This window comes from Mastacembelus armatus, chromosome 22, assembly GCF_900324485.2.
Source record: "Mastacembelus armatus chromosome 22, fMasArm1.2, whole genome shotgun sequence".
NCBI classification, from domain to species: Eukaryota; Metazoa; Chordata; class Actinopteri; order Synbranchiformes; family Mastacembelidae; genus Mastacembelus; species Mastacembelus armatus.
The window spans coordinates 12,650,329-12,930,287 of record NC_046654.1 but is presented as its reverse complement, the minus strand read 5'-3'; the positions used below and the strand labels follow the sequence as shown (position 1 = coordinate 12,930,287).

Sequence of the window (279,959 nt, the reverse complement as noted above, 5' to 3'; positions counted from 1 at the left end):
TCCCTTCACCTCCTTTCTCGCTGTCGTAGTGTGATGCATCAAACTGGGCATCATCATTTGGGAGTTGAACACTAGCAATCACAAGGTGATTCTGCTCATCAGAAGTGTGAGTCCCCAAAACCAGCCTGTGCACACTGTAGTCTTTTCCCTCCGGCCTGAGGAGGAGAACATAATTGTTTCAATCATCCCAATTTCTCTGGCATGTTTTCATGACTGCAGAGCAGCAGCACATCCCCTCTCACCTGGTCACATCTGGCAGCCACTGGGCAGTGAGGCTGGGCCACTCCAGAGCATGAGTCATGACCAGATCATAGAGAAAAGGGGTGTTCTTCTTCCAGATCTTGTACTCCTCGTTGATGACCCTTTCCTCCACAGCATCATCAAACGCAGCTGCAAAATAACACACAGATCGTGAACATGTTAATTTTGCCAGTTTATTTTGTAATCTGCCCTGCAATTAAAAGAAATGTAGAAGAAGAAGAAGGTAGCATGGTGGAGATTAAATCTATAATTTAGTTGAAAAGCAAAGCCAGTTGCTGCCTGCTCTGACTGTAAACACTGGGTTGTTATTACTGGGACTTATTAGTGTGTGTTACAGCTCCATGGTGTGAATACTGTCAAACAACATTAGCCGACTTAGCTGCACATATGCACTTAATTGTTTTAGTGTAAGTGCAATGAATGTAAACAGTAAAGTGCAGTATTATAAAGCACTGCAATTATTCTACATTAAATGAAAAAAAGTTGTATGTTTACAGTAGATATAAAGGTAACTGTGGCCACATGGTACGTTAACAAACCCCTGCTAAGCTGCATGTAGTTTTTATGATGTTAAATTTACAGCACAGAGAAGGAGACAGGAGGACAGTGATGGAGACAAGGGGAGAGAGCAGGGGTTAGTCCCCAGGTAGACCCCTGGGAGACAGCATGGGGCTCCTGTATAAATGACACATTGTGCCGACTTAAAAGTCTGTTCCTGGTTCGCCCCTGGTTAAAATGATGTCAAATTAACCAAACCGTGAACCACCTAATTTGGCTGTACTTAACAGAGGATACTGAGGTCAAGTCAAGTTATCCCTTGCCAATACATTGAGGCTCTTCCTTGTCAAACTAACATTAGCTAGCAACAAAGTTTATTCTGCTGATAAGCTAACGTTAGCACGCGTTGCTAGAATTAGCCACATATTAACAAACAAGCTAACCGCCCGTGATAAAGACCTTAATCAACACATCAGTCCGTGTATATTCGATAAGCAGCGCTCCTGCACACCAAGTTAAACCCCTGTATGACCAGCCTGCTAGCCGCTGACGTTAGCTCGCCGCTAGCAGGCTGGTTTATAACAATGAAAGGCGACGCTAACTGGCGCGCCAACAACCACCGGCCCATCCTGACTCGTATTCTCTAACATTCTGGACTTTGTGGACACATTTAATCTTCTACCTCAGACAAGCAGTTGCCCTTACCGTCTTTGTCAGCCATTGTGTCGCAAACAATCCGCTAATACTAACAAAAAGGAGGATTTTTAGGGGCAGAGCGCACAGAAAACAGCACGAAGGCTTGCAATGGCGCCAACTCCATAGAACGCGACCGGCCAATCAGCAGTCACCAAGACAGACAGGAAGTAGTCATCGCCACACATTACTACTTCCGGGGCCTTCCACTCGTTTCCATGTTGCAACATTTACATGCAGAAGTTCAGATCTGCCGATCCTTTAAAACACTGAACAGTCTCACAGCTACAATGGACGACCGGGAGCTGGACCTGACTGAGGCGCAGAAAGCTATCAAGGCAAAATACCCACCAATCAACAAGAAATATGAATGTGAGTGTGAAGCTGTGATAGTCAATGTAGCTAGCCTGGGTCGTTTACTGTTTAGATTCTCTGAAAACAACAGGAGAAACTCAATACACCTATCTTTAAAAAAGTGTCATCATATCTGCCCAGTGTATTTCATCTGGCTCCTCATGTCCTCTTGTGTTTTACTGTTGCAGACCTGGATCACACTGCAGATGTACAGTGAGTGTGTTTTCTTATTTTGGCAACAGAATTGATGGATCTGAAGTTTCTCTCTTCCTCAGTGGTCATCATTACCATCTGTTTTCTCTTCCAAGAATCCACTCCTGGGGGGCCTCTCTGGAGGAAGCCTTTGAGCAGTGTGCCATGGGCATGTTCGGCTACATGACGGACACAGAGACAGTGGAACCGATCGATACTATCGAAGTGGAATCAGAGGGTGAGAACTGATCTCTGTTCAACAAAAGCCTCAACAATATCTCTTCTACTAGTCATGCTGAAGGTAAACTGTGTACCATTTTTCCTTCACTGTGGCTTCTCATAAGGTGAAGACATGGAGTCTCTTCTCTTTCACTTCCTCGATGACTGGTTATACAAGTTCAGCGCAGATATCTTCTTTATTCCCAGGGTGAGTTTGGTTGTCAGGTTGGTTATGGAGTGGCCGACGTGTGGATTTAGTTTAGTTTAAAAAGATAAGGCAGAAAAGACTGGTCCTTTCTTGTGTTTGGCTTTTCCCCCACATTCACATTGTTTTCCCATAGGTTTAGCTAATTTGTCAGTTAATGAACACAAAATTATTTATGTTTTTCCCACCACAAAAAATTAAGTTTTGACATTGCAAACTTGTGCAATAAAACATCCCCCATTAAATTCTTCTGTCCAAATTCCAATATCCATGTTTTTATTATTTATTTGGTAATTTATTATTTTGTATTCACAAATATATGTTCTTTCTCTTTGTTAGGAGGTCAAAGTTGTGCAATTAGACAGAATGCGCTTTCGGATTCGTTCCATTGGGTAAGTTTCGGTATCTCTTTGCATTAACATGAAGGTTATGACTTAATTTTTTTATGTTGAAAACCACTTTTCTTAAAATTACAGATTTGAGTGCAGTCAGAGGCCCTCAGAGAGCCTTATCTGCTTATCTCTAATGTTGCCTTCAGTTCCATAATTTCTGGATTTTCACTGAAAGTTAAACCCAACCTTATATCTGTATTCTATGTCTGTATGTGTGACCTGTGGATGTTGTTATTGTGAGTACATAAAGTAAATACTGTCCATCTAACTGTGTTCATTTGTTAAGCTGCACTCACACCGTAATGTTTCTTTGGTTTAATAAAGGTGGGGTGAAGAGTTCTCTGTGCTGAAGCATCCACAGGTAAGCCAGTGAAGGAAGCTTGATGCACTATGCACTATTGAATTTATCACTGGAAGATTATTTAATACATTTCTGTATAGGCTTTTTTTTTTTTTCTTTGACACTATATGAGAAAACTTGTGTAAAATGAATGTAGTGTAAAGTGTTTTGTCTTTTTGTTTTCATTGAAGGGAACGGAAGTGAAAGCCATCACGTACTCTGCAATGCAGATCCACGATAAAGAAAAACCAGAGATATTTGCCATTATTGATATCTGACAGTACCTCCGGGTACAGATGACACTCTTGGTTCGATAGAACTGAAATATCTGCACCGCCACTTTAAGTGGCTTTTTCCTCCAAGACACTTATTATTGACTTGTACAATCTGAGTTTGTACTTATATAGTGAAATGTTTACTGTCAGGAGCATTTCTCAGCATTACTTTTGATTATGGATACACACAATACAATAGAAGAGCTCTCTGACAGATTTCAGACTAGTTAGATGACATTGATCTCACATAAGAGACATCATTTCAAAAGTCAAGAAACCTGAAATATGAATGAGACTTTAAGAATGGGATTATATTCAGGGAAATGCAATGTATGAGAATAATTTAAAACTGCTTTATTACAGTGTATTGAATTTTAACACATTTGTCAATACAGTTTTACTTGAAATGCTTTTGCAAATTCTTATTCTTATTTATCACACTTTTGAAAGTGCATTGATGCCTTAATAATCATTGTAAATCAACAAATCTTTATTTTTCTTTTGAGATTGATTAAATGGTCACTGATCTTTTAAATTAAAATCTCACTGTAATATTTGGTGGTGTGCAATTGCACTTGAGTAAAGAATCAAACACTATAAAAGACAAATATGCATAACTTTCTAATTGAATTTTACCCAGCAACACATTAGGAACTGTTGTCTACTGTGGACTTTATGGTGTGTGTGAATATAAATGCTTGGGAATAGCAGAGGAGATTTTCTTCTGTAGGACAATGGCTGAATGCCTACATGCAACAAACTGATTTCAACAGTAAATCACAGGTTTTCCCTCTGGGAAACATGTCATTATGCACCATGGGTGAACTTGGAACATGTCAGGTCAAGCTTCCCCCTCAAACCACATCCACAGTTTTTACCTCAGGAGCATTGACAAGAGAACAATGGGACCTGACCAGCATGATCACAGCTAATCCTGTGCAGTGAGACAGCAAATGTTAGATGAGAATATTTTACAAAAGACTGCCATGTTCATGTTTGGGCTTGTCACTTTTAATACAGACTGAACAACCCCAGGATGTTTCTCGCTGCTGTTGTGGAAAAAAATACCTCAGCTAAACAGTGATCTCAGAGGTGTGTGCGTGTGATTAGAAAAAAAGTTCTGATTACAACATTGTACTTTGTTCTAGATAGTTCAACTGATAGTCATTGCTCTGCACAAGAGTTCAGGCCGAGCAAGGGGTGTAATCTGCTGGGACCTTAGTTCTTTAGATTAGACGGCAAAAGAAGGCGCACATATCCACTGGGATTCAATATGGATTATAGCTTCTTCTGCTGTCCTCCTGCAAGGATGGATCTGTATTGTCACACTGATGTTTAAAGTTTCATTTGTAATGGGTTTTAGAAAACCTGGTGCTTGCTGATGAAAATAAAAATGCATGTAGGCACTCTATAAAACTGACTGGCCAGGCAAACAGCAACAAGCTGTCATAGAGAGTTTGACTTAGCTATTAAATATTTATTGTTTGACATAAAAAATTAACAAATGATCAGCTAGTTCAAAATAAAAAACACTGAGAAAATAAATGTTAATAGAAATAACTCTTGCATCCATCCATCCATCCATTTTCTATACCTGCTTATTCCTAACCAGGGTCACAGGGATCTGCTGGAGCCTATCCCAGCTCTCTTTGGGTGAAAGGCAGGGGTCCACCCTGGACAGGTCACCAGTCCATCACAGGGCCACATAGAGACAAACAACCTCACACACTCACACTCACTCCTATGGGCAATTTAGAGTCACCAATCAACCTGACATACATGTTTTTGGACTGTGGCAGAAAACCTTTATGAAGATGGTCATTCTGTAAATTACAAATTGCAGACCATTTAAACTGAATCCACTCTAAGTAAATGGTGGAGAGCAATGTTATCAGTTGGAGCAGGTTATATATTGACTCCATCATGAAGGCCCAGCAGAGGTTGTACTTCCTGCGTCAGCTGAAGAAGTTCAACCTTCCACACATGCTGCTGACCCAGTTCTACTCAGCGGTCATCGAGTCTGTCCTGTGCTCCTCCATCACTGTCTGGTTTAGCTCCACCTCTAAATCAGACATCCAAGACCCAAGACTTCAGAGGACAGTTCGGACTGCTGAGAAGATCATCGGTGTTCCCCTACCCACCCTCCAAGATGTGTTCATCTCCAGAGTGAGAAAAAGAGCTCAGAAAATCACTCTGGATGCCACCCATCCGAGCCACCACCTGTTCCAGCTCTTACCCTCTGGCCGGTGCTTCAGAGCTCCAAACATCAAGACAGCCCAGCACAAAGGAATCTTCTTCCCTCAGGCCATCCAACTCTTAAACTCATAGCTCTCCACCATTCCCTCCTACCACCTGCACTATGTCACTGGCACCATTTTTTGCTCTTTGCACACCAATTAGTTCCCCTTACATTCTGCCTTCAGGTTATCTGTGCATTTTTCTTTAGTTTTTTGTAGCATTTGTTTCTGTAGCATTTATGTTTACTGTTTGATCCTTTGTAGCATTTGTATTTATGTCTGTTTGCACTGGAGTACCCCCCCCCCCGTACCTAAACAAATTCCTTTTGTGTGTGTGTGTGTGTGCACACACACCTGGCAATAAAGCTCATTCTGATTCTGATTCTGATAAAGCCACTGCCCACAGACAAATAACCAGTGTAGTCATAACAATGAAGTATTATTATTGGGGCTGAGATCCATGATCAGCTATGATGCCCTATGTGGGGAAGGCATTGCATCCATTATTATGGCACGGCACTGGTTCAATAATAAGATCCCATCCCCTGCTGCCTTTCTCTGCGAACACACCTGAGCCCACAAACCGTGGTTTCATTTAAGGCAGATGCTTAAGACAAAGACCTGTTAAATACTGAAAGAAGAGCATAACCGGAATAGTCCAAGTGCCTTGGTTGGAGCTGGATTAATACCTGGGTGAATTCACACAACCTGGTTGAACGTTTGTCGCTTGGTACTAACACAGTAATTGAATAAAAGTGCCGATGTGACCCAATTAAGACCCAACTGGGTCCTCGGGCTTTTGTCTGCCCCTGGGCTCTGGTGGTGACGTCACTGTCTCCTCCTTCAGTGAAATGCTGCTGCGCCATCTCCCCATTGTCCGCCGAGCAGAGCGAGACGAGCCGCAGCGGGCACAGACCGGGGCCGTGGGCTTTCTCTGTTTGTTGCATCGCATTTGGGGACTGTCGTTATCGGTTTAGGCGCAGTTTCGTCTGAAGGCGAAGCTAACGAAGCCAATCTGGACCGGGCTTCTGCATTATGAGCCTAGTGAGTGCTAATAAAAGCAAATCTGAGTCCGCAGTAGAGTCGAGCCCAGCACAGAAGAAAATCAAAATGGAAGACACCAAATACCTCCCGGAGCTCCTGGCTGAAAAGGACAGCTTGGACTCGTCGTTCACACACGCCATGAAGCTGATTTCTGCAGGTAACGTTGGTGACTGATGCTAGCTTACTAAGGCTAGCACGCAGGCTAGCTAACGACCAGGGGCCTAGTTCTCTTTTCCCAGCCGGAGGCCCGGACAATGGTGCAGTATACACGTGGTGGCTACAGATGTGGGACAGGGCTTTCTGGGAGAAAATGAATCGGGGTTTCTTCATTTAGGCTGCGTGTAAACATTGCTCGAGTCATTCGTGCGTAGACCTGGCTAAGGTCAATACTTAGAGTCGGTCTGTCTCATCTAGTCAGACCCGTTTCTACAGCGTCATTTGTTCTTTTATAATGTTACACCCAAACAAAAGCTACTTTTAGTGATATGTGTTGGCTGGCATGACAGATGTATGTGTATAATTAGTTAGTGTTTGTATATGCGAATACCACTATAATAAAACGGGTTCCTGCCTGCAGAGATTGAGAGGATCCAGAAGGGTGAAGTTAAGAAAGAGCCAGAGAAAGAAACATATTTGGATCTGTTTGCTACCAAGAACCTCAAACTCAAAGAGCGAGTACTGATTCCCACCAAGCAGTATCCCAGGGTAAGTGTTTACCTTCTTTGTTGTGCAGAGGTTGACCGCTGTCCCTTTGAGGTGGTCACTCTGGCACCTTCGCTTTACTCAAGGTGGTTTGATTAGGTTACACTTAATCACTCTAAGGAGATCCACATGTAAATGTAATGTACTTATAAATGTCAAATTGAGACAAGGACATTGTAAACAGAAGTTTCACAAGCTTGTAGTAGATGTCCAGCTGATCTTGTGTATTGGACCTAAGCAATTTTGATTATAATTTTCTTTAGGTCAACTTTGTTGGTAAGCTTTTGGGACCTCAGGGCAGCACAATCAAGAGACTCCAGGAGGACACTGGTGCAAAGATCTCGGTTCTGGGTAAAGGTTCCATGAGGGACAAGAACAAGGTGAGGTTCCTGACAGCATTGTTCAAAGGCTGTTGCTCGGTAGTATTGCTGTGACTGATGTTCTGTGTGGGAATTGATGTTCTGTAGGAGGAAGAGCTAAGGAAGGGTGGTGAGGCTAAATATGCTCACCTGGCCATGGAGCTACATGTGTTCATTGAGGTGACAGCACCAATCCCAGAGGCCTATCTGCGCATGGCTCATGCCATGGAGGAGGTCAAGAAGTTCCTTATCCCGGTATGTCCAGGAGAACAGGCCCTGTTGTCCAAACGTAACATTTGCTTTCCAGATGTGCAAGACATTTCTCCTTTGGTTACCCCAGGTGGCCGCCATGCATAACTTTTGTGTCTTGTGTGTAGGAACCTGGTGAGCATGACCCATACATGGATCCTCACTTCTTGAATGGATCTCAGGACGCCTCAGGCAGGGGGCGAGGTGGTCCCCTAGGAAGGGGCAGAGGTGGACCACCTGGTGCAGGAGGACCAAGGTAGGAGCCTGACTAATAATGCGAATGACTTGATTTCTGCCACAACTTGCTATAGTGTCAACTGGAGACATGTTGTACTGTTATATACCTGTTGGAAATACAACTACACACAGACCATCTGCTGGAACATCATGTAGCTAAATGCTCACACAAGACAGGCATCTGTTTTTGACGCAGTTGTAGGGTACTCTGTTTTGCTATTCAGTTTTCTTTCTCGGGTCACACTTTACAACTTGGCTGACTTTCCACAGGGGGCGAGGAATGCCACGTGGGGCCCCTCGTGGAGCCATGCGTGGTGGAGCTCCACGGGGGGGACTAGGACGGGGTAGCACTCCTAGAGGTGCACCATCTGGTAGGGGTGGACCACCTTCTGCTCCTGCTAGAGGAGGCTCAGCTACCCGCTCTAGACCCCCTGCAGCAGGGGCTCCAAGGATGCTTCCCTCTGCAGCCTTATCTCACCAGCAACACCAGGTTCCTCCGTCAGCATCACAGCCCAAAGCTGATGCCTATGAGGATTATGTATGTTTCTTTTTTTAATTTCATATAAATTCTCTTTATATATTGTAGTTATCTCCAGCTGAGTGCAATGTGGGTTCCTTATGTCGCAACAATTGTGACTCTTTGCATAACTATACTATTAATTTACTTCTAGCCTCCATATGAAGAATCTTATGCAGAGCCTGCCTATGAGGGATATGATACTTATTATAGTCAACAGGCTGCACCTGCGTAAGTCAATTAATTCTGCCCATGTAAAACAGACTCTATTTAATTTGAGAATGTGTTGCATTAACACTTAAAATATCTTCTCAGGGATACTGAATATTATGATTATGGACATGGGGAGGCCCAAGAATCATCTTATGAGCCTTATGGTAAGATTTTTTTTTTTTTTTTTTTTTTTTTTTAATTTGAGATGCATTTTTTCTCACTCACTGAGAACCATTGTGAAACACTGGTTGGACCTCTTGCCTTACCTGATGTTTTGTACCTGTGTTTGCTCTCTCTTGTCCTTGCAGCTCAAGAGGACTGGGACAACTCCTGGTCCAGCTCTGGAGGTGGAGGCAAAGCCCCTCAGTCCAGGCAGTTGAAGGGATCCTACAGAGACCATCCTTACGGGAGATACTGAACGGCTACTGGTAGAGAGTTGCTATGACAACTGTCTCCGACTGTAACACACTTAACTTTTCAAAAGTAATTTCCTCTCGTTTTGTTCCATTTTTTTATGCTTTATTTTATTTACTTGTTTTTTTAAACTCAGTATAGACATTATGTTGGATGTACCATAATGCAGAGGAGAAACGTGAATGAAAGGTTTTTTTCATTGTTTATCTGTTTCCATTTAATGTTTAAGTTGCATAGATTACAGTTAAGGTCGTAGTGACATAACCCTAACAAAGCAACAAGAGTGACTTTTAGTGATATTTGATGGTTATTATTTCCATTAGTTGTTCCTGAACAAAATGTGATTGTGGCGTTAAACTATTCTCACATAGGCTGCATTTTAAAAGTCCTTTCTGACTGGACTAAAATTACACGCAATTCAACGATGTAACTTCAAACTAAAACGGATTTAACCTCAAACTCAAATACAGCCCTGAGCTGGTTGACTAAAAACAAAAGTCTTATTTGTTTATACTACAATACAAATCTTGTGACATTACAGAATCTCCTAAAACTATTATACTACTGAAATCAATTTGACAAAAAAAATGCCTCTATTTTCTGCCATTCTACAATTGGCATATTATAATCTGACGTACTGTTACTTGTAAAATCATCAGATATTAGAATACTTCTTGTGAAAGTTGAAGGATTAACAATCCTTACTGTATGTAAGGATGGCTGCAGCCAACTCAATATTTTGTACATAACCTTAGAACAGCTGTGTATGCTTCAAGCCGAGCCGTCTCCAAAATGCATAATGCCTGTGTACCTTTGGCTAAATAGGATACTAAATATATCCCAAAATGTTTTTCTGCAGTGCGTGTTTCAATAAAGTTTCTAGTTTCTTTTTAATCAATCTAAATATGGTATTTTGCCTTTGTTGTACAAAAGTAATGCCTTCAGTTTGTGAAAGTGGTCCTCAGTGGTTTCATAGCGCTGAATAAGTTGTATGTATATCCATCAGCCTCATTAAAAAAAAAAAAAAAAAAACACCCACCAGAAATCAGTGTTTTGACAATGAGCTTATCCTCTTTGTCTGTTTTTTAAAACGTATCTATAGGACCCTTGTAATGTCACTTTCCAAAAATTTAAAAAAAATAAAGATCACTCTGAGATAATGTGCTGAAAATACATGTTTGATTTCAGAATGATATAGTGCTTGAACATGTATTTGTCATTAACCTTTAGTTAGTGTATCTCTTCAAGCTCTCAAGAGAGCAGCATCTTCAGCCGCTTGAAATAACTGAATTTCAACAGTATTTCAAATCAAGCTTACAGGGATCTTACTTGACTTTGATGCAAAGTCATGCTGGCTGGTTTTTATAAAAGAAAAATATCGCAGAGGAGAGGATTCTAAAAGCCTAAAGATCGCCACAAGAAGGTAAAACTAACCCCAACACTCATTTGTTAGATTTTTGTTTTGTTTTTTGTGCAAAACATCAAGTTAATGCAAGTCATCCAAAACATATCAAAAATATTGAATTACAAAATCATGCTATCAGTAGTTATTCCGAGCAAAATAAGTCGTACAAAACAATCAGAAATGGTTGTGATGCAACTCTTGCTCAAATAAAAAAAAAAAAAACGATAATGGTCCATTAATTTCACTCGATACTTCTCAGTTTTCCATCTTGATTATTTCTGTAGACTGTAGATTAATGAAAATTAGAAGTTGCACTCAAAGCGTAAAACATCCCATTGGTGGCCAAAAACCCTTCAGCTTGAGTTGCATGATACTTCTGTATTATAACGTTAGTCTTGCATGTGTATTGTCCACAGTGTGCATGCAGGCATTGGTTTGTCCAAGATCTCATTTGTGTTTCTCCTTCTAGGTGGTCAGAGAACTGTGTACGTGCAATTGACACATTAAACTCCAGCTTAGCAGGACTTTCAGGTAGGTTGAAAAGGCACCTCAGAGAAGAGTAACTATTTAATGTTTGCTCTTGAATATTAAAACGGTTGTCTTTCTCTTTAACAGGTCCATTGAAAATCCTCGGAAAGAGCAGAGGCCCTGCAGTGTCTCTGAGACCGAGTGCTTCCTTGTCAGTACTAATCCTCAAGGGATTTGTCTGGTTTAAAAAAAAAAAAATGTGGAGGGAGCTTTCTTCATGTTCAGAAAACGCTCCGCTGAAAATTTGTGACTTGCGATATATATATATATTTTTTTACTCTTAAGATATTTTATATGATAGTCATAGATGCTTTTTTGTTGAATGTGTCACATTTAAGATGTTTTTACACTACACATTTTAACAGACTTAATAAACTTTTTATGTATATTGTGTGGTTTTGTTTTTAATATATAAGGCTGTGTTTACATGTGATTGGAGCACCAAAAGTTGATTGTCAGTATCTACAGGATGATGTGCTAAAGTTTCAATGATAAAGGATAAATTAAAATATGATCTTAATGCAGTCTTTCCTGACATATCGGCAATATGCGTAGATCCTGTTTTGATCTATTTACAGGAGGAGCAGATTTACAGTCTGGTATCTGGCTAATGTACAGTTATATAGTTGGAATTTTTGCTCAGATTTGGTGCTATTGAGTGGTGGGCGGTGGTGTTTTGTTTTTTTTTGGAGTGTGTATCAGGTGGTCAGTGAAAGGTTTGGAGCCTTTGGTGGGGCATGCCCAAAATGAATCTGAAATTACTAGATTCCTGGTAATTTTCCTCACGTTGTAAATGTCACTGATTAGACTGATTGTTCTTTCAAAATGCAAAGACCATGCAGACAAGATGGTTATTGTGATCACCTACTTCAAGCTTCAAAAGCAGTATATTTCATAAAGTGTGGACCGTTTAAGGTAGAAAAACAATACAAAATCATCCTTTTGTTAATAGTAGGCAGTAAAGTATACAACTGGAGTTAATGTGATAAAACCTTCAGTGTAAATACTCATAATGCATGTCTAAACAGTTGAAATTTTAAAAAAGGGCGAAAGGTATTACCACAGTTTTAAAATGGTATTTGCCATTAAGCACCCTCCAGTCCTTGTTGCAGCTATCTGAATTTGTGCGGAATGTCCCTTTAAATGACTCTCCTCCCACAGGTCGCTAACATATCCGCGCCCCCGTCTATCAGCGCCTACTCTCACATCAACAATGAGTGTTTTCGCTGATTTCAATGAAAAACTCGTCAGTATTTCAGTAAATACCCTGAGGATTTATTGCGTCTGAGGTGCTGTGTGTGCAGCAGAGCAGGCTCTCGCTCAGACACCAGGCTCTGGCCCCGGTAAGCCGCTTTATTCTCGTCTAGCCTGTTCAGTAGGTCTGGTGGGAGCTAGCTGGCTAGTCAGAAACAGTGCTAGACTAGGCCTCAATCTTTGTATACATCGAAGCGTGGTCCGTCAGTCTTTGTAGGGGTCCACGCTGCCTTCATGTGCTGCCTCATGGCGCAGATATTAGCGGCACATGGAGGTATTCGAGCTGAGAAGGGCGCAAAAGAGAAAGCACCAAAAAGCTAGCTTGTAATGTCAGCTTCCGCAAAACTTGCACCATATTAAGGGATGCTATGCCGCTAATGCAAACTTGCTAATGCGCATTCATGAGGGTTAATTCGTGCAGGTTACTGCAGGTGTTTTCACTGTTATCAACCCTTAAGATTTGAGTGATGTGTGCATGTTTGTTTTGACACTGCGCACCACTGCTTCCATGATCAGCCATGTGTCTGACTAACCCAGTCACATTTAACAACATTTCATTTGACTCCTGACCGGGCCAGTAAGTTGTGTGGAGCTTGATACATACCATAAGCTTGATTGAAATCATTTACACCCATTTGTCAATGATGGGTGTCACATATTTGTTGAATATTTCAGACCAGCCCTCCCAGTCTGACCTGCCCCCTTGTTGTGATCAGGTTCAAAGAAGGAAGTCCCAACACCAGGCACAAAGCTGAGAGAAGTGAGCCGTGGGTGTGTCTGCGATGGCTGGTGGAAGGAGAGGGGCAAACCGTACTACATACTGCAGACCTCCACTAAGCAGTGAACCGGGCTCCGTCAGCAATGGCAATCATTCGACCAGCTCCCCTGTCACAGGGGTGCGATCCCGTACAAGGTGAGTCAGGTTCTGATACAGGGCTCTTAATGTAAAGTGGATCCAGAGAGGTAGGGATGGTTCTTTATCACCTGGGCTGCAGCAGAGTCAAATATTTTATATCAACCTCTTCAGGATTTTCTCTGGCCTCTGTTCCATCTGCAGGAACGGTTCAGGAGCGTGCATGTCCAGCCCTCCGCTGGCTGCTCAGACTGTGGTTCCTCTGAAGCACTGTAAGATCCCGGAGTTGTCCGTAGATCGTAACGTGCTGTTCGAGCTCCATCTTTTCTTCTGCCACCTCATCGCTCTCTTTGTCCACTATGTCAACATTTACAAGACCGTGTGGTGGTACCCACCGTCACACCCTCCCTCCCACACGTCTCTGGTGAGTACTCAGTGGTCAGCTACTGACTGATGATGTTTGTTATGGTTGTAGAGTATTACTTTCAGCACTTTAAAGTGTGGGGTTCACTTTAGTTATGGTGTTTTGAAATGTGCTATTTTTCATTTGTGCTTATTTATGCTAAAATATTGAGTGTTTGTGGGAGGATCCGTAATCCTGAATCAGTGTTGTCATTTGCAGAACTTTCACCTCATTGATTATAACATGCTGGTGTTCACAATCATCATACTAGCAAGAAGGTTAATTGCAGCAATTGTTAAAGAGGTAAGACTCCAACATCTTTCTGTGTTTCTAAGCATTTTCAAAAATTAAAAAATTAAACATGTTTTAAACAACTACAGAAACTGGATTTCATAACATAGGTTTTGCACTGGTATTACAAACCTCCCATACATCCCCGCTTTAAACAAACGTTCAACTCTCACACTGAACTCTCTGCTTTTGGACATGTGCACTAATGATTTTTTTCCTTTGTTTTACTGCATCTTGATTATTATATATTTGATTGTGTTTCTGTTTTGAATAAATCTGCTGTCTCTTCCTTTTCTCCTCTCCTCCAGGCATCACAGAGTGGGAAACTCTCCTTCCCTCATTCGATCTTTTTAGTAATGGCTCGCTTTGTTGTGCTGACGCTGACAGGCTGGAGCCTGTGCCGCTCCCTCATTTATCTCTTCAGAACCTATTCTGTCCTCAGCCTGCTCTTCCTCTGCTACCCGTAAGTGAGGAAAAAAACAAAGCAGTTCATATTCAGGTCCAGTAGGTTTTGACAAGCAGTGGTTGTTGTCTCCTGAGCACTGTACTGTACTGCACTGCATCACTTAAAATACTGCTTGACTTATTGATTTATTAAATATTAATAACTTACCACAGGTCTGTTGTCCAAAGTGCCTGTGTTTGCAAACATTTTCAGGATGGGTAGCATCAGAATATTTTGTGCACAGTGTGTCCAAGTTTCATGTTAATCCAAAAGGTAACATCACAATGTTTATTTATCACAGTTTTTGAGACTATTCTGAATTGATACTTCAAACATACCTCGCAAGTTGGAGCTAAACATATTTATATGGGCTTTTTTTTTTTTTTTTTTTTTAGGACACAGTTGATGCAAATCTATGTCCACATATAAAGCATAGGATCTTTATTGCATGTCATCCCTTTCTGTTCTTCAGTATTTCCTGTTTGCACCATTATCTGTTAATTAATAGCAGCAGTTTAATTGTGAGCATTGTTTCCCACAGTTTTGGAATGTATATTCCATTCTTCCGGCTGAGCTGTGACTTCAAGCGTGTAAGTCCGCTCTCCCCCATCACCAGCATCGGCTCCAAGGAGGTGGGCAGCGTGGGCCGGGGCAGGGACTATCTAACTGTGCTGAAGGAGACTTGGAAGCAGCACACCAGCCAGCTGTACGGCGTTCAGGCCATGCCGACTCATGCCTGCTGCCTCTCACCGGACCTCATCCGCAAGGAAGTGGAGTACCTGAAGATGGACTTCAACTGGAGGATGAAGGAGGTGCTGGTCAGCTCGATGCTCAGTGCTTACTATGTGGCCTTTGTACCTGTCTGGTTTGTCAAGGTGAGAAACTGTAGGACTACTTTTACGTCTTCATCTTTTCAAATGGTAAATTAACCATGTGAGTACTCATCAGTCTCATATTTACCTTCAGAGCACACAATACGTGGACAAACGCTGGTCTTGTGAGCTGTTTATCCTGGTGTCAGTCAGTACATCAGTCATCCTCATGAGGCACCTGTTGCCACCGCGATACTGTGACCTGCTGCACAAAGCTGCAGCTCACCTGGGCTGCTGGCAGAAAGTAGACCCCTCACTCTGTTCTAATGTTCTTCAGCACATGTACGTATCGCTCATAGTTTAGTATTGGCCTCTAGATCCGCATGGAGTCAAATCCTGATCTCTCTCTGCTCCTTTTATTTTTGCACAGATGGACAGAAGAGTGTATGTGGCCACAGGGAGTCTTGGTTAAACATAATAAGAATGTCTACAAGGCGATGGGTCACTACAACGTTGCAGTCCCATCTGATGTGTCCCATTATCGCTTCTATGTGAGTATTCCTGAATTAACAGGTCCTGTAGAACCACAGCAGACCTCGAGATGAAGCTTTTTCCACAGACTTTGTCCGATTACTGACATCATCCTGTTTTCTCCCCCAGTTTTTCTTCAACAAACCCTTACGAATATTGAACATACTCATCATCCTGGAAGGTGCCATGATATTCTATCAGCTCTACTCGTTGATATGCTCAGAAAAGTGGCATCAGACAATATCACTGGCTTTGATTCTCTTCAGCAACTACTATGCGTTCTTCAAGCTCCTCAGAGACAGAATAGTCCTAGGAAAGGCATATTCATACTCAAACAGCTCATCAGACCAGAAAGTCAGTTAGACTTAAGTTATTATTGGTCGCATTCACTTTGGAACAAGACAAACATGCCTAAGAGCTCTGTATTTTTTCTACAAACTGCATTTTGTGTCATGTTTTTGTTCTGCTCGGCCATAATAAAAAGAAATATTTTTGTATTACTTTAAAGGTTGGTCTTTCATTTTCTTTTAAAATGTGTTCAAACTCACCACAAGGGGCCTCTGTCTTTCTAAACCTAGAATTTCCCCGTGAGTGGCTTTACTGTCGATTGACAGGTAATGCACATACAATGTTTTTAACATCTGGAGTGCTTTACCTGGTGGGTGTTTAGTTATTAGGAAAAGCAGAGGATTTCCATGTAGCGATGATCATATTTCAAGACATCGGTCCAAGGCTTGTGGGATGGTACTAAGACAAAAGGAGGATATTGGCGTCACCATGCGGCCTGTTTGATGTATCTTCAAGTTATTTCATTCTGACTGGCAAAACATCTTGGCTTTAATATTTGCCAAGAGCCTTCATCAGCTGGTCAGTGTCGAGCGGTGCACAGCATCCTGCTGTGCGACAGGCTGCAGACGCAGCGGGGAGACTGCGCCGCTCCTGGCACGCAGCGCTGCGCACTGGCCCTTTAAGAGGGATACACGACGACGGCTCCATACGAGTCGAGCGCATCGATGCCGCGCTTTACATTTCCATCAGTCATTTATACGACTGGTGCACGCATAATTTACCATTATAGTGGTTTATAGAGGCTAATTCATACTGAAGTGCACTTAAAGGTTTTAAATGGCAGGAGGAGCGTGACGCGGTGCTCAGCCGGTTTGCTCTCTGGTGCGTAATTGATTCGGTAAGTCTTATTTGTGTCATTCGTTGACGAGAAATGTGTTTGGACGTCTTCTCTCACACGCATTTATCCACATTATGTAACAAACAGTTCGGTGCACATTGTTTGTAATTCAGATTAACCTGGTGCAATTAAAGCAGAAACGGCTTTTAGCGTGTAAAGTTGGCATTGTGTGCGACTATAGTGGCCATCTTTGGAGCCTACTTTGAACCGAGGCTGGCGCAGTGTTCAGGAGATAACAACAGATAACAGCGCACTCTACTGCTGTAATAATCATAATAATAATGTCACACCACGAAAATCGCTGCTAAGATCTATAGGAATAAGGTCTTTAAATGCAGCGCAGTCCAACACAAGCCCCTGTGCGGGACCTAAGGTTGTGTCTAATTTGTGCAAATAGCCTATATGTTGTATTTGTATTGGGTTGCACTGCACTGACTAGGCTCTTAGTATCAAACCTTTATTAAGCTTATATTGATTGCTCGGCGCAGCCACCCAGTCATCTGTCAAAACAAAGCAGAGTGAAGGTGGAGCTTTGATTTGCATAGACATGGTTTGTTCTGTTCTGTTAGAAAAGTCATGCACACACATTTACTTTTGAGGTTACTCTAAAAATATCTTTCTAGGCTTCTGCTTCACTCCCACTTTTACACCAGGGACTCTTACACCAACTGCTTCCATTAAAAACTTTCATCTAAATGCGGTCTCATTGGTTACTGGGCTACTATTCCTCATTTGTCACGTTTTATTTAGATGTAGTAACTGGCACTGTTGGTTTTTATAGTCTGCTGTGATTACTGCTTTTTTATTTATTTGCAGAGTGGAGAATCCAGAGCTGCAGCACTAATTTTGGCACAGCCGGTATCCTCCACAGAGCTCTACTCCAAGGGAGGGGAAGGCTGCTGGTGTTCAGCTACCTAAGCTGTGTTGTTCCAGGACATCCTAGTACACAAGACAGGCAGTGCCCCCCTCGTCTTGCCCCAGAGGGCCTCCCCTAAAAAAAAAAACAACACTAATGGAAGACAAACGGAAGAAGCGCAGCCCAAAGGTGTCACTCCCGCAGCCCCCTCCTCCCCCCATCAACCCCCGCAAACTCTCTGTCCTGCCTGCCAGCAAAAGTGCCACCTTCTCTCTGGGCCTGCCGCAGCCTCCCTCCCCCAAGAACAGAGGGAAGTTTAAGAGGTCCATAGGAGCACCAGGACAGCCCAAAGAGGTGTTCACACCCGTTGTAGCTCCACCAAAGACCACCAGGTTTGTATTGAAGTACCTGGGAAATCCTGCAGAAATCACCAGAAGTTAGAAACAGCCATAAAGACAGAAAGGTCACAAATGGACTCATTGATGTCAGTTTTCTAACATTAGCTGCCACACACCAAGTAAATCTGTGGTTGTTGTTTTTCAGTGGTTTAATTTCTTTGAAAGTCACAGTGCTATTGTTTTAAAGGGTGTCAAAAGCCATTTGGTAAATTTAACAGTAGCAGAAATGGATGAGGAATGCTGCCTTTGCCTTATAATGAAGACAAAAAGGAGACAAAGTTATTTACAGTGGATAGCTACTTTGTATGCTTGTAATTCATAATTAATTATTGTGATGTTTTTTATTTCTTCCTCAGGCCCCACAAAGAGAAGCCCCGGGCCCCCCAGCCAGCCGGGCCCAGTAAAGTAGTCCAGTCTTCCCCTCTGCAGCACTCCTTTCTCACAGATGTCTCAGATGTGAGAGAGATGGAGGGAGGATTACTTAACCTCCTCAATGACTTCCACTCAGGCAAACTGCAGGCTTTTGGTAAGATAACCTTGATTAGACAGGCCACCAGGGGAGTATTCTGTTACTGGCTGAAAATAAAGCCAGTCGAAAAGTGTCTTTGACACATGAATCAGACTGAAATGAAATAGCTGTGGTGCTATTTTTACACATCTGCTGCCATGGCAATACTTTCAACTTCTGCAGCCACAAGACACTCCACTGTTTCCTATAGCAAAGTAACAGCTGTATGCTTGAACCACTTGATTTGCAGGTAAAGTGTGTTCCTTTGAGCAGCTGGAGCATGTGCGCGAGATGCAGGAGAAGCTGGCTCGCCTGCACTTTAGCCTCGACAGCCATGTTGAGGAGCTTTCAGAGGACCAGAGGAAGTGTGCCTCCGATCACAACCTGGAGCACCTGCTCTGTAACGTAAGCATGGCCCATGTCAGCATCTGTGTTTTTTCATTTAAGGATGAGATAATCACAAATTTCACTAGGCCTTAAATCAGCATGAAGTCCTGAACATTTTTACCTTTGAGTAAACTGTGTGTTTCATTATGGTCTGAGCTGTGGTGGACAAACAATTGGAACGGCACCATGTGACCCTTCAAGCCTGCTCTAGTTTGGTTTAGCAGTTCCTAAAAGTGGCCTGAGGCAGGTTCCTCAGACTGTCAGTTTTGAAACTGTAATGTAAAATACCTCACTGTGAAATAATGTACTGCACATTTAGACAGTCACATGTAATACTACATGGCCTGGATGAGCTTTTAGTCCTCAATTAGGCACAAATATACAGGTTTTGAATATATATAATAATCATATGTTTACTGTATAGGAGTGCCCCAGTTTAGTTACAAACTGTCACTCAATAATTGAAAAGGCGCAATATGTATTATTTTTGTTACGTGCTTTAAGGTTTAGGAAAATAAAGCAGTGTTTTATATGTCAGGAGTGTCAGTGGAGTAAATGCACCAAATCTCAATAAAGCAAACGTCTGATAAAATTAGCACATACTGATTAATGAAGACTCTCCGAGATTATTGTAGTTATCTACAGGTGTTAAACTTGCCACAGGCTTTGTTGAGCTGCTGTCTAAATGTTAAATATTATCCAGCACAATGAGCAGTCCAAGAATGCCTTGAAAGCACTTCTATTGTTAGTATGTTGTGCGGCTCCTGGTTACCCACGCCTGGGGCTGCTATGCTCGCTGTGAGGACGTTACAGTGCTGTGTCTGAAGGAGGTGAGAAAAAGCCTTCACCTCATTTTAGACACTAGTGCCAGGAAGACTTGCTAGCTGCAGCAACAGTGGGTGTTTGTGCCTCAGCACAGATGGGCTGTGAAAGGACTTTCTTTTGCTTGGATAAGGAGGGAAGCTTAGCGTTTGCTTTTGTGAACATTATAGTTGGATGATAAAAGAGTTTTATTGGAATATTAACCTGACATGCAGGCTGTGAAGTTAACGTGAGCACATTTAATGATCAGCTGCTTGTGCTACTACTTCAATTTCTATTTATTACATCTGTCATTCATTTATTTCCACAGCTGGAGGAGCTCAGCACCTCAATGTATCCTTTTTTTTTTTTTTTTTTTTAAATTAAATGCCTGGTTATTTATGTGAATAACCCAGTACTCCAGGAGCGGTCACTAGCTTTAAATCATTTTATCCCTTCTTTGTGAGTCCTTAATGTGACCACACACAGACAAAAGCTCCACTTGGCTGAGAACCAGGACCTGCCCAAGACATCTGGTCCCTGACAAAGTGAGGTGTGGAGGATGGCGACCACACTCTCATCTTCTCCCAACATCTAACCAGTCCAGGTTGCCATGGCATTGATCCAGCTGCCTTAGTAACACAATGGAAAACTCCACAGGAGGAGGGGCTATTTTTCCATTTGGTCAATGAACCCGAGGGAGCCACACAGCGACTCAGAACAGAGCGTTAAATCAACACCCAACCGAATCCACAATCCGCTCATTCATAGCACAAGGGATGATCAGAAGCGTGAACGGAATACATTTTGTGTTAAGGTTTTGGAAAGGTTTCTTGGCATAAACATAACTTTTTTTTGTTAGCACTGTAGTTACACCCTTTTTGGAACAAAAACTGAATCCAGAAGAACGTAATTTTTGGTTCTGCTTTTCATTACAAAAAGCACATTCCATGAGGTTTTAAGAAATTATCTGGGGTTTCTTTTTGATAATATTCCAGGTCTTTTACATAACTGTTGTTTTATTCATCTGTTCAGCAAAGATAAGAAATTTGAGCCATACTTACTGTAAGTAGCAAATATATGTGGCCCTTGTCATCAACAACACTGTGGTTAGCTCAGAACTCCTAAGGGAGTTTTATTCTCAATCATTTTTATACCTTTGCTAAAAGTTTAATACTGGAAAACAGACTGGATATAATAATATCTGGGTGACCTATTGTCATAACTGTGCATTGAAGGGACCTAATGTACAAAATGTGTTTGATCAACTTCTATCTAAAATAATTGATTGAAGTTCTGTCAGTATGCAGTTAAGCTAACATAGTCAGGCTTGCATTCATATAACCTGGAAGATTTTATAGTTGCGTCTTCTAAATAGCTTTTTTATGTTTTTTGTGGATGAAGGCCCAGTAGGAGCATCCCTATATAAGCACAAGCTACTAAACCCTGCTACAAAAATGCTGTAAATGCACCTACTTTAAAGATGTGTTACACAGGAAAGTGCCCAGTCTGATACAAAAATACATTCACTTGTATCTGATGACACTGTGTTGGTTAGCACTTTCACAATGTATTGCAGCTGGCATAGATCCCTGTACAGCACTATTTCCAAATGGCAGCTACCTTCATAGTTAGAAAAGTTTTGGGGCATGAAATTAGGATTCCTGTTTTATTTAAGTCCAATGTTAGCAGTACAATGATATTTTATCCCTGACAAGCTGATCAGAGTGATATTAGTGTTTAAACTCAAACATTAAATCATCTGTGTGTTCAGTTATTAAAAATACAAGTTTTTTGTAATGCTTGCTAAGCCTACCTCTTCTCCAAGGCCTGGGAGTATGTCAGGCCATCAAAGATCCTTTCACAGTCAGCTATTTTACTTATTAAGAAGGGTATGAAGACTGGCTACATGTGAATTAGGCATGGTCAAAACAACAACAAAAAAGGATTCAGTGACTGTACCCATTAATAAACATTCATTTGCTAAAAGGCATGTAACATGTGTTTCTTGGACATAATTAAATTCACATTTCATGTTGAAAAACACTCAACACACAGACACAAGATGAGACATTCTCTACTCGCTTTAAAACTGGAATGAGGCACATGGAAGTTAGTTTTACAGAAATAAAACACTTTATTTATATATCAATCTGTCTTTGCTCTTGTTCACAGACAAGTTCAATATAACTTAACAACAGATGTGTTAAAAGGCTACTTGAAGACTGGCACTATACTGAGACACAATCAGACCTGGTCCATCACTGTTTCTCAGGCAATCGCTGGAGTAAACTGAAACTTTTTTTTTGCCTTTCCCTTCCCAAGTCACAAGACTTGATTTGAACCCAATCTTGATCTAGGCATCAGTGTACATACATATCTCCTTAACAAAAATACAAACAACTTTGATTCTGTCAGTAAATTTTGGTCATGCATAACAGAAAAAGGAGAGAAAGACAGAACCAACTCAGCACATCATCACCAGGACTTTGAAATCATTACACAATATATAAATTATAAACTGTACCATCATACAGCATACAATTACAGATTAAGCTAATACTGTGCAAATACACATTTAAATTGTACAAAATTATTTTGTACTATTCTTGTTAATATTAATTCACAAATATTCAAAACGACTACATTAGACATTTAAAAAATATTACATCACATGGGATGAAACAGCAATAATATACACCTGTTAGGTCCCTGTCTTGTTCCTCTTCTTTTTGTGCATTTCAATTTTACATTCTGCAATAGTGTCTCTGATTTGTCTACAGTACATGTTCAGATTATGAAAGAAAAAAAAAAAAACGTGGTGACAATCATAGGATGGTAAAATGTAAAACTCATTTTTATCGTGATAATGAGCTATGATTTCAAAGTGCAAAGAGAGCAGGTTGAGTATGTACAAGACCTGATGTCAGTATGTTACAATTGTCCGTGCTTCTGTACCAGAGGAAATCTCACTGAGATAAAAAATAAGAGCTCCTAATTTGTAAGGACTTTCTCTTTATTGGTATAAAAGTGCAGGCACTATAAGAAATGTAGAACATCTCTGTCTTCAAGTACGGTCAGTGTTCATGTTCTTCTTTTCCAATGTTTGGTAGTTTGGACTCTGATTTACCTTTAGGACAAGTTCCTCAGGACCTCATTTAAGCCTTTGTGGACATTGGCGGGCTGGGAGGCAGCACACTCGCTCAGACTGGGCCCCATCTGGGCGTAAAGGGCTTGGCACAGGTTGGCGGTAGCACCCCTCACGCTGCCGACCCGGCCATGAATGGTGCCGCTATGAGTGGATGTGCCCAGGAGGTGCCACAGCAAGGGGAGCACTTTTTGCTCCACCATCTGGGGTTTACGTGGGTAGAGTTCTGTCACAAGATCTGGAAATAGAAAATCAGAAGAGGTGGTCAAACAGACTAACACAGAAGATGAAGCCTTAATTAACTAATTATACTGTTCAGGATTAGGACACCAGATATACCTGCAACCTTTTCGATAAGATCCACCTTTGCTTTGCCACTTAAAAACTGAGCCTTGGTGCAGAAAGGCTGAAGAAGAAGTATGTTATCTGTAGTGGAAAGAAAAAAGGTCAAATAAACACTATTCTCCAAATTAGACTAAACATCAAGTGTCACCTCTGCCAGAAATAGCCGAATGCTTGAAGTGAGTACCAAGGTTTGAGACAAGTGTATTAATAGCTCCAATAGCAGCAGAGTAGATGGCATTGTTCTTGGAATTGAGGTGATTGTCTACAATCGCTGGGACGAGGATGTTGACCACTTGGGACAGGTTGTCCTTCAACAGGGGGATGATTTTCTGTAGAGACTCGAGAGCATACAAGTTGACCTTACTGTTGGACTCCTGCAGTCTAGCCTTGAAGGCATCAAACACCTGAAAGAAAGGGAACCAGAAGGAGAACAAATGGTGAAAGAGGTGTTTTGGTGACAGTTTCATAACAAAACACAAATGTATGATGGTATGGAGAATCATGACAGTACATAAGTACACAAAATTGACAGATTGATTTCAACAAATTCAAGTACTAACCGGGAATATGCTATTAATGACCATGTTGGGGTTGTGCTGGCAATCAGCCACTAGCTGATCGATTCCTTTGATCCTCTCTCTGAAGTCCTTTGAACCCAGCAGACCTGAGATCTGCTTGATGTATTCGGTCTTGTCTGCAATACTCTGTGTTTGAGATCTACAGTAATGGCTACTGGACTCCCTGTAAATGATGTAAAACACATGAATATGTACTCAAATAGTTTGAATTTAGTGTTCACGTGCATCTCTGCTGTTGTGCTTGATATTCACACCCACCTGTTGGTGTGGCTGAGAGGCTCCCTGGTGAGAGATGACGCCCTGACTGTGCCACTGCCTGGGAGGGAGCGTCTGCCTCTGGCTGACTGGGTGTCCTGTGGTATCTCACCTAGACCCTAAAATAACCCACAACTTCTGGGTAAGATGAAAGTGTTTGACTTCCACCAAAAACACTAGTCTAACACTTCAAGAAACAAAGCACACTACCTTTGTCTTGAGAATGACGACAGTGTCTTTGACGGTCGGCAGGTCTTTGGTCGGAACATATTTCTCCAGGATCTTGTCAAAGTCAGGGTGGGACGACAGTGACAGCAGCATTCGACGCCCAAAGTACCTGTGAATAAAACCAATATAATAATGAGTACTCAGATGATAAGTGAGATGTGCAGTCTTCTTTTCTACATTGCTATGCCTATTTTCATCCATCAATAAATTGTTACAAACACTTTAGGCCCGTAGACGACCACAGAAAACTGATCCATGTCAATAGTGTAACAGTTTGAATTGCATAACACTGTAGTCTAGATTTCTAAACACCCAGTGGATTGTATGACATGTGCCAACCAATAGCAAACACCATTCATCTAATGCTCCATTATAGTTGACCAAATTTTCAGAATGTTTAAAGCACCAAACCTTTTGGAAAATTGTAGTGAACTTTTCCAATATGAGTTGTTTTATATACTTTGTAATGGCTCAGAATTTTTCCACAAACCATGATAAGGATTATCAGTGAATCAGCTAGTACACCCAAATACTTGTCCCTATAAATGTTTTGTAAATCAGAAAATATGAATGGATCTCACATTAGTTAAAATTAAATATGTGTGTACACAAGGGGCCAAAACAAAAAAAATTCTCTTCATACCTGGCTTCTTGCGAGGAGTCCTGAGCGAGTTTGGTGACTGCAGGCAAGATTCTGTCAGTGAGATCTTTACTTCCAGACAGAAGACGGGCAGCACCGACCTTCTCTACCAGATTGGACAGATGCTGGGCAGTGCATTTTCTAACCACTGCGTTCAGGTGACTATCAGCAGCAAGGAAACCAGCACCCAAGTCAGCAATCAAAGCTTTACCATTACTACTGTAAATATTTTACATTTAATTGGTGTCAGGAACTGTGCAAAAGTAGCTGCAACAATTCAATATTATAGGTTTGACAAAGCAACAATTTACTGTGTATATAGGCACACATACTGACCCGAGTCCTCCAGTGAGTAAAGCGTTGATGCTACGAGTGGGGGTGCAGTGCTGCACCATGCAATCCAATGCCGCATCCACATCCTGCCTAATGAAGGCGTTACTCTCCCCAGCCTTGTGCAGTAAAGCTTTAACCGTCCCCTCCAGCTCCTGGTCCATTGCCTTCTGCATGTGGGTGTACAGGTCACCCAGTGTGCACACGGCAACTCTGGACACACCCGATCGCAGATTCCTCACCTGAAGAAGAAAGACATTATTAAATACTGAAGGAAAAACAAAATCAAGTGGTGGCCAAGGTTGAGAGTATGCATAATTAATGAGACTGACAAATGAAATTTTTCTGCAAAATGAGATATTAATATTAAATAAGGATAGATGGAGTTCTAGCTCTGATGCAGTAAATTGGCACAATGTAACATAACAAAATGATGTGGGAGTGTTATTCAGTGATTACATTACCTCTTGAATAAGACACAGGCAGACATCATGAAGTTTGCCCTGGAGTATATCGGAATGGTAGTGGGCCAGACTTCGCAGGAACGTCAGACCCTCGATCTTCTTCTCCCTAGATTGAAAAGGAAAAAAAATTGACAGCCATTTTTGGCGTAAACTTACTTTTTGGACTTTTTGGACTACAATGTACATAAGAGCACAAAGCTTGACTGTTTCTCACCAGTCCTCTGAGCTCAGCAGGTTAAAGCTCTGCGTCAGTGCCAGGTCAGGCTTGGAAAACGGACACAATTCCAGAGGGTCTGAGATGTTTTTCTTGTGGCCCACGGTACCAGAGGACATCTCATCTAAATGGCCCGTCAAACACCACACAACACACAGATTCCCTCTCATGTTACATCTCTATTTGCCTGAAAACATGCAGTGGGCGTGGGTGGCAGTGCATTAACGGTAGATTGTCAAAACAAAGCATTGTGGCACATTACCAAAAGCAAACATCTTCACCCGTGCCCTGATGGCTCTGACAGTCTAATTACTGTTCTGCATTTTCCATAAACAATGGCCTGATAAAGCACTGGCTCGTCTCTTTATAATGTGGTTGAATACTGCAAAATTGCAAAAGTCCAACTGTGAAATTATACAGAGCAACTTAATAAAGATACATCCTTACATTTGCTTGGTTTAAAATACATGGTAAAAGTTGACATTTGGTGCAGCATGTAGCTGGGTTTTTAGATCCACCTACCTGAGCTATGGGACAGCGAGGGGCGGGTTCTGTTGAGGCTAGGAGCCCTCCTAAGTCGGGACAGGTTTTTGGGGTTGGGGGGCACCGTGGGGGGGCTTGGCTGGTGGGGTGGAGTGAAGCATTTGATGGGGCTTTGGGGGCTGGTGGCACTGATAGTGGACTCATCAGAGGGAAGGTCTGCTTTAGTAGAAGTCAGTGTGCTACCGTTGAGATGCAGATCTACATCACAGAAGACCAAGATTTCAGCAACTAAAACCATATTCTGTGTTGTGTTACCAACTGAAGGCATTTCTCTCTAAACTAATCTGAACAGCCACAGCATGTTATAATTAAAAACAGTTAAAAGAAATTTAATGTGCATTTTTATGCAGCCAAAGTGGTCATTTATATAAAGACAGATCTTTGAAAAAAGTAAATAACTAATAGTAAAAAACAGAAAATAGCTATTTAATCTCAGAAATGCACATTTCAGCCACTTAGAAACAGGTGGTTAAGATTTCCAAAACATTCCCTTGCCGTTAACAATTATTCCCCTATTCTTCCCTGTGGATGAGAATCAGACATTGCTTATTTAACATGATGCTGAATCTTGCCTTGTGCGTTGTCCCTGTAACTTGACTGCCCCTCTTGCTGATCCAGTTGCTGTCTTGTCTTATCCTGGCCAAACCTTGCATTCTTCACCTTCTCCTGTATGTGCATTGGTAAAGAACAGACCAGATGGGTGTTGGGAACTGCAAACTTTCTAAGATGCACTAGAATTTACCAACAGACAAAGTGTGACTAACCTTGCGCTCATGTAAACGTGGGCTGTCATCAAAGTCTAGGTGACTGCCAGGCAGAGCATGGCTGTAGATCCCTGCTGAGGAATCAGTGGGGGGGTTGGCCACTGAATCACCCTGCCTAAGTGACAAAGTGTCTCCTGGATGGCTGGGGGACACTGCAGTGCTCAACATACCTAAGATGCATGAGGGTATTTTCAGCTAACTTACAATATCACTCATGAGATCCACATCATTTTTTAATCATTTATCTGTAACTCACAGTATGAAAAATGTGTATTTGTATTAAAGTGAGGCAGTACTGTACTTCACAGATATGGGTTGACTGACCTCTTCCAAAGACCCCGTCAGGCATATCTGTGCCTGGTGAGTTCCTGCTGCTATGGCTCTGTGATCCTAAAGATTAAAGAGTCAATTTACTGATTTGTTCATGTAAACACGAAGAATAATATCACCAGCTTAATCCACTGTCCCTGCTGGCTGACCTTTGGCAGGCTTCAGGGCTCTGACTAATGGTTTGGCCAAGGGAGGTGACGGTCCTGTCATCTCTTCCTCAGATTTGATTGTTCCGTTGGAGTAAGTAACTCTCTGCCCAACAACACCCACTTCAGACAGCAGCTCATTTCGATGAGATGATCCTTGACAAAGCAAATACAAAAATATAAATAACATGCAAAAATATCACAGCACAGTGGCACAAATCATTTCATTAATTTTATACCTTGAAGGCTGCTGAAGTCCATGGATACAGAAGATCTCAGTTTTGCAGAAGGCACTCTTGCAATGCGAGGTTTCACTCCTGAAGACGCAGAGCTTCCAGGACACATGTGACAAGTGTGAAAATCTGCAAATCTGCTCAGTGTTGCTCAAAACATTCTCTTACAAAACCAGATGGGTACCAAATTACATTCACTACAAATGAAACACATTGTAACCTTGAATAAGACATTATTATCAATGTGCTCTTCTTTTCTCTCCACAAGTCAGCTAGTGTGTTGGATATAACATAATCATTGTCTTTAAAACCCTTAGATGCTCCTTCAAATAAGTTACATTAATACGCCTTCGACACAAAAAGGTGTGCGGAAAAAATCAAACTATAAAACTTAAAATGAAAAATGAAAAAAAAAAAAAAAAAAAGTGCTAGAAATTAAAATCAAAATACACAAAAATGTGCAAAGGTGCATCAAAGGGTTTTAACCAGTTGTGTCTCTAACTGGTTGTCGTATATTTCTGCAAAAAACAATTATTTCTACTATGTGATGAGGTGGAGAGACATCAACAGCAATATATACCTTGTTTTGATGCCATTGAAGCTGGAGTTGGCAACTGAGCTCAGACTGGACAAACCACTCTCACTGGCTGAGCTGGTAAACATTGGAGACGTGTGCGATGGTGAGTCCAGACCCAGGTCTAACCTCACAGCTGAGTCTGGGCTGTCAGGGTCTGGACTGCTAAGGCTCACCTTAGCCCTCTTCTTGGCAGCACTGTTCCGCAGTGAGCGCAAAGAGTTCAGCATCTGTGAGCATGGAAAGGAACATTATTAATCCAGCCAACCTGACAACTATAATCCTAAACAAGCAGAGACTGTGTCCTCATGTGTTTGGTCATACAGTAGTGGGTCAAAAATACTGGGGTGCTTCTTTGAGGAATCTGACATGCCGAGGATGCAAGTTGGAAAAGGTCTTTCTAAAAAAAAAGAAAAAAAAAAAAGTTTTCTGACCTCCTGCATGTCCAAAGAATCATCCTCCTCAGGATCTCGAACTGCACTGAAGCCGTCAGGTTCTAGCTGCTGGTTCTGAGGGCTGCCTGGAGCATTGGACCTCTGGACATTTTGAGACTGCGCATGCTCTGCTGGAGGGATGACTGGTGAGACAGAGAGGGTTGCCCTGGAGCTGCTCAGAGCCCGTCGAAATGACGAAGTGGAAGATGAACTCACAAGGGAGGCGCGAAGAGGCCTGGGAGAGCATGTGCTAGATAGAATGTCCCCTGGAGGACACAGGGAGGAGAAGACAAACTGATGAAATAAAACAGAAGCCACACCATGTTTCTTTTTTCATCAGATAAAACAACTACATATGCAATAATATCTTTTTAATAGATTACCCTTTGTTGTTGTGTTTCGCTGATGAGGGGTGTTCTCTCTTTTGTTGGGCCAGGTATTAGACATAGAGAGGGAGGTCTCTGCATGGCGGCGGGATACTGTTGGAGTAAGCATGCCTCCTGGGAGTGCAGCCAGTGGGTAGGAGGGCAGAAGGAAGGAGCCACATGTGTTGGGGTTGGAGGGGAGGGAAAACGTGCGCTCAACGCTGGGATTCCTTGGTGGCATGTGTCCCCTGTGTGTCACTGTGAGACAAAGTGTTCATGCACAAGGATACAGGAAAAACTAGGTAATAAACAGCAAGGTGGGGATGGCATTTGTGAAGAGCTGAACATTCAAAACTGTTCATTCTTTTTTCCTGATTTTTTTTCTTACTTGTCAATATGTAAAAACAAATGACTTCTTACCACCATCTTGGTCAGTTTTAAAGATATCTTGGTCTAGGTTGAGACTTCCGCTTCTCCTCAGACGTGCAGGAGACTCCTTCCTCCTAGAGGACTGCGGCTTCTGCGGCTCTGCAGAACCTAGACGGAAAAGTATGCTTTAGTATTTATACTATAAACCTAATAGGGTTGCATATTACTCAGATAAAAGTTAACATGACAGCAACACTCCCTCTGTAAACTGATGACCACAAAAAAAAAAACAAAAAAAAAAACAGATCTTGACTGCAGGTGAAGGTGTTGGAGTGGTTGAACTGTTAATTAGGATTTGTTTAAGTGGGATGGCATATATTGTTGGCAAACGATGCAGCGTGAAAATTAAAGGAGTTTTAATTCTTGGCTGTGTAGACGCACAGAGGTTATGCAGGTGGGGAGGGTTCACACACAGCTGTAGCCATAAAAACTTACATCGACATAGTAATGTCACACCAAAGTGGAACTACTTTGCAAAGCACACAACTGACTTTTGCAGGGCATTGAAAAAGATACTACCTCCAAGTAGAACGATACACTAGACCTGTAATCTTCATTTGCGGATTACTACTATCATGTGTTCAGATTACGTAAGAAATAGTAGCGGCACTAAAAGTGAATCTAATCCCTCGTGTATTCAAGTGGGGTAAATGGCTATTTTGTCAAGGAGTGCAATAAAAAAAAACTCATACAGAGAAACTGTAGAACATTTGCAAAACAAATTCTGGTAAGAATATATCAGATTGGAAACCATGTTTTTCCTCTTACAGAAATGAGTGTACAAATTTTGTTCAATGATCAATGGGCTTCTTCTTTTTTATGCTTGTGTCCAAACTGAGTGGTTGTCTGTTTGGGACAGCTACTGGGAGGTCACTCTTATCCTGCCCTGCACCAACAGGTTGGAATAAACTAGGGACAGGAGCATTAGTAACACTGTATTTTTCTCTATTGAAGCTGGCATACTTAAAGAGCTTCTGGCACTAAGATATTCACCTACTATTGGTTACACTTTTTTTTTTTTCAGGGTTAAAAATCATCTCAAAATTAGCCTCCAAGAGGGGCCGCTAGTAGTGTAGCGATAGTACATCCGTCCATATACGCAGGGGACGCCAGCTCGACTCCTGAGCCGGCCGTCATATAACCTACATGTCTTCCCTTGCTCTCTCCCCTAATTTCCTGTCTCTCTCCACTGTCCTATTAGATAAAGGCAAAAACTGCCCAAAAAATAATAATTAAAAACAAAAAACAAAAATTAGCCTCCAAATTGTTTCACGGTCTGAATCTGGTATTAGGGGAATCTTGACTTGAAAAGAAAAGGGAAACCATTAAGCCATGTTCTCAAGCTACTTATTTTGACTTAGCATATGCGGGAACAACAATGCAATGCAATAAATTTCTGCGAGCATTCATTGTGTCACAATAAAATGCTAGTGTTTAAACTAACTGGTGAATGGGATGGAGCAACGGTCTCTTCTGGCATGCTGGAGACTGGTATGCCCACGTTGCACCTGCAAATCTCAGGGCTTTTGGTGACGTGGCATGGTGACGCCTCTGCCTCATGCTAATTCAATTACAGCAAATCTAATTTAAGGTAAACTACCGTGACAGCCAGTCAGCTGTACTTGTCCTTGCAAATGGAAATAATGTGGGTATAACAGAGTGACAGAAGAAAATATTGGCACTTACTAAAACTGGGTATGTAGGTGTCTGGACTCCTGGACAGTGGAGGGAAATCCTCATTGGCCACCTATGAGTAGGCAGAAAATGATTTCTTTTAACAGCAACAATAAAGGATGACATTCAAATAACTAGCGTAAAACAATCCATAAACATAACAAGGGCCTCAGTGTAATTCCATCCATTGGCCTGAACAAAGGGAGGTAGCAAATAATTAGCGAGCTCAAACAAGAGACACTGGCCTTTGGATGGGCCTTCTGCTTCTGTAAACAGACCTAACCTAATGTACTTGAAATCTAATGTTTTCATAAAGCAATAATATTTGAAGTAGACAGAAAATAACTCTCCAAAAGAGTGTGGCTGAGGTGAGCTCCACTACACACAATCTGATCAACAGTGCAGAGCACTTCCCATGATTGCAATCACCACTACATCAGTAAATAAGTCATGTTTTAAAAGCATAACCCAGCGATATTGGCAATTATGTTTCACGCCCCGTGCAGTGAGTGTGACATGTGGTAATGGGTTTGCTGGGAAACAGACACTGCTATAAACAGAAGGTTTCTCAAATGGAGGCACTAAGCTGGATAATAGTTTCCACAACAAATATGGTCAATTAATACCACATAAAACAAAGCCACTCATCACAACCAATAGATATTATTCGAATGAAGCTGATATTAAGTTATGCTTAAAACTTTATTCTAGTTCATTAGCAGTTAAAATATGATATGTATTCCACAATAACTCATTTAACACAAAAAGCAGTATGCAAGTCCTGATTGCAACAAGGCTGGTCATCTTCGCAGCATCAGTGACACTATGCTGGGAAATGGGTCACCTGCTGTATTTCTTCCTGGAATACTGTCAGTGATCCTTGCGTGCTCTAATAGTTTACCTATCTGTTCCTCACAGTGTTTATAAAAAATTGAGAGCCACATATTCAGTGATCGAATTCAGCTGATTGTTACCGTGCCAACAAACACTGATATATTTCTAAAAAAAGACACTATTTTCTATCAATATGTTCCCAAGGATGCACTGAGAATCACACACACAGGGAGAGGTTGACAGAAGAGGCCATAGCTGAACTCCAGATAATAAATATAAGAATAACTGCCCCTCCCTGCTGTGCTCCATCCATCCTGCATCACGAGAGATATAATCATGAGAGATATACCTATGTTTATTTTTCTTTTTACAGCTGTCCCTGGGGAAAGTGCCATTTCTAAGTTTTCTTTTGTCTCATTGGACTGGAGCCTTTGGGCCTTGGTGTGTCCAGAAAAAAAAAAAATTGACAACTGAAGCCTCAGCTTTTTTAAAAGATTAATATTTCTCTTATCTAATGTCCGCACTTTCTGAAAGATTGGCGGAAAAAATAAATAAATCAAGATAATTGCCTGGCTATTGAGATACTGAAAAACACTCCGGAAATCTCTGTGCAGGCATTTCAGAAATGAATGGTCAGGCTCTAATTGGCTTGGATTTCAAAGAGTATTTTTAGAAGTTGTTTTAAACAAAGACGTGAACACTGTTTGTTGAATCAATAACTGATTTATTAACTAAGAGGATAATATTTCTATCTGTGATCTGGGGAAACTAACATGCAATATACCAGAATAACCAAGGCTCAACACCTGGCTGCCTGCCAGATATTGAGTAATGCCTAAACAAAGCACAGTAAGACTCATATAGCTATTAAAAAGCATATGCTAAATCAGGAAAACGTTCCCAAATGGCTAAATTATCACAAGAGATACTGTAAGTAACATCAAAGACAAGCTGACAGGGATGATGGACCCCACCTGTTTGGAGCACTTTCCATTGGGTGTACTGCATTGCTGTTCATTCTCAGTGGATGAGAAGCTCGAAACCTCCCATGGTAATTTGTTCTTCCCTTTACCCGCACTGACAATCCTCCTTTGAAGTGGAAGGTCCTCCGTGAGGGAGCCTAAGCTGCCATAGCCATATAATCGGTCACAGTCCAGTTCAGTTCTGTGGCTCCTGGCACTGCTTATCCGCCCCCCGTTCATCACCCAGTCCAGATCAGCTCCAGAACCATACTGCAGTGAGCACCGCTGGCCTTGTTTGGGCACCACTAATCCATACTCCACAGTCCCGTCTGAGGAGAGTTTTGGAAGGACGTGTCTTGCTCTTCTTGCCTGTACAGCTGCCATAAGACCCTCTGCATCTTCATTGAGCTCAACCATGTCCACAGCTTTCATCAGAGGTTGTTTTTTCCCTGTTTCAAGGCAATAGTCAAAAACAGCAAACAATTCGAGGGCTGCATGCCGCACCTTCCTTTTGCTGTCTGCCAGATATGGAGCAACCTCTAAACAAAGCTTGGGGATATTGAAATCTTTCCTAGGATGAGTTAGCATAGCTGCCATAACAATGTTAAGCACATCTTCACGAACCCTTGAATTTTTGTGTTTCAAGTTGCCAATTACAAGATCCAATACTTGCTGTGGTGCAACAGTTTTCATAAGCTGTCGAAAGACATTCATGTATTCATTCTTTGTGATGGTCCGAGTGTCCCCCAGGGCTTTGAGAGCCACTGAAACTAACTGTTTGAAATATTTGTCTACACTTGTATCTAGCTTCTGGATGAGTAAGTTTAAAATTTGTAAGGTGCTGTACAAGACTTTAAAATTACTGTCATCCAGAAGTCGAGGAAGAAAATTGATAAAATCCTCAATACTACGAGATGGGACTGATTTAATGTCCACTTCTAAGAGGATGTGTCTGAGCTCTTCAACCCCATTTGTGCGATTTTGGTAATTCTTCGGGTCCAGAAGCTGCTCATGTAACTCCCGGGAAATCAGTCCAGGTATCATTATTGATGATCTTTTGGATGTGGTCACATTTGAGAATCCAAGGAAGCAAACCCAGCCCTGTGAGGACAATAACATTCCTCCTCTTTGCTTCGTGCCTTCATCCTGAGTGGCTGGCGATGGACAACCACTCTGCTGTGTTCAGAGCTGAGAATACAAAGAAGAAAATTACCAGGAGTGAAATTAACACATTGAGGAGCAAGAGACTGCAAGCCTCGGGAATGATTGATATATATATATATATATATATATATATATATATATACACACATATACATGCATATATACACATATATATATATATATATATATATATATATATACCTGAACATGCTACAGCAGTGAACACATATTTCAGCTGCGGGAGTGTGTTGATGCGATCGATCATTATGAAATGCATTAATCAGGGAATGGTCACAACCACTTGTGGCTGCCAGGTATCAACTGACTGGCAGATCATCTTTAACAATGTAGCGTTAACGTTACGTCGCTGATGTTTAGTTACTGACGGTGTTTCGGTCAGAGCCTCAAAAGACAAGTAACGCCTCGTATCTACCGCCTTTTCACGGACTAATCGACCCATGTATACACGTTACCGTTAAGCAGCATTAGTCAACGGTGGGTAACTTAGCTCCATAGAGCCTGGGTTAACGGTAGACCACTCAAACGATGCTAAGCTAACTCGCTACTCCCTCAGTGGTATTAGTGGGAATGCTGGCTGACTGGGCTAGCAAAGTTAGAAAAACAGCCAGAAAACAGACCTTGCTTTTCTCCTGGTCCTCTTCGGTGACGGCGGGAGACTATTTAACGTTACTTCGTCCAAATGTCCGTGTCATGCTGCGGTCGCCACGGTTTTCATGGTGCAGACATTTTCGTTGGTTGTTTTAGCTGCTGTCTAGAGTGTTGGGTGTTTGGAAACTACAGAGGTGTTCAGATCGAGAACAGCTCACACATACACATACACACACACACACACACCGAGGCAGCAAAATGGCGAATACATGTCGCAAACTGAGCGCTTCCATGGTGACGCGAGTTCCAGGCTCCGTCGTCCCCGCAGAGCCGCAGCGCGTGCTGTGATGGACTGTCACTGAACCACGTCCAGGGATTAAAAATAACAGGTTTGGACTGGGCTGTAGATAAAATAATTATTTACACAATGCCACCTAGTGATACACAGATTACATTTACTAAGAGCTTTTAACTTTTTGGGCTGATATGATTTAAATGTAACTTTTCAAATAAGTTTTTAAAACCCAAATTCACATACGTTTATTAAATATTATCTGTGGACCTTTTTTAACACCTAGAGAAATAAGGGGTAATATCCCATTACCACGCTTTATTATTGGATGGCTTCGACATAGTAAATCCCTCATTAACTTTCTCCTTACCTCTAGTTATGTGTGCATGGCCTCCTTCCCACGCAATATTATTTCATTCCCACGCCTTAGTTGAGTATACATATAAGATTAGATTTTTGCCAATATTTGTTAGTAGTGCAGACACACTGATACACACATACCAATATTGTGTGTGTTTTGTTATTCTTAAAATGTCTGTAGAATATGATTTTGTACATTTACTATAAGAAAACTGGTGAAGTTTATCACTGACATGATAGAATTTTATATTATTAGACGGACAGACGGACAGATAAATAGATAGATAGATAGATAGATAGATAGATAGATAGATAGATAGATAGATAGATAGATAGATAGATACTTCATTGCATTGTCATTTACACTACAAAATGAGTGCAATCTTTTCATTTTTACAGTGCACAAAAATTATTTTAAAAATATATAGACGCTATAAAATGACTATTTAATTAGTTAAAAAGAAGCAAACACATTCTTAACAAAAACATCCAAATATATTTGGCTCTTCCTTACAAATAGCTGTAACCGGCCTTTTATTTTGAAAGCAGCGGAAGTGGGAGTGCTTTGTGCCGTCGCTGCTATAAGGGCTCATCTGTGCAGCTTTGGGACGAGCTTGGCATAAGGTTGTTTTCCTGATAGCCGCCCGGGGTTCTCAGTCGTCGCCGCCGTCGCTGAACTCCGCCACTGCAAAATCATCCATTACAGCGGCACAGCAGACGGAGTATAGGTTTGTTTTACTTGGTTTGCCGATGTAAAAAGTTATCTGACAGCCCGCTATAAACGTCACGTTTTTATGTGTCAGCCATGTTCCTGTGTATCAATCAATGATGCAGCTAGCCACAGTAACCGTGTTTATTTTTAGCAGCTAACCTGCGCTGACTGCAATGCCATAAAAGACCGTGGGGCACTGTGTGTTTGTTGGAGTCGAACAATACGACCGAGGCATGAATACTGTTGTTAATGTAAACACGATGATACTGAAAAACTGTGAACTGCCAAGCGGTCGGTGGGTTTTACAGTGTGTTAGCTAGCGCATTAGCAGTCTGCTGATTGCAAAGCTAAGAGCAGCTAGCGAGTTTTGATCTGGCCATGTCCTCCGTTCAGAAAGCAAGCCCAGGCCCCAATCAATAAACTAACACTTAACGTTAATGAGACGGAAAGTCATAACGTATAAATGCAGGACAGCTTTGGGGGAGATGGGTTGAGCTTAACCTGAAATGTGCATGGTTCAGATCAGTACTATTGGTTACCTTTAAGCATTCGGATCATCCTTATTTAGCTGCCTGGCAGTAGACTGCTAACAGAATGGGTCGGAAAAATTACTATAACTTCCAAAGATCCCTGAATGCATCATACCGTCCAGTCATGTTTCTGAAGTGTGCTGTAATTACGTCATTAGTTACAGGCCTGTTGGTACTTTTCAGGCTTGTAGCATCATAGATGAGATAAAAATGGTTTGATATCTAGGATTTACAGTGGTTCCTGATAATTATTAGTTAGATGCCAGTTAATTTACTGAGTCAGTAGCCTTTACAAAGTGTCAGGACTGCACTGATCTGTCTTTTCCTACTCTCAGATGGACCAGCAGGACCAGTCCTATATGTTTGCCAGTCTGACACGGCCTCACTCAGAGCAGCTGCTGCAAGGCCTCCAGCTCTTGCGGCAGGATCATGAACTATGTGACATTGTTCTGCGTGTGGGGGATGCTAAGATCCATGCTCACAAAGTAGTGCTGGCCAGCATCAGCCCTTACTTCAAGGCCATGTTCACGGGTAACCTGTCAGAAAAGGAGACTTCTGAGGTGGAATTCCAGTGCATTGATGAGGCTGCCTTGCAGGTATGTTTGGAGCCAGCAGACATTAACCACAGTGATTAAAAGCTGTAACATGGCTTTTGTTTGTGACACTTTCACTTTGTCTTCCAGGCCATTGTTGAATATGCCTACACTGGCACAGTGTTTATCTCCCAGGAAACAGTGGAATCTCTGCTACCGGCTGCCAACTTACTTCAGGTTAAGTTAGTACTTAAGGAGTGCTGCTCCTTTTTAGAGAGCCAGCTGGATGCTGGGAACTGTATAGGCATTTCCCGCTTTGCAGAGACATACGGCTGTCATGACCTGTGCTTGGCTGCGACTAAGTTCATCTGTGAGAACTTTGAAGAAGTTTGTCAGACAGAAGAGTTTTTCGAACTGACACGGGCCGAGTTGGATGAAATTGTGTCCAATGATTGCCTTAAGGTGGTCACAGAGGAGACTGTATTTTATGCCCTGGAATCTTGGATCAAATATGATGTAACTGAGAGACAGCAACATCTGGCTCAGCTGCTGCACTGTGTTCGCCTTCCACTCCTTAGCGTCAAATTCCTTACTCGTTTATATGAAGCCAACCACCTTATACGAGATGACCATGCATGCAAGCATCTCCTCAATGAGGCCCTCAAATATCATTTTATGCCTGAGCATCGGCTTTCCTATCAGACTGTACTGTCCGCACGGCCCAGGTGTGCACCAAAGGTGCTTCTTGCAGTAGGAGGCAAGGCTGGACTGTTTGCCACATTGGAAAGGTAATGTTAATGTCTTGGTAATACTTGTATGCACTATTAAAACTGCTATATTATCTATCCCCTATATTAAAAATAATTTATTGAATGATGTCTGTCTTTCTCCTGCAGCATGGAAATGTATTTCCCTCAGACAGATTCATGGATAGGACTGGCCCCTCTCAGTGTGCCCCGATATGAGTTTGGAGTGGCTGTGCTGGACCACAAGGTGTATGTGGTGGGAGGCATCGCCACGCACATGAGACAAGGCATTAGCTACCGGAGACACGAGAGCACAGTGGAGAGCTGGGATCCTGAAAGCAACACCTGGTCCTCAGTGGAGCGTATGGCTGAGTGCCGCAGCACTCTCGGAGTGGTGGTCCTAGCTGGAGAGCTGTATGCTCTTGGGGGCTATGATGGCCAATACTACCTCCAGTCGGTGGAGAAATACGTCCCCAAGTTGAAGGAATGGCAGCCTGTGGCACCCATGACAAAATCCCGTAGCTGCTTTGCCACAGCTGTGCTGGATGGCATGGTGTATGCTATTGGAGGCTATGGCCCGGCCCATATGAACAGGTAATGAGAAAGAAAATAGCTATACTTTACCTGTTAAAATGCATGTAACTTGCAAGTATGTTTTTATACACACATGCTCACACATGCACTGTTAAACAGTAAGAATAAATAATATGGAGTAACATGTCTTACATTCTAATGAACTGTATGAAAGCAAGAATCTGATCAAACCTTCTGCATGTGTGAGCCAGTTTTAAATCAAATTATTGATAAAGCACATTTAAACACAACCAAAGATTTGTGTTTTATACAATGAGTGAGGACGTTTTGGCCTGTTTTCCCTTTGACATGGGTTCTAAGAGCTATTTGAGGGCTTTAATATTGCATTTAGATTGGGGTTAGGCAATTCGTTGTGATGGTTGAAGGGCTAGATAATGCATTACCTTAATCAATGTCCTCAAAGGCAGCTGTTCGTTTGTGTAATGTGAATAGGACCATCGTGCATACCTTGTACATTTGCAGCATGTTTAATGGATAAAGGTTAATCACTTTGTTGTTCAGGATCAAAATGTTCAATGTTCTTTGTTCCTACGTTTGACATTGGTAACATAAGGTCGAGCTGCAGTCTTTCCTGTGAGAACCCTGTCCTGCTTGCAGACCTCCAAACCTGGCTGTCTCAAGGTCTTGTTAGTTTTTTTTTTTTTTTTTTTAATAGAACTGGCAATCAAGTGAAGGATGTCAAGTGTTGCTGAGAAAATGGCCATGGGGGCAATTAATGTGTGAAGAGGAATCAGGACGAGTGGTTGCTGAAGTTTTATTGAGAGAGTGCCTGATTGTGTGCTGCTGGTTAGACCTCAGTTGTTGCTGTCAGATCTCTAGAGAGCACCGTCTATTGCTTGTTTCCTTGACTCTCAAAATCCCTTAGGAAAATGTGTTTGGACAAAGTATCTTTGGGGACTTTTTTTTGTTGTTTTAAACTTTCCCCAGTGGCTTATGTCCTTGCATACAGCAAAACAATCCCCGATTGCCCCTGCTGACTGTCAGGAGGTTCATTTGACTCTGGTCAAATGCTGTAATTCACCAGTGTGTTTGGCCTTATTACAAGTTGTATTGTAATGTCACTGAATGTATGTGTCCTTTTATGGTATGGTTTGTTTGTTTTTTTTGGCATGTGGTAAAGCAGTAAGCAGGATTGTCTGAAAACCCTTTATTGGTGTGTTTTGAAATTAAAGATAAAATGCATTCAGACCCCCTTCGCTTTTGAAGGCGCCTGAGCTAATTTTCAGGTTATTGCAAGGGGTCTGAATATTTATGTAAATGTGATATTTCAGTTTTTCCTTTTTTTTTTTTTTTTTTTTCTTTTTTTTTTAATAAACTTACAAACATTCCTAAAATTCTCTTTTCACCTTGTCATTGTGTGGCACTGGGTGTAGATTGAGAGGAAAAAAATGAAGCAATGTAGTATCAGACTGCAACATAACATTGAAAAAAGTGAAGGGGATCTGAATACTTTCTGAATATGCTGTAGGTGCTAGATAGGCAGGAAACTTGGCAATTATTCAGAGTGCTTCTAGAAAGGTTTCACCAATAGATGCTTCCAAATCGAGGCACAAAACTAGCTGCATAGCCAGCTACCACTTCTGCTTAATGTTCTTAAGACCCCTTTTGTTAACACAGCTATTTCTGCTCTGCAGTGTGGAGCGTTATGACCCCAGCAAGGATGCCTGGGAAATGGTAGCCCCCATGGCAGATAAGAGGATCAACTTCGGAGTAGGCGTCATGCTCGGTTTCATATTTGTGGTGGGCGGACACAACGGTGTGTCACATCTGTCTAGCATTGAAAGGTATGACCCCCACCAGAACCAATGGACAGCCTGTCGGCCCATGAACGAACCACGCACTGGTGAGTTTCTTTTATCCTTGTTAAATGTGTGATTTTGATGAAACCCTGTGTTTGTACGTTGCTTGGTAGGATCAATGTGAAGATACTGTGATGATTGCATCCAGATAATGGACATCAAAGCCTCTGATTGACCACATGTGACTGTTGTCTTTGCCTCACAGGTGTGGGCTCTGCTATTGTGGACAACTACCTCTATGTGGTGGGAGGTCACTCTGGGTCATCCTACCTGAACACTGTCCAGCGCTACGACCCTATCTCAGACAGCTGGTTGGACTCAAGTGGCATGATGTATTGCCGTTGTAACTTTGGTCTGACTGCCCTTTGACCCATGGCCCAGCCAGCTAGGACTCATTAAGAGAATTTAGACACAAAGACTTTTCTTTTTTGTTGTCTCCTTCTCCTTCCCCACATTCATCCTCAAGGTGCAGAGGAGCGCTGTACATGACATGAACACCGGAGGAAATAAACGTGCTCGATGGATGTGCTGGGCTAGCTGGCTGGCTTAGAGCGGGTCGGCAAGCGTGGCTTACAGAGCTGAAGAAGAGGTACGAATTTGTTCAGATAAGAAAGGAAAAATTATTGGACAGCTTTTGTCATGGGCCTGAGAAGGTGACCGCTCTACTGCTGCTGGACCACAGTGAAGACTCAGCCATTTTCCAGAGGACTGTGGGAGAAAGCTTGTTATGTTAGAGGACTTTGTTTCCTTCATGCCATTCATCGTTTAACACTTTTCCCTCATTTTCCTGCTGCAACCAGAACCACATGTTCAAATTTTGTAGAAACTGCAGTTTGCTTGTGTATTTGTGTGAATATGTGGTTGTTGGCCATGTAGTGTGTCTGTGTGTATGCTCGAGGGGTATGTGCATGTCAGATAAAGAGTTTTGTTTTGTTACGTGTTTGTGTGCAGAACTGATGCTCAGGCTCAGCAACAGAGGAGTTCTGCTTCAAAATCAGTGCTTCACAAAGAAGAGAAAAGTTGGAATCTTTATACTTTCTCAGAAAGGGCTGCCTTTTTCTCTCCTGTAAATAGTCTTAGTGAAATATATAGATATGAATATATCCTCTAGTGCATTGCCTGTAAATGTTTTTCTGCACTGGGTCACTAGTGTGTGCGAGGATGTGTGTGTTGTTCAGTTCCAAGGGTCAACGTAGTGGTGAACGGAGAATTCTCCTGAGAGTGTTGGCCGCTAGTCTCTGCTTCATCCTGGGAGCCATTTAAAAAAAATCCCCATGTTCTGGCTTCCGTCACATCTTCCTAAGGTCGGGTCATGCGCTCACTGCTCTTCAAACCATTTGAAATGAACCTTGGCCCTCTTCTCACCCTTTGGTCTGTATACAATACCAACTGGTGCTATATTTAGGATTCAGGATTCAGCAGTTTGTCTGTGTTGCCTCACACAGTTATATCACTTTTTGTTCAGCCTGCTAAATTACAGTGTAAGATGTTAATTTTGATTTCTGTGTGTTAAAATCCATGAACTAAAAATGGTCCCTAAGCATGCAATAAAAAAAAAAGTCCTTCTCAAAAGGAACAACCACGAACATCTGTCCTCCCTAATTTAATTTCCTAAAAGTAAACAAAAAATAATAATAAATTGGCACTTTGGTTCAACTTTCCCTTTACTATAATTATTTAAAATATTTTGTCAACATACTTGTTCCCTAACATTGGCCACAGGGTCTAATGTCATTCTTAGCTATGAACAAGACTTTATGCCTATCATTGGGACTGACACCTGCTCTTGCTTGCAAGTTCAGATTTGAGGTAATCTGTTCACGGGTTTCATGGGAAGTGCCAAAACATGGCCCATTTATTTGGGACAGGCATCTGTGCAAACCCTTGTGCTAGAAACAGCTTCCCTTCTGTGCCAGAATCAAAACATGGCGTCATTATTGCTGAAGCATTACATTCATGTTACATGGGGATAGATGATGAAGAACCAAGGGCTGTGCTAGCCAACTCAGGCCAAATTGCCACTGTCAGCGAGACTTGCAGACATAGAGTGCTCCCCCCTGGGTGTGTTTGGCTCCAGGCTGACACTCTTTGCTACCTTGGGCTCAACTGAGTCAAGCAATGCACAGCAATAGAGGGGGCACTAGACTAGGGAAGGCTGCTGTGGAGTCACTGTTCATGTTCAAGTCTAGTTTGAGTTGCTTTGTGCACTGATGTTTACACATTTTAACCAAGCTCTGCATTGCACTTACCAAACAATTTAATACATATGTAATTTGTACATTTTTTAATTTAGGCTAATGGCATTTAGATAATGCAATAAGACTGCTGTTCTGTCTGTTGATTGAATACATTTTGTGTTTGTCTCATTAAAAAGCCAAGGCATCTCATATTGCTGTAACAAAACCCCACATGGCATGTTTGTTGATCCACACTGTTGGCTGTTAATGTGGATGTCTAATGAAACATCCAATGGTACCCCTGAATTTGTCTCATCCAACCAGACGTATTGTGTGTCGTCGTTTTGTTGTGCATCCTGGTTCATTTGTACAAGGCATGTGTTTATTTAGGCTGGTTCAAATGGATTGCTCATAGATAGATTCACCTTGAAACAATTGTCATTTTTCACCACTTACAAATATTGTAAACACTAAACAAAATGAGCTATTCTACTTTGCCCTTGTACACTAAACTTGATGTGTTAGAGGAAAACATTAATGCATTACATTAAAACATTTTTTTTTTTTTTTTGGTTGGTTTATTTAGAAGGTGAAATTAATAAGCAGCCCATTTTTCAAATTCTGCAAATATGTATATTAATTTAGAAAGATGTGAATGAGTTTTTTGTATTTATAATTTGTATTGTTTCTTTGGTAACCTGATTTGTTTGATCTTTTGTAATAGATTTTGTTAGTCACTTTACAGCCATAGCACAAATCACGCAGGCGTAATTATGTGCTGCTGCCATGATTCTTCTAGCATCCATGTTATGTACGCTGTCATGATTACTGAGGTGTATACTTACTACTAGTGTAGTGGATTTCAGAGAGAGGCTGATGAAATCTGCAAACGTGAATCTGCAAAAAGAAGGGATGTTGAAATAGTCTAGACACATTTTATTATGGCCTAACCAATGTCATGTCTTTGCCACCACTCACCAAAGTGCTTGTTCAAGGAAAGCAGAAGGATGACTGATGCCTGGTCTGCCACTCTGTTTGTGTATGAAAGTAAAATCCTTTGAAACTGATGTCAATGTTAGCCAAATGACCACTCTGCTTCTTTTACATTTCCCATTGTGTGTCTGGAGTAAGGTGATGATCTTGAATTTTTATATCCTGTGGATTAATACTGGAAGTACAAGATAACCCTAGGTGTAGAAACCGTAGCTTTTCACATTTCATCATGTTTTTGATTGAACACATTTTACATACATTTTAGTCAGTTTGTGTGATGCAGTTGTACCCAGTTTAAAATAAATGCCTGCCTTAAAAGGTACTGTCTGCTCTGATGTGGTTTCTTGTTATACCTACATGCTGTGCGTACAAGCAACAAAACGAGTCAATACACATGTACTTCAAAATGATTATATTTTCATCTTAGAGACAATATCAGCATAGAAAAACTGCCACTGAAACCTAATCTTAAGGATTTCAGCTCAACACAATTCACTTTCACAAATGGGTTGAGGCACTGTATGATACCAGTAATTCATTTAGGTTATAAAAGATTATGATTGTGTAAATTGACATATGTGTTAGCAGGGCTGCAGCATGTGCTGAGCTTGTGTGTTAAAATGCTTGAACAGCTTATTTAAGCTTGTAGTGTCAGAAAAGACATGTCAGACTACCTCAACATTTATAAAACATAAGAACTTTGTACTTCAACATGCGCTCCCGCTATTAAACGTTTGCCTTCACCTTAAACGCCTCTTAAAATCAAGACGTTAACCTTGAATGACATGAAACTTGGCCTTTTTTTAAAGTTGATTCTTATCCTTAGAACACAGTGTAAATATAAAAAGCACCAGATTAATTTCAGGAGAGGGTGAGAGGGCGAAACACACACTAGTAAAACTGTAAACCTGAAAATACAGTGGAAATGGTATATACTCAATGACATCTCCTGAACTAGGGTCCTCAATAGAAAACACACCCTCACATTGTAATCTATTTAAAAAACATTTTTTCCAACCAGTTCTAGCATCACATCACTTTCTGCTGTGTGGCAGGTAATGCACACTATATGCATATTGCACTGTTAATTGTATGCATATCAACTGAGAACTATTATAGTCCATCATATTCTTGGATTCCAAGCATGCCCAAACAAGAAGTCATTTTCCTTTTGCACAGTAAGCTTTCTGCAAGCAATCAGGAGAATTGAAGCATATGTCATACAGAACTCTCACAGGGAGCACATGATAGGAATTAATTAAAACTCTTAATGATGTGATAAGCTGAAAAACATGATTACACTGTATGTGATGCAGTCCATGGTGTCATGCCAAAAATAATAAAAGGAGAGGTGGAGTAATGCTTTTGTGCTTGGTGTGACCCCTGCTCATCATCTGTATGTCCACTTGAGATAATATGGCTTCACTTATCAGAGGCACGGATGTAGACCAGAGAGGACAGCAGCAGGAGCTCTGGGGGCTTGTTTAACAGGATCAGATTATCATTCCTCAGACCATCATAGTGCATCCAGCACCCATCTATATGGAAGGCTGCAGAGTAGTGATGCTCCTCTTTGTTGAAGAGTGTGGCGCCCTCTAGCAAGTACCTGTGCACAAACGAATTTTAGCATTTGTTCATATTGTCAATGTACAAGCAACACACATTTTCCTTCGGGCATGTGGCATGAATAGCATAGTGGGTGCTTGATTTTAAACAGAATAAAAAAAATCTTCATTCTGATGAAAAATAATCTTTTTCATTCTAGTGCAAAACCTGCAGCAATGGACCTGAACATAGCATGTTTATAGTGACTTGAGCTTTAATTAGCTATCTCTCCAACCTTGAGTAATATCTTCATTCTCCGGTGTGAAGAAACATGCTGCTTTTATATTGTATTGCATAGATGTGTTTTTCTAATTTAAGTAGCTCAAACTTCTTTTGAACGTTTCCTATTGATTATGCTGGTGACTGTGACAATGTGTTTACTTTGAACTCAGAAGAACCCCACCATACCTGTACCATGATGTATATTAAAATCAATCACATGCTAGTTCTTGGTTATTTGGTCTAAAAAAACACTAAAACATTTTCCAAAAATAAGTAATGACATTTTTTAATTAGATGGCTAGTTCCTGTTGTTGGACCTCCCTTTTATTTGTCTCTTATCTTTACATCTCTCCTTAATTGCTTGAAATCTGGTCCTGTGCCTAAGCTATAATACTGTGGGTCAGTGCAGCGGAAATTTTTGTGATTGTACCTTCAGCCTGCAAAGATTCATACCTGTGCTGGCAGAGAGCCAGGTGGTAAGGAACATAGGACAGCTCTTCTGACTTCCACTGCTGCATGTTGAGAATGACAAAGGGTGGCGGTCCGTGGCAGAAAACCCTCTGAGAGAATTCCCTTAATCCATCGCATCTGTAACAAAAGATGATGATGTAGTTAAAGATGTTTGAAAAAAAAAACAAACAAAAAAAAAAAACTGAGCTGAATTAGAAGATGACGAACATCCTCACTGTGTCTCACCCAAGCTCTGAGCAGAGCAGCAACTTAGGGCAGAAAAACCCATCCACCGCTGACTGAATGGGGTCTCTGTGAGGCAGCTTGTGAGGAGGGCTGGAGTGAAATCAGAAGTAGAAACTTGTGTTAACCATCCAACAAAGCTCCACTCATTAGGGTTTGACCTATCTTGTGATAGGAAAACATGATGCCTTCACAGACACAGGTGAACACAGTGATGCATGTACCTTAGGTTACCCTTTTTGAGACGGCCTGAACAATCTGTACTATTTACACTAGGTGCATTGATTTATTTAGGATTTATAGCAGCAAATGCAGCATTTGGTGCAACCCTGCCCCAGGACCTGACAGACAGCACACCTGATGTTGATAGTAGTCTTGGTGAACTCCTGGAAGCGGGCTGGACAGCTCCAGTTGGTGCACAGGCTCTCCTGCATGGTAGACATGAGGTTCTCCAGGTTTTCTGTGAAGTTCTCATGTTCATTACCGAACAGGTCGATCTCCAGTGCTGCTTGGTGGATCTGTGAGCGGTACTGTCTTTTAGACATCCTGTCCCAGATCCACAGCATCTTCACTGTGGTGTAGTCACAAGAATCCATCAGGTAGAGGAAATACTCCACAAACTCCTTGCCGAGGAAGAGGGCCAGCTCCCTGGGAAAGCCCTGGTTGTCCCGCAGAATCACATAGAGGATCATGAGGAAGCCATCAATGGTACATGTGTTTTTTAGGTTGATTTTGACGTACAGAGGGGTGCACGACAGGGCTTTCCTCCCTGCTTTGATGGTAAACACGCCGCCCCAAGGGAGCACAGGCCTCCAGAAGGAGCGGTCCTCGTCATCACTGTTGCTAATAGACGCACGTATTTCCTCAAACAGTGTCTTCGACCTGAGGAGATACACCAACATGCAGTGACTTTTCAATGTAGGCGAACTTTGGCTGGTTTACGTTTGTAGCGCCGAGGTATGTGAAGTGGAAACTTTCAGACTGTGGCAGCTGCACGCACGTAAACAGACTACGCAACCAACCCCACGTAGCGTTAACGTTAAGTCAGCCAACAATAACACAACAACCCACGTAACGCACAATTATCCCACAGGGAACAGACAAGTAAAAACATCATAAATTAACAGCAGCTGCTGCTGTCAATTTACCTTTCGCAGTGGAGATAATCTGTGTTTGAAATTTGCGTTTGGAGGTCCTCAGTGTCGTTCAAAACACAGAACCTACTCTCCATAGCGCTCCGGGGTTCATCAGGTCCTACATTGGACTAAAGGCAGATAACAATATTTTCTAGAGCTTTCTGTTGAATATCCCGCTGAAGCGATCAGAAACGACGTCGACTAAACGTTAAATTTGGACCAGTAAGGTGACTACAAACACTGCTATAGGCTTTTTTTTTGACAGATAATCTGATGATGCGTTCAAACATATCGGATATGTCGAAGTTGCAGTTAAAAAAAAGCAAAGGGATTGTTGTCACAACCTTTTACTTTACTTGAGTCAAATATTGTAAATAGTATTGTCATTTATTAACATCCAGAGTAGATAATGTGCATTTTGACTTTTATTCATTCAAAACGTTTCTAAACCTGGGGACACAGCTTTATGAAGGGATAATTGCATTTACGAGTTAAATGCAACGCACCATTTTTCTTCTTCTAATATTTAATGCAAGCTGGCAGCGGCTTAAAAACGTCATATCATTTGCATATTTGGCCCAAACTAAAACAACATGTTCATTAACCTCTAAATACAGGCACCACATTTATTAAAGATAACATTAATTTAGTGGGACTCAGATGAATCCTACTAATCCGAGTGCTGCCCTCTGCTGATTCTCGTCCTCTGTCCCGCCAGTGTTGCCGCCCCTTCTGTGGGTGGCAGAGCAGAGATGTGAATATGATTGGTCAATACGGTCTCCTCGCGTGTCGTACCGTTGTGTATGATTGGCTGTCAGAGCTGACAGTTTGGCAGTAGCCCCGCCCTACTTTGCGGTCACGCACTCCGGCGACCAGACGTTATATGTTAGAGGGTATTCCTGAAAGTTATTACGCGGATTTCTAGCGTTGTTACTGGATTTGTGGATGGAGCCTAAGCGCCGTCTACTCTGGACACTTTTTGAATAAACTTGTATTTTTGGAAGAAACCACAGTGCTCCTCAGGACCACGAGATGTCAGCTCAAATCATAAGCGGGAAAGAGGTTTCAGCGTAAGTATTACCCACTTTTTATGCATCACTTGGGTGCAGCAGCCTGAACATGTGTCTGTGTAACTTGCTAGCTCGGCAGGTAACTAACACTTAACGTTAGCCATTTAAGTTACATTAATAAAATCTAAAGTTAACGTTACTGGTGTCACAGTTGACATTTTTATTTATTTAAACAAACTGGTCTTTCCCGCGCTGAAATCAGGAAATGTTTTCTTATATTAGTTTGGTGAGGGCCACGTGAGTCTAATGTGCAGCCAACGTCTAACCACTGTTAAAGATAACCCGCTGAAAAATCACAACAAACTGTCACAGTTTTCATGGGGCGTTGATTCCTGACAGTGCTGTCTAAATGTTGCACTTATAAATTCATTTGGCTGGTAATGTTTAAGGTTAGGTCACTGAACTCTAGTTGAAAATGAAGTAGCGTTACTACAAGTCCTGCAGTAACGTTATTATGTAAGAACCAGAGGGGGGTGTGTTGTGATCTTTGTCCTATTTAGTGGTCAGACGGGTCAACACCTCTTACTAAGCCCAATATTACTTTTCACAATCATGTAACTGTCTCCCAAAATGGGTTCCTCGTGTCTTTTGTGTAGTTGGAGTTTTGAATGGATCCAGATACTAATGCTCACTGTACCAAAACGCACAAATATTTTGGGTAAAGAGACACAGCTGTCCCTTCACTACAAACTGCAGGATTTTCTGTTGCATGTGGTTGTCACAAGACACACCAACCTGCAGCCTGATCACTGCCCTCACTGAACTTATTAAATAGTGTCATTCATCACTAATGAGATGCACAGCTTCTGTACAGACATGCTGTCCCTTCAGTAGCAGCGTTTACTTTTATTATCTCTGATACTACAACTGACCGTTGGTTTGTGCACAAGTGAGATTTATGGATTGAGATCGACTCTTTCTTTCAGGAAATGTTTTTTTCTATGGTCAGCTATCCACAAGTGTGTTCTTCAAAGAAGCAATAGGTTCATCTACTGTATGCTGTGTATTGTATTAAACCTGTTTGTTTATTGCAATTTCTCTTAAATTGACAAATGATCCATTATGTTATAATGACTGATTTTTACTGAGTTTGAGAATGATACATATTTTTAGTGATAGTCTTTAGTTTCTTTTGTCCTGGGTGTCATGCTATCATAATCAATAATAATCACAGGGTGAAGAGTACTCAAATCTTATTCCAGTCTCATCTACAGAGATAAATAAAGCAGGGTTGTGCAAGTGATCATGTTAAAATAGATGTAATTAGGGTTGAGCTTGGGTGTAGATAAACATTATGGATTTTAGATTTTAAATTCTCTGAGCTGAAATCCAGTAGCTAGGTGTCTGTAGTTGTTCTCCAGCTGGTATGTGTTTGTATCAGTTTACTAATCTCTGTCTTGTTTAGGCTCAGATGTGTCTTATCCATTCACTCAAGGCAAAGAATGGGGATGTTTCCCAATCTCCAGACCTTTTAAATGATTCAATATAATGTGAAGGCAACAACTAAAGATAAGACAAGTCTCTTGAATTCTCTGATTGATGGCTGAGGACTGAAAATGATTATGGTAGCTGTTTCACAATGAAATAGCCAAAATCTGCTCAAAATCTGTAACCTGAGTTGGGCCTGTAGCTTTAGTACCATAAGGTCCTAATGTGGTTTGTCAAAATGCTGCATGAATTCTATACCTGTCATGAGATGAAATAAGATCAACTTTATTAATCCCCAAAGGAAAATATAGGTTATATTGTAGTGAAAATATTGAGTACCCAGTAACAGTCCAGTTGTCATCTGCCATTGGTTAAAGTGTTGTATAGCCTGATGGCAGTAGGGATGAATGATCTCCTGTGACGTGAGTTGTCAGTGCATTCCAGGGTGGCCTTTACCTTTTACTGTGTGCATTTCTCCACCACAGCCTCCAGTGAGTCCAGCCTCATTCCAGTCACCGATCCAGTTTTTTGCACCAGTTTTTTCAACCTTGCATCCTTGTGCTTTATGCTGCCTACCCAGCAGAGGGGAGGCTGCATAAAGTATAAAACAGCACACTTCTTGTTGGATGAAACGTGTGCTGCCTTTTCCTGCAGTTGTCTAAGGACCTAAGCTGCTTTAGGAGGAAAAGTTGTCCTTTTTATGTAGTCACAGAGGTTAACAGTTCTGTTGTTGTGTTTTCTCAGGCAGGTGAGGGAGCGTCTGAAGAAAGATGTGGAGCAAATGAAGCTTCAGGACCCCAACTTCAGACCTGGCCTAGTGGTTTTACAGGTAAGAGGAAGGTGGGCTTCCTTACGGCTCAGTGTCAGAACATGTTTTTGGATGGGGCCTAATTTTGCCATTTGCTTTCCCATGGCCTTCCCCTGGAGATGGTTGGCAGGTAAAGATTTGGGTCAGTTGTATGCGCTTCAATTGTTTGTCCAACTGCATGGATACAGAGTGTATGAATGTGCAGTAAAAAGCTTTTCATCTTGTTGGTGGACATATTATTGTAAGTGCGTCTGTCTGGGTGACATGGCCAGTCCTTTGATACAGGCAGGTTAAGTAAAACTATACATCTTTGCAGGTTGGAGACCGTGATGATTCAAATCTGTATATCAGCATGAAGATGAAGGCAGCGGCAGAGGTTACATAACCTTCTTATATTTAAGGGATTTACATGCAGTTAAGCATATACTGTGAGTTGTTGCAACTTTAACTCAATTATTTTTATGCAGATTGGAATAAATGCCACACATCTGAGACTTCCTAAGACGGCAACAGAGGATGAGGTGAGGACAGACCTGAAAGACTTAGTGTATCCCAGCCTTTGAATTATCTCTATGCACACACATATGGGTAAACACACTGTAGCGACTAAGCCAGAACTTAAAGCCATTGAGGTGTTGCTAGAATGGCAAGTAATTGACACACTCAACATTACCTAACCTATCTAAGAAATGACAGCCCAAAACGTCATGTGTCTGCTGCACAATTAATGTATTTATTTCTCCATCTCACAGTCTTCACTGTTTCTGTGCGAGCATTCTTACCATAGGTCCAAGGAATCCATAACATCCATGTACAGCTTCTCCCTGAGTTCCAGTAGTTTATCATATATACACAGCCCGGAGCAGAGCATGACCAAGTGGGGAAAACTGTTTATTGCTTATTGCTTCTAGCAACACCTGACCCCTGTCAAAGTTTCTACCTACATGGTGACTGCACGCAAATACAAAGACTGACACCTAGTGAACCCCACAGAGAATAACACAAAATATATATATAACCAAATGACTCCTACACACACACTCCCTGATTTTACAGTAGTGGTTTATAATGCTCCCTAAAACATGTCACACATAAAGCTGTCACCCTCTCTGTAGGTTCTTCACAGCATCAGGGAGGTGAACGAGAACTCGTCTGTTCACGGACTCATCGTGCAGCTTCCCCTAGACTCAATCCACAAGATTGACACAGAGAAAGTTACCAATGCTGTTGCCCCAGAGAAGGATGTAGACGGGTAAGTGCACACACATTTTTACACATCTTCAGGATCCGGTTGGTGTATTTCTTTTGAGTCTGCTTAAAAGGATAATCTCAATTGGTACTTCTAGATTTTTAAACGTTGATTTGTAGTATATTACGTACTTTTTTTCTGTTCTGGTCCATTTCTAGACTAACAAGCATAAATGCAGGGAAGCTGTCTCGTGGAGACCTGGGTGACTGCTTTATCCCATGCACACCAAATGGCTGCATGGAGTTGATCAGACAGACTGGTAAATACAACAAATACCACCACTGTCTGTGATATGAAAACACTACACATACTACAGTAATGGACTAGAATTGGTGTAAATGAATCGATGGTTCGCTTCTCCGCAGGTGTGTCCGTGGCAGGGAAAAGAGCGGTAGTGATTGGTCGCAGCAAGATTGTGGGCGCACCCATGCATGACCTGCTGCTGTGGAGCCATGCCACCGTTACCACCTGCCACTCCAAAACTGTTGATCTTGCTGGAGAGGTAACATGATCACACGATCTAGGAAAACAGCTATAGACATAATGTGTCTCACAAAAGTGTAACCAGTGTCAGTAAGGATTTTGCAAAAAAAAAAAAAAAAAAGAGTTTATTGTAATCATCAGTCTGGTATGCTCTTTGTGTTTCTGCCTGATTTAATTAACTATGAAATTTATTTAAAAAACTCCATAAACAGCTGATAACAGTTCTTTGCTGCCACCATGTGTCCAAACTGTAACATTGTCTGTTACCAGGTTTAGAAAATTGCAGTGTCTTAATTTAAACCTAGAATCAGCATTAGATATGTTATTCTTTTATTGATTCTTAATTGATTCCTGACTCTTTATGTTTAGGTGGGAAAGGCGGACATCCTGGTTGTTGGCATCGGGAAAGCAGAGATGGTGAAAGGAGACTGGATCAAGAAGGGCGCGGTGGTTATCGACTGTGGCATTAACCACATCCCAGGTCTGACTATTTTTTGAGGCTTTTCTGTCTACTACATTGTCATGTTACTCTGTAGTTCTTTCTGGTAATTCTCAATTTACTTCAAAGTTTCTCTCTGTGTCTTTCAGATGAGAGTAAACCTAGTGGAAAAAGGGTAGTGGGTGATGTCCACTTTGCCTCTGCAAAGGAGCAGGCTGGTTTCATCACCCCTGTGCCTGGTGGTGTGGGACCAATGACTGTGGCTATGCTGATGGCGGTAAGGTCCACCTGTAGATTCAATCCTGGACTAAACTCTTTGGATCAGTATTTATCTCACCAGCCTCAATGTTACATCCACAGATGTTCAGTTGAAACTGCTCTTTCTGCTCTTTCAGATATTTATTTTGTCATGATTTTCCACAATAATTGCAATTTGTATTGCAATATGATTTTAGGCAGTGAAAGTGATGAATTATGTCATAAATGCTTTTTATTAACTAGATGTTGAAAGACTGACAGTGAGTGTGTTTCTGTGTGTGTAGAACACTGTACTGAGTGCAAAGCGTTTCCTGGAGGGACATCAGCCAGGGAGGTGGAACATTTCTTACACCACACTTAATCTCCAGAAGCCTGTGCCAAGGTTGGTCTCTTTATCTTTAGTACTCCACCTGCAAGAGGAAACTAAAAATCTCTGAATGTGATCCTTGTCCTCTTTTAGTTTCTTCCTTTCCAGATATGACATAAGTGACTGTGCATTTTCTTTTTAACTCCAACAGTGACATTGTGATTTCTCGCTCCTGTGTGCCTAAGCCCATCGACCGCCTTGCCAGAGAGGTGGGCCTCCTCTCTGATGAGGTGGAGCTCTATGGCAAGACTAAGGCCAAGGTCCAGCTGCATATCATCAAGCGCCTGCAGAAGCAGCCAGATGGCAAATATGTGGTGGTCACTGGGTAGGCTAACACTTTTACCTACTGAATTGTAATTTTTGGTTCTTGACCCCTTGCTGCCAAATATGTGCAGTACTGACAGTATTTTTTGTCCACAGCATTACACCCACCCCTCTGGGTGAAGGAAAGAGCACCACCACCATTGGCCTGGTCCAGGCCCTGGGAGCCCACATGAAGCTCAATGTGTTCGCTTGTGTTCGACAGCCTTCTCAAGGACCCACGTTCGGCATCAAAGGTGAGCGTTGGAATAACACATACTCAGATGACTTTCAGGTTACAAGATATTATATTATTATATAATTTTGCCTTCTGCCTGCAGGTGGTGCTGCAGGAGGTGGATATTCTCAAGTCATTCCAATGGAAGAGGTAAATTAGAAACTGTGCTGCTCACATAATACAAAATAACATTTCATTAATGCGGCTCCATCTGTTTAGTTCAACCTTCATCTCACTGGAGACATTCACGCCATCACGGCTGCAAACAACTTGGTGGCTGCTGCCATCGATGCCCGCATTTTTCATGAATCCACGCAATCTGACAAGGTGGGTTCTCACTTTCTTTCCCCTTGATGTAGGTGATGAAAATGGACAGACTACACATTACAGAGCAAATCACTGGAGTGAGTATTATCTTTCCCTTTGTATGCATTCTTAGGCTCTCTACAATCGCTTGGTGCCGCTCAGTGGAGAACAGAGGAAGTTCTCCCCCATTCAGATTAACAGACTAAAAGTACGTAATTGAATCACACACTCACAAGTTTTGCCTTAACCTCACAGTGCAGAGTAGGGGGCACCTTTTAACATTAAGGTTTTCTCTGTTTGTGTAGAAACTGGGCATAGAGAAGACTGATCCCTCCGCTCTGACTGATGAAGAGATCACTCGCTTTGCCCGCTTGGACATTGACCCAAGCTCCATCACCTGGCAGAGAGGTATGGACATCTGAGGAGTGTTTTAGTCCTCATAAAGCTAATATTTTGTGTCTCAATAGGTCTGCTGTGTTTCAGATGTGCATTTTATAAAATGCCTGGTCTTTTTGTGTAATTTCAGTGTTGGATACCAATGATCGATTTCTAAGAAAGATTACTATCGGTCAGTCTCCAACTGAAAAGGGATACACAAGAGAGGTATAATCAAATTATTTATTACTCAGTAAAGGCCGTTCGCTTTGTGTGCCCAGGCAGCAGTATCGAAAAAGAGCAGTAGCAGATTGCAGTGCAACAGTTGAAGGATGTTGTACACACATGGAAAACTGACACGCAGTGATTAAAATGTTTGAAAGTGTTTTAGGTTTATATTTGCTTCGTGTGAATGCACCACTGTTGATCTCTCCAGGCCCAGTTTGACATCACAGTGGCCAGTGAAATTATGGCGGTGCTCGCGCTCACCAGCAGCCTGGAGGACATGCGACAGCGTCTGGCTAAAATGGTCGTCGCCACCAGCTGTAGTGGAGAGCCCATCACCACAGAGGACCTGGTCAGTGCTCCCGAGTCTCCTTCATGATCCGATCTTGTGCATTAGTATTGTAAATACAAGCTTCCTATAATGTAATATGTTTTGCTTTACAGGGCGTGAGTGGTGCTCTAACTGTGCTAATGAAGGATGCAATAAAGCCAAACCTGATGCAGACTTTGGAGGTGGGTGAAACAGCACATGTTAACCTCTACAGAGCTTTACACACCAACAAATAAGGACCGTATACAGTTTTAGATTCAAACTCCCACAAACTTCACAAGTTCATTCCTTTAACGCATATTGGTCTGGTGGTTTGTTGGTGTTTAAATGGCTCACTGACATATGTGCCAGACAAATGACATTGCCTTGAGTCATGAGTTTTTTTTATTGCACACATCCCCAGGGAACCCCTGTGTTTGTGCATGCTGGCCCCTTTGCCAACATCGCCCATGGCAACTCCTCCATCCTTGCTGATAAAATAGCTTTGAGGCTGGTGGGACCTGAGGGATTTGTAGGTAAGTGCTGCTGAGAACGTGATTCCATCCTAACATTAATGTGGATATTTTCATACTTAAATGCTGTAGTTCTCCATTACTGTATTAGATGTTTTGTGTATACACTACATGTTCATTTTTTTAATTGATGGAGTAGCAGATATTACATTGTAAGACATTAGTCTGTATTTCTTTCAGCTGTGTTTGTGTTACTGTTCCTTGTGTCCCAACCTCTCTTGATTGTGCCTGGCAGTGACTGAGGCTGGGTTTGGTGCTGACATTGGCATGGAGAAATTCTTCAACATCAAGTGCCGCTACTCAGGCCTGAGGCCCCATGTGGTGGTGCTGGTGGCCACTGTCCGAGCCCTGAAGATGCACGGAGGAGGACCAACAGTGAGTTTTCCTTTACTTCTTAAATAATTACTTAGTGCCTTTATTTTGAAAAACCAGCTGAGCTTCTACATCTATCTATAATTTGATTGTCACATTGTGAATTCTTAATGCAAATTGTTCAAATTTTTAAATTCTCTAGAATATTTAACTTTTTTTTTTTTTTGTTCCTCTAGGTCACTGCTGGGATGCCACTGCCTAAGGAATATGTTGAGGAGGTAACGTATAAGCAGCTTAACAAAATGTCAATACTTTGATTGATAATTGTCTGTTGATCAGCTGTAAATAAATGTCAACATTGAGAAATGTCTGCTAACTTGATCAGTCACATGCAAAGTATGCATTAAGGTGTAAACATACCATAAACACAGTAAAAGCATTTACATTATTTATTCTTGTGGAGTGAGAACTGTTGCTATCTCCAACTTTCTCATGAGCTGATTTAGGAACACGTTTATATGTCCCTGCATGTAGAACCTCGAGCTGTTGGAGAAGGGCTGCAGCAACATGAGGAAGCAGATAGAGAACGCACAGCATTTTGGCGTGCCTGTGGTGGTGGCGGTCAATGCTTTCAAGTAAGTGTTGGATCATTGCACAGAAGGACTAAAAAAGTCTACAGCTGCATACACAATACAACACCCGTTTTTAACTCATTTAAACTGCTCTAACTGTTTATATGAATGTATCAAATGTTACATGTGGCAGAGGTGTCTTACAGTGAAGAATCAACAGAATTGTCAAACACCTTTGCAGCTTTTTTGTGTGTGTCCTTACATTTTTAAAAGCCCGTTTATTTCCCTTAGTTCTTGTTTGGATGGAGGCTTCTTTATGTTTATGTTTAATACCTTTGTTGTGCTCAATCATCCTGCAGAACAGACACTGAGGCTGAGCTGGACTTGATCTGCGACATGGCTAAAGCAGCCGGAGCTTTCGATGCAGTGCGATGCTTCCACTGGGCAGAGGGTGGAGCCGGTGCAGTGGCCTTGGGTCAGGCCGTTCAGAGGGCATGTGAGGCCCCCAGCAACTTCAAGTTCCTCTATGATTTGGATGTATGGGATCTACCTTTGATTACTGTAGTCCACTGTTTCTGTGTTTTTCCTTGTTATGTCATTTCTAAGATGACTAAAAACACAGCACTTGAATTAATATGAATTTAAGGGTGATATTTTAGCCTTATGTTTAGGCCCCAAACCTACATGTAGTGTTGAAAATCTGCACATATTGTCTAGTTGGAATTTGCCTTTTCACGTCAGCTAAAGAAATTCACTGATGGACATGTGTGTATTCTGCTTCAGCTCCCTATTGCTGATAAGATTAGAATAATTGCTCAGAAAATCTACGGAGCGGATGATATCCAGCTTCTCCCAGACGCCCAACACAAAGTGGAGCTCTACACCAAGCAGGTCAGCAGTCCTTCAAGTCCCTTTGTTTTGTCTAGTCGGGTGTGTTTTGTTTTTCATCAGTGGAGATTATCATAATTGCTGAATACTTGAACGGTTCTTTGTAAAAGATGCAGTACATTGGTTTTTTTTTTGTTTTTTTTTTGTCTTTGCATCCTCCTCTCCCCTCAGGGTTTTGGCAGTCTGCCAATCTGCATGGCCAAGACTCACCTGTCACTCTCTCACGAGGCAGACAAGAAGGGTGTGCCCAGAGGATTCATCCTGCCAATCAGAGACATCAGAGCCAGTGTGGGTGCCGGTTTTCTGTACCCACTCGTTGGCACGGTAAGGTCTAACGTACACTTAATAAAGGGTGCCCTTCCTTTCTACACTTTTAACCCAGAGTCATGTTAGAGAGACATAAGGGTGTAACTCTTCACCTGCGTAACAAACCTGTCACAGTGCACACAACTTGATTTTCTACATTGCATCTTTGAAGTAATAGCCTATTCATAATAACAAAGTATGACTGGTAGTACTGTCTTAGTCTTTTCATTTAGATGATGAACACAATGTCGCACCGTGTCTGCTTTATTACAAACATATGTCGCTGTGATTGTTCTTTGCATAGTGTGAATATAGTGATCTACAAATGAAAGTAAAAATGGTTAGATCTGTACACTATTAAATGACAGCTTAAATGTGCAATGTCCAAAACATTTTTTGTGTTTATGTGCAACTGCAGAATTTGCCCGCAGCTGTTTTTGCTGAAGGCTCACCCTCTACTGTGCAAACTAGCAAACCAACATTACTGTAGAAGCTTAACAGCAGTGAAAGTCCTGCCATCATTTGACAATCGTTATGCGTTTGCCTAAAAGTTGATTGATGGTTTTTCTGCTTGACACTTGAAACTGTATGTGATATATGAGTGCAATAACTGGCGAGCATACCTTGCATAATGTTTCTATTGACGGTGTTAACTCCTTTCTCACCATGTCTTAATCCTAGATGCCCACGATCCCTGGTCTGCCCACCAGGCCTTGTTTCTATGATATTGACCTGGACCCTGAGACTGATCAGGTCAATGGGCTCTTCTAAAAGAGACTTCTTCACTTTACAGTGGTAGGGATTGTGGTTAAAACATCACAGATATCAGTCTCTGTGCTGGAGTTGGATGAAATGATCATAAATATTACCCTTTCTGTTCCCTGTGTTTCTCATTTTATAGATGTAGACCAGTGCCACCACTGAGCCTTAATGATACATAATGGACTAAAAACTGGAAGCGCCTTAAGCTTGTCTGTTAGTGTTGTTTTTATTTGTTGTTTTTCACTCACACATGAACATCTATAAATAATTGATTCACTTTAAGTAGATGGCTGCTGATGGGTACCTTTAGGAGCCTAATTAAAGAACATTTTATCCCCTTAAGACTGTCGATCTGCGGTAGACGTTTTGTAAGAGGGAAGTGCCCTGCTGACATTTCTTTCAGCTACATTGACCATAATGAGCTTAGAGTGTGTAGTTCACCCTCTTTAATAAGTGTAAACCTTCACTATTTTTATTTCTGAGTAATTTAGAGACTGATGGCCTGTCAAATGTCCCCATCCTATATTCTGACTGGATATTTCTAAGCCTTTAACATCACTGGAACAATCAGCACTGCTGTGAAAATGAATGTTGTAGTTCTTTCCCCTTTTTTGTCAGAAAACATCAAATAAAGTCTTGATGGAAAGCCAAATGTTAAATGTTTTTTCTAATATTAGAATGAGAGTGGATGTCAATCTCTTGCACATATAGTATCACTATGGAGCCCAGTATGTTGCTTTTAATGCTCTGTTCATTTGAGGCTGAGAAGCGTGGCTAAATATGAGCCAAGTACAGCGTTACAGTTCAGCTGAGGACTCAGTGAAAATAAATCATCGACAGGTAGGGAGCAATTTTAGATGCATAGAATTTTAATCTGAAATATGTGTACCCACAGGCCACACTGCAGAGTAACTTTTTATAAGAAATATTACACTGAATAGTAACCTACTGTTTGTACTAGCATAAATATTTACAAGTAGACAAATCATTTTGATGAAGAGTGCTGTTTAGAAACCACAGGAAAATTGCTTGTTTGAGATATTGAAAGCACAGCTATGCTTTAATTTACAAGTTAGTCATATTGTTGCCTGTTCTAGCACTGGAGATGGCAATAAACACTAACTGCAAATTCCTTCAATGTGAATGTAATTTTTGAGAGAAAGGGTTTGTCCTACAAGTCATTGCCTGTTTTATTGTTGCAATGTTGTGTTGAAATGTTGCTCTGGTTTAATGGAATTTTTTTTTTTTTTTTTATTTTTTTATTTTGGATTAAAAAAATTCTTGCCAGGTTGCAGCGATGAGTCCTAGCAGGAAAATAAACTTTCATAATTTCTAACAGATATCAGAGACAAACTGTGACGTGGATAAGAATTATTTTATACATTATTATACAAATAATAATGTCCCTGTCAGCAGGGAAACATTTAAACACCTTAAACTTAAACTATCAAACCTAAATCGTCTCAGCTAAGACAATGCTCAGGAGACTGACTTCTGAATCTCTTAATGTCTTATATGAATCTCAAAAAGCAAAAGTGGAAGCATGAGCTTTGAGATGTGCAGTGGCTCAAAGTGATGCAGTTGTTTTTTTTTGTTTATTTCCCTAATTCTGTCTGCATCCTGTGCACAGACTGAGGTGGTGACTCAATTATTTTATATTTAAGTGAATAAACAAAAAACTACCCATGCCTTTTTCTGGATTAGTTTATTAGGTGATTTTAATTGTTTCCAATCAGTATCACAGAATAGTGATTATTTTTTGCCACGAGTACCAGCACCGCTACTTTTGTCTTTTGTTTCTGGTGCTCGTCCATGTTCTCCACAACTTGCTGGTTTGTCTGGTCCTTTCCCATGTTGACCCTGTGAACATCCATAAGAACAGTGACTCACGCTGTTAGCTGTATGGATGGTTGAAATGGCTAAGTGAAAGCAAAATCTATACTCAGACCTTGGGGGCACCCAATCGGGGGCTGCCGGAACCCTAAAAAAAAAAGAAGATACATACACACAATTATGTAAGGTTTGTTAAGGTTGAGGGATTGAACAGCACAGTCAAAACCAATGACAGTACTTCTCTGCATTTTCATAATTATTCAGTAAACAGCAGTTCCAGGTTGTTGATGTTCAGTAAACCAGAGAGTGTGCACCACAGACAATGCATGCTCATGTGCATGGAATTGCCACCCCCAAGCATGACAGTAAAGACAACATAGTGATAACCTGGATGGTTCACAGCACATGTGGCTGGTCTGCATGACCCCTCACCCTCATAGCTATTACTTCTAATTCAATTGTACAATTTTTCTCTTTCCATGCTTTCCACCTACCTATAAAATAATGTGAAATATATACAAGGGCTGCTAAGGAGTGACTGACATGCCATGTAGGAAAAACAGCATGAAGCACATATTAAGGAGCTAGAAGATGGCTTACTGGTCCTGCACCTCCCGCCTGCTCTGGCTTCTTTCCCTTTGCATCCTAAAACAGGGGATCAGCATGGTAAGTACATGTTTTCATGCTGTCAGTCACAGATCTGAAGTAGTGTAAGGAATGAAAAAGACTCACCGGTTTGCCCTCTGTGATGGGAGAGATTGTTTTTAAAAAGAAGTTAAAAATGTAAAAGAACAGACAAAATGCATGTTAAAAAACTAACAATTATAAATGAAGCCAGTGCAAAATGCAATGATAACTGCAGCAATTGCATTAATGTACTGAGACATAGGAAATTATCCCAAAGCATTCTTTACAAATATCAGAACTAATCAAACAGACTTACGATCACTCATTTTGTCTGGTTGACAAGTGCAGTAGAAAGTCTCACTGGAGAAAAAATGAAACAAGGATCTTCATTTGAATCAATACCACTGAGCAGTCTTTACAAATGATAAGAATACCCACAACATACCTGGTGCAGAAATTAAAATGCTTCCTGTCTAATGTGTGTGTTCACTCTGTATTTATAAGGGGAGATGAAGGGGGATGAAGAATGTGGGTGTTGGAGCTTCAGGCAGCCCTCATGTTACGAACTGTTTGCTGGACAGCTGAGATGTGTGTGTAGCCAGAGAAACAACACACAATGTTTCTCTGTCTCAGAGCGACTCTTCTCTTGCAAAACGATAAATCAAACACTCACAGACAGAGGCGAGACCAGAGTGGTGTTAAGGACAATGCCTGCTCAGCCTTATCATTACACACCAGCTTTTGTTTTGTTCTGCAACACCAAATATTTTCTCAATAACATAATCTTTATGTACAACTAGGTATATGTTCTGTTTGCTAAATAGTGACTGTTGCACTGGACACATGCAGTAACATGCTGCCTGGATTGCATTTCATATTAGAAAAATTTAATTTTGAATATTTGGAAAACACTCACAGTCAGTGTTGCAGGATTACTTGTACTGACAATTGTTCTACAAATTGTGTAAGTGGTGCATATTTTTTTTAAAAACTGGGTAAGATTACTTTTTGTTTTCGTTAGTTACTAAAATAACTTTGCGGAAGATAATAAAAAAATTACAGATATGCTTTAATTCTGTACATGTCCTGTACTGGGACAACCTGGATCTTCAGCACTTAAGTACTTATGTACTGCACCTTATTAGAGTCATCTGTGCACAACTGCATCTGTGAATTCCTTGCATGTGAGTGTATTTTATGAGAGGGAGGATTACAGCTCCCAACAAGCCGTCGCCTGTTACACATTGTTGCGATATTGTTTGTGTTGAAATGTCGCTCTGCTTAAGGGATTCCTTTTAAAATTGAAAGTGCCAAGTTACAGTGAAGAGTCCCAGCAGTAAGACAAACATTAAGCTACATTGCATTTGATCTTCTACACATATGCTATTTACTGTTTATTGCAAACCCCTGTATTTAACCATGTATTTACCAAAAGCTACTAACTCTGGAGATTAATCTCACATGCTATGAGGTTTAATGAGCGAGGACAGTGACTCGGTGATGCTTGGACTGTCTGCTATGAAGCAATAGCAGATGGCAAATCAGATAGATGATGTTGATATTATAGAGAATTTACACTTGGATGCGCCTGAAGTTAATTATCGTGTACACCCTGAGAAACAACGCGAGGAAAGAAAGCCTGTATTGATAGGGACTGCGTGCATAATGGTTCAGGTTCCAAAGCGAAATGCGCTGAAATTGATTAAAGATAAACTGCACACTGAGCACTGTAAAAAGTCTGTCTACCAGCTACAGTTAACTAACTACAACTTCTTTAATCCATAAAAAACAAAAGTGTTTTACATATGGTGTGTGCTGGAATGTATTTTTGTAAAAAGAATTTGTTTTATACCTTTGTTGTACACATAAGGTGATCATGATACAGCATGTTCATTATTGAGCTTTAGAAATTCTGGTAGGTGCATTGAGTTATGTTTGGACAGCCTCAAGTTTGATGTTCCTCTGTTTGTTTTCTTAAACTAAGCTAACTGGCTGCAGGCTGTCTGGCATATAGACACGAGAGTGGTATCAGTCTTCTCATCTAACTCAACCTTTACTCTAGTGAGAAAACAAGGAGGTTTATTGCTCAAAATACAGAAAAGCTACTTTACTACACATTCACATGGGGACCAGCTTCACAAAGGGCTTCAAAGTGTGAAAATAAATTGGAAAACACCTTAAGGCTCTTTTATTAGTCAATATTGTGCTTTGTGTATATTCCCAAACAAACAAACTTTTCTCTTGGACACCTCAAAATATTTGCACACAGATGGCAAGTTTAAGCACGTTCAAGCAGCCAACAGTCAAACCCTTTGAATTTGAATGAACACATGGCCTTTATTACAGCACCACCCTCAGGACAGTAATGCAGGCTGTAGTATCGCAGGTATCTTGTTCTTACCAACACTTATGTATTTTAACTTTTTGGATTTTCACTGTGCATTTCAGCTTGTACTACCTGCCTTTATGAATAACATACATGCTTCTAAATAAGCAAAAGAAAGCTACACTTTATAAAGTACATATAAAGTATAAATAAATTACATTTTATTCTGGTACGATGAAAATGAATGAAGAAATGGTTATCAACAAAACCTTTTATCAAGGCACCAAACAGTCAGCATGTTATTCTTATAACTCCCAATAGGAATATGTAGAAAGTGTGTGTCAAATTAAAATGTCCCTTTAGCTATTCGTGTCTTTATCAGCATAACTGAATCCTATTTATTGAATATTATATCTACCAAACTTTTGTTGTGGCCTTGAAGAGGTAATTTATGTGTTTTTCATCATACAGTTTCTGTCTATTAGGATTTATTCAGATTCTGCAGAAATCTGTCTCATTTGATGTTTCTGTTATGCCTAAATATTCATAATAAACCCACATCATCATGTTCGTGAGTGAAACACTGTCCTTCATAAGATTAAATGACTGCAGTAGAAGATTTCTTCTTTGTTGAAACTGTTTTTTTTTTTTTTTTTTGCATTTTTGTCTAGAACACCTGAACACCTGAACACCTGGACTCAGACTGTACAGGTAACTTACTTAACACTCTGTTCTCACAGCTACAGGTGTGCTCCCGGAGACAAAGACTGGTTTCAGCTAGTTCTGGTAGCATCTGTGTCCTCCCTAGTAATACAATGTAAAATTCACCATCCCCTTTGTTTGCTGCTTTCACTCCTGCAGACTGCTTTGAGCTGTGGTAACAGCAACCTCTTTGCAAAGATAATAAAATACATAGCAGGCAGTAAAGTCTTCACTGTTTTATTTCAGATTCTCCACAGAACACTGGCTATACTTCAAATGTTCCATAACAAGATTGACCTAAGACACCAAATTACAAAAGGTTACATTGTCTTGATTAGATGATTATAGGTGTATTTAATTCTTTCCGATCATTACAGAATGCTGATTCAAGGATTTCTTCATTCTTTGTGTGAACCATTATTAGTTTTCCCTTTCTTGTCTTTTCCATGTCCCTGTCCATGTCCCTGTCCGTGTCCGTGTCCATGTCCATGTCCATGTCCATGTCCATGTTCACCCTGTCCTTTGTCCTGTAAACAATGGTAAGAAAAATGACTCACTCCTTTTCTGAAAACAGACACTGCACTGGCTGCATAGTTTAGGTTCAGAAAGAGCGTAGACATTCTACCTTTCCACAACTTCCTCCCTCCTGTAAAAAAAAAAAAAAAAGTGAAATTTACCTGAGTCTGGTAAGAAATGACTGAATCAGCCACTGAGGCATAAAAATATGAAGCACACATTATGAAGCTAGAGGTAAGATGCTTACTTTTTCTGGGCATTTTGCCTGGTCTGGCTTCTTTCCCCCTGCACACTGTAACAGGGAAACAGTATGATAAGTACATGTTTTCATGCTGTCAGGCACAGATCTAAAGCATGGCATGTAAACAAACTGACTCACCGATGATTTGTCTTCTGTGATGGAGAGATAGATTAAAAAACAAGTTAAAAACATGCAAGTATATATCGACCAAGTAAACATGAACTAAAATCAAATGTGTCAAATGCAGGAAAAATGATCAACAGTCTTTGTTAAGTTGAATTACACCAAAGCACAAGTGCAGAAATCTTAGTCTACAGTGAAAATAGTTTTTTTCAGCATTCTGCAGAGAAAACTATCCCAAAGCATTCTTTACAAATATCAGAAATAATCAAACAGACTTACGATCACACATTTTGTCTGGTTGACAAGTGTAGTAGAAAGTCTCACTGGAGAAAGAACGAAACAAGAATTTTAATTTGAATCAATACCACTGAGCAGTCTTTAGAAATGATAAGAATACCCACAACATACCTGGTGCAGAAATTCAAATGATTCCTGTCTAATGTGTGTGTTCACTCTGTATTTATAAGGCACCGTGGCGGAAAAATGTGGGTGTGTTTGTGCTGTAGGCTCCGTCTTACAAAAAGCGGACAGCATGATAGTTGCAGGACAGGTAATATTTGGGTGTGGCCAGGTAAACACCTGACAGTGTTTTTCTGCCTTAGAGTGACTGACAGTTCCTTAGATTCCAGTACAATGAATTAAAGACTCACACACAGTTAACCCCAGTAATAAGGTGGGTTTTCAGGATGACACCTGCTCAGATTTATCATTACACACCAGCTTTTGTTCTGTTCTGAAATATTAAAACATTTTCTCAGTAACATCGCCTTCATGCACAGTTAGGTCTGCACAATTTTTTGTTTGCTAAATAGTGACTGTTGCTCTGGAAACATGCACTAAAATGCTGCCTGGATTGCATTTCATATGAAAAATTATATTGAAGTGCTACTTGCTGCCTATTCATGGTTATTATTCATATTCAAAATAGGTGAGATGAAGAATGGTTTAGGTTAGATAACTAAAATCACTTGTTTAAGATTTAAAAAGTCACAGATATGCTTTGAGTTCAGCTACGCTTGAGTATTGCAAGCCCACTGTTAGACGTTTTACACAAAAACAAATTTTAAGACCCAGATCCAGTTATGCAGGACAGGCTTGTCTTTCAACCTCTACCATAGAAGTAATTGCAAACAAACAAATGTTGGATCTTAACTTCACACTTCACGCAGTAGGTGTGGTGTTTTATTTCCGCACAAAAGAGTCATACTGCACTGTAAAAAAAAATTACTTACAATACGAGATTTCAGTACCAGCAGGAGGTTTTCAGTATTTTAATGATACCTGATTCAGGTACTATAAGTGTCACCAGCAGAATATATGTTTTGCATGTAAAATCTTAATATCTACGAGAACAGTAATAAGCAACTGAAGTAATACAAAATGAAAACACTAGCAAATTAAAATACGCAAAAATGTGCACTCAAAGTACTTCGATAAATGTAAGTTAAGTACTTTCCACCTAGGAAAGGCTAGGAACCTGTTCTGCAAACTATCTGCCAAAACAATATTTTAATTAATAGTGCTTCCTGTTCATTATTGTGCTGTGTATAATGTAGAAAAGGTTCATCCCTGCACAAATCTCGTCCTGTGAGTCACTTATTAAGAGACAAAAAAACTTGAAATACACAGCAGTACTCCCTATCATTGAAATAATCCTGACACTGGTAAACATGCTTTTGTTTATTAGGACAACTAATTCAAACAACAATAATAGTAACGACACTTCACTGTCAGGGTACAACCCTAACACACACCTTCACTGTGTTAAGGTATTCACTGGCTGATCTAAAATGTCACATCAGGTGATCCAGGTGGGGCATTAGGAGACAGACACACAGGACATGTGACTGAAGATATGTTTTGCTGTACACACCTAGTTTTGTGAGACCTGAAATGTCCTGTGCTTTGTTTTCTGAACTACACAAAGTCTAAAGGTCAATTATCATAGAACTCTCATATTCTGGTCTACCTTCTTTTATATCAAAGACCCCTCTAGTCTTTGCTCTCATATAATAAATCTGTGTATACAACTTTAATTACTAGTTACTTTTTATATAATACAATATAATTATACACTTTATTAATAATCTGTTATCTAGCTGTATATATAGTAGCTGTATATGTAACTCAAATTAGAGCTGAGTAGGTTTTAAGTCCTTTCAGGAACCACAGTGTTTCAGTGGGGGAGAGTCCCTCATGCAGAAAACAGGAAAGCTAAAGTTAGTCTCCCTGAGTGTGTCCATGACAATATGTGTTGTTCCTGCAGGAAACCAGCACCCATCTTAAGCAACCAGCATTTGAGGTGCCAAAGAGCCAGAACGGCCGCAGCCGCCCAGAGGAGCCAGGAATCCAGGCCAAGCTCGAGGGGGAAACCAGGGAAACGCCCCGATGGAGATCACCAAAGGAGGTGCCCAAGAAGCAGGGACACGGCCCCAGGAAGAGAGCATGCAGAAGACTCCAAGACCTACCTTGAGGCTGCCCAACAGCCCAAGCTGTGACCAGATGCACAATGTGAGCAAAGGCCATAATAGAACCACAACCATCCCCTCAGATTCAAGTGTGTACATATGAAAATATGTGCTGAGTCAAAGGTGGAACCAGGGCACAACAAAGGGGGGACCCACCATTGGTGCCAGCTTCCTGACCAGCACCAGCGTTTGACACCAACGACCACAAACACCACTTGGGATGCCACCAGCCCAAAGGCATGAATTCATTCCTCACTGGGATTTTGCATCAGATTAAATTAATTTCCTTGAGGCTACTGCTTATCTAACCCTAACCGTTAAACTAACCTTAACCTGACCCTAATCTTAAAACACACTGGCTCCTTAAGGCTCAATGATTTTCATGGTTGGAAGCAATAGGAAAAGGCCTCACAAGATGTGTGTGTAAACAGATTTTTATCCTTCCCATGTGAGCCACATGCTCATACACACACACAGTGCTCTAAACAGATGTGAAGAGGAGCTGGCTGGTCTCAGTCTCGCAAATATTAAACAAACGCTCACGTACATGGTCAGACTTAACTTGTTCACAACATATTGTCTAAATTTAGCACAAAGAGCACTATAAGTGTAAACACACACTTACACTGTTTGAAGTCAGTCACTTGACCAATGGAAAGCAGTAAAGACGTCACATTTAAACTTTGTGTTTTGCATAAGCTGCTCATACTGCCTCCATTACTGCCAGATTTTGTTGCATGCACGGTTAAGTAGCATTGCAATCCACTCAAATTGGATATAATTATAACTCTGCTCTGTGCGTCTGTGAGCTTCTCACAGACGCACCCATCCCAGCTATCTGGGAGCAGCCTCCTGGTTAGAAAGTAAGAAAGTAAGAACAATAAAGATACAGGCTTTATTTCAGCTAATGCTAAGCTTTTACATCCTCAGATCAGAGCCAATACTCAGGATATCTCTAATATGCACATGCTGTGTATGTAACTAGTGCAAAGTAATGTAATGTGAGTAATGTAATGTAACCTCAGTTTAATCTAAACATGCACCAACATGATTTTCTGTGGCACCCAAATGTACTTCTGTGCAAAATGTAAGGTTCCTCCCTCAGCTATAAACTCACTGTCAAATCATATTATGTGGGTGAGGTACCCTGAGCTGTTTTCCATCTCTATCAACCACTGGACAAAAACCTGAAAACCCTGTCTTCAAATGTGAAGGCTTTCTCATAAAGTAGGGCCTAGATGAATGACTGGGTCTGACAGTTGTTAATCATTGCTAATCACAATGAGCTCCTCATACGATCAGTCCTTATTAGTTAGTTCCAGTAAGCTTTTGTGTTTTATCAGTTTTTCAATTTAAAACTCTGGTTATTTTTTTAAACGTTGTTTACAGTTGATCTTCAGATTCAGATTTTATTTTCCCATCACAAATTGCAGCTGCACAGGCCTCATGTTGGAAATGCAGCGATTGTACAGTATGTTCGCAATACACACAGTGTTTAGTTATATTACTTTTTGTGGATCATTGTTCATTTGCATATTAACCCTCTGCTGCACAGCACTGCCCTGGGGCAACAGAAAACATTCCAGTGTCCCTCGCCCCCAAATTTTAAAATGTATTTATTTATTTATTTTTAATTTTTGCAAATGCATCATGACATGGTCTATAGCCAATCCAATCAGATTCAAAGCGGATGTGATGGCCAGGAGGGAGATGGGATATCCATTTAAGAAGCCAGGTTATCTGGCTGCATGGCCTGTGCAGAAGGGACTGATCTCTTTTTTGTCTCTATAATCACTGATGACTTAGAAATAAAAAATACAGACATGTACATGAATATGTCAAGAATAATAATTTATTAATTGCAAAAATATTTTCTTTTAAATGCAAGAAAAATGCAGTTTTTTCACCCTGTGACAGTGAGAACAGTGAACTTGATGTAACAGTGAGTAAGGGAAAATGGCATCCTGTTACAGGTTTGGCAGTGAAACTACAGACATAAGAAGAAAAATAAGAAAGAAAGAAAAGAAAGAAAGAAAATAGATATTATTAGTAATGTGAAGAATTAATCTTGATGAGAGATCAGCAGTGGTTCTCAACCCTGGTCCTCAAAAAACGCAGCCTTGTTTGTTTTCCAACTATTTCTTACATCTTATTCCCTATTACTTCTAATTGGCTGAACAAACTTGATCCATGTAATTAGCAGTAGGTAGGACAGGGATGGTTGAAAAACAAGCGGGGCTTGTTCTCAGGGGTGCAAACCCCTGACTTACAGGGATCTGTAGAGAACCACAAGCATATCCAATATAATCACCCAAGAAAATCAATTTATTACAATTAGAATATTAAAAGTTAGTTAGATTAGTTGATTGAAAATGAATTTTTCTTTACTGTTTTAACATCATTTTCAAACAAAGGTCTTGTAGTTTTTCTGTTTTCTGAGTTTTCTGTCATTCTAAACTGAACTTATTGGTCTTTGGTACATTGGCCCTGACACTGGAACATAGGGAACCATGTGCAAAACACAAAAAATAAGAAAAAAACCGCACCAATTTGACAACACGGACACTACAGTTACTAAAAAATGCTGCAAAAAGAGAAAACACAACCACATTGCCCATGAATATAAATATTGAGGTTCACTAATTCATGTCAGTTAACAATGAACTAATTATAACTAATAATCGATGAATTAGTTGGGTGTGAGAAACATGATGTTGTCTTTAATTTATTCTCACCAACACTGTCTCTGTCTTTACTTGCAAAGCTGGAGCATTTGTTCGAGCACTCACTCTGGCTCTGTAAAACAGGGAAAGGTCACACCCAGGACTCAGAGCTTCGCTTTGTGTTGGACACTCCTGTTGACAAAGGATTTGGCTCCACCCAGTGAACAAAATGTGAAGTTGCACAATATTCCAGCTATGGTGGAGCTGAGGACAGTTTAACTTCATAGTGGTGACATTTGGAGAACAGATAAGTTAGCTTTGCACAGGGTCTTTTTTTGCTTTCAAGAGGAGTAGACTGGTCTCGAGACTGGTCTCTTTACTATATGTCAGTGTATGTGCATCTGTCTGCATGTGTGTGTCTGCACTGGCAGCACAATTCATGCTGGGTTAGATGATTTTAAGTGAAATGACTAAAGCTTTGTACGTATTTTCATTAAAGACACATTCATTTTGCTTGCAGAGTAAATGGCCATAACTTTGGTGATTCTTTAACATTTCATCAAGCACCCCCCCCCATCTGAACATAGATGCAAACATTACACCTAAATATCCACATGTTAGCACTGCTTAGTTTTACATATTTGGGCATACCCAACATTTTTTCAAGACGTTTCTTACATTAATCCTAAAATAAGTGCAATACTTGTAGACTAAAATATTTTGTAAGGAGCTTTTTCTCATTAGCAGGATTGTTCCATGTAGAATATACGCTGTGTGGACTCAAATATGCTAAAAATGTTGTTGTTCATGCTGGTAAATTTAAAAGATGCGTTTGTTTCCATATTCTGCTGGAAATTGCAGAGCGCTGACTGGAGTCTCAAATGAATGACTTCACTCCTGCCTGTGGCATTTGTCTGCCTGTTTAGACTCTGTTTGGACTCTTAGACTTGGCTTTGGCAGATGCTGCATGCCGTGCATAAAGAATTGTGGGAAATTCAGAACAACCCCCGCCCCTCCTCCAGACTGTAGGAAGCTTCTTTAGCACTCAAAACATGTAGTCTGGCCCTTGTAGGAGACGCAGCCTTTGTCTCATCTGTGATGTCTGGATTTATTTAGTGCTGTGTTTAGATGGAAATGAAGTCCTGTTACAACAGAAGTGGCTCAGGAAGCTTTCAGAAATTACTTATTGTATGTTTTCTTTTTTTTTAACGAAATTCCTGTCTTACCCCATTAAAACCAAGGGCATGATGTAAAATCATCACTCATGTCCCTGTGGAAAACCTTCATAAACCTCCAACTACAGCAAATTATTAGCCTAAACCAAATACCCACTAATGCATAGCACCTGTAAACCCATGGACTTTCTTTCTTTGGAGAAGAAAGATTAAACCAAGAAGCAGATGTTGGCTTTGATAAGATTCTCATATTGCTGCTGCAGCTTTTTAAACATGAAAAAGAAAACAATACATAAGCAATCACATATATTTTCAGCAAAGCAAATATTCAGATAGAAACCAGCATTATTCTTTTATTACATAGTCAGTTGAGCAGTGTGTGTGTGCGTGTGTGCGGAGAGCCTGTTTGAGCAGATGATAAGTGAGGAGGGGAAAGAACAAGTGCTGAGAGAGAGACAGAGAGAGAGAGCATATGTGCAGGAGGGTGGGAGGGTTGGAGTGAGAGAGAGAGAGAGAGAGAGGGAGAGGGAGAGAGGGAGAGGACAAGCGGGTGGGTGCTGTGAAATCCGTGAACAGGGGAGCTCTGTGCATTTGTTAGACGCCTTGGCTGCTTGCCCAACTTGGCTCATTGTAATCGAGGCATGGTCGTCGACTCCAGGCAGCCCTCTCTGCCGCCTCGGCTGCCTCACGCCTGGACCCAGCCCAGCTCTCACCGCTGACATGGAAAGACCTGTGAGTCCCGTCTCTCTCCTTCCCCTTCTCTCCTCTCATCCTCTCTCTGGTATTAGGTTCCCCCTCTTCCTCTTCTGCTGTGTCGCAGATTTAGCTGTGGCTACATGCGGCGTTTCAGCTGTGTCTCTGGCTCTTTCTCTCCCCTGCTGTAGCTCCTGTAGGTGGCAGGGAGGAAGCTTTGGCAGCTTTCTCTCTGCAGCCCCCACCTCCCACCCCCCACCTCTCTCTTTTGCCTGCCTGTGGGTGCATGGGTGCTCTGTGTTGGCAGACCCACAACCTCTGTGTGTGTGTGTGTGTGTGTGTGTGTGTGTGAGAGAGAGAGTGTGTGTGTGTTGTTTTGTTATTGTGTGTGTGTGTGTGAGTCTGTAGGGTTAGCCTTGCTTCTGCACAATCACAGAGCTGGCCAGAAGGGTCCGTGCACAGAGTCTCACCAGTTTGGTCTATGTAGGCCAGTGTTCACTTCAGTCTTCGCCATTGGCCTCGCTGAGATTGGGCCTCTCAGTTGCGCCTATTCTTGGTGGTATGTCCTCATGGTCTGTTGTGTTTGGATACCCTGACAACTAGGAGCTGTGAGGTAACCACTTTCCAGCCTGCTGCCTCTCTGAGTGAGTCCCAACTTTTCTCATGCTCTCTGTCTGGCTTTCTAGGTTTGAAACAGGTTTGAGACACATCTGGATCGAGGATGTGCTGTGCATGTTATTTTACTGAAAGTAAAATAAAAAAATAAAAAAAAGACTGATCTGTCTGATGGTAAGATTTGCCTGTTATAGTTGAATATGTCAGTAACAGTCATTCTTTGCAGATGTAACATCACAGGCGAGGATGGAAACAATTTCAAAGAATTTCTTGCAGTCCCAGTTTGTTGGTCTTTGTGCGATTGCTAGCTGTGAGTCATCATTCTCAACTAGTAATATCACACAGAAGCAGCCACGAGCTTTTTGTCGTCACCGGTGCAACAGTGAGAGGTGACCGACTCAGTTTGGCACATCTACTTCCAGTCTCTGTCAAGAAGGTCTAACCCCTCCGAATAATTTCCGAATAATTTATAGAGAGTGTGGAGAAGGGGATACTTCAAACTGAGTTATGTTGTTTCACAGTTTTGACAAGCAAACACTGCCAACTTTTCATTTTGGTGGCATTACTGCCACTATCTCCTTAGCTGTGAATAACAACAAATGATGCCGGCAGCGATTCAAAACGAGAAACACTTGTTTGAAATGTTTGAGTTGAGAGCTTCTTCTTCTTCTTCTTCTTCTTCTTTTTTTTTTACAATGTTTGTCTTTCATTGAGTTTTACCTGAACAGTCCTCAGTTGTTTGTATGACAAATTAAATCTTTCTCAGCATGCAAAGAAAGAAAAGCATATCCACCAAACCAGGTACCACTGAGCAGTTTGTCTGAGAGCAGAAATGGCTTTTTGCTTGGAGCATGCGTCTTTGAAACAATATGCTGTGAGGTAGGAGTTGACTTGTTACCAGTCCTCATGTTTGCATATTCTAAAAAACCCTGTGGGATAAATTTATAGGAATTTTTCAGAGGTAACAAAATACTTTCATTAGCACTATTTTATTTATTACATGCAAAGAAGTATTTGTAAAGATGACAAGAAGTATGTCTTGATGCTAAGATGCTGGCTGTAGCTTTATATTTTCCTTAGAAAATGAATGAGCATACTTCCTTAGATGTGGAGCTCGTCCTTTATAAATGGCTATGCAGTACATTGGTTGTATTACAGCACATTCTTTTAGAGTATTTTTGACATTTCATGCACCTGATCTGAACCCCCAGTGTTTATGTGCTTTAAAAGGGCACACAACCCTCCTGCTGCACAGACGAGTTCCACACTCACTGCTCTACTGAAGCACACGTCCTTTAGTTTGCTCATCAGCAAGTTAAGGAACCATCACTCACAAGTCTCATCCCTTAAAGAAAGACTACACAGACCTAATTGAAGAGGGAACATCCCTTTACTGTACAGTATGTAGGCTGTTTTGGAGATGGCTGCTGCTCCCCCATTATCATTCTGTAATAGTATCCTACTTTTGCCTGCTTTTGAATATTTGTGCATATTTAAAACCTCAACCCAAGAACATGAAGATTTTCTGTATGAGGTCAAGTGAGCAGGCATGCCTGCTGACTGCAGTGCAATGTTTAGGGTGATCTACATATGCATTCAGCCTGTGTAACTGAGCTTTGTAATGAATGCTCCATCTGTGGTAGGTGTGAGAGCTTGTTAGTGCTGTGTATTAACGCAGTACACGCAGCTGTGTGGAAAAAGAAACATTTTATTCAACTATCCATAATTAGTAGTTGATCTCTTTTGTCTTTCTACTCTGTATATAAACAGACTGCATTATTTTGCATTATCTGCATGAATATTTTTTTATCACTTGTTTAATGGAGCCCTTTTATCTACTCTACTGGTTTGAAACTCAAAATGCATATGCAGATAGTAAGCCAAATAGAGCCGGGCATTGAACTTGAATGTTTTTGGATAGTCTCATATGTGTCCACAATAACAAATATTGAAATCTTTCCAGTACTGACAGCTGGCATAAAATATTTGGTTGGAGTTAGAGTTAGGTTGGAGTTTGTTTATTGTAGCTTTTAGCTCACAGTCCAGTTTTACACTATTTTATGTATAGGGAAATGGTACTGAAATGATCATTGTTCTGCTGTATCTTATCACAGACCCCCAGTGACACGATGCCCAGGAGGGATCATGAGAGGGACTTGGAGCTGGACAAGAAGATCGAGGCTCTCCGCAGGAAGAATGAAGCGCTCATGAAGAGGTACAAGGTAAGGACAAGTGCTCTCAGGCACAGAGGTTTGTGTAAAGTTCAGAATCTCACTTGCTATCATTAGTAGAAATGCGCATTTTGCAGTAAAAGGCCTGGAGCACTTACAGGCTTCCTGATTGGTTGGTCATTTTCTTTGAGTTGCATTTAGGAGGTGGAGGAGGACAAGAAAAGGGCAGAGGAGGAAGGAATGGCGCTGCAGAGCCGCAAGGGCAAAGCTGATGATCTTACCATCACAATAAGCAAGTCCACCAGTGTGAGTGTGCAATATGAGGTGATATATATATATATAGCTTTGTGAGTAATGCTGTACAGATTTTCTGTAGAAGACATTGCTATGGGCTACATACATATTTTTATAACATGTCTCTCTTTGTTTGGAGCAGGATAGTCGTGTGGTGGTGACGAAGCCATTCAGCGGCGCCCCACCAGCTGGGAAAGGACAGCAGGTGGCTGGACCTGACAGGGGGGGGGGAAGGTCCACCACAGGCTGGTGGCAGAGGCCACAGGAAGCAGCTTATGGTCACTATGGCTGGCAAAAAGGTAAAGGCATAGAAGTACCAATTTCTATATAAAATGGAAAAATAAGAGAACACAAACCACTGTCATTTTTATTGAAAGAAGTGAAAGAATAACATAACAAATTCCTCATTCAAATCAATAAGTAGATCTAGCTGAAAGCAGTGTAACAAGCAGCCTGTCACTAGGCTTTAGGTAGAAAACAAGCGTAAACTGCAAAGTAGGCAGGAGGTTGTTTGTCTCTGTGTGGCCCTGTGATGGACTAGTGACCTGTCCAGGGTGTACCCCTGCCTTTACCCAAAGAGAGCTGGGATAGGCTCCAGCAGATCCCTGTGACCCTAAAGAGGAATAAGTGGGTATAGATGATGGATGGATGGATGGAGCACAGATTTTTAAATCATTATTTGACTAGTTAAATTCCAATGAGTGCAGCAGCTTTCCTTTAAAACAAGGCTGCTGCACTCATTGGAATTTAACTAGTTTATAGTTTTTAGTTAATTTAACTAGCAGCATTACAAGCTTGACACAGGACAAATCAATATTAGGTAAACAAACAGCAATATTAAAAACCAGGTGATAATGTATGATGGCACAAACAAAGTAAGGACAATTTTCAATATTTAATAAATAAATGTGCTAAAAACAGAGCCAACTGGATAAGAAATCTTTTAAAATTTCTTTGAAATTAAGTTTGGGACACTGAGTTTAATTTAATATCCTTCTGCAAATTATTCCAAGTGGTTGGGGCAGAAAAAAATAAACATTTCTCCTATCTTTGGGTGCTAGGGATAAATGGCAGATATGTGTTTGATGTGGATTTATGACTGGAAGATGAACTCAGATCTATATATAGGTTTGCAACTCAGTATATAGGTTGCAACATAAAGTCTGGGGATCACCACAGTATTCAAGCAACATTCTCATCAAAAGTCTGTGTATAGATACATTTTTAATTTATAAAGATTAATTGATTGAGCATTTGTATTTTACCCACTACGTAATGATTACTGGTCAACATTCTGACACTTTAAGCCCTGCAGTGCGTCCTTCTGGAGTTATGACAGTCTAATAAGAGTAGCTATCTATCCAGGGCAAGAGGGTGGTGAGTGAGAGGCCAGAGAAGAGGCCAGGGCCTACGGATGTAAAGAGCCCCACAGATGACGGACAGGCCAAGCGTGTGGAGTCAGCGGGGAGGGGGAAGCAGCAACCTCACATGGCCAAGAAAGACGTAACACTACAGGTCTGATCAAACACACTCCTGTGAACATACACTCAAGCATTTAAAAGCCGACATACGCTGCTGTCTCACTTATCCACCCGCCCTTTATTCTCGTCATGCTGGATGAAGATGCTTTACATAGATGTCAGACATGTCAGCTGGCCACACCCCTCCAGTGAAGGAAGACAATTATTTGCAGACAGGAGGTGAAATGTGGTTGAAACCACTTGGTGCTGGATTAGAAACTGGAGGCTGTTAAATAGAGTTGTTGGCTGAGTAGATGCTCTGCAGAACCAATACTTGATTTAAAAATTAGGCGATACTTAATATATAATTTAAAATTGACAATCTTCTTAAGTCTCGGATTAGATTTTCTTTATTTTTAACTTTTAGCTCTGACAGTTAACATCTGGGAGTAGATGCCACTGGTTGTGTGGAAGAGGCTGTAAAGTTAACAGAAGCCCTCCAGGGCTGAAAAAGATAGATAGATGCTGCAAGAGTGCAACAGAAGGCCTTCTTATGAAGACTGAAGCTTTTCTGTTTAACATCAATAGTTTTAGTATATACTGTATGATTGAGAAACAGTGTTAACACAGACAGACAGAAAGACATGTACATGCAGTACCCCTGGCTGTACTGTGAAATGCCACACTGTCACTGACCTTAGCCCCCCCGGGTATGCAGAAAGTCTGGAACAGCTGCTCTGCCTTAGTCTGAAGCCTGACACACACAGTCACACACACACTGTCACACACACTCACACACACATACACACACATACACTTTTACACAGTCACACAGAAGCTGCTCCATCTATTAGCTGATGCACAGCACAGACAGTTGATCCTCAGCACTATAAACACAGACACAGCCCAGTCACAGGAGGGGTTTTCAGACACACGACCAGTAGATGTTTTGCGTCGTATTGGCTGATAAACCGAGTGCTGCTAACTGCCCTGTCTGAGTTACTAAATCTATGGGGCCGAACATGCTGTTCTCTTGCTTTTATTTCTGGTCTGCTTGGTCTGTCCCCCCTTTTATTTGTCACGTGGACTGAATCAGCACTTGAACTGTAGCCAGTGCTCCAGTGCATCAGTCATGTGTGAATCCCACAGACCTGATTTCCATGCGGTCGCTGTTTACATAACTAGTATCATTTAACGCGGTTCATAAGATTAGCAGGGAGCACAATGCACAAGGTTAGTATGGGAGAAGATCATTTCATGTATCTATCTGGAAAATGTTAAAAAATCCATGATGAGCTGACAATGGCTTTGCCCAAACACTGATATATTTTTTCAGTGAGGGTGTGTGCATGTTGGACACCTTGGAAATAAATCTTGACTTTTTGTGATGGGGGTGTGGTTATCTGGCACCGTTCCAGTCAGATTGTGATGCCTGGAAGTGCCCCATGACTAGACTGTGACACTGTTCACACTCATGAGGGAGAGAGACACAAGAGAGAGGAAATGGAGGAAGAGGGAGACTCCTGGCTGCCCATTGTCTGTTCCCAGACTCCACATCTCTCTGCAACCTTAAGTGGTCTGCCCTCCTCTGGCATGATTGTTTCTCCATTCCCACCATCCTGAAAGGGCTGATTTGATCTAATTAACATTCGACTGCCTTCTCACGCTTAAAAGGCTCATTATGCTGCAAAAGAGATGGGTCTGGAAAAGGGCCAGGACATGGTCAGAGAGGGAGAGGAAGTGTGAGGAGACAGAAGAAAAGAAAAAAGGTAGTCAGGGTTCCTTTTGTCTTTGTGTATGTGTTAGACTGCTGTTGTTTGTGGGTAGGAGAGTGTATCTGGGATTCATTGTCTCTAGGTGCACAATAGACCACTGGGTCCAGCGTTTATTGTCATTTCCCATTGAGTGATCATGCAAGTGTTGCTGTTAATGATAACATGAATCACCCGCTGTGTTTACCAGAGCACATCCTGCTGTCAGAAATACACAGAACTGAAATTCACACTATTCTCTACCTGCTATAAGATAACTTTCACTTTTCAAGCCTCTGAAGTTCAGCCACAGCTTACACTCTGAACCTAAATTAAAACCAAACAAGTGTCACACTATGCTGCAGCATCAATATTCCACTTGGGGGCAGCATAAGCCTCTTAATCTTTCCCAGTGTGTGAGTCTGTGCCCTCGCCTGATTTGTTTTTACTGTTTATGGCAGCAGTAATGCGACTCTCTACAACCATGATTAATTGGCTGGTAGCAAGTTGCTGTGTCACCCTTATTGTTGTTATGTTCCTCTTCCTTTTCATTGTCTCCCCTCTCTGACAGGATGAGGTTAAACAAGGGCAGAAGCACAGTGAGGATCATCACAGGCTTTCAGAGCAATGCCAGGTACCACAGTGCCCTGCTTCCTAAGACAGGCATAAATCAACATAAACATTACATAAACAACTACACTCATGTTATATAAGCATGCACACTATCACAGAAAGACCAGTAAGCCAAATGACTGTAGGTCCACCGCACAGTGACCACATGCTCCACAGAAATAAAAACAAATGTTAAATACAAGGTTTCCTTATGTGAGCACACAAAAACAAAGAGCAATAGAAATGCACAGTTTACCCACATCACAAGCACTAACACACAAATAGGCACAACACGTTGCCATGCACAACCCCCTTTTCCAGTGCTCGTCCCCATCTGCCTCCCACTGGCTCACGTGTTAATGTTGCTGGAGTAGCTCAGAGATGTCTCACAGATCAGACGTGCGATATATAGGGCAGGCAGTGAGAATGGGCTTCAAAGGATCAAGAATATACCACATGACAAATGATGCTATTCATGCCTCTCTGGATCTCTGCACCATGTCTGCTCTGTAGTCCAAGCTAAGTGCTCAAGGAAATGCCATACAGAGTTGGCTTTTCTGTCAGACTGCCCTCAGCTTGGTCAGCTGTTTTGTTTAACAAATATGAGCGTATTAAGACCTAAACCAGTGCAGCTGCTGGAGGCTCACTAGTTTACAATTAGAACATTATCTTTTTTACACCTTCTACTAATCTTCTATCACCTTTTCTAAATTTGACACTTTGACACTAAGTCCTCCTCTCACTGTGCAACCCAGACTCTCTATGTAAAGTCCACCCTACCTGCTTTGGTCCCTGACAACCCCACACAGGGTAGAAAATGAAAAGTGCTAATTAGTCTGGTGGCTGGGGTGGCAGCAGGAGATGGCCTGTTAGAACATGTGAGAAGCGCCTTCCCCTGTGGCCCCCTGTGTCCTCCAGGGGTCACAGGAGAGGAGGGGGGAGGAGATGGAAAACAGTGATGAGCACAGATGCCAGGACCTCCTGTAACTGCACACAGGAAGGCAACATGTTTACTTGGCTCTGATTGGCAAACACCTGATGGGAAAAACATTATTTTAGTGTCTTACGGGCACAGTGTTCTGTCTCTTTCTGAATATTTTTACTGTTTCTGTGAGACATAATGTGCAGAGCAGTATTTAGATTGCTGCCCTTTTTAAAACAGAAATCACAGTTTTGTTTTTTTTCTAGATACCAATATCATCTCCCTCCTGCTGTATAAACACCAAGCACTCACAGGCACGTTTTCTCAGAGATTGCTGGGCTTTTACGTGATTTCCCTCAGGGCTGTATGCAGTCCTGGTCTGCTCCAGCTTTGTAGCAAGAGCACACAGGCTGCGTCCCCTTTGATGTATGAAAGAGCCTCCATCAGATCTCCCTTTATTATTAACAGGCAATCCTTTCTGCTCTCATCACAGTAATCAATAAACAGGTTAAGAGGAGAATGTAGGAGGGCGACCTAATTGCATTTACTGTGCGCTAGACTTTTCCTGGAATATTGCCTCAAAGAGTTTGATTGTGTCATCACTATAGACAAACAAGAAGCTTTTCATGATCAAATAGGAGCTGATTGGTCCCAGAGGCAATAAATAGTATTTTTTATGCTGAGGCAGTGATTGGTGTTTACAGTAAAGCAGGAAAATACCAGAAATACCCTCTGTTTGTTTATCTTTTGTGTATTTTGTGTCATTACTGTTTAATTATTAAAAAAAAAAACAAGAGAAACTATTTCTGTTTATCAACACAAATGCTTCATTTAAGGATGTTATTGAGCTTGTTCTCTCCACTGGTCTGATTAGTGCGTGAGTGATGTTTGATATGTATATATTTAGTCATGTGAGCTCTTTGCAATATTAAAGAAGCTACTTGTTTTTATTCATTAACATAGACTGAAATGCTTTGTGTCCACATAGGAGGCTGAGAACCTGCAGGCCAGCACAGACCTCAACGTCCCCACATCAAAGGAGGAGCAGGAGGAGTATGTGAGGTGGAAGAAAGAGCGCGAGCAGATTGACAGGGAGAGAGTGGCACGCCATAAAAACGCTAAGGGCCAGTGGAGACGGGCGTGGGACATGGACAAAACTGAGAACATGTAAGAATCTTAGCACTCAGCTTTCCCAAGGCACTTTATATGCTTCTTTTCTTTTTTTCACTATCTACTCTATGTACTGAATCAGTCCTACCTACCAACACATCCAGAACTCACTTATTAACACATCGTATCTTGTTTGTTCATATAATCTATGTGATAAAAGTAAAGACAAAATCTAAAAATGACCATTTTAGAGTTACCTACTGTGCTGAAGCCAACAGTCTTTATTGGCAGTAAATTTTAGTTTATTATACATTGTTCTTTTTATCTGTTTTTTTTAAACATTAAATAACTTTTAAGAGGCATGTTAACTAGTGATTTTTAGATGTGCTGGTAGGCAGTATATGGAACGATAACAATGTTGTCATAATATGCCTGTTTATTTAATGCTGTCTGTTATGTTAGCACCTTAATTAGCTAATCCACTGCCTAGTCAGCAGTTACTGAAATAAACAAAATGATGCTTCTTTTTTCTTCCTTTGCCCCTTTAAGTCATTGTAAAGCTCCATTGACATTTATGTAGATTCATACAAGAACAACCTGTTTTCTTTAGATGAGCTGTCAAGACTAAATCAAGCCACAGATGATGCAAACTGATTATATGATCATATTAATACTTTTTATGTGAATTGTGCACATTATCTAATGGTATGTTACTATAGCATGTTGTGTGATTTCGCATTGTGAAGTTTCAGTTTTATCACAGGATCTTCTGAATTTAAAATGAGCCCATAAGCAACGTTTCAAACACCCAGTAGCACCCCAAACTGACGGCGGAAAAAATACACCCCATTAATTTTAGTGTTTGCTAAATTTCAAATAAATTCAGCTGTAGCAGAGTGACCAGGCTGCAATGAATTTGCTGTTTAAAAAAGCATCAAAATGTAAAGAGACGAGGGAGGAGCTGCTATTTTTAGCTAGGGATAAGGGATGGAATGCCTTCCCTTATTTGGCAAGGCTTAAACAAGGCCCTCGAGTAAGAATAGAAGGGCAAATGTGCTTTTGATTCAACAATTTAGATAGTTTCAGTGAATCCTGTATAAAGTTATACATTTTAGGCCCATGATAGTGTATAATGATGATACTTGAATGTCGGAAGAGCCCATCCATGGGTTATTATATCACCTGAACAAAAAGTGATAAATTATTTTGAGACATGACCAAGACACTGCTTACACTGGCTTGTGTTCCTGTCTAAACTGAGCCTCCATGTTTAGGTTTTCTGACAAATCCCTGCCTGACAGAGACTGGGGGCCTTCCAGCAGAGGTGAGACATAGGTCACACATACTCCAACCCATAAACATGAGAATAAAGTCGTTCACATCTCAATGAAATTCAAACATGCGGTTTATTGTTATTCTGGTCTTTATTGTTGATCCCTTTGTCAATTCTAGGTGGACGAAATACTAGAAGAGGACAACCCAGGCCAGGTGCTGACTCAAGAGGTATTTCTTAAGTTCACTAATGAGGATGTGATTAAAAATACACTGTTATCTTGGCAGGAACACTGTTAGCTTTTGCTGGAAAATGTCATTTTATTGTGACTTAAAATTAATGTATTCTTCCACCTTAGGTCATGAGAAACGAGGCAAAGACAAGGGAGTTAAAAATGTGCTAGTGATGAGCAGTAAAGCAAAAGGCAAAGATCGTCTGACTGGGAGGGCCAGGAGGTCAGTAACTACGAACCATTATTTTGTTTGGTAGCATACACACCACAGCCTAATATTAACTTGATTCAACCAATGGGATGTCTCTTACTCAATTAACTCTAACATCCTCTAACTAATAAAATACATAAAACAGATGTGGGAAGCCACATTGTTTTCCCGCACTGTGCCCTAATGTTCAAATTCCCCTGGATGTCATGAGACTAGATTTAGAAGTTGTGACAGCTGACTACATAACCCAGAAAGCCTCATTGATGTCTCACTGCATTTTTTTTTTTTTTTGGTCCTCCAGCTTTTCCTCTGTTGTGAAATGAGCTCCTGTGCTGGGAAGTGAGGAGGGTTTCAGGGAGTGTTGTTACACAATAATCGCTGACAGTCTCCAGACATGGAAGTGAGGCATTATAACCTTTCAGTGTGTAATGTGACAGATGAGTTTGTGTGTCTGTGTCTCAGTGATGGCAGAAGGTAAAGGGTCAGGGGACAGTGTAAAACAACACTCAGGTGTGTCTTTTCAGGTTCTTGTTATCAGGCTGTGCTTTTGTCACAGCTGGCAGCAGATCCTAGTGTGGTGAGAGGCAGCCCTCAGGCCACTAAAACTATAACAGCTGAGTCCTAAGACTCTGCTTGCTAGAGCTAAGCAACCTACAGCTTTGCAATGCAAGTGCTATGAAATATTAAAGGAATATATATAAACTACATATATTTTAGGAAAAACACTTTAGTTGCTGAGCGTTAGGTGAGGGGTGTCATGGTGTTGCAGTGGTTAGCATTAGATTGACTGACAGGGTCTTTCTGTGTGGTGTGTGCATATTCTCCGATGTATGAGCGGGTTTTCTCAGGTCTTCATCCAGTTTAGATTAATTGATGACTTTAAATTGCCTGTATACGTGGATGTGAGTCTGAGGGATAGACTGGTGAGTGGTAAGCTCTTTCTGATTTTTTCACAGCAAAGCAAATTACTGAAGGTTTTTTTTTACTGGAGAGTGCAGCTGACATAATCCTACACTGCACTTCAATCCTCTAACGCAGCCTACAGGACTTATTTCCATAATATCAACACGGATCCCAGTGTCAGCTGGGATCCGCTCCAGCCCTCCGTCTATCCTCTTGGAATAAGCGGTATAGATAATGGAGTTAGATGGGAACATCAATACCACATGTTTGTGTGGTCAATATGAAGTCACAGCCAGGAGGTGGTTAGACATTGATGGCTTCACGCTGTAACAGGGGAAAAACACATCTACTCCTTAACTATTACTATTTCCTGCTTTGTTACTCAGGCAGTCCTGACAAAAGTTATTTTAATTTTCAGATGGCAAGCAAATGAAGAAGGAGAGAACTTACAGGTGAGAGGTGAAACCTGTGTAAGTGAAAACTGTGCTGTGCTGTAAATGGTTAAAAACACAAAAAATACAAACCCCTGATTTGTTGTTCTAATCTCTTAGATATCTGATACAACACTGGAAGAATTTTTGGAAGAACTTGATGCTCTCACAGATACTGAAGGAGAAGATCAGAAAGAGCAGGACTCAAAAACAAAGCTGTCACCCAGCCCTGATTCTTCAAGAATATTTGTGGAAGGCAGTGGATGCACAGCTCCTGTGTCAGCTACTACCTTGAAAGAGGACCCCCCCACTCAGGGGAAGTCCTCATCCCCTCGGGGTTCAGAGAAGAAAGTACGCTTCTCAGAGGAACTCATCCAGGGGACTAATTCGAGACAAACCACAGGCTCTCAGGACTCTGTCAGCTTGGAATCCAGAAGTCCGAGCTCCTTAAAAGTGTCCTCACCTAAAAAGAACAAACACGAACTGCAAGGATCACAGCAGCATCTTGAAAGTGCCAAGCAGGATGATGGCAGTCCTCAGGATCAGGGAGGTGGTCCGTCTGTTCCTCCTGTTGCCCAGGAGAAGGCCACTGAAATTGAATGTACTAAAAATGACAGCCACCCCCTCCGAGCTCCCATCTTCTCGCCTGCTGAAATAGCCTGTGCTTCTTTACAGGTGAACTCAGTCCAGCCTGCAGAGCTTGCCAAGTGCAACATTAGCAACACAAACTCAGGTATGTAATAGTTTCACTGCTGCCTGACATTTGGAAAAGTACATCTGGATGATTTATAGTTATGCTGATGTTGGCTTTCTCTCATAGATGAACTCATAGACTCTGGTCTGTCTGTCCTGAGCCTGGAGTCAGGAGAAACCCACCCAACACACTCCACCAGCAGTGACAAGGTCAGTGTGCGAGACAGGAAGAGAGATGGGAGAATCGATAGATGTGTAAATGGACTGATGGAGGAAAGTGCAAATGGAGGCAGAGTTAAATGGATGAAGAGAGGCAGAAAGGCAGTATATCTGCACTGCAGCTAATATCAAATTTCAGTTTAAGTGTTTTCACCACCACTGAGGCCTCTTTGCAGTGCAGAGGAAATAGTCTCATGAGAGAATGCCCTTCATCTCATCCCCAATAATATATAGCTGTCTGTCATCATGCATATAGGGAAGAGAAGTGCTGGGCTGGAGATAAATAAGCAGGCTATGTGAACTATGGAAATCAGATTTAATTAACACTTATATGTGTACATTTGTTCTCTTTTTGTTACAGGCACGAGAGCACGGGAAGATTGTTTGATTGACATTTTGGGATGTAAATAGCGAAACCAAAACACAGCGACACAGAGCCTTCCCTCCTCTCTGTATTTGGGTGTATCATTGTGCTTCAGGTAGCTCATTTGAGATACCCTGTTTATGGCTTACACTCAAAATCATGGTGTAATTTCGCTGTGGCATGTCCCACCCATTGACGTTTCTAAAATCAGATGTAGGAACGATCACCATTTTCCCTGCTCGAATATTTTTACATCCAAGCACTTTATGAGTCAAAAAAAAAAAAAGTGTAGTGACACATTACACGATATGTTTGTATGCTGCTTGAGTGCAATATCATTGAATGTTTACATTTGTATGAGAACTTCAAGTACATATCCGGAGGCTAGCTAATTGGTTTAACTTAGGTAGCCCTTGACAATAAACTTCAGCCACAGTTAAATTATCTAGTGCCTGATTCTGCCTTACAGGTGTTTCCAAGTGACAGACCTACAGTAGAGTCTGTACTTCTACACTCAAATCTGTGTGAGTCGATATTATTTATTAACTTATTCCAGCATCAGTTAATGGCCTTTCATGAATCAGAACTCAGCAGATTATTGAAGGGCCTATTTGAGACTTAATATCTTATTGGCCACCTACCAAGACACTGCTCAGTTTCTAAAACATTTCTACTGTACTGACATAAATGGCTTTGTTATGGAGAACATTTAGAGGGGCACTCCACAGATTATTTTCACAACAAGCTCAGTTTACTTATTATGGTCAGTGCTATGTCTGTTTCTCCAGAAGAGCTTAGTCAAGTCTGACAAATAACCCCGACGACGGTGTAGTGATAACATCAAGGTCCTGATTTGGAAATTATTTGTTTATTTAAAAAAACAGTAAATGTGTTACAAACTGGGGATGTGATGTTTGCCAAGCAGAGAGGAATTCACTTGAGTCACCCAACTTTATGAAAGCACAGGTTTAAGTCTCTGGAGTGCCCCTCTAATGTTAAGCTAAAAGCCCACTAATAGCAAAATCAATATTGCTTGCATAAAAGCATTTGGCTGTTCTAAACGCCATCTTGACAAGTGATCAATAACACTGTACAAATAAAATCTCAAACATGCCCTTTAACACACTGATACTGTGCTCCTTAAAGTGGCCACAGCTTTACAGTTGAATCACAGTTACCTGGTCTTCCACCGACTCCTACTATATGTTGTTAGGCTTTTAGTTAGTATGGGATTGTAATGTATCTCTAAACAATGGGCATGTCAGAGGTGAGAATCAAAACTAATTTGGGAGCTCAAATGTCTTTTGCTAATAATTAGTGTATGCTGTTCTTAAACAGCTGGTGTTAAGGGTCACAGAGCAGCAGGGCCTCCAACCTGTTTCTCTATTGAGGCTTTTGGCCCCTGTGGCACCAGATGACTTCAGGCGCAAAATAAATCATCCAGGTCTGTGAGGGTGTAGCCATTAGTCCACAGTCACCACTGGGATCCAGCTGTAATTCTCTGTGGGCCTTTTTTGTAATGTATTCTGTTTTATAATCGTGAAAGACAGCTAATATTTTTTAAAAGCTTCCAGTTTAGCCAGTTCTTGTGCTTTGTATATTGGCTTCTTCAAATACTGAAGGCTTACCTTTTTTCCTGGTTTGTACCATAACACACTGAAGTGTTCTATGTACTGTACTAACAGTGCGGAGTCAGTATTGCTTTTTATTTATTTGTCTCTCCAAGTTGGACAGAAGAATGTCGCCTAGAATGGTTTTGCAAATCCAAAACTGTTTTAAAACAACGTCTATGTGCATTATAGTAGCTGTTATTTTCTCTGTAACATGTGTGGATCTCTTCTTATTTATTGCCATTTTATTTTTGGTATCAGTAGCAACTACAAGAAGAAGCCTTACAAGAAGTCTGTCAAAGAAGTGTTTGGCTTTTGACAATGCTATAGTAAACAGTTACGTAACCGTAAGTAGAGAGCTTAGTAGACATGCTCTTAGCTGCAGGACCCTGTCAGCCTCATCTGTTACATATAATATAAACAACCACTGAAGTAGAAGAACATAGGGAAAACAAGTAAGAAAGTGGTAGTGTTTGAATCCAGTCTAGCCATCAAGAAAGAAAATCTGCTGTTTCTGAGTAGGAGCCTTATATATAGGGCTATGAATAGAATGTGAATGGATGTCTAAAGAAACATGTTTGAACACGGTCATACAGAAGATGATACAGATTCAAATTCCCTGTAGGATTCATTTTGGTCAAATTAAATTTCCAACCTACATGCACAGTCCTTGTTTGTCACTTGTTGATTTAGTTACTAGACATTGGCATTATCGTCTATTGTAATTGTCTTTGACCTCAGTCAACCTGTGTCTCCACTGCCTTCATGTGTTCTCCTGTGCATTCATAAGTAAGGAGTGAATGTATGTATGTATGTGTGTGTGAGGGTGTGTGTGTGTGTGTGCGTGTGTGTGTGTGTCTGTGTTGAGGTGTGATCCTAGCCTTTCACAGTTCAGAGACCTCATGCTCATTTAAATGTATGTGCAACATAGCTTAATTTACTGTAGACCGGTTTGGAAAGAAAGGCGACATACATCAATAAAGTTTTTCTGTATTTCAGACTCCCTAATTATGATTATTCTAATTATATTTCCTTTATCACTCTCTCTTACTCTATCCCCTGTTTTTTTCTGCGATGCATCTGTGATAAAGCCATAGATGTGTGTGAATCCTTCTCTGGAGTTTTTACATCCTAAGAAAACAAAAAACAGCCTTTGTTGTGTGATTCAGAGAGAAAAGGCAGAAACGGTGAGCAGTACCAGTGTATAAAGGTTGACCTCGGTCTACTGAGCCTGCCTACACGTTGGATTTGATTAATTTCATATGAGCTCTCGGCAGAGCTGTTATACTGGAAACAGCTCCCTCTCATCCCTACAGGTGGGATTTCCCATAGGTGTTACTGTTTTAATTATCCCCTCCCAAGGCTATCACCATAGCATCCTTCTGCCACTGAGGCTTTTGGGCCCGTGACCTGGTGTACAACATGTATAACAGCGTCTTTCATACTAAAACAAAATGTTTTGCTTTACCACAACCCTAAACGTTTTTATCACTGCAAATGTGATTATAAAACAGTTTCTGTCGAGAAACACACTTCTAGTTCATTTTGGTGCTAGGCTAGGAAATAGTTTGAAGGGCCTGATGCAACAGTGGAGGTGTTGATATTATGGAAATAAGTCCTGTAGGCTGCGTTAGAGGATTGAAGTGCAGTGTAGGATTATGTCAGCTGCACTCTCCAGTAAAAAAAAACCTTCAGTAATTTGCTTTGCTGTGAAAAAATCAGAAAGAGCTTAACTTTTGGTCAAAGCAGCTTTTAAACACTGTGAGATCCTGTTACTTTGTGCAACAATAGGCTTTTGTTTTGTTGCTGGGTTTGACATTTGTGGGTTATAAAAAAAATATCACTGACAGATGGCTCCGTCCAAAGATAACGAAATTTCCCTACCAGCACTTCTGAAACTAATCTATTGTTATATTTACATAACATTTATTTGACAACACATAAATACAAAATGACTTGCAATAAGTGTCTTTAAACTGTGTACAGTGGGTGAAGGAGCAAAATCTAATCCAAAAATCTTTTAAAACATATAACTAAAAGCATTTTTAAATAAGGAAGACAAGTGCTAACCACACTTATCTTGTCAACCTCCAGGAAGTAAGTGGGTCTGGCCAAGAAATAGTCTGGCACATAAGCCTATGTGAAAACAAAATCTTTTTTACACTTCAATTTTTGTACATATTAGACACAGCAGATACACTGGGTTCATTGGTGAGCTTTACAGATGCTGGCAGGCTGATTTTGTTACCTTCAGACAGCCTGTCTAGATGTTTCCCTATTTCCAGTCTTTGAGACAAGCTAAGTTAACCAGCTGAAGAAGCATATTTCCGTAAAAAGTTAAAATCTGCCGTCTACTATCAGTCGTGCTGTAAACACAGTGAGGTGACTGTTGGAGGCTCTTGAGGTGTTTCATTATCGTTGACGGACAGAGGTTAAGTGGAAGCGAGGTCTGTCCCAATCTCACCCAGACAGGTTGGCAGACCCCACAGAGTCTGTGCGTCATCTCCCTGGCTCTGTCATCGCTCGGGAAGTAACAACCACACCTCAGCAGCTAAGAGTGTGCCCCTCCCTAACAGCCTGGAGACAGGAGGCTGGGATGACAAGGTGTTTGTGTGATGTCTGCCATATTGATCAGTGGTGGATCTTTTTCTTTCTTAGCATCATAAATTAAGATTATGATGCATGAAAATGATCAAGTCAAATACATGTCAGTATAAAAAAATAACTATTGTTTGTGCTACTATATAAAAATATCTTATGTGTGCACTTGGATTATTAGTTTGACATTATTAAGTTTAACTTGGATTCACAACCCAGCCTTTCTGTGTGGAGTTTGCATGTTCTCCCTGAGCTTGTGTGGGTTTTCTCCAGGTACTCTGGTTTCCTCCCACAGTCCAAAAACATGTATGTCAGGTTGATTGGTGACTCTAAATTGCCCATAGGAGTGAGTGTGAGTGTGTGAGGTTGTTTGTCTCTATGTGGCCCTGTGATGGACTGGTGACCTGTCCAGGGTGTACCCCTGCCTTTCACCCAAAGAGAGCTGGGATAGGCTCCAGCAGATCCCTGTGACCCTAAAGAGGAATAAGTGGGTATGGATGGTGGATGGATGGATTATTACATTAATATATTATTACTGGGTACTAATGTAAATGCAGCTTGATATTGACCTGATTTTATTCCATACAGCTCATTTTAATCAGCTGATGCTTCCTAATAGACCTTAAGTAATGTCTTACTGCCCAGACATATAGTAAAGCTTTAAAATCAAGTTAAAGTTCATTCCTTTGACAAACCTTGACACAACTGCTTTCTCTGCTGTTTTCATTTGCAACCTAAGGTATAAGCCATTTTTCTTCGTTATTTGAAATCTCCATATATACACATTGTGATCATCTATATAATAGAAACACATTTGTCAACCTGTCACCTGAATTTATGTCACAGCATTTTTTTCCCTTCAAGCCTTTAGAAGACATTATTATCATCCCTGAAAGATAACAACACAGAGCCGTCATATACACACAGCTTCACTTTTGATTTATGAAGCATAACACTACATTTGCCCTTTAATTAATTGAAAAAAAAACTGTGTTCTGAACCTTCATATTGTCCCCCAGTACTGCAAGACATCATGTTTAATATTTCATAACTTTTGTCTTGGTGTATAGCTCAAACAGTGTTATACTGAAAGACCTTTAATTTCTCCAGCTTTGTTAGAAAGTTCTTGCCAGTGGCATGCTGATTCTAAACAAGTCCAATCTGATAAGGAAAATAGTTTCAGTCTAGTGAAACTTTAAAGGCCTCCTCCACTCAAAAAAATGTTTATTGCTACTTCATTTGGATGCTTGCACTTTGCTGTGCAAAATGTTGTACATGCAGAGTCTGACACCAAAAGGCTGTTTTCACATTAATCTATCGGAGGGAGAAATTTCTCTGTACTGAATATCAGAGTTCTGGATGAGCACGATTTTTCAGGTCACGACTAGTGGGGGAAGCCAAAAATGGGTCAATTGTGATTGAGCTGGCACATGAGAGGGGACATGTTTCTTGAGTGTCACGCCCAATAGTTAAACTTTTAAAGCCAAAAACATGGATCTCCATGGATCTTCAAATGATGGAGAATGCATAAATCTAGTTTTAAAAATTTTTAGGATGGTAACTTTTTAGCAGAAAAAACATTAATTACAATTTTTACATGTCTTAAAATGTTTCTAAAGAGGCTTTATATATGCTCCTCTCTATTGCATTTGATATTAAAAACCATTTGTTGTAAGAATGGCCAGCATAAGCAGCTGTGTACAAATGGCTTTTATATTTTTTATGGTTTGGGGATTTCACATCAGAAAATGAAATCAAATGCACGGAGGGAGTTTAAGAGTTGTAAGGTCAGATGTGATAACAATAACTGTCAGCACAGATCTCCTTCATCAATAAGTTACAACCATCGGCATTGGAAGACAGTGTCATGTACTACATAGAGAAACCACAGGTCTGTCACTGTGTTATGTGCTTTATATTCTTCCAGTATGCATGGTTTGTGTTGTGATGATGGGGGATGTTTGTGACTTATCCTGTCTTCCCTGATGAATGGACTTCCTGTTTAGTTCACATACCTTGGCTTTAAGTCTGAAAATCTGTCATATTAATACGGCAGTGTATATCATCATCGTTTACATCACAGTGCAGTGTGACTGAAGCACTGGCTGCTCAGCAGCAAGTCATTTTATTTTCAGTGTGATGGTGAGTGATGCTTGTCACCGCCAGCACAGAAACCAAACCTTTCAGCCAAACAGTCCTTTCAGGGAGATCTGGATCAAAATAGCACCAGGCGGCATTGTGTAATGTGTTCTCTGTTTTGTACAGTGCAACAACAGAGCTCTCAAATCAATACACCTCCCTCACATGCTGCTGAGAGAGCGCACAGGGTGCTCGGTCTTATTTCCACTTCGTAGCTCACCACATGTGACTGTGTGAAGTGGTTTGGATGAGAGCTGCAGCGAGCGAACTGTGGCAGACTCAAAGATGAATGCTTTTCTTTTCATGAGGAGCAGACATTCCCTCTGATCGCACACTGGACAGTTCACACAAGTCATTAAAGGGCCCACACTAAAATTTGTGTCCACATCACAAGACTGAGCATAAACTATGTTGTTTGTACTTTGCACAGTCACTGTTATTTCTGCTGAGCCTGCCTCGTCATGTCAGTCAATAAATATGGGGTTTGCACGTTATTGTTACACACTTAAATGAACCACAGGTCATTTTTGCAACAAAATACGAGCTGTTAGGAAAAAAACCCTAACATTTATTTGAATATATATTATCCATTCTGGCTCTGAATAAATAAAATATCATCAACACATAGTCAGTGATTAATTTATGATTTACATAGATCTAATATAAAACCATAGATATGAATCTTCAGTTTCTAAGGATATTTATTTGTACCTTGTGATATAGTTATACCTATTATACATACTGTACCTTTAATAAAAATCATCTAATTACACTAAAAGTTCATCAAGGCCAAAAAAGATGTATGCCTGCTCTATATGTACATTACCAAATACACAATACATTTACATGGTTATATGCACATACCTGAGCATAACTCAATAATGCAGGTTCTTCTACTCGAAATCCAGGTTTGATCCATGAAAAGAAAAGTACAGCCTAAGTTAAAATGCAGTAATGCAGTGTTGCTTTAGACCAGTCGACGAATGGCAGTGATGTTAAGCACTGTATGCCTGTGAGACCTGTTTATGTCCTGCAAAACCAAAAGCGTCTCTGGACCCTGTGTCCTAACATTTGAACCAAATATCTTACACCGGCCTTGTCCACACGTACAAGCAGGTCAGTGGCCTCGGCAGTAGACACACACTGATTTAAGGCATACAGATGGCCTAAAAAAAACGCATAGTAAGTGTTGAAGGGTAAACAGTGAAAAAGCGAGGTCTCTTCTTTTGACAGTCATAAGAGCAGGGCGTCAGTTAATACGTGCAGTTCATCCATATGGGGCTCTGCAACATGAGTTAAAAGAAGAAAACTTGTGTAGTATCCGACCTGCGGCTCTGACTCAGTAAAACACTCCTTGTTGGGTCAGTTTGTGTGTGTGTGTGTGTGTGTGTGTGTGTAAGTGAAGGGGATGTGGCGGTGGAAATGGGGCCCGGTCACTCTCCTCTCGGGCCAGCTCGGCTCGTCGCGGGGGTCGGGGGAACAGGAGCGGCGTCTGCAGCCTGATCGGAGTCGCGTCTGTGCGTCTCCTCGTCGTCAGTGCGCGCAGCGCCAGGTTCGCCGCTGCCTGACGGGATGTAGCGGTTCACTCGCGGCTGAGACTCGTGAGTCTCGCCGACCAAAGTGCTCGAACTCTCCGCGCTTGTGTGACCGTGGGAAGACGCGTACAGTCCTTCCTCCTGCTGCGAGTGCGCAATTTCGGCTCGAGGACTGCGCGGGGACACCGCCGCACTGCCGACTCTGGCGTCCCACCGAAACGTCAGATTGTGCGGGGATGTACCCGGTTGGGTCTGATTGAGATATAGCAGCCCTGTTTGTGTAGAGTTCCAGTCTGTGATGTTGTTGCCTGTGGAAATATTAGTTGAGATGTTTGCGGTGGGGGTGACCTCAGGAACCTCCGGCTTCCCCCCAGAAGAGGATGCACTGGTTGGTTTCCAGATCAGGCTGTAATAAATTGCCAGGATAATGGCTGCTAAGGACACGGACAATACATAGGCAAAAACAGTGGCTAATCTCACCCACTTCTTGTTCGTCTTAGCAGCCATCTTAGCCTTTTTGTCCCCCGTGTAAGTAGCAGGTTTGCCCCTCTCCATATTGGGCATGAAGTCCCGCTCTCTCATATTGCCCCTGTTTTTTCCTCGATGCTCCACCACCCCCTCCGTCTTGAAGGCTGCTTGTTATCCACAATCCAAGAGAAGAGAGGAAGCGGAGGGCTGAGGAGAAGGATGCTGGACCACCTTGAACCGTCCGCACAGCAGGAGGAGGTTGCAGCTAAATTGATTTCTTGTAATTCACTGGGTCTCAAAAGCGCAGAGCGTAACACTCGGTGCCCAGTGCAGCATTGCGTTTCATAATGGACATCAAGCATCCACAGGCTGACTGCGCGTTTCAGCATCCGAAAGCTGCGGGACCGATGTGTACCCTGTGCGATGTTTCCAGGGAGCAGCAGCTGGCTGTAGGCCCACGGCGAAACTGCAATATAAGATTTGATGTCATTTATGAAAACGGTTATGTGAGATCATACGGTACACAACTGTCTGTCTTATCCAGCAAATGAAGTGGCTGGCTCAGCTAAAAATACAGGAGAGGGGGCGGGCGGTGTCTCTTAAAGAAGCAGCAGCTGTGCAGCAGCCCGACAAGAAAGCGCACGCACGCGCACACGCACACAAACAAACTCATATTTCTATCTTTATTAGGACCCTCGTGGCCATAAAGCATTTCCTAGACCCTTACCTTAACCATCACAACTAAATGCATAACCCTCACCATAAAACCAAGCCCCTCAAACAGGAGTCTGAAAAAGGTGAGGACCAGCTAAATGTCCTAACTTTGCCAAAGGTCCTCATTCAGATGCAATCATGCTCAACATGGTCCTAACACACACACACACACACACACACACACACACACACACACACACACACACACACACACACACACACATATCTCACTGTTCACCCCAGTGGACAGAATGTATGTCAGATCTATGCAATGAGCCACTAAATAAGTGATGAATACATTTTTAAAGTCATTTATGAATGATGTAATCCTTATCCAATCCAGTGTTAAACTAGTAACCACAGCCAACAGCCCAGACATTTGTTTCTACTTTTTTTATTTGTTTTGATCCCATCCTACCTGCTGGCTGCGTCATGTGCACACCGTCATTTCAGCACTGTGGACAGCGGCGGATGTGCCACTGCGCATGTCATCTGGGATACTAAAGGTGAAACAGGTGCAGGAAAAGGGCAGTAACATTTGAACAGAGCTGTGCCAACATAAGAATGACGTCCAGTTAGTACATGTAATAAAAAACACATTTTCAGAAAAGCATAAATTCTGATGACTCACCTAGTCATTTATGGGCAATAAATGATCTCTTCTCACATGGACAGAGTTCCCTGTATCTATCACAATACACAGCAGTGTGTCAGAACTTCTCCAGAAACAGGATGGTTGAAAGTAAAGCACATGGTGATTGTCACAGAACCAACTTTTTAAATTTATAACTAAATGTGCTGCTGCAGATAGGACTGCCTGTGGAGACTGGAGGAAGGAGGAGCCTTTTTGGACTGTGAGGTCGTCATCGGGTCTGATGGTAACCGAGAAATACCAGTCTATAGGAAACCCACACACACAGACCAATACCTGCTTTTTGACTCCCATCACCCACTGCAACACAAACTAGGAGTCATCAGGACTTTACGCCATAGAGCAAACAACATCCCTACCTCAATGGAGGCCAAGAGAAAGGAGGACACACACTTGAAGACAGCCCTGAAAACTTGTGGGCTTTCAACAAGGCAACATCCACATCAGGCAGAAAAACAAGAGACATGGCTGAACCTCATGATCCACAAAGGAAAAACCTGGTCCTTCCCTGTGTAGCAGGTGTTTCAAAGAGGCTTAAATGAAAACATCAGATATCAGTCCACTTCAAACCCACCAACACACTCAGGCAGAGACTGGTTCACCCTAAAGACCAGACACCAAAACAAAAAAGGAGCAGTGTAGTATGTGCTGTCCAGTGTAAGGAAGAATGCTCGGAAATTTACATCAGACAAACCAAACACTCAACAGGAAGACGGTCCAGCACAGGAGGAGCAGCTCCTCAGGACCACAGTCAGCTGTGCATCTCCATTTAAAAAAGACAGGACACTCATTTGAAGACAGTGATATACACATTTTGGACAGAGAAGATAGGTGGTTTGCGAAAGGGGTCAGAGAAACTATCTATGTTCAAGTGGAAAAACCCTCCCTTAACAGGGGTGGAGGGCTCAGACATAACTTATCTTCAATCTACCAGGCTGCCTTTTCATCTGTTTCCAGGAAATGAAGGAACAATTCAAATGTCTGCCGGGGAGGACACACTCTTGGTGAATCAGAGGGGTCACATGAGCCCACCATTAGATCCTAATGACCCTCACCTGACCTCACTTCCTTTGTTCACCTAATGAGCCTATTCAGGCCAGGTGTGAAGTGAAACCAACTCAGGAGTGTGGGTCTAATGACTCTCCCCCATTTACACAGCTCACCTAATGAGCCTATGGGACTAGAGGGGGATGAGTAGTGAAACATTTCGACCTAAATACTAGAAGTCCAGTTGTCTGACAACCTTCACAGACAGACATGAGGAAGATGATGAGCAGCCATAATGTAGGTCTCCTGTAATTTCTATATGACTGTAATATTAGTGGTCATTTTCATAAAATGTTGTAATTAAAACATCAGCCTTTTAAATAAACCGATCTTGTGGTGGTTTATCAGATGTCACTCCTCTGGATTGACTCCTGGCTGGCCGAATGTTTGCATTAGGAGTTTCGCTGCGGTCTGAAGGTTTATTTGAATGATATCCAAATCACTGAGAACCTTTTGTTGAAACAGCAGCCAGTGCCCCGCCTTTGGTAATAAATTGCACTTCATTATGACCCTGAACTGGTAATGACATCTTCGGATAGAGCCGATCAGTAAATCACATTCAAACAATGTGCAGTTAATGCAGGCTAAATGAAACCATATGTGAAGCAGCATGCCGCCATTTGTTTGGCCTGAACAACTCAAAAAGGGTGAATGAGCACTGAGACAAAATAATCTAACGCAGAGTTTGAGTCAGAAGAACATCCTGCTCTTGGACTGTATCACAACTAGTTTCTTCTGCTGATTAATTGTAATTTTGCAGCCACAGACCTACAACTGCTGAATGAAAACTCAAAATAAATGAGAAGAACAGCAGTGAAGAGGCATTTATTAAAGGGTCACTTCACCCAAACTACAAGAACAATAATTTCTTGTGTACGTTTAGTGGTGAACAGATATTTGGTTTTATTTACCCACAATTTGAGATTTCCATGTCTGAGATTTCTGTGTGCGCCACAAACAAATTTTTTTTACACCTCAGCTTTGTTGTTGTGGCATCAGAAATATCATTAAATCAAAGGTGCTATTTGTCTTGGTATTGATTGACAGCAAAAACATGTTTTCTTGAATTTAATGTATGAAACCAGTATTTTTCTGTCTAGATCTCTAAATCTAAAACCACTTGGACAACAGCATGTTTATCACCATGCCATGTTGCATGTTTTTTTTTTCCAACTTAATTTGCAATGCATATTTCTTGGGGTGCGCCCTGACTACAGTTGGAGTCTATGCACTTAACTTAGTGCATTAGTACATCTTTTAGATGCAAGTGGAGGGATAAGCTGGTCAGTTGTTATGACCATGGTGGACATCCACATAGTGGACATATTTCAATAGCAGCAATAAACTGGAATATTAAAAATGGATAATATGAATAAGAAAAGATTCTTTCTGGATCCTCCAGAGGTCAAAGACTACCTGGTCAAAGGGGAAAGGTTTACCAAGTGGTCAGAGGTGAGTATAAATTTCTGAAATATCAGAACGGAATTATTTAATCACATCTAAAAGTTAATGTTGATATATATGCAGATATATATGCATATCTGTTCATCTGTGCAACTCTGTAAGTATCTTATGTTTTGTTGCCCATTAAATAATACAGATTAGAGAAATCTCAAATGCCGTAAGAGTCATAGAGTTGTATTTGATCATTGATGTTAGTTATCTCTTCCTGAAAATACAGGTAGACCTCTACTTTAATAATCACATTTACCATCAGCACATCACACAGTTTCTTGTCAGAGGTTTAGACTCAGTAAAGGTCCAAAAATGTGTGAAATCTGATTCCCTTGTCTCCATTAAGGACTCCACAAAAACTGCTCCTGTCACCATGAAGATGGATGCGAAAGGTTTTTACGTCTACTGGATCAACCAAAGCAAGGTAATCAGTAGCCTGTCTGTAAAACATCAAACACCCTTACACAATGCTATAATAATAACCCTGACAGATTAAAACATACGAAATATGAAAGGACATGTTTGATTCAGCACATCTAATGCCCATCTGATTATGATCTGCCAAAGCTTTGAGACAATTAAGAGCGGCATTGCATTTCCGGTCCCAGCAGCTTGTAGCTGATACTCACTGATGCTGATATAGGCTCAACATCCTGCTGGGCTCTCCCTCTCTCTCTCTCCCTTTTTTCTCTCTATCCGAGGCACCTGCTGGTTTTCACCACGTCACAAAAACCCATGAAGCCTACATTAACGTGTGCCTCAAGTGTCTTGGCTCAGTCACTGCTGGCTCGCTGTTTTGGATTGTAAAGTGTTTTTGTGCATTTTAAGAGAAGTAGTGTCTCACCTGATGTTTCGAGACAATACATTTAAATAATCTCCACACAAAGAAAGTAAACCTCATACTTTTGCACTTTGATGACTTGTATTTTGATCCATATTTGGACTGATGCCAACATGTTGAATTCACTACTGGAGATGATTCTGTTTCTTGTTTCTAGGAGACAACATTTCTAGATGTTGCTACCATCAGAGACACCAGAACAGGAAAATATGCTAAACTTCCCAAAGTGAGTACATTTTTATTATTAAATGTAGTAACCTTCACTTTGATTTGACATTTAAGTCAAACTTGAGTGTTTATTGTATAAGAATCTCTGCAGGGATGCAAATAGGGTGTCAAGCCCTTAATTTGCCCATTATTATAAAAGGCATTTTTGCATTGCAAAATGTGGCAATGGACACGTGCACCAACGTGACTCCCCCAACTAAAGATAAACACAGATGTACACATACAAAAACAAACATCAACACACACTGAGTCATGACCTGAGATTCCTCTGAGTAAGCCCGTGTGTGTTTTGATTTTTTTTTTTTTTTGAGCTGAAAGGTGACTGTTGTAGTTTCAGTTCTTTTCCACTCCACTCTGGCTTCCACAGAGTACGCAGTACGCAATCGTTGTCATCCCTTACAGAGTGGAAATCTGAACTCTATTTCCCTTAGGGAGCACACGAAGCAGTGCACCATCCCAGATGGGATGCTGTTGGAAGTGCATCTTCCCCTCAGGCCTGAGAAGTTTGGGGAAAGCGGCCACAGTGCTGATATCAACTCTGCACTTCTGAAAGTAGCATAGATGTGTAGGAATAGCATATACAGCATCTGTGTGTGTGTGAGAGAGAGAGTCTCAGTGTGCATATGTTTGCATGTTCTTGTCTGCATATTTGCCTGCAATCTCCAAGACATCCATTCAGTTTCAATGTGATTTTATGCAGAGGATGAAAAACTTTGTAAAAAAATAAAATGGTTCCTTGACAGAAAATAGAATTTCAAACTTCTTCTTTTCTTTCTTTTAACAGCACCCCAAGGTCCGCAATGTGTTCAACATGGATTTCCCAGACAGCAACCATCTCGCCAAAACTCTGACCATCGTGTCGGGTCTAGACACGGTGAATCTCACCTATCATAACTTCTTTGCCGCCAAAGAGAAAGTAACACAGGTAATAAACCAGTGTATACACTGGCTCTCCGTGTTATTGACATTATGTCCTTCCTCTAGTTGTTTACAATCGTCCTTTCCTCACTGATCCCCTCTGATTGTTCAAACACAGTCACAGGTCATTATCCATCAAACAATGAGTCTTTGCCTCGCCCCCAATAAGGCTGCTTCTCTCTCCCTTTTAGTCTTTATTAGATTTTATGACTTCAGTATCTGAATTTAATTAACTGTAATGAAATCAAAATTGTGCTTTGGTCAAACGCATCATGCACTACTCTCATTTCCTGAGGTACTATTATGGTAATGCCCTCTAGTGGTGAGTTTGCATGGATTTAAAGGCCTATATAATGATGTTAGGGTTAATGACATATCAAGCACATTTCCCGTCGACACTGTGTGTAATATTGTTTGTTTTTGGAATTAAATGTACATCAGAACTGGGCAAATGACATCCTTGCAATTGCCTACAATGCTGCCAGAAACAATGCGTGCAGGCAAGTCTTCCTGGAGAAAATGTGAGTGAACATTTTGCCATCTGACACTTTAGCTTGTAGATGCTGAGTGAACACAATACCATTTGACTATATTGTGTATAAAACAGTGTTGTTATTGCAACATAACTACTGGAACATTAACTCTTTGTTTTTTAACCTTAGATACATTCGTATTTCTCTTCAGACCAACAAGGACGGCAAGATCCCAGTGAAAAAGTAGGTTACAGTAAAACCTTCTGAAGGTGTGGGATGGTACACAGTAGTTTGTACAGTACATTTCCATATTTCCTACTCAGTGTTTTGCTGTGTGTTTCTCAGTATTTACAAGATGTTCCCTGCGGACAAGAAGAGGGTGGAAGGTGCCTTAGCTTCAGCACACCTCCCTAAAGGAAAGGTTAGAAATGAAACCTTTTGCTTACTGGAAATGTATTTTAATTTTTTTTTTTTTGCACTGTTTTGGTCACTTATTGTTTACTTGCCCGTGGGTTTGTTTTGATTATTGACTGGTATCTCAGTGAGTAAATATGGTCTTCAGATGTCCTCCTTACTCTAAATGTATAAGGGCAAATGAAATATTTTTGGAAAAGGAAGTGGATTTCCAGCATTTTTGTAATAGTCATCTGATGCTGATATCACGTGTTTACATTTCAGTATGACACCATGAAGCCTGATGTGTTCACTGAGACGGCATTCAGGACTTTTTTGACACATCTCTGTCCTCGGCCTGAGATCTATGAGATCTTCACTTCATAGTGAGTCAACTCTTGTGGGCTTACCCTCCTAATGTCACTGATCTGACTGACCAATCTTTGATTTATCATTGGATTTCCCAAGGTAGACATATTCTCAAATATTCAGGAGACAAGATTCTTCACATATTCTAATTTATCCCAGCCCCATGCATGACTAGTCAGAGCTATCTGGTATGGTTATGTGCAATGCTGTTTTGACTCACTGTGCCTTCCAGCTCCACCAAACCCACCATGACAAAGGAGAATTTCACCAAGTTTCTCAATGAGAAACAAAGGGATTCTCGGCTCAATGAGGAGCTGTTTCCACGTCTGCGACAGGATCAGATCAAGGCCCTGATTGACAAATATGAACCCTGTTCTACTAATTCCAACAGAGGTGAGAATCGGTGATGAAAAGTCATGTCATGCAGTCTATACTTTGTTTTTTTTTTTAAATGCTTCAATATATCCCTTTTGTTCATCTCCAGGTCTGATTTCTCCAGAAGGTCTTATATTTTTCTTGATGGGGCCCGAGACATCTGTTGTCATGCAGGACAGACTAGCTAAGTGCCAGGACATGACCCAACCCATACCCCACTACTTCATCAAGTCCTCTCACAACACATACCTGACAGGTCACATTCACTAGTTTGATTTTAGCATAGATATTCTCTTGTCTACTCACCATTATTCCAAATACTCACATAAACACTGCATTTGCTTGCAGCATTGAGCCTCACTAGGTATATTTGGAGATTTTTCTGAGACTTAGTGCTTTGTCTCCCTGCAGCTGGTCAGTTCTCTGGCGTGTCCTCTCCGGAGATGTACCGCCAGTGTCTGCTGTCTGGATGCCGATGTCTGGAGCTGGACTGCTGGAAGGGAAAACCTCCAGATGAAGAGCCCATCATTACTCACGGCTTCACTATGACAACTGAGATCCTCTTCAAGGTGGTTATGGCATCTCCGTCACTAAGGAGACATACACTAACAGTCAAAAGTTTGGACACATTTTACGATTGAATTGAATGAGAAAGTGTGTCCAAACTTTTGACTGGTACTCACTGGTACTGAGTTTCACATTTTTGCTTCACTGCCTAATATTTTCTCAACCCTTCTTGATTTTGTACACTGTAAAGAACGGGGATGGAAACACTGTTTTTTTTTTTGTTTGTTTGTTTTGTTTTTTAACTTCATGATCAACCCCCACAAGCTCAGTCTGTGTTTGTTTCATTAAAACATTTACATTCACGTGAAATGTCACAATGTATCATGGGTACCATGATAAACCTATAAATTCTCTGATTGCCTTTTATTCAGGTCTGTGTGCACATTAAGAAGCAAAAGAGTGTGAGGTCTTAAAAGTGTACAGTAACACACAAACACACACAAGCAGACAAGTACCCACATCATCCTCTCACACTTCCATTTAAGGGCAGCCAGAGTGCCACAGTCCCGGGGGCCTTTCCACAACACCTCACATCAGTTTACTGTCAGCTGCTAGATGTGACAGGCTTGGAGCCGACTTCAGGGCCTCTGCACAGAGGCAGTCGTTCTGCAGTTTGTCAGGAGGTTTCACATGAAGCCTTGGTCTGTTGGTTTCACATCCGTCTGGGATTTACATGACTTTATTTGTACAAATGTTGTTTGCTGCTTTGTCATCAGCTTGCCAATTGAAACTATTTAATCTTAATGTAATTTAAATAAAATTAGAGTTAAATGAAGAAAAAATACCCATCATTTTGTGATGCTTGACAGGATGTAATTGAGGCCATTGCTGAGAGTGCCTTCAAGACCTCGCAGTACCCTGTTATCCTCTCATTCGAGAACCACGTTGACTCGTAAGAGCTTTCCCATAATGCCATGTAATGCAGTTAACACAATGTAATAATATTCTGATGTTATTATCCCGAATGGGATACTGATGGAACACATTGAGGATGTAATTAAACCCTTCATCCTGGCAGCAATATCATATAGTAACAGGTGTTGCTCTGCTTTGTTACAGTGTCAAACAGCAAGAGAAAATGGCCAACTATTGCAAAACCATATTTGGTGATGCCCTGCTGACAGAACCACTGGAAAAATACCCTGTGAGTACACTGCTGCATCACAGTTCGCTTTCAGAATAACAGACTTCAAGATCAAGTTTATATATGGAGCATTTGTTAAAGTTTCGCTTTGCCTGAGAAATCAGATAAAGGATTATCATGTTATACTGTGTGACTCAGCTGAGTTCTGCCGGTTAATATGAAGGTAATAAATGGCAAAGTTCAAGTTTTATGTTTGTACTGTTTATCTCTGCTAGACATAACCCTGATTGGCTCCTACACCCACCCAAGCAGTATAGATTTATATTAACAGCTGACATTTGTTCCCCTCCTCTCAGCTGGCAGAGAGTTGTGTTTGTTGTGTGGGGGGAGAGACAGCACATGTTTAACTGTGTCCTGGCCATAATGACCATAACAAGGATTTACAAAATGCTAGACTTGAAATGTCCCTGATTCCAGCCTCCAAAGAAGGTTTTGCTCAACCACCAGCCAATAAAGTCAGTAAAACATCTTCACATTGTATTTACCCTGAGACAGGCCATCTCCGTGTCACATGAACTACCTTGAAATTTAGTTCAGACATAGATTCATGGTTCCTGGAGGATGAAACATCTATGAGGTTGTTTTTTGAGTGAAATGTCTCAAAAACTATTGAATGGCTTGTCATTAAAATTTGCACCTGATATTTGGGGCCCTCAGGTGATACAATCTAATGACTTTAGTGAAATGTTAATTTTATTCTAGCACTATCATCAGGTAAAATATCAGTTACCTTGAGTTTATGACCAAACCAACTCTTTCCCATCAGCTTGTATTTAGTGCTAATTAGCAAATGTTAGCATGCTGGTAGCTACATCCCTGAACATGTTCTGTTTTGTCTGTGTTCAAGTTAGCATCAGGCTTCATCTTGTATTTATCTGTAACATCCAGCTGAAGCCAGGTCACCAGATCCCCAGCCCATCTGAGCTCTTGGGCAAGGTCCTCATCAAGAACAAGAAGGGCAGCCATGAAAAGCCGACTCAGGCCAAGAAACCCACAGCAGCCACTGACCATGCCACAACCACAGCCGCACCAACCAGCGATGCAGATGGCACATCCCATGATCCTGCAAACCCAGCACCCAGCACCCACGAGAACCACGGTGGACAAATTAGAAATCAAGCTGAATCAGATTAAAATCCTACTGTAGGCCTGCTTGGTTATTTTTTTTCTTTGCTGACTTTACATTTATATGTTTAAGCTGAGGGGGATGCAGCTGTGGAGGACAATGAGGAGCAAGAGGACACAGAGGAACACGATGAGGAGAAAATGAAGACATCCGATGAGGTAGAGGATGATGATTTTGATGACGTTTTAATTGCTCTACACCACCCAAACAGTTCAAACATCAGTTTATTTCCCCACCAGGGCACAGCTGGACAAGAAGTAACAGCGTATGAGGCAATGTCATCCTTGGTCAACTATATCCAGCCCAACAAATTCATCTCTTTTGACAATGCCAGAAGTATTCAATCATAACCACACAGAACTGACTTAAATACACATACCTTAAAAAAAAATTGCAGGTAAACAAATCAGAACCAGTGTTACGCAATTCTTCCTCACTTTCCTTTCTCCCCTAGAGAAAAACAAGAGTTACGTAATCTCTTCTTTTGTGGAGACCAAAGGGGAGGCAATGATTGCTAAGACTGCTGTTGAATTTGTCGAGTATCCTTTAAGAGTGCTGCAGATGTTTCATTCTCCAAAAAATAGAAACATATGTTCAAGTGGGACCAATATGTTTTAAAATGACACAAAATTAGACCATAATATGCTGCTGTATGTTGACTATGTGTAAGAGTATCCTAGCAGACAGTACAATGTACAATGCATAAAACTTTGCTTCCTAAACTAACCTCCTCAGATACAATAAGAGGCAGATGAGCAGGATTTACCCCAAAGGAACAAGAATGGACTCATCCAATTACAGTCCTCAGCCTTTTTGGAACGTAGGCTGCCAGATGGTGGCGCTCAACTACCAGACAATGGGTAGATGTGAACACCCAATACACTGAGAACCACTTAAAATGCCATAAATCTGTTTAACCACATGAAAGGATGTAACCATCTTCTTCTTTAATCATCATTTCAGTCTGACATGTTTAAACTATTTAGTTTTAAAATCTCATTGCTCTTGCATTTCACCACAGTGGGTCAGTGTTGCACTTCTTTGCAGTTCACAAGTATTCACAGCACCTTGGCATCCCAAATCCTCGCTGCTCGTCCTCACGCTGAAGAGAGGGGGCATGAATGGGCTGTGTGTGTGTCTCTTTTCAGATTTCCCCATGCAGCTGAACATGGCTCTGTTTGAATTCAACGGCAGAACGGGCTACCTACTCAAGCATGATATTATGCGTCGCAGTGACAAGAAGTTTGATCCTTTCTGTGACAGGATTGACACTGTTGTGGCAAGCACACTGACCATAAAGGCAGGTTCACAGAGATTCACAGCCTAGACATTATTGAGCTTCTCTCACTCTTATATCAATCTTATGCAAATTGCTTCATTTATGACATTGTACTGTAAGAAAACTGATGAACAGACAAAAAATGAGAAATTATTACCCTCAGTAGCCTTGTGATGTCTTTGTTTGTTTTTTGTGCAGCCGTGTTTGTAATAACACAAGCTTCCTGTGACCGTCTTGCTATCGGGCAAACTGCATGAGTGAAAACCTGAGCTCTGTTTATATTCACTGTGTTCTGAACGTGAATCCACGAAAAAACATGTGTATCCTTTGTATGTCATCCACTCTTGTCTCGTTAGATCTACTCAGGCCAGTTCCTGTCTGACAAGAATGTGAAAACCGGGGTTGAGGTGGAGGTGATCGGGCTCCCGGGAGACCCCAAGAAGAAATATCGCACCAAGTGGTCGACCACACCTAATGCCATCAACCCAGTGTGGAATGAGGAGCCTTTTGTTTTTGAGAAGGTATACATCAATACACTAAACATGGTCAACATGTTTGCACAGACATGTTTGCAGCAGCCATTATTTTTGCTGCTGTTTATCTTAATATAACTGTTGTTATCATGAATAGATCCTTCTCCCAGAAATGGCTTCTCTAAGACTTGTAGTCCATGAGGAGAATGGTAAATTCCTGGGGCACAGGATCATCCCTCTTGATGCTATCCAATCAGGTCAGTGGAAGAAATACTTCATGCTTCATCTAATCTACATAATTTAAAACATCACTGAGTCATCCAAGGCCTCAGATGCCTTGTTTTTAATTCACAGAGGTTTGTCTTCTACCCTACAGGCTTCCATCACATCTGCCTGCGCAGTGAGAGCAACATGCCGCTCACTCTCCCTGCCCTCTTTGTGTACATCGAGGTCAAGGACTACATCCCTGCTGCCTTCGCAGGTGCTTGGCCTTTCAGTTTGTGTTTTTGGCAAAAGAAAAAAAAAATCTCTGCTGCAACTGAATCCATGTTGCCAGAGTGACAGTCAGGAACAAGGCTCAGTAGATTCAGTGAGGATATGTGAGACTCAGTAACATTTAATTTTTTTTTTATTAAAGATTGTAGCAGATATTAAATAACAAATGACTGTTCTTCTGTACACTGACATATTTGATTCTACCTCAGATTTCACAGATGCCCTATTTAATCCAACAAAGGGCACAGAGAAGACCACAAAGACCCCCAAGGAGGTAACAAACTGACTCAGCCAGGGATGACCTGTCAAAGGATCTTAGTTTATCTTCAAACTGTTAGGGGGTCAGGAGATCAGCTATATATTCAAGATCCAACCCCTTTGGAGCCTCAAAGTGATCATTAAATTTTTAAAATCCACTTTAAAATGTCCTGGGAGCCAATAAAGTGATTTTAAAATTGGAGTAATGTATTCTAGGCTGTTGGACCTAGTTATAAGTGTAGCTGAGGCATCACTTGAAGTTTATCGAGGTTTTGTTGTCCCCAGTTCAGTTATTAAACTGTAACTGCACTAATTAACTTCTTGGAAGACGACCAGGCCTCCTAAATTGTGATGTTCCTTTTCTTTCTGCAGTCATCCTCCGACTATATTTCTCCCTATGAGTTGCCTCTTGCAGCCCCCACCCCCGCAGCCAAAGATAAGGAGAGTGAAGCCACTGTTGCAGGTAATGAAGCGTGTGAAGGGCACACTGTGTTGAGAATGTATTTTTTAAAGGTACTGACACTTTTAGTAGGGCCGAATTGAGAAGCTATAGTTGATCAGTGAACTTTCCACCTTTAGAAACGACCCCACCTGAACCCACTCCGCCTGTCGAGGTCAATGAACAGCCTCTAGCAGAAACTACTGCAGTAGAAGCTAAAGAAGAGGCAGAGAAAACAACAGATACCCCAGAGCCTACAGCAGAGCCATCTGAAACACCTGATACTGCTGTTGCTGAAGATCCAGCACCAGATGCAGGAACGTCTGAAACCGTCCCTGAGGCCACTCCCTCCCCTGAGGAGGCTGCCCCTGAGAAAGAAGAGTCCCCAGAGGCAGAGGCAGCTCCTGAAACCAAAGAGGAACCAGTGAATGACACTAGCACAGACGATAAAGCAGGCACAGAGGAGGCTCCTGAAACCAAAGAGGAACCAGTGAATGACACTAGCACAGATGATAAAGCAGGCACAGAGGAGGCTCCAGCACAGCCTGATGCCGTGGCCGTGCCCTGTCCAGCCCCAACCGAGACTCCAGGATCAGATAACTGCTCTCAGCCGCCAACGTGCAGCGAAGGTAATACTGAAATGCTTCACATACCTGCACTCATCACACTTTCCCTTCAGCCCATACACTGTAGGTAAACATCCCTGAGAAGGAAAACACAGACCAGTTTAGAGGTATTTTCTGCTGCATAGATTTATTATGAATGAACATCCATTGCCGACACAACAAAACCCTGAGTGTTTATGCTGCAGAGCCTTCAACTGTGACTACTGAGGAATTGACACAGCACAAGAGCTATCTGAAGGTCACCAAGCGTCAGGAGAAAGAGATGAAAGAAACAGAGAAGAAGTATCAGAAAAAAGGAGAGGATCTGATTCAGAAATACTCTGACACCTTCAAAGGCATTAAGAAGAAGGTCTCGGTGAAGAAAAAAGAGTAAGATGATTTTTTTTTTCTCTATTTGTTGTCATCCTGTGTTTCAGTCATTTTCAAGCTGAAATATGGATGGAGAAAAAAACTGTTTGACAAAAGAGGGTTGGATAGTGTTGATGGAGGAGGGGTGTGATGTATTCACTGCAGAGTAACAGGACCCATCTGCCCAATTGTTTATGTTTAGTCATTCACCAAACACTATTTTGTAGCAGTGGATTCTGTGGTTTATTAATATTGCCCCACTAATCAAGTTGCTGTTGTTTTGGTCAGAGGTTTTATTTAGAAGCACAGCATTTTTTTTTGTTGTTTTTTTTTTGTTTAGCTGAATCAGAATATTAGAAGATGAAGAGAAAACAAAATGAATATGGGCTGCAGTGCTTTTTGTGCACAGCCTTCCACATTATGCTTTCAGGGTAACACATTTTATTCAAGGTCTAATGAGCATTGCTATATAGGATTTTCTCTTTCAGATGAAATGTACTCTTATTTCTGCACTTGGAGGGCGAGTGGCTGTTAAGCTCAATTCTCTTCTCTGCTCATGTGTCTGGTTGTGTTGTATCTTCTTATGGGTCCTCCAGCGGAGCGGGAAGCACCTCTGACTCCAGTGTGACTACGGAGCGGGTGAAGGAGCAGAAGGAAAAAATGCAGGTCGACCTCCAAGCTCTGTGGACGGATCAGAATGACCAGCAGAAGAAGAAAAAAGAGCAGTTTGCTACAGAGGCTAGTAGTAAAAGCCTTTAAAACCTCACACCAAGATTAACAGCTCATTTTATTTAGAATTAGAAACATGGCTAATCAATATGAATGAATCACATATCTTAATCTAATAATAATGTAACTGTCTTATATAGGCTATTATAAATTGTAAGTAGTTTTTCCAAGTACATTTAGTTTTTTTAGAGTTGTCACTTGGTATTTGGTATTGGGTGGTAAATGATAGAAGAACTAAATTCTCATCTCACTTCTGAAATAAGAACTGAGTGGTAATTTTGCAGAGAGCCTGTACGTCTGATTTAAACAGCAGGAAACAATTGCTGTCTTTTGTTTTTCATTCCATCCAGACGTGAATATTTTTTAAATAGGTAGAAACTCAAGATATGCTCCATGTCCTTGCCCCCAGCTGTCTGTAATACATTATGTATTCACCCCAAAAATAGGATTCATTTCCATGGTTCAGGATGCATTCATGTCTCTCATGAAGCTCCTAATTTTACCGCCTCGCGCTGCGTCGCAGATCACGGGCAAACATCCAGCGCTTTAGACACTCTGTATTGATTATACATCAGACCTAGGTTGCTCAGGCTGCTCTGAATCTGCATAAGACCGTGGGGTCAATCAGGTAATTCTTCACAGGTTTCCACCTCAGAGACAGAGTACTGTAGAAGTCAGCTGATAATTAGCATCTCACATGCAGATCATGGGCCAATTGTACTGGTCAAACCTAAAGGCAGAAGGCTGGACTTCTGTTTGGGTTAAAGAAGAAAGACTTTGATCACAACACATGGACGTTGCTATTTAAAACTCCTCAAGTCTCATTTTCAAGCATCATATCAGCTGTGATTGTGCAATTGCCTTCTTCTTCTATTGTGACAGAGACTGGCCAAACTGTTGGAGCTGGCCACGGAGAGACACAGCAGCGAACTGAAGACCCTGGAGAGGTGTGAGCACACATACATCATGTTTGGAACATGCTGAGTTTATCCAGTCTGTGCCTTGAGATACTGGTGTGTGTGATCTGAGGTGAAACATTTGACATTTTACAAAGATAATACCTTAAATAATGAATGAATCACCTCGATGCAGGGGGTCGTCTAATGTCCTTGGCTGGCCTATGGTGTTCTCTGTGTGTGTGTGTGTGTGTGTGTGTGTGTGTGTGTTATCCCCAGTCCCCAGCTGGCAGATGGTTAGCTCAGGACAACCATTATCCAGCAGGTGTTTAAACAGCAGTAGGGAAATGAAGGCGGCCCTGTCCATCTACCTGTCCAGAGAGACACTATAAGCTAACATTAAGCCTTTCTTTCACTCTAAAGAAAAGGTCACATCAAATACACACAGCCCTGAAATTTGTGCTTCAGGGAGAAAGGTTGTTTATGAGGCCACATTTCATTTCAAGATTTGAAATCAAGCTTACTTTCCATCTTTGTCTTGTTTTGCAGCCAAGCCAAAGAAAATAAGAAGAAAAGCCTCTCAAAATGTCCATCCTCAGATAAAGCAAAGTGAGTTCACAGCGTGACCTCGCCTTCATGTACTTGATGTGTTCCCATTCAGTGCTATTCCTCTCACAGGGTTGACGCTTCTTGTTGAAATATAAAAACACAAATGAGGACACACTTCTCTGCCACATGGCATTGTGCATTTCTATCTTGAGTTGTTGGATTTTTAATATTGAGTATATGAGTGCTAATTACAAATTCTAATTATCTTTCCTTAGGATGAAAAAGGCAATGAGCACAGAACAGCTGGATGAGGCCAGTCAGTCTGATAATGCAGTAAGTATAGAAACTATGAGAAATTATGAGATTTTAAAGGAATAGTTCAACAGTCTGCGGATTACTCACTCACTCGCTTTCTTGTTGATGGTTAGATTGATGAAGAAGATTGATGCTGAGTGAATGTGGTGTCTATATTTGCATCTTCTGACAAGAAAGCAGAATGTCTTTATGTTAAGCTGGCACATATTTAGTGTGCAACTCTATATGTGATTTCAATTTTCTGATTTGACCCTCATTAAGAGAGCAAATAAATGTTATTCCTAACTATTCCTTTAAATAGCAAGTGTCTAAAAATCTGAATAAAACCTGGAAGAAAATCACTTTAAGCATGTAGAAGTGATTTTTACACACATGCACGCACACACACGCGCACACACACACACACACACACACACACACACACACACACACACACACACAGACACACACACGTGAGCATGCACATTCATTCAGCTGCAGACCACCCACATAGACAAACACACACACCCTGTTGTCCAGTGCAGTGAGCCCTGACCATAGGCCAGGCTTGTCCATTACTCAGAAGCTGTTTACAGGGAGCGGGCCGACCCATGTGTGGTCGATGAGTCACTGAGCTCTGTTGCCTCATCAAGATTCAGACCTGTTGTATTTGGACTCTGACTCATTTCGCTCCTTTCTTATCGACTCTGTATGGATGGCTGCAAACCCCTCAGCATCCCTGCACACGTTAGGCTCACACAGCAGCTCAGTTTGATCTACTTAATCAGCATTTGCCCATTAATTACTGCAAACTTGTATAACCCAATTGCTTTTTTAATCAGTGCAGTCTTAGTATTGAACACGATAATGCTGTGTAATGAGGGCTGTGTAACCAAACTGGACAAGTCCAACCTGTTGTGACTTAACCGTATTGATCCTCTCGCTCAGGTTGCCTCCCATGGGTGCATTCCTTCTCACATGTACACACACATACACTCAGAGAGAGAAACATGAGCAGGAGAAGTGCAAACAGTCTTTATCACGGACTTGATACCAAATGCACACACATGTGCGCACAGTCTAACCACAGATCAATAGTGTTTTTCAGTGGTGACATGTTCTGTTGTAACTTTATTGTATTGTTACAGTCTGCAGATTACAGCCCACAGCAAGCGGCTCTCATGAAGAAACAGGCTGCTACACTGGAAGAAATCAAGAACCTGACCAATCAGGTACACACACTGACCACACTGACTCCAGTTGTTTTTGTCACATTAGACTTGGATTCACTGTTTTACAGCTGTTTTCTCATATAAGCTAAAAGTCACTTTTGCACATTATTGCTCGGGTTTCCATTGATCAACACTGCAAACTCTTTTGGTTTCTTAACCATCAGAAGGTACTACATGAGCAGGGATGTTTCAAACCATAGCATCCATTCACTGTCTGATTTTTTTTTTAAAAAAGAGCTGTGTCTGTGAATGATGGGACATTGCTGTGTTTTTACACACAGAGTGAAAATCTGTCTGAATGCAGTCTTATACTCTTTTGTCAAAGAACAGCCTTAATTGAAACCCAGGTCTTAACACTCATATGTAAAGGCCTTTCTCGTGGTGTCTCTTTTTATCCCCCCTATAGAAACTCTCATATGGCAGGTGTTTCATCATAATCCCCCAAGTGACTAAAATGTAAATGTATATATGCACATATCTGCAATTCAAACTATGCCACAAGCAAAACCCAGTTTTGCAAATACATTGGTAATCCTAGCCATCTGTCCATCTGTCCATTCAGTGTTTATACGTAATGCTGCGGTGTGACACATCCAGTTTAGGCGACTGAGAAAGTACAGAGCAAGCTCCCACCGCTGTAAGTGATGTCAGAGCACTTTTATGACAATGCTTTGCTTTGAATCGGTGAAATCTTGGTGGTTGGTGTTGAGAAAAGAGGTGTTAGATAGTTTAGACATTGACGTGTGAATGCCAGATGGATAGTGTGTTTTTATGTTTCACCAGTAGTATTAGATTACGAATACAGTTTTTGATATTGTGAGAAGTGGGAGAAATTTAAGCGAGGCTGAAATAAACAAAGGGACAATTGAGGACATGTACGTATGTGCTGGATCCTACCTGACTCTTTTCACTAAAACAGGCACACTGCCAATTAAATATCCTGCAGTTTAAAATCAACCCTTGGTTTTTGCATACGCCAGTACAGAACTCAATTCTTTAAAGATTATGATGAGTGCCTGGTGGAGAAAAGAAGAAACTATAAAAATGTTAATGTGTCATTTCAGAAAGTCTGTAACCTCTGACTAACCTTTAGCCCCTGTGTCTGCAGCTCAATCAGGAGGCTCTGAAGGAGCATGAGCAGAAACTGAGGACTCTGCCAGCGGAGGTGAAGGAGGCTGTTAATGTCTGTGTGGGGGCTCACTTCCCCGAGCTGGTCGATCAGGCTGGAGACAATAAGGTGGAGGGAGTGGGCATGTACGGTGATGTCTTTTTAGGTTAAACCAAAACCTCATCCTAACTTATTAAAAAAATGTTTTCGCAATCTTCTATCTTCTTTCAGTTTTTAAATAACCTACAGTCTGAGCAGGCCAACAACAATGAAATAATAGATTATTCAATTAGGAATTTAAATTTAGAAGTGCTATTTATAGAGAGAGTATTCTTTAGGGACTTTTACTGCATAATGAATGTGCTGTAGACCAAACATTAGATGATTTGTGAATGATGTCTCTTTATTCCAGGAGCTTTTCACAAGTAGAACGCACCCTCAGTGGGGTTATGCACCAACAAATATCTTCCAGATGAATCTTTTGTTTGCTACTCATAAGCTCCTTTCTGTTAATGAGCTCAAGATTAGGAATAAATGTAGCAGCAACAGACTGAAATCCACACGAATCCATCTGTCACACTTCAATACTGCTTGATTTTCCTTGTGTGGTGCAAGTCACAGTAAAACTCAGTAATAGGTGTGTTGTTATCACAAAGAAACAGTGTTCCTATGAAGCCATTACACACAGACACTCAAAACACACAGCGTCAATCAGTAAATGCTCCCTGTGCAGAAAGAATATCTGTTAATTTTACTTGTGATCAGCTCTTAATAAACTTTAAATTACACTGTACATGGATGTGTGTTTGTGTTTACCTTTCAAATGTATTTTCTCTAAGTACCTTCAGTTGCATGTTAGTTTTTGTAGCCCATGATCTGATTTTTAGCATATTTTTCATATAAGATTTACATGGAATAAATAGAGAGCGCAGCATACATGCTTATTTAAAAAGATATTATTTACATTAATAATAAAAACGGAAGGCAGGAGTAGCACAGTCCATTTTATCCATCCTTTTATGGTGTATTAAATGACAGGCACCAGAACAATCTGTCATATCAATGAGAGGCACTTAATTCCTTCATGCTTTCACACCCATGCATGCATTTATTAATGAACACAGCTTTTCTCTGTCTGACTCACCATGCAAAGCAATCTGTCCGTTTCTCCTCTTTCCTTTTCGGTGTGACACCCTTCTTCTCAATCAAATGACACAAGTGACATTTAAAAGTGGTGGATCTGGACAAACCACGTCTGGGAGACACAGCTTGTGCCTGAGAGTCCCGCCACCTCATGCACAACACAGATGAACTGCGAGCTTTACAGTGTGAAACCAGTCAGCCCTGAATCACTGGCCGGATAATCTTGCATAAGATGAAACCAGCTCTGCCTTAGACCAGCTGGAGAGGGATGGCCTGACCAAGATCTATAACCACAAGGCAAAACTTGGCTGCTCACTAACACTAAACAGAAAGCTGGAGGAAGAAAGGAAGGAAGTGTTTCCAATCCCTCACACTCACACACAATTACAGACTAGGCACTGAGGCAGATGTTCAGATGGAAAGGGTAAAAGGTTGGCTAAAGTGAAAGTTGCTTTTAAAGAGAAAACCAAAGCAAAAATCTTATTTTACATGTACATATTATTTTCATTGTAGTTATAATGCTTTTCATCTTAAATATAAAATTACATATTTTAGCTGGTATTACATAAATTTCATCTCACCATGGAAACATTTATTTTGAGAATTTTTAACAATTGAAAAGGAGGCAAACAGTTAACACTAGCCATTAGTCCAATCTTACCAAATCTTGGCAGTGACAGAGAAGACAGCAGCTTTTCTCTTTTGCAGTCTGTGCTCAGTCAATCTATTTTAATCCAACAAAACCAACTGAGGAACAAACCCTGCAAATCTAAGACTCAATTCAACACAATGTTCGAGTATAATCTGCAAAGTGCAATGTTAAAATAATGTAGAACAAAAATACTATATTATTGGCCAGATGCGCACAACAAAAATATCTTTTGAATTCTTCTTGTTTCTACCTGTAAGAGGAAACGGACATGACCCACAGAAGGTGGGAGTCATGCTCTGTAGTCTATCTTGGCTTGAAATGGATGCCATCCTGGATGAATATGAAGCACCCACACCACCTACATACACACCACCTGCTGAGGCTGCACTGTCACAGCCTGCGTGCATGCTTGTGTGTGTGTGTGTGTGTGTGTGTGTGTGTGTGTGTGTGTGTGTGTGTGTGTGCGTGCGTGCATGTGTGTGTGTGTGTTGGATCTTTCTGTGGGCTGCATACTGTATTTGTACTGCCTTTAAAATGGTAAAAGCCAAGGCCAAGACGAGAAATTAAAGCACTGGTTCCTTTGCATGATTTATTGCAATCACCATGTTGCAAGAAGTTTTTTTATTGGAACACCTTACAAAATTCAATTAAATTCGGGCTTATGGCACAGGATTAGCAGCCTAATGTATATTCAAGGAGACTCATCTCCCTGCACTCAGTCACCCTCTCCTCCTACATTTCATGTAAGTGCTAAGGGCCTGTGAGAGGCACCTCCACCTTCTCAGTGATGCAAATGTGAACTTCCTACGTGTGTTGAGGATACGGTGCTCACATTACACACACACACACACAGACACACACACAGACACACACATAGACACACACATAGACACCCACACAGACACCCACACAGACACCCACATTCTGTGAGCCAGCACCAGACAGCACTCTTATGGCTACTTGAATTCTGATTTTCTCATGTTCCTCAGGCAGTTTAGAGCTAAAGTCCATGTCATCATGCCCTGGTCGGGTGATTTATTCTGCTCTTGCTCTGTACCATTTGCCTGGTATATCTCCATTACAAGCCCAACCTCTCTGGGGTAAGAGCATCTGACATGAGCTGCAAATGACTGTGCATAATGACCTACACGAGCTACTTGTTTCTGCAGTGGTAATAAGTTCACAATATCATTAAATTTTCCTAAATGACGTCAATGGAGTCAAACAAGTTCAGTGATTGAAATTTAGGACAAAAAAAAAAAAACTGATTTAAGAGTTTGAATTAAAATCATCATCATTTGCACATATGTTTTGAATGTATTTGTGTTTGTTGTGGTCCTTTCATGAAAGAAGGTTTCAAGTAACAAAATCATGTCAGTACATACAAGCTTTGAACTGAATTTTAAAGATGCAATATGTAAAATGTAAAAGATTTAGCATAATCTAGTGGCAAGATTGCAGAAGAATGAGGGATGAATCTTTAAAACAAAACGTGATTCCCTGTCTAGAGCCAGTGTTTGCTTTGTTTGTTCTGGGCTACTGTAGAAACATGGCAGTGCATCATGGCTGCCTCTTTGACAGGAGACCCACTCCCTTTTTAGATTTAAAAGGCTCATCCTGAGAAAATACAGCAGTTGCTAATAAATTGCTCTACAAATGACATATTGAATGTTTAGCTTTAAAAGTTAATATGTCCCTGTTCATAAGAAAACAGCTATCTGGCACCAGGCTGCATGTACATCATTCTGCAGAGTGGTAAAGAAGCAAGAAACACAGATTTACAGAGTGTTATTTTAAATGAAAAGCTTCAAAACCCTTTATGCTGTTGCCCAAACAACCTTTCTATTCTTGAGACCATGCACCCAGTGGCTTTTTCAATGGGGCAGCAGGTGACAGATGCACGGCGGGTGTGAAAAAGGTCATGCACTTAAGCTAGGTGAGTTACCATGTGGCTCCTTTCAAACAGTCATAGCACGAATCCTGCCCCAGTCCTATTCATATTGCCTCAGGTTCCTGGATTCTTTAGGAACTTTCCTGGACTGCCATTCCTGATCCAGCCACAACCCAGCAGTTTCACTTACTCCCACCTCCCACCCCAGTTACATACATCTTCCCACATTCAGTCCAATCAGTATTTATGCTTAATGCTGTTCTTATGCATACTTACTCAGAGGTAACTTTAGTGTATACTGTGTGTCTCTATCAAAAGAGTCACAGAAACCAGTATTAGCAGTTAGAAGGTGAATGCTGAACAATGTGAGTGGCAGCGCATGTGTGGCAACAAATGGGCAGCCAAGGGCCTCAGGTCCATTAGTTTGTTTATGAACTAAGACTGCAGAGTGTTGCTATTTACAGGGCTTTTGTGTCTTTGGGTGAGGTTTGACTGATATAGTTTTCCTCTGGTGCTGCCATCTGTCACATTTAAATTCACTATATTAAAAGACAGAGTTGTTCAGAATGAAATATCAATAAAATCATGATCACAAAACAAAAAAAGTTTTTCTTTTTAACCCAACGTCCATGAAGTGATGGACTGAGGACATGCGATGGAGTCAAGCTATCATGTGGAATGAAACCTGGCGTCTGATATTGTCTGAAAGCCTCCAGGTGCTCTTTTCCCATTTCCTCTTCCGATCTGGCCAAACCTGCCGTTTGATGCTGCATCTCTTGTGGATGTGACTGTGTGGCAGACCTTTACTCCAGGTGCAGCTGAGTGTTACCCATCTCCGCACAATGTGGCCATCAAACAAATACATGTGTTATCCATCTGTACAATTTATTGAGCTGTCAGTGGGGAGTGGGTCTGCAAGGCCACAAATGGGGTCTGTCAGTTGGGAGATGGAGAGGGAGCTCTCTGGCTCTCCTCATTGCAGGGAAAGAATCTCCATCAGACCTGATAGATTAGGGTGGGGGTACAGGTGGCTCATAGGAAACAGCACCCAGGATCAGCGTGGCAAAAGGTGTTGGTGACACAGACTCAAGCACTCTTGTTCAACAGAACAGAATGCTATATTTTGTGTTTTCAGATGTCAAGAAACTTAGTGTTGCAAGCCTGCTTGCAGGAAAACAACGAGGATCTAAACCAGTTTTGTAATTAAACCAGACAGATTTTTAACCCAGCAGGGTCTACTGCAGTCAGAGAAGGTCATATTTTGCCTGATGAAGAGCTTCTTGACAAGAAAACTAAAAGTCTCCAGCCACACTGATGACTCTGATGGTGTACTAAATGATAAATGCTCTTGTCAGCGTGCTAACAGGTTTCCAGTGACTAGTGATAGCATATAGACTGCAACCAATAACAAAACTTAAAAGTCATCCTCTCAGCATTTAAAGAGAAATTCCTCCAGTGTGTAACTCCCCATAAAACCATCATTTGAACATAGTTTCATCATTATTCGTTCTGCAAATATTTTATCATAAACTAAATGACCAAACTGAAAATGTAGCCAGATGAAAACTTTGGGGATCATTAAATTTGCTGCTGTGTCAATCATCTCTAACATCAGTTAAGGCTTTTTGCTGAAGCCAAACTTTGAGACATCATAGATTTCTGCAGTGCGGCTTTTCCTCTTCAACTGTTGCCATCCTGCCATGGTCGTGGCAATAGAACACAGACCGGTCGCCCCGCAGGTGCTAATTCTCTGTTGTCCAAAATGTCTAAAACTGAGAACTGATATTATAGCCCTTAATCCCACGGCTGAAGGAACAGCCTACTGTTTACCATCTGGCTGTGGCAGCCTGGCAGGCCTGAGTCAGGGGGATAATTGAGGAGAGCGGAGGGAGCAGAGGCGCTGAGGGGGCTGCCTCATGGTCAATAACATATCAGTGGCCTTTGTGATTGACAGCTCCTGGTGTGCTGTCAGGGGCTTCAGATTCAACCCTTTAACTCCATATACATTAATTGTCTATTCAGTCAGCGCTGCCTCGCTATGCTCAGTTTATTTTGCTGTTTGTCTTCAGTCTCATCACAGAAATACAAAAATATAATAAACTTTAACCCAGTTATCAACTGAAAACAAGAGCAAAGTGACTTTCGTTGAGGACAGAAGTTCATGTATAGATTCTGCTCTTTAACATGCTGTTTGTTTTCTGCTATAGGACAAGCACAGTGACCTCGCCTCAACCTTACTGATGACACAGACACACCATGGATACACAGTGACAGCAGACCAGCTGCTGCCTCTTTCCTGGAAAGGACGGCTTGTGAAATCTCCATTCTATGACTGCTGTGTCCTTGTATCAAATCAAAAAAGCATTAGAGGAACAGACCAGACACACAGCCACAAGATTGTTCTTGCCAAATAAGAATTCAGCAATTTAGTGGTTTTGTCCCTGCAGGAGTTGTTATCCCCCACTGCTCAAATGACAGATCTACCTGTGCTAGGATGTTACATAACTGTGAGAGAACAGAAGTTTTTGATATTTGAACACAAGGCAGGAAGAAGACATCTTAAAATAGGTCTGTAATAACAAAGACATATTCTAGGAAGGTGACATCTTCCCAGGTTAGACATTATAACTTGATTAAGTTAATTGTCCCTTAGCTGACAATTTTTATCTCATATCAAATTTGTGCAAGGAATGGAAAACAAAGGTCATGACAAGACGCATCCTGTTTTTCACAGTGAAAGGCAGGTGATAGACAAAACCCTGTCAGTCTCAGGTGTGCTCAATTAACAGGGAGGCCATGAAGAAGTCCATGGAGGCTGAGGGCATGTTGAGTCACGGGTAAGACAGCATTTTTAGTTACAATGAAAAGGCCTTGTTGAAGACGGACCTGAATCAAGTCGCGTGCTAATTGCTCACAGGCTAATTTAGTCCCAGGTGTTACTGGCCAAGAGGAGTTACCAGGGGAGTTTAGCACTGGTGTTTTGTTTCCATTTACAAGTTTTGTTCAAAGAACCTTGAGAGATGTGTTGATTTTGTGACCCTGAAAGTACATTCTCCCCCATGACTAATTAAGACATTTAGGTCTGGGGATAACACCTCAACTTGACACGAGCTTTAATTCCTAATCAGGCATTCAAAGTGGCTGCTGCCTGGGTCAGGCATGCAATGAATGGGAGATCAGGTATTTATCATGACATCTCTGCTTTATTGCATATATCTGTCCAATTAGCATGTCTCATGATACCAACTCATTCACATTCTGAATTTTTCATCCACATTTCATTCATTTCTGCTCAGTCCATTTTTTTTTTTTTACTGGAAAGTAGAGTGGTTTTCTGTCATGCATAGAGGTGCACTGATAATGACAATACAATAGACTGCCATTACTGTAAGAATTAACTGATCACTGATCTATTTAAATATCCAGTCCTGGGTGTGAAAATATCATTCACAGAGTTAGAAAGAAAATCACCCTAATTGTGCTGTGCACTGAATGCTCTGCGGTGTTTGTTTGTATGCTACCAGCAGTTATAGGAAGTTATTCAGACATGGAGTCATTCTGTATGTCATGAGCTAAAAAAAAGAGGATTAAATAAGAAGTACATTAACAGCCATCACACTGAGAACCATGGAACTAGATAGTCTATTAATCCTGGATTCTGCAGTCCCTAGCAGAAAACGCCACCCCATATACGAGCAGTGGCCAAAAGTCTTGGGGCCAACACAATAACTCAAGCACAGCTCACTGCTTGCCTGGGAGGATCTGGCAGTTCAGGCAGCTGAGATCTATTTCTGGATGAACTGTCCTCTGACAAAACTGCCAAAGTCTTAAAGTGGAATACCTGATAAGAAGCTGTATGGGGAGTTATCAAACTCAACATTAATTATCTGTTTCATCAGTTTTATCCTGGAGGTGGCCTCCTCCTTGTTAAATATTTACCCTCCAATTAATACTACAACACTAAGCTCATGCTGGAGTTATTTCTAAGTATTTTTCTGCATGGATTTACTCAAATCTGTGTATGATACTGGAGTCTAGTTGCATCGATTCAAGGGCATCTTTTTTTTTTTAATTGAATCTCCAGCCGTATAATGACAGTGAGCTCAGTTTACTCTTGTCTGGATGTCAAGACTGGTCCAAAAGCTGATGAATTGCCATTACATTTTGCAGGCATTCATAGTACCAAGTTCCAGTGACCCATGTTGATTGTAGACATGTGGCACTGTTTATCATGCAACAGTTTAAGGTAAGAGATCGTAATGTTTAACTTCACAAATTTCTCCAACATGCATGGAGCACAATATAAGTACAACCTCGCAGACCAGCAGCATGGCTTTTAACTCATTTTGGTTTAACCACATGTAGAGCTCATTGTTCTCACAAACCTGCTTCTATTAGTAATTCAGTTTTATAATTTGGATTGACTTTTCAATTTTATAATATATAGTCTATATATTACATTGCACGGTGTATGCGTGGTTAGCACTGTTGCCTCACAGCAAGAAGGTCGTGGGTTTGCAACCAGGCCTTTCTGTGTGGAGTTTGCATGTTCTCCCTGAGCTTGTGTGGGTTTTCTCCAGGTACTCTGGTTTTCTCCCACAGTCCAAAAACATGTATGTCAGGTTGATTGGTGACTCTAAATTGCCCATAGGAGTGAGTGTGAGTGTGTGAGGTTGTTTGTCTTTGTGTGTCTCTATGTGGCCCTGTGATGGACTGGTGACCCCAAAGAGAGCTGGGATAGGGTCCAGCAGATCCTTGTGACTCTGGTTAAAGGAATAAGCAGGTATAGATAATGGATGGATGGATCGTCTATATGCGTTATATATGCTTAAATCCTGAGGCCACAACACACCTAAATCCAGGCATTGTGAAATTAAATCTAGGCATCTATATGCATCTATATGCATCCTATTTAAACTTATTGGGATGCTGCCATGATATGACCTTGCTGTAAAAAGATATGGCAAAGATATGACTTTATGATGAAAAAATATGTGTGTATAAAAACAGAATAGAAAAACACCAAGAGTGAAGTGTCAGTGATGAGTTTCCTCCATGGTGCTGTATAAATGATCCACTGAGGGTTTGATAAAGCCGAGTAGTAAACAGTGAGCAGGGCAAAACCCCAGCAATGTTTTTCTCACCTCCACCATTTGGCACAGTTTTAGTCCTGCTGAGATTTATATTAAGCAATTAAAATTAAATTCTGGACTTGTGGAGGAGGTGCACCTGCATAAAAGGGCCCTTGCAACTTTTTATACAGAAGTCGGTAATAGTGATATGTGTAGCAAACTCAAAGAATTATCTTTGAAAACCTGTAAGAAAAATGGAGAAATAAAAAAATGAATGAGTCATTTAATTTATGCAGAAAATACAAAACCTGTTCACTTATCAAGGCTGAATAATAGATTTACACTGTAAGCAGTTATAGTTAGAGGCGCAGTTCACAAACACACAGCTATTTGACATTTATTTTCAGTGTTACTTCAGAAAGCAACCAGTAGTCAAGGTTATATCCCCATACAAGCTGCAAACATGATTAAAGGGATCCAAGTCAGTGAGAGGACTGGTTTGTTTGACAATGAGCAGTCTCATCATATCAGCTGGCCACTGTCTTTACTTTTATCTTTAATTTAAAAGGCTTAAACAAACAAGATTTTTATTTTTTAAGTCGGTTTTCTTGAGTTCTTTGGATGCGAGATGCAAACAAAACCTCCAGTTAAAGCACAATAGAGTATTATAATTTCAATTTTCTGTACTGTATTATGTTTTCTGGATGAAACCAACAGAAACACAGGGTGGATGGTAAATATTTGTTTTCCTCCTTCCATTTGAAGTTAGCTCTCCAAACCTGACTTCAGTCCTCTCTCCGATTTGTGGTTAAAGTCCTGATAACAATATGTGAATGTGGATGTGAAGATAATACAATATTCACAGATTTTTGCAAAATGCTGAATTATCTTTTTCTAATTTTGACTTATTTATCAGCAGCAGAAATGTTATTTTGCATCAAAGAAAAATAAAAACTGGTGCATTTAAGTTAACCTCACAGACCTTACATGAAAAACACTGGCCATGTTTTTCTCCTTGAGTAATTATTCTGTTCAAATAGCATATATTTCTCTCCAGGCAGAGTGCTTGGGCTGAATGGATGCTGCCACTGAATAATGGTCCTTAGACGTTTGTTTCCTAGGCAACGTGGGGAGGGCATGTAGAGAGAGGGGTATAAAAACACTGGCAGCTCCTCTCTGAGTCTTACTCTGAGGTAAATGCACTCCACTGTCAACACAGACAGTCTCTGAGAACTTGCCACATACTGTCTCTCTGTTTCTCCTCCTCTTTTCACGGCTCACTCCAAGGCTCGGCTCCACAGGTAGCCGTTCAAGAATGATGCGACCTAAAGATTTACGCCAGGGATCTGGCACCAAGACCTTCCTTGAGGCTATGCATGGTGGTAAAGTTCACCTTGCGCGCTTCATCCTGGACGCCTTGGATGGACGCATTATCAACTCAAAGACAGAAAACAGCCGCACCCCGCTCATGTACGCTGTCTGCCTGCAAGACCACGGGACCAGGGCCAAGTTCACCCGGCTGTTGCTGGAGAAAGGGGCAGATGTCAACTGCCAGGATGAGGATGGCCGCACGGCTCTGAGCCATGCCTGTGAGATGGGCAACCTGGATGTTGTCAAGCTTCTGGTGAAGTTCAATGCAGACCCGGACATCTCTGACGCCTGGGGGAACAGCTCTCTCATGTATGCTGCCTTTTCTGGGCACAGCCAGGTTCTTGAGTTCCTGGTCCGGGCTTTCAAGCGACTGGGACTGAGGCTGGACAGAACTAATAATGCCGGGCACTCAGCCATCGAGGTCGCCAACTTCTTCGGACACAGTCAGTGTGTCCAGATTCTGAACTTTCCTTGCCGGAAGACTGTTGGCAAAGATGAGCCACTTGCTGATGCAGGTACTATTGGTGATGTAGATTGCCGGCTCCCCAACAGACTCCCCAGACAGGTCCTGGAGAAGTTCTCCAAGCAGTTAAATAATGAAGACCAGCTACCCACAGTATTTCAGAGACAGCTAAGAATTGGAGAAAACAGCGGGCTGTGGAACCGCTTCAGATATCCCAGAAGAGAGTCTCAGGAGGACAACCACTGCCACAGCTGGGCTCTTCCTCCTCAGCTAGAAAAAAGCCAGACAGAGGGAGATCACAGCGCTCCCTTCACTTCCAAACAGCTCCAAAACTGCCAGCTTAGAGAACTAAGAGGGACTAAAACAGTGAACTCTCTGCCTGAGCCAAGACAGAAAGATGTCAACCGAGACACTGGACTCCCAGAGCAGACACCAGAGAGTTTTCCTCGGTGGGGAAAAGCAAAGTCATTTAACCTGGATCTTCTGGGCAGCAGAAAGCAGTCCTATCAGGGTGATGTGCATGACACAAGCCTGTCAGCCAGCAAATTAAAGAGAGCCTCGCTACAGGATGAGAGATGCCTGATAGACAAGATGGAATGTCAAGGAAATGCCCGGGCCCTGAAAAATGAGGCTGACAAGACTGTCTCAGTGCCAAAACCTCTTTTAACCAGCAAGAGTCAGTCCGTGAGAGCACATGAGGAGAATGCCAAGTTGCAGAAGGAAGAGGCTAATGACACAGCTCCATCCAGTAGTAGAGAGCAGCAGAAGAGGGGGAGCTTTGGCCCGGCCAGCAGACACAACAAACTGTTGTTTGCCAGAGGGGACGTGGAGTCAGGGAAAATCCCCGGCCGTGCACCAGGATTCATGGGCCTAGGGAGCAGACTGCTGCGTCGATTCACCGCACCAGAGTTCATGAGGATGGTGATAGACTGTTCATCAGGCTCATCAAATGGCAGAGGGCGGATTTCCCGCTCAGAAACCTTCCCACTCTCTCACACACATCAGCAGGTCAACAGCCAGCCGAGCGTTGACAGCATCAGTGGAGTGAAGTGTGAGTTTGAAAGCTGCTCGTCTCAGTCCACGCTCAAATAGATGAAGAGCAGTGTCAAACAACAGAAATGGCTGGTAGTGAAAATTTTACAGTCCTCACAGTTTCATTGCTTGGTGATACTGTTTATTCTATTACTGAGGATATATTAATCCTTTGCATATGTTGCAGTTTGTTTGTTTTTTTTCAATGTTTATTAATATAAAAGAAATTTAAAGCTAATTGTTCAATTGCGTTTAGCTGCACACAATTTTGCAATTTTAATAATTTTTAAATAAACATCATTCTGTGAGGTACTGAAAGTAATTATTTTTGTGTCACATAAACAGGATTGATATTATATGATATTAAATGTATTTGATATTGCTTCTGTGTCTAAAGGGAATATTGTATTTTGCTTAAAGATACTCAGTGTGTATTGTATGATTCATGCCAAATGCCTAATAAATTCTTTAAACACCAGCATATCCAAGCTGTATTTACGTATGCGTGAGAGTGAGGAAAATGCAGGATTAAATGAATTCCGATTCAATACGCATCATTTATTGATTTATACAAAATTAAAATGTGTTATTCTCTTTTTCTTGAATGATCCCCACAGAGATAGAAATACATGAAACATGTCAACATGTATTCGTGTCAGAATACAAAGACTATGTGCAAAGTGTTTCTCAGCAGGCGGACGTCCTGCAGCATCACATGCCAGGCCTGTGTGCTTTATCTAGGCAAACAAATGCAAATACAGTCATACACAGCCTTTTCAGGAGCGACACACACATCATGTGGTTTTTAAAAAGTCGGTCACAATATAAAGAGGGTCGTATCAGAAGCAAACACTGAAGTCACCTCACACACACCCATGTGCTCACACACACACACACGCACACACACACACACACACAGTTATACATACAGCTATACACTCACATTTCAAGAAAGTATCATTTTCAGTTCACTTCCTGTAGTCAATCAGCAGGTATAAGAACCTAATGTTCAGCATTTTTATTTACATTATTCATTTATCTGCTTATGTTTCAAGTCCATAGTCAATAATAAAACCTTATTTGCAACTTTACATCATAAAACAACCCACAACACCTTTTGGAAATAAAGAATAAATATGAAAAAGAGAAACATGGTACTGGTGATTTTCCAATAGCCCAATAGTAGCAGCTGGGCTTTCATCTTACCCATTTATTATGCTAAGGAGAATTGTCTTTCACATCCCAGTTTGGTACATATTCAAGCATTCACATTAGGCCAGGTGTGCCTCCAGTTGGCCATGCAAAGAGTCTGTCAGTGTGTGTGGAGTGTACTGACGGGTTGCTGTCCAGTTTCCACAGCAGAGCGCGTGAGTGTGCAGAGGTAACTGTATCCGTCTTTAATAATGTCACAATGAGCTACTGTGGTTTAAGACCTAACACCAGCTTTATATGTTTTACAAGGCTAGCAATAATGCCCACTATGAACACTATAAAGGATCTTTAAAGTAGCATGTGTATACATATGAGTATACAGAATATTCATTTTTGCTATCAGTTTAATATGCACCATGTCGTGTCATGTGGAATCTCGCTGACTGCAGCAGGAAGCCAATCGATTTCCAGATCAAACCGAGTTGAGAGATGAGGATTTGCATGCTGCCTTTAACTCACTCCTAAAGTGCTTCTCTCATGCCCAGGACCATGCAGTATCTGTCAGCCCAACTTGCCATCATGCCACCATCACGCTGGCAGCAACATGCTGTCTAGGTCTGCCTCTCTGGAGCTGATTGCCCGTTTGGGTTCGGTGCTAGAGGAATTGGACCTTAGTGCTGGCCCCCGTCCAAGGCCTGGAGAGGTCTAACTGAAGGTGGATGTTGGGGACCGGGAGCCCCATAGGTGTCAGCAGCGGGACATGCGCTTGCGGTACTGCTCCACCAGTGGCACCAGGCACTGAGGTGAGCCGCTCTGCAGCAGGAAGGGGTGTTCCAGCAGGTCGGTGGCGCTGGCCCGTTCTAGGGGATCCCGAGTCAGCATGCGGTCCAGGAAGTCTTTTAGAACTGGGGAGATCTGGACCAGAAAGCAAGGGACACATATAATTAATTTAAAATCTTCATAGTAGCCTAGTTTTTTTCAACACATCTGTATTATTATTGTAAATAGCCTACCACAAACAACATAGCTCGAAGCTTTTATTGATAAATAATGTTACACCTGCCAAGATGTAGGTATTTGGTCTTAAACAGCTGCAAACAGCCAGTCTGGAGGAGGAGCCTAGCTTGATGAGACGTTCCACTGGATTAATTTCAGGTGTGACCCTGTTTTCCACTTCTACCTGCAGCAGAACTTTGGGCTCCTTCTTAGCTGACAATTGTTTGGCTGTGAGCATATGTAAGTTTTTTTTTCTTTACTTATATGTAAGTTCAGTTTACCTAACTGTGAGCAACATTTACTTTTTGTATATTGTGCTGCTTAGTTTAGTGGTAACACTCATGGCAAGTATTTTCTATCTATATTTAATTTAAAAAAAGAAAAAGCATAGCTCCAATTAACACCTTACATTTTACAGTAACATACAAAATAACAATTATAAGTTTGACCTGATGCGTGTATGAGAGAAATGCTCAAAGAAATTCCAGTTCATCCAAATAATATTCCTCAAATCTCACAGTTGAGATATTTTAGTCTGGACTGAAGTGGAGGATGAACTGATGGATAGACCGGAGGTGGAGCATGGCTAAGAACGGGTCCCACATTGTTTTTAAAAGACAGAAAACGTTGTGTGTAGGTGTGAGTGTCTGTTCTCATACCTGGCTGACGTTTCGTACAGTAGGTGCTGGCTCATCCCTCAGCCTCTTCATAGCTGCTACGGGGGTTTCACTGAAGTATGGGGGCTCTCCATCCACCATCTCCACCACCATGATACCCATTGACCACACATCCACCTAGTGCACCATCACACAGTTAAATTGTTTAATAAATCTTATACTTTTATAATTAGATATTATTGCCACTGTTGGCATTTACACTGAGGTCACCATTGCTGAAGTGAATCTGAACGTGTGCCGCCTCACCTCAGTGCCATATGGTGATTTGGAGATGACCTCAGGAGCCATCCAATATGGTGTCCCCACTAGTGACTTCCTCTTAGGGATGTCCTTACTGATCTGAGCACAGAAGCCAAAGTCTGATAGCTTGACCTGTGGAAAACAGCAGAAACGAGTTAGTATTAAAATAGCAGTTGCAAAGAGAAACAAATGAAGAAGAAGCAACATGGCATACTCTTCCATCTAATGTGAGTAGTATAGAGTCACTCTTGATGTCTCTGTGGATGACTCCTTGTGAATGGAGATAGGCCAGTGCCTGCAGAACAGCTTCACACACTGTGGCAATCTGTTCCTCACTCAGTCTGCAGGACAACACACACACACACATAAACAACTTTACACTAATATTTAATATTTCACACTTTTCCATTACGAGTTGCAACGAGAAAGGTGAAATTCATGAATTACTACATATTAAGGCATGATAAAGAGTACTGGTTCAAAACAAGTCCCACATAGCACAATGACTAAGTTACCATGCTAATTATTCTACAGTGTGCAATGCAAACATATAAAAGAGTCATTTTCAGTTGGTGAGCAAGGTCAGATGACCACTGAGAAGAAAACCATGGCAAGGTAGAACTTAACCCAATATATGTATATGTATATATATATATATATATATATATACTTCCTGCATTCATATACTGAGTTACTATTTCATAATTTAAGAATATAAGAAGCTTAAATAATATTGTAGTAAGGAAAAGCATTGTTGTGTAAATATACTGATTATCTTATTCCTTGACATGCAGTGACTGGGGCAGCTGGCTCACTTTATGTCATCTCGCTTGAGAGACAGTTTTTTCATCTCTTTGAGTCATGTGATTTAACCCTGGGGTCATAGTATGGCGATTGAGCCAACCATCTGTTAAAAATATAAAATACACTGGCAGGTCAAGACAAATTCACCTCAATAAAATTCTGCTGCCTGCTACTGGTCGATATGTTTTCTTTATTTGTGATGTGTGCACTTCTGAAAAAATTGACAACATAAAAAATCAAATTGTAATCCAAACATTGCACAAATTGAGTTACATTATTAAATTATTTTCCTCTTAAAAAAAAAAAAAAGCTGCAGGCTGAGTGCAGGAGAAGGCTGAATGACTGGTGGGATCAGTGCAGATCACTCACCAGTCGATACCACACTACCCCCTGGTGGTTGATTTCATTATTAAAGATGATATCATAACCACACAGAATGCACCAAATGCAGGGACTAGAAACATTTTCTCTTGGTGTTATGCATACCTGGTTTCAGACACAATGTTGGTTAGTGCTCCACCCTGCAGATACTCCATGATTACCCACAGCTCTTCCTCCACCAAGGCGGACTTGAACATCTCCACCACGTTCCTGTGCTGGTAGTCCCTCATGATTACCACCTGCAGCACAAAACCTTCACATTAGAACCAAACAATGTGGCCAGATTTGGGTTCTCTGACATAAAAGGGGGATTCTGGCACTTTAATTTAGGACTTTCATGAATGTTTTCTCTCTCATGTGAGAGACATTCAAAATACTAAAATGTCAGTGATCTGAGTTTTAGCCATACTTGTGAGTCAGCCTCTGAAAACCTTGGACTGCAATTTTTAGTAGAAGACATCGCTTCCTAGTAAACTCCTAAACTCCTCAAATTCCATGTCGTCAGCAAGTAAAGCACAGTTTATACTAAGAAAACCCACTCTGAGGTCACCCATATGACATCGTTTTCTCAGTCTTTACAACACTTTCTCCTTCACAGACTATTATTCTAAATTATTTTATATATAAAACTAAGTATTAAATGCTTGATTCAAAGAACAGAAACAATGAATCCAAGTTGCTGTAATCTTGCATAGATTATTTGGTGATTTGTGTAGTTTGTTTGTGAGAATCACTTTATATCTTGTTTCATACTATACCTCATTAAAGAGCAACTCTCTCCTCTGCTGACGCCGCAGGTCCATCATCTTTACTGCTACCTGCCTGCCACTGTGCTTCTCTGTGGCGATACACACCACCCCTGTTGAGCCCTCTCCAATCTTCACAAAGTTTTCCAGGTAAGACCGTGGATCACCCTTGTCTACCACCATTTGCAGGGCGGCCTTGAACTGTTCATGGGTTACCTTAGGTGGGTCTGGGGGCGGCCTGGGTGAAGGGTGCTGAGGTGGTCTAAAGGCAGGGGAGCAGGTGCCGGGGGGACTGGTAGCAAGAGAGCCTGTAGGTGATGGTCGAGGTTGAGAAGGGCTGTCTTGCCGGGGATAAGGAGGGTTTGGGCATCCAGAGTGTCTAAGAAAGGGATCTGGACCACTGGGCCTCAGTCCCATGTTAGGAGACAGGCCCAGGGTGTAGCTAGCTGAGGAGCGCACTGTTCGCTGGAGTCTGATTCCACCCACAAGAGGGCTGCTGGTGCCAGTGGGCAGGAAGCTGGAGTGGTACCTCACTGTCGACTCTGCCTGCACAATAAGAGAAAAAGATCAGGAGCAATTTCTGTGGGGGGGGTGAATTCATGACAAATTTTGCAAATTACAAATATTATAATCTATACACTATTAGAAGGAATATGTATATATAGTGTCATTTATTGATCATATATTATGAGGGCACTTAATAGCTGCAAAGATGGTAAAAACTACAGGTGTGTCAGGCTTACTTTCAGGTCATAGGAGGAGAAGGGCCTCCCTGGACTGTTCTGTGGGTGCATGTACACTGGTACGTTGGGCCGGAGTTCTGCGGTGACTGTCCCTTGATCTCCTTGGGGTTGCTGTATAGTCATAGCTGGGCTGTAGAAACAAGCTATAGGTCTCTGATTTGGTGGCATTCCCCTGGGTAGCTGAAAATCTCTTGCCCATATCACTCTCTCCTGAGGGCTGCCCACCTCTCCGCTCATATAAGCCCCGTGACTTGGCATTGGAATGTTCTGGGCCTGAGCAGGATGTGGAGGTCCCTCCAGGGAGCTGACACTGACTTCATAGGTGGACTTGGCCTTTGGCAAGATCCCATTGGGTTGTAGAGTGATGCTCTTCTTCATGCCCAAGTAAGGGGTGTTAGTCTCACTATGTATGTTCCTGGCCTTGTCCCTCCAATGCTCCTGACCCGCATCCTCATCATCTTCATCATCCTGGGTCAGGCCCTCATACTGATAAGTTTCTCCCTCATTCACCTCCCCCAGTCTTCCCAGAGACTGGGCCCTCTTCCTGGCTGAGGGGCTGCTCTTCCTCAAAGAGTTGGAACTGGTCACAGACAGGCGGCTCATGTCATTGATCATGGCTGAGATGTACTCCCCATGACCAATCATGCTCCCACGCACAATAGTCTGAAAGAGGAGAGGCCTTTATCTTTATCACATTGTGCATGCCATAATCACATTATAGAAAGATTTTGGACTGAAGGGATTAATGAGGGTGACATAATCACTGCTCAAAGGAGAACTAAATTTAGACTTGAATCTGTAAAGGACATCTTTGTCCTTCTTCAAAGACAGCAACTTAAAATCTTTTCCCCTGTGGCTTCTATTCTGACAATACGCTGGCTATTACACCAAGCAAATGTTTCAAGAGATACACTACAAAGACAGAGCTTCTACAAATACTCCCATATTGTAAACTTCAGATAACACAGAGCTGCATCTATTGGCTTTCAGATGGTATGTATGGTAGTTACCTGGAGAGCAAAGGCCTTAACTTAACATGAAACATAAAATGATCAGGCAAAGTTGTTTTGCAGAAAAAGTGTGGCAGCTGTAAGAGAGAGTGTAGAGTGGCTTATTAGTAAGTCTGAAGGTAGAGTCGTGTTCTTTTCACAGCCAGTCAACAGCCTCTACTGTTTCTCTGGTTCAGCGCTATTACATCTGCACAGGGGGGAGAGGTCATATGACATCTCCTCCACAATAGTGCCTCTCTGAGAGAAGTGAGTGCAGGTGATAATAGCCTTGGTGAGCTTTTCTATTTTTGAAAATGTTTTAACATAAATCAATAACACATAAGTTTCATCTTTTTCCTGTTAAGCAGTGATCCGAAATGTTCTGTATTTTCATCCACAAATTTTATTTTCGCGTAGGGTCTTGCAGTCCACACCAAAACCCTATCTTGACGACACTATTAAAACCATAGATCTGATCACGGTCTGTATATTGCACAGCACTAATCACATCGTGATGTTAAGGAAGTGTTTGTGTTGTCTCTCTTTTTTCTGGAGGCTCATTTATACAGCACGGTCCATGAAGTGTAAAAAATCCTGAGATTTGCAGGCTTTATCACTCACTGGCATTTCCTTTGCTGTACCTACACTTTTTATCCATCCTGCTTGACATCTGTGGGAAGGCACCATGGACTGTTATTAATTGCCCGCACGGAGTAATAAATCTTGTGGCCCCTCTGAGTATTCAATATTGTACAGTCGGTGTACACAGCAGGGTCATTAGCCCAGTCCCATGATAAATAGGAAAGCAAAAATATGGGGAGGGGAGCAGGGGTTCTTTCCATGTTGTCATCAGAGGATTATAGCATTTTCTGAGACAGCAGGATCCCTCTGCAGCACTGAGCGATATGTCTGCATTGATATAACCAGCAGTGTGTCTCTGTGCATCAGTCTCACTGACATGAAAGCTACATTTGAATGACAACTCATTGTGCTTACTGAGGCCCTGGTTGAATGGTGTGCTAGACATTAGAGATGAGTTCTAGATAAGGTTACAGGATCCATAAAGAATTGAACGGAAGGTGTGGTGTACCTTCTTTGGCCGCAGCTCCACTTCTGTGATCCTGGATGGGTCCACCATAGGTTTGGGCCTCCGCAGGTTCTCTATCAGGCTTTGCCATTGGGTCGGCAAGCCCACAAAGCAGCCACGCTTTGCATCAAAAGAGGTGTGAACTCGGTGCTCAAAGTTCTTGGGCGCTGATATCTCAGGCCTCTTCTTTTTCTTCTTGCGGAACATCCTCACGTCTACGAGGACGGCAGCTTCCCCGCTTCAAGATGTCTCTGTAGACAAACATAATCAGGTTTTAGTCTACTGCACCCAACATCACTTCCAATCTGTTTACATAAATTTAAACTTGACATTTGTATATAAGCAAATTCATTCAAAATGTAATTCAGTTTGATAAAGAAAATGACCACTAGTTTTTACTCTACCCTGAGCCTGTGTAATTAAATCAAATCTCAGAACAGACAATATTTCCGGGCAAATGTTGCAAGAGACAAACTACAAAGAGAAAACACTGAAATGGCTAATTTAAGAGCTGGTTCATGTCTGGGATGTGTATGTCCCATGCTGCCTTGCTGGCTGTCACGAGCTTGTGCCTCTGAGAATCACTCCAAGGAGGGCGGATGGATGCGTAAGCATGTGTGTAATGAAGGATATCTGGTCAATTAAGGCTTATTCATTCTCTGTGCCCTTTTATAGATGAGCAGCAGCAGCAGGCCCACAGGCATTTAGTGCATTAGGACGACATGTGCAACGCACATACACAAATACTCATCCATGCACACAAATCACATTTATTTGTATATATGTGCAGGTTTGTGTATGTAAACACACACAAATTTACGATGGCAGGCTATCCTTTAAAACTCTTTCATATCCCATCATAATTAGTAACTTGTGTGCCCTTGATTGCAGAGAGGGCAACCACTTAATCCTTGGATGGATGGTCCTGCGTACTAGTTTACTGGATGTTCAGCTTTAGTTTCCATTCAAGTGTAGGGAGATAATTAAATGCATTACATCTCATTTCCTCGGCTGCACAGCTCTACTGAGAGATAATCACTCACATTTAAGTCTAAGGATTAGTATTAATGCTGTTTCCTGTAGCTCACAGTTTGGAGGATGTCCTAGCTAGTCATGCTTATGGTGTGACTGTACCAGTGTAGCAGTATTGGTCAGTGGGTCTGCCACTGTTGGTCGAAATTGAAACGGCTACCTACTAACTTTGGCTTTTCCTGTTGTTTCACCGTGAGATCAACATTTGTGGTTCACATAGAAATATCTTGACAACTATTGGATGAAATTTGAACTCTGATGATGTGGTTTACCCTTTTCGTTATTCTCTGTCAGCAGAGAGTTGAAGTTTTTACATTGTCAGTTGAGTGAACTTCTGGTTTATGGGTTGGCAAAAAAATTGACCCACTGACATTTGCCTCTGGCACTATTATGAGGTTTTAGAAACTGAAATATCTCAATGATTAATGCTAAATTCCAATGAAATTTGTTACAGACATTCATGATAACTACAAAATGAATGACACTGCCATCAGCCCGTCTACTTTACTGGCTTTAATTACTAAAATATAAGGAAAAAACAACACATTCGGCTAAGATTTGAAAAGGGAGCTAAAGGGTGTGTAACCAAAATCAGAATACAAAAATACATAAAAAGAACAAAACTTTCTTTTATTTAGCTTTCTATGCTGAAAATTAACACAATTTACTAATTTGCAAATGCTTGTGAACTAAGTTGATGAAAATGGTAAACATTATATCTGCTAAGTAGATATGTTAGCATCCCCAATATGAATGTGCTGATGAGCCACTAGCATAGCTGGACCTGAAAGGCCAACACAGTAGCTCACAAGGTGCCCTGAGATTATCAAATACAATCTCCCATCATGCACTGTGAAATGGTAGGAGATGAGGAAATGATTTTTACAACCATCCGCAGCTCAGCAGGTGATCCCGCTGATAGTCTCTTCTCTTAAACCTCCATTCTCACACCCCACTTGCCCTGCTACATCACCGGAGGGTAAAAGGAGGTCAGGCCCATCAGCTGAACCTGGCTCAGATGAGAGCGAGGGGGGGATAGATACTGCTCAGAGAGGCACATTACCATCCAAGGATAATTCAATCACAAGACTAATATGCTAAGTGTTGTGTAAGAGTATCACTCTGTGCTCTCCCTATGTACATAATGTCATCCTGGGAAGGACTTTAATTCTATCTGACAGGGACATTATGGTGTGAGGGCTCTAAGGAGGTTTGGGAGAGAGGAGCTGGGCCCAAGATTAGTCTGTGAACTGTTTGTGAATTTCCCTGTTGTGGGACCTATAAAGGTTCACCATAACTTCTTACAGATACAGAGACCCACTCGAGAAAACCTTAAAACACACAGAAGAACTTGATCTGTGCTTTCTTTGTGTGTGTGTCTTTTTCCGCTGCACAAGAGACTGTTTGCTTAGACATGTTCAACGTGCAGATGTTGGCATTGCCTGAACAAATATTTACCCATAGCGCTGATGTATCCTTTTACAAGAGATCAATCAATATTTGCTCATGCAAACTGCTACGGTCCTTCACTGCAAGCAGTAATGGGGTGAAAGCAGCAAAAACAGGACGGCTGCTTTGTATGGTACTTTGTGAAGTTTCATCATTTCAAAGCAGCAGCACACAGAACTTATCACAGGATTCATTATTCATTCTTGACCACTGTTCCACTCTGTGGAAACACAAGCTAACCACTGTGATATTAGAAACGAGTACAAAAACACACTCAAACACTTTGCGGATGGAATTGAAAAGTTGATGCAGTTATTGATTCGCAGGCTTTAATCACATGCAGCCGGCCCTAACAGACCTTTCTGACTCCACCAAGCTTATGACTGTCTTACACAGACAGATCACAATATGCTATTGATTTCTCAGCCTGTCGTATAATATTCCATACGCATAGAGATGAACTTGCACAGAACACAGTCGCACATTCTGGTCACGTCCCTCAAAACTGCAGGAACTTGACCCTGTGCAGTACAGACTGGTCTCGAATCTATCAGTCAGCCAGCTACTGTCAGAATATGAAGAGCCAAAGAGGATGAGGTCACTCCATAAATTTGTGCTACATTAGGTATTTCTGTCTCTACAACATGACCTGAAAGCACACAAATACAAAAACAACAAACATCACACAGAATAAAATAACACAAACAAAAAGCTGTTTGTAGTAAATCTGACTAAACACAGATCTTAAAAAAATGATGATGCATGCAAATCATAAAAACATGCAGAGAAATTCCATTTCTCTGCAGAAAGTCCCCATTTAATCACATCCCTACTCCAGGCTCAAATGAAAATCCAATCACAGCCTTACCCCTCAACTGGAGCTACTTCGCCTGGCAGAGTGACCAGGCCTTTCCTGTCATACAAAAATGCAACCAGGCAATCCATATGTTTCCCCACAGACTATATAACAGCAGAGGAGAGGGCATGTTTGCTTTCCTCTCATGCTGAAATCACCCAGAGCAGGAGTTGTGGATGAGTGGGAGGGGATCGAGAGATAAAAGAGACATTGGATTTGCTCAGTGTGCTCTGAGCTCAGTTGAATGACTTTTTTTTTTTCTATTTGCCCTGCTTTCTGCTTCTGTCGTTTTTGTTGGCGTGCATGCAGAAATGTAGTGAGTGTGCAGGTGACTGTGCTTGCAGGATTAGCATGGTGTTCAGTCTTTCACTGATCTAATTTTAGGACACATCATTTCCCCCCTCCCCTGCTGCACCAGACTCGGGTTTATTTTGTACAGAATTCATGTCAATTTGTGGGGTGGGGGGTGGAGATGAGGTAATCCTTTTTTTGTGTTTGTCAGTGCATGTATAAGCATAATCCAGCAATACCGAATTACAGGGGGGCTACGTCTATTTCATAGTAGCATACGTAGCATCAAGGTCTTAACTGCTGTTTTTTGGACTCTGCAGTGCAGTGTAGAAGGCTTAGAGATTGGTCTTCTATCAGCTTCATTATGATGACCGTTTTGCCCTTTGACTGTAATGAGACTGCCTCTCAAGGGGAGGGGGAGTCTTGGTTGGTCATCTCTTCTTTATGCTTTGTAAAACACACACATGCACACAGACACTGAGGATTGTAAAAAAAAAAAAAAAAGCACTGTACGTGAGTGGGCAGTACAATAGCCGTGTTTATGATTTAAGTTGATGTCTGTTCTCTCTTTGAAGTCACCTCTGCACGCATACGATTGTCAGTAGAAGACAACAAGTGATGTAACAAGCTGCATTCAGTGACACGCAATAACACGGTGTTGCCATGCATATTTCATGCCAGTGGTCTGGTGCACATCATGCACGCACAAAGCACTGGGAATGTAAGGAAAGTTGGAGAATGTCACGTATCTGCAACCACTGTGAAGTCGCCCACTGTACAAAGGTGACTGTGGTTAGCAGCAGAGCCTTGTTTTTTTTAGCCCCATTTCTGATGCTCCACCACTTTAAGTCAGATAATGTAGAACTCAGCAACTGTTGTATAGATTGCCATGAAATTTTGTACAGATATTCATGACCTCCAGAGAGTGAATCCTAATAACTTTGGTCCCTTGAATTTTTCTCTAGCACCACCATGAGGTTGATATTTGTTTTTTTAAGCACAACATGGGTGGATTATCTAGAAATGTGACACATAGCCCCCCCCCCCCCCCCCCCCCCGTAAGTTCTATCTACTATCTAGTTATATCTACTGCCATCAACAAATCAAAATATTTAATTTGCCTTAACCTTTGGTTTATGATTAAATACATTAAGTAAGGACTGTCTCAAGTTCTGCCAATTAGCAATTGTTAAAATAGTGTTCATATTAAACATAATATCTCCATTAGTACACCAACATTATCATACATCTCAACCTCCATTTCTAAATACAGCCTAACTGATCCACTATCATGCTATAGACTCTTCATCTTGTTTGGAAAGTTACTCACTGAAAACATGGGATACACAGGAACCTGAACGAGCTGAGAGAAAAGTACAGGCAAAGTTGTGCTGTGCCAGTTTTTCCTAAAGTGGTATAACAGCAACTTTCTCAGTCCACTGTGTATGTGTGTCTTTGATGAAAGCTCCACTCAGGGGTGATAATACAATGTGGAGTGTACCCCAGGGCATGTGAAGTGACTAGTTTCACTGTACGGCTTTATAAAAAGTAAAGTACCCAAGAAAGTCAGAGTTCAGAGAGTGTGCCCATGATAAAAAAAAATGTCAAAGGAAAATAATTCTGTGGAACAGGCAATTAGAGCCATATACATTTACGTTTTTAAAAGTGGACATTAAGCAGAGATTACTCATATTCACACGCTGAGGTCCACTGATGGTGACACATCTTTGGGTATTTCAAATGTCACCTAACTCGCACCGAGCCATCATGTGTAGTGAAACGTCTGTTAGAAGCGGCACAAGTCAGACAGGGTTCAAAGTCACAAAGCAGTGCGATTCTGAGGAAGTAAACAACCAGAGAACCTGCCTGTCATTTTCCCCTGCACTGAATGAGTAAGGAAAGGCCTGAGGAATGAAAAGTGTATAGTAAAATTTGATGTCTGTGTCCAATGTGGGCTGTCAGTTCTTCAAGGGCAGACATCTGCGCAGGAGTGCACATCAATCATGTGCTAATATTAACCGGAGGAAACAAGGAATGAAAGGTCAGGTCAGGAGGAGGAAGAGCGAGGGAGGAAAAGAAAGTCTGGACACTCAAAAAAGGGAAGATGAAAGGGAAGGGAGAGAACATAGAGGAAAAGAATGAAGTTGCTGAATAGATGGACAGATTCAAACTTGCCAGTGCCCTTAAAATGAATATTCTCGTATTTTGTTTTGATTGAACATTTAACTTCTTTTCTGCATCCTCTTATCTGCAGTAAACAAGACAGAGTAAAGGGGATTTGAGGACAAGACAGCAGCATCAATAGAGCCCTTACATCATTCTGTCACCTGACATACTAGCACTGACTCTCCGGGATGAGAAAACGGACAGGAAAACTAGTTTGTTTGGCCCCTGCAGCGAGGAGCATGGACATTAATGTGCAGTAAAAGCTATAGTCTCTATCTACTTCAAACACCTTAACATAATGACATTGTAAAAACAGCACTTTAGTGTCCTTAGGCTTTCGGGGATGTTCTACTGATGCTGACGCATCACTCACTCCTAACTCAGGACGTATGTTCCCCTATGCAGTGTAACAATATGTATTCTAATGGCTAGAGTCAGGAGAGTAAGGAAACACAGCACTGACCCACACTCTGTTTAATTAAAGCTCCTCTTGGCTCTCACAAATGCTTTGAACAATTTGACGCTCTGCTGATAAAAACGTTTGATCATCCCGGACCAATGGTACGAGCCCAGTTCTTCTCTCTCGGGTCTAATTTATTGACGTGATGGTGCCTTGGTGCAAGCCTTCCTGTAACGTGCATGTGCTTATGAAAGCTTTGATTTATATTTTTTGTAGCCCAGACCTCAGCGGGTCTCTGCCAGGGACAAAGCACTGACCATTTTTAACCTCTGATTCCTTTATGGTATCAATCTGCACAGACTCTGCAGCCCTCTTCTGTCACCCAGCATGGGTGCTGTTTCAGCCCAGAGAAGGGACTCATGCCACGCTGTCCCAATTTAGACTCAGAGCCTGTTTTAATCTTTAGTGCTTGACGTCTCATGGCCCGGTGGCTAAGCTGGTAATGCACGCTGTCATGTCCTCTGGCTGACATGAGCGTGGCAGGAGCATTCTTGAAAACATTCATGCACACAGCAGATCATGAGACAGTGAGTTACCACCTATACACCTGCATGCATGCTCATACTTGTGTGAGAGGTTTCTATCACTTCTTGTCCTGTCAGTATCCCGCTACACATGCCTGGGAGCCTGTGGGAGCATAAAAGCAAGCAGGGCCACATGAGACGCCCTGCAAGAAAACAAAAAACTAACGATTTCAGAAGACGCCGGAGTGCGCACACCACCCTTAGTGAAGCAGATGTCCAGCTGTGTGTGTGTGTGTGTGTGTGTGTGTGTGTGTGTGTGTGTGTGTGTGTGTGTGTGTGTGTGTGTGTGTGTGTGTGTGTGTGTGTGTGCATGCATCAAAGAGACCTTCTCTGTCACCTCCTCTACCCCATCCCTCCTCCTTTTCCTCCTTGAATATCAATGAGTAACCTGAGACACAAACACAGGGTAGTTTCAGACTAGCACAGTCTCAGTTACATCATTGTCACTAATTCAGAGAAGGCAGTTTACGTTGATCGCTGCTGGATCTATAAACATTTGACATCCATACATGTCAGTATGCTACACACAAACACAGCACACAGCACCGGGTGCAATCACAGCTCTTAGTTTGAGTGAGGGTAGCACATGCCTGAATGTTGTGATGCTGTCGATGACAATGAGTGCAATTGGACTAAAACTAAAATCTATAGGCTTCTTTAAAACACCTTAGCCCCGCATTGATTTTCACTGGAGATTTTGCATCTAAATGAGAGACTAATAGAGAGACTTCATGAATTTGTTTTCTACAATACGGAGCAGACTGCATGGTTCAAACATTGCCTCCCATGTTGATGCACGCTGTGGTACAACTGGCTTGAAAATAATTGTATTGACCAATAGAAGTAAATGTTGATAAGAGGAGCTTTGTCCCATGTCGGCCTCCTCTCACGTGCCACAGCATCCATCTGCTGGAGTGTGCATATACAGCAGCAGCTTGAATCCTCAGGCGCTGGTAGGACCTGACAGATCACCTGGGTACTACACACTCTCTAGAACATACAACTGTAAAAACCAAGAAGCTCCACTCTGTATTTGTCATGGATGACCCGTCTAAAGAAAGATAACATCTTAGGGCTTACTGAGTCCTTTTCTGTGCAAATGAGGATGAGGAGAAAAAGCAACAGAGAGTGGGAGAAAGAGGATGTTGGGGATTTTGAGGAGGAGGGGTGAACAGAAGGTGAAGGCTCTTGTTTTGAGGCGCAGTCCTTCAGTATATCCAGCAAGACTCTCACAGTCTTCCCCTTTTCCCTTCTTTCAGCCCCACATCAGCACCTGCATTCTACTCACATTCTGCTCCATCTCCTCCTTCACTTCCTCCACCTCCACCACGGCCGATGCCTGCAGATGCACACACTAGCCTGCTCTTTATCAATGACGTTAAGCCTCTTTTCCTCCTCCTCTGCCCCACTACCCTTCTTTTACCCCACGCTCCTTGCCGTGGAGAGAAGGAACGGAGCTCTGGAGTGATAAATTATTAGAAGATCAGTCTTCCTCCTTACCTTGCCGTCCAGTGAAGAGGAGAGCCTCGCTCCTCCAGGAAGGATCGGAACGGAGAGTGCGCACATACACACTCACATACACTATTATACACTGCTCACTGACATCCACGCACACACGCACACTCGCATAACGCGCTCTCTCTTTCATACACGCAAAGACGAGGAGGGCTGGCTCTCAAACAAGCGCGCACTGCAGGCTGCCGCTTGCCTGGGAAAGCCTGACGCGTTCCTCCCTCCAGGCAGACGCACACGCTGCCATCTCAAAGGCTCTTTGTTGGGGCTGATTCATCCTCAGCTCCGCGGCTGAGTGCTGGTCCCTGCTCCCGGGGACACAGGGTGACGGTACAAAAGAGGGACAAAGCCATGAAGAGGAAAGGCAGCATCCAGGAGGAGAGACTATCGCGGCACCGCTCTCCTTCCATCGCTTCCCCCACCACCACCACCCTTCTCTCCTCCTTCTCTAGCTCTCTCTCTTTCTCTCTCTCATACACACACATACATTTCCTCCTCCCTCTCCCTCTCTCTCTTTTCCTCCTCCTCCTTTCTCTCCCTCCCTCTTTATTACTCCCCCCCTCTGCCTCCTCCCACTCCCTCATCAGGCTGTAAAAGAACTGATAGCAGGGTGTGCATGTGTCTGTGCGCGCTTTCCAGCTGGTTTCCAGTGTCTGTAAGGAAAGGAGAGCTCCTGTACACCTCATCACCTGGAATACCTTTCATCCACTCTCCCCTCCCCCTCCCTCTCCCTCCCTCTCCCTCCCTCTCTCTCCCTGTCTCCTCTAGACGTAACGTGAGTGACGTGAGAACATGAGGGTGCTGCTGTTCAGTCAAATGTATTATCCATGCAATGACAGGGTCAGGGATGGCAGATGGCGGGAGGGGTTGTTGTTGGAGTGTGTGTGTGTGTGTGTGTGTGTGTGTGTGTGTGTGCGTGCGCGTGTGTGCGCGCGCGTGTGCGTGTGTGAGGCTATTTCTGTAGAGGGTGCAATCTTCGTCCTTACAGTCTCTTTAGAGACCACTGTGACCCAAAAATCTTTGGGGATGAAGGCACAAGATAGTGAAGTTCCAACGCTGCTCCAGTCCAGCATCATCATTATTTGACTAAAACATTCCCTTCTGTTTCCCCCACAATCATTTCCTGAATAATTTATACAGCAGCTAAGACCAGACACAAAGCAGGAAAATGTATTAAGGTCAAGTCGTGCAGAAACTGCTTGCAGACTGAGCCCGATTTGGGGCATGCATGCAATGCACCGCGTCCTTGCAATGGCACTATAATGGATGTAAATAATGATCTACGTCTTTGCACATAAAATAAACTCAAGTGGGGAAAAAAAAAATCCACTGAACTCGATCTGCATAATAATGACAGATTTGCCTGCTGGGGGTATGGCAGGCATCACCCCTCCCTCTCTCTCACTCCTTCCTTACTTGTCAGCATTACTGTCACACATATTTCTTGGCGTTGCTATATTTTACTGTCTCATAAAACTTCCATTTTCCTGATTTCTCTAGAGTTCAGAGCCGAGACCAGCAATCAGTTGTGTAACGTGTTTCTTCATGTGCACAAACGTGAAGGTTATCACAAAAACAGTCCTGTTTGTTCAGCCTATCTGAGCTGACCTGTTTATGTACTCGCACCTATCTCTGCTTGGACAGATACAAAGGAGCACTGCATGGGTCAAAAGGTCAATTAATGAAACACTTCTGGCTGCTCTTATGATGACTTCACTGGCTCACATCAGTTTTGTTTCAGCAAATACAGATTATTCTATTCGCTTTACCAAAGAGAAGCGTTATTTAAATGTATATATCAGCTTTGCTTAGGCATCCCCAGGAAACAATGGCCACCCATTTGGATTAAGAGTAAAATAGCTTGTAATGTTAAAAGGGGCTTACAATGACAATGGGATTTAAACCATGGCCTCATTAAAATGAAAAGCCCAGGGGCCACATAAATGGTGTTACCTTAACTGTTTGCATTTCAATTCGGTCTATTGTGTAGGATGACTGTGAGGATTACACCACATGTTACAAGCCCTTAGCCTACACAGCTAAAGGAAGTATAAGTTCATTGGCAATATTTGACCTATTAAAATAATTTCAGGCCATTTTACCAAAATTATTCTATTATTATGTTATTACTAATTTAAAAAGTCAAAATTGTACAAATAATTAAGATAGTGGGTCAAAGTAGCAAGAAAGTTATAATTGAGATTTTAAGGATGTCAAGTTTATAAAATACCAACTCTAAAATAATGAAAGAATAAGTCTGAATTTCAAGCTCCTTTTAGTATCATGATTTATTTTCTTGTTTGGTTAGCACAGTGCAGCTCACCTCAGTGCTTGAACATGTCTTATCAGTGTTTTCTTGGGCCGAGCACCTTCTGTTAACTGGAGCATGTAAATGCCGACCACACAAATAGGTTAAGAGCACTGACTGTAAAATGTGGCCTGCAGAGCCCGAGTGTTCTCGTCTGTCAAAGTGGCAGCGCTGGACAAAAGTTCTTCTCTCAGGATCTGTCTGAAGCACATTAAGAAAAGGTAGCTGGCTTGTACCATCTCTCTCCGTTGCAATAAAAGAAAGCTATGGATTTTCTGTCTGAAGCGTAATCAGAGTCACTGGCTGCTTGCTTTCATAGGATGAGCTATTAATAAGTCCTGCCAAACAGCAAACCAAAGAGGATGCATTATGATGTGGTTATGCTATGTTATTATGATGGGAGCGCATCATGCTGCTGCATCATTTATCACTGAATTTCAGCTGCTGTTGGTGCTAAGCCAAAATTTAAAGTAGACAGTTTAACTCACCAACTGAGAGGCTCTTGGCTGGCAATGTCATATTTCCAGTATGAGATTAAAGTTTGCTCATCCATTCCTCCATGTGCATGTTAAACCGGGAACACTCTCTGCAGTGGAAAATCAGGGTACTAGGCTCTTGGAGAAAATACTGTAGAGGCCTACTCTGCCTACCACTGCAAAGGGTGGATTTCCCTTGCTAATGAGCCATCTACCTGTCTTGCAGCCATTCATCAAAGTCTGTCCTGCCAGTGTGTGAAGTGGATCCCATCATCACAGTAAATTAGGTTTTCTCCCCTACTTTAGTCAGCTGGCTTCTGGGTAACCTCTTGGACAATGATTAACATTTGGCCAGCTGAAAGCAAGATATGCTCATTTCTGTTTAAGTGCTGGGATACCCCAATAAGTGCAAATAGTAGTGAGACAGTGCAATGAATTCACCTCATTAGAACACACAGCAATAACAATAGCATTTAAATGTAGACCATTTCTGTGGTTTTTACTATTACTAAACCAGTGTTCACTCTTCAAAACATTACAGTCAGCACCAAACTGTTTGTGGCCTATTGGTAATCCAAACACCATTACCAGGACTACAGTCCATGCTTTCCCTTACATGCCCTCTGCTGACAGTGCCTTAGTGTCTACTACTACAGCCCCCCCCTTAAAAAAAAGTCACAATCCCACAACTCATCAGCCAGACACTTGAAAAAGTTTACTGAGTTACTGATACATGGCCTAAAATGGACATATTACTCAGTCCAGTTGAGTCACCTCACTGAAGGCCTCTTTCTGCCGTGTTGGAACTGTACAGAAAAATCTGCTCAAGACAAAGCAGCTTAAAAAAAAAAAAAAAAAAAAATCAACATGCATTAAAAAAAAGTAGGAAGAACACATGGATAAAGGGTAAAATTTAGAATAACTGAGTAGTATTTCTGCATTAACTTTGTTTCTCAAACTGCTAAAACACTGCTAAAATGCTGTGTTCAGATCAAAAGGGTTCTTTTTTTTTACCTGACTAAATGGATCTCTAATAAAAATATTTACAGTAGGACAACACACACACACAAAAAAAATCATGACAGAATTTACATGATATTTGCAAAACCATCAAATTGTGAGTCTTTTTAGATGTATCAGGTTGAAGCACCGGCACTAGCTTGATCCTTTTGGCATGTGACTCCCCGTGACTCCTGCACCATCTTTTTAAAGTAGCGTTCAGCACGCAGTTCTTCAAAGCAGAATTCAGCTGCGCCGTTGAGCAGCGTCTCTTTACAGTACATGCTCTGCTCTGGTGGTTTCCCTGATTCTGCCTCCTTCTGCTGCTGTTGGTGCTCCTGTAGTCTCTTCAGAGGGGTTTCTTCTCTGCAGGGTTTGCGTGTTGATAAAACTGTGTTCACTGCTGGGTTGATCTTACATGGTGTCCTAATGAAGGGAAAGAGTGATTTACATATATCACAGGCAGGCCTTGTTAATAATAAAAAAAAACCCCCAAGAATAGGGCTTCACCTTACACGTTTTTATTATGGAGTGATCTATTTATTATTCCCTAATATCCACTGTCTATAAAAGAAAAAAGCCTAATTATAAGTATCACAATACCACAATTAATTAAATGTTCAAGTAGAAGAAATGAATCAAAACTAGGACTACACCAAATACTCAACTAAATTGATTAATTTGATTACAAAAAATCGTTGAGGCAATTTTTTTGCCTTGAGTATTCATTTAATTACTATCACTTGCGTTACCGGACCTGCTACGCATAGGGATCATTGTTCCACATGGACTGTAATCACTGTCGCACAATGCATTTCGGTATCAGAAGTTGGCGCTATGGCAGAGAGCGAAGCCATCCGTAAAAGGCAGAAAATGTCCAAAGTTTGGGATCGTTTCAAACTTTAAAAAGATGACAACACGGTGGATTGTGTGTATTGTAAAGTAGAAGTGGCGAAACACAACAGCACTTCGTCAATACTTCAACATCTGAACAGAAAGCATCCCGTTGTGAACCAATTCTTGTAGATGCTTACATTGTTGGAGGCTGGTCTGACTCTTCAACAAATGGCTGAAAGGTGGGTTTGGGTGGTGGTGGAGCCATAACTGTATGTCCAAATTTAGTCTTCTGTGGCATCTGTGGTGCTCAAAAACATAAAACATTAAGCTGAGCACTGGGCTACATTACACACATTTTAATTAACTAATGCTCCTCTTATTACCTTCACATCACACCATCTCTCAGACCTCTGCTCGTTCTCCTTTGCTCTGGAAGTAGGAGGAGCCATCCAAGGGTCCTGTTTAGGCTCTGAGGGACCAGCACTTTGAGCACTGTTCTCATCAAAGATGACCAACCGAGTGTTTGAAGCATTGCCTAGGACAGGGGCACCGCGCGACTGTAGGCCTCCAGAAACACCTTTCCACAAACCCAGCAAACATTAAAATTAGACATTTCCTTCCAATAAGAATGCTGATATTAAATATGCAAAGGTACTGAAGCATTTTGAGCTCAATACTTCACAACAGATTTCATTATTAGGACAAAAGACTTACTTTTGATTGCAGGCCCAGTTCTGTTGACAGGGGCAATGGCCTTTTTCTTCCCTCTATGTTTGAGGTCAGCCAGAGAAACTCTCTCTGGTTGTTTGGGCTCATCATCACTATCATCCTCCTCCATATTCATCATCACCTGCCGGGACACTCTGGCCTGGAGAGCCCTGCAGGTAACAATACAGACAATTGTGGTTATGATATAGTTAAAGCAGTGAAATGTATTGCTCTACAAACTGAGATCTTTTCCTCAAACTACACTGCACCAATCCTTACTTGTGAAACTGCAGGAGCTTATCGTGAGGCTCAGCAGACCTCCTGAATCCTTCCTGGTAGACCAGATCTGCTTTGAGGCAGCTGCCTTGATTCTCATGCTCTTCAGCCCAAGCGATGTAGAAAGATGCCTGTGTCACTCCTATTCCCTGTGTCTGCATGTACCTGTAAATGTCCAAGGGCTCCAGGCTGCTCTCTGCCTAATGGGATGAAATACACATGCATCGCAAACACTATTACTGTTGCATTATCTTATCAAAGCAGCAAAAGTAGCCAGAAATGAAAATATTACACATACAAATTTGATCCAGAGGTCTACATAGCGAGGGTCGTTGTGATATTTCTTTTCCTCTGTGAATCTGGTTACAACCCGTTCCAACAGCGTGGTGAGGTTGCTCTCCTTTCCTCCCTGAGGGAAGGTTTGCTCTGTCCACTTTATGTACCTAAAAAATACAGACCCATGTGCAGATTAAATATAAAGCCTCTCAGATATAAGAACAGCACATACCAATACACTTCATTGTTTACATATTTTACCTACCGATCCCAAACATCAAGTGGATCATCTCCATCATACATTCGCAGTTCAGATTCAAAGGACCTGGAGAAACAAAAACACAAAAAAAACCATTATTATATAACATACAGACAATGATAAATTGTGTTCATCACAATTGCCAGTACCCAAACTGAATGCAAATTTCAAAAGCTTGTTCATACTGTCTTTGTTGGTTGATGGCAGAACAGAGTCCATCCTGTCGTTGACTGAGTGCTTGGTGTAAGGCTGATATGGCTCTTCCCCGTCGCAGTGGCTGGATGTTTTCTTTGCTCAGCTCCCATTCCACCTCTCCTCCTTCGGCCATTGTGGAGTTTGACACAACCAGATGCCTGCAGAGAGACACAAGCACATCTGAAATGCCAGTCGTCTGCAGTGGAACAACGATTTAAAGTCAGAGTTTCTGGGCTAAGATAAAGAGCTATAACAATGTCTTATAAAATAATATTTTATAGTATTATATAGTTATATATATATATAACGTTATTTATTGTGTGTTGTAAACCGGTTCTTTCACCTTTGATCCCTTACGTTACAGCATTGCAACGACTGATGTAAACCACCAATGAATGTACATTAATGTGAGAAATGTCGCATATAAAACGAGTTTATTTGTTGCTAATTGTATTTTAAGATAATACTGAAACTATTTTTATTAAACCTTCATCCTGTCTCTTTGACGGAAGGACACATTGAGCTGACTGACTAACGTTAGTGACGCCATGACCTGGGACGTTAGTAGCTAGTTAGCTAACAATGGCTTTAGCTCGACTGTTTTCGTCATCCTCGCAATATTAGCTTACTTTGCCAGTCGAATATAAAAATAAAACCGAGTAACTATAAAAGCATTATTTTATAAATCGCTTACAAGCCTCTTTTGACGCGTTTCCAGGTGGTTTCGGGAGTTACGATGCTGCTTTAGGATCTCCGTTGAATGGACGGTTTTATGTTTTGAACGAGGACCGCGAGACAATTTTGAGAGACGTGATTGGATGAATCGAAAACCGGAAAACGTAATCGGACGTAAGACAGTAACTTCCGGAAAGCTTCCTGTTTTGGTTATTTCAAGGCTAAAAGGTTGAAAATAGGGAGCTAGCTGATGAGTTATTGTTCACAAATTGGTTTTGCTTTACATATTTACCCGCAATAGCAACAACGGCCAAATTCCGATAGCCTGCTCATGACTGTCTACACATGCCGGCATGGACAGTCGTTGTTTTTGTTGTGCGTCAAAGTTCAGCCTCTTCAAGAAGGAGGTAATGTGTTGCTGGTTAATATTAATAAAATTAAAATATTACACACATTAAGACGTTATTTTTTGGAGAGGGTGGGAGTAAACTGTGTCATTTACGTCGCTCTGTCTCCACAGCTGGGCTGTAAGAGCTGTGGCCGCTCCTTTTGCTCCAGCTGTTTGACTCTCAGTGCTGTGGTGCCTCGCTGTGGCAACACCCAGCAGAAGGTCTGCAAGCAATGCCACGGAAATCTGACAAGGTAAAGGCCAAGGCTTGTAAGAGAAGATCAAATTAAATCACAAAGCTTCTTGCTTACCTTTGTTTTGTTTGTTTTTTTAATGAATTTTAGCGGGGGATCTCAAAACGGTGCTGGAAGATGGTCTCCTCCAGAAAACTACAAAAAGTTAGTGCTTTATGATCACATTTGGAAAGTGATGCACTTTACACAGAAGATTCATGATATCTGTTTTTCTTGAATAGACGTGTAGCTGCACTTGAGGCCAAACAGCAGGGACAGTCAACGCAGCCTCTTGTATATGGAGGCAATAGAAATGACAAAGCAGACTGTTTATCAACCAAAGGCCTGAGTAAGGAAGATCAGGCTATTGCTGAAAGACTTCAAAAGCTGAAGGACGACACTACACCCAGTGAGGAAATCAGATTTTTAGCGTTTTGATTTAGTCTGACAGTCTGGCCTTTGGCAAAATTTGTTATAATATTTTACCTCTTCTTCAGAGTCTATCCCCTCTGAGAAAGAGCTCGAGTCTCGCCTTGCTGCTCTGAAAACTCCCAGCAAGCCCGTGCCTTCTGCTCAGGAGATGGAAGACCGCCTGGCAGCTCTACGGGGTCACCCCCCGCCATCTCGAGCTCCTCCACCTGTGAGACAAACTCCTGACTACTTGTTTGTAATGTTTTTGACTTTGCAGTACAGCCCAGTGACAGGTTAATGGGTTTGAGGCAATTTACAAATACCTTCACACTTAATTGTTTTATTTAACATGAATTGCTTACCAGTATATGTGCCTATCTGTACAGGGGTACCAGCCTTCAGATAACAGGACCCAGACTGAACAAGCCAATAATCTAATTACTCAGATGGTAGAGGAAGTTGCCATTGATGATCAGCAATCAAACTCTGAATGCAGTAAGACGTTACTCCTCTCTGTGTTTTCACTAACATTCAATTACAAATCAGTAATCCATCATACACAGTAATATCAGCAGCATCTTCAACATATACTTAAACCCTGCAGGTGTAGATGGCCGTATGAACGATCTCAACAAGGGGGAGGGTGGAACATTGGATGAGAATTTGGAGGAGAACCAGGATGCAGTCAAGCAGCTGGAGGCTGAGAAATCCCGTGTGCTGGAAGAGGCCATGGAGGAACTGAGGAAGGAGCACCATTCCCACGATCAGATCCTTCACATGACCAAGAGACTAGCAGAGTTAAAAGGACAGGACCCAGACAAAGGTACCTCACACATAAGGTTCTTGGTATTTTTATCCTTTTGTTATCTCAAGTTTTATACATGAATGTCAGAAAATAGGACAAGGACTCTCACTGTAAACACTGTGGCCATAAAAATATGAAGGTGCAAGTATGTCCAAAACCTGTCAATATTGTATTTGTTGTGTCACTTCTAGTTACTATGGAGGATTTCCAGCACCCGGACAGTGAGGAGGAGACTGAGGAAGAAGCTGTGAGAAGAGTGTTAAAACAGGTGTGGCCCTTAAAGCAAAAATAGACTTCATGTTGTAACATAGATCAAAATGAGTCTTGCACAATACATTTCTTACTAAAAACATGTGAGCGCATTAAAGATCATGATGAGCTAACTCAGACCAGTGAGGGCAGCCACAAGGGGCTGCTATTTTGCCATTTTAATCATTTGTATTGTGAATAACAAACTTGTTCTGAAATTGTATTATTGTCTATTGTATTTGTCTAAGCTTTCAGAAGAAGCAGCATTAGACGAGGCTAGTGGCTACAACATACCTTTAGAACCGAGTGGACCGAGGAACACAGAAAAGAAAAAAACACCTAAGAAACTGGTACTAAGAACAACTAGCGTACACATTCGTAAACTGCTCAAGCTATAAAAAAAAAATTTTAATCACTGATTTGATTTTTTTTAAACGGCCCAGGTTTCAAAAGCCCAGAGCAGAGTTACACCAGCTGCTGTTGCACATCAGCCTTCAGACAGTGATGAGGACGAGCTGCCATGGTGCTGCATCTGTAACCAAGATGCAACGCTTCGCTGTCACACCTGTGATGGAGATCTTTACTGCAACCGCTGCTTCAGGTAACACATTTATTCATCAAAATAAACACTATAGTTGTTTGTTTTCACTCAAACTAGAGCTTTGAGTGGAAATCCTGACTCTCATGGCCAAGAACGATGCCTGTGATTTGAAATTCATACCATGACCCAGATAAATTGTAGGCAGGCTGCTGCCATACTGTTAAGCAGCATGAACATAAACTATTTAGTGTGATGAATTATCAATTCACGCTCCATTATCTCCCTAGGGAAGGCCATGATAAATATGACAGGAAGGAGCATCATACCACTAACTACACTGCACCAAAGAAGAAGAGGAAGACATGATAGTGAGACTGTGAAAGGTGTTTGCCTTATCAGGCTCGGGTCAGCCATCACTGTTAGACTTGTGCTTTAGCCTAAGTGACCTGTGATTGTTAGTTTCACATGTTAATTATGACCTGTTATCCAAATTATGCCAGAACCTTGTCCAAAGTCAGCAGTGTAGACCACAGGAGTAACTGCATCTGCTTTCTGTGTTAGCAAAATGCTGATCTAGGTAAACAGAATAAACAAATAATCAATGGGTAACATTTATGGCACGCAAAGACTAGACATAAACATAATGTAAATTCAATGCAAATATCTATGTAAAACATAGCTCCTATTTTTCTTGTTATGTATAAAAATAGCAGAACATAAATCTTGCAGCGATTGTGAGACAGTTTTAGCAAAGCTGTAGGTACTGTGCACAGAAGTTTTAAATGCTCCATCTCAATAATAAGCTTGAACTTTTTTTTAAAATTTGACTTGTCCTGCTTCTTCAAGGCAACAAAAGCTTATCTTAGGCACGGTTTGCACTTGTCATCCATCTGATTATTTTTAAAAGTTGACAACATGTGCAGAAGGCAGACATATCTGGGGCGATGTACCATCCAAGAGTACTGACAGCACAGACTGAGGAAGCGCAGAGAAGTCAGTATAAAGGGATTACTGAGGGCTTTGTTTTCTTTTGGCAGACACTTTTGCAGTCTATGTTTGGCTGCAAGTGTGACATGAGTTATGCCTTTCTGTCCTTGTGTGTAGTTTCATTATAAAGGAAGTAAAATTGTCAGGCATTATGTCACATCTTTGCGAGAACACAGCATGTATTTGGATTTTATTTTTAACTCTGAACCTTTTTTGTTATCAAAGATATTACGTGACAAAAATGTCTCAGTATTATGGGCTTTATCAAAGGGTAGCACCACAGTATGGATGGACGTTGGGGGGGGCAAACTAAACAAATTACTATAATGGAGCCCTCAGCCAAAAGACCCTCTGTGTATGACAGAGAAAGGGCCAGAGTGCAGTTTCATAAGTGTGCATTACTCTCACTAACTGAAGAGAAACCATAATTACTCTCTTCTCCGGGGGTTTTCTCCATTAAGGTTTGTATGGAGGCCTTTACTCTGTTTACCTTTTCTGCCCATGTCTTACAAGCACCACAGACAGGAAATGGATGAGGATAATGGATGCATACTTAATGGACCTTCTTGCTGCTGATTTCACTGTGTTTACTCCTAGACAACATGTCAACATCTCCTTTGTTTCAGCAACTCTTTTGAAACATTAACGGAAACACTAGAAAACAGAAACATGTATAAACCACCAAGTAAAGTATTGTCTCTGGACCATAGGACATTCTTTAAAGACAGACAAGTAAATTAGAGTAGTAATAAAGAACAGTTGCATTAACAGGATATTTTAATTGGTGCTGTTAATGGATGGGTGTCATGAACATGTCAATATTTATTTGTATGTGTAGAATGAATAATGCCTGGTGATTACGTAATGGAACGTCACCTTGTTAAAAATCACAGGTAACTATTGATAATTCAGCAACAGCCTTGTCTTGAAAATGATTGGTTTTATTTTGACATACAACACTGTTATCAGAACAAAAATATTTCTGTACATAAATAGGCAACCAAAAATGTACATGTCTTAGACAAAAAAAAACTGTCCATCGAGTATTTTAATCTCACGTTCATTATTGGTATGGGAGACAACTGTTATAGCAGTCCAGAAATGAAAGTGAAATTTAAAAAAAAAAAATTCCATTCAAAACCCAACTGCTGCTAGACTGATACTGACCCAAGGAGAGGGCAGACAGCAGGAAGAGTCCCGCTGACATCCAAACAGTAACGTGTGAGAGATGGGAAGATAAGAGGCTCCACATTGTCTCAATTCTTTGACCTATGGTTTATTTCTTCAAGGGGCCTGACATCTTACGTAGACCCTTTATCCTGTAGAGCAGCCCGTTGATAAAATCCTACAGGGGACATGAAGAAAAGATTTTCTTTTTTCTTTCTGCATTTGATTTTTATAGACTAGACAAGACAGTAGTAACAGTTAACTAGCAATATACATGTCTTTGTTAATAGATAGAATATTTTATATACTAGTCTGTAGTTTCATAAGAGTAATGATTTTTTTTTTTTTTTTTTAATCTCACCTCTTTTGGCTTTCCACATTCGTGCAACAACTCCTAACAAAAAAAAACAAATAGGTTCACAACTTAGGCTTAACATTGAAAAGTTGGATACTGGCAAGGGTTATTAAGCTATTATATCATATGTACCAAATACTAGTATGTAACAAATTGCCAATTGAAAACAAGGTGTCAAAATGTTTATATTCTATTTGAATGTTTGTCTTGTTTGCAGCATAGCGGTTTTGAGTATCACTTCCTTTAAGATATGTGGTTAGATAAGTAAATAAATGTCTGCTGTGATCTGCATCTTACCAGCAGCCGGGTTCTTTGTCCTTCATCTGACAACTCCAGGAGCTCATCTATATCAATCTCTAACTCTGGGATCTCTTCTTCCTATAAATGCAGAGAGAAATAAAAGTTAGAGACCTCTACTACTATGTTGACCACACATTTAATTTTTATGCTACAAAAGCTCTTGCAAACGTTGTGCAGTGTGGGATTCTTGCCATCCTTCCACTCACACACTAAGTCTGCCCAAACCACAGAGCAGAGTCATTCAGAAGGAAAACAGAGAGTGTGATTTAGGATGTGATGCAGCATGGCACAGATTTCACTGATGAACAGTGTACTGTATAAGCTATTTAATAGGTTTTATGAACATTTTCTCCATTTAAAATTAAATCTGCAACACAAAGTGTGCAAAAAGTAAAGAGGTCTGACTACTTTATTTTAGCTGTCAGTCTTCTGAGTTAATAGTGTTGGTAGTTTTGTAGAAATAAAAGTAAATGCTGTTTTTCTTCCCAAATAATTGCTCAGAACAATGATGTGATTGATGTCCAGTGTACGTGAGCATAGCTGGAGAGCACTGAGGCAGGAAAGCAAAAGGGCTCTAGGAGGCCATATTTGCTACATGTCACCATCAGATTTCATGGATGGTTTACCCTGTTGGCATTTAGCTCAGCCATTACTGAGAGTGCATTTCCAGTTTAAATGATTTATAAAGAATATATTCATCTTAGATGGGTTCTCCCATATTGTGTTTATACCTGAAATAAGATACAAACCCAAGGGCAGCATTAACTTTAATAATAAGCTGTATTTTTTTCTAAAATGTAAGCATTAACTACACAATGGCTGGTAGAACATTATACTCTCCTGTAGAGATTGTCCACTGTCCAGTTATAAAGAACTAATATAGCAAAATAATCCATTTATATAACAAGGTCTTATTCACACATTTCAAGTACATTTTCAGAGGGGATGAGAAGTGCTGCTCACTGGAGGAGTCCTGAACACTAAGATATCCAGAGTCAGCAGGTGAACACTCCTATTTGACAAGTGGGGCCTTTCTTTAAGAGGAATATTTTCCAGTTGGGGAGTTTTCATGGCCGATGCGGATGGTGCTTTCACATCTTTCTGGGTGAAGAGAGCTAATCAACCTAGAAGTGCTGAGTGGCAGAATAGATGGGCCCACCTTCAGCGTCCCTTGTGCCCACTCTAATTCATACATGCTGCCACTTTGGGCCCCATGTCATTCTGCTGATGTCTGCAGGACACATGCAGGACTGAACTCGTGGTTTTTTCCTTTGGACCAGGCTGTAAATTCCTGGAGTTTGGGAGCTGTTTGTGCTTAATGTAGTTAGTCCCTGTATTTTTGGGTGTTTCATTTTCATGATATAGTGCAGCATATTTTTAATGTACCCTTCTTCCATACTTGCATACTTACTTATGTATTGCATGTGTAAGTTTCATCTTAGTAAAGCATTGTTCACTTAATTATGAACTGTAGTTATAGCTGCCATTTATAGCTCACTGCAAAAAGCTTAATGATGCGGACAGGAGGGACAGCGGTCTATTCTGGCGAATTTAAATGGTTGTTTAAAAAAAAAAGACTGTTGGTTTTGTTGCTGAATCACATGTACATATATTCTCTTTACTGTCTTGGCATCCCCACTGTAAATGTTAATAATGCTCTAATAACTGCTCTAATTTGCTATAACATGATTGCTGTGGCGTTCACAATTTAGAGGTCTTAATTTGCAGGATAGATAATTGGTACCAGAATAATTATGTTAACACTGCATGTCCAGCAAGTAAGAAATAAATGTGAAAATGAAACCTATTACTGGATAGACTTTTTTCTTTTTTAAGCTATGCCTTTATTCATACTGCTCTCCAGCCTCTTCTGTTTGCCCTGTGACTGCAGAAACATGAAGAGCACCATTGAATATCAATGAGAGACACTGAGCTGAACAGAACATGTGCATTTATCACTAAGAAGAAATGCAGTATGACCCTTCTAGTAACTGTTCGGTATTTCATATCATACACAGTCGCAAATTTTCAGCTTGTTCAAAGTTATCTTCCTTGTCAGAGGAAAATGGCATTTTAATGAGGCCTCTGGGCAACTGTCTCAGCAGCACTTTTGGAAGTTAAAAGCAATATACCGAAGCTAAAATGAATGTTGGCACTAATATTGGAATTCATGAATATGTAAGTGGTTCTCTCAAACAGCAGTAGATGCAGTCTAAATAAGCCATGGGATTTTGCCAAGTTACAATGACCTCGACTAGATATATAATTCACAATCAGGAAAGTTACATCATTATCATGTGTTCACCTGGTTTTCCTGCCAGGACTCCATAGGTTTGTAACTGGGATTTCAGAATGGTAATGTGATCATTTAAATATTGCTATGCATTTTATTCCAGCAGATAATTTGATCTGTTTCCCAGATTCAGTCGTAAGGCTTAATTTTGTTTGTTAAATCTGAGATTTGGTAGCCTGTTTTCCTGAATTATATCCTTTTTATTTAGTTTATTGTGTTGTTGAACTCCTTTTCAATCATGTGACTATAATTAGGCAGCTACCTGCATGTCTGGCTCATAGACTGTTACACAATAGTTTGACATCTTGGGAAATTGAACACACTTATTCATGGTTTTGAAGAGAGTTACTGTAGATGTAGTTATAATATCAAACACTGTGGCTGTATTGTCCACACAATGTGTTTGCTATTATAATGTAAAGGAAACCATGCCCAGGAAGCGCAGCTGTTTTGAGAAGATGCCAGTGGTGTGTTTCACTTATCAGAACCTTTCCTTTTCCTGTCGGAGGCACAAGTTTCCCCCAGATCAAAATATTCACTTTAAAGCAAATCACCAAACAGCTGAACAAGGGTAAACAATGATATCTATTTCTCCATTGCATGCAGAAAAAGTGGGACAAAATATAAACAATCATTCAAGTTAACAAATTTAGCAGTGATCATTGTTCTGACTTATTTCACACATACATGTTTATTTTCAATTATACCAAGAACTTTTTTTCTCAGCTTTTTTTTTTTTTTTTTTTTTTTATATTGGCCATTTCTGAAAAGGTGTGAAGTTTGCTAAGAAGGTGCCCGTTCCAGACCGAGGCAGCACTTGTATGAATTAGAGATGCGGCTAAATAATTCAGATGGTGACACAGGGGACTGACGGTAAATGCTTCCACGCGGAAGACTCTGAGAACCTACTGAGTAACCTTCCCCTGAGCCCATGCAAAATTCATTACATTCGGCAGTGCACGTGGACAAGCCACAACTAATTCCACACAAGTGGCTAATGCAAACTATAAAGCTTTGATTTCCATATGACAAAGACGTAGATTATTGTATTTATGAGAAATGTACAGACAAAGAACATCAGTTCAGTGCGTGATGACAGATATTATCATAATTGAATTAAAGACATTTCAGGCAGGAGCCCATCTTTCAGCTCGCTACAAGAATATCCACAAGCTGTACATGTGCAACACATTAATACTAGCTTCTGTTTGAATCAGGACATGAAAGGCATGATAATTTTATGTTTCTGGGACAAGATCAAAAGAGAAGAAAGAAATAGACTTTAGATCTGTTTTTGTTATCCTCATGTCCTGGTTTCCTCTAATGTGATTTATTCTAGCCTCTGCTTCACAAGCATATTACTGTATATCACCATGGGGAGGAAGTCTTAGGATGCAAATAGAATTAAGCTCATAAGCTCATAAAATAAGTATTGTGATATAAAAACATTGCAGCACAATATTAGAAATCCCCAGCCCTCAGCTTTGATTAAAGATTTCTAAATGAAATCGGCCACTGGTGTAGATGGAGATGAGCAGAGATAACCGGGGGTGGCAGTTGCTGTATATATCACTAGTTTTGCTGTAAAAACCTTCCATTTTACTCAGCTAGTCAGATGGATGTGGATGCACGCTCTTGCTCTGCAGCATCAATATATACCATTATGCAATGGGCTTCTTGGCTGTGTAAAGATGCCAGACAGGCAGGTAGCTACAGGTCATCTTTAGCCAAAGGTCTGTGTGCGATTTGAGAATTAAAAGAGAAACACTGTCTGTGCTTTCTCCGACATCAAACCAGGGCGGTGTTGTCATCTGAGCTACATCAACATTAGGATGCTCCTTAACAGACACCTCTAATTCCACTGGGCCATACTGTCTCATGTGGGGGATGAGACATCTGTTACCATGGTTTCCCCTCAGAGAATGTCAAACAGATCAATATGCAGCCTCTAACATAATTGGATTGTATCCCACATTACAGGAGTGGAGTTATGAAGGTTGTGATGCTGTGTGTGTGTGAGAGAGAGAGTGTGAGCTTGTTGATCCTCTGTACATATCAAACATAACCATCTTTGGAGTGAGGCCATAGGCACTCTGTAGAATTAATGAGCACATATTCCCATGCCATAACTTTTGTTTTTACACACGCACTGTGTTAATAAAAACATCCTATCCTTAAGCATAGATGTTTTTGAAACAGGTTTGTTTATTGTTCACATTTCTCTATTGTCTAATCACATCAACACTTATCCTCTCCTCCATGTGTTGGAGGACAGTTCACTATCTAGTTCATTCATAGTAAGTGAGTGACTCTGTTCACTAAGATCATAAGATAATGTCCTGGATGCCACCATAGTATTTCTAGACTCCTTGTTATTACTTCTTTATCACATAGTCACAAAAAAAATGTTCTTGTGTTCTGACTCTGTTCTTCCTTAATGTTGTTTCTCCTAGAATCACAGATATTCTGCTTCACACTGTGTGGAACCATCTTGACCATGCCCATATTTAGAGCCATGTGGCAGCCATATGTTTTAAAGTGATGTAAGTCTTGTGTTATCGAGGTTGCAACATGCTCCTAAAAGCTTCCTAATGACTTTAATTATGCCCCATATCTTGGCAAAATAATCTTATCACTATGCTAGAACACCAGGCTGCACACCACACAGCTGATACTGCAGTAGGGCTCATGACACATGAGAGGGTCTGTGCCAGAAATTGCAGCCATGAAGCAAAGCTACTTTCCTCACACCCACTCCACTTTTAGGTCGCTGTAATTCCTCATACATGTCAGATCGCTCACCACAAGCGCCTGTGAGCAGTTCAGTGTCTCCCTTACTAACTTCCCTCAACCTCCTCCTCAGGCACCCAACACTGTGCATCTGAATGTGTGTGTGCGAGCCAGCCCTACCCTACCTCACAGTCAAACAGCAGGTGCAGCTGCCCGTCGATCCACTCCTCAATATCCAGCCTCTTCTGTAGGTCCTTGCGGTTGTATTTGACTGTCAGTTTGCCCAGCTTGCGATGTGCAGGCTCTTCTGTTTTGTCCCCTGCCTGGAACATCACCCTGGTCTGGGTGCTTGGCTCTGACGCCATGGCTGCCACGGCCTTAGGAGAACCGTGGAAACACAGTGAGATATATCACACACACACAGAACCACAGGCTTTGAAACGTTTGTCTTGTACGCTGGCTCCCCTAAAATGTGTCAATGTCTCTGCGTCTGCCTTTCCCGTGGGCTGCTGTTCCCACTCGTATCTCCTGTTATCTTGTTAAGTGTTTCTGCTCTGCCTCTCTGTAATGCTGGCTGTGGTTCTCTGCCTGTCCTCGTCCTCTCTCTCTCTCTCTCTCTCTCTCTCTCTCTCTCTCTCTCTCTCTCTCTCTCTCTCTCTCTCTCTCTCTCTCTCTCTCTCTTTCGCTCTCTAGAGCTCACTGTCTTTGCTCTCCATCCCTCCTCCTCTTGCAACACCCACCAGCTGTACTATCAGGAGGATGGTAATGAGATATGCCTCTGTGTGTGAGCACAATTTTGTGCATGCATTTGTTTGTGTGCACACGGACCTTGTAGGGTGTGTGTTTGCTTTTTGCTCTCTGCCTCTGTGTTATAGCAGGTGGGAGCTCATAGGTCAATTATAGCAATAAAAAGTGGTAAGAGGGTAAGAGGGCAACTACAGCAATCAAGCATTGCTCTGGCTTTAAATAGGCCAGCATATACCCAACTTTCCCTTCAGGGAATAATAAAGCTGTCTTATCTTATCATATATCCTAGTGACATCACAAAATGCTCTAAGCTTAACATTTGTAGACATATTTATTACCAGAGTCATCTACATACCAGCACACCAGGCTAATTCACTCAGTAAGAGTCTTTAAAGTATTCATCTACTCACAAAGTCAACAATGTTTAACATGCTAAGGGATCCTGTGTTCACAAACACTTCCAACAATGGCTGGATCCCCCTAACAGGTGAGCCAGGGTTCCTCTAGTGTGATAGCTGCCTGGTCCTTTATAACAGGCATTATCAGGTGTACGTTTAATAAGCCTTGAAGTCCAATTGGCATCCTCAGTTACACACCTTATAAATAATGGATGTATAGAGGAGCATTGTTTATGGCTGTTAGTCAAATGTCAAATAAAAGTCGTGAAACTATCAGTGTAATATATCAACAGCAGCACATAACCTAAGGTCAAAGATTCATAGTACCTCTCTCAAATTATTTCAGGTGAGACAACAGAAACGACAGGCTGCAGAGTTTCCACAGGTCCAATTACAATATGAATAATGGGGTTCAGTTTTTTGTTTTGGCAGGGACTATCATTCAGCCAAAGCCGTGCATGTTCACCCACTGATGCACCGTCTGTTACAAACACTGAATTATTGAGTGGCTCTAGCAGCTCACCTTTCCAGGCAAACAAATTCATTCATATTGCCTCTGATGCTGTTTGGCACTACACCGCCGGCTTGTCTATAAAAGTGACGTGGACTGGAGAACTACATCAGGCCTTCTCACCTTGGACCCGGCCAGGTGACTCTTTCAAAGTCGGGGGAAAGGGAAAGCAAAGGCACTAAATGAGCTTGACCTCACAGTTAAATGAAGCTCAGGAAGCTGTGGACTGTGTGCATGCTGCCTGAGCTGTTTCCAACAATTCCAATGATCCTCTAGCTAATTCTACCTTATGATTCAGTGTAAAGTCATTTACATTTCAAAACTTGTGCAACCACTTCCTGCGTCGCCTCGGTTGCTGACAGATTCACGTGTAGCCTCATGACTCATCGTGCTGCAATTTGATGACTCAACAGATGTCATCTCAGTATCATTACAACTACAGAGAGGAAGAGCTGGAAATTTACATGACAACTCATGCTAATAATTGTACTGTGTGTGAAAAGTATGAGCAAAAAAAAAAAAAAAAAAAAGCATGCTTTATAGTTCATTCAGCTGCTGGTGGGAGGATACTGCCCCCTTCTGGATTAGATCCTTGTAACAAAATGGGTATGAATAAAATAAAGATAACTTTGTTAGTATTTGTGTCTTAGCTTTCAAATCTGACATAAAACAGGTTTTATAGACTAAACAATGTGTCTGAGAACTTGATTTATACAGCTCTATGTTATTACCAGATATGTGTAACAATTTGATTCATTTTATTTATAGAAAACCTGCTCTTTACTTGAAAAGTGCCCTTTAAATAAAACAATTATTTTAAGCACCTTTAAAAGGAATAATCATAGAGAGATGTATTACATTATATCTTCTGATCTTTTTGCACATTATTTTTCATATACACATTTTTCTTTTCCTACTGAGTAAACACGTCGGTGGCATATTTGTACAATTTGCTCAGAAGTGTTTCTCAAGGTAAACAATCATTAATAAAGTAGAATAAATAGGAATTCTTGTAATAAACCTCACAGCCTTTTTTTTAATTTTATTTTTTGAATGAATAAATAAGACAAACTTTCTTCTGTAAGTTAGTAAAAACAGAGAATGAAGTGGAAGAATAAAGGATTGTGCTGGTTTTGGCCTAAATTCTCTGAGTTCTTGTTGATATGAGAGTATTTTCTGCAGGTGTCCACAGTGATGCCTCTTACACTCACGGACAAAGCTCTGGCTTGGTTTTTATTTGCAGCCCTGGTGGTATCAGGGTGTGGCCTTTAAGGAGTGCGATTTCACTTCCTGAATTTCTCAGGTGAGTCACCTGGGTAATGTCGTCGTCGGCTTAGGTTTTTATCGACACCAAACAGGTAGTTCTTCTCCGGGAGTTTCACGGTTGCAAAGGGCCGAATCGTTTAGGAGAGACCTTGTGGAGGGTTAGGGTGACCTGTGGGTGAATACCAGGAAGTCAGGACGAGTCAATTCTCTGTGGGGTGACTGCTGAGAGGACCTGCTGGGCCATTTTGCGGCCCAGACACCCAGGAACAAACTCGTTATTGTTATTATTTTAAAATAATAAGGATATTTTTTGTTTGTTTGTTTTTTTATTCTACTGATTTCATTGTCCTTCCAAGTGGTCTCTGGATATTAACTGTGTTAAAATGAATTCACTCCTCAAAGGACAACTGGGTGCGCTGGTGCTCCCGGCTCTGTTGTTGTTTCTCGGCTGTGCCGCGGCCCAGGACTCTCAGGATGAATGTTCAACCAAATTTGAAAGCGGGCGAGAGGATTTTGTTCTCGATGCCGATGATTCGGTGAAACACGGAGCGACGTTTCTGTCGTCTCCGCAATTGGCTCGAAACGAGGACTGTGTGGACACTTGCTGTAAAACCCCGAGGTGCAACGTCGCCTTCCTGGAGAAAGAAGAGAAACAAGGATCCACCAACTCCTGTTTTCTCTTTGATTGTCTGTACAAAAAGAAATTCGTCTGCCGCTTTGTTAGGAAAGCAGGTTACACCAATTATATCCTGGACTCCGTGTATGAGAGTTATCTTGAAGAGGATAAAGTGCCAAGTAAGATCAAACCTCCTACTAGTGTCATGAATTCTTATAATATTCTTATAATATTCCCATGCGGGAGGGTGATAGCAACTGTTTTCATTTTTTAAAAAAAGCTTTACAAATCTAAATCAATGTTTATTTATTTGTTTGTTTGTTTATGTAGTTTATTCATTAATAGACCCACTTTGAAAGCCAAAGGAGTCAGTAAGCATAAGTAAGACACATCATCATAGTCAGGGAGCTCATAATTTGTTACCAACCCAGCAATCTGAGGATGCAGCCTTTACTCTAGCGTGTTCACACACGTCAGGTCTGTCACAGGTTCATGTTATCTTAAGGTGTTGCAACTGTGAATCAGGAATTTTATCCTATCTGTGCTCAGATTACTTGCAGTGCATGTTTGTGATGGACATTAATCCTGCTCCGTCTCTGCAGGTGTAGCTGACCGTCCGCCTGTGGCCAACGGAGGCCCAGACCGGGTGGTCCAACCTCATGAAAGCTTCCCGCTGAATGGCATAGAGAGCATCGATGACATTGAGATCGTGTCCTACGACTGGAAATTACTCACGAATTATCCTTATGCTATCATTGAGGTGAGTGTGTAGACTGCAACTGCTGAACTAATCTTGACAAAGTTTCCACTTTGGGGAAATTAAATTATAAATACTCCTTATCCACTAGTGTAGCTATAAATGTTCATCTGCTTCTCCTTTGAAATGTTGACTATGCTGTTTGTGCTTGGCAATTAAAAATCTAGTGGCACTGATAAATACACACACAGCAACATCTTTTCATGCCTTGTAGAAAACCAGCTTCAATGACCAGATTATCGTGTCCAATCTGACATCGGGAGTGTACAAGTTCCAGCTGACTGTCACTGACAACATCGGCCAGTCGGACTCAACCAAGATCACCATCCTGGTCCTTACTCCTGAACAGTCAGACCGTGAGTATCGAGACTGAGTTGAGTTGACTGAAACGTCAGCACCTGTAAATTAAATCTTCAGAGTTGGTTGTTGTAGTTTCACAAGTTTTTTTTTTTTTTTAATGCAGCTTCAGATTTTTGGTCTTTTCACTGTTACCTGCTCTGTGTTTAATGCTGGGACACTGGTAAGACAGACTCATGCTCTGTGGTCCATAAACGTCTTTTTAAACTTTCTAAATACCTTAACCAGAATATCAATTATGACCAGATTTGTTTCAGAGGAACTCAAGTCATCCGTTGCTCCAGCATTGTTTTGCGTTTACCACAACCATGGACTGTTCCATGTTAGTTGTGATAAAACCTGTTGAGGCTTGCTCGCCTGATCCATGCGGTCTGAATGGCGAAACACTGTGACGGTACAGAGATGAAAGCTCAGGTTTTAAGAAGATTAGGTCAGTTTCAGCTGTTGTTGGTAGTTACGATCTGAAATAGGGAACTGCAGGTTTGTGTGACATAGAAGAAAAGTTTGGTAAAAGTTCATGTGATCTCATGTCAGGTGTCCAAGTCACTCTCTGTAAAGTGCAATACAGTAAACCACTGTGAAACTGTCTTTTCACTGCACATTTATGTTTGGGCTTTCCTGAGAAAACAGAAATGAGCATTGATGTTCTTGTGGTTTTTACCGTTTCCTTGCTGTCATCCCACGCTCTCCGCCCCAGACTCAAGGAAACCTGTCAGTCTGGTTTCAGCTTGGGTTACACAAACATGAACACCATTGTGGTCCTTTTCAGCATTGATTAAAAGTCTTAAAATTTCATCCTTTTTAAAAAAAAAATATATATATTTTTTTTTTCACTCCAGTCTGTTTTTTGCCACTGGTTGGTTTATTGCAGACTGAAGGACAGGGGAAGGCCTTTAAGCATTCGCTAGTTCGGTTAGCCATTAACTGCCTGTATCCTGAATGGTGTTAGGAATGTGCTTCAGAGGAGTCGGCTTGGGCATGGCAGCACATATTACTGCTCGACTACACCACAATAACAACAGCTCCATTCTCTAATGCCACTCAGAGACAATACACAAGAACCTGGTAATAAAAGCGTAGCTTACAGTTCTTTGTTTGATTTTGCAGTTTGGGTGACTTTTGTGTAATGTCTCAAAAAAGAAACGTGTGAAACATGAATGCAGAATGTATCATCAACCACATACAGACGAGCTTCACCGCCTTGACTAACCACACTGTCTGTGCAAACGCACCGCTTCTTTTTTTTTTTCTCAGTTGCATTTCTCTTTGCAGAACATCTTGTTGTGTAATTTATGTGTCTGTCCACTCATGAAACAGACACATAAAGAAGAACTACAAAAAGATAATCCTGCCAAGGTTGTTATCACACGAGACAAGAAATGTTTCATTGTTAAGCATCCAGTGAGGTCATCAGATGTACGTTATGTTAGTATTTCAGAGCCCTTGGGATAAATGTGTGTATGTTGTGTATATTTTACTCATACTTGGCAAGAGTGTTGGTTCCACTTCTCACATTATTGAACTATATTTGTTGCACCATTAATGTACATGACATCACTTTAGGGGGACACTTACTTCAAATTTAGGCTGAATTTCCTGTTTATACTCACAAATAAATATCATTATGTTTTGGGATTAAAAAACAGACAGGAATTGTTTTTTTTTTTTCGTTTGTTTGTTTGTTTGTTTTTTAATCCAACAAATTTACAATTAAAAGAATGTTTCCAGCAAGACAAAGTATTTTGTCCAGGAAGTATAAGTAATTAATTGGAAATCAAGCCCTAAAGCTTTATTTTGTGTCCCACCAGACCATTGTATGGCTCCGAAGAAGGTAGGGCCTTGTCGCGGTTCTTTCCCTCGATGGCATTACAACGCAGCCTCAGAGCAGTGTGAGCAGTTCATATTTGGGGGCTGCAGGGAGAATCTCAACAACTACCTCTCCAAGGCTGAGTGCACCAATGCCTGCTATGGCTCAGGTATCTGCTCTGCTCGTAGTAATGTAAAAAGTACATGTATGTCTTTCTAGCTGTTGTTTATTGCAAAGGGATACACTCATTACACACGTGCAGGCTACGTGTTGGATTCGGGCCCTTTAGCCTCAGTAAGGTAGCAGCATGTATTACTTTCTTCTACAGTTTGTTTTTAATGCTTTTACTGGAGGGGTGTCATAGTCTGAAATATTCAAATGCTACTCATCGTAGCTTTAGTGTCATCTGCAGTTATCTCACGCTTTTTAACAGTTTAACACTTTTCAGAGAAATCCTGAAGAGGCCAGTGCCTCATTAGGTGGAATCTCTGAGGCTGGCCACATCAGAAACTACCATTACTTAAAAGAATAGTTTGATTTTTAATATTATCAGGGAGAGTTAAATAAAAAGATTGGTGCTATCTTAGATTGTGATTGTGCTAGCTTAGGTTTTTATTGTGGGCTATGTGCTGTACTACTTCAGCACACAACGGTTACTCGCTGGAATTTCAACTTTTGCTTGCTAACTGTTTTATTTATTTATTTATTTGCAAACGACTGATTTTAACCTGATTTTGTTGCTTTTCCTTCAGAGAAAAGTGGTAAATCTGGTAGAGCGTTGCCAGTTCCTGAGCTTCAAGGTAGGGGAATTCTCTTATTTGTTTCAATTAAAATACCTTCATCAAATAAACAGAAAGTGAATGATGGAAAAACTGTTGTCTGTGAGAGATACTTCGTGAAAGTAATGTTCCTGCCCTTCCTGCAGTTTGTATTCAGTATCAATTCTTCTTTCTGTAATTTTGTTGGCCACAGCAGTTTTGTTGTCCTTTACTTGGGAACCAGATTTTGCCGTGACTAGTTGAACCTGCAGTTACTGATGTTTTGACCAAATACACACTTTTAGCCAAGAAGGTCTGAACACAACACTGACATGTCATCACCTTTTAAATTGTGGGGGAGTTAGTGTTAGCAAACGGTTGCTTATTTAAAAATCCAGCAGTTTTGAAGTAATATTACATTAGCCTTAATTTGTTTTTGGTTGTTTTTGTCTCTTAAATGAGCATAAACTGAGAAGTTGCAGACCGGACAGGAAAAAAAATGAGCTGAAACTCCCCACAAATTTGGGTCATAGAATTGTCTCTGTGGGTTCATCAGCGAGTGAGTGAGTATACCCCATTTAAAAAATGTTGTGGTCCAGTGTGAGTGACAATTTCCTGTTTGTTTACCACAGGAGAAAAATGTGGCACTACATGTACCTCACAGCAGTTCACTTGTGCAAACGGTTGCTGTTTGGATCCAGGCCTGGAGTGTGACTCAACACCACAATGTAGCGACGGCTCAGACGAGCAGAAATGCGAGGACTGTGAGCACCGACGATGCAAACTAGACATCATTTTAGATTCATGGAATTCTAAATGCAAAAATCATTTTCTTGAAAGACCTGCTGACTTTATTTGTGTCCTATTATGTGCCTTCTTAGTGAACAACAAGTTTCAGATTCTGCGACAGATTCCAGTGGATGAACAAAAAGGTGATTTACACTTTTAGTCTTTGGTCATTTAATAATAAACAAACGTGTTTGCAGTGCCTAACATCTTACTCCTTTTGTTTATTGTCATTCAAAGCACGCTGCACAGAGCATCCAGACACAGGGAACTGCAGGGAGAGTTTCACTAAGTGGTACTACAACCCCGTCAAACGGGAGTGCTTCCGCTTCAACTACGGTGGCTGCGAGGGAAATGAGAACAGATTTGACACTGAGGAGTCCTGTAAGAGAGTTTGCCATGGGGTAACAGGTGGGTTGCTATTAACATTACGCAGCCATTTTGCAGAGATTTGTGTCATCCTGTTTTTTTACCGCTGAGATAGACTTTCACACAGACACACTGGTGAGGGCCTTCATGTTACAATACATTTTTCAGAATTTGCAACAAACACCAAATACATGGGACCATTAACATAAATAAAGTCGGCAGGTATTTCCATTAACATATTTATTTTTATTATTAGTTTTATTTCATATCACTTATTACACAGATCGAACCCTTCATCTACCTATAAGACAAAGTTAAAAATTAGACCCCCCCCCCTTGCCAGCTGGAGAAAATCAATGAAGTCAATAATCCATTCATAAAAGCATTGCTGGTTGGTTCCTGTTGAGCCTACATGAAAACAGTTTTTGTCCTGTATATTTCTGCTGTCGGTCACACTGGTTGTCTTTTAAGGTCATGTGGAAATGCTGACAGACAGAAGCTGTTTTGGCCACAGAGATAATCGCGTCTAAAATGTTTTCAGTGTGAATTCCCAGTTTGATCATGGAGAGCATTGTTCTGAGTAATTTTGATTTACTGTTAGTCTCAGTCTTGTAATAAAGATGCATATAAGTTTTAATTAAAGTTCAGTCATTTGATTTTAGTTAGTTTTAGTTCAAAACATGAAGAAATTTCAGTCTAGTTTTTTTTTGTTTTTTTTAAAGTCACTAATCTCGACCTTTGTTGTGTACAGTTTCTGGTCTTGGGAAACACTGTCACTCTGCTCTGCAAAGCAGCGACTGATACTGATACTTTATATTTTGAGTTATAAATCCTGTTCATGGTATTTAGTGAGTCTTGGGGAATCCTTGTCCTCAAAGGCCACTGACATACTTTATTTCAAACTATCCCTGCCCTGCCCTCAGTTGATTACCCGGATCAGGTGAGTTCAGCCAATCAAAGACTGGAAGATACCAATTCACTTTATCTTCCCTCACTCCTCTTATCTGAGATGGTATCTTCCAGCTTCTGATTGACTGAACTCAACCCTGATCAAGAGGAAGACTATGATTGTTTTGTGCCAACAGATATCACAATGCTTGGCTACTAAATACCATGTTGTGGCCACAACCTAAAAGCATACGAACGAGGTTATCAAGAAAGTATCATGTTCCCATGTTATTAAGGTAGCGAGTAATGGCAAGTAATGCTTGGCTAAAGTGTTCATTTAGGAACCTGTTTTGGTTTAGTCTTTATCTTTTAATAATTCACTGAAATTTGAATGTTCCTTTATTATAAAGTGCAAATGTTTAATGAATTCCTCTGTGGAGCAACATTTTAAAATATCATGTCATTTTCTTCTTTTCAGAAACAGATGTATTTGCAAGAAAAGAGCAATTTGAACGCAGTGTGTCTGAAAGCCATACAGGTATATTACCTTTCATTTTCTTTAACACTCTTAAAAGAAAACTCTCTGCACCATCAGCTTTAACTTCCAGTGGGTTCCTACTAAAGTTGTTCTCCACCAAAATGTTTCTAGTTGACTCAGTATTTAATTTTAGTGGTCTGTTTTTGTTTTGTTATTTTTCAGTATTGCAGCCTGTCATGTACTGCCTTAATGTTTCAAAGTGTGTATGTCACTTATTTCCCAGGTGTTATAGTGATAGCTGTCCTCCTGGGTCTAGCTATCGTCATCCTTCTGGGGATCCTGCTCTACTGCCTCATGAAGGGAAAGAAGAAATCCTCCCAGCACCATCGTGTGCCAGTCAACACCGTTCCAGTTACGTCAACGGAGGACAGAGAGCGTCTAGTGTACAACAGCACCACCAAACCCATCTGACCTCTCGGTCTTCACCTTTGACCTCTGACCTGGTGGTGATTGACGCTGATTGCTGAAGCTGTGGCAAATACTGAACAATCTGAGATTGATGAGAGGAAACAATGTCCGTTGATAAGTTTAAATGATCACAGAGATTTTTTTTTTAAAGGGAGTTGTGCACAGAAAGTGAAACATCTTTAATGATTAAATGTGATGTTTGATAATAATTTGAATTTTAACTTGTTTTTAATGCAGTGACCTGTTAAAAGGAGTTGTTCGATAACCGTACTTTCATTAATGTAGAGATTACAACTGGATATAACACATGTTCATGTTAGATTAGGTTCAGTTTAAACTTGCTTCAATTACAGGACACTTGTCAGTCTAAATTGTCATTAGCTCTGTGCTGGTATGTTACTTCAAAGTAAGAGCCTCATATGATCTCCTTTGTGGTTATGTAATGTTATCTGGTGAGTCCTTCAACTTCCTGAAGTCCTGCAACTTTATTTTCATCCTGTTTTGTAAACTCTTGTTACTTATTCCTTTTGATCACAAAGATGTGCTGTTGTATATAAGCTCAGAATTTTGAGTGTTGTATTTTATTTGAAGGTTATTTTGTCAATAAATATTGAGATTTTTTTTTTTTTTTTTAGAACAAGCAAAATGGATGCATTAAGTTTAATATAAAAAATGATATTCAACATTTTAAACAAATACTTGTACATATGACCTGATGCAGGTTTCTGTAGCAGTATCATGTTTATATTAAATAAAAATATCTGAGTCTTAACTCGTTTTGGCATGTGTGAAAGTTTCTATTTTCAAAGCTTTTGACTTTGCTGTGGTTTATGGGTTGGCTGACTGAGACAAGTGCAACAACAGGGTTTCATGCAGCTAACAAAGCTGTTTTCATTTTATGTTTTTTTTATTTTTTTGGTGCCTTTCTCACACATTCAGAATGTTTTTAGTCAATCTATTTTTTTTACTTATGTGTGTGTATATATATATATATACCTATATATATATTTTAGGTATATATATATATATATATATATACCTAAAATGGCTGTCCACCAACGTTCACCATCCACCCTGACAGAACAGGAGAGGATCTGCAAGGAAGAATGGCAGAGGATCCCCAAATCCAGGTGTGAAAAACTTGTTGCATCATTCCCAAGAAGACTCATGGCTGTACTAGCTCAAAAGGGTGCTTCTACTCAATACTGAGCACAGGGTCTGAATACTTATGACCATGTGATATTTCAGTTTTTCTTTTTTAATAAATTTGCAAAAATTTCAACATTTCTGTTTTTTTCTGTCAAGATGGGGTGCTGAGTGTACATTAATGAGAAATAAAATGAACTTTTTTGATTTTGGCAAATGGCTGCAATGACACAAAGAGTGAAAAATTTAAAGGGGTCTGAATACTTTCCGTACCCACTGTATACATATATATATATATATATATATATATATATATATATATATATATATATATATATTTACACAAGTAAAAAAATAGATTGACTAAAAAAACATTCTGAATATGTGAGAAAGGCACCAAAAAAATAAATAGTATATATATACTATTTAAGGATTTATTTTTCTAGTTTCATTCCTCACAGCAGATGCCCAAGATTACTTATTTGCCTTCTATGCATGTTCTTTTATACCCTGTTACTGTTTTGGGACTGCTGTTGTGTGTGGGGTGTCAGTTAAGTTTACAGTATCTTTAAATTGTGTTCAGTTTAGATAGTACTTCAGAAAGTACTAAAACTATTATTCATTATGTTTGCATTATTTGATTCAAATAAATATACTTTAAATAGGCTTTTGACTTCTAGAAATCAATAAAATGGGTTGAGTTGAAGAAACATCATGATGTAATGAACAATATGATTTTTAAAAAGATGTGCAGCAGCTTTAACCTTAGGTATGATGACATCTGGTGGCATATGGGTGAAATCTAAAGGACGCAGCAGTGGGTTCAGATAAAACCACAGGTGTAATTTATACTGTAGCCTCCCAGGACACAGTAATATGTACCCATCTTTAACCTTACACATTTCAACAATACAGCATATCTACACTTTGGCTTTCTGTAGCTCATTACAAATTAATACTATCATGTTACAGCTGGCATTTTTCTTAACGCTGAGCATGTAAATGAAACTACATGCCACATAATATTCAAGCTTCTGATCCACGCAGTGTTAGGTGCACATTGAGTAGAGGCACTGTGTCTTTATTACCAGCAGGTGGCGACGTTAGTTTGGTACGTGTTCATAAGGTAAGAAAACCTTTCTATGTCCCGCAATGGGGAAATTGCGTTGTAAGTACAGTACACAGGGGAGTGCCAGAAGTAGCAAGATGTGAGATAAATAAGAAATTAAAAATATTTTAAAATACTAAGTGGAATAAAACTATGAAGCTACAAAAACTATGAGTGTGTAATTAATCTCTGCAGGCTTTGCAACCACCTCTGATTAGGAAAGGCTCCAGAAATCCGACCCGTTATTTATTTATTTTTCATTATTATTGAAATAACATGAACCCAATATAATTTCACATTATAGCGCTGCAAGTTCATTATACCGTTACACATATGTATGACCATTAAAAATGGATTTTGACATGGTTTAACCGTATTAAAAATAATACGCCCTGCATGTTTCTTTCACTCTTCTCTTGTGATTAAGGACAGAGAGGGAGATGGCAAAGCAAAGGCACCCCCTCTATTTCATCAGCAACACATAAATTAGCATCCACCCAACTAATGCAGTGAAGCCATCCTTTGTGAGCCCCCCTTTCTACTGACCTGACCCTCATAAACGTAATCGCCAGGGTTACAATTTGTGTCCTTCCAAGTTCACAATGAGTTTGTACAGATATTCCTTGAGCAGAAGTGATGTTTTCATCGAAAATTAGTTTGGATAGTTATTCCATGAATAGAAATCATGTTTTTTATATAGAAAATGAGTTTGTATAGATACTCTGTTAGTAGGAGTGATGTTTAGGGGAAAAAAACAACAATCTGTATATTTCAAGCCTATGAAAACTTTCTCATGCTAAAATAAATGAGCAAACTCTGCAAACCAGATGTGAGATGTGGGAACACCTCTGACACCAAACAGACTCTAGTCTGTCAAAAACAGTCGATCCTCTGGTGCATTCAATTGATACTCGAAAAGTAGGAACTCTTATAATGGACAACCTTTCATAGATATTATTATTTATCTCAGAAAACAAGCTTTTCAGAACTTCAATAGACGACCTTAACATCAACGTCTTTACTTTGAGATCCAAGATTTTGTTTGGGAAATGACACCTGCGAACGAAAGAAAAAAAAAAGTTATTTGACAAGATGTAATTTTGTAAACGATATTATAAATTCATTCAGAAGACAAAGTAATAACACGAGGTAATAAACTAGATGTTTTCTATCTCCAGTAAAGATGAGCTAAGACCAGAAGAACAATGTTATTGCTGAGGTCACGTTTTCTCAGCACACATTCGTAGTGGGTATATTCTCCGACAGGCCTTGAACGCAGCGTTGACTCTTCAGAGATGCGGCAGTGTTTTTTGGCTGTCGGGCGCAGTCCGGACTCATGACCTGCTGCAATGTGTGTTTGTGTTTGTGTGTGTGAGAGAGTGTGTGTGTGTGTGTGTGTCTGAGCGGCGTTTACCATGTGAAGAGTACTAACTAACGGAGTAACCACGACCTTTTCCATAGGACAAGAAACAAGAAACACGTTTCACTGAGGACTGGAGACCCTGGAAGGGAAGAATACGGTAGGTGGGCTGGTTTGGACAACTTGGCCAAATCTTAGCTTTAGGGTTAGCTAACTTAACCCAGCGATAACATTAGCCGTGATAACAGCCAAGCTACACCTCAGACGGATTTCTTCATCCTGTCGGTATTTGGACGTGTCGAGGCTCTGAAGAATTATTAGTCATTTTCTTCAGTCGCGTCTTCAAATGTCTAAAAAACAAATGAGGGATAAATGTGCTTGTCTAGAATTACTTCATTTGAGTAGTACCAACTAATTAAAACCCCTCAGAGTATCAAAGTTACATCTAAAGGTGAATGCATTTGGCCAGTAATGTGTTTTGGACTTATGTAGTCCTGTTGAAACAGCTCCACCTTAAAGACTGTAGATGCACTTTTCAAATAACTGAACACAGTCCAGGCTGTGAGCCCTGGTGGGGTTTCAGTCAGATAAGTTCTGTTTGTCTTTGCAGCAGAAAACTCTCAGTAAGTGAACTTTAATCAGCTGCTGTCTGTATTTTTCTTTTTTTTTTTTAGGGAGTGAGATTTTTCCACTTTAGCACTGATGTCAGACCTGTGAGAAAAACCTCGAGGATGCAGTTGAATCATTTGCCATTTCCTCTTTCGCTGCACCCCATTCCCCCCCTATGGTGCTCATGCTTGGCCCCAGCAAAAGCTAATTGTTTTTTCTAATGAGCACCCCAGTGAGACACAGTAAGGTTTTAAAGCAGGCTGTTCATAGGTCAGTGACTTTCAACACCAGCTGTTGAAGAAGAATGGGACAAAATCAATCAGTTACCAGTGAAACGTTGCATATTCTTCTCCCTTGACCTCACTTGACCTGTCGGACAATAACGTCTCAACTTCATTTCAGATAAATGTTGCCTCAGTGCCGTGAACGGTGTTTTCTTCCAGGTGGTCCAGACAGGAAACTGCTCAAGTGTGTCTTGGATCTCAGCGCTGGCCACTGATTCCATCTTCCCCAGTCTTGGTATGCTGCAGCTGTAATAAAGTTAACCAGAGCTGCTGAATCCAAGGCTGGTTTCAGCTATGGACACCTTTTTTTTAACGTTCATAAACTGCATCTTAGCTGTGCATAAGTCAACTTTGTTATTTAGTGGCTCAGTTCTTACTCAGTGCAGCTTGATGCATACCTGGATCTAATGAGACTATAAAGTTGCAGCATTGCAAGTCACAGCTAGGATTACATTGAGAGATTTTAAAGGCTGACTTTAAAAAAACCTTCTTTGGTTGACAGTGAGATTTAGTGATTTAGTATTCTGCGTCGTGTTATGAAGTTGACAAGCTCCCATGAAGGTCTGTGGAAACTGTTTGCCTGCCGTTGCGGTGTAATGCACCTTTAAATAGGCACATTGCAATTCTATTTCAAGACTTGTAGCCGGATTTTACTCTGCAACCCTCCTCTCTCCCCTCCAAATACTGTGGGACGTTATGGAGGACGGTCGTTTGCTGTCTATCATTTTAAAGAACTGGAAGTCGTCATCGTTTGTCTTTTCCCAATTAAAATGGTACTTGCCAACTTCACTTGCCAGGTATGCATTGTGTGCTTATAGGTCATTGGTGGGGAGTTGAAAATTGCTATTTCTCCTTTTTCAGCACACCGGGGAACGATTATTCTCCCATTAAGGACTATTTTGGCTGCGGTGTACGTGCACCATATGGGCAAAACTCCTCTCTGTGCCCTGTGGGTGTTCATTGAGATGGATCACTTTATCTTCACATCTAAACGGCATGCTCAAAAATGGAGTGGACTAAAATATGTTGTGTGTCTGTGGGAAGTCATGTGTTAGGGCACCATCTTTGTAGAAGCTGTGGATTTGATGGAGGTGAAGAGAGACTGTCAGGATTTATTGTTTTCCCCAGTGAATGAAAAGCTGTTAGTCTGTTAAGGCCTCTGTGTTAGGGGACAAGCTTCAGGAGTAATGTGGGAAAGAGGGCACTGACAGAAAGGCCGTTTGTCAGGGGGTGTTTTCTGTCCGAGTACACTGAGTTAGAGGGTAAGCGAGAGGTCATGCAATATAAACATGGTACCAGTGCTGAAATAATAATGACTTTCTCTCCGTTAGCTTGTAGGACCCTGGACCACTGCCTTTCAATGAAGGTTGAAGTTTTATTTCTAACATAAAAGTCTATCCCAAGTGACGGTGTCTTAAAGAAACCCACAAAACTCGGTCTGTTTACAGACATCCCAGGAGGCTTATGTCATACTTTCAGACTCCTGTCGCCCTTGTTGGGACGTTTGATGAACACAACTTGATGCATGCGCTTCAAACTATGAGCGAGACATGCAGCAAGAATTTCATGGATTATTTTTAGCTTCTCCTCCCATTAACTTGTTCCACATGAGGAAACATAATTTTCTGTTGTTAGCTGATGCACAAAAGGCTGATTAAGTTTCTTTTTTCATTCAGATCCTGGGGCCAACCTTCACGTCATCAGTTGTATGTATAGCAGCTTGTGAGTGGGGGTTGGCACCTACATACCACTTAAGGATTTTAATGCAAACACAGTCCATTAATTGGCATCAGTCCTGGCATCCAATGAAGCTTTTTTGGCTTAATATGAAGTCAAATCCAATGATTCGTCTTTGACCCTGTAGTCCTTCCTGTAGAGACAGAGAAAGTGGCATGTCTACTTGATAGCAGAAGTACTGCTTCTTTGCTTCCTCTGTAAACATGTTGGTTTCAGTGATTTCACTTCTGCCATAACCTTGATGGACTGGTGGTGAAAAATTCTCCAGATAATCATCACCCCCTGAGGACTGTTTTGCCTTTGAATTGTCAGGGCTGGGGTCATGGTTCAAGGTTTAGGTTTTTGCATGTTTTCTTAGAGTTGCTCTTTTAACACATTTTTGCTGATGACTCCAGTATAAATTTACTCCTTCATTTGGATGCGTGCTGTATCTTGGCCAGTATCTGACCCCATTAATCATGTTTGTTGTGAAAGGAATTCTAGCTTTGACTACTTATCTGTATAAAGCCTGGTAATTAGAGAAACAAGGAAGTTTATCAGCCCATCTGAAGAAGTGATCCATTGCTGGTCTTTTTTTCTAATAACCATCAGATTGGCTCTTGTAGCATATGTCTTCAATTAAGGGCCAAGTTACCAGATTTCCATGTGGTAGGTTCATGCTGCGGGTAATGCAGTCATCAACTGTGGGAACCAAATGCTCTCCATTTGTGTGAAATGACAAGTCGTGCGAGCACAGGTGGCCAGCTTGGCATGGATGTTTGCCTGCATGTAGTGTTTTCTTTAGCATCTGATATTTGGCTGTGTCCCCTCCCTAGGAAAACAAGGATTTGAAATTGCCATATGCCAGCAAACAGGAAGTGTAAGAAAATGTTGGGATCTGTCCAGGAGTCCAGACTCTTGGTTACACTTCTTGTCCTATTGGACATTACATTTTCTCCACCCAAATAATCTTTTTACACCTCACAGAGATCCTTTAAAAGGACACGGGAACAACATTTTTAATACCCTGACAGATACAGTATGTCTAGGTTTGAGGTTATTATTCACAGTCTAGCCTCTCATTGACCAAAGACAGATTAACATAGTTTTGGTCTGGTCCTTAAGTGGGGTTAGCTCAGAGGTCATTGTAAGTGGGATTATCCAAGGATTTTATTAGTTTGCTGTTCACTGAGATAAATTCAAACCCAGTCCCTCAACATGAATACTGCTACTGCAGGTTACGCAAACTAACCCACAACTTGAAAATGTGAAAATGTACAGAAGCTGTTAGAGGAGGCTGCATTGACTGAGAATAAATCAGCATATCGTACAGCATCTGCTATTCTTTTTCCTCTCAAAGACCCAGTTAGTTTTTTGCCATTTTCTTGTTGTGCTTTACTTGAGCCCAGGCTAAAGCTGCAAGGACTCTGCAGTGAAGTGGTGATCTTAATGCATGGATCCAGCTCTGTGACTTTTTTGCTTGCATTCTTGCACAGTGTAATTGGTGAGCCTCCTGGCACTGGGTTCGGTTTGGCCTTGGCTTGCTTGGCTGTCAGATCCACACAGTGGCCGGCAAATGCACTAGGAACAATGCCCATCCTAATCCCTGAAGAATTCCTGCTTTTCTGAACTAGCTGTCCCAAGAATGTGATCATTAAAAGGCCTGAGACTCACCAGGAATCGCAGTCTTCCATGTTAATTTGCTGTAAGGAGCCAGGGAAGCAGTAATATAAGAGACCGGCAGCACAGTGGCTCAGAGGGGACACACCTCATCATTAACAGCACCACAACCTGGCATGAGGGATCAGAGAAATACATGTCACCAGGGGTGAACATATAATCTCACTGGACAGTTACACCAATAATGAGAGACTTGTTTTGATGTGGCATCGAATTATTAACACTTAACACATTTATATAACAAGGCAGGTTTATAAAAAATGTATTTTTTGTGGTCAGCTAGCCTGTTTTATTTTGTATTAATTTGATGTAACGCGCATTCTTGTTTGTGTTTGTGACCCTTCTTTTTATAAAGCGAGTTGCTGTTTGAAGTACTTTTCAATTAGAGATGCTTGAGCAATATTTATACAGTTCCAGTGAGAGTCATAGAGGTTCTCAAATCCTAAAGTATTTATTGCTACATCTCTTCAGTGTGCACTTTTTGTTATGTTAGACCGTTGTTATTCTAACCCCCTCCTTTCCTTTCTCTACTGTTTAGTATGAGCTCATATCACCATGTCACCATTACATCAACCAGAGCTCCACTATACATTACCAAGTGGGTGGCATGAGCCAACACAGAACAGCAGAATGGGAATGGGAATTTCTCTTTTATGCGAGACCTGATTAGCTTGTTTCACTTCACTGAGTCAGGCCAGCAAAGAAAAGAGCAGACGCGTATGTCAAAAAGAGCCAAATGTGTTTTTAAAATAAAAACCCATCAAGAACGACAAAACCATGCCATGCTGTATTCGGACCTGACATAAAGTGTCTCGGTTCTGTTTGACTCTTTATGTTTTTCTTTCCCAGATCCAGAGGCCTGAGTGCCATGCCAGAGGGGTCCCATTCTGCTCTCTACCAGGGCCCAATGGGGGAAGGTAAGACCAGTGCCATTACATTACCCATTTTCTGGTATTTTCTGCCTATGAATTGACAAGTCTTAAAATATGTGGAGTCAGTTTATTCCTACTGGTATATCTGGTTACCCAGGATGGTGTATTAATGTAACACTGAAGTACCGCAGAGGTGAATGGAAAAATGCTGGGAATGGAAGAATAGAGGAAATATGGAGGCTTTGAGAGGCAGAGCCTGGAGAGCAATGAACTTCCCTCCTACAGTCCCGACTGGCAGAGAGACTCTTTTGTGGCTGTGGAGCCAGCCCCCTTCATACAGCTGAAACCTTTGAACACTTGCACATCCAACTCGAATGTGTCAGAATCACTGACAGCCAAAATGGTTAGTCTAGCCAGTGGTGCTGACCGTGTATACTGAGGGGCCACTCGAATTACATATTATTTTAGTGTTCATTATCTTCAGTTGCAGAGCCACAGCACTGACACAGGGCCTCTTTGTATCTGTTTGCCTGCTCTGTCCCTCAACCCCCCAACCGCCCCCGCACCTCCTATCCTCTCTACTGAACACATTTGGCGCTGGCCTTCCACTTTGGCTGAACAATACTGATGTGTCAATGGTTCCCTTTTTCCTCTACGCCTGTCCTTTTAGTTCAATGCTGGCCAGAAGAGGCTTTTGGCTCAGAGAGACGTGTGCCGCCCTCATGAAAATTTGTCTGTTTCCTCAAAAGGCCACTCTGCAATGGCTACATGTTCTCACAGCTGGTTTTGGAGCTCATCGGTCTCGTATGAAATCACCTCAGTGTGATAGAACACCCACTTGCAGCTGAAACATTTCAGACTCATTTATTTGTTAGACCAGTTAGCGTTAGTGTGACTGACCTGGCTTTCCTGCTGTGGATGGATGGATGGTAATTAAGGGGCAGGGCAGCTGGTAATGTACTGTCTGTGTGAGGTGATGATTGCATGTGGTTAACAGGCAAGAGGAATGTTCGTGGTGAAAAGAAGCCCCCTGTCTGGTCAAGGTAAACAATAAAAAGGTTGTGGTTACCATCCATTTCAAATTCCTCTGAAGGGTCAAAGGACTTTGAAATGAAAAGGAGCTTGGTAGACTTTGGATGGCACCAGGCACTATTAGAGAAAACCAATATGAAGTAAAATCTCTGCTTCAGTCTCCCCAGATGGTTTTGTTCACTTGTTGAAGGAACTCAAAGTCATTGTTCTGCACTTTCAATTATTTTTCCAGACAAGCTTGGTGAGGAGGTGGTATATAAGACCCCCCTCACAATTTCCACAAAAGTTAAGCGTTCATCACTGCGTTGGAATGTGAACAAGCATGATTGCAATCCTTGTGTCCCACTTAGAAAATATATCCCAACTTGTTAAAAAAAACAAAAAACAGGCAAACATGCTGGACTGCTTTGCTTAACTTGCTGCACCCAGTGACACTATTCTTGGAAAACTTAGAAAATAAAATCAATGTCTAGGCTGTCAATCCAATGACCACGCATCAACAGACCCCAGGCAGCATAAAGCAGCTCTGTCAAAGATAAGGGTTCCCTCTGACCTACTTTGTCCCGGGCAGGAATGTGGCTGTGTGTGCAGAATATACAGCTTTAAAGGAGTTCTGGGGGGACAGATGGATCAGCACCATTCACTGCAGTTCTTCCAGACCAGTGGGCATAGGGTTGTGCACATAGTAGGGGTGGTTGCATCTCTGATTTTGCTTGTTACTGAAGCTTCTGGACTGTACCCCTGTCTATGCTTAATTGCCTATAGCATTAATCTCAGACAGCCTCAGGTGAGCCTGCAGCAACTCTGGAAACAACAATTGAAGTCAGGCACTGACACTCACTGAGACTGCCCCTTTTCCTGTACAATTGTAACACCTTCCTATTGTTGCCACTATGCCATTGCTGTATTTAATTCCATTGTTTGGCCCAAGCTCTTGAACTCTTCACAAAAGAATTCATTTCAATGTGAATGATTTTACAGCATTGTGCAACAGCATTCCTCCTATGGAGCCCTTCTACTAGTTTACCCACGTTAGTTACAGGCTCTCTGCTTCAGGTGTTCCTGTTCCCTGGCCTCTCTGAAACTCATTTGAATCCATAAAACTCTTTATCACTCTGCTTCTCATCTCTTCCTCTGTAGCATTCAATTGACGTTGTCAGGGACACATTAAGATGTTTTAGTGTCACTGCAGCTGTGATGTTGAAGGCACAATAATGTGTTTATAAATGATAGTTCCTGTAATTACTGACTGAGTTTATTTGTTATGAAATGACAGAAACATTTATTCTGCGTTTAGCAAAATGCAGAAGTGTCAAAATGAGCAAACCGGCCAATTCCTCATTTGACTTTTGTGTACAATAACTGTTAATACCCATGGTACAGAGAAAGCAACACCACACCTTTTATAATGCAGCATGTGGTAAACAGCTTGATGTGAAGTAGAAGAAGTTTTCCTCCGCTGACCTTCTCCCTGACACACTTCACACAGCTGTCCTGTCACCAGCCCATGTGGATGCTGCAGAGAGGTGCTAACAGGACGACAGTTTGGTTGTAGACTGTTAAACTGGTGGTGACGTTTACAGTGGACATATGCCTCTGGGCCCAGATGGGGTGTGTTGTCCAGAGGAAATGGGAGGTTTGAATAGATCCAGGACTTGCTTTGTTGCTTTTGCCTGAAGAGCACTTGGGGTAGGGGGGTGAAGGGGCTTGTTGATGGAGGAATTTCCTAAGTGGATCATCACATGCTTACATACTGAGGTCAGCTGGCACAGCTGGATCCTTTGAGAGCCTGGGCCAAGCACAGGGGGAGGTTTATAGGATTAAATCTGAGCTTTTTGAGGTGTTTTGTCCTTTTGGTACTTTGAGCAACTTGCTTCTCTGAAACATGTCATGTCCTCACATCACATTTTTTATTGATGTATATTATAAGGTAAATAATGCCATATTAGCTTTTCTGGGAAATTGAAATAACATTTCATAATAGTCCTGCATACAGGTACATTGTTTTACACAATCCTTTCATGAATCTAAAAACTGAAAAATATCTTGATGTTTAATCACACTCTGTAAATGATTGACATTTTTCAAGTACATATCAATGTGTTAGTTTCAGTTTAGACACCAGAATTCCCCTAGAACTTAGTAGCACACCATTTTGGCCTTGACTGTCAGTGTGGCATGCAGGTTTCATTTTGCATGTGTGTCTGCCCACTATGGTTTATTTACTGACCTTCAAGTTAATAATTAATACAGCATTAAAAATCCTTGTGTGTTCAGACACAGGTATAAATCAAGCAATGTTGTACATGTAAAGGAGAAACAGAAAACCAGTAAAGTGACCTAAATTCTTCCCTTCATTAGGCAAAAAGAAATCAATCCTGGCCCTCAGTCTAATCACCAGTGTCCTGGTTCATGCTGTTTGATAATGGTCTGTGAGGTCTCGAGGCCTAATCCTTGGAGGCACCTTTTATGCTTGTGTCTTCTGCCCTCCTGAGGTGCAGCCATTCACCGTTGCCAGGTGGGGAGGGGTTTTTCCCAAGGGGATCAACACAAGGCTACTTCCCTGTCTCCCAAGAACCACAGGGGGTGGGGTTGAATGGTGGAAGGGTGTCGAAGAAGGAAGTCGAGAATGGATCTTGAGGGGTGAAACAGGTTTATTAAGATGTGCAAAACACAGTTCCCTCTTCCCTCTGTAAGAGTAAACACACTAATCAGCCAGTTAGGACCTAGGATTTTCCCCTTTGCAACATGCCTTAATATGGGAGAAAGTTGCTAACTCTTTTTAACATAAACTAGGTAAGGATTATTTGAATATATCCAAAAATGGAGCTTTACTAAGTCAAACTCTAACATGCTTTATAATTAGCTGCTGTCATGACATCAATGTGCTTCTACATCTATCTATAATTTTAAAAGCTCTCTTGTACAATTAAACGAATTGGAACTTCTGCTAGTGAACTTTATTTTGAGAAACCTAGAACCTAAATAGGCAAGTTAACTTTAATTTAACTTCAGCCAAGACAAAAAGAAATGATCAGAAGTGATTGGTTGGTTAGGAAAATCTACAGAATGCTACATGCTTCTTTCTAGTGAAACTAGGCATTCACAGATTTATCATTACTGATCATGCAGTTGCGAGTATGATCAAGCTCATGTCTGGAGGAATATCACAAGGTGACTTGAGGTGTGATTCATTGTCCGCTGAGATTCAGCACCATTTGATTCATGAGTCATTATGAATCAGGCAGGAGCGGCTGTGTGAAGGTTCCTGACAGGCAGGGACTTGTTTCTTTCCTGTAGGATGTTCTGTCCACACTGCTGTCACTCATACTATTACTGTTTGTTTTCTTTGCTCAGAAAAATGCTGATGCAAATGACAGTTTTGCCTCAGGCAGCAAATAGTTAGAGGAGCCAAGGTGCTTTAGAGTAGCTTCTGTTGTCTGGTATCATTTTTGCAGGTTTAAAGTAAAGAAAAGTCATTCTCTGATTTTAAGTATTCCTGCAGCCTTAGGATAAGTATTTGCATGCTCATCGCACAGGCTAGTTCATTGGCTCTGATTTGCTTAGAAAACAATAGGCGCAAACCAGACAAAGTAGCAGAGGGGAGCATTAACACGAACACTTGGTTCTTTTTAAAATCTTTCAGGCAAATTTAAAATGAAGATTGAGTTGGGGCTTCTAGTAAATTCAACAGAAATAGTCATGTCAGAGGTGTGTCTCTTTGGGGAAACAGCTCTTCTTGTGTAGAGCAGACTCATCATTCATCATATCAACAGTCAGCAGGAGGGAATAGAGAGTATCTAGGAAAAAAGTGATTTGGAAATCACCCTGGACTTTGACACCTTAGTCTTTCACACATCTTCCTCTGGTGGATGAACGTCATCGCTATTTAAGGTACGAGAGGACTGACAAATTTGAACATTAAAGAATTACAATAAATACTACTTTTTTTTTAATAACTTTGAGCTCTAGAAATTTTATTAATACAACATTACAGGCATTATTATGTGTAGTTGATGCTTGTAACATTTTCCATTGTGTTGTTTGGAACCTGCACTATAATTTTTGATTAATGTTATTACCCTTGTTTGTTTCCTAACACCAGGACAAATAGACATTGTGTTATGCAACAGCCTGTATCCAAAGAACTTTATTTTTCCATCCTGTCGATTGTGCAAAAAGGAATTTTGATAAGTCAAGGTACGGAGACAGGGCGGTTTCAGTCATTAGAAAACTCCTGTCCTGGGGAGAATTTGCATGGTTATCTGCATTGAGGTTGGTTTGCATGATCTGATGTTAAAATGCTGAAGTCCTGTCATCACAGGATTTTGCAACCAACAAGTAATATCATAGCTGCATGCCGTGGCTTATCTTGTTTTTAGGGAATGTGGTAATATTGAGCTGAAAAAACAAATGATTTATTGATATGTGCCAGATCATGCCTGGTGACTGTTTCTTAGATGTTGACCAAGCATGAAAAAATGTTTTTACACAAGCCAGAAAATTTTTTGTGCAGAGGAATGCTTCATGTCCCATCTATCATCAACTTCAGACAGATAGATATGGTCTCTGTTGTACATGTGGCTGTATTCTTTTAGAAAAATTAATAACCAGGTGCTGTGGTACTTACTTGCACCACCTTATTAGGAACTGCCTGTCATTTATATAACCATGATGTCAGAGGTGGAAGAGTTTATGAACTGTCTGCATTGTTAACTATCTGATGTGCTCAGACTGGAATGAAAACAGGTGTAAATGTTACATTATTAGTTCTAGACTGATGAGTCAATGAGCCCCTCGGTGAGTGAGTGTCCTGTCTGCTTTCAGAGATGAAGCAGACTGAAGTGTCTTACCTGTCATACCTCTCACACACACTGTTTTTATCACAGAGTAAAGGCACTGAGACAGGGAACTCACTGTTTGCTGTTTTATTTAGCTTTTAGCTTTTTTTGTAGCATTCACAATGACTGCATTTAGTCTAATTTTACATGGCTACTTGATTTCAGGTGCACTGTGTTAATGCGAGCCACTGTCCAGGGGATTTGAAGTCAGGGAAGCAACAAAAAAAAAAGGGGAAGGTCAGGCTTGTTGCCCCATTGTCTGTCAGTGTTAACCTCGGCTTAAAATCCTGGAATTCAGAGAATTACACTGAGCAGTTTGGCGATAATGTCTTTCAGCAGCAACATCACTAATTTGGTCAGATGCATACGAGCAGTGGTTTAATGTACAGTAATCCATTATGGATCATAGTTTCTGTGACTTTAAAAAACTGCTATTATTGAGATGAAGGGGTTTTCTGAAATGTAGTCCAAATACTTTACTGTCTCTCCAGCCTTGACTTAGTTAATGGTTAGATTTGGGAGGTAACAACTATATTGACTTAGTCCTGAAACAAAGGAGACTGTTGTATTTTGTTTTACTAGTATACTTTGTGAAAATGTGGTGTGAATATAAAAGTCCATGACTGGGCTTGAATGGAAGTTTAGTTCTAGACTCTATACTTAACTGTACAAAACCATCTCCACAACTATTCTGTGTAAGGTGTGATTTAACAGCTCGGTCGACAGAGCTGTTTAGATGAATGGAAGTAGCTTGTGAATAAATAGAAATTCTTACAAAATACAGGCCAGCAGGATTCTGCTAAGTTAAAAACATAATATGAAGACATTATTTCCCCAGACAGCACGGTGGATGAGTGGTTAGCACTGCTGCATGACATGTATGTCAGGTTGATTGGTGACTCTAAATTGCCCATAGGAGTGAGTGTGAGTGTGTGAGGTTGTTTGTCTCTATGTGGCCCTGTGATGGACTGGTGACCCTAAAGAGGAATATGTGAGTATAGATAATGGATGGATGGATTATTTCCCTATATGACCTTCATGCTGTACATTATTTAGCTGCTGTCACAGCTTGTGATCTGTGTATTGTTCTGTGCATTTTCCTGATATTTCTTCCCTCACATGTTGAAAGAAGTTATCAGTTATAAGAACAGTTTTAACAGACAATTTAAGAATTTCAGAAATGTATGTGCTTTATGTTTTTTTTAATAGTCCTTTTTCTCCTGTTGTCGCAAAAATCACAGACATTTGGCCTTTAAGGATTGGGTTAATGGTAACAAATTGTTCTCAAGGAGCTGTGCTTATCTTTAATCTATTGCTGAAATTAAAACTGCTTGACTATGACAAGATATTTAGGTTTTTTTTTTTTTTTAATGTATGGTCATTTTCATATCAGCAGCCATCAATGCAATGCCCGTTAACACTGTGAGCTTTGAAAAGACTATATTTGACACCAGATGCTGTACACTCTTCCAGATCCACAATAATGGGCAAGGTCTTGCCACTGTGCTGAGAAATCCCTCAGACTTTGGTGATAAATGTTTGCAGTGGCTGAAGCGATTCTGTGGCACTGAGCAAGACCATATGATGTATGATGGTTGCTCATTACGTATATTGAGAAGAAGACTGCTTCTACAGTGGCAAAGATGCAAATAGTGCTTTGTAAATGTTTGACGAAGATCAGGGGGACTACTCTGCAGATCACAGTTCATCTTTGTCCAAAGCAACAGTCAGAATGGAAACACTTTGCACTGCATCATCACATAGGACCAGGCGCATGGCTTATCACATAGCTGCCTGTTGGTCATTTGCATTCCTCTGCATGGCCTATTTCAACAAAGCTAGTGAGTGGTCCACAGGCACTGTTTTCCTCCCTAACATGTGGTGTGTGGTATCAACCACAGATAAAGCGTGCCAGTGGAACTGTTTCTGAAGTGGTCAAAGTCAAAGCTATAGTGGGAGCAAAGCTGGAATCAAGTGTGCACTCAAGTTTAAGATGTTCACTGAAGTAGAGGTCAGTCATGTTTGTCTTGTTTTTGCATTTTCGATGTGCATACAGAGATAGCAGTAATGGTTCAAAGCAATTTTATACACCCACAGAGCGAGAACTGTTAACTGTGCAAGCATGGTGTTGATTTTGGGCTGTCCTTACATTGTGCTGTTCCTTCTTTTCCACTTTAACTTGGCATTGACTGCAGCTTGCAGCACAGCAGCTTTATTATACTGTTATATTGGGTGGGAGGACAAGAAGGAAGAAGGAAGGGAGTTTCACATGTCAGAGACGGCAAAGCTCAAAACCAAAAGTAATGGCATACACAGCAAAGGAAGCGGATGCCTCGTTCTAATTCGTAGTGAGTGTAATAGCTTCCCACTACACTCCCCTTACACCACCCAACCCTGTGATTTGTCACGGAGCGTAAACAGAGTTTTCTCTAGTGGTCAGCATCTGCTTCTAGCTCGTGTTCCTTCCAGTGAGGATTTGCATGGGAACTGTGTTGTTTGGAAAGCTCGGTGTGGACGGTGGAGCAAGTCGTGCAATGTGAACAAAACCTGGTCGAGCCCAGTACTGACTCATGGAAAGTTTGTGAATGCCAGGAGGTGTGTGTCTGTGCCTGGTATTACTCAGGCTGTGGGGACCGACACCTGTTTACACTAGACATTGTGGGGGACTCGGCCTTCCTTGTGGTCCCAACCATGTAAATCACTAAATTTTAGGGTGACAACTTGGTTTACGGTTAGGGTGGGGTTAGGGTTAGGCAAGTATTGGCTGCGGTTAAAATTAGGGTAAGTCTGGTGGAAATGAATGCAAACCAATATAAAATGCCCACAAAAAATGAAAACGTGTGTGTGTGTGCGTGTGTGTGAGTGAGTGAGTGAATAGGTTGAAAGGCAGTTTGGTTCTCTCTGTGAAGCCCATCATACAGCTGTCTGTCACACTTAGGATTTCACTACTAATTACTAACAATCACTAATTGAGGGCACCTCCTTTGCTCATGTGAAATATTTGTGCTCTTGAAACTGATTTATTCCAATAAATGTTCTATGATCCACCTGTCAATATTCAATCAATTCAGTGGTAGCTGTGTTAGGAGCTGTAGGCTGATTACCAGGTATACACATCTACACATCTTTAAGCTTGTCAGGACTGGTGTAAGAGTGTGCATTTCAGGCTAATGGCATAAGCTACATAGGTAGGCTATCAACACCAAATTCTGCTCTCTTATCACCACTCCAAAGTCACTTCCTTGAGTCATTTCATTTAATGTTTTGCTTAATAATAGTTTGTGCCTTGTAGGTTTAAAATTTATTAGTCTGAAGTCAAATTACTCAATTTCTTCAGCTTGACAAAATGAGTTTGACCCCTTAGCCCTCTAAATATTTAAGGCAATGGTGCTCTCTGCACATTGGTCACTCAGTGCCCCATTCTCACACTGCCATGACTTCAGATATGTATTTAGGAAACATTTGTGAGGAAAATTCCCCATCTGGCCAGGAAGGATGTGAAACTGAATATGGATTCCATTTCTGTTAAATTAAGACCTAGCTCAATGTAGATATATAAACAAAGCTCCCCCTCCCCTTTCCCATTTTTTTTTCTTCTCATTAATTTTCCCCTTCTCTGTTTTTCTAATGGTCAGCCTTCAGCAGTCAGGAGAACAAGAGGAAATAGTTTTGTTTTCTGTAGAATATGGAGTGTTGCTATGTCAGTAATGATTTGACAGAGACTTTTTATTGTAAACCATTGCACGGCGTCTCAGCCTGGAGGAAGAAACACGGATCTCTGAGCTGAGCAATGTAGCTACAAAAATATTTATTTGAAGCTGTCTCTAGGCATTGTCCCAATGCATTCATAATCTTGATATTATTTACTCACCTGTGAGAGTGAACATCACTTTTAAAACAATTCAAAAGAAAACTTGGGTAAGTACCATCGAAAGTAGCACCAGTTAACATTGGATTTAAATTGTAAAGAAAAAAGCTCCTTGATGACTAGGATAAAATATAATTGGCATTTTTATTCACTAGGTAAATATCACAGATGTGTAGTGCTGCTGTTTACTATTGGGGCTTTTAACTTTGTTACTCAGGTTAATAACTTAATTGTGTAGTGCAGCTGCACAGCAGGCAACAGTTAAAGCTGGTAGCTATGCAGTTATATAAATATGATGATGACATTGCCTGGAAAGATTTAGGCAAGATTAACTTTTCTCTAATAAATAAAGTAAAGAAATGACACAAAAAAGGTTTATTTTGAAGTGATGCTCAACCCAAAATGTATTCTATGCATAATAAAACACTCACCCTATCAAGCCGTGAACGGTGGCCATGCTGAGTTTGTAGTTCCTCTGGATGTCAAAGCCAGCTGGATGTCCAAATTGACCTTAATCTCCACTACACTGTTTCACTTTCTGTCTCTGTGTTGTTTTTGTCTGTCCCAGAATCTCCTCAGTTGTCCTCGCCCCTCTCCACTAGAGAACATGACCAGGCAAACATTGACCTGGGCCCACACTGTTACAGCCAACTATGTGTGGAGCCACTGGATGGAGAGCGTGAGCGTCCAGTGAGCCTGGTGTCCACCCTGTCCTCTGGCTCATCCCGTGATAGTCACAGTCTTTTTGGGAGCACCATTGCCCTTCCTTCCTCCACCACCCCACCCATACCAAGTGAGGAGGACATAGATCTGGAGCTGAGCCCAGCTGAAGGCAGCGGTGAGCAGGCTGGACACCAGAGTCCGATCCTCAGAGGGTCCAGTGGCTGCTGGCAGGAACGGCTGGAGCCCAGAATCTGCAACCAATGGAACAGCAACAACTCCAGCTCCACCAGGAAGGTCAGCTGTGAATTACCTCACAACACCACATCACCTGTCGTCACGGACACCATGGCGCCCAACCCAAAGCTGACATATGTGGACCGTGTTGTCATGGAGATCATTGAGACAGAGCGCATGTATGTGAAGGACCTGCGCAGCATCGTTGAGGTAAGTATATGCTGTGAGCTAACTGTTGATATTATAGACAGTAAATCAGTTTTCTGTGTATTTGGAGGACGTGTTTGACTTGGATTAATATTCAGCTGACATCATGTCTGCAGCGCTATTTAGAGGTGATTTAGTCAATTTTGTCCAGCCAGGAACTGAAAATGAGGAACTGGGCTCAACGGCATTAGAAAGCAAATAATGTCTGCTATGTTCCACAGAGCTGCATGTGGCCACACATTACTCTGGGGCTTGTCAAACAGCCACTGGATTTTTCTTTTTCTTTTCATTACCAGGATCCATTCTGATTTCCTGCTGTCTAAACAAATCAGTGTGTTGACAAAAGTGCCTGTCTTACATCTGGCAATTGTGTGCTTTGTTTATAAATTTCTAGTTCATAGAGCTGGCTTTGCAGTGGTAGATCTGGTCATAGAGTTTTGTATAAACTATTGTGTATTTGCATGGAAGCAAAGGTTTCTAGAAGGTAGCCCTGGATTATCAACTCTTCCCATATCTGGAGTTCAAACGGTGCGGCGCAGGTCTTTCATGCAGGAGTTTTGAGTTCTATGATATAAGTCAAGGACAGTGGGAACCTCTGAGATGTGAAGAATGGAATGAGCACTCCTATCTGATTTTACCACTCAATACACCACTTACTTCTCAACACTTTTTCTACCTTTGTAGTCTGAGAACAACTTCCAGGCAGAGAAACCTCCCTGGACATCAGTCTTGCATGACCTTGCATAGAAACAAGAGCGTTCTGCTGTCAAACAGTGTGTACTGCGCTAATGGTAATGTCTTCAACACATGAGGCTGGATGGAGGGACTGACTGGAAGTAAACCAGCTAGCGCATTTCCTCAACTTACGTCTAACTGTGCTGGCATCTCATAGAGCTGCCGTTGCCACAGCTTGAATAACTAATACTTGGTCCTGACAAACACTTACAGGACTTAGAACTATCTGAATTGACAGGCTCAGTGACCCTGCATGGTCTGTTCTCAGTCGTACAGGCCCTGCGGCAAGATCCAGCCTGAGCTCCCAGTCTGTCCAGGCCAACACAAACACCTCCATCTTTGCACCAACTGGAGAAAAAAACACAGATGAAAGGGCAGCAATTGGTTTTTCCATAGGCTACAGTGTGGGAACACAGTCCTGTGCAGATGTATCCTCTATCCTCTCATGATTACTTACCGTATGGCTTCGTTCACTGTGATTCCATGCAGCTCATTTTAATTTCACACCGAGCCTTGAATCTGACAGAGATGTGTAAAACTATTCCTTCATTTTGGCATTGTTTCCCCAGTAAACTTAATTCAAAGCTTCCACTTGATTGACACTGAACTCACAAGCAGCTGTTGTCCACTCTGCCTTTATCCACTCACTCTCAAATCTCTCTTAACTGCATATCCTTGAAAAACAGTTTGGACAGCAGCTGGTTTTGCATGTCTGAATACTTCCCCAACACCTGGCACAAACACACCCAGAAGAACTGTTTAAACAAGAATGTGTACAGTGTTTATTGCATGTAGAAAAAAAACTTTCCCAGTTGGTCCATTTAAACATGCGTGTTTATTCTTTAGTAAAGAAAAGTTTATAGCATCGTAGAGAGAGTGATCCATACATATACGATAAAGGTCACATGTATATGGTGTAAAACTAATGGTGTATTTTTCTATAGGAGACTATGAGGCGCCCTGCTGACAGAGACTGTATTGCTCTGACTGCACAGGCTGTAGTTGTAGTTGTAGTGATGACTGTACTTTCGTGCTGGGCTGCCTAACAGGCCTGCCAAGTGTGTTTGCACCACATGGCCTGGGAGCTGGCTATGTGTACAAGCTGTTTACTGGTGCTCTTTATATAGCGGCTACATGTGTGCGTGTTTGTCTGTCGTCAACTTTCTGCTCTTCTTGTTTGGAGTAGTTTGTGTGTGACATGAGTGTAATTGACTGAGAGAGGGTAATCACCCAGGTGTTGGCACATCTGGCTGTTGTGTTTTTAGATATTTATATCTGTTACAGAATACTCCTGAGGTCCAGGGGGAGTTGAGTCCTGGGAGGGAACACTGTGTTGCTGTTTCTAGTCTGGGCACAAGAGATTCCCTTCTAGTCCCTTCTAGACTAGTCCTACTGGCCTTTAGTCAATGGAACAAATCCTTAAAAGGATCCTTAAATCATCACATCCCAAATATGTTGATTTATTATTAAACACATAAAGGCTTGAAAGATATATAGATGTAATGACATAACTAAAAACTACAAACAAATCTAATGTCCTGTGAAAACAGATCACTCGTCACAGGTTATGAGGAGGACACAAGCAGAAAAATGATTGCATGCTCCCTCTACTGTCAGGAATCTGCCCGTAAGACACAACTGACTTACTATGTCACCAATGACATATCAATGTAATTTCATCTCTCTACTGTCTTTCCAGGACTATTTGGCTCACATCATTGATATGAGAAACCTTCCCATACGGCCAGAACAAGTGTGTGCCCTGTTTGGAAATATAGAAGACATCTATGAGTTCAACAGGTAAGGTGTGGAATCAACTGATGAGCATAGTAAATCCTTTAATCTAGGAGTTTAGCTTTTAACGGGTGTAATTACTTCCAGCTATAATTTCTTTGGCAAGAAATCTTTTCATACAGTATGTTATTCTAATAAATATAATGGAGAATATGATATTCATTATATTCATTTAGTCACTCAAAGCGGATGCATGAAACTACAGGTCAGCACTCTCTAGAGCAAATAGACTTTTCCTGGGGAAAATGGTGGTGCAGCTAGCTTTACGTTGAATCATCTTATGTCAGCCGCTGCTCACTGCAGACCATGCTGCTTGCCAGAACACACATTAACATTCCTCTTTCCTCTCACAGTGAGGAGCCTCCCTGGTAATGCCAAGGCTGCCGTACAGCTCTGAACCACAAATTGGGATGATTTAAATTCTTGTTACTTCTTAATGAGATTCTAAACAACTGTGCAAGAGAGTTTGACAGATTTCACAGAGGGGCTTATTTTCTTTATGTTTGCAGTGAAGATGATAATACTGTGTTTTATTCCAGTATTGTTTCAGTGGAGAAATGCTTGTGACAGCCTGTGAACAGGTGGCACATGTTTACTTAATATTTCAGCAGAGTTGTGCCAATTTGCAGGAGGCCACCCAGTGGGAAAGCAGACTTTTGTTGCAAAGAGCTTAGTGTTTCTATAGTGTTTCTGGGGACATTGAGATAAATAACAAACCCAGCTTCCTCATTTACTTAACATTTGACAAACCATGTAAACCATCTTCTGAACATACCGTAGAGTAACTCCATAATGGCCACATTCATTGGGAAAAAAAAATAAACGTTTCTAACCTTAAATACTGCTGACAGAACAATTCATGCGGGATAAAATGTGACACCAGTACTTTTCTCACTGTGCCATGAACATGTTGACACTGCTTAGAGTCAGTTTCTACTCTTTGACCTGAGTTATGGAATGCAGGGTTCATGAACTATTTGATTCTCAAATGTTTTATCTGCAATGTCAACTGAACAGCTGTCTTGAATCATACTTGCAATGTTTAGTTTTTTTTGTACTGTTGTATTTTTAAGTAATAAACCTTTATATATCTTCCTTTTAGTAAACTCTCACATTCTGATTTCCTAAGCCCTGAAAAAGCTTATTTTTTGTGGGACTGAATTCCACGTCAAATATAGGTTGTTTTACAGTGTATGCTGCCCTCTAGTGGAGTTATGTTTCAACAAAGGCCAAATCTCACTCGGCAAAAATAGAAGTCAGAGCCATTTAAATAAAATGTATTAACATTTGATGGCAGCCACTAATTGTTATTCCATCCCTTCTGGTTTACTTCAGTTTTTGTATTCCTTTCTAGACGTAGATCTTTGGTGATTAATTCCATTACAATCAGCTTTTCTATTGTTGTGTTCTTCACTTCAGTGAGCTCCTGCAGTCTCTGGACATGTGTGAAAATGACCCTGTGGCCATTGCTCGATGCTTTGTAGACAAGGTGAATGACAGCATCTGCCTCATACTCATTTACAGTGATCTCAAGAAATGAAACACTATTAACATTTTTGTCTGCCTTGTGTTTCCCTAGAGCGAATACTTTGAAATCTACACCCAGTATTGCACCAATTACCCTAAGTGAGTACCTGGAAAATATTAAGTAATTCTTTGTTGACTATATGAGATCCAACATGCCTGACTGAGCTGATAAGCATCATTGTCTGCTGCCCTCCAGCTCAGTGGCAGCACTGACTGACTGCATGACGAGTAAAACTTTAGCCAAGTTCTTCAGGGATCGTCAAGCCACTCTTAAGCGCTCCCTACCGCTGGGCTCCTATCTGCTCAAGCCAGTTCAGAGGATCCTGAAATATCACCTGCTGCTTCAGGTATAGAATGTCCTCAGTGCTCTTATTGCTCCAAAACAACTTTTCTTCAAAATCTACAGGCCTTAGATTTAAGGTTTTGTTATTTAGAAACTATTACTTAGTTCTCACCCAGTCTGAATTCTGATGAAGCAAACTCATTTTGTAACTGCTTGTTACCACCTCCCCCCTTTCTGGGCCTTTGATTTTAATGAATTATTAAATCAGGCCAAGAGGTATTTAATATTTTACAAGGTTATTTAAACAACAGAAAATTCACCAAAAGATTTGGTTTGGACACACATTTCTCTTCATTTGAGGAAGGAGTTAACTAGTTCCCTGTAAGGAAAATACTGTCAGAAGTTGTAACTCTCCCTGGTCTCTCTTAAAGGAAATTGCAAAGCACTTTGACCCAGATGAGGACGGCTATGAGGTGATTCAGGAAGCCATAGACACCATGACAGGAGTGGCCTGGTACATCAACGATATGAAGAGGAAACATGAACATGCTGTCAGAGTGCAGGTCAGGTAGATTTTTTTAATTGCACGCATGACAGTATCTTTGTGTTATTCCAATGTGATGAGCCAAAACATTTGGACAGCTCATTACTCAAACATTATGATCAAGGTGCATGTCAAGATCTATAATATTAAATAAGTGAAAAGTCAGGCCCCAGCGTGTTAGCATAAAAAAAGGACAAGTATGAAAACCTGAGTAACTTCAACATGATCCGAGTCATTGCTCAAATTACAAAACTTCTTTGAAACAGCAAGTCTTGCAGTGTTTAAATCGGCCTCGGGCTCATAATTACAGTTAATGTGTTGGGCCGGGCTCGGACACAAGGTGCACGGGCTCGGGTAGGCTCGGGTTTCATTTTTCGGGACCGATCTAAGCTCTAGCAGACCTGCAGGCTGATGCCTGTGTTGGTCATAATGTTTTGGCTCATCAGTGTAGTACGTACAAACAGTACAGTACCCTGTGCATTATACTAAAGTTAAAGTGAATTCGTGAGATGGGAGATTTTTTTTTTTTTTTTGTACCTCTGTTGTTCAGCACCACTACATTGCTTTCTGGTTGTTGGAGGACCCAAAATGAATTCCTTCATTAGTTTATTCCACATATTTGCTATAGTACTCACTTTTTGTATAAATATGTTTTTTAGTGTCTATGAACAGATATTTTCCAAAGCCAATCAATGAACCTTCAAAATTTGGTGTTTATGCCTTTTCTGAAGTCTAGTGTTTAAGTGAGGGTCATAGTTTTTTAATAATTTCCTTAGTTTTAGTCATCACCTGTTTGCCTTCATGGTGGTGGAGCATAGCTGAGTGTGGGGGTATGTGTTTTCATGTGAATCTGCAGGAGATACAGTCTCTTCTGATCAACTGGAAGGGTGCTGACCTGACTACCTATGGAGAGCTGGTACTGGAGGGCACCTTTCATGTACTGAGGGCAAAGAACACCCGTACACTCTTTCTCTTTGAAAAGATGCTCCTCATTACCAAGAAAAGAGGGGAACACTATGTCTACAAGATCCACATTTCAGTATGGTTTTTGACCTTTTTTTAATCAGTATTTTCATAGTTACAAACAAATTACACAGAATTTAGACATATCAGTTAATTAAGTTCTGTCAGACCTCAGGTAAATGTGTGCATTCATTGTGTTTGCAGTGCTCCACCCTAATGCTACTTGACAGTGCCAAGGATCCCCTGCTCTTCAGTGTCATCCATTTCAAGCATCCCAAGCAACCCCAGACAGTGCGGGTAAAAGTGGACACCATTAACAGTTAACCTTTTTCCTTCTGCAGCACAGTCACACAGCACACACTCTTCAATCAGTTGTAATGGGAATGACTTCATGACTGACAGGTGTTGTTGTTCCAGGCCAAGTCAGTAGAAGAGAAACGTCTCTGGGCGCAACACATTAAAAGACTTATTCTTGAGAACCACAACACCATCATCCCAGAGAAGGTAAACAAAGTTGTCCCCGAACTCCTAAATAACTACTAAACACAGGTATTTTATTAAAACACATTGTGTCTTTCTTTAAAGGCAAAAGAAGCCATCCTGGACAATTCAAACTGTAAGTGTTATGAATAATTTTTGTTATGCTAGTGCCAGTTGTACTGATGCTGCTTACGTCAGAGAAGGGCAGTTAGTGGAAAATATGGAAAGATGTTTTAATTTACCAGGAAAACAAAGCCCATAACCTGTCCATTTATGTGGAACAAATGGTTTCTGTAACTGTGGCTGTAAATATGACGACTTATCCTTCCGCTGCACAGATCCTGGGAAGTACAACTATAGTCTTGAGCGGCTGAAGAAGGCAGAGTTCTACCAGGCTGACAATGTCCATCTTGGGGGCCGAAATAGGAGAAGACAATCAGGTAAAAGAGCGTCCATCTCCACACCACTATGTATCCATAAACTCACACGCAACATTGCTCCCTTTTATTGGTTTTTAGTTATAAGCTATAACATCGTTGTCATTTACACCTCTAATGAGTTATCCCATTTTCATTTTTTCCCTTTTTAGAGCCTGCAAAACAAATCATACGGAGCACAAAAGGTTCGTGCTTTAGGGGTTCACCTCTGGATGTTCAGTAGGATTTTGGCAGATTCATTAGTAGTGGTTTAGTTTCTGGATGGATGGTAACACCACAGCCCTCTACCCAAGGTTATTTTGTGACTCCAATGCACTGCTGCTTTGTTCTCCCACAGGGACACCTGGAAAAGAGATCAAAAGACACACACACTCCCTCACTCCTACTCCACTGGCCTTACACATAAAGAAGTTAATTATATGCCACATCGGTCAAAGGCTTTGTCATTTTTGTCATAGACAGGCTCTTTTCAACAGTCAAATTCAGCCTTGCCCTTAGATCTGTGCATCTTGCTGCTCTCATCTATTCTAATTGGCCACTATGAGAGAGAAAACCTCTGTATTCTTGTCCCCAGTTCTCCTTTGCTCCCAGTCCAGATCAATTTTTCAAACCCATGTAATGAAGAAACCATTTTCATGTCAACTTCCCCATCTCAGTGAGGGAGTAGGTCATCACATCCTTTGTTAATTGCATCATGTCCAGTTTGAGCCTCTGAGAGGAAGATGTTTCTAATTGGTATATATTTAATCACAAGGCCTCCCAGAGTAACTCCTGCCTCACTCAAACCCTGCCTGTGGAGGCAGAGATTGTGTTCTCACCAATAATTGTACAAAATGCATGTGGTATTATTATATAATAATTTATGTGGGAAATGCTTTTATTTCCAGTGTTATTGACATAATTTCTTTTTCTTTCCTTTTTATCTTTGTTCTTCATGCAGCTGTTTTGAAGGTGAGTGTCCAAATGTAGTCTTTGATTAAACCCTGACAAGCTTTTTCATTTCATTTTCTTCTAGCAAATCAGTTTATTTAAGTCAGCATGCTCTATTGAGATATGGTTTACCCAGTTTCAACACAACAGGTGACACTTCCTGTTGATATTGTAAAAGACATCTAACCAAAAATGAGAAAGTGCCAACCTAATCTTCACAGTTCAAACTTTGCCCTGGCTAAAGCAGCTTTGTGATGATTCTATCCCATTTCCAGTCTTGCAGTCACAAACATGGCTCTAGCACTGACCTTGTTGTAACAAACCACATGTCTATGACTTTACGCTACAGCATGCAGAGAGTGAGGGTGCACTGCTGGGAGACAGGTACTCCCTTCAGCCAGCCACCAGTGTCACCAGTGTCACCAGTACATTGGCCTCCACTCTAGGCGAGCCCCAGGCTGAGAGGCAATGTGTGGAGGATCAAATTCCCAGAAGGGAACCTCTGGAGCACATAAGCCCTACTGACAGTAACCCAAAACTGGGGCTGGAGCTGGAGAAGGAAGAGGGGGAGAGTTACAATGAAGATATACTGATGGGAGACGACCAGGTAGCCGACTTTGCCAGCTCAGTGCTGGCAGCCATCTCCTGCTGGCACTATAGAGCCAGGGCTTTGCTTTCTACTCACTTCACAACGGTGAGGGTTTCTGCCACCCACAGCTTTCCCATTTCCTGTTCCATCCCATCAGCTTGCCAATTCTCTCTGCCTTTCTCTCACGCTTGCTCTCCTCCTGTTTTTTTTTCCTCTTTATAAACAATACCAACTAACACCTGCTACCATTTGCACTGTGCATGTCTCAGGTCGAATTCCTACAACTGAAGTGCATGGACTGAAGTCCTAACTGAACTCTAAAACACATGGGTGATAACTTCCATCAAATATGATGCATGTCTTGGCTTCTACTATTTTGCTTAGGAATTAAATGTCATCTCCCTATACATGTGCTGTTCTGTTATCCTTAAATGTGTAGTTCCACTTATTGTTGTGTGTTTTGAGGCATGATTGAAGCTTATGTTGTTGAAACCATCCCAGCATTTGCATTAAAAACAGTGGCTTAATGCGCCCTGTTAAATGATACGTGACTTCAAAGGTTAATGTAACAATCTAATTAAATGATCATTAAAATAGAAGGGCTTAGCTCTTTGATAATCATATTTCCCTTCTGCATTTTAATAATTAGGTTAATTGTTTCTGAATATGAATGAATACATGTAATTTCAAATGGAAGACTTTCATTGTAACTGTGGTAGTGGGTGCTTCAAAGGTGACCTGAATACACATTAAGTGCCTAGCAAATGTCTATTATTTTTGTGTATCACGGTGCCTCAGTTTGATCTCTCCAGGAGGATTTACAATTACAAATGCTGTGCTTTGCTCTTTCAGGATGATCAGGACACACACACAGATGAACTGAAAACTACACTGAAAGAGGAGGCAGAAACTCAGAGACTAGAGGAAAACGATGTCGCTGTGAAAGAAAATCCCACTACACAGGTATTTAATTTAATGTTTGTGCACACATCAATTTAGCCTCTTTCCACGTGTGTTTCTTAGGGCACATGTGACATCTATTCACCGTCAAAAGAATAGGGCTGGGTATTGCTACCAATTTCATAAATCCATTGGGTTCCAATTCACAAGGTGTTGATTCAATTTGATTCAATATTGACTTCTTTAATGATATTTTCATTTCAAAACCAATTCTGCCTGGTTATGAAGGAGACTGATGTTGAGTGATGTCTGTTTTGGAGGTTTATGGCATTTTCACAATATTTTATTTCGAATTGGCAGTTCGCTTATGGCTTTGCTTTTGTCCAGCTCTTCTTTGTCATCATACTTTTCAATTCCAAAGTGCTGCCACACATCTGAAGTGACACTGTTCTCACTGTTGTGACTTCTGTCATGTTTTAGTTCTCCCTCGAAGGCAGACTAAACCTATTGTGTGGATGTGCAAGCATTCCTCATTCCCTTAGTATCAATTAGTTTGTTGCTAAGCCTATTATTTAACTATTGAATATTTTAAATCAACCTTTTTCTGTGTATTTGCTGTTGTTTTTCTCTCTCTGAGTGAGAGAATGCTGATATACCAGTACATTTAAACAGGATTTGACCTATTATGTGTCCTCTGCAACAAACATGCCAGGTCTGGAGCTTTATTAGTGCCAGGCAGTCTACTGCACCAGAGCAGGCAACACCTGGAAACAGATGTAGATTAATGGAGAACTAGGGTAACATCAGCACTATAAACACTGTTAAGAGCTACAGATGTGTGAGAGACATTAGCAACCTGCCTGCAAATATGATCACAATGTTGCCGTTATTTTCAACCACAATGGAAACAGGTCACCCGTAATAAGGCTCAAATAGGCCCCGTATGGTAAAATGTGTGCATCATAAATTTGGATGCTTGAGGTTAAACTGCCTAGTTGACTTTGAAAAGGTTTATTAAGATACTGGGGAACTGAGAGTGCTTGCCATTATGTCTCTTTTATTCATTATGTCCCACTTTACAAACATGTATATGTTTCAGGTAAATATGGAGGAGCTGTGCCCTCCAGATTGTGTCCTTCAAGGAAAGGAGAGCAATCAACTCGAGGTGCATTACTCTCTGAGTCTCCCTGAGTCTCCTGTCTCCCCTGCCCAACAAGAAGCTGAGTCCCCAGAAGTTCAGGATACATCTAAAGAAACTGGAGAGGAAGGAGGAGGAGACAGTGACTCCTCTGGTCTACAAGTGGAGGAGACAAGTGTACTGACGAATGGGGAGTTCTCAGAGGAGGAAGAGGATGTGTTGGACAACAAAAGCATCCTACCATCCTCTGTGTTGGACCAGGCGAGTGTGATAGCTGAGCGCTTCATCGGCAGCCTGTCCAGACAGAGCAGTCTAGTTTCAGAGGACCTGGGTTCCCTCACCTGTCCTTCACCTACGATAGAGAAGGATGTCTTCAAAAGCTCGTCAGCCTGCATGGACCTGGAGAAACAGACACAAATGTTAGCCAGCTCCTTCCTAGAGCCACAAACAAACTCTGAGTCTAACAGTTCAACACCTGCCTATGAGCCCACAGTGGACACCCTCATCGAAGGGGAACGCAGGTCCACTCTTTCTAAACAAGATCGCCTCCTAATCCACAAGATCAGAAGATACTACGAGCACGCTGAGCACCAAGATGCTAACTTCAGCATCAAGCGCAGGGAAAGTCTCTCTTATATTCCACCAGGCCTAGTCAGGAATCTGAGTCAACAGCTAAACAGTATTCCTCAGGAGCAGGACGTCCCAGTCCACAGGAAAGGCCTCTCCCGAAACCGGCCCACTTCATGGTCAGTGTTTGACCTTCCTGGTTTAGAAAAGAGTCGAAACACTGAAACTCACCAGAAAACTGAGCCACAAAAACCAATGGAAGTCGAGGCTAGATCTCAGAGCATCACGGATGGATCATCCACAGAAGAGGAGTTCAGACCCTCATCAGACATGATCAAGGTTTGGAAAGACATGGAAGTGGAGGAGGAGAGCCAAGAAGTCCACAAGACTGAGGAGGAGAAAGTTAATGAGTCGAGATTAGATGTGTCACAAGATAGCAGCTTAGACATTTCTGATGTTGAAGCAGCTGAACGACCATCTCAGATTTTAGAAGAGTCTGAAATAAGCACTGCCTCAGAGAGCTGCTCCATCTCATCACCCACCACAACCTCGCCAGCAGGGGAGGAGAAATCTGTCCAGGACTCGAATCCAAGTAACACTCCTTTGCCACAAGAGAAGTGCCACGTCAACCCCGGCCAGCCACCTAAGATCATTAGCTTCCGAACAGGCATGGCTGAGGACCAGATCCTACAAGACATGGGAAAGATGAAAAGCAAAGTGTTCCAGCTGGCCCGACAGTACAGCCAACGCATCAAAAACAACAGACCTATAGTCTGGCAGAGGAACCGAGAGACAGCAAATCAGCAGGGCTTCAAAAACATGCCTGAGATAACACTGAGGAAAAAAGGTAAATAGAACAAATAGTTATGTTGCTTTTCTTTTGCAGTAATCTGCAGTTGGACATGTATAAACATAACTGAAAAGCATTCTCCATATGTCTGCTTTTTGTCTGTATGCAGGTAAACCCAACCTGAGATTACCCTTCAACACTTGCAATCAGGTGGTCATCCAAGAAGTGTGCTCTCCAAGCCCAGTTGAGACCCCCAGCTCTACAGCAAGCTCCCAGAGCACAGTCACCTGCCCACAAAGCCCCCAGTCAGAGACTTTCCACTGGCCAGATGTGCAGGAGTTGCGGTCAAAGTACACAGAGACCTCCTACGCCTCAAAAGTAACCCACAGCTGCACATCTCCCAGTGGGATGTTACAGTACTCTATGGGCATGTGTAATGGCTGCTCATACAAACACAACAGCTTCTCTGATCTTCACAGTGCTCCATCAGACTGTTCTACAACACAGTCTAACACAGTATACAAGGAAATGTGTCCAACAGGAGAGGACTGGCCCCAACCCCAATCTCGGTTTCAGCCCCTGCTGTGCAGGTGGCGCTCCCTGGACCACATGCTGGGGTCTTTTCCCCTCCATGAAGTACAGAACCTTGAGCAACCGGTGAGGACCTGCTGCACAGATGGCAAACCTCAAGATGGGGGCAACCTCTTCCAGGATGGCCAAGACTGTGAAGCCAAGAGTCCTCTCCCAAGTTCAGGGAAGATCTCAGAAAGTAATCTAGTGAAAAACTTACGGGAGAAGTTTCAGAGTTTAGGCACAAGCTCATGAGCATGTGAAATGTGTACATTTTTATTATCAGGAAATATTACTTTTATCTTTCTGTCTGATCTTTCTCAACATCTCTTTTTATGGTTTTCTCTCCCTGAAGAATGACGGTTATTGTCTGTACAATGTTTTCAGTATAAGGTACACTGGGTGATGATGTTGGCACCAGTGAAACATAAAAGGGATATTAGTGGTCACTGGTTAAGTAAATGAGGGAAGGGAGGAGCATTTTGTATTTAACAGCATGTATTGCAATATTTGTACAGGGGTATTTGTCTACACTGTACAATGCAAAGTTTATGTAAAAACTTTACACCGGCATAAACTGAAGGTGAGATTCACTTTATCACATGCATCTATTGAAATCCCACCTAACTGTGGTGATTCCTGCAGTAATTACTACAGCAACATTAACATTTAACCATGTAAACGGTCAGCAGGGGTTTCAGATGAAAGCAAGATAAACTACATGAAAGCTGCAGACTCACTGACAAGTGAGCTCTGCTGTTCCACTGTACACCAAAGAGTTTCCTCGTAACATTTGTTGACTTTTACATGTATGTGGTCACAGCACTACAGGATCTGCCGTAGCTGCTTCACCCATCACTGGAGCTTTAATTTTCTCAACATGTTGTATATTTTCTTGATAATTATTTATGGAACTGTATATTTGGGAGAGACTGACCTCATGTAAATACTGACTGGGAGCAATCAATTTTTACATTTTAGTCCCATAAAATATATTGTTTCATACCTCACATTTGCCATATTTTCAATAAAAGCAGAAATGGTTCCCAGTCCAGAGGATATAACTTTACTTTGTCATGTTATATATCAATTCGTACTGTGGCTGAAGTGGGTAGACTTAACTAGATATACTTCATACTATCTATATACATCTGAAAGTTTACTGAGACTGTTTGCTTTTTCTAAAAACACATCTTTTTTTCACAAATTGTTTTTCAAACAAGTAAAACAAGATTAATGGAGATTTAACTGATTGGTTGATCGATTATACACTGATCTAAATGGGATTCTAAACTGAGGAAGTAGTCAGTGTCAACAAAACACAAGCGTTAAAACATCTAAATAATTTTAAAATAGAGGGGTGTGAGCGACTGGGCGCAGTATACTTTAATTTAGATTTGCTAACAGTGTTAACAACTAGTGGCAGTACTATGAAGTGGGCGCATGTGTGTGTCATTAATTTGTTATAGCTAGATTTTATCTGAAATGACAGCACAGGCCAGCCTTAGTGCCTCAGGTTATCATGAGCCCTTATGGAGCTAGCACGCAGTATTATAATGATCCTGTAACCAGAATCATCTTTTGCCTTCATTGGCTGCGTCAAATTCGCCATAAAAAGACATACACCGGAAGTCACTTTGACCGCCCTTCAACATAAAAGCTTAATAAAACGAAGGGCTTGTTACGAATTGTGCTGGTTTTATTTTGAACCAATTCCCAGTAGAAACACCCTGTGTCTGTTTACTGTTTACTCGACACTAATCCGCAACAACCACTAGATGCGTTCAAGACACGGATGGAGTTGCGCACTTTAACTCAGATGCCAGCAACATCATATTTAATCTGACATAAAAGCAATTAATACTACCCCCCACACACAGATTAGCGCAAAAGTATCATCGTCTATTTTTATTTTTTAATGAAGAATGGGCTGCGCAATATCAAGTCTAGCAGCAAAAGCGGAGTTTGGAGAGAGAAATACGGAGGATTCCGCTACTACGCGCCTCAGCGACGATCAGATTCAGATGATTAAGGAGTCCTGGAAAGTTATTCGGGAGGATATAGCCAAAGTAGGGATTATTATATTCATTGGGTAAGATGCTTGATTCCTTTCTATATTTTTTTACTGTTGATTACATGTTAAATAACGCAAAAGTGAAGAAAATATATATATTGGGTTTAAATTATAAGATTGGAAATCAATTGAAACTAAGCATAATTGGGGGGCATACAGGGGCACTTTTATTAACTCTTACTTCCTGGATTGTTATGAGGTTTAAGACAAGACTCTGGCTGTAAAACGAATTATGTGTAATTTAATAAACATAACCTGGATATTGTGGATTTTGCCTCCAAAATAAACATAAAAAGACTTCTTTTCATTGATGTACAGATCTCCTGTGTCCTTTGGCAAGCAGATAACAAAGCAAAGATGGTTATTAAAATGCAACCTATAATAAGAAATTGATCACAACACATAGCTGAGGGAGACCAATGATGACTTTTTAGCCTAACCTTATCAGACAGCTGTAATGAAAACTCTGCACTGTATTCTGACCTGCTGAACAAAAAAAAAAACAAGCTTCACAAATCCACTTTGATTGTTTGCTTTGCCTGAAAATGAACCACCAGTATCCCTCCGCCTCCACCATGTTCCTCTAATCTGCCTTCTGACCCTCAGCTTTTCACTGAAAGCTTGGAGCACAATACCATTCTTCTCCTCTTATCACATCTTAACAAAATTACATCATAATACACAGCTCCAGGCCTGCCATAGTACTACACAATTAAAGACATTAGCCGTCAGGCAAATGCATTTAGTCAATTATGATAATGACCAGCATCCTGGAAACATCTTCATCTCTTTGGCAGGGAACTCAAACAAATGACAGAACACTGCGATAAAGACGATAAAGACTGGGGGACATTCATACTGCTGCTGCTGCTGCTGCAGCATCTAGAGCAACAAGACTACCAGGCACATGGCTAAAAGGCCAGTTAATGGTGTTTGACCCCCAGCAGTTGAAGGGAATAACCTTAGCATCTAATCCTGGAAATACACTGGACTCTTGTGGTTCATGGCCACCCAAGGGCCCCACAGTTGTCAGGGCTTGTACCCCATGACTGAACAGTAAGCAAAAACCCTTGGCAAGGGAATAATGTTTGGTCACATTTATACAAAATATGATACTCCAAAGACTCGTCAGTACTAATTCAAAGTCTCTTTGAGCTATAAGAGTGCTACATTGCCTGCGTACATACAAGAGGTACTCACAATGCAACAACAAAACAAGATCTTCATGTAGCTGTTGTGTTGACAGTGGCAGAGATGTGGACAAGAAGAGAAGAGAGAAGCAAATTTCCCAATCTCTCTCACAAAGAAAGCAGAGTACACACCAGAATGCAAACACTGTTGCATTATACATTACTTTGTCATTCAATCAGGCATAATTGTGAATCCTGTGAAATACATAATAGTAATAAATAGTAATAGTTCCAATCTGTGGGGCTGTAGTTAATGAAGAGATCCCATGGCTTGATTAAAAAGCAAGTACTATCAATTAAAACAGTACAATTATAATTTAAAAGCACCAAACTGCAGAGTTACACAAACAAATAACACAGGCAGACATTAGAGTAAAATACTGTATTACAGACATCTGACAACATGTCTTTGTCAGTGCAGCCAATAATGGATTGAGTCCCGGATAGTGTGAATACATTGCATTTCAGTATAGGCCACTATGCATTGCCATCTGCTTGTTAAAGGGCACAGAGACCCATTGATCTTAAAGACATCTAATGCATTTATTCATGAAGTCTCTGCTCTGTATTTCAGACTTAAAAACGCGGAGAAAAACAAGTCTTCTGCAACTAACGATTAAAAAAAAAAAAAAAAATCAAATCTATAGAATATTTCCTGCTTTCTTCATTAACCACTCAGAAAGGCTAGTGCATTTATCACATACTTTAACGCGAAAGTTGGGAATAAAGGAGCTAATTCAAGTCTTTTTTCAAGTTTTAATTCAATGTCTTTTACCTAAAGACAGTAACAGTGTTGCCATGCTAGCTAGCCGTTAGCAACCGCTGTACAGAGTATTCCCGTGGGTCAACAAACAAAAACATTCACTGTGAAAACAATAAATACTTACCCTGAAGTGTCGTCATTTGTAGGACTAGCCCACTGTAATAACGTGGGGCCATTTCAGTTCTCAAAGCGCGCAGTTTCTTTTTATCGGACTATGTTTAAATATTTCCCGCCCAGATCGAACCAGTTCACCCCGGAGCATAAGCAGGTGTTTCCGCCATAACTGGAAATGAACGTAAACGTCGCGACGCATGGACGTATTCCACGCAAATCGACGTCGTTTCGCAATAGATGGCGTAGACGCCACGTTCCAGCCCCTGAAAACCTTTGAACATAGACATATAAAATACATAAATATGGATGATGTGGTAAATATGAGCAGCCTTTATCTTTAATGGATTTTCTGTATTTTATCTATCTATGTTGAAAACAATAGCAGAAAACAGAATAGGCCTGTTTGAACTGCCACGCCCACATGTATTTTAAATTCTAATTTACATTTAATTCCATGTTATAGCTCTGCACCACATATAATCACGTTGTCAACTTTAAAATAGTTTAAATTGTGATGCTACGTATCATCAGCCTTTTATTCTAATTATTAGCTTTTTTTGTCTTCCAATACAGACATCATACTGAAAAAAACATAATTAGCATAAACCTTGCATCTGTGAGCACAATGCAACTCACATGCAGAGGACATTATGTGTTCTGGTGGCATGTCTAATCACAGGTAGCTCAGCTGGACACTGGAAGGTTCTCTGATTGGATGGCAGTAGGATAAAGAAATGACTGAAAGCATCAAAATTGACAGTTCTCTAGTGTTATGTCAGTTTAGTTGGGAAGCTGAGGGAGGTTTGTTTTGGTGAGGGAATGAACATGACAGGCTTGTCTTCATGAGTGGCTCTCAGAGGCTCACGGATGGCGGGTTGTGCTGTTGTTGTCTTGGTAACAGATTATTTCAGACGCACCCTGAATGCAAGGATGTTTTCTTCCTGTTCCGAGATGTGGAGGACCTGGAGAGGTTGCGGACTAGCCGGGAACTCAGAGCACACGGTCTAAGGTCTGTCACGACACAGCATCACCACAAATCAGCCAATGAAAGCATAACACAGTCATTCATTGTCTTCTGTCACAATAATTTCCATTCATATTGTCTTGCCAAACATTATTCAAAGGAGAAGGCATTTTATTAACAAATCACATGAGAATACATAAAACAACAAAGAGTTTTATTGCTACATAGGCGACAATGACTGGCTAAAACTGGGCACGTTAACTTATTAAAGCAGAAGTAGAGTGCATTCGCTGGGGACTATTTTCAGCTGTGGATTTATACACATTTTCTGCTCTTAAGATTGGGGATTGAGAAACTATTTAGTTCTTATTATTAATTATATAATGTGGATACTGTTATAATAGAAGATGCAGCTGTAGATTTAGCTCAACTTTTTTAACAAAGCAGTCCAGTTACCTTTTTTTTTCTAAATATAAACTTATGGATTTTTTTTTTAAAACCAAGGAGAAGTGCCCCTAGTTGGGAATCACTGCTCTAGTGAGAATTGGTGGTTGCAGAAAAATGTATTGCAGAATTCACTCAAAATAAACTACAACCATGTCCATGTCTATTGAGAAAAGTGCCAATGTGCAACTCACTAGCAGGCTCTGTCTACATGCAGTGCTTGCTATTAGGATGAATTTATTGTTAGTTTTGGTTTTATTAGAATATAATGAAAGAAAAAAAAAACCGGCCTTATCCTTTATACCTACCCTGGACCCACCTGTGGGCCCGAAACTGTATTTCCACATGTATTACCAAAAATCGTTGGCCAAATTTGAATAGTCAAAATACACTAGAAAGTGTTTCCTTTTCAATGATACCAAACTCATCAATGTAACCCTCAAAATGTAAGTACAACAGCTAGTTTAATTTGGGTATGCAAAAGGAAGGTAAGGTAATGTGTTTTCTTTAAACAACCCCTTTCATTTACATTGGACAGCATCATATAATAAAACCATGCTGTTATCGGAAACAAATCAAGTGGAAGAGCAAAACACCTCAGGCAGCTAAATAATTACAGCATTGCTTACCACTCTGCTGTGGACCAAGCCTGTAGCATACATCACAGGCACTTGTCTGCCATTTCCCAGGATGAACCGAGCCTCTCTGTGTTGCTCTATACGCAAGGCCAAAACTGAATTAATGCCTGAGGACCTGAAGGTACAGAGGTTAGTGTATGGCATTGAAGCATCCACACACAGAAAAAAAATTTATTACCTATCCCAGCATTACCTGAATGCTCTCAAATTCAATGATAAGGCCAAATGGTCCTTCAACTGCACTTAATACAAATGTCCATGGTGACAGCAAAAGAGAGAGCTGGACCAACTCTGAGCCTTTGTTCCATATTCATCTTCACAACTGTCACACACACACGCTGCAGTGATGGCCAAAACACCTGCACAGTAACAAAGGAGACTGAGAGAATGAATGCTTTAAAGGGGGATAGAGTATTGTGCAGTCACTTGGTCTTGTATCAGGTGTGAGCTAGATTGATAGATGTGGAATAAATTGTATTTATCTTTCTTGGCATTTGGGTTTATAAAACTGTAAATGACATCCTGCAGCCTTTCACCTGAGAAGTGTCACGCGTATCTACAGTAGAGGTGAATCAGTTTATTGTCACCCATTGTTAATTCACAATTCAGTCTAGGTAGCTCATCCAGCACCTATCTTCCCCCCCTCCCCATCTCTTTCAGGGTAATGTCTTTCATTGAGAAAAGTGTGGCTAGACTGGACCAGCTGGAGAGACTGGAGACTCTGGCTGTGGAGCTGGGAAAAAGCCATTATCATTACAACGCACCACCTAAGTACTACAGCGTAAGACCCGATGATCCCAACAGCGCTGCAGTTTCCTCTTTTGTGATGGCGCTTTGTTTATAGAGAAATACACATTATTTGAACTGATACTGTAGCTCTTTATCAGTCTCACCATTATATCGAGACCCCTAAAATTACAGCAGCTCAATGAAACCAATGCACTCCCAGAACTTTAAAATGGAATCACGCCTACTCCTGCAAATAACCAAAGCAGCAATGGAGTGACACACCAACTGGTTAGTAGCCTATTCATCGAGGCATAATCACCTAAGTGTCTTTCATAATTATTTTCCAGTATGTTGGAGCAGAATTTATCTGTGCCGTGCAGCCCATCCTGAAGGAGAAGTGGACAGCAGAGCTGGAGGAGGCATGGAAGGTAAGGAGTTTCACTGTGTGACCTGCGTCTCCTCATGTGGGTGCTAATCTGAGACCTCTGCAGCAACCAATTCTGGGTAAATGCCTTGTGAAATAGGTATGATGTGTATGACCAGCATGTCAGCAGGGGTAGTTTGAATCTAGTTTGCAGCTGGTAAGCAGTGCAACACATGCTTGACTGATATAAAATTTTACATCTCACTGAACCATACAAAGCATATTGGGAAAATGGAACTTGTCTCTGTCAAATCATGTCACTCCAAGATCCCTTGAGTTATTAATACAGACACAAATTACGTTGTTGCTATTCAGTATTTCTACATTTCATTTTAATTAATTCAGAGCTTTCTGATAATACATAACAGCCAACACAAAATTTGAGGTGCTCGGGACATTATTTAGAGCAGCCAATGGTAAAACATATGCAAGAAATTATAGTCATGCAATTATGTTCACAATTTAAAGAAAGCATGTTTTATTTAACTTAAATATCCTAAGAAAAACTAACATTTAAGATTATGGTTCTGAATTTTTGTTCATCTGCTTCAATTATTGACAACTGCTGCTCTCTAGTGGTTGAAATTAGTTGTTTTATTTAACTTTTGCCATCCCAAACATTCAGCCTGTCCAAAAATCAGACCTCAAATTGTACATAAAGATTGTCTTCTTCGGCTAGAAGAATTCCTAAAATGCAAGTCTTTTTTTTTTTTTTTTTTTACACTGCTCAGTATTAAGATATTTAATTCATCACTTCCTCATTAATTTGTCTGCTTACAAAAGAATACTTATCAAAGCTTGGTTGAATGAATGCCCTTTACCTATTAAAGCTCGGATTCCAGTTCAGTGTCTACTGCGTGTGATCTAGGCCATGTTCCAGTATGTGGCCGGCCTAATGATGCAGGGATACCAGGAGGAGAGCACCCGACAGCGCCACCTAGCACTCTCTCCAAAGGACAGGCCAGAGAAGAGGAACACAGCTCTCTGAGGTGGTTCTCTTGACCACAACCCAGACTGTTTTTAGCACTACAGCACAGAAATTTGTTTATGTATATAGTGTACTTACAGTCATACTTCCAACATTGTGCTTACCAGAGTCTACAGATACACTATTTGATATTTTATCTTATAACAATGCACTACTGATCATAAATTCTACCAGTGCTCTTCCACAAGAACAGGACTTATTAGAAGTTATTAAAATTAAGAACTGCAGCCACTACTTTGTATATATTACATTACTGCTAATGTTTAGTTATTCAGCTCATTTAAAACATAAAAGCATCTTTGTCTTACCACATTAACAGAAACTATCCATACATTTTATTGGTGTTTAACAGTTTCAGACATCCACTTTGAAAGCTTGGCATGGATGTGGTTCAAGGGGGCAGAAAAACACACACTGTACTTCAAAATGTAAAACAACATAGAATAAAAATCTATCCCCAATAGCAAGGCAAGTAGTTAAATTTGACAAAAACAAAACAGACCTGGCCACATTCAGTTCTGTATTTTTAAACACCCATGGCAAAATCCTATTTAAGAAAAAGAAAAAAAAATCCGACCAGTCGAGGTTACCAGGTTAGCCATTGACATAAGATAAATAGGGACGAATTAAATAGTATGGAAGTTAGTCAATTACTGGGCTCCATGGGTTTGACTCCAGAGGTAACACAGGTGTTTATGATCTGGCCGTGGTTGACCTGGCTTCTGAAGCAGAAATGGTGGAAGTTCAAAAAATGTGACATGCTTCGACCTGTATGAGTTACAAGAAACCATCAGGTTTTCTGTTCCAGATCACAAGACATCACCATGCAAACAATGGCAAAATATCAAAGCAGTCACTGAGTGGACAAACAATGATTCTGCGGCCTTGGGGGAATGGGTAGAAAGCCGGATTGGGGCAAGAGACCATGTGGAGGCTATTCCCATTCCTCTAGCAATCATACAGGCTAGTTTAGCCACCCAAGGTTATGTTAAAGAGTCTGCTGCTCATTGGGTGGCTTTGGTTTTCTTGCTTTTGGTTTTCTTATCTTTCTTCTTAAGTCCATCAATGTGAGCTCGAAGGAGATTGGAGTATGCCTGTAAAAAGGAGTTTAAGCTTTTGATTAATTCATTTATCAAAGACAGACTAGGTGTTTTGATAACATCAAGTAAACAGTCTACATGTAGTCACCCAATAACAATAAATGAAACTAACTCAACCTACCATTTGAAACTTAATTACTTCTTTGGTGGTGACCTGAAATTGTAAGAAAAGAAAAATCAACATTAGTAGCTTGTGAAGAAAAAAAAGATCAGAAGATGAAAAAAAAAACAAAAAACCATGAGCTCACCACTGTGCTAATTTTCTTTTTGCCATCACTTGCTCTGAGGAGACATTTGTTATCTGCTGGTTCAAATGACTCTGCGTGGCCCTTTCTGGGCACTGGCTTGGTCCTTCCGTCATCTGGAAAGAAGAAACCAAACAGATTCTAGCAGCTTAAAAGTATAAAGGGGAAACTCAACTTTACTTCCTGATTGAAACAATCACAATTACTTGTTTAAGTAATTGTGATTGTGAATTGTGTGAGGGCTCTACTTACATTTCTTTAGTGTGATGACAACACTTCCAGATGTTCTGCACTTCTGGAAAAGCCGTGTGAGCTCTGTGAGGAACTGGAGAACAGAGAGGACATGTTGAACTTAATGATTTTATGATCACAGACTTATCCTGAATAAACTGATCTCGGCACAACCTACACTGTGGAAAAACGACAAAGTGCAATATATTGTAAACATTTTAGGCCAACTCACTGTACGAGACAACATTAGCTACAGTATTGTTTGGACTTTAAGTCGCTTTTAGCAAAAACAACCGTGTTGAACTGAATAAATCATACATAAGTCGCTTCGGTCTATGATTCGCATTTCTAATTATACTAATTATAGTCTACTTCAGCTTGTGAAGAACGCACTAGCCTGCGTGTGCAAACAGAAGTGCATTATGAAATTCATTCATTCAGAACATGAGTGTTTCTCCTTTTTACGGCGGTACAGTATAATATTTAATGCTAGTTGTGCCAAGAGTGCCATCTAACGCTAATGACAGTAAATGAACACACGACTTACACAATAAGTCACAGGATAAGACAAAACTAAAAAAAGCGCGACTAAAATAGTCCTGAAAATACGGTAGTTTTCGCTAACTTTAAGCACAACTAACGATACCAAAATAAACTTGCAAATGAGATCAGATTGTTAAAGTGGGTTGGTTAATTAGTATTTTAAAAAAATACATAAATATCAGAGCCTCAATGAGATGTTTAGTTTAAGCAGACTCAGGTCTGTCTGTGCTGTTTTAACATACCAGCTAAAGCTAAGTGCTAACGAAACATTACAAAGTTTGAGCAGTTAGCTTTATCTGTGCCCACTTACGAACTGGTGGATTTAGCATTTAGCAAGACACCCAACTAATCCTACAATACTTTACATTACAACAACGGCACAGGGCTTTGAGTACGTTAGACTACCCACGGTCATATTATATTTGCCAGCTCCAAACCTGTTAGCTCCAACTAGCGTTAGCAGGCTGGCTAATGAATCAGCTGGAAGACTAGCTTGTTTAACGCTGAGCACATTAACTAGCTGTCCGACAGGTGAGGCGTCCGTTTTAAGTTTTCTATTATCAGTAGCGACAAAACACCCGTTTACTCACAATGTACGATTTGTTCTTACCGAATCGTTTTCAAGCAGCACCATGTTTCAGGCTCCAACACAGCTGTTGTGTAAGCTAACTGCGCTGAAGCACACGTACCACACAAGCGGCGGCCCCGCCCAGCGCCCTCACTCTGCGGGCAGGACCTCAGTCACAGCGCCGCCTGCCGTCAGGGAGGGAGTCACACAGCCACATGTATGTATCAGCACATGGCAGTCGTTTTCACAACTTTAATTAGGTTTTGCATTTTTGACTAAAGCCAGAGACTCTGTTATTCATTATTAGTCATGTGTTTTTTTTCCCAAACAATTTGGCATAAGGACTCAAATTCCCCAACCCCCCCAAAACTGCAACCTACACAGATGTCATTCTTTAACTTGTGATTTTGTTTTTCTTATGATTACCAAGACCGTGACAGTGGTTGTCCAGATGCAGTGAGCTGCCATGCCTAATTGGCTTATGGTTGTGATGTACTATTGACACTTTCATCTGGAAGCACCAGGTTCAAATCCTGGCATTGGTGCTTAGTCTAGACAATGTCAGAACCACAGTCACCAATGCAGCTATTGCAGCAGCCCCAGTCCAATACACAGCCAGACACAGAAAAGCCTAACCACAGTCATGCTTTGGTCACAAAAAGTGATTGCCCCTGGATTCTGAAATGTTAAGGATGTTGACATTTTTGGAATTAAAAAGCTTAGCACTACACACTATATAGTGTCTCATGGCCAATAAAACGTATATACATTTTTATTACAAGACTAAGAATAAAACTAAATCACAATCAATGCCCTTTAAACAGCCAATGTTTTTGTAGGTACAGGTGTGTCAAGATGAGGATGATACAACTTGTATTATCAGACTTCTATTTACTAAATGTGTCCTCATTTTTAGCACAACAAAAGTGATTTTTCAAGGATAACATAAAAACAGTAACATAAATCACGACAATGGTTTGAATAATACTTTCACAAAGGAATTCCTGTCATCTTGACAGTGCACAGTCCGGATTGTGTCCCAGATCAGAGAGGTTCACAGCAAACTCAGAGTACCAGTCCCGGTCAAAGACTTCCCTGAGCTGGCTCTGCAGGGCCTTTGTTTTCCATACAGGATGAGGAGCATGTTGGGAAATCACCAGGCCCACTCCAGCTGTTGTCATAAAGTAGTCCCCTGACCAATTGGAAGTACCTGAGCAACAACATGATATTATCTGGTCAATTATTAATTGATTCTTCTCAGATAACAACTCTGAAAGTGATCTGATACTCACCGATGTAGGCTACTTTATCAGTCACCATGTATTTATTATGGTTGACTCTGGAATAAGGAATATCAGACTGGTTTCCCACAGGCACAATGTACAATTTCTGAAAAAAAAAAAAGAAAAAAGAATGAGGTAAAAACAAACAAAAAATACAAATTTTCTTTCTTCCTTTTGTCTTACTATTTGAATGTTGATGTGCTGGTGAGGGCTGTCTATTGAGGCTAGAGACTGAAGAAACGCCAACATGGCTGGATCAGAGTCCCGCCCGCAACTGATCAGCATCCGGATCTTAACCTTCCTGTCAAATGCAGCTGCCCTGATGGCATCATCAATGAATGGCCAGTATCTGTTCAATTACATTACTCTAATTAAATTAGAGTTAAATGTGAAGAAATAAAGCAAAGAGGTGATGCAAACAGTTTTTCCTTGTGGGTCAGGTTTACCTCTGAGGTTTTTTAAAGCGTGTGGTGGGGAAGTACTCCATGACAGCTACATCCACATAGTGCTGAGCTTCTGAGATGGTGGAGAGAATAGCCTCCAGATCCTGAGTCCTTGATAGAGGCAAGAACGATGGTGGAGAACCCTGGGTGAAACACAACAACAGTCATCCCGATTGAAACTGGAATACACACATGGAGGAGTCAATTCTCTGTAAACAGCCTCATTCATCAGAATAACAGTGACCATGTAAAGGGGAACTGAAACTCACTGCAAGGTAAATGCTGCTGGAGACATTTTCAGCTTCCACCAGCAGGGGGTGTTGTTTGTTGATGTCAGTGTCATACTCTGAAGGCCAGGGCTGAGGCAGGGTGCTGTTGGATTGGCCCATCACCCAGTAGGACTGGAAGATCTTATGAAGGTCCTTTGCTAGGCTTGAGCAGTTGTAGATGACTACTCCCAGTTCTTTCACCTACAGGAAACATTCATTGTTAGACCAGTCTTTTAAGTTCGAAAAGAAATACCTAAAATTGTAGATTTTTTTTTTTTGGTTTTACTTGTGTAAGAGCCCTCCAATCCATGTTGGCACTTCCGATAAACACGTGTTTTCTGTCGACAATCCAGAACTTGCTATGGAGGACGCCATTTGTGAGGCGCCCAAAATTCACCTTCCTCACCTGAACCCCTACAGACAGCCAGAAAGGACACTGCAGTTTAACTGGTTCAAACAATGAACAGCAAATAAAAACTAAGAGCAGTAAAAGTAAAGACCTTTCTCTTTCAGGATCTTTAAATCTGTAGAGTTTGTTCTAACAGTGGGGACACTGGTGACCACTCGGACTGATACATTCCTGGACGGAAGCTCTTGCAGTTCTTTCAGGATCTCCCTTCCCTGCCAAGGACAGACTGAGTATAAAACGCCTTTTTCACAAGCACAAAAACACACTCACCAAACATTCAGGAGGAAGTTTTTACTGCTTATGACCATCTATTTCAAATGGTAACTCACAGGCAGGTCAGAGGAAGTGTTAACGTGAATGTCTTCCCCAGTTAAAGTCCAGTAAAAAGAGGCCACGTCCACTTGGTCCGTTGCCATTAAAATAAGATCTTTCCAGACTTCTTCCAGAGGGATCCCAAATGTTGCATTAGCTTTATATTTCACATGTTGAGGAATGCTCTCCACAAGGGCCAGACTGACAGAACAAACAAAGACATCAGCAGAGTGAATTCTTTGGAAAATGAAACTGAGAAAATTAGAGTACAATTGAAGTGCAAGTCAGCAGATCTTGTTCATATGTTTTAACATGTAGTTAACGAGAAAAGGCTCAGTGAGATTAAAAACAAAAGTGTCATAAAACTGAGTTACAAACATTACCAAATAGATTTCTATATAAAAATAACTTGAAGACTTTAAATACATCATTGGAGACTGTATGAGAGCAAATAGCTTCACTATGTTGTATATAAATTTGTGCATTCATCTCCTTTTAACCTCAGTTAGTTCAAACAATCCATTGTTGAATTTTGTTGGCTATGACAGCTTCTGTGACTTCTGCTATAGTACACCACAATACCCGGTTAACTTTACGAGCCTGTATCAGTTCCTGGTGACTGTTTTGGTGCAGGGCAATGTTTACACTGACACTGAATCTCATCGGCAGATTATTACCTGCACTGGTCCTGAGAGACATTGGCCCCACTAGTGTCCTGAGGGAGTGTCTCATGATCTTTGGGCGGCAGGGGTCTCTCCAGCACAGCGACCGCAAGCAAAATTCCCAGAACGGTCAGACAGCCCAAAGCCACAGTTAAAGTCACACAGCTGGTTGACCACTAACAACGTAGAAGTTACAGAAAAACAGTTCCACAGTTAAGAAAAGTATCCATCAGAACAGACTTGAATACCTTGGTGAGTGTTTGTGGCAGTCTTACCCTTTTGCCTGAACTATAACCGTCATGAAGACGCTCATATGAGGAGGACATTTCTCCTTGTGCTCACCTGTTACGGATCAAAAGCAAGAAATGACTGTTCCAAAAAGAAAATAAACCTGTCACAGACCAGACAGTTCAGATTACACTAAGACATGCATCTGTTGTGGGTGTTAAATCTCACATTAAGTTTGGTTTTGTAATGAAAGCAAAATGAACTTACACAAAGCAGATCCAGATCAAAACAAACTTTGCTTCTTCCTCTCTCTAGTTCCACCCAGCACTGAGCTGAAGCGATGTCTCCTCGACTGAATATATCACAGCAGAGTTCCTGATTTTAGTTTCATTTCTGGTTTTCAGACCTACCTTCGGCTCAGGGATAAATGAGTGATGAATGAACAGAATTTATGACAAATATTCACAAAAACATCTTTACTAATCAAATTTATTTGAAAAAAAAAAAACAGAATCATCATCTAACAAATTACACAAAAGTAATTAACAAGACAGTAGAATTACAGCCAAATCAATCTACAGGAAAGAAATCAAAACAGAAACTTAATCTTAAAAATGGGACAAATATCTGACACACAAATTTTAAACCTCAGCTCTCTGACTTTTAGCTTTCACTTGGATGGAATAAAGTAAAGGGGAAACACTATTCCACTGAACAGCCAACCCTGATCCTCCAGAGCCCCGGCCCTGCCCTCCCAGCTTCTGATTGGCTGAAAACACCTAAGCCAGGTAATCAGCAATATGCAGGGCAGAGATAGTTGGAAAAGAAGGCGGGCAGTGGATCTCAAGAACCAGGGTTGGCTACCGATGCCAGAGAACATGAATAGCAGCAACACACTGAGCAGGAAATGAAAACATTCAGTTTTTGCTTGGTTTTTGTAAACATCCACTGTACTTGGCTGCATGACACATTTTCCCACATAGCTCAGTGGAACTCACAGGTACTTCCCAAACACAACCACATGTACAAAATGGACTGGGGGAGGGAAAGAAAATCTTGCTGGTGTCATGAATCAACTTTTTTTCCCTGGTTCATCTCAACAGCATCACGTGATTACAATCTGTCACAGGAAATGAAAAGCTTTCAGTATGTAGCTTATCAGGTCGAGGAGATAAAGCTGTACTACTTTAGTGCAAAAGACAGGATTGAGAGGTAATTGGTAAGACATACAAAGATCTTTAGATACTTGTGTACTGAACAATGTTGGATTTAGTTCCACTGAATTTACTTTGTCAATTACTTTTTTTACTTTGAAATTTGATTACTTGTCATGTGAAGACCCATCAGGAGTGACCTTATGACCTTATGAATGTCTTTGGTCCTCAGTTGTAATTGTGCTCTTCATAGAGGAAAAATATCAAAGTGGGTTTCAAGTCTCCAGCTGTGTTTGACATAAAAAGATAAAGAAACTAGAAATGCTTTTCTGGAGGCAGAGGCTGGAATGCCTAAAAATTAGTGTTTTTTTAGACCTTTGTTTGTGACTTCCAGGTGACAAACTACAGACACAATGACCACTCATACACACATTCCTGATGGATTTTCACCTCCAGCAGGACAAAAGAGATAGTGCCATTGTACCAAACACAGTAAACACATTGGGAAATAACAGAAAAAATACACAAGAAAGAAGATGAACTGGTCTGGCACTGTGGAGTCTGCCAAACGTATCCCAAAGTTGTGATGTCTCGGTGACAAAAAAAACAAAAAAAACACAAAAGATCCCTAATAAATACTTTTTACATTCTTCCATAAATCTGGTCTACAAAGTGAAAAGTGGCAATTTTACACAGTAGACTAAGATTTGCAAGGTGCTTCTGCAATTACATCTGCTTGAAAAAAAAAATACCAATGAACTCATATGTATTCAAAAAGATATCATTAAACACAAATACATGCTTTACTAATAAATTTCCCTGAGTTAATTAAGCTCAGGCTGGTTTTCAATTAAACCAAGTAATTACAATGAGCTTTTAAAATCAGCAATATTGGTCATATCATTGGCAAATCAAGAGGACGAGTATCAAGTATAACTCTGAGGCCTTTCAGAGGTAAAAGAGATGCACTCAACTATTATGGTACTTCCTTAAATCAGCACCTGATATGGAGGCCTCCCAGTGAGAGCATTGCAAGAGTGTTTAGTGTGGACGTGACTGTGTGTTACACCACTGTGTAGGTGTGCAGTGCTCATAGTGCAGTATTGTGCATGCTTGGATGTACAGGAGGATATAGTTCTGTATAGCCGGTCTCACTTCCTCCCACTTGGTTTCATGTTGTGCACAGTGGTCCAGCACCTGGCTGTGTGGGGTTACAGTAGAAGTTCAGTCCTGTGTGTCTGTCAGATTTCAGACCAAATATCCCTCTCTGAGATCGTCCGGTGTCACAGCTGCTCTCCTGACACCCTCCCCAGGCCTCGGACCGCCGCCACGTTTAGAGACAGAATGGACTGTTCTCCAGTCCCGTGAGAAAGGACTTCTGGAGGGCTGAACTCCAGACCAGGAGGCGACAGTGGAAGCTGAGGCCGTGGATGTTTCACGGTGCTCACTGGGCTCCATAACTGTGTTAATGACTGAAGAGAATAGACAAATAATTGCACCTATTAGCAAATAAAGGCTAATGTTAAAAAGTATTATAACGATTATTTATATTCATACTGTCTCTAAGGGGTTGAAGTGACTCACCCTCAAGTTGGTGCTGAACTCTCTTCAGTTCTTTTAGGATAGAGGTGATTTCCTGAAATACAGATGTCAGACTTAACTTAAATACACAAGATTTAACTGCATGTATTTAACCTGAAAACTGACAAAAATGGCACTTACCTTATTGGAGGTTTTGACAGCAGGGATGTCATTATTAGAATGAACCTTTGTCTCAATTTCTTCCCAGATATCCATTTTGTCCTGGAACAGTACCCTGTGTGTGTATTACCAAGTACAACTGTTAGAAAGTCATTGGTGTTGAAAACAAATCCATATTTTTTGTGTCTGAAATATTGCTGCTTTAGTTTGACAAACTGGAAGAGTGATTGCTTTTTTAATGGTGCTAACTTAGTACAACAAAATCAATTCTGATATACTAATTATGTTTTTATTATTAAATAAAGGTTGGGAAAAAAAGGACTGAAAAACTAATATTCATTCTGCATCCACTCCACTTAAATTACATCTGTGTTGTCTCAGTTGGATTGTGGGATATAGGTCTGTCTGCTGATTCACTCTTTTGCACTGATTTAATAAGATTACTGGCTCAGTGCAGCCTGGCTCTCAGACAGATCAATAGTTTTTCATCAAACTCAAATTGAGATTGAAGGATGTTTAAGTATGTTTTCTTAGCATCTTACTTAATTTTGTCAGCAAGTTGTTCGGTGCTTTCTCTGATGGCCATGATGACCTGAGACACTGGATTCAGCATCAGATTTTCTACAGTGACCTGGAGGAAAAATTCAATACACAATGATGGTGAACTCTCAGTGTGAGCATCAGACGTTTTGAAAATGAGCTGATATGAGTTGAGACCTTGTCTGTGCTCCGAGTTTGTCGCCTGGAGCTCTGGTCATGGTCACTCACACTTTGGTTAGGTTCTCTTGCAGATGCAGAGTTTGGCGGGACTCTCTGGTAGTTTATTCCAGCTTCTGGGATATGCTGAACCAGCTGCAACACGAATCAGACATTAGTGTTATGACTTAAGATAGACAAGCTCTATGGCTGATGTGTGAACATGCTGCTTAAAGACAAAGGAAAAAAACACAATGTAGTGTTCCATACTGGCCAAAAGTATCTGATTTACTCATTCAGGATCAGTGTTATTTACAGTGTTATTTAGGGACTGGTGAAAAACATAATCCTGTCAGTTTTACCAAAGTCATGGTGAGATTGTTGTCCTGTTGTTCTCTGACAGCACAGCTGAAATCTCAAACCTACCCGGAAGTAGGTTAATTCTCAGGTTTAGTCATAGTAAACAGAAAAATCTCTTGGATGTAATCAATAGTGGACCACAAAGTCTGTTTTTTGTGAGCAGTCCATCGACACTGGGGCGACTATAACAAGACAAGCTTTTAGAATATAGAATTCCCTTTGGCTCATCTGACCCATTCCTAATAGAAAGATTTAGTACTAAATGCCAAATGAAAAGGAGTTGCGTAGTGAGTAATACAGTCAGTGTCTATTACATTGTGCTTCTGTGAAAGTGGCAGTTTCCTTTATACAATTGGTGATGCAGAGCATTTAGGGAAAAGTTAGAATTTACAATTTACAATGTAAAAGTGTACCTGGCTCTTAAACATTTTTCACATTTCAATCATTTTCCCTGGTATCTGCATGTGCAATTCCATGAAGGAGGTTTTCTATGCCATTGCAGGTAATAAAACTCTGTAGGCATTACTATTGCATGGTATACTGATACTAGAAAGGTACTGCAATACCCTGTTGTTAAAACATGGTACTATACCTTGTTTTATAAGTACTTTAATGACAGTTTAATAAAAGCTGTATATCCAAAGTGATATTACTTTTCCTTCCCCTTTTAATGTTTTCCTAATGTAATAGGAGCACTGGACTGTGAAAATAAAAACACCAGCAGGGGCAAGTGAGAGGAACAACGTCAATTTCTTTCTGCCTTCTTCCCATTTGCTTTAAAGAAAAGTGAAATTAATGCATTAATCTATCTCATAAGTTTTAGCCTATACTAGAGCTAAAAGCAGGCTACACAATCATTTGTGGAATACTGTTGTATTCATTTTCATTTCATTCATATCATTTTGTAAGTCTACTGTTGTAAATTGTCCCCAGGTTCTAGTTATGCTTGTACTATTTAATGCAGAGAATTAAAAATTATACATCTACTGTCATGTCAGCGCAGATGATATATACTATTGAGGTGAAAGAAGGTTTAAAATGAATAGTTACACAGCCACTTATAATGTACTATACAAGAACCTGTAGCAAAAGCAATCAACAACACTGCCTCTCTTAAAAAGGAGTGTTTGTCATAGAGACAACAGAAAATCATCAGCTCGTGTGTCATTTGATCAAAAAGAGATCGGATGCATTAAACGCAGATCCACCAACTAATGTACCTGTTCATGAGCAGTCACTGTGGAGACTGGTGCACTGCTCTCCACTGCAGAGTTTTGTGAATCACCATCACCTGCCACGTCATGGATCTCTCTGGCCAGAATGGCTAAGTCTTTAGCCAGGTCTTGACTCAACCTATTAGGGAACATGCTTTTTAAAATGTGGCTGACAGAACATTTCTACTGAAAATCCTTTCTTTCTTCACACAGATGTTTGATAACAACAACAGAATAAACTGACTGAAATGTTCCAGCTAAAATGCTGGTGATTAATAAACCCTGGACAGGTCCCCATTCCATCACACATAGCCACAGACTCACTCTCACATTCACACCTATGGGCGATTATAAGACACCAAATTAGCCTAACACCCCAACCTGTATGTCTTTGCCCTGTAGGGGGAAGCCGGAGTACCAGGAGAAAACTCCCAGACACAGAGAGAACATGCAAACCCCACACATAAAGACCTGATGATCAAACAGGATTCAAACCCAGAACCTTCTTGCTGTGAGTTGACAGTACTAACCACTGCGCTGCAATGCCACCAACACACTGCAACAACTTTTGGACATCACATCAGCTAAGGAAAATTAGCTCTATCACTAATACACAACCACATGTCTTACACACAGTTTTACCGTGCAATCTCAGCACTGTGGGTGGACCAGTTGTGGAAGGCCTCTCCCTCATGGTTCTCCTCCTCAGAATCTCTGCCACGAGGTTTTGGATGCAGGGCGACCACTGGCTGGGGGCGAGGCTGGTGGCGTGGGCTGTGGGAAGCTGAGGAAGGTTGGGAGCGTTTGTATTTAGGAGTGCTCTGGTTAGAGTCGTACTCCTCATCTGAGGTAGAGGTATAGTCAGAGCCTTTCTGTCGTCTCCTGGAGCCTTGATGTTGTGAATTGGTTTGAGTCACAGAGGAGTAAGGGTAGAGACGTTGAGAAAACAGGAGAAAAAAGAGATGCCATCAAAGAATACCGCCAAGAAGAACACCACCAAGTATTTGAGATGCAGACACCAAAATCCTTCCCAGAAGAAGCGACAGATAAGTTGCTGTGGAAGTCATCTAATCTCTACATCCCTCTTATTCATTGTACTTTCAAAATCATCTAATTTCAAGCTGAAATGAGCACTTGACTTCCACAGTACAGTAGCTGAGAACCAGACCAAAGTACCAAATAGTCCCAGTCTTGTGTAGCATAAAACATTTTGTACAGAGCTAGTATTATAATCTTCCTCATTGCCAAATATCCTCATAGCATGAAAATAACCAGCAAAAGAACATGAAGGAAAATCTCTTAATTTCATTTTTTCCTCAAGGTATCGGAAGCAGAAATGTTGTGTTACTGATGGTAAATTATTTCTCCTCTTAAATGACACTTAAAAAAATAAAAAAAATAAAGCTGCTAAAGTTTTGAACCCCTGCCCAACTATAGTATATGAAATAGTATATGAAATGAGGACTATGAAACCAAATCAAACCAATTCACCACTGGGACTCCTTCACTGACCTTGCAATTTCAAACAGTGTTTTTCTTTTCTACTGCACCGGTTTGACTGACACATTCAATTAAACAGGTAAGGATACTCACTTGCTGTGCTGCTGGCATATTTGGCACTGCTTGAACGTCCACGACTGATTGGGGCTTTGTTGAGTGTTACTTTCTGTGGTCTTTCTACAAGCTTCGGGCCTGAAACAGATGCTCTTCGAACAGAGTTGCTGCTTGAGTCTGTGCTGCGGTTAGAGAATCCTGTGTTCCTGCCTCTCCATTGTGTGGTAGAAGAGGCCTCAGTGTCGCTGGGTGTGTTGAAAGAGCTTGTTCGCTTACGTGGCATTGCCAGCAAATCCAGCCTGGAGAGTTTTTTAGTTTCCTGAGTCTGCTTAGATAGAACATTGCTGACCTCCTGGCACAACTTGTCTGTCTCTGTGCCCTCATTATCTGACGCTTCCCCCAGGCGAGCGCGACGTAGCATGGACGTCCTAGTGGGTTTTGGAGCTGATAAGCTGTTAGCACGACTCAAGGCTTTAGACACTTTGGAGGTCTTGCCGTCCTCCTTCTGAAGTGGCACTGTGTATTTCTTGCGGTTGTTAGACTCCTGATCGGAGTAAGGTAAGCTGTGAGGGTCATCACTTAGGTCTGTGGAACCACACTTGCTAACACTGTGTCTCAGTCCCACAGGCCTCCGTATAGACTCAGTCTTATTTTTGCTGTTTGCTCTCTGAGAGGAGCGCTTTTCTGATGTCAGGGACTGTTGACTTGAGTCCTGACTCGTTGTACTTGCTGAAGACTTCTCTCTATGGAGGCCGCTAAGAGATGGTTTTATAGTCAGTGCGTTTGGTTTTGTCTTATTGCTATGCTGGCTGACTGTGCTGGAGGTATCCACATCAGACTCCCCAGAAAGAGAGTCCATTATGGGAGATGGAGTGGTTACTGATTGGCCTGCTTGGAGTTTGGCTTCCAGAACAGCCAGAACATCCTCTGTCTCTTTGAGGTAAGAATGAGTGTCCTGGTTATAAGCTCCCTGGAATGATTCAGGATCTGGGTCTCTTTGAGCAGGCTGGCTGGTGATGTTAGGCAATCTGGAATTGCTGGGTCGCTCCATGGTGAAGCTCTCCTGTCTAATTAATGGGGATACTGTGACCTCTTTGGCCTCTAGACTCTGTGTCCCCTGGCCCAGGACTGGAGCAGAAATACTGGGCTTAACTTTCCCAGAGTCTTGGTTACCTTTTTGTCTGGTGAGAGTGGCTGTTGAGAATGTTTTGGTTGCGTGTTTTTTCTCAGTCTCAGTCTCAGGAGTGCTGGGTTTTGAGCCTCCATGTTCCGGTTTCGATGTAGCACCCTCTGACCCGATGTAGAATGATGTGGACTTGTCTGGGAGTCTTGGATTGTCCTTGGTTTTGTTTTCTTCAGTGTCTGACAGTGGCCGCCTCCTCTGCTCTACGATGGATCCATCATCGGACTTGCTGGCGTCACTCAGACTGTCAGGCTCTACGTCGTCCTGCACTGATAACCGCTGAATGCCATCTTCAGACCTGGGGGCCAACAAGCTACTCTCTCCTACATCAAATGTTGAATGCAGGTCATAATGAACATGAATTCTTGGAGTTGGAATGTCATTCCTCTCCTCCACCGGTACCTGGGGCAGAATGCGCCGAGCTTTTGAACCATCAGAGTCGACGCTGTCATGGTTTTGGCTGAGCGTGGCCTTGTGGATGACTGCACCTCGTGCTGAAGAGAAACCGTTTAAATGCATATTAACCACACTTACTGAAAATGAATATCATTTATATTCATCAGGGCTCTCATTATCATTTCAAATAGAATCATGTCTCATCAGGTGGCTTACCCCCTCCTGACAGCTCCATCTGGGAAGAGATGTCAAAGAGGCCAGACGAAGGGCCAGATTCTGTGTAGCTGTCTGCCAAGCTGGCCCAGCAAGACATCCATTTAGGAGCCCCCTGTAAAACTGCACCTGCTGACTGAACCTGCATGACAACATACAACTTATTCAACATCTTTAAAAAATAAAGAAGATTACACACTTTGAAGATAGAACAGCTGATAATTCCATGATTTCCTTAGTAGGAAACAAACATATTTCACTGAACAGCAGAAGATATTACACCATCAGTTTTGTGAGTAGGTTTGTAATATTACTCCTGTAAATTGATTTTTTTTTTTACATTTGGTTAGTCAGAAAAAATGAAACCAAGAAACGAGAACCTGTGAGAAAAGATGAGGCAAATCTAGAAATCAAAAGAGACCCCCCCACCACCCCCCCACCCCCAAAAAGCAGAAATACGAAGTAAACAAATCAATAAATCCATGCATACTCGTGCATTTAAACCTTTATGGTTTACTGACCCCATAGTTAATAGTCTGGAGTTAAAATTGCTTATTATTAGATCCAGTCATTGATTCCATCCTAAGCAGGAAGATTTACCTTCACCAGACCCTGTCCCTGCTCTGGAGCTGGCCTCACCTCCCCACAGCTACTCTGCCTATGCTGCTCCCTGCCCTGAACAATAACAGGCTTAAATGCTGATGATGTTTCTGCTTCACTCTGGTTCATTCGGTCTGGGCTCTCAAGAACACCAAACACCTGTCAGGAAAAAGCAGCGCAAGCGGATAAGTGCATCAAAGGAGAACTGTGGAATGCCAATGTCCGTGGCTAATTCTGATTGGGTTCTTTAAGAAATACAGAACACTGCTGAACCTTTTCCCTTTAAGAAGCATGTTTTGTTTTTAACCATAGAAACCCCTTATGCACAATGAACAAAAATTAAATGGAACAACTTGCCTGGTCAATCTTACTCCGTGCCTCTTCCAGCTCTTTATCTTGGATGTCTGTTTCAATAGTATAGGTTCCTGCATCACTCAGGCTGTCCTCCTCTTCATTTTTGGGCCCAATATGGGGGCTCCTGACTTCCACACTCTGAGAAGCCAGGGGCATCACGGGAGCCTTAAGGGGAACAGGCTTGTGGATAGGAGAGGAAGTCTGTGGCTGGCAAGTTGCCTTAGACAGAGGAGGACTAGACTGTGATACTTTCACTGCCTCTAATTTAGCTACTGCAGGGGGACCTGTTCTATTTTTCTCCCCAGTGGCAGAAGATGCCTCCTTTGTTTGTTTGAGAAACTCAGCAGTAAATTCCTGGGCTAGTTTGGATCGTCGGCCTACACTGCTAAAGGGCTTTATGGACACAGAGGATGAAGAGCGTGAGGAAAAGCTAGTGCTTATCCGGTCCTCGGTCTTCTCTCTTCGCAGAGAGCCAGCTCTCTGGGGGCCAGTGGAAGCAGGTCCCTTCAGGGGTATGGTGTATCTTTGAGTCGAGGGTGTGATGGAGGCTTGACACGGGACTTGTATCTCCCCAGGTGGGTTTGTGCTCTTCCTTGCTCTTTCCAGCTGGCCCCTGAGTCCTGAGGCCTCAGGTGGGTTAGGGTTATTGGTGAAGGACTGGGAGTGCTTCTTTCTTGAGTTATCATCAAAAAATTCTATGACAAAGGCTTGGTGAGGCTCAGATTTGCCAAAACTAGAGAGGGACTGAGACTCTGGAGAAGGGTAGGACAAAGGATTCTCAGAATCAGGGGAGGTAGTCTGGTGTGGTGGGGAAGCTCTCAGGGGTTGTGGAGATGCAAACTGATGTTCTGACTGGAGAAACTCATTTCCAGGTTCTCCTGAATCACTCTTAGTGACATCCTCCCAGTGGTTTGCTGGTAATGGAAATGCAATGAGTTAATGAGTGACAAGATTAGTTAAACTTCATTAATCATGAAAGAGAAATTCAAGATATATATATTATACACAAATATTTAAATATAAGAAACAATTAATATAAAGTATATATATAAATATTAATATAATTAGTAATATAAAGCACATTATAGCAATTTAAGCTGGTGCTTGGAAACATAAGCAAACACTGTATAAGTCACTCACCCTTGGTGCTCTTCAGATGTGATGGGTCACTGTTTGTGCTGTAGATGTCTTCAGTCTGTGACCTCATCCTCATCATGCTAGCATTGCTTTGGACCAGCCAATCAGCAACCTTGCTTTCTGCTGACATCACCTCAGTGGGCGTGGTAACAACCTCTGTAGATGGCAATTTGCGCTGCTGGCGGAAAGAAAACTTGGTCACATGGTCCTTAATCTTCATTTTACCTGGCGCACATTCATCAAACTCAATGGTGAAGGACGCGTGGCTTTGGACTACGGGAGGTGTGGGAGTGGAAGGGACACACTGAGTGGGATCTGGGGTGTCCTTTGTGGGAACCTCGTGAACTTGCAAATCAGGCTTTTTGGCTGGTCGCTGCTGGAATTCCTTTGTTGGGATCTCAAAATAGCTGGGCTCACGGTGGTAGGAGAAGATAGACTTGGCCTGATTGTCGAACAGAGAACCATTGACCTCATGTCTGGTAATGTCTTTTCCAGGTTCTGTTAGCAACAAAAAAAAAGTAATGAAGGGACAATAATCACAGACAGGCAGCAGACTTTGATGATGGTTCTACATAATCCTCTCAGTGCACAGTGCACTAAAGAAATACAGAAAAATCCCATTTTAGAATTAATAATAAAAAGCGCTTGACGCACAATAGGTGAATGCTATTAATATGAGACCCTTTGCATCCCACATTTATACACACACACACACACACACACATATATATATATATATATATATATATATATAAATATAAAAATAAACACACACACACACACACACACATATATATATATATATATATATATATATATATATATATATGTGTGTGTGTGTATATATAAATAACTGAGGAGATTCCATCATCATCACTAATACAATTTTTAAAAACTTGACTATCACTCCCTGAACTGGGAGCCACAGATAACAGAAAGATTCCAGCTGTTAACGGAGGAAACCAATCAGCCAGTTGGTCTTTCAGTGCCACTTGGAGGTGGCCAAATACCAATGTATTAGCTCAAGAGTCCAGCGGAGGATAGTTGAGCAGGAATAATCTGTTTTAGTCCAGGCAACATGAGGCAAACAATCAGCATTCCTCCCCCCTCCAGCAGCTTAGAGGGTCATAATCCATCACGAGGCAGACAGACACTGCCCACTGGCCTGGCATGGTATGCCCTGGCTAACAGTCCACAACTGGCAGCCAGAAACCTGCCTTGGGCTCATCCATCTCACAGTGACCCACAAAGGGCATCACATAACAGTGCCAAAATAAAACATGTCATTACAAATTAGGATGTAATTCACAGATGAGGGAATATCAAATGTAATTATAGCACAAATAACTCTGCAGTGCATGTTTTGATTTTAAGATAGCCACACTCAGTACAAATACTATTGTTGCATCAGTGGGTTGTTTGCATTGTAGTAAAAATATAAGAAACATTTTCTCACCTGAAGACTCCTGTTCGGGCGATTTTCCACCTCTGCTGTGCTTTTTGTTGGCTGGGTCATCATCATCCCCCCACCAAGACGGCTGGCCATACAAAGGGGTAGGCTTGGATATTGGAGTATCTGTGGCAGCTAACAGATAAACACACAACATAAGCACAAACACAGGTCATTAGATACATGGACAGCAATAACATGGATGCACTCAATCCAGGAAAGAAGGGTAGGACAGAAAAAAAAGAAAAGCCAAACGAGCTGAATTTCTACAACCTCTTGTATTTATAGGGCAGTACATGAATGTAAGGCACATGATAAAATATTGTCTGGGTTTGGTCTCACAACATGTTGCACAATGTTGGAGCTCAGAAGGATGTAGTGTTACAGTTCCCATAGCCTTTAGGCTGTTTACAATTCCCACACATTCCCATGATACAGAGAGAGTAGTGAGGGTCAAACCATGATGTTAACTGTATCACACAAATCATCAAACCCTAATCCTCCTCCAGTCAGCTGGGACAAAGCTAATCCTAATCTTCAAAGAAAAAAAAAACAATACAGGACATAGGATAGCCAGTGCATCTGGGTTCTTGCAGATAGTGACACTGATTGTTTGCACACTGACCTCTGTATGTCCACTTTACAAATATGAGGAATGGGAATGCAGATCTATGAGTACCTACTTCTTGGATGCTTTTTCTGAACTGGTGTTTAGCCACTGGCTTGCTGGTCCACACATGCCAGTCAGTCTATATGACACTAATCAGATAATCCAGGCTTGCTGGCCTGATGGATTGTCTAAACCAGCTCTCTGGATTTTAATGTGGGGGCTTCACAATCCTAAGCATCAGCACTTCACCACCGTTGCCTTGGACACACACAGTAAGACATCAACACAGTGCCGGGGCACAAGCACAGGACGGACATATTACCAATTCCATTCCCCTTATTCAGTCCTCTCCTTTTAGCTAAAGAAAACATGAGTGAGTGTCACACCTAAAGTGAACTGAGTACAGTGCTGCCTTTACAGTGCTTGAAGTTATTGTTTCATCATGTCAGGTATTTTTGGTTCTGTATCTGGGGTTAAAACAAACAAAAAGCTGCAATTCCTAAATATTATTTTTATTAAGCTTTGTATGAAAATATGGAAAACACAGTAAGTCACTGTATAAACAGTTAAAAATAAATTCGTTAAAAAAAGAATAATACAGTCCTCTGATGTGTACTGTATTAGGGAACACTGAACTATCAATTTTATGCCCCTTTACTACATACTTAATAGGCCCAGGTCCTGGCAGAGTAATGCAGGCATGACTGAGTCACAGGCTGTACAAGTGAAGTGTCCTGCCCTACAGACAGCTGGAGGATTGGACACACTCCACATCCTGTACAGCTGCAAAGGAAAACAAGCAAGAGCAAACAGAAAAAAGGGTATACACAGATCTCTTGGCAAAACTGTAAGTGGAATTAAAAGAAAACATACATAAAACCCCTAAATCAACATAAAACATCTAATCCAGAGTATATTAAATACATTATATTATAAAACCTCTAATCAAATAACTTTAGTCAAACACAATCAATTTGCATGGAGTCAACAGAGACACGCAGACTGAGTATGGCTGTGAGGAAAATAGCAGTAGACATTTCTACATGTGTTTCTTTACACCAACAAGCTGAAACACAACAAAACGTGTAGCTGTGTAGTGGGACAGTGTCTATATATATACTCATCTGTAAATACTATCCAAAACAACACACTTATAGGTGTGTAAGACAAGCCAGTCTTTGTTTTCTCTAACACACTATGAACCCTTATCTCCCTGACACTGAACATTCAGTGAGTGGGCAGTTTAGATATCTCATTGGTAGACTGGGTCACAACAACACAATGTTTCAGAGAAAATGTTCATCAAATAGTTTGACGCCACATGTTCAATGGTTCAATGGATCACTACAGTTAGCATATAGGTGCATGAGATCTGCAGATCAATGATATATATGTGAGGCACTCCAAGGGATATAAGGCTACTCCTATTTTAAACACTAGTTTGATTTCTCCCTCTAAGCTCAGAGGGTTGTTTTAAGAGCAGAAGGCACAAGAATTGCTAAATCAGAAACAGCTGGAATACATTTTGTTAGTGCAAATGAGCCTCATTCACAAAGTGTTTAGCTAGAACTAACAACGCTGACTGTTCCACTGTTGCCTTAAGTGTACAACAGGATTTACTCAGTACAGCTTAGGGCAAAGAGAGTGAGAGAATTACTGGAAATATAAGCAGCAACAAATCCACCACCAGCTACATGGCCTGAAGTAGGAACTTGGCACAAAAACCCAAACACCTTTCTAATTCTTCTACAACACATGTTGAACCATCATTGGTGTGCCTGGCAGCACCCCATCTCTTGTCAGCAGTCAGGCATGTCTGACAGAGATAAGACTGCTTGTCCTTAACCCCTCAGCTTGTCTGGCAAACCTTTACTCATGCCTAGTTAGCTTGCCAACTTCAGGATCTCAACTTCAAGCTCTATTTCTTTCCTGACTCATTAGCCTTGTAGCTCACATGGCATCTTAATCTCACACCAGGGCAGCTCTTAATAAAAGCCACCACAGCCTCCTTATCAAGGGATCTACACCTAAAGTCGTGCAGCACACGAGGACTCAAAGACTTCCTCTTCCTCATGGGCGAACAGGGTATTCAAATCCACTTTGGTCAAAATAGCCCCTCTCAGAAACAATGACCCTACTTCTCTTATCATAAAACCTGCTTCTTCCTGTTAATATCTACCATGATGGAGTATATGTGTGGACTGAGTTGTTTACCTGTGAGAGAGTGGGCTCTTCGCTCAGCCTTGTCCTGCAGTTTGACATTGGAAAGAGAGTCTTTGCTCTTCTCTGAGCTCTGGAGCTGCTGTTTTTCTTTCACCTTGGCCTGCAGGGCTTTTATACTGAGCTGCAACTGGCTGGTGTACTTCTCATGCTACACACAGAGACAGGAGGGAAGCAGGATGTGAAAAACCATCAGTTGAACAGATGTAAAAGTCCTCAGACATATATAGTTGGAATATATTCACCATGGACTTCTCAGTGAACTGCATTTGAAACTTAGCAAGATGGCAAATAATTGAACAAACAAATGGTGATTTATGTTGAGAATTAAATCTTAGCTTCTATTTTATTGCTTTTAGTAGAACCTAGTTACCAAAAGAATTGATGCTTTTGTAAGTAGTTTACAAAAATTGGCATGAAATGAGTCTTTACACTGAAAAGTCACAATTTGCGAGTTTTTTTTTATTATAATAACAGATTAATATATAATTATCTATTCCAAAGGTGCATACTATGCTGCTATGTGTGGGTAGTTTTAAAGCATTAATTCATCAGTGAAATTACAGACATAAGTTGACGCTTTTCTGTAAACTCAAAGCCCCTGTATTTTTTTCAATTATGATTAATTGCCAACCTTACTGGTTAAGTGAATATAATGAAAAAAGTTCAAGAGAATAATTAGTAACAAAAATAACAGATGATAGATCCATGGCAAATATTTCTCCTAAAAGGCATTTAAACACTGTTACATAAAAAGGAACAGGGTGTCAGTACAACTTACTTTAAGAGCTTCCTCTGGGACCTTGTGTTGACTCCTCTCCAGGATATATACATGAGCATGTGCAGTGGGAGTTAAAGAACATAAACCCATTAACATTTCTATATAAAAAAAAATACACAATCATACACACATTTATTCAGTGCGTTTGTTGGCACATGAGAAAGACAAATGTGACACTTCAAGTACGGCAAATGTGCAGTTAGTTCTTACATACAATCTGAGTTCATGTCCATTTTCTACCTTGTCTACTAAGGAGGTCAAAAGTGTCTTTTTCTACTCTCGATAAGGAAGAGAAAAACAGATAAACGGTAAAATATGCTGCAGTTCAAACAAGCTCATATCTTCACCGACCCACTCTTTGAAACAAGCAACATCACACAGTATCCGTGTTAAGTTCTGCTGTTCTGAAATGTCTCTGTACTCTAAATAGTTCTGCCCCTTGTTATCTAAACTAAACTAAGTTTTCTAGTTCAGGGGTCAAAAGGAGAAGGAGATTTTCTGTCCACAGTTGACCATAATCTAAACCCCTGACTGAAAACTGCAAGGGATTAACACGCCGATGGAGCAAAAGAACGCAGGGTGAAATGAAAATGCCACAAATTTGTAAGTGAAAGAGCTGCCAACCACTGGCTCATTTCACTGGGCTACTAACAACAAACATTAACTGTCCCAACCAAAGAGCAGAAAGTCTGTCTTACATGCATCACACAGATCCATTCCAAGTTATGACAAATATGTGACATCAATTTAAGTGATCAATAAAAAGAGGATATCATAACCGAAGCGAATGACATCTGAGAGCTTGAGGGTGATGTATGTCTGGTCTGGGATTCTTAGGTCATTCACAAACGTCTGCAAAACAGAAAAAACAACATCAGGCTCCAATCATTTTCACCATTCACGAATTAAGGAAACGTGTTGACTCACAGGTGACAGGTTCTCTAATTCCTGGCACACATCCGGATACTGTAAGGTGCTTTGCAATTGGCCCTTCTCCCATTGAAAGTTAATCCCCCAGCACATTAAACTCTGATGAGATTAAGTTGTTATGCAATGACAGCCTCGGCTTTTGTACAGTGCTCAGTGTCCAGGTGGAAGTAAACACATGCAACAGTGCTTGTGCAGTTTGTTGATCAATCAGGCTGACTTGTGTCTTCACTAATTGGTGAGACAGAGGTTTCAGAATCAATCATCAGATCACTAAATAGAGAGAAAGATTATGCTGGACGTGCAGAAAAGAGAAGAGACATTGAGATCTTATTCTGTATGCACTAAATGAGGATAAATGGGGAAGTAACAGAGCAACGTTGGACTTCAGTTGCAGGTTCTTACTTTGTTCTGCTCTGATTACTCTGTCTATGGTAACCAAAGCCAAAAGACACACTCTGTGACAACAATGAGCAGCTTCTTCTACTGCTCAACTCCGAATTTCACCGGGACAATGGTGCTATGAAGTGGTAACAGAACAGGGAAGGGAGGGAGGGGGCTACAGAGTGACAAAGAAAGAATGGGAAAGAAAAAGCAGGTCCAGGGCAGTAGGAAAATCCAGCCTCCTGTTTAGTGCTGTTCTCCCAACAGGCTTCATCTCTGGCCTGGTGGCTTTTTTCATTGTGGGCTGTGGCAGGTATTGTGACACCAGAGATGGACTCACTCACCCCGTTCAAACTGCCCAGGTCCTTCACCATGTGCTCGTCTGTGTTTGAGTCGTAGTTGATCACAGCATGTTGTTTGTCCACACTGCGAGACTGCAAAAAGTTAAGCAAAAGTCATTAGTGCCGGAACTACGAGTTGACTAATCAATTAATGGATCAACAAAAAAAAAAAAAAATCAGATCAGTCGATAACGCAAACTCTTGGCATTGTCTGCTTGTCCAGTGTAATAACTAAGTACTTTCATGCAATTCATTTTATTCTAAACTGTTTATCTGTTTAGGTTCTGCACAGTTGGCTGGACAAGGAGAACAGAAGAGGTGACCTCAGGTTCTGGGACACTCTAATGGGCATTTTTGACATTCAACAGACTAAACAATTAACTGTTTAATGAAGTAAATCATTCATAAAAGTAATTGATAAAATATTCAATAGCTGCAGTCCTGAAAGTCATTATCATTTCTATACTGTGATGCTAATTTAGGACCTATGAGTGGATGAAAACAACATTTGAATACAGCAAAAAAGAGCGAGACTTGTTTACAGCAACACCATAAACAAGTCTTAAATGCTGCAGTCGATTAAATAAAAAGATGAGACTTATCCATCAACCTCTGCCTACATGGCTGAATCCACTAACCAGGTCAAATGTTCTTACTTCTAAACACGCTTTCATCAATTAAGTGCAAACGGAGCAAGTCATTCGGACTAACTCACTCTCTTCTCCGCTCATTAGAAGCTCTGGGCCCCCTCATCACAAAGATCAGAGATGACTGCCAAAGTAATGTGCAAAGTAACCACGATGTTTATGTGCCTCATCTCTACTGCCCTGTCCAGTCAGAGGACTTTCAAATGCTTTTTGGTAAAAACAGCACTACACAAAGTGGTGGTTTATCAATCAGTTTAACCCACTTGATTAGGTTAACTGTGTGGAAGGACTACATTCCTAACTCAACAGTCTTTGGCTTCACTTTGCCCCCTTTATCAGAGAGAAAATGTAAGATATGGCACTAGGAAACAATAGATTACTGAAACTAAGACCAAATGAAGTCACTATTATTGTAGGGTATGTTTGGTCTAATTACTGGTCGTAATGATAGACACTGATCAGACACCATTTGTCACGGAAAGTTACACCACTCGAGTTAAGGCCTTTGGCTATGCTACTAAGCTAATATGGCTTCACTTTAATCTCTGCTTTTCATGCCAAACTGGATTCTCACGTTTTAGACATTCAGCTGTGGTTTGAATGGAAAAAATGCACCGAGCTACAAACAAAGAAAACTAATGATTAAAGGGTTAAAGACAATTTGGGTTAGAAACAGACCTGTGTGCCAAGTCAGGAAGCGGTGCTGAGCGTTTAAACAGAGCTAAAGAAAAATCTGCACCACTTCAGACCAGCAGAAGATGAGGTTTTTCCTGGATCCGGCGACGCCTACATGTGGAGACGAGCGACTTTTCAATCTAACCAAACTCTGTGGCTGGCAGGGCTTCACTGAGCATAACACACTGACTAAGGAAAGTCTAAACAACTGCTTCTGAGGCAACATGACTCTTTCAATTGCCTAAATACAGACTGAGGAGAAAATGGGAGGGAGAGTATTATACAAATACCATGATGAAAATGTGTTTATGATAGACACAGCATGGAAAAACAACACAGTGGAGAGCTTTAGCTGGACTTTAAGTCACAGTTTCAAAGGCTGCCAGGGGCAACTTTGTGTGGAGGCGCTGTCACTGGGTTACACACTCAGAAAGGCACACACATGAAGCATGAGACAAGAAGCCTCCTGGAGATCATCAGGGAGGAGCGCCGCAATGTATCCTGTGCATCTTTTCACAGATTATAATGAAAAGCGGTTCATATGACGCTGTGCTGGTGTTTGCCATGCAAACACAAACTTTACACGCATTCTCTCCCTCTCTTAGACACACAAAGTCACACACCTGCAGCATGAGCTCGCAGTCGTCCCGACCGACAAAGATCATCTCCCGTGGCAACCGGTGGCGTGTGCCGGAGCTGCTGACCAGGAACCATGATGTCACACTCATGTTGGGGCCACGAGTCAGGATCTTTTTTGCATCCTAGAAAAAGACAATAATGAAAAAAAAAAAAAAAACATCTGAAAACCAGGTGAGCATGACCAAAACTCAGTACCTGTGCCCCTGGACAACACTAGGTGTCCTAAAGGTGCTGTTCTGGTGAAAGTGAGCTTGGATGTAGAGGGAAGTCATCCTCCTACCTAAGTTGGACCTGTTTATCCAACAGATTCAGGTTGTGGATGTGTTTCTAATGAGGTAACACAATTAATTAACTGCTCTGAATGTACTGTGTGTGTTGGTGAGTCAGGCAGGTTAGGCACAGATGACACACAGTATGTTCACACAGCTCACTAATGCATTTAATTACCTGAACTAAGGAAACAAGTGGGCCTGTATAAACCTTTATAAACAGGTGTGTGTTTGACTATGCATGCTGGGAAATCTGTTGCGAAGTGGCACCTCTGGGTAACTTCAGCCAACACCTTAAACTTCCAGGGCTCAGGTGTTTACCTCCTGTAACTCTGGGTTAACTCAGCGTTATTAGGAAGTAAGAAGACCGTGTTCACACCTATTCAGTGTCACTCAGTTACCTAACATAAATGAGCCTCCAGCTACACCGAAACAAGCCTTCCCCCGGTGGTTTGCTACCGACAAAGACGCACCTTTAAAGCCTCCTCCGGTTTACGACACCGTTTCTCGTCCTCCAGCGACTCGACGACCGGCCTGTATCTACCTCAGCAACACCAGGTAACTCCGGACAGGTAAATGCCGTTCACACCCTCTTCTTCCCCTGGGAATGACAACCGGGTGAAACCCCGCTCCCTACGCCTCTTTCTCCCGACACGGTGACGCAGCCTGACAAGTCCCGTCAAACGCAGGGCGAGTTTGGTCAGAGAGGGGCGGGAGGTAAGAGCTCTCACTCTGTCTGTTATTCAGGCTGCACAAAACACCACAGAAATACGACCATGACCACTTGTAGCACGGTTGTCACCGTTATTTAAACGTGGATGCTTATTATTTAAAGCTCAGTTAGTTTAGTAGGTAAATAAGTAATGTGTACTATCTTATGGAGTATTTAGCAGAATTATCATTCATCATATTTTTAAAACCTACCAAGCCATACCTTTTCATGCTAAATATTATCATTGTAAATTACGATGTAAAGTTAGTGGAGGAATATGTATAGCCTATATATTTGTCAGTAGATTGGATAATTATTATTATTACTGGTGCAATAACTTGGAAGCAGTATCTTAATGTTGATATAGGCTGAGATGGGGACACCCTGACTCTGTAAATCAGTAAGAATAATTATTCACACGGTACAAGTTAGAAACACTCAGGAAAGCACATTGAAATTTTGAGTGTGTGAATGTACTCAGTACTAGGCTGAATATACTCGCTTATGTATATATTTCTGTCAGTAGATAAGGTTTTATTCGTGTTTTTATCAATAAGCATAGCTCCTTAATATTGGGGGACTCCAAAAGTAAATTTGTATCTGGTCTAAATTTCTTTAACCTTCAAATGGAAAGATATGCTGTTAGGTTTAGACCCATGCACAGAAAGCTGCTGAATATGGGCCCCAGCACGACTTTATTCCGTTTCTTGGGAAAATAACATTGCACATGTAGAGCACATGCGTGAAGATTTGACAGCTCAATAGCAGACTGGACATTTTAGCAGTTTAGTGATTCATCATCTCTTTTGACGATCTTCGGCTCTATTCGTGGCCCGACGGGACTTTGTTTATCCTGTTGGCAGGGTCAACAAATGAAAGAAAAATATCCCTGCTTAAAGTAAAAGGACCTTTTTTCTGAGCTGAAATAGAAGTTACAACTGCTTAGTGAGGCAATGAAGTGGATTTGAGATCAAATAAAGTTCACTCATTTATTATTGTAGCTGTAGAGCATATAAGACACCAGCAATTTTATTTAAACAAATATAAAAAATGAATTCATTTGACCATCTAGTTTTAATTATAACTAAAAACCTTTCATGTGTTTACATGGACTATTGATCCATACTTTTAAACTTTTCCAAAGAGCTACTAGATGGCGCTCTTGTTCCAAATGATTGATCTTGAGGAAAATTTGTTTTTTTTTAACTAATTTGGCTTGTTAAAGCATTTTAAATAGTGACAGTGTCCAAACTCAAAGCATTTGACATAATTTATTTCAGTTACCACATGCTGATATTTTGCATTGAGTACATAAGAGGAAAATGTGACCATTTATTTTACTTAAACATACAGAATAGACTGAGTTTATAACTGTGTTTGTTTTACCTAAATTAAAAGGTCTTTATATCAAGCTAAGGTCGTTTTTCCCTCCACTTTGCCGTTTTTATTGTAATGAAGGGTCAACAGGCAGAACCTGTTTCCAAGTGCCTTGACCTCTGACACACTGAAACTCCCCACCCTCATATAAACAAAGCAGCTCTTTCACCAAATCATGACACCAGCTACTTCCACTAAGCCCTATAGATCTGCAGAATAATGACAGGTACTGAGAGGCCTATAAGTCACAGGGAAATCCCACCCCAGTGTTTTACTGTGCTCAGGTGGAAGTTCAAAAAACTGAAATTCATGACACTGTGTGGCTTTGTCATTAAGGTTAAGAGAAGAAGAAGAAGCTTTATTGTCATTGTACAACGAGATACAACGAAACTTTGTTTAGCAGCAATCTCCTGTAGCAGCTACAGCATTGGGTCTATGTGCAAAATGGAACAAAGTGCAGAGATAAAAACATTAAAATAAAATACAAGATAAAAACAGTACTGCCTAATATAAGCTAAGTGTGTTTCTTTTCCTTTTATTTTCTTTAATAATGCATTTTGTTAACAATTTTATACCTTTTCTGCAGTTGTAGTATATAAAGAGAATAGAAGCTCATAGTGGTAATTATGCCAATACATTTTGACACATTCAGTTTATATATCAATAATCTATGTTTTAACATAACACTGCAACAGGAAATATTTTTCCATCTGGTACAAAGAAGAGAAGAGCTCTGGCTTGCAGGTTGTGTGTGACTGACATCTTCTCCATGCAGAACAACACTCTGCCACCCAGGGGAGGCCAGTGGCAGAGCTGCAGCCCCAGCTCCGCGGTGTGTTTTGGGCAGTGCAGCTGGAGTCAGGTGAGGGATGGTTGTCAGGTGAGCGCCACACTGGGCCAAACCTCAGTCTCTCTCTGTGTGGCACTGCACATTGCAGCTGGCCCAAAGACAGGCTGTGAGCTCTGGCTGTCAACAGCTGCTCCAGAGACTGTACCATCTGCCTGAGGATCCAGGGGGAGCATCTCTCCGTTTCAGACCAGCTGCAGGGCCCCAGACGTGGACCTGAGTGGTCCTGCAGCGTCGGAGAACACGGCCAAGACACAGTCAGAGCTGCTGAGTGTTGGGACATTTGTCTCACACATTTAGGCGTATTTTGTCTGTAGGGTGTGATCACAGTGAGGGTTGGATTAACAAATTCCTGCTCATATGCTTGTTTTCTTAAATCTTTAGTGATAGAGAGTAAAGTACAGTCGACTGATGTAGCTATTGAAATTGAAAGAATTCAAAAGTCATATATCTTTGACATTTTCATTTTTTCATGCTTCAAATCACATAAAATAACCCATAAGGACTACACATTTAAGATATATGTGGTAGTTTTCATGACTCGAAATTGACCTAGTAAGAATTTTAATAGGAAAACAATGAAATATATAAATATTTTACAAAAGCTCCTATGGTTGGAATATCTAACCACAATAATTGATATTTCCATATTTCACACTGTAAATTATTAAGCCAAATAATGTAAGATCTACAGTAAGCTTCTATACTCTTCTCAGCACATTCAGGTGTCAGCATGTTTACTAGGGCTGAGTTTTAAGGTTTCACAGTAAAATATGAACCCCCACACTTTTTTGTTAAGACTTTTTATTTCATCAATTTGAGAGAAAGTAAAAAGTGTACAAAGTTTATATTATTTGTTTACTAAAGCTGGTGTCCTCAGTCTCAGGAGTATGGGAGGGCAGGTACAAAAAAAGTTGAAATAAAAAATAAAAGGTATAAAATGAAATTCCCTATTTTCAGAAGGTGACAGCAAAGGGTGAGTGTGCATAGGTATAAGTAACAATCAGATTCAAAAACTGAGCAAAACAATATGAAGTGAAAACAATATGATAAAAACCATTACATTCAATAACGTATGACGCACTTTTGAAAAATGATTATCTGTCATCTTGGAAACACTGAAGCACTTTTGGAAACCTCCTAGTACACTTTGAAATAAAAATTTCAGTTCCCAGGAGACTTGGTTTAGACACAGCCATCTATAAAAGGGCAGAAAAAAATCAAACAAGAAAATCCTGTTTTGTGTCCACATTTGAATATAGATTATAAAAGAAGCTGATTTAGTCTTTATGGACCACAAAGTACAAATAAAAATTCAAATACAATAATTTTGGGGTAGAAAAGTGCATATCATTGGCACAGTAAAACTCATTTTAGTCAATGCTCGTCTCATATAAATAACTCATGAAGGGACAGAAGTCCCTTGAAGAAGTAAATCAAAGATGACTCTGTGTGTTTGACCCCTGAAGCCCAGTTTGCAAAGTATTCCTAAAGAAGTATATTATGTTTATGTAACCTCACTGAGGCAGCAGTGAATGCACTGGGTAGAAAACACCCAATACTGTACTGTACATAGAGGAAAACCCAGAGGAGAGAAGAGTTTCTGATGGGTTCAGCACCGACTGACCCTGATCAGAGGAAAACTAGGAGGTGTCTGCAGCACAGCATCAAGATAAGAAGGCATCAGGAACCATAAGCACTTACTTCAAGGGGGCTGGAGGAGCTATTTATTATCCTGAACAGGAAACTGGGGGTCTCTCAGTGCCTCTGATGTGCAAACAGTTATAACAGAAATCCACCTTAATGATTAATCACGCTGCATTCTTTGCATGTCTGCCATTCCTCACATCTGACTGTATTGCACAATTGATTTATAGACCCATTGTGTTGTGGTGTGATAATAAAACAGGCCGACCGTTGTCACTTTTGCATCAGGGTAGTAGAAAAAAGTGATAAAAATCCTTTCTAGAAGATGACATTTCAGTCAGAATCAGCCATGTGTTACAACAAGTATGCAGAAACATTGACTTTATTTGATACGGTACATTCACTTTTGAAGCCAAAAATGTCTTGGTCTGAATGGTTTTAGAATTGTTCTGAAATTTTGAAGAAAACATGTTTTATCATCCACTCAACAAGCAACACACTCTCTGCTCACATGATGTTTTTGGTCCACAGTATGCCTATTATACATATTAACTGAAATGGTTGGTTCATGCTTAATTGCTTATGTTCAATACAAAACGGCCCTTTTCAAAATTCATAGTGGCCCTAATTTGTGCATAACTACATTTCCCCATTCATTATGTTGTATGGATGCCTGCTCAGTATACAGCATAACAACCAGGAAATGCAGGGTAGTGTTAAGTCTGTCTCTGTGGTCAGTCTTCAAAGGCCACACAGAACAACCACAGTTATCTTTGTTTTGTCTTGTATTTTCTCCTTCCTGTAAAAACACAACTTGCAGACTGTAAATGTTACATCGACCGACGGCAGACAACACCAGGAGGACGAGGCTGTGGCCCCGGTCTTTTTGAGAGTGCAGTCAGGTGGGGTGAGGGGAGATGGTGGGACCAGAGGAATGTTTGAGAGTCGCTTAGGTAGTCCCACTAGCAGAGTAGGAAAACTGGGGGAAGTGGGGTCTCCGCTCGCTGTCAAAGGACTCCATACTGTCATCTGGTGACAGAGGGCAAATCAAAAAACATTAAAAAAAATGTGTTTTTTTTTTTTGTTATAAGCAATATAACACAACACATTTGACCACTGAAAATGTAAATGAAATGAAAATTAATGAATAGAGCTGTTGCATAGCAAAGTCAAATTTTACTCTGCATAAACATAAACGGTAAAAAAAATAATTACTAAACTGATAAACTGTGGTCTTTTCCACCTTGATTAGAGTGAGTGTCTTAACTTTTCTTAATCTTTGCTGAGTGAAATAAATGCTGCACCTGCTGGCCAAGCATATCCACTTTGCTTATCAGAAATTCTAAAACTTTCATCATGCTTTTCTACCAGTCCTACTATTTCAATTATGCTGCCTATCTTTTTATTATCTTACTAATTTACTACACTCTGTAATTTTGTCTTTAACACAATGGCTGTCATTCAGGTGCATTTGATGACTTTGTGAGGCATGTTTTTCTTATGGCAGTGGCTCTCCAGCAGGGGGCAGACTGCTCTCAAGGGAACCAGGTCTCTTTACTCACATCTATGAGCCTCCCGAAACCAGCACAAGTCTCGTTTCTGTAAATTCAGAATTCTGTGCAAAATTCAGTACAGTGGAAAAATACTCAACCTTTATGACTAAGTTAATCTGTAGTTTCAAGATTTCTCTTATGACCTCGACACCTCACGTTTAATATAAAATGAAACCGTGGGAATTGTTTTAGTGTTTTCACAAAACCAAAACTAATTCAGTGACACTGAATTAGAGACTACTTTTAACCTTTGACAATAAAAATGTAGTCAGCTTTCATCTTGAGTAACTTCTCACTTTTAATAAAGTCTAGATAGTTTGGTGGCAGTTAATCTTCACTCTGCTCATCAACCTTACATCCAAACACATGGCTGTATCATTACAAGAACAAGGCAATATCAAGATGTTAGTATACTGTATGTATGGGTGTGAATGGCTCTGGTTTGGTGCTACCTTGCCCGGGTGGTGTAATAGTGATGGTCTGCGCTGTGAACTCCTCGTCAAAATATCGGGTGTCCGTCTCCGAGGTAACTTGGGGTTTAAACGGCGGGACCAGCTGTTGGAGAGGAGACGAGACACAAACATATCAGCACATCAGTGCCATCAGTCAGTTTGGTAACAGTTGTCCATTTGATGACAGCGTATATCGTTTTTAGTTGGTGGTGCTCCAAATGACGTAACCGTATTGTTCCCTAGGGGTATGATGGTTATCTAAGTTTGGTGTCATCTCAGCTATAAGGACTGAGCGGGAAACACAGCAACATGAACATTTTAGAAACTGACCTTTTTCTCATAAACATCTTGCCATTCGATTCCTGCAAAGAACTTGTGCTGCATGATTTCCTTCGCATCATCAGGCCCTCCACCTAACCTGGAAGTCAAGCACAAAAGGATAAATCATTTAAATCAATCCACTGCCCCAGCTATTTTATCATTAAAAATCCTATAAGCCAGTATTAGAAATAAGTTGCTGGATCATAAATGAGTCGAGGATTCCCAGGAAGAGATTTATCACAAGGGACGATGTTGCAGCGGCTCCTCACCTCTGCATCGGGTCTTTCTTGAGAAGACCAGAGAGCAGCGAGCGTGCCTCAAGACCGAGTGTTCTAGGGAAGCGAATGTCTTCCATGAGGATGAGCTCAAACAGTTTCTCGTGGTCTTGGTTGTAGAAAGGCAGTCGGCCACACATCATCTCGTACATCACCACCCCGAGACCCCACCAGTCCACAGCACGACCATAGTCATTGTCCTCTAGTACCTTTGGGATGAGGAGGGAGTAAAAGTTTATTTAATGCACTATTTGGGATGCTCTTGAGCTATGCTGATGTCTTCATGATAAATTATAGGATGTAAGGATTCTATTTTTATACAAGACCATTGTCTTATATGTAATTAGCTTCTTTCAATAATATTTGTCCTATGAGGTACAGAAATTGTTGCTATGGTTTTACAGCTACAGTGTAAAACATCAGAAGGCTGTGAAGACTGCAGTTCTTAAGGCTGAATATGCAAACTCTAAAGCAGCTGGGTGACCCCCCCATTACCCCACCCCCAACAAAATCACCTGCTCCCCCCACTGGTCTGGGCTTTTCAGGCAGCCTCCGCCAGCACTGACTCACATCTCACATTAGGAGCAAGGATAGTGTTTCCCCTGGAGCCCTGCATATTTAATCACCACAGGCTCTTTCACACAAACACACATACAGATCAACAAGCAGCAGAGGTGTGGGCCACTTAAATAAGCAAATGCGTGGCAACAAACACACTGGGTCTTACAAACAAATCGTTTAATAAACTCACCCAGAATCACAGAGGGGAAAATATTCAGTCTTATTATTGCCACAGGACAACTTTTCTCTATAGTTCTTAATGAGACGAACGCCAACAATGTTGTGCTTACTGGACACTGCAACCTGTTGCATGACTAATGTGCTGCTGAGCAGAGTTGTTCCAAGGTCTCTGGGGACATGTACTGGATTCTACCTCACCAGGCGGATGTTGAAGGTGAAATCAAGACAAGGAGAACAGTCTGTTCTCTTAAACCCCCAGCAGTGTGATTGCAAGGCAATTCAGACCTAAGAATAGAAACTTAGGTAAAAAGACATTGGTGGATTTATAGAATTAGATTTGGACACCACACTGCACAGGATGAGGGAGAGGGTCTTGGAAAACAGATGGACATATGTGTCCGTAAAAGGAACAAAATTACTGTGTGTGTATGGACACACAAGCAGGGCGCATGTGTCTGTGGGCACTTGGCCTGGCGCTGTGGTGAGTGGTGAGCATCGAGGAGGAAGACTGGGAGGGCAGGGTGAGTAACGTGAAGCCGGTGTGGGGCTAGGATTACTGTGCCGTCTCTATTTCCAGCGCTGCTGTCGTGTGATTCACACCGTGCGACAGCTGGGCCCGCAGCTGCCCCATATATGTAGAAGAGCGCCACAGCTGTGAAGCTGCCAGGAGCGCAGGAGCCAAGCTCATCCCTCATATACGTAACCAGGACTGCCTGCCTGCTTGGGCCCCAGCCTCGAACTAATACTGTTACACTGCCCCAGAGGATCAGAGATAGAGAGAGGAGAGACGTAGGAGAGAGAGGATAAAAGCACAAACACTTGCTGCTACTAAGGAGCTCTGTTCTGAATACTGCACTTTTTTTGCCCCCAAAGTTCTGCTCTCTCGGTCATTCATCTTCTAAACTTGTGAATCCAGATCAGCTTCAGTGCCTCGATTAAACCAGTCCACATTGTGGATTTGTGCATATTCCCTAAAAGCCAATTCCCTTAGCCAATAATGGCTTTCTTCTTTGTAACTACTTAATAAAAGTGACATAGGGAATTTGTACCATTCCTACTCCAGAGACAAACTGGTCAGGCTTTTTACAGACTGGGCCTCTCCTCCCTCTCCCTCCCCCAGTGCTGCTCTGGGTGGAATATTCCCAGACGTTACAGCATTCCTGTGCTGCACACACAACAAGGTCATTGTTTACTGCAGAACAACCTGTAACACTGCCTGGCCCGCACTCCACAGAGACGCTCACCAGCGACCCCGTTGCCATGGTAATGCCCCCTGATGCCTCCCTGTTCTCTGCTTCCGCGGCTGGAGCTGTCATAGAGTCATGGCACACTTTGGGATTTAAAAAGAGAGGTTTATAGAAGTAAAGAAAACAAGCAGTTGTTATCAGGTGTGAGGAGGTAAATATTCAGATGCTAGGCCAGCCCAGATCTTTGCCTTCCTGGCCTGTTGCTGACTGATTAAAAGGACAGGTATGTGCTCCGACAGGGCAGCCTGAAAGCACTCTCTTCACGCCTACTCTGGCTCTACCCAGCTGCCAGGTCAGGTGAGGCATCCCAGGCAGCAGTTGAAGCTGTGGCTCTTCAGGTTCCACACAACAGCTGTGTGGTTTTTTTGTTTTTTTGTTTTTTTCCAGGGGCGGAAGCTCACGTTTCCTGAGGCCCTGCCAGCCAATCACCCGTCCTCCTCCTCCCCAACTAGAAAATTCCGAATGGAGGCTAAAAACAACGATACAGCAACTGTGTCAACATGGACACCCTTCTCCCGGAAAACATTTTTACAGCAACAGGCTAGTGCAAACACTCATGTACTTAAACATACGCTGCCCACACTCATAATGAAATATCAGGTTACACAGCCTACTCCAACACTTGTCATACCTGCACGCACCATGGAGTAGCCACACCCTTCCTGATACAACAAATATGAGAGCAGCCTGCCCTGCCCTGGGCACATGGCACACATTAACTCGACTTCAGCTGGAGATTAGAAAGGCATTTTGGGACAGCTGCCCTTTCTTCCACATGCTTCTCATCCACTGAGGTCCAACAACAAATGCTGCATTTTTGTTTGGATTCTACTACTCATGTCATGCATGGTAGGTCTTACATTCATTATTTGGCTCCACATCATTCATATTCTATATCTGCTCCAATCAAATTGATCTCACTGGGTTTTCTGTTTATTTGTACATACATATACCAAATCAAAAACCTACCTAAAAGAACCTAAAAGAAAGATTATTTCTGGTAGAGAAAGGATTATTTTTGTGTTTACCTCAGGAGCTAGGTACTCTGGCGTCCCACAGAAAGTTTTCATGGTGGCGCCATCTTTGATCCCCTCCTTACACAGACCAAAATCTGTGATTTTTATGTGTCCGTCTTTATCCAGCATGAGGTTTTCCAGCTGAGGCAGAAACAGAAAGAAAACAAATGTTAGAATTAACGTCAGATGACTGACTGTTCAGGGGAGTTAACAAGAAAATAATTCTGGGAGGAGATGGGAACATTAACTCATCAACGTATGATGGTAAAAGCTTCAATGTTGACATTAGTTTTCATCACTACTTTGAAGGAAATTTCTGAAATGTCTGCATCAGTGTCTGTCTCAATCTAGTTCATTGCATCATGTATCACCATGACTTAAGGCTGCATTGCCTTTTAATATCAGCGTGTCCCTCCCTCTCCGTCTTTCTCTCTCAGTTAAAGTCACCTGGCAGCTGTAGCTCACACGTGGCCAGCAGCGCCTGGCCAGAGTCAGCACATCTTCCAATCCTGCTACCCTGGCATTTTCAGGAGAATCCTAGCAGGCTGGGAGCCTGCCTCATAAACCCAAGGGAGAGAGGGAGGGAAGGAGAGAGTGCTGTGCTGACCTGGCTGGTATAGTTTTATCATCTGGAAGCAGGACTACACATGCCTACTGCAACTCTGATAACTCCATAAAGCCCTCCTAAAACCTAAACATGCCCTCTCAGTCTGCAGCATCTATCACTTATCTCATCTTTAGATAAACTAATGGTTTTGTTTAGCTTTTGAAGTCAAATATTAAAAAATATCACCCCCTGAGAACACTGTATACATGCTATAACAGGAGGTGGTGGCGATCTGTTCAAAGAGGACCAGTGGTTATTTCTATCTAACTGCAGTAAGCGTATGGACCGAGCCTCTTCCAGCTGCAGTGAGGTCTGGAGACTGATCCGGGGGAGGCAGATCAATAAGCCCTGGCCACTGCTCTGGATGGAGACAAACCCTATTTTTATCTTGCCAGGGGAGAAATGAAGGGAAGGGGGCGGGTAGACAGAAAGTGAAAGACATAGGAAAGTAAAGAAGCTCACAGTGAGAATGGGAGAAAGTAATGACACGTTTCCCCTCCTACCTTTAGATCTCGATAGACCACGTTCCTTTCAGCATGCAGGTAGTCCAGCGCTGACACTATCTCTGCACCATAGAACCGTGCCCGCTCCTCTGAGAATACTCGGTCCCTTGACAGATGGAAGAAAAGCTGAGGGGAAACAGTGGAGATTGACAACAAGGAAGCAGAGCTGGTTAGTCTTGTGAGAATGGGAACAGTAACATTTTATAAGTTTAACAATTTGATGCACTTGATGCAGATTTTGTAATAGTTGAAATAGTTTACCTCACCACCGTTTGCATACTCCATGACAAAGCACAGGCGGTCATGTGTCTGGAAAGAGTATTTCAGTCCCTGCAGACAGACAAAAAAACAAAAAAAACAAAGCAACTTTTAAAGCAGAACTTGGTGGCGTTTGCAGATAAATCAAGAGGAAGCTGCCATTTACACAGTTGACTGCAATATGGAACATCACAATACATGTTTTGCTCTGTACCTTGTACATTTTCCAAAACAAATGTCTAATGAGAAAAGAATGGGCAACCAGTGCGCTGAGGCTTTTTTCCTGTTGTGTGGCAAACACTGTTCCCATTCATTAGACTGAGCACATCACATAATGTGTTGCCTCCACCCACCACTTAGACCTAATAATTTGGAGGAGCTTTTCCAATACAACCCACCTCAGATCTACAGAGAAAGGGTTAATTGATAAGGACACCCAGTTTTGATATAAAAGACCCAGCTCAACTACAACTCATTCCTGGGGAGAAAAAAGCCTCTTTTTTCTGAATGGATGCTGTTGGGTTGGACTGAAGAGGCTCCCAAGGATCTCTGTGTGTTAAAATAAGGTTTGGTTAAGATACACAAAGGGGGTTTCTTACTGTCAAGAATGGATGCTTTGAATTCTGGAGGACTCTGTTCTCTGTGAGTGTGTGTGCCACTTCATCCTGAAAAAGAAAAAAAAAAAAAAAAAAAAGATAGGTACGCAACTCTTACAGTGGTTAACCATTTAGTTATCAGCCATTGCTCCACCGGTAGACAGCAACTTCTCCCCCACCCCCTCTCCCCACTCACCTTTGCTACAATCACCTCCTTCTTAAGGATTTTCATGGCATAGTAGCGTCCTGTGGCCTTCTCCTTTACCAGAATAACTTTGCCAAAAGTGCCTTTTCCCAGGAGTTTGAGGTATTCAAAGTCATGCATAGTCTGGAGAGCCAGTGGAGAAAAAGAGGCATCTGGTTACAAACAGAAGCATTAACACATTCATGCTCCCACTATCCAAGACACACAAATCCACTGACAAGAACACAGAAGCACTTTAGAAACTATTTCACTCATCATGCCATTTCCATTTCTTTAATGGTCTGGTCTATATAAGGTTGTGTCTCAGTTACCTCTGACCCTTACACTAAGGTGAAAGGTGAAAATGTGCGGGAGACATCCAATCCTGTGACCCTGGACCTTTATGTCACATGGGGCACACGTGGGGTTTGTGAAACCTGGTGGAGAAGCTATCTGGTCCTAAGCCATACACAGCTGAAGTTGGAAAAGTAGAAACTAGCTAGTATGAGCTGTAGGAAGCTGGGAAGAGTAATGGTCAACTTGGAAGAAAAGGACATGCTTAAGAAATGGAAAAATAAAGGTAGTGGAGCTAAAGATTTACAGGATGGAACTCAAATGTGTCTGTAAAAGGACTGCAGGAAGAGAAGAATATGCTCAACATTATGAAAATACAAATGGGCAGTACCACTTTGTGTCTGGGTTTGGTCAGATAGACCTCCATGTCCATGGGGTCTGGAGAGGAGTCCATCATCTCCTCCTCCTGTTTCTGCAGGCCATCAGCCACTGTCTGGATGGCTTTAGTCCATTCTTCCCTGAGGGAGGTACGGGCAGCAGAAAGATTACATCAGCCCATTTGCCATCATGCAAGCCCAGCAGCTCAATCACATAATTGTCTTATCAACACAAAGGCAATTCCAAGTGTGAGTTTTGCCAATAGCCAGTAGACTTGTGTGTGAGTGCATAGCAATGATTAAATGTGTATGTTTCTACACGGTTGAAAAACAGCAACCCTTAAACTGCTGAACTGCTTTCTAGCAACACGGGCAAATTCTGGAAGTAAATGATTTGTGTTTTACTGCTCTGTGAGCTGAGAGGTGTGTGCTTCTCGCTTACCTCTCCTCGGGGGTCTCCACGTGAAAGGTCCGCTCGATGACAGTGGTCCACTGCAGGCAGCGGATGATAAATGTGTTAGGCCTGGGCCGTTCCGTCTTCATCAGCTGGCACTCTGACCACAGCCAGGGAGGGAAAGGAAGGAGACAGAGAGAAGGGCCAGTGTGTAGGGGAGAAGGGGAGAGGCAGACCCACAGTTATAGCCATTTATCTTTATCGCCACCCTAACAGACACTGTTGGCCAATTTGGAAAAGAACAGGTGCACTTTGGTGGAGGAAAACAACTGATCCTTAACTTATCATCACCTTTAAAATGTAACACTTACCAACACTGACTTTTATAATGATTATAAATCTGTGTGCTGTTAAATAAAAAACACAATTCTCTAGAAACAATATAAAAATTAAGTCCATTTTTTAACCTATTACATGTTTGTATTATCCAAATGTAATGAGTTTTATTGAAAAACCTCTTAACAGCTTTCAAATGACTGAAACCACATTTCACAAAAATCTGAAACTGAAGTTTTAATATTCTTGGTGTAGAGTTATTACTTTGTAAAAATCCATAATTCCTTTTTCACTCCATTCTCTTTCATCTTCACACTTCTCAGCAAATAATTGTCTTGTAAGCAGTTTGGGAAAACAATTGCTCACAACTGTATAATAACTGAATTTAGAAAGCAGAGAATTCCATCTGCACGTCCGTGGTATTAACATCTGTTCCCAAATGAAACATGTCAGCAAATATGTCAGAATGTGACACAAAATGGCCTCCGTCTGATAGATGGAGGACAGGGGAGTGGACCACCACTGAGATCCAACATGGCTCCATCAGTGTGAATATGTAATCCAGCTGCAATGGCCCCTTCAGCAGCGACACACCATGTGTCCTCTGCGGTGGGGTCGCAGTGGTGCTGAAAACTCAAAGCCACCACTGATGGAGACACAGCCTCAGAGCAGAGCTCAGATAAATACTTGAAATCAGGCAGCTAATAGCCACAATAACTCAAGAGTGTCGGAGAGGAAACATTTTGTTAAACAAACAGTATGCTGTCTAATTGCTGTGTTCAGTCATCTGCAGAGCTTATCACAGCAACTTTCTCTGATGTGAAGATGCAGTGGGCCGGGCTGCTCAAGGCATTTTTTTTTTTTCTCCGTTATTTTCTGTCACAGTATAAAAACAGAGTTTTTAAGAGAAGAGGAATGACATCTGATGTACTAATGTCAGGAGCCAGACATCTTGTGTGCACATTCAGTGGCAGAGCTTGCTTTTACTTGGAGCGGTGCTCCCACAGAAAGAAACACGCAGAGACGATACTACAGCCCATTTGCTAATGCTTCCTTTCATAATCATTAAAATATGACTTAACCAAGATAAGGGATACTATTAGAGATGATTCACTTTCATACAATTACCTCATAGGCACTTGATTCCCTAAAACTTTCTGTTAATAATTACTTTTCAGGGCGGATGAAGAGGCGAGATACAGACAAAAACCAGAGTATGTGAACGAACACAAGTAAAAACAAGAAAGCAGCAAACAAAATAAGGGTGAAACTAGCTGCCAAGAAGCAGGGGAAAAAATGTGGTGGTTTCTCTGAAGCAGATACTCACGTGCTACGGAGAAGTTATTTAAGGGGGTTTCCAGCTGGTCAACATCTTGTGGTCGCTCTTTGTAGCCAATGAATGTACCATCACTCTTCAGGAGAAAATACCTCGGCCTCCAGGTCTTTATGTATTCTCCTGATTAGAGAAAGAGATTGAAATGGGACTGCTGAGTTACGGGAGGCAACACTGAACAACAGTTAGTTACACAGTAAGAGAAAGTTGGTTTTTTTTTTTCCTCACAAACTGTAACTGAGAAACTTCGCATGCTTTCATATTCTCAAAATGCTGACCAGTGCAAAGCTCTTTTGTTTACATTGTAGTTTCATGATTAATGACAAAAGAGCGTTGTCCTTTCTTTTAGTTTCAATTCCCTCAGGTGCAACCCATTTCCTGCAACCTAATTACTATGCTGTTCACCAGTGCTCACTGAAGTGACCATCTTGTCACTGTCCTTCTTTGAGTGTAGGTTGGCTACAGGACAAATGGTGGTTTTAGTAAGAGTCAAGACCCTTTCCCCCGCCCCGTCTGCCCTCTTTCCAGTAGACTCACATTCAAACTTGCATGAAGAAGTTAAAGTTTCGGATGGAAATTGATCAATCTTTCCAGCAAGGAAAGAAAAGCTCTATTCATAAACATATATGCACAAAACAAGAGCTTACATGTTACTCTAATGATTTAGCATTGCACTTGTATAACATCGTCAGACCCAAGCAAGTTTAAAAACAGAGAGAAAAAAGCCTCAAAACTGATGCAGCAGAATTAATGCTCTTCTACCCTGTTATATATTTTACCCATTATGTAATATAACTACCAACTGTTCAGATGGAGATTTGTGTGTGTTATGCTGGGAGCTGCTGAAGTAGCCTTGTGCCACTAGCCTCAAGCAGAGATGAGGAGTGGGATACAGACATCTGCCTCCTCATTTTACATCTGGATCTTTGGGTGATCTGGAAATCATTTATGCACCACCATCATGAAGAATGTCTCAGTTCCCTTACTGAGAGGAGGCAAGGAGGCTGCCTGGAGAAGACATGAGTGAAGACAAGACACCATCCTTCATGTCTTTAATTGGACACAACAACACACCCGTTTATATGCAATCTGTTGGTGGCTGGAGGCTGCAGGTTGTGGCAGGTTGAAAATCCTCGTGCGAGGTTGACTCGATGTTTATTACATCATTTCCACTTTCACCACAACATATTAGTAATCTACTAATTAGTATACTTTGTTATTGTAACCTGTATGCTTATATAACAAACACAATATAAATAAACACAAATCCCATTATTTAGAACATAAATCAAGCCTTGTTGGTTTAGGTGCTTTAAGTGTCTGAAAGTTACTTTACCAACTGTGCTTTGATGGATTGTTTCACTATAAAGCTAAAGTAGAGGTTTTTAATGAATGTACAGTTGCTTGTCAAACTGTTTAAAAGGAAAATATGCAAAGATGCTTCACATTCACTTTTGTCATGTTGAAGGACACCACTACACTGCTCTGCTGGCAGTAGTTATTATTTTTTGAAGAGTACCGTATATTAGCTGTGCAAATACCAACCCCAAGGCATACAGTCCTCCTAACACCTGTAGATTGACAGCTGATACAGCTGTGATCCAGCTGTGCTGTCACAAGAAACTGACTTTGCTTCAGATAACAGATGTTTCCTCATTTCTCTCTTCTTGCAGTTTCTCCTTGCATCTTACACAGGAGGGACTAAGATGTGGGAATGAGACACAAGCGATGGGAATGAGGAGACATTTTAAGTAAATGATGCTGACTCATGTGACACCACTTTGCTCTCCCTCTGGCTCTACAAAAGACATTTTCACATATGCAGTACACCTCAACACCTGAAAAGCTTTGATTTTTTCTTGTGTGACTATAATGTGCCATTTAAATACTATAACTTAATACATAGAGGAACATAAGTTAATTTATAGTTTTATCAGCTGCAACCACTTTCTGTCTCTTTCCTATCAATCATACTGTACCACCCCCATCACGTTTGCCAAAGCCCCAATTTGATTTTCCAATAAAACTTTCCACAATTCCCTATTTTCCAGACAACACCCATAACCTCAAGCCATGCATGTCCGTCCCATTCACTTAGACACACTAGCATCACTGAAATGAATCTCTCGTAGGCAGACAAAACTCAATTTATTCCGGTGATGCTTCAGGAAATGTCGTGCCAGATGTTGTGCAGACGGTGGGGGAAAAAAATAGCTTACATACCATAACAAGGCAGCGGCACACAGTGGAGTGGGACTTGAATATTTATACAGGAAAAATGTAATTTATTTTTAATTACGGAGCTGCATATTAACCCCATGCAGAGCTGTAGCAAGCTGTCCTTAATTGCCCCATTTCCTCTAACACAGAAGTGTGGTGTGTGGGTGTGCGAGGGTGTCTGTAGAGGAGAGGTAGGAGATCTGTCAATATGAGCTTCTGTTGCCCTCCTTCAAAAAACACACTTCTGACTAATGAAACTGATAACAGATCTGTCTGAGAGACTACAGACCAAACAGCAGCTAATGTCTCTTCTGCTTAGTGCACATCGTTATAAAATATTTAAAGAAATGCCAAGAATTTACAGCACTGAATGTCACTTTTCAAGATTTGACACTCTTTGACATCTCTAAATTATGTACTTCCTTTGTGCAAGTGATGACGTGCCAAAAACTCTAATAGGATGTCCTCCATATGGCTTTTCTCTGCTGATGAAAGGCAAGGAGGAAAGGAAAAAAAAAAAAAAAAAAAAAAAAAAAAACACTCCAGAGGCATTTGGACAAAACTGACCACGTACAGCAGGATGGAGCCTTGTAAAACAGGCCGTCCGTGTGTCACCTTCCAGCAGAACATCAAGTCATTAAACACCAAAGTGTAAAAACACCTGATTTACAATCATTTGCAAGGTGGTGGCACCAATCACCACACTAGAAGCAACATCTGGCTCAGAGTACAACATACTTCAGTCTTCAATCCACAGCAGATATCCAATACATTAATACACCTTTCATCAGGTCATGGGAGATTTTTTGTATGTTGTTTTCTACAGTGTTTTGACACTAAACATGATTAATTTAGTAAAGTAGAAAGTAGTTCGACTTCGTCAGCCATCAGATGGCATTGTCACCAGCCTCCAACAAAGCCACTCATGCTAGTTGTGCTGTTTTAATTGAAATACACACCAGCAGGAATAATTTTTGTGGATTTCCCTCATGCATTTTTCAACGTATCACAATTACTGTGATAAGTCATTTGTCTGTTTTAAACTACAAGTCTCACCAATCAACTTTCACATCAGTCATCCACACATACACGCTGATCTCTAGAGAATCTGCATGCACAGTGTTATTTATCACAAGCCTACAAAAAAAAAAAAAAAAAAAATCAGACTTCCTTACTTCAGCGCAATAGTGCTTTCAGACAGGGTTAGAATAAAATCTAAATAAAGCACAGAAAAGGTTCCATGTAAAAATACAAGCAGTCAAGTGTTACCTGGGAATTAAAACAAGAGCCTGTTCAACACAAATATAAGTGGACTAAACTGTTTACACCACAGCCACCAACTCTCCTGAACCCTATGCACCAAGTCTTGTTTTCCTGTAGTGGGCCCCAGCCGGTGCTTTGCTCTGTGGTCATGTTTTGGCTGACCCACATCCTCAAGCTATAGTCCATGCCAGCCCACAGTGAGGACAGTATGTGCACAATGCAGAGACAGCATAACGAGCCTGCTACCTGCCACTGTGACACCAATGACTCAAAACACATGCTTGTCAGTAAATTTTCAGTTTAGCAGTTTTGGTTTGGCTTGCAGCAGATCACTTCACGTACATTATGGTGTTTCGATCCTGATGAGGCAGGTGTTTATGTGCACTCATGTATGTGCTTATGTTTTGATACATCTTTGAGTGCACATTACCTGGTAGACAGTTATGAAACAGATTACAGCAACATCCAGACTGGAAGGCTCTTAGTTTCTCCTGCCAACTCCACTGATGCACAGCACCCACCAGAAGGTAGTCATGACATGTACATTATCAGTAGATAATGAGGTGGCCACTGTCACATGGATGTCAGGTAGACGGCAATACAATGTCACCATTCCATCGATTTATCTAGACGATGTGTGGGGAATCAATGTGACATTCAGGGTCTCTAGCTGAAACATCCTGCTACTGTACTCTACAGTTTTAGACATTTCATTTCCAACACATATATTTAACATTAAAAAAAAATGCAATGCCACATCTGCAACACACACTCTAAAAACTAGTACATCCTCTTTCTAGACATGAGGACAGTGCAACTTCCTCGTCTGTGACCACAAACCTGGTCACATGACAGCAGTGGAAGCAGCAATAACCAGTTGTCTGTGGGTATGTCTCCACCACTATGCAGTGCAACCCCTTTGCAAACAGTCTGCACTCGGAGTAAACAACAAAGATGACCCTTGTCAGCTTCCTACATACACCCATTTCCTCTTCTACTGCTATTCTGTTCTACTTTCCACACTGCAGGCTTTTGATAAGCACTGACATGACAAGAAAGTGAAACTGACAGCTGTGCTTATTGCACTTTTCACTGCTGACTTAAACATGGTTAGTGTAAATGAGGACAGAGAATTTTAATATAATAATTATGGACAAAGAATCCTGTGCAGCTGTGATATAGACCAGCAAAATAACTCAAGACCAGCTCTTATTCACTCAATATTATTCCAAATTTCTAATGAAGTAGGTTTAAATGTTTTATATGACTTGTACTTGAGGCTTTGCAGGGTAGACCCCAAATACATCCTGTGTAAAGTGAGAGACAGTGCAGACTGCTGACAAAAGACAATGGGCCTTATAACAACACAGGAGAGCCTTCAGCTTTTAAGTTGGTTCATCATTGCAGAGTTCCAGTAAACTAAACCCTTTTGATGTCAACGTGTTCTCCAAAACAGGAAACTGGCTAACAGACAAACTGACCACAGCCTAGATAAGATAAAAATTCATTCAAGAATCAGGTCTGACTGTAACGGCCAAAATAAACTTTGCTACGAGGAAACCCACTAAATGATTGATGTCCCCAAATCAAAGCTTTTTTTTTTCCTTTTTTTAAATAATTGCAAAGTGTGACAGCAGACATGTGGCTCAACTCAACCAAATTAGGGGAAGGACAACAGAATAGGAAAACTGATGTGACACCAGATGAAAGATGAGAGAACTAGAGGGGATGAGAAAGCTACACAGTGTGTGAAGAGTTGTGCTGAGTGGAGTGATAGTGAGACAGATCACTACATATGTTCCCCACATATGTGGGACTGTGAGTGGTAGTCGTAGTGATGGTGGGGGGGGGGGTTTGCAAGTGCAAGTGAAGTGTGTGTGAGCCATGCGTACTGTGTGTGTGGATGGGAGGAGCTGTCAGGGCCTGATAGAGTGTCTTTACATGACAAGCAGCTGCTGAGGTTTGGGATGCGCGCTGGGCAAAGTGGAAAATAATGAACGAAGAACCGCTGCCAAACACAACAGAATTCATCTTTATTTGCCAACTGCTGCATGGCCCTGTGTGTGGACAGCTCCAGCATGCCACCGCCACGCCCTCTGTGTCCCAAAGACAGACACACACACACACACACACACACATATACACACACACACAGCTGTATAAGGTGGAGCACTGTCTTCTTTAATTGTGCATCAATGTATGACAAATCATAAGCACTCTGTAAGTCTACACAAAACAGTGTGATCTAAGCCATAGCCACAGAATTTACAGGAAGACAGAGGTAAACTTGTCTAGAGAAATGTCTGAAGCATCTTAAAGTGAATCAGTCTATTTCAGATGCTGAGCTGCAGCTTTAAAAAAAAATCTACAAGTTTTTATTTAGAAAACAGCAAGAAAAAAAAAAAAAAACAGGGGCCACACGGATTAAAATGTATATTAGCACTTGCTTTTGATACTGAAGCCATTTGGAAGTCAACTTGGCTTAAGAGGCTTTAACACTAGTACAACACTGGCCAGGCAGCTTCACTGGGGGGAGTCAATAAGTAAAAAGGAAAAATGTGGGGGCTTTAGACAGAGGAGGGAAAGAGAGAAAGAAGACAGAGTGACAGAGGTTAGTGGCCGTTTCCGAGGAGCATCCTGTTCTGTCTGTCTCTATGTGACAGCAGCAGGAATGCTGAGGTCCCAGCTGCTGAGGCTTGGTGGGTTTTAATAAGACACATCATGCAGCATTCATTGTGTGGGCCCCCAGAATAGAGGCTCATGTCCCAACAGTGTACACAAACTTACAGCTACATCACACATCGTCCCTTTTTCTTGCCAGTTCTATCCTGTCTTCCTATTTCAAATGGTTCTCATAAGTTTTTTGCAAAACAATAATCTTATAACAGAGAGGCCCACAAAAGTCATCTGGTGCATGTACATAACGTATGTGCACACACCTACACAACACACAACGTATAAATGAACGTACACGTGCGCACACACACTGAAAGGAACCAGGACAGGGTCAGACAAAATGCGCCTCTCAGTGCCTGCACCCAGTGGTTGGACTTCCTGAGGGGGCTGCTGTTGGGTTTTGTCCCCTGTCTGGCCATTCATGGCTTGGGGATGAGAGGAAGGGAGCCAGTGGTAACTGCATGAACTGTGCATGTGTGTGTGTGTTTGGAGTGGTGAGAATCGGATGAGAAGGGGGGTAGGCGGAGGTTGAGGATTAGGGAATTAGAACTCCAAAGCGAGGGAGGATGGGGGAGGGGGCTGTGCCTTTTGTTGGTTTTTCCTCAGCCGCCCCCGCCATCCCTTCGGCCCTTTTCTGCTGGGTTCTGCCTGTAGGCTGCAGCTGCGGCCTGCCACCCTGTGCCCTGCATCTCAATGAACCACAGGCCGCCCGCTCCAGAGGAGAGGGGGCTCCGTGATGCAGAGGTCACCACTGAGCGCCAGTAACCACAAACTCTGCCCCACACCATCCCTTTCCCTGAGCCGCAGTGCTCCAAACTGAGATTCTCATAATGCCCTGACACCCATCTACCCATTTGCCCCTTTCACTCTGACCATATAAGGAAGCACCAGGCTCACATGCCGTCCTAAACTGTCTAGGAGTTTGGGCTCCTTCATTTCTTTCCTTTTCTACTTATGTCTTTCTGACATCCCCCTCCTTTCTACACCTCTTTTGTTGGCCACTCTCTCTCCCATGCAGCTGGATGGGGGACTCCATTGCCAGGACTTTGGCAGCGGCATCAACAGGTTGCGGGGAAGGGCCACCCCAGCCTCTAATGTAGCCCTCTCTGTCTCTTCCCCTCTGTCCCTGCACTTGCTGCTGCTACCCCAACAGGAAAAAAGCAAGGGGGATGGGGGGATTGTGGGGGAGCGATGGAGGCTGCCCCTCTTTCTCACGCTCATAAGAAAGCCCTCACTTCTTCTCCGTGGTGAGTGACACCTGCTGATTACCATAGAGACACTGTGGGAAGTTCCCCCTGCCACACAGGGGCTAAGATTTGCCCCCGCTCCCTGGGTAAACAAGTAGTCCATGGATTAGTTAACAGGGTTGCTGCATTGCAAACAAATAAACACAAATTATTTAGAGCAAATTAGTGCCAATAAACTCTAAATGACTAGTGTACGATCTAAAACCTTCAAACAAGCAAAGACTAAATTCCACAGGATAAGGTTTTTCTTTTTTTCTTTTTTTAAGAGGAAGGTGGCGTCCAGCTGTTAAAAACTGTGGAGCCTAAAACTAAAACTTTGACAAAACTTTCTGTATTGCCTTTGGGCAACTTGTAAAATATGCTTTGAGTACCAGAATAAGCTGATGTGGAGAATGTAATGCGTATTTAAGCCTACAGTCAAGTCTCAGTCCACAGACAGCTGAGCAGCTCCTCTGTCTCCCCTACCCTCCCTGAACTGGAGAGAGGTGCCAGTGATGTGATTGATGTTGGAGACTGGGAGCTCTTCGCTGGTCCATAGCTGCTTCCGCCATGGGTGTGAGTTGTCAGCAGGGTCATTATCCTAGCAACAGGGTGGTGGGGTGGTGGGTGAGGAGTATGCGCTGGAAGTGGGGGTGGGCACAGACGGGGTGAGCTGGTGGAAGCAGGCAGAGGCAGACAGAAAAGGGTGCACAAGGAGAAAAGGAAGAATGTGGGGGTAAGAATGGAAGAGAAGAACAAAGAAATGTGGACAGCAAGGAAACTGAGACAAAGGGGAGAAGAGAGTAATGGAGACTGAGAGCGCCGCCGAGCACCACAGTTGTGGTGAGCAGGCGGACTCTGCATAGCAAAGTAAGCACACAGCGGGCTTGCCGTGAGAGCGGTGGAGGTGCCACCTCCCTCAGCCTCCTGGTCCCCCCACCATGCCAGCCAGCCTGCCTGCCGACAGCTGCACCCTAGTAATTTACTTCTCTCCACCACATTTAGCAGGAAGACTGCTTCCCATTACCCAGAGCAGGGGGTCTGTGCTGACAGCCAGACACCCGGCCAGAGCGCTGGCTTCCCGGTGTGACACCCTCTGCTGCTGGACCCTGCCTACAGGGGCTCCACTCCCAGATCTGTCTGGCACTTAAACCTCCACTGCTGTTTACCAATTCGGTTGTGGCAGAGTGTTTAAACACCAAAGTTGGGGTTAGTTGTTCAAAAGTTATTAACAAAAAGTGAGTGCACACAGAAAACGTTATAGCTACTAATTTGAGCCAAACTCCTCTTGTCATGGAATTATATCAGTTTTCTCCTTGGAAAGCATTTAAGAGCTCACTTAGCCTCTCTGCTCTCTTTTCTCCACACATTACAGCTTTGTTGCTAATTATTAGAATGAACATCAGAAGAAAGCTCACACAGTGTTTGAAAAACAAGTAACTAAATAAACAGTTGAATATTACTTATGTACATGTTCGTTATTTACTTAGATTCCACTTATTTTTGTATATAATTATATAGTTATTATCACAGTACTGAAATTTACCTAGTAAAACTGTGTGGTTGTTTATAAAGCTTGTTGTTTTAACATCCACAAACTTTAAGATTAAAAACATTTGGGGATTTATTGACAAGGATTCAGTCATTTCATTTGTACTTGTAAATGTAGGTGAATGGGCCATTGTTTTACTTTTGTAATACGTAAGGTGTGTGTGTATATTTGTGCATAGCCCGTGAAAGCCAGTATAAGGGAATGTGTAGGAGCCAGGGTGAGCCCAGCGTCAGAGCTGGCAGCAAATCCTAAGGGGGTCATCATCGCAGCGTCATGAGGCATTCTTAATCAGGTGGGTCTGCTCCTTTGAAGAATTTTACCAGAGCAGGGAATACCACACTGCCTCACTGAGTTCTTACAGCGAAAGCTCACAAATATAGACAAAGCTGCCTGAGTTGTTGGAGGCCTGTTCACCAGATGCACAGATATTCAAAAGATGGAAAAAAAGTTTCATCTACACCGACTGCTGTGTCTAGTGTTTCTCAAAGCTCCTACATGGTTCTCTCCTCTCTTTCACCCCGCTCTCATTTCCACTCTGCGCCTAATGCATTTTCCTGGACCACCAACATGGTCTCGCTTGGAGGAGCTGCTCACGGGTGTTGTTTAGCTGCATGACCAGCAAAGGAGCCAATCAGCTGATGAGCTCCAAACCAAACCACGAGAGAGTCCGTGTGGCACGTCGTACTCAGCATCCATCCACTCTGCTGAGGCCGACTGGGTCACTGAGCAATGTTCTGGGAACATCACAAAGACGCTGCTCAACTTCTGTCTCTCTCTGCCTGCCCCTCGCCATCTCTACTGGTGTGTTCTCTACTTTCCCTCCCCACCCCTCCTTTCATGAAGCGAAGCCAGCTGAGCGTGCTACCCAAACCCAACAGTTGTTGCGGCCTTCGTTAGCCTAACGAGGGGGCCGGCTCTTTATACTTGTCAGGGAGCAAATGAGTCAAACAAACAAGGGCCAGGGAAGAAGGGAGGACAAGTGAGCGCTGTTCTGTTGAGCTTCACTGGGTTCTTGGCTGCAGCGCTTCCCTGGAAACTAGGGAACCCACAATCTGCGTCTTTGATGTCTGATGATGCTCTGGCTTTGATGGAAACTTTGGAAAAACACACTCGCAAAAAGAAATAACATGCTGCTCGGTCTCTGTGGCCACTAGAGGCCGTAGGCACATTCAGAGTGTGTGGGTGCACTTGGTGTAGGCTCTAAAACGAAGTATCATTTGGGGACGCATAACAACTGGTTATGATAGTAACAACAAAGTTACAGTGTTTTTGCAAGGCTGTACTTGTGATGCGGTCTGTGCATTAGGGCACTGGGTAATGTCCTGCTGGCAGAGTAACTGCTGAATAAATATGCTTCACACTGTCCACACACACACACACACACATTTGCATATCCATGTACAGACACACACACACACACACACACACACACACACACACACACACACACATTCCTACCCAGCTGCTTTGCCTTGCATTCCAAAACTGTCCTTCCAAAGCAGATAACCAAGATAAGGGTCACGACAACAAATCCCAGGCAGTGTCCACAATCCAGACATATTACTGCAGCACAAAGCTTAAGGAGCAAATATGAAGGTGTGTCCTTCAGAATGAGATCACTTCACTCAGTGCAGCATGTCTGGAACAAATGTAAAGAGCACTCCAAGGCTGAGAACGTGCAGCTCTAATGACAGATTCACTTTACTGCGGGGGTACCAAGGCACAATGTTTGCTCCGGTTTCTTTCAGAGGACGCCGCAGAGTTTACATGTGCATGGTGGACATGACTAATCAGGCTGAAATCAAAGAGTGAGAGTGTGTGACAGGGATGTGTTCAGCTGATGAACCAGAGCTGCTCCACGCCTGTGCCTGGCCCACAGTGAAATCCATTCATTATGTAGAGACATTAAATGAGCATTGCAACAGAGCCACACTTTAACCATACTTGCTTTTGTTAAGTCACAATTTGATGTTAGACCAGATAAGTGGAACACACACAACACACTGATGGAAATACAGAGGGCTATCTTTTTCAAAACATTAAATTAGTGTTTTGAGTGCACACATGGGAGTAATGAGCATTCTGAACGCACTTGGAAGCAGTGTAAGCCATTTATTATTATGCCCACATGGTGCTGTGAGTCATTTGGGTGGTGCCACCCAACAACAACAACAAAAAAGAAAAGAAACGCCACTCAAGGTGCACCCTGGGATGATAGCGGCTGAGTGGGGGCTACCTGGTTGAGGTGATGGACAGTGAGACAGGGCTACTGCAGGTTCACCTTCTGTGCAAGTGGCTCTAGGGCAAAGACTGCGTGACAGTGACGCGACACTAAAAGCCTTCCTGTCAAAGAGGCAGGCAGACGCCCTCCAATCAAAACACACAGGCTGTGGGTGACATTTCACAGGGCACAGCTGCTGGGCTGCGACAACATGCCAACTCACTATTCCTGAAGGGTTGTTTGTTTTGTGTGTGTATATGTCACAACTAGAAGGGTGTCACTGCTAGGACTGTGTGTGTGGGCATGTGTATATGTACAACCGCACTGTATTTGTACTAGTCACTATTTGACTACTCTTAGTTATACTTTACACTGGCATTCAATCATAATGTCTTCTTATCAGCGCTGCTGAAGGTGTGGGGGAAAAAAATGAACATATGCTAGTTTGACAGCATAAATGATACAGAGAATACAAATTTACAGACTTCATGTGAATGACACTTAAGTCTATACCTCTGAGTGACATGCCAAACAATTTTACATGTTCCCATCAAAAGAAAGGCTCTTCCTGCTCTCACTTTTTCCCCAAATATACACAATAACTCAGTTTGCCTCAGGCACGTAACCTTATCTGTAGCTTTATAGTTTTTTTATTTAAAGCTGTAGAAAATCTAGGATTGTATATTGTTTTCAACTATTTTTTAACTGGATTGTTTTATACAAAAGCAGAAATTTGGTAATGAAACATCTAACGATTTATCCTTACGCTTTCTGGAATGACCAGGGCGTGTCTGCCTTGGACCGGTTGAGCCGAACCAGGCTGACCCTTTCCTAAAACAGCAGCCTGTTGTGCTCTTAGCCCAGGCCTTGAGGAGGGGGACTGTGGGCTAACACACCACAGAGGTACACTGTTCCCCCCCTAGAGTCCCTAGGAACTCTCCTAGTGAGCTGCTCCCATTACCTTATGCCCTGAGTCAGAGTCTTCGTTTCCACTTTTCAAGTAAGTGTGCTTCCCTGCCTCTGGGCCCAGGAGCTTTCAGTGGTCTTGGAGAAGTTCCTTATCCTATTTTGCCCCTGGTGGCATTGGTGGAGTGGGCTCATGTGAGGCTGCCTCAGTTTGAAGGCAGAGTCAGTATGCACACATAGAGCTGCTCAAAGCCAGCAGGTATGTGAGGAATGCCTCTTCGTCCAAACAACAGGACTCACACCCGACACATAGCCAGGCTACGCCACACAGCACTGCCAGAGCAGCTAAATGGGGCCCACTGGGGACTCTGCAACTGGATGACTTTTTACATTAGATTTGGCATACTGCCTGTTTAAATATGTTTGGCCTGTGATCAATCGCATTGCACATATGTCACCAGTTTGGGCATTTCTACTGCATCTAGAAATCAAATCTGTCAATTGTAAACTCTTCCAAATCCAAATACCTCAGGAACGAAGGTAATGCGGATTTGTTAAATATTTCATTAGGGTAAAAATTTGAATCATTGTACTGTACTAGAAATTAATTCCCAAAGTACAAAGTGGTTGAAAACTGCCATGCACAGAATGCATGAATCAAGCACAACTTGCGTTTGCAATTTAAATACATTTTTCCTACAAGTATTGACAAAGGATTTTGAAATCTCTGCATATTGAACATATTTTATTGCATACTTTGTGTTTTGTGCCAGCTCAGTTCACCCGCAAGCTTGCACAGTTGGGGTTTCTAGCGCATGACATGATGTTGACTGTACTACATTTTGACTGAACCATGTGTTGTAAACTACACATAAAGGAAATAGTACATAAATAAAGAAATGCATACAGCACATTTCTTATTCCAGAGTGGTTCAGTGTTTGAAGAGTAAAATAAGAACACACTTCAGACCTCTCAAAAGTTTTTAAATCAACCTTTGTAGCAAATAATTTACCTCTTTTATGCAGCCATCCCTCCTTGACAATCACCACATTGGTCATGTTGGTGGACAGGGTGGAGGATCCAGGTTTCCCACAGAGAGAGACACAGCTATGTTTCCCAAGTTTCCTTCACTCAGCCCTGTACAGGAGCCTGGAGCCGGGGGTCCTAGGGTTTGCAGCCGCCTTCTCAATGGTGGTTACCTATTAGTCGAAGAAGAGTAAAAATTATACCCGTTTCGAGGTAAAAGATTTTTTTTCTTCACTTGTCTGAATATTAACCCTTAGGTCAACGTAAAGGAGAATCCAATCAAGATGTTCCCTATTCTTTTATTCCAACTTAGGGGAGGACATGTTAAAACCACAGTGTAGTCCGTTTCACATGTGGAACCTGCAACATTGCAAGGTTCAGATTTCTGTGTAAGGCCGTGGTTTTTGGCATTCACATTGAATTTTCCCATATTGGAAAATTCCATGCTGTTGACACACAACACAAGCGTTCCTGAAAGACAGGGCGTTTTTTTCTACTCATGACCAGAACAGCAGTTAGCAGTTGGTTAGTTAGAAAATAATGACATCAAATAAATCTCACACAACATGCATATATGATAGATTTTAAAGCCTGTTTTGCAGTTACACAGCTTGTGGCTTAGGCAAAGTGAGGTTAACTATCCATCTTCCTGGATTTTTATCCTGTTTACAAGCAGGTGGCAAGAAAGTAAGGAAATAAGGAATTTGGCAATGGTTGATGAGTGTGATGTTTTTGTTCATGCTGCGTTTAGCGTGCGAATTTCTGAGAGGGATGACAGGGATCATTATCCCACTTGCAGCCTCCAAACACATAAAATCTCATCTGAGCTGCTGAGTACAGAAAATCAAGATTGTTAAGATTTAATAAGAAAGATCACATGATATGATCAAAAGCTCCAGAAGAAATACTAAATGGTGTTTGAGATGAAACTGTGCTGTGTAGATCATGACAGAAAACCCTATGAAAAGGGCCTTAAGGAAACATGGTTGTGAAACAAATTAAAATGTTGTGAACCACATTGTTAGGCTTCAGCAGATCCCTGTGACCCTACATAGGAATAAGCGGGTATAGGAAATGGATGGATGAAACACATTGTTTGCTGTGAGAAAGACGAAATTCACATGTTGAAGTAGAAATAAGGTGACTTGGACTACTGCAACTGTTGCTGTTTTTATACATAGACAAGACATACAAGACAAACTGCCAGAACAACTTGATCTTCTATTCACACATAAAGGAAACATGAAAATAACTGCTGTCACATTTAGATAGTGAGACGGTCTTTGGAGAGATGTATGGGTAAAGTGCAAAATAAAAACTATATGTGTAGGAGATCAAACTACAGCTATAGTCTTACCTGTTTAAACTCAAGTCAAAATGTACAACAGAAGACTCAATAAAACTACCCTGACAGTCATCTGATAAACCAAACGGGGCTGAATTCCACCACAGACTTATCGTTTATTCATCAGCAATACACACAGTGAAAACCTGCAGGCTATCATAACCAGAACACTTGACCTTTTGATTCATTCGGTGCTGCTTTTTGATATAAAGACAGCTTTGACTGCAGAGCAGGAAAAAAAAGAATGATCACTTGCAATGCTTGCTCACATAAATGTCACATACTGTACCAGGCAATCTCAGACCATCAATTGAAATCAATTTGCCTGCTGCTGCTCCATCAGAGAAAGCCATCAAAAGAGAGCTCTGTTTGAGTGGCCACATCCAGCTTATTGGTGGGGACAACAACAGGAAGTGGATGTGACTATTGACAGACTAGGAGTCATATCAGTACAGGACTGGGTCGAACACATCTGTCAGTGAATGTGAAATCAACAGGCCTTTACAGTAGCTCTGCTCAATTCTATCAATGAGGAAAAGTGAGATTATAAAAGCAGGGTGTTCCTCTGCCCAGTGTTTTTGTTTACTGCACTCAGGTTATGGCACTTCTGTCACACAGTCGATGGTGGAAGGATTTTGCGAGGGATATGAAAAAGCACACTGAGTGCAATTCAAAGTACATCACATAAAACCTTTCTATCCCTACGGCATTTTAGTGTATACTCTGCGACACAAACACACACACACATTACATACACATTGGGATACATCACACAAACAAACTTGAGCACACACACACCACAGCCAAAAAAAGCAACACATGCACAAGACTGGCTCTGGAGCCACAACAGAGAGCTGCTGTTTTAATGGGAGCGACCTGTTGCTACTGCGGCCTGTGTGGAAAAGCTGGGCTGCTGCCAGTGCTGCAGCCAGCAGCCACTGAATGAACCCAGTACCCTGACAGCAGGTCACATGGTCCTCAGGCCTCTGGGCCACCGCCTGCCTGCTCGCCTCCCTGCCCGGCTGTCATAGCGACTTTCAATCATTCATCTTTCTGGCTTCGGCTCTAGGGGCCACCCCATTCAGTGCAAATCAGTGTCACACAGCAGAGATGCCACACACTGAGCCACTTACTCAGAGAGGACAGTTCCACGTGTTTACAGCAGGAAGCAGAAAACCAGGCCAACATCACCATACTACTTCCTTCATCGCAGATCAATAGATACAAGTCTGTTTTTGCTCTATTTACTGCTGCTGCTGCTGTTAGAGTAAACAACTTTGTCAGCAGCTGGTTAATGGTTATAAAGGTAGACCATTAAACTACAATATGTAAAATTATTACAAAGAAATGAGAACATCAAACATGCTCACCTGTTGGACGGAAACAGTCCCGTAAGCGACACTTGGTTTGTGCTCTATGCTGCAATAGAACCAGTATTACTGTGATCTACTACACAGTGCCAAGTTCCTCTTTCAAGTTCCCTAAAAACACATCACTAATGATAAAGAGTATTGTGGGCAGGTGTAGGTGAATACCAAACCACAGCTACAGTAACCTTGAAAGCCAAGCAGGCTCAATGTTTTAATCCTGTGATGACATGAACAGCAACCCCTCGATGACTCATGTTAATGTATTCTTGTTCATGCTGTTCAGACAAGCCATGAACTAAATTAAAAATGCATCACAAGGCTGGACTTCTTTATTATACACCAGTCGTAACATACGCACTGTCCTTGAAAAAGGATCCGGATAACACATAAAAAAGGACTTCAAAGCTGTGGTCTCTTTACCTTGTTGCAAATCAAGTCACTTGGCAGTTGATGTGAGCAACGAGTGAACAAGCTGAACAAAACAAGAAGTATTTGGGCTAGAGTCTTCTCAGTTTCATGACACAGAGCAAGAAGTTCACTGTCATGTGATGCTGACGATGGCCTACCATCACCAGAAGCGTATTCTGCTCAGAAAAAGTACATCTTAACTCCTGTGGTGCGGGCACAGGCGACAGGCACAATAGGTCTGTTTGTGTACAAGGACAGAGTTTCAAACAACATTCATCAGATTCTGTGTGCAACTGGTGGCACATTTGCGTCAACGGGGCTGTGAGGGGATTGGGTGGGAGGTGACTGGTATTTTCTAAACACAACAGGGAGAGTCGAGGAGTCACTGTCTGCATCATTACACCAGCTTGTTGCGTCTTCCCTGGGTCACATGCCAAGTCCCCCCGCGTACACACACTGGGCAGATGCTGTGTCATAACTGATAAAAATATTTTGACACTAAAGGCATTGTGGGCACAACATAGCAAGGGACAATACTCTTTTTCCAGGCTGTTATAGATGGGTACAAACACGCCATTACATCAGTAATGCGAGGTTTATCTGAAGTTGGACATTTCAGCTTTACATTTCGCACGTTCATGAAACTTGTGCAGTTTTTCATTTTGATTTCTTGATCAGAAAAAAAAACAAAACAATAATTTATCTATAATAATCTCTATAATTAAACATGATTCAGTTTCCCCATGCACAAGTGTCACTGCTGAAGGTGGGCCAGTGAAATCTATCACAGAAACAGTCAAGAGGATAATAAGAAAGTATTGTTTTTTTTCTTATACCCTCCCAAAAAGTATCTTAAAGGGGATGTGGGATCTTATTTCTGAGAGGAAAACAAGTAAGAGCATAGATGTGCCACTTTGTACAACAACAAGCCAGAAAAAACGTGTTTCTAAACGCAAAACATACTGTCTTATGTCTGTGTTGAAATACATTTCTCACATAAACAAGTAAACAAAGGCAGTGGTGCTTGATTACAAAGATTCAGCTGCTCTTTTGTTGAGCTCATTTCATTTCATACGCCTCCTGGGCCCCGAAGTACAAGCAAAAGCAACTTTCTCGTAGAGGTGAAATGTTCAAAGTAACATGAGTGCAGATGTTGTGGCCCGAGGGCTGTGTCTCTAAAGTGGTCACTGTCCAAAACAAAAAAAATAAAATGAATGGTTAACATTTACAAAGAGACTCCCTGTTGTTTGTGGAACAACAACAACAACAACAACAACAACAACAACAACAAGAGCGCGTTCTAATTCACTGCAGGACGCTCGTGAGCCCTCGCCTTTAGTGATAAATAAGTTCGACAGCGAAGTGGAGTCAGGAAAGTACCTCATTTCAGGTTTGCATTTAGCGATAGAAAGGATATGGGGCCTAGCAGGGCAGCTGGGGTGAGAATAACCGCATCCCATGTAAGTACAATGGGGACCTACCCTGTCTAGCTCTCGACCTCTTGTAGTCAACCATGCGAAGGAAACGCGGACATTTACCTGGGCAGGAACTCAACTGTGTGTCCGTCTCATTATAGTGAGCCGTTTCGCCGGTGTATTACGTTAATAAGTCCTTCAACAATCTGGACAAAAGTGCTCTCATTTACTCCGTTTCTCTTGCCTTTCTTCCACTACACCTCCCAAACGCGTTGTCTGCAATGCCTCTGTGGCAGCCTGCTCTCCCGGGTCCTAGCGCCGTCCACTTTAATGAGGCTCACTCGCAGGAGGATGTCAGCCGTCCCATTGAAGAAAAAAAAAACACTGCAGTGTGTCTTTAGAGACTTATTTTGTATGGCCTCGTTGAACTCTGCGCTGTTTTATCTGCGCCGGTGGTCCCCAAAGTTGGGTGCAGGGACCCACAGAGGCCACCGTGAGGCTTCCAGGGGACCCCTCAGTACGTGTAGAAACCTGATGTAGAAACCTGGCCTTTTTGTTCCTGACATTCATGAACTATCACTGAAAGTTACGAAAAACAGCTATTGTTCACATTTGAGGAGCTAATACCAGTGAATTCTGGGAATTTATGGTTTTAAGTTTGATCAGTACAAAATTCCAAATTGACTAATAACATTTATGATTCATTTCAGCTCTATGCTGTAGAAAGGTGTAGACACTCCTCAGGAAATTAAAAAAAACTTGTGTGTCAAGATGTAGATCAAGTCTATCATATTGCATAAGCCTCTCATGGTACAATTAAACTTGTTTGTTAAACTGCAAATAAATAACTACTTGCACATAAGTTCAGTGGACAAAAAGTACAGTTTTTCTATGATAATAATTAATACAGTAGAATAAAAGTATACATATCAGCAACAACATTATATTCCTTATCTGTCAATCAAACTTTATTTAAATGATGAAAACTACACCACGAGAAAACTACACACAGTCCATTATATTATACAAAAATACTCCACCTTTAAATAAAGTAAAAGCGTAGTATATCAGCAAAACAGAAGTACATACTACATAGTAGCTGTAGTTTGAGGACAGTTCCTGTGCAGACTGTTGTGTTTCAGAGCTTTGTTTGAACAACTTTGCATGTTTCCAATAAATTCAAACGGCTCAGAACTTTATATTTATATTTATATATATCTATAACCCTAGTTACATTATAATCAAATATGACAACTAACACATAACCATTATACGTGTCGTCCTTCTTGTTGGCACTCTAGCAGTAGACTTGTAGTAGTTGATTTAGGGCTGATTTTTGGAGACACCTGATTGACGAACATGACAGTTGAGAAGTCGGCTGACAAGTAAGAGGAAAGGCTCTCTCTGTGAGGTGGAAAAGGCCACTGGCATTTCCAATAAAAGCCACATAAGCTATGAAGTGAAGTTCAGAAATAATCGTAACCTTCAGATTTCTTACTTTATGGACCAAGGTAATCTTAGAAAAAGTACTTTTGCGACTTTTTTGTTCTCTTTCGTGGCATTTCAGCACATCCCATGGTCTTCATCAGTGAAAGGAGGAAAATCACTAAAAGTATTATCAACTTGTCCATCTATATGATACGTGAGAAAAGATCTGATACAGTTGAAAGCTCATAAAATATAAATTTTAAGTAAACACTGTTCCAACAAGGTTTTATTTTTAGGGTTAGTGGTGAACTCCAGGGTCAACAGTGGATCCAGCAACTTATATAACACCTGGAAAGGACCTTCACATAAAAGGTTCTGGAAACCTTTCACCATAACATTTCCCTATTAATATGATGGATATACTGTAGTTTTATTTGATGTTTTTTAGTTTCAAACAAACACATATGAAAGTGCAGGTAATAAGCTGCACAGTAACAGATAAATGATGTTACGTGAACAGGATGGCATGGACAGCTGCCAGTGTTCCCTCTGTGATGAGAAACTTATTGGCCTCTGCCCTGTGTCTCTCAGCCTTCTCGGTTGTCATTTCCCCTCTTTGTCACTTCCACTGTAATGTTTTCCTCACTGCTACTATGTGTCAGGCTTGCCAAGCTGTTCCTGTCATACAAACAGGCTATCCCACATTTTCTGCTGTTGTTATTCAGTGGTGCGCTCCCTCCCTCCCTCCCTCCCTCCCCCTCCTCCTCCTCCTCCTCCTCCTTCTCCTCCTCCTCCTCCTCCTCCTCAGCTGTATCTGGTCTGGTGATGGGAAGGCCTGCCCAAAGCAAGAGTAACAACATCTAAGAGTCAGATTGAATGAATAAGGTTTTTCCTGTCAAGAACTCATCTGATCTTTTTTGTCTGCTTCCAGTACCCAGAATATAACAAACAGAGCAGAACTTAATGGGGTGTTGAAGGAGAACACATAATATTCAATAACAACAATTAGTCACAGGAGGCAGGAAGGCCGTAATACAGTATGGAGGAGGTTTTAGGGGAGGGTCTGACCAATACAGCATCTCCCAGCAATGTTGCTAATACTGTATCATGTCATATCATATCATATCATATCATTTTCCATGGTGTCATTTCAAACATTATGCTGATTCAAGTTTTAATGTCAGGTGCATAGAATATTACTGTCACTGTACAGTGAACTTCTCTTTGTGCAGATTAAACAAACCACATATAATGTGGTAATTACTGAGCGTCATAGGTGCTAGTAGGTGACTAGAGGTTTCTTCCCGTTTCCAGTCTTAACGCTGAGACACCGGCATATTGGCTGTACAGATGTGGGAATGGCATTGATCTTTGCATGTAACGTTCAGCAACAAAGCAAATATGCATATTTTCCAAAATGCTGGATTATGTAACCAAAAAGGTGTCCAGAAAAAGGTGTGTGACAGTAGTATGAATACAGAACAGCAATGCCAAATAGTGCATGAGTCTTGGTACTGAATGTTTTTGCCATCTATGCCACCAATGTTTTTTCCACCCTTAAAACTACTTCAGGCCTATTTTTGATACAACAGGATGCATTACAACAGACAGACATCCACTACTACACAGTTCAAGCCCATTCCTATGATGGGATGTTGGTCCAGTGGGTAGAGTGATGTGGTTCAACCAACTGGCTGGTTGGTTGGTCAGGCTACACTGGAATGCTGGGTCTTTTGTTTGTCTGAGAGAGGAGTGGGTCAGGGGGAGAATGCCATTGATGATTGCAGAGAGGAAGAATGAACCTCCAGGAAGTGTTCTCTCCCTCTCCCTGCTCCCCCACTCTCCCACTCTCATTCTCTCTCCCTCTCTCTCTGTCTCTCTTTCTCTATCTTTTACTGTGTGTGAGAACCTTCGCCGTGCCGAGCCTCTCTCTGAGGCCACGGTCCCCAGGCACAACCACTGCTTTGTCTTGCCCTGTGAACACACACCCCTCCTCTACTGGGCGCCTACTTTTGCCAGGACCAGTGAAATACAGGGCCACTGCTCCTATTCTTATCCACATCACTGCTCCTGCATTGATGGTGTGTGGGGGCATCAGCGCTGAATGTTAAATTGTTTTTCATGTGGCACACACATCTGACACTTCCATATAAACATTTAGCTTACTGGTGTTTTGTCACAAATAAGAAGTCATTCATAATTTTTTTTTTTCTGTCTTAGCACAGCAGCGTCTACTAGCATCCAATTAGGCTCTTCCACCAAATAAAGACAGATTTTATTTAGAGAGCATGACACTTAGTTGCTCATGATCATCTGGACATGATCAGAGTGTACCCACCTCCTGTAAGAGTAAGAGCCGGACTAAAAATGGAATAAAGCAGTAAGTTGATAAGAATCTAGACGGTGGTCTCTACTGACCAGTGGCTGCCGCCTCCCGTCACCATTGCTCATTCCCCTCTGTGTCAGAAGGCTGTGTGGAGCTGCAAATGGCCCTTTCAAAACACACGACAGCTGGAACACAGGGCAAAGGTGACAGAGGCAGTTGGGGGAGCACGCGGAGGGACAGGAGGAGGGTGGGGGCATGAGATGAGCAGCTGCAACCTCGAGCCCTTGTTTCTCCACTGTGCCACCATCTCTACTTTTAACAATTACAGAACAGGCTATGGGCTTTTTTCTTTTTAAATAATGTCTGAAAAACAAACAAATGTGTGACGTTTTTTAAACTTCTGTTCTCAGAAATCACCATGCTTTTGTTAAGACACTAAAATGAAGCAAGGACGTGGTGTGATCTGGAAAAACAAAGGCACTGGGTGGTTTGGTGCCAGGGAATTCCACAACCCAAAGCAGGATTAGAGAGAACAGTCCTTAAAAATACCCCAAAGACCATTGACCCTCCTGATCACTAAGCATGATTTATAATGCTGTTCTCTGCTTGGATATCTTTACAAATACTAAGTCTTTATAAAGGAACGTGTTTCTTTCATCCACTGCAGATGTGAAACTCACAGGCAACATGTTCCTAGGTTTGTTAAATTAATCATATTTCAAATTCTGATTTGCACTTTATAAATATCATGCCTCCAAAAAGGTCGGATACTCATTAGAAAGACTTTTAATTAGGAAAAGTCATCTACAACTGCTTCACTCGCCTTCCTCAGGATTTTTCTCGCCGAATGCAACGCAGTTCATGGGACAGGTGTTTCAGAAAGAGCCAAGTGATGTTCCCAGTGTACTGTGCTACTTACTGCCGCTGTGTGAATTCACGGAGTAGTACAGAACTTATTGTGGCCGCGCGATATCGCGAGACTTGTGCCATTATCAACCTGCTTGACACACAGCAGCGCTGAGTACAGCCTGCCTTGCAAGGGTCGGACCGAAGCTCAAGAAACGACAAGGAGAAGCGAACATCTGGCCGCACATCATGAAAGGACATCGAGGTTTCTAGGATAAGAGACGACGAGCTAAGCGGAAATAAATGTAAGTACAGCGTTCGGCGCTTTGAGACGGAGAAAGCGAAAGTTAAAGAGTGTCCCCTCGCCGCTTCGTTCAGCGCAGTTGGCTTTGCTGTGAGTTCCTCTGCTGTTTAAAAGGCTCCCAGCAATGCGTTTCCCAACACGGACATGGAGCTCGGCTTACTGCGCCCTCGGCCCTCCTGTCTCCTACTCACTCTTTCCTTTTTCTTTTCATTTCATCTAACTTCTCCGCGCAAAATCACACTCCTGCGGGCTGTTCTCGGCACCATCAAACTTTAAAAATACAATTCACCTGAGTTTTTTTCCCCCCTACACACACACAAACACACACACCATCCGCCGCGTCTGCTTTGAATCAGCCCCTTTGAACAAATATCTCTGAGTTGTGTGTGTGTGTGTCTGGTGAGTGCGTAAAGGGCCACAAAGCGTTTTATTCCCAACAGCGGTTATCGGCTGCAGATTTCTTTTTGGGGCGATAAATGAGCCGACTGAAAACAGCAGAAAAATGAGGTGAAATCGCGTTAACACTCATAAACGCACCGTGTCGTGTGAGTTGCGTGTCTTTTTTGGACTACGTAGCCCAGAGTTAACATATGGCATAAAGGGGAGCACAGCTGGAGGTAGCGTTTCCATTGCGGTGATGTCAGAGCAGCTGACTCCACAGCTTGCAGTGTAATTAGCAAACAGAGCAGCAGTTTACTCACTCTGCACTGCTCTTCTTTTTCCACGTTAGCCTCCTTCCCCGATGGTCGCCTGCTATCAGCCCCTGTCCCAGTTGCTGTTGTCCTGTAAACACCGCTGTTTTGTGTGCGTTTGGAAACGCACCGGTGCGTCACTTTTCGCCAAATCTTTCGAAGCGCAAGAAGTAGGCTGACTACTACAGACCGGAATACTTCGGATAATCTGGACTGTGGATCCGCTTACACCGTGATCCATGGGTGGGTGATCGCAGCGCAGCGTATCCTGCACCCCTGGAAAGAATGTGGGATTTATGTTCTCAAGTTGGGTAAAGTTATCGGTGCAGACCGTAAGATCCGTTTCGAATCTTCCTGAATCACATTTTGAAAGAGGGTATGATTTTATCAGCTTGTATTTAAAGACGCGAGAGGTTTGAGGTCTTGTTGAGACTTTACAGTTATTTGCGTTATTTGGTTCAAGTTATTTCTCACGTTTTCGGTGCTTTTTGGTGACTTCGGGTTTGCCTCTGATATGCGACAACAGCTTCGCCGTGCTCGGCGACTGGTTTCATTGCGTTTATCCAGTATCCTGTTTTTCCTGTTTTTCATCAGGTTATGAAGGAAGAATGGAGTTCCCAGACCATAGCCGCCAGTTGCTGCAGTGTCTGAGTCAGCAGCGTCACCAAGGTTTCCTCTGTGACTGCACTGTTCTTGTCGGGGAGGCTCGATTCAAAGCGCACAGAGCCGTGCTGGCCTCCTGCAGCATGTACTTCCATCTCTTTTACAGGGACCAGCTAGACAAAAGGGACGTTGTGCATCTCAACAGTGACATTGTGACAGCCCCGGCTTTCAGTCTGCTCCTTGAATTTATGTATGAGGGGAAGTTGGAATTCGGCACTCTGCCGGTGGAGGATGTCCTGGCAGCAGCCAGTTACCTTCACATGTATGATATAGTAAAAGTGTGTAAAGGTAAGCTTAAGGATAAGGAACTTTCCTCCCTGGATGAAAAGATGGGTGACGGTTTGGGACTCAGCTGTCTGGACAGGGAAAATTCCTCAGATGGCGAGCTGCACAGTAAGCATCTCATCCGACAACAGCCCCACACACAGTCCCAGGGGCCTCACAGGCCCCCCCCCAGCAGAGGAGTTTGACATGGACAACAGCGAAGTCAGGCTGGCTGTCACAGATTGTGATAGGTCTACACAGAGCAGGCAGAAGGCGAACGGTCATTCTGGCAGGTCCCCGGACCTTGTAGGTGTCAATTATGTGTCAGCAGAGGCCGAGCCCTGTGTCCAAACAGCTGGAAAAACAAAAGCTGATGTCAGTAGTTCCACCGTATCACTGTCCCAGAGGTCCCGGGCTTCAGATGACATGGACTGTGCGCTGGATTTGTCTTTCAAGCCTCTATCTAGCAGAGATCCCTTACACCCCTCCTACATCTCGGGACAGCTGGCCCTCGACAGCCAGCAGCAGGGCACTGAGCCACTTGTTAAAGACGAACACGACTTGCTGTCAGAGCAGGAGGACAGTGAGCCGATGAGCCCTGAGAGCCAGCGCTTTGGGAATAGTGCCAGGAGCTCAGTGGTGACAGGGTTCGCTGCCCTCTTCCCAGGCAACAACGGCTCCACAGCCGCCCTGCTCTCCCAGGAGGAGGACCTGATGGACGAAGAGGGGGAGGCCTGTAGAGGGAGGGAGGTTGCCCCAGGCAGGGAGATAGAAGAGAGGAGGGGTAGACTGCTGGGGGACAGCGAGGAGGAGGAGGAGGACGACTTGGCCTCTTCAGACATCTCCACCTCCAGTGGGGTGCTCCTGCCCCCAGGGCAACAGGTGTGTGTGTGCCCCCTCTGCAGTAAAGTCTTCCCCAGCCCCCACGTGTTGCAACTGCACCTCAGCTCACACTTTCGTGAAAAGGACGGCGCTCGCTCCAAGTTGTCCCCCGACGGCTCTGTCCCCACCTGCTTGCAGTGCAACAAGACTTTTTCGTGCATGTATACCCTTAAGCGCCATGAGCGCACACACTCGGGCGAGAAGCCATACACCTGTGGCCAGTGTGGCAAGAGCTTCCAGTACTCCCATAACTTGAGTCGGCACGCTGTAGTTCACACGCGTGAGAAACCTCACGCTTGCAAGTGGTGTGAACGGCGCTTCACCCAATCTGGGGATCTCTACCGCCACATCAGGAAGTTTCACTGTGGCCTTGTCAAGACTCTCGCCATTGGATAAAACGCCTCTCGCCGGTGCCATGACATGAGACAGAATGTCTTTTCATACACTGAATACTACTACTACTGAACAGTTTTCCCATTAGTATACACACACAGGCAGTTTGTTGCAGACATATCTTTTGGATTCTACCCCATGTGGCATTTCTCAAGTTAAAGATGTAGCAACTTCAAAACTGGAGCTGTGCCGGACTGTGTCATAGACATACATGATGGTCTGAGGCAGACAGCAGAAGGTGCACAGGCTGTAAAGATTAACATGTGTGCTGTGAAACTCAAGCTGGATCTGTGTCGACGAAGGCGAACAAATCAGATGATGCACTTGTTTGTTTCTGTTGTTTGTGTCAATCTGTTTATTTTAGGAGTATATTTGCTGAAAGAAACAGCATCCTGTGTTCATACCCTATGGACAAACGGATGATGGCTAATGCTAACATGTCAATACATGTTAATACAATCGTGGGTGGGACTTTATTTGTGCACATGGGAAAGCAGAACCGTCCGTGAGTAGCAATATATGATCTTTTTTTTTTTTTTTTTAAACGCCTACATTATTATTATTATTTATTTTTGGGATTTGTTTAGTCCTCATCAAGTAAACCACCATAAGGCAGCAAAACTAATGAAGTCTGACTACTGGAAGTGTGATTGATTATTTCTGTTGTGGAAGGAGAATTTTGGTTGAAATGAAGTTGCATAGAGTTTTATGTTGTTTATAACAAGAGGCAAGCAGACCATCATATCAGTATATTTCTTTCTTTTTTTTTTTTTTAAAGTTTGCCTTGGAGAGAGTTACCAGCTCTTAAATTGCTAATGTGAGTAAGCACATATAAACGGAATGGGTTAATTGCTAATAAGTTGTATAATCAGAGGAGGTCTAGAGAGTTGGTAAAAGCTAATGCCTGTGACACTTCACCTAGTGTACTTACAAAAAAAAGAATGAACTTTATTGCCTTGTTGTCAAATTCAGTGACTTTTAAAGCCTTTTTTTAAAATCTGGATTACACTCCACATACCAGGAGGTAACAAAGGTAATATCCTACTCTGGAACGCCAACTGAGTGTCCTTAATTAAATCATTTACAAGAATGTAATAAAAGTGTGTAAATCAAGTTCTTGTCAGTTAAATGTTTATTGACCTGTTTGGTTTAAAAGTGAATAGTTGCCAGTAAATTGCCTTGTTATTTCCTGGTATGGCATAAAGGGTACACTGACACGGTGTTCAGGGCAAACCATCAGCAGGCAGGGAGGGGACACAGGGAGACAGGTGGATGGATGCTCAGTGCTTTGTCTGCGATTGGCGTTAGCTCTGTTTGTTCATCAAAGCTGTGCCATTCAGCTGAATCTACTGACTTTTTTTTTTTCTTCTTCTTTCTTGCAATTAACCCTTTCACATGATCATATCTCCTTATTGTACATGTGTAAGTTACTACTGATTGAGCCTTTAGTGATGCTGTCCTTGAAAGAATCTTTGGGCATGAAATGGACTTTTTCTTTCTGTTCACATAGATGAGACATGGATTCTTAACAGGAATGTAGCTCTAAAAGTTCATCATATTTGTCTAATCTGTCCTGAAAAGACTTGATCAGAATTTATTTATTAGTTTGACTTGGTTCAGGGTTTACTGTAGGTGTAGTTTATTTCTATAAGCTTGAAAGACATTGGGTCTTGTCTAGCGAGCTTGGTACTCATAAACTGGTGTTGGGGCTGTTTGTTCTTTTTTTTTTTTTTTTTTTTTTTTTTTCTTTCCGTGCAAATCAAGTTACTGTAATTGTATTTCAATATACCACGTAGAAGCCTCTGGAGTATTCAAGATTTGTCACATTGAACATAGAGAAGCACTTGTTTTTAAGCATGCATATAGTTTCAACACTATTGTCTAGGCTGCTATTTCTTACTATTTGTATATTTAATGTAAATATATATTCTATTTATCAAAGTTTTTTTTCCACATTACCACACAGGCAAGGTTGAGAGTCAGGTGTCTTAACAAGGCTAACATCTCTTAAAGTGTCGCGTCTTCCCCAGGGAATTTAAAGTTCCTTTTCCATATTCGAGCCTTGATTGGACTCCGCCTCTCAACAAATCAGACCAGTTAATTCTGCACCGACTGCTGTTCAGCCACAGGAAACAGTTGTTCACAAGCACAGCCACACTGATACGGCACTGGCTACCTATGGAAATGAGACAATACAGGCATTGTTACCCCCAGGTAGCTCTCAAGGGATGACTGCGTATCTCTGTTCTAGCTGTGGGGAGATGTTCCTGTATTGAATGGAGCCATTGGAATGTGACAAATATATTTAGCAAAGGGAGACCAAGGAAACTGTAAACAGGTGTATTGTTAGGAGGCATCAAAGAACCCTCCCCCTTCAATCTGAGTATGCAGTGGATAAATGCTTCATTGTTCTGTGGAGATACCACGGTGATTTGATTGCACATCTATCAAGAGAATATCCGAATTATCAAGAGTATTGTTTCCAAGTGCTAGATCGAGACAAAAAATGTTGAGGTTGGCATTACATTTCTGACAGCTCTGACGACAGAGGTCAGATGTAGGTTGTTGACCCCCATGTCCAATTCAGCATAGACACCCAAAGGTGTTTTTCTTGTGAGTTTCATGTTTATCACCAAGACTGCTTTCAGGACACAGAAATGAATTCACACATGATTTTTGTGCACATTTCTCTCTCCGAATTTCTGCGATTTGTTTTCATTCTACTCCCTGAACTGGAGTCAGTGATGGGGCTTGAATGAACAGGGCTTGTGTGTAATTTTTACAAAAAATGTGATTTAGTACCCTGTTTACTTGCACAACACTCCTGTTGTTTGCATGCCCTAACAGTTTAACCACTTCAGTTAGTCATCAGAACAATAGATATATTTCAGATACAAAGTTGGTGCATAGTGTTAATAATGTATATTCTTATTTGGATAAGAACCCACAGGAATGTAGATTTTGTCATTGTTTCCGTTTTTCTGTTTAAAGGAACTTTTTTTTATTTGGTGGAAGTTAAAATTGCTTGATTCTCTAATATACATGTGTACAGAGATAGAAAAGCTAATGACATGTAAAGACATTTTTCTTTCTGATGTTTGCAGTCTTTATTTATACCTCCAGAATGATCACCAAACGTGCCTTGTAGACACACGAATAGGTGTTGCATCTGGAGAAAGCCCTTTTTCTATACTGTACATTGTTGCCCTCGGGTGGTAAAGTTCCCATCACAGCAAGAGTGGCACACTGACATGAAGCGACTCGCAACTGTTGTTCCTGTTTTTTGTTTTTCTTTTATCACACCACAATCAGACAAAAGGAAAAATTTGAAATCCATTTATTTTTGCTGCTTTGTGAGAGATTAGTGGCGTTGTGAGATTTTATTTGAGCTTTTTTTTTTTTTGTTTTATTTTGTTTTATGTGAATAAATCTTTTTGACGTGTTAAACTGAAGACAAGCATTTTTGTATTCTGAATTTTAGTAGCAAATGCTACTGGGAACTAACAGTCTGTCCCTTAGCTAATGTCATTGTTGAATGTGAAACACTGAGAGTTTGATTGTTGACTTCTATGAAAACAGTGCTACACCTGTTCGCCTAACTCATGCTGTCTGATCTTTTAAGTCTAAAAATGACTTTACCGATACTGGAATTTTGTCCTCTGCAGGTTACAACTGTGAAATTGTGTATAATCACGAGAAATATTTATTATTGCATTTGCTTCTTGTGCTGTCTCCGTTTTAATTTGGTTTAAAAAAAAAAAAAAAAAAAAAGCTTATAAATGTCAACGAAAATCTTTTTAATAGAATTTGTAGAAGTGCCATTAGAATTTAATATAATTTTTTAATAAGAAAAGTATATTTTATAGTAATCAATTGCTTCAGTGTTAGTGGTGTAGAGATTAGAGGACAATCTTTATGCAGAATTGACATTGCTTAGATATTGAGGCAATTTACTTTGATCTATAACTGTATGTGCATTTTCTTTGTTTTGCGCTTTTGGAGTGTGCTTGTGTGTGTGCTGTGGAAATGTGACAATCTTGATTTAGGTCTTTATTGAGATTATGCATAGAATTAAATGGAACAACTTTCTGTGATTGTGTGGATTTCGTTCCTTTGAAACCTGCTTTTTTTTTTTTTTTTTTTCCACTGTCAGACTGGATTCAAAACTCGAGTAGCTTGTCTTACATAATATGCCATTACCAGACACTTAAATCATCAGTACAGGAGGAGATCAGAATTAAATCAGTAAAAGACTGTGATTAAACATATAATCTAAGAATATTATACAAGAGCCCTCATCTCACCCACAGCAGTAAGACGGCGTGTGTGGGCAGTGCTGCAATGTGTACAGAGACAACAGAATGTGATAATACTGCTGGTCTTATGTGCACTATTCCTCTGAAACTATAAACTGAGCTCAAGGACGGAGCAATTTCAAGATGGGCTCCCTATGTTCCTGACCTGTTGCCCGTACTCACCAAATGAGATAAACCTGTGACAACAAAGCCAGAGGACCTTTTTTTTTAATGAAATTATACTTTTTATGACTTAAACTCCACTTGATTCTGTATTCTACAACAAACTAAACTACACAAATGCATCTATTTGTATGTAAACAAACACATACCAAATGTGTGTCTAATTGAGGAACGTCATGGCAATTCGCTAGACCACTTTCAATAGCGAGAACTTTTAATTATTTCCCCGCTGCACCATGAAAGAAATCCAGCTGCTCTGCTACGTGATCCCAATGGAGATGTGCTCGAGTTCCCATCACCCTCCCCCGCCCCCAAATCCCAGCTCACCCGTTCTGGGAACGCCATACAGACAAGGGCCACATCCAACTGTCCCTGCCCCCATCTATCCTACCTCCACTCCCACAGCCCCCAAAACCATGGCCCCAAACCTCGGCCTCATCCCACCACTCTATTGTGTGCGTGGGTAGTAGCTCAACCAGGCTATTGTCTGGCGCAGCTCCCCAGCACGTACTTTATGCACAAACAGACGACACAGCGGCGCTAGCCAGGCAGTTCCAACATAAAGAAAACAATGTCCTTCCAAGATCATTCATAAACACCCTGAACAGCCCCAGCCAGCTCACAGTAAATAAGGGCCCT

General features: G+C 41.5%; 24 protein-coding genes and 3 long non-coding RNA genes across 41 annotated transcripts in view; 14 read left to right on the top strand and 13 right to left on the bottom strand.

Annotated features, from left to right (window-relative positions):
- LOC113132084 (histone-binding protein RBBP4) overlaps window positions 1–1,603 on the bottom strand; it is a 4,315-nt gene extending 2,712 nt beyond the window's left edge. The window contains exons 1-3 of the mRNA XM_026309908.1: window positions 1,465–1,603; window positions 243–390; window positions 10–155 (exon numbers count right to left, since the gene is read on the bottom strand). Of these exons, the coding sequence (XP_026165693.1) occupies window positions 10–155; window positions 243–390; window positions 1,465–1,480 (310 nt within the window). The 5' untranslated portion in view covers window positions 1,481–1,603. The remainder of the gene's footprint in view (window positions 1–9; window positions 156–242; window positions 391–1,464) is intronic.
- A 53-nt stretch (window positions 1,604–1,656) lies between these two features.
- zbtb8os (zinc finger and BTB domain containing 8 opposite strand) lies at window positions 1,657–3,836 on the top strand. The gene is made up of 7 exons (XM_026302778.1): window positions 1,657–1,824; window positions 1,995–2,019; window positions 2,115–2,236; window positions 2,343–2,425; window positions 2,762–2,814; window positions 3,139–3,175; window positions 3,346–3,836. The coding sequence occupies exons 1-7, from the start codon at window positions 1,671–1,673 to the stop codon at window positions 3,430–3,432; spliced, it is 561 nt and encodes a 186-aa protein (XP_026158563.1). The 5' UTR covers window positions 1,657–1,670; the 3' UTR covers window positions 3,433–3,836.
- A 2,681-nt stretch (window positions 3,837–6,517) lies between these two features.
- Window positions 6,518–11,552, top strand: khdrbs1a (KH domain containing, RNA binding, signal transduction associated 1a). The gene is made up of 10 exons (XM_026307108.2): window positions 6,518–6,867; window positions 7,288–7,415; window positions 7,676–7,792; window positions 7,880–8,026; window positions 8,149–8,276; window positions 8,528–8,795; window positions 8,929–9,005; window positions 9,090–9,151; window positions 9,296–11,337; window positions 11,422–11,552. The coding sequence occupies exons 1-9, from the start codon at window positions 6,702–6,704 to the stop codon at window positions 9,403–9,405; spliced, it is 1,203 nt and encodes a 400-aa protein (XP_026162893.1). The 5' UTR covers window positions 6,518–6,701; the 3' UTR covers window positions 9,406–11,337; window positions 11,422–11,552.
- A 948-nt stretch (window positions 11,553–12,500) lies between these two features.
- On the top strand, window positions 12,501–16,430 carry tmem39b (transmembrane protein 39B). Of its 2 annotated transcripts, none has more exons than XM_026295745.1 (9): window positions 12,501–12,677; window positions 13,305–13,501; window positions 13,646–13,865; window positions 14,064–14,147; window positions 14,444–14,598; window positions 15,122–15,455; window positions 15,547–15,734; window positions 15,823–15,943; window positions 16,053–16,430. In XM_026295745.1, the coding sequence occupies exons 2-9, from the start codon at window positions 13,371–13,373 to the stop codon at window positions 16,284–16,286; spliced, it is 1,467 nt and encodes a 488-aa protein (XP_026151530.1). In that variant the 5' UTR covers window positions 12,501–12,677; window positions 13,305–13,370; the 3' UTR covers window positions 16,287–16,430. The 2 variants fall into 2 exon arrangements, with proteins under 2 accessions (XP_026151530.1, XP_026152342.1); XM_026296557.1 differs by having other exon boundaries at window positions 13,264–13,501.
- Window positions 16,431–16,906: 476 nt separating this feature from the next.
- ccdc28b (coiled-coil domain containing 28B) lies at window positions 16,907–21,999 on the top strand. Of its 2 annotated transcripts, none has more exons than XM_026301107.1 (6): window positions 16,907–17,093; window positions 17,926–18,357; window positions 18,720–18,889; window positions 19,122–19,276; window positions 20,391–20,413; window positions 20,549–21,999. In XM_026301107.1, exons 2-6 carry the CDS (start codon window positions 18,122–18,124, stop codon window positions 20,601–20,603), a joined length of 639 nt encoding a protein of 212 aa, XP_026156892.1. In that variant the 5' UTR covers window positions 16,907–17,093; window positions 17,926–18,121; the 3' UTR covers window positions 20,604–21,999. The 2 variants fall into 2 exon arrangements, with proteins under 2 accessions (XP_026156892.1, XP_026156883.1); XM_026301098.1 differs by having other exon boundaries at window positions 16,907–17,109.
- A 177-nt stretch (window positions 22,000–22,176) lies between these two features.
- Window positions 22,177–35,599, bottom strand: togaram1 (TOG array regulator of axonemal microtubules 1). The gene is made up of 23 exons (XM_026301089.1): window positions 35,352–35,599; window positions 33,562–34,737; window positions 31,766–31,826; window positions 30,071–30,187; window positions 29,669–29,908; window positions 29,286–29,551; window positions 28,858–29,081; window positions 28,284–28,375; window positions 28,048–28,200; window positions 27,893–27,958; window positions 27,569–27,738; window positions 27,377–27,470; window positions 26,784–27,002; window positions 26,262–26,385; window positions 26,048–26,153; window positions 25,590–25,825; window positions 25,257–25,415; window positions 24,596–24,722; window positions 24,389–24,504; window positions 24,113–24,293; window positions 23,737–23,956; window positions 23,547–23,633; window positions 22,177–23,445 (listed from the first exon to the last, which is right to left on the bottom strand). The coding sequence occupies exons 2-23, from the start codon at window positions 34,666–34,668 to the stop codon at window positions 23,192–23,194; spliced, it is 4,419 nt and encodes a 1,472-aa protein (XP_026156874.1). The 5' UTR covers window positions 34,669–34,737; window positions 35,352–35,599; the 3' UTR covers window positions 22,177–23,191.
- A 952-nt stretch (window positions 35,600–36,551) lies between these two features.
- On the top strand, window positions 36,552–44,380 carry klhl28 (kelch like family member 28). Of its 3 annotated transcripts, none has more exons than XM_026302384.1 (6): window positions 36,552–36,702; window positions 37,552–37,812; window positions 37,900–38,537; window positions 38,646–39,089; window positions 40,724–40,932; window positions 41,094–44,380. In XM_026302384.1, the coding sequence occupies exons 2-6, from the start codon at window positions 37,552–37,554 to the stop codon at window positions 41,255–41,257; spliced, it is 1,716 nt and encodes a 571-aa protein (XP_026158169.1). In that variant the 5' UTR covers window positions 36,552–36,702; the 3' UTR covers window positions 41,258–44,380. The 3 variants fall into 3 exon arrangements, with proteins under 3 accessions (XP_026158169.1, XP_026158187.1, XP_026158178.1); XM_026302393.1 differs by having other exon boundaries at window positions 36,622–36,694; XM_026302402.1 differs by lacking the exons at window positions 40,724–40,932; window positions 41,094–44,380 and adding an exon at window positions 39,745–40,045.
- A 75-nt stretch (window positions 44,381–44,455) lies between these two features.
- On the bottom strand, window positions 44,456–47,980 carry dorip1 (dopamine receptor interacting protein 1). The gene is made up of 5 exons (XM_026302414.1): window positions 47,727–47,980; window positions 46,936–47,460; window positions 46,582–46,671; window positions 46,339–46,473; window positions 44,456–45,664 (listed from the first exon to the last, which is right to left on the bottom strand). Exons 1-5 carry the CDS (start codon window positions 47,807–47,809, stop codon window positions 45,481–45,483), a joined length of 1,017 nt encoding a protein of 338 aa, XP_026158199.1. The 5' UTR covers window positions 47,810–47,980; the 3' UTR covers window positions 44,456–45,480.
- A 598-nt stretch (window positions 47,981–48,578) lies between these two features.
- Window positions 48,579–59,595, top strand: mthfd1b (methylenetetrahydrofolate dehydrogenase (NADP+ dependent) 1b). 2 transcript variants are annotated; one of them, XM_026304386.1, is made up of 28 exons: window positions 48,579–48,784; window positions 50,957–51,041; window positions 51,337–51,396; window positions 51,488–51,541; window positions 52,136–52,272; window positions 52,428–52,528; window positions 52,635–52,771; window positions 53,122–53,233; window positions 53,341–53,468; window positions 53,734–53,831; window positions 53,968–54,141; window positions 54,237–54,373; window positions 54,458–54,504; window positions 54,574–54,681; window positions 54,794–54,868; window positions 54,966–55,068; window positions 55,187–55,263; window positions 55,472–55,612; window positions 55,705–55,773; window positions 55,995–56,106; window positions 56,339–56,478; window positions 56,652–56,693; window positions 56,950–57,050; window positions 57,347–57,524; window positions 57,771–57,878; window positions 58,047–58,199; window positions 58,863–58,976; window positions 59,083–59,595. In XM_026304386.1, the coding sequence occupies exons 1-27, from the start codon at window positions 48,747–48,749 to the stop codon at window positions 58,950–58,952; spliced, it is 2,805 nt and encodes a 934-aa protein (XP_026160171.1). In that variant the 5' UTR covers window positions 48,579–48,746; the 3' UTR covers window positions 58,953–58,976; window positions 59,083–59,595. The 2 variants fall into 2 exon arrangements, with proteins under 2 accessions (XP_026160171.1, XP_026160164.1); XM_026304379.1 differs by having other exon boundaries at window positions 58,863–59,595.
- A 1,034-nt stretch (window positions 59,596–60,629) lies between these two features.
- On the bottom strand, window positions 60,630–61,872 carry LOC113128818 (uncharacterized). Its single transcript, XR_003295544.1, has 6 exons — window positions 61,849–61,872; window positions 61,720–61,763; window positions 61,509–61,519; window positions 61,377–61,421; window positions 60,892–60,924; window positions 60,630–60,803 (listed from the first exon to the last, which is right to left on the bottom strand). It is a non-coding gene; the product is annotated as an uncharacterized LOC113128818 (long non-coding RNA).
- Window positions 61,360–67,729, top strand: LOC113128823 (uncharacterized). Its single transcript, XR_003295545.1, has 3 exons — window positions 61,360–61,442; window positions 64,401–64,440; window positions 67,578–67,729. It is a non-coding gene; the product is annotated as an uncharacterized LOC113128823 (long non-coding RNA).
- Window positions 64,653–65,761, bottom strand: LOC113128814 (uncharacterized). The gene is made up of 6 exons (XR_003295543.1): window positions 65,720–65,761; window positions 65,591–65,634; window positions 65,327–65,340; window positions 65,195–65,239; window positions 65,057–65,077; window positions 64,653–64,958 (listed from the first exon to the last, which is right to left on the bottom strand). It is a non-coding gene; the product is annotated as an uncharacterized LOC113128814 (long non-coding RNA).
- Window positions 67,730–72,145: 4,416 nt separating the features above from the next.
- Window positions 72,146–88,181, top strand: ccdc9b (coiled-coil domain containing 9B). Its single transcript, XM_026307791.1, is given in 15 exon segments — window positions 72,146–72,349; window positions 75,040–75,147; window positions 75,298–75,402; window positions 75,533–75,613; window positions 75,615–75,689; window positions 76,756–76,905; window positions 79,173–79,235; window positions 81,124–81,302; window positions 82,520–82,569; window positions 82,698–82,748; window positions 82,877–82,973; window positions 84,283–84,316; window positions 84,416–85,028; window positions 85,116–85,198; window positions 85,569–88,181. Coding segments are annotated over 15 exon segments (1,728 nt in total). The 5' UTR covers window positions 72,146–72,337; the 3' UTR covers window positions 85,596–88,181.
- Window positions 88,182–92,456: 4,275 nt separating this feature from the next.
- LOC113128082 (uncharacterized) lies at window positions 92,457–94,464 on the bottom strand. Its single transcript, XM_026303138.1, has one exon. The coding sequence runs from the start codon at window positions 94,033–94,035 to the stop codon at window positions 93,352–93,354; it is 684 nt and encodes a 227-aa protein (XP_026158923.1). The 5' UTR covers window positions 94,036–94,464; the 3' UTR covers window positions 92,457–93,351.
- A 3,238-nt stretch (window positions 94,465–97,702) lies between these two features.
- On the top strand, window positions 97,703–113,329 carry plcb2 (phospholipase C, beta 2). The gene is made up of 32 exons (XM_026302498.1): window positions 97,703–97,786; window positions 98,136–98,213; window positions 98,788–98,856; window positions 99,643–99,783; window positions 100,218–100,297; window positions 100,439–100,492; window positions 100,595–100,670; window positions 100,928–101,028; window positions 101,244–101,404; window positions 101,496–101,642; window positions 101,798–101,955; window positions 102,763–102,845; window positions 103,013–103,097; window positions 103,986–104,196; window positions 104,296–104,381; window positions 104,463–104,559; window positions 104,678–104,762; window positions 104,959–105,083; window positions 105,372–105,523; window positions 105,859–106,023; window positions 106,133–106,232; window positions 106,352–106,456; window positions 106,680–106,744; window positions 107,101–107,191; window positions 107,308–107,796; window positions 107,979–108,162; window positions 108,738–108,879; window positions 109,753–109,817; window positions 110,316–110,375; window positions 110,591–110,648; window positions 111,758–111,841; window positions 112,950–113,329. The coding sequence occupies exons 1-32, from the start codon at window positions 97,703–97,705 to the stop codon at window positions 113,118–113,120; spliced, it is 3,852 nt and encodes a 1,283-aa protein (XP_026158283.1). The 3' UTR covers window positions 113,121–113,329.
- A 13,143-nt stretch (window positions 113,330–126,472) lies between these two features.
- pak6 (p21 (RAC1) activated kinase 6) lies at window positions 126,473–140,798 on the bottom strand. Its single transcript, XM_026304932.1, has 9 exons — window positions 140,667–140,798; window positions 132,392–132,639; window positions 130,313–130,975; window positions 129,582–130,115; window positions 128,929–129,062; window positions 127,853–127,979; window positions 127,645–127,770; window positions 127,381–127,515; window positions 126,473–126,640 (listed from the first exon to the last, which is right to left on the bottom strand). The coding sequence occupies exons 2-9, from the start codon at window positions 132,593–132,595 to the stop codon at window positions 126,473–126,475; spliced, it is 2,091 nt and encodes a 696-aa protein (XP_026160717.1). The 5' UTR covers window positions 132,596–132,639; window positions 140,667–140,798.
- A 3,267-nt stretch (window positions 140,799–144,065) lies between these two features.
- bub1bb (BUB1 mitotic checkpoint serine/threonine kinase Bb) lies at window positions 144,066–147,810 on the bottom strand. Its single transcript, XM_026303847.2, has 9 exons — window positions 147,707–147,810; window positions 147,003–147,170; window positions 146,824–146,883; window positions 146,581–146,725; window positions 146,286–146,482; window positions 146,013–146,176; window positions 145,682–145,875; window positions 145,496–145,596; window positions 144,066–144,887 (listed from the first exon to the last, which is right to left on the bottom strand). Exons 2-9 carry the CDS (start codon window positions 147,143–147,145, stop codon window positions 144,599–144,601), a joined length of 1,293 nt encoding a protein of 430 aa, XP_026159632.1. The 5' UTR covers window positions 147,146–147,170; window positions 147,707–147,810; the 3' UTR covers window positions 144,066–144,598.
- Window positions 147,811–147,851: 41 nt separating this feature from the next.
- On the top strand, window positions 147,852–151,446 carry zfyve19 (zinc finger, FYVE domain containing 19). 2 transcript variants are annotated; one of them, XM_026303859.2, is made up of 11 exons: window positions 147,852–148,094; window positions 148,208–148,329; window positions 148,420–148,473; window positions 148,551–148,717; window positions 148,806–148,948; window positions 149,106–149,214; window positions 149,324–149,542; window positions 149,716–149,792; window positions 150,022–150,122; window positions 150,210–150,374; window positions 150,602–151,446. In XM_026303859.2, exons 1-11 carry the CDS (start codon window positions 148,041–148,043, stop codon window positions 150,678–150,680), a joined length of 1,290 nt encoding a protein of 429 aa, XP_026159644.1. In that variant the 5' UTR covers window positions 147,852–148,040; the 3' UTR covers window positions 150,681–151,446. The 2 variants fall into 2 exon arrangements, with proteins under 2 accessions (XP_026159644.1, XP_026159653.1); XM_026303868.2 differs by having other exon boundaries at window positions 147,854–148,094; window positions 150,022–150,123; window positions 150,217–150,374.
- A 903-nt stretch (window positions 151,447–152,349) lies between these two features.
- Window positions 152,350–158,734, bottom strand: ppp1r14d (protein phosphatase 1 regulatory inhibitor subunit 14D). Its single transcript, XM_026303879.2, has 4 exons — window positions 158,332–158,734; window positions 153,121–153,201; window positions 152,830–152,862; window positions 152,350–152,646 (listed from the first exon to the last, which is right to left on the bottom strand). Exons 1-4 carry the CDS (start codon window positions 158,509–158,511, stop codon window positions 152,578–152,580), a joined length of 363 nt encoding a protein of 120 aa, XP_026159664.1. The 5' UTR covers window positions 158,512–158,734; the 3' UTR covers window positions 152,350–152,577.
- A 2,343-nt stretch (window positions 158,735–161,077) lies between these two features.
- On the top strand, window positions 161,078–168,979 carry spint1a (serine peptidase inhibitor, Kunitz type 1 a). Its single transcript, XM_026309021.2, has 10 exons — window positions 161,078–161,863; window positions 162,287–162,444; window positions 162,656–162,797; window positions 164,607–164,774; window positions 165,358–165,405; window positions 165,996–166,127; window positions 166,245–166,295; window positions 166,390–166,560; window positions 167,885–167,944; window positions 168,168–168,979. The coding sequence occupies exons 1-10, from the start codon at window positions 161,452–161,454 to the stop codon at window positions 168,353–168,355; spliced, it is 1,530 nt and encodes a 509-aa protein (XP_026164806.1). The 5' UTR covers window positions 161,078–161,451; the 3' UTR covers window positions 168,356–168,979.
- A 2,930-nt stretch (window positions 168,980–171,909) lies between these two features.
- LOC113128909 (pleckstrin homology domain-containing family G member 3-like) lies at window positions 171,910–202,104 on the top strand. 4 transcript variants are annotated; one of them, XM_026304539.1, is made up of 19 exons: window positions 171,910–172,126; window positions 177,105–177,172; window positions 187,437–187,975; window positions 190,407–190,507; window positions 191,921–191,990; window positions 192,081–192,127; window positions 192,225–192,375; window positions 192,743–192,874; window positions 193,712–193,894; window positions 194,023–194,115; window positions 194,236–194,322; window positions 194,404–194,434; window positions 194,637–194,738; window positions 194,888–194,920; window positions 195,676–195,686; window positions 196,015–196,359; window positions 197,107–197,217; window positions 198,254–199,706; window positions 199,819–202,103. In XM_026304539.1, the coding sequence occupies exons 2-19, from the start codon at window positions 177,124–177,126 to the stop codon at window positions 200,472–200,474; spliced, it is 4,194 nt and encodes a 1,397-aa protein (XP_026160324.1). In that variant the 5' UTR covers window positions 171,910–172,126; window positions 177,105–177,123; the 3' UTR covers window positions 200,475–202,103. The 4 variants fall into 4 exon arrangements, with proteins under 4 accessions (XP_026160324.1, XP_026160320.1, XP_026160321.1 ...); XM_026304535.1 differs by lacking the exon at window positions 171,910–172,126 and adding an exon at window positions 173,541–173,656 and having other exon boundaries at window positions 199,819–202,104; XM_026304536.1 differs by lacking the exon at window positions 171,910–172,126 and adding an exon at window positions 173,541–173,656 and having other exon boundaries at window positions 196,015–196,272.
- Window positions 202,105–202,120: 16 nt separating this feature from the next.
- Window positions 202,121–208,547, top strand: xgb (x globin). The gene is made up of 5 exons (XM_026304585.2): window positions 202,121–202,311; window positions 205,262–205,369; window positions 207,067–207,187; window positions 207,483–207,563; window positions 208,428–208,547. The coding sequence occupies exons 1-5, from the start codon at window positions 202,145–202,147 to the stop codon at window positions 208,545–208,547; spliced, it is 597 nt and encodes a 198-aa protein (XP_026160370.1). The 5' UTR covers window positions 202,121–202,144.
- Window positions 207,875–211,427, bottom strand: srp14 (signal recognition particle 14). The gene is made up of 5 exons (XM_026304575.1): window positions 211,277–211,427; window positions 210,145–210,217; window positions 209,896–210,008; window positions 209,769–209,801; window positions 207,875–209,641 (listed from the first exon to the last, which is right to left on the bottom strand). Exons 1-5 carry the CDS (start codon window positions 211,298–211,300, stop codon window positions 209,552–209,554), a joined length of 333 nt encoding a protein of 110 aa, XP_026160360.1. The 5' UTR covers window positions 211,301–211,427; the 3' UTR covers window positions 207,875–209,551.
- Window positions 211,428–211,983: 556 nt separating this feature from the next.
- pld4 (phospholipase D family member 4) lies at window positions 211,984–215,194 on the bottom strand. The gene is made up of 11 exons (XM_026304563.1): window positions 215,108–215,194; window positions 214,888–214,954; window positions 214,628–214,788; window positions 213,968–214,151; window positions 213,730–213,850; window positions 213,516–213,643; window positions 213,230–213,430; window positions 212,964–213,103; window positions 212,701–212,866; window positions 212,527–212,623; window positions 211,984–212,444 (listed from the first exon to the last, which is right to left on the bottom strand). The coding sequence occupies exons 2-11, from the start codon at window positions 214,936–214,938 to the stop codon at window positions 212,242–212,244; spliced, it is 1,452 nt and encodes a 483-aa protein (XP_026160348.1). The 5' UTR covers window positions 214,939–214,954; window positions 215,108–215,194; the 3' UTR covers window positions 211,984–212,241.
- A 116-nt stretch (window positions 215,195–215,310) lies between these two features.
- cep170ba (centrosomal protein 170Ba) lies at window positions 215,311–235,016 on the bottom strand. 4 transcript variants are annotated; one of them, XM_026304507.1, is made up of 19 exons: window positions 234,819–235,016; window positions 234,061–234,198; window positions 232,119–232,208; window positions 231,237–231,315; window positions 230,464–230,522; window positions 229,677–229,833; window positions 226,859–226,987; window positions 225,406–225,900; window positions 224,269–225,179; window positions 223,951–224,070; window positions 223,315–223,453; window positions 221,559–223,196; window positions 220,608–220,854; window positions 219,972–220,104; window positions 218,413–218,547; window positions 218,238–218,326; window positions 217,717–217,810; window positions 217,579–217,630; window positions 215,311–217,466 (listed from the first exon to the last, which is right to left on the bottom strand). In XM_026304507.1, the coding sequence occupies exons 2-19, from the start codon at window positions 234,163–234,165 to the stop codon at window positions 217,243–217,245; spliced, it is 4,896 nt and encodes a 1,631-aa protein (XP_026160292.1). In that variant the 5' UTR covers window positions 234,166–234,198; window positions 234,819–235,016; the 3' UTR covers window positions 215,311–217,242. The 4 variants fall into 4 exon arrangements, with proteins under 4 accessions (XP_026160292.1, XP_026160300.1, XP_026160310.1 ...); XM_026304515.1 differs by having other exon boundaries at window positions 218,464–218,547; XM_026304525.1 differs by having other exon boundaries at window positions 220,608–220,749.
- A 4,276-nt stretch (window positions 235,017–239,292) lies between these two features.
- akt1 (v-akt murine thymoma viral oncogene homolog 1) lies at window positions 239,293–267,336 on the bottom strand. Of its 3 annotated transcripts, none has more exons than XM_026333142.2 (14): window positions 267,111–267,336; window positions 262,493–262,679; window positions 249,410–249,538; window positions 247,795–247,906; window positions 247,367–247,493; window positions 246,694–246,825; window positions 246,501–246,566; window positions 245,905–245,973; window positions 245,644–245,769; window positions 244,546–244,674; window positions 241,524–241,738; window positions 241,264–241,351; window positions 240,934–241,036; window positions 239,293–239,957 (listed from the first exon to the last, which is right to left on the bottom strand). In XM_026333142.2, the coding sequence occupies exons 2-14, from the start codon at window positions 262,536–262,538 to the stop codon at window positions 239,878–239,880; spliced, it is 1,422 nt and encodes a 473-aa protein (XP_026188927.1). In that variant the 5' UTR covers window positions 262,539–262,679; window positions 267,111–267,336; the 3' UTR covers window positions 239,293–239,877. The 3 variants fall into 3 exon arrangements, with proteins under 3 accessions (XP_026188927.1, XP_026188846.1, XP_026189000.1); XM_026333061.2 differs by having other exon boundaries at window positions 267,168–267,336; XM_026333215.2 differs by lacking the exon at window positions 267,111–267,336 and adding an exon at window positions 265,222–265,242.
- A 4,464-nt stretch (window positions 267,337–271,800) lies between these two features.
- Window positions 271,801–278,931, top strand: zbtb42 (zinc finger and BTB domain containing 42). The gene is given in 3 exon segments (XM_026307908.1): window positions 271,801–271,949; window positions 273,235–273,737; window positions 273,739–278,931. Coding segments are annotated over 2 exon segments (1,596 nt in total). The 5' UTR covers window positions 271,801–271,949; window positions 273,235–273,248; the 3' UTR covers window positions 274,846–278,931.
- The last annotated feature ends 1,028 nt before the right edge of the window (window positions 278,932–279,959 follow it).

Bases quoted from the DNA above. Each gene is read 5' to 3' on its own strand.
- khdrbs1a (XM_026307108.2), top strand. From the start codon at position 6,702: ATGAGCCTAGTGAGTGCTAATAAAAGCAAATCTGAGTCCGCAGTAGAG. The intron at 8,796-8,928 runs GTATGTTTCTTT...ATTTACTTCTAG, and splicing joins CTGATGCCTATGAGGATTAT to CCTCCATATGAAGAATCTTA. The intron at 9,006-9,089 runs GTAAGTCAATTA...ATATCTTCTCAG, and splicing joins AGTCAACAGGCTGCACCTGC to GGATACTGAATATTATGATT.
- ppp1r14d (XM_026303879.2), bottom strand. From the start codon at position 158,511: ATGGCGTCAGAGCCAAGCACCCAGACCAGGGTGATGTTCCAGGCAGGG. The intron at 152,863-153,120 runs GTAAGATGCAGA...TTTTTTTGTTAG, and splicing joins GACAAAGAACCCGGCTGCTG to GAGTTGTTGCACGAATGTGG. The intron at 152,647-152,829 runs GTGAGATTAAAA...TGTCCCCTGTAG, and splicing joins AATGTGGAAAGCCAAAAGAG to GATTTTATCAACGGGCTGCT.
- togaram1 (XM_026301089.1), bottom strand. From the start codon at position 34,668: ATGTTATTGTCCTCACAGGGCTGGGTTTGCTTCCTTGGATTCTCAAAT. The intron at 28,376-28,857 runs GTATATATTGCT...GTGTCCTGGAAG, and splicing joins TTCAATGGCATCAAAACAAG to CTCTGCGTCTTCAGGAGTGA. The intron at 25,826-26,047 runs GTAATGTAATCA...TTTCTTCTTCAG, and splicing joins GCCTGTGTCTTATTCAAGAG to GTGAGGAATCTGCGATCGGG.
- zfyve19 (XM_026303859.2), top strand. From the start codon at position 148,041: ATGGACAGTCGTTGTTTTTGTTGTGCGTCAAAGTTCAGCCTCTTCAAG. The intron at 148,095-148,207 runs GTAATGTGTTGC...CTGTCTCCACAG, and splicing joins TCAGCCTCTTCAAGAAGGAG to CTGGGCTGTAAGAGCTGTGG. The intron at 148,474-148,550 runs GTTAGTGCTTTA...TTTCTTGAATAG, and splicing joins CCTCCAGAAAACTACAAAAA to ACGTGTAGCTGCACTTGAGG.
- LOC113128082 (XM_026303138.1), bottom strand. From the start codon at position 94,035: ATGAGAGAGCGGGACTTCATGCCCAATATGGAGAGGGGCAAACCTGCT.
- pld4 (XM_026304563.1), bottom strand. From the start codon at position 214,938: ATGTCCTCCTCATATGAGCGTCTTCATGACGGTTATAGTTCAGGCAAA. The intron at 212,624-212,700 runs GTAAGACAAAAG...TTTTTTTTTCAG, and splicing joins AGCACATCAACATTCAAATA to AAATTGTACATTGTGCCTGT. The intron at 212,445-212,526 runs GTGAGTATCAGA...GTTGTTGCTCAG, and splicing joins TGATAAAGTAGCCTACATCG to GTACTTCCAATTGGTCAGGG.
- tmem39b (XM_026295745.1), top strand. From the start codon at position 13,371: ATGGCTGGTGGAAGGAGAGGGGCAAACCGTACTACATACTGCAGACCT. The intron at 13,502-13,645 runs GTGAGTCAGGTT...TTCCATCTGCAG, and splicing joins GGGGTGCGATCCCGTACAAG to GAACGGTTCAGGAGCGTGCA. The intron at 14,148-14,443 runs GTAAGACTCCAA...CCTCTCCTCCAG, and splicing joins TTGCAGCAATTGTTAAAGAG to GCATCACAGAGTGGGAAACT.
- srp14 (XM_026304575.1), bottom strand. From the start codon at position 211,300: ATGGTGCTGCTTGAAAACGATTCG. The intron at 210,218-211,276 runs GTAAGAACAAAT...TCTGTTCTCCAG, and splicing joins TGCTGCTTGAAAACGATTCG to TTCCTCACAGAGCTCACACG. The intron at 209,802-209,895 runs GTGAGCTCATGG...TTACAATTTCAG, and splicing joins AAAAGAAAATTAGCACAGTG to GTCACCACCAAAGAAGTAAT.
- pak6 (XM_026304932.1), bottom strand. From the start codon at position 132,595: ATGTTCCGCAAGAAGAAAAAGAAGAGGCCTGAGATATCAGCGCCCAAG. The intron at 127,771-127,852 runs GTATGCCATGTT...TGTTTTCCACAG, and splicing joins TACTCACATTAGATGGAAGA to GTCAAGCTATCAGACTTTGG. The intron at 127,516-127,644 runs GTGAGGCGGCAC...ATGGTGCACTAG, and splicing joins AATCACCATATGGCACTGAG to GTGGATGTGTGGTCAATGGG.
- cep170ba (XM_026304507.1), bottom strand. From the start codon at position 234,165: ATGAGTGTGACATCATGGTTCCTGGTCAGCAGCTCCGGCACACGCCAC. The intron at 229,834-230,463 runs GTAAGTTGTACT...CTCTGTGTGTAG, and splicing joins TCCCAGAGGAAGCTCTTAAA to CATGAGAAGTACACCAGCCA. The intron at 226,988-229,676 runs GTAAACAACTCA...TTTATCTGTTAG, and splicing joins AAGAGCCCACTCTCTCACAG to CTGCCACAGATACTCCAATA.
- bub1bb (XM_026303847.2), bottom strand. From the start codon at position 147,145: ATGGCCGAAGGAGGAGAGGTGGAATGGGAGCTGAGCAAAGAAAACATC. The intron at 146,884-147,002 runs GTATGAACAAGC...TTGTTTCTCCAG, and splicing joins GCCATCAACCAACAAAGACA to GTCCTTTGAATCTGAACTGC. The intron at 145,876-146,012 runs GTAAGTCTTTTG...GTTTGTGGAAAG, and splicing joins AACTGGGCCTGCAATCAAAA to GTGTTTCTGGAGGCCTACAG.
- ccdc28b (XM_026301107.1), top strand. From the start codon at position 18,122: ATGGAAGACAAACGGAAGAAGCGCAGCCCAAAGGTGTCACTCCCGCAG. The intron at 19,277-20,390 runs GTAAGCATGGCC...TTATTTCCACAG, and splicing joins TGGAGCACCTGCTCTGTAAC to CTGGAGGAGCTCAGCACCTC. The intron at 20,414-20,548 runs GTATCCTTTTTT...GACCACACACAG, and splicing joins GAGGAGCTCAGCACCTCAAT to ACAAAAGCTCCACTTGGCTG.
- plcb2 (XM_026302498.1), top strand. From the start codon at position 97,703: ATGAATAAGAAAAGATTCTTTCTGGATCCTCCAGAGGTCAAAGACTAC. The intron at 100,298-100,438 runs GTGAGTGAACAT...TTTTAACCTTAG, and splicing joins CAAGTCTTCCTGGAGAAAAT to ATACATTCGTATTTCTCTTC. The intron at 104,382-104,462 runs GTAGAGGATGAT...TTTCCCCACCAG, and splicing joins AAATGAAGACATCCGATGAG to GGCACAGCTGGACAAGAAGT.
- LOC113128909 (XM_026304535.1), top strand. From the start codon at position 173,556: ATGGAGGACGGTCGTTTGCTGTCTATCATTTTAAAGAACTGGAAGTCG. The intron at 194,323-194,403 runs GTAAACAAAGTT...CTTTCTTTAAAG, and splicing joins ACACCATCATCCCAGAGAAG to GCAAAAGAAGCCATCCTGGA. The intron at 196,360-197,106 runs GTGAGGGTTTCT...TTGCTCTTTCAG, and splicing joins TTTCTACTCACTTCACAACG to GATGATCAGGACACACACAC.
- akt1 (XM_026333142.2), bottom strand. From the start codon at position 262,538: ATGACCAATGTGGTGATTGTCAAGGAGGGATGGCTGCATAAAAGAG. The intron at 241,352-241,523 runs GTGAGGAGCCGC...CTTGACTTCCAG, and splicing joins AAGAAAGACCCGATGCAGAG to GTTAGGTGGAGGGCCTGATG. The intron at 239,958-240,933 runs GTAGCACCAAAC...CTCTGTCACCAG, and splicing joins TATTACACCACCCGGGCAAG to ATGACAGTATGGAGTCCTTT.
- xgb (XM_026304585.2), top strand. From the start codon at position 202,145: ATGGGCTGCGCAATATCAAGTCTAGCAGCAAAAGCGGAGTTTGGAGAG. The intron at 202,312-205,261 runs GTAAGATGCTTG...TCTTGGTAACAG, and splicing joins GGGATTATTATATTCATTGG to ATTATTTCAGACGCACCCTG. The intron at 205,370-207,066 runs GTCTGTCACGAC...CATCTCTTTCAG, and splicing joins CTCAGAGCACACGGTCTAAG to GGTAATGTCTTTCATTGAGA.
- klhl28 (XM_026302384.1), top strand. From the start codon at position 37,552: ATGGACCAGCAGGACCAGTCCTATATGTTTGCCAGTCTGACACGGCCT. The intron at 37,813-37,899 runs GTATGTTTGGAG...TTTGTCTTCCAG, and splicing joins TTGATGAGGCTGCCTTGCAG to GCCATTGTTGAATATGCCTA. The intron at 38,538-38,645 runs GTAATGTTAATG...TTTCTCCTGCAG, and splicing joins CTGTTTGCCACATTGGAAAG to CATGGAAATGTATTTCCCTC.
- dorip1 (XM_026302414.1), bottom strand. From the start codon at position 47,809: ATGGAGAGTAGGTTCTGTGTTTTGAACGACACTGAGGACCTCCAAACG. The intron at 47,461-47,726 runs GTAAATTGACAG...GTATCTCCTCAG, and splicing joins GATTATCTCCACTGCGAAAG to GTCGAAGACACTGTTTGAGG. The intron at 45,665-46,338 runs GTATGAATCTTT...GTTTGTGCACAG, and splicing joins CTGGCTCTCTGCCAGCACAG to GTACTTGCTAGAGGGCGCCA.
- zbtb8os (XM_026302778.1), top strand. From the start codon at position 1,671: ATGTTGCAACATTTACATGCAGAAGTTCAGATCTGCCGATCCTTTAAA. The intron at 1,825-1,994 runs GTGAGTGTGAAG...TTACTGTTGCAG, and splicing joins AATCAACAAGAAATATGAAT to ACCTGGATCACACTGCAGAT. The intron at 2,815-3,138 runs GTAAGTTTCGGT...GGTTTAATAAAG, and splicing joins TTTCGGATTCGTTCCATTGG to GTGGGGTGAAGAGTTCTCTG.
- mthfd1b (XM_026304386.1), top strand. From the start codon at position 48,747: ATGTCAGCTCAAATCATAAGCGGGAAAGAGGTTTCAGC. The intron at 48,785-50,956 runs GTAAGTATTACC...GTGTTTTCTCAG, and splicing joins AGCGGGAAAGAGGTTTCAGC to GCAGGTGAGGGAGCGTCTGA. The intron at 52,273-52,427 runs GTAAGTGCACAC...GTCCATTTCTAG, and splicing joins CCAGAGAAGGATGTAGACGG to ACTAACAAGCATAAATGCAG.
- spint1a (XM_026309021.2), top strand. From the start codon at position 161,452: ATGAATTCACTCCTCAAAGGACAACTGGGTGCGCTGGTGCTCCCGGCT. The intron at 164,775-165,357 runs GTATCTGCTCTG...CTTTTCCTTCAG, and splicing joins CAATGCCTGCTATGGCTCAG to AGAAAAGTGGTAAATCTGGT. The intron at 167,945-168,167 runs GTATATTACCTT...CTTATTTCCCAG, and splicing joins TGTGTCTGAAAGCCATACAG to GTGTTATAGTGATAGCTGTC.